Consider the following 288,358-nt stretch of genomic DNA (forward strand, 5'->3'; position numbering starts at 1 on the left):
TTGTGTTAATACACCAATGAATGCTCTAGACCAGCGGTCCCCAACCTTTTTTGCACCACGGACCGGTTTATGTCCGACAATATTTTCACGGACAAGCCTTTAAGGTGTTGCGGATAAATACAACAAAATAAAAAAAACAGTACCGGTACCAAAAAAAAAGAAGATTTATTCATAACACACAGGAAAAGACCCAGGGGAACCAAGTTAGTGATAAAAACGATTTTTTTAAAAACGATAAAAACCAATAAAACAGTATAAACCTAATAAAAACCCTCACACCCGAGCCTGGTACCAAACGACTCACGGACTGGTAGTGGTCCGTGGCCCGGGGGTTGGGGACCGCTGCTCTAGACCAGCTCTAGGCTGCTTCAATAGAGTTGGTCACATGCTGATGATCAGTTAATCAACTGCATTTGATTAGCAGTACCTAGACTCTCTTTTAAGTTACATGGCAGCAGTAATGGTTTACTTAACTTTTCACAGAGTTCTGTGAAAATCTTTTTATTCTATTCACACCTACAGGCCAGTGGACACTCTTTCAATGATGAGGACGTAACATCCTGGGCAGGGAGGAACGCTGGTTTGAGCGCGGAGTCAAGGAGGCCATTTACGTGAAAAGGGAAAGACCCTCTCTGAATCAAGGAGGGGGTCTAAGGGTACATCTGTCACCATCTTACAATGCTGTGATTGCACAACTCTCTGTGAATGGTACTCATGGCCACTGATCAATAGTCATTGACCAATGATCAATGGTCTATGATCAGTAGTTGTTGATCAATGGTCATGACAATTTTCATATTAAAGATCAAGGAACTGACCTCACAGCCCATTGTTCCTTCAGTTAGCTCGTTTCAGTCATTGTGCAAAGTTACTGTTTATAAAGTTGGAGAAACCTGCAGTCAGCTGAGACTGAAGAAGTCACTTGGATGAGTGACGTAACGTTTCTCCCACTGAAAACGTTACGTCCAGATGAACAGAATCAACTTTTTGGGTATCAATGAATAAACTGATGAAACTGAATAAAATGAAGTATGTTGCTACAAGCTGCTGAATAATTTTGTTACTTGAAACCCTGTGCTGAGTGCTTATCTTTTTTTCATTTTCTGTCCTCACTTCTGATCACTGGATTGTTCATTTTTTGCATAATGGGTTAGAGGAATTTTACATACGCACACATCTAACCACACCGAATCTGTGCAGAATACATTACCAAGATAAACTGTATTTCCTCTTCATTCATAAATAAATATTAGTTCAGGAAATATTTAAATGTTTTGTCTTTTTGTTCTCTGTATGACTACTTGAATTATCTCAACTACATCAGTGGGTATTGCAGAGCAGAGAATTAACTAAGTGAAGTAAAGTGTGCGCTAAACTTATTCTGTGGTTTTCAGACTACACACATCCTGCAGCAGCCATGCTAATTAAACCTGCATAGTCTCACACACTGCACACAATACACTGTGTGCCGACAAATTCTGTGAAATGTGTTTCACAAACTTGCACTGCAATATGTAAATGCAGATGTGGCCAGAGATACACACACAAATTGCCTTTCTCTATTCCTCTTAATGAAAATCATACTAGTGAAGTGTGAATACACATTGTGAAGTCAGCAAACCTGAGTGGAACTGGCACCCAGCCACAAGCTGACCACCAGTCAAAGTGAAAATAACAAGTTTCAAACAAACTCTGGAAACAGGTTTTCAAATCTTTAAAATCACTTACCTTAACATTGGCAATCAAGATAAATGGTCACACAAACATGGTTATCAACTTGCTAACTTAACTTAAAGTATGTACTCGGGCCGATCACTATGACTCGACTCGGATTGACTGGTTTTTCATTACAACCCAGTACTATCTTGTGTGTGTGTGTGTGTGTGTGTGTGTGTGTGTGTGTGCTTGTTGTCATAGCAACACTGTGTCAATGAACACTACAACAAAGGTGGATGTCAAGGAAAGAATATACCTGCTGCTTGGTTCTGTGCCTTTTTGTCAGACTCGGGAATCATGGCGTTGTTTTTGTGGTCATTTCCCTCGTTGATATAAAAATAGTGATAAATGATCATAATTATAATATTTCTGAGTGTCACTGACTGTCTCAGTGATGGTCGCAGTAGGAATTGTCTGTAGTTCACATCATCTGGTAGACCTTCAGAGGGTGCTTCAAATAATCTTGGTAACTGGCTACAGAGGGTCCAGGTTGCAAGCTTCGCCAGCCTCTATAGCTCTTGTGCTCAGATCTTGTTCCTGTGCTGTCATAGAAGAACTGGCTGACATCCAGAAATCCTAAATCTAGGTGATACATACCATGCAGAGGCCTGTCTTTCCATGATGGTTCCTCTTTTTTTGGGGGGGGGGGGGTTCTGCTGCCTGAGGGATTCACTAAGCACATGATCAATTGGGGCCATCTTCCTGATGTATTCATGGATGTTTGTTGTCTCATCCTGGAAGTGGTTCTGATACTCACTAGTCCACCGCCAGTGTCTTTTCGCTTACTAATTACCTCGCTTACGAGGTAATTAGCTGGATTTGTGGTGAAACCCTTCATGCATGGTGAGGCTTCCTTTTCTTGACGTCAGTGGCTTCTATCTCCTCCTTTGGACAGCTTATTATCCCAGCAGGGTAACTGATCCCCGGCAGGTAGAGAACAGGTTCCCAGCAACCCGGTTCCTTGGAATCGTCTGCCTGCCCATTGATCCCACTTATCGGTTCTTACACTCTCACTATGATCAGCTGATTTCAGTTTGTGTGCAGGCAAAATGTGACTAGAGGACACTGGACAGCTGCCAACTCTGCAACAAAGCAAATATTCATCACTATGTTTTATCATAGTCACCATATTGAAATATTCAAATTTATGAAGCTAACTAATCTCAGCAACCTAGAAAAATAACAGTTCTTGCTGAAACAGGATCACAGGTCTTGATAAAGCCCACACACCTCCTTACATATTTTTTCAGAACTGTGCAAGCTGCCGTAAATGTGTAATCTTGAGTGTAACCGTTGATTTGTAATTTTCTGTGAACCCGCTATATTTCCATGTATGTGGCAACCCCACGGCAAATAAGGAAGCACCCAGAAGGGCCTTCTAATTACAGTAATCAATTAAAATGGCTGTAACTTTTTTTGACACTAACTTTATCTAAAACCTTGAATTCTTGAAAGTCTGTACTGCAGTTATGTCTTGATTTTTTTTTTAATCTATTGTGAACAGAATCAAAATAAAATTTTTAGATTATGCAGGTTGTCCAGATGGCCTATATTCTTTAAATGTTTAGTTTCCAGACCTTTATTATTCACTCTCAATACCAAATCGTTCTATTTTTAACTGCGACAGAGGGCAGGTATCTTTATAGCATCCACTGTGTTACTAAAGGTTGTCATTTAAAATTTAGGGTTTACCAAACAGGGTGGCATTACTTTAAAAAAATGTCTGGCCTGTCAAGAACCACAAACCAGACATTCTGACCGGCTGTAAACAAGACAGCAGTTCATCCTGACTATCTAAACCAATGTTTATACTGAAAATGAGCACACCTGTGACCTTCATTGTCTAAGAACACTACACAAGTGCCAATGTACGGTAGATCAGACTTTTAGCAAAAACACTGTTTTATTCAAAGGCTTTAACCCTAATTTTTTTAAGTCAGTGTATTAATCTTAGAATATATAACATATTACACAAGATATGACATTTTTCTTTTGCCCTGCTACATAAGGTTTCTTTTAAAGAATACCTTCAAAATCTACAAATACTGTCAGGGTTGCTGTACTGTGTTATATTTATGACTAGACAAATAGAGTGAATTCTATTGTTCAACTTCATGGGTAGCAAGCAGAGGATACATGGAACCCCATAACCAAGTGTGTAGCATAGTATACAGAACATCTGTGCTGAGCATGGCCTGGAAGTCCTGAGGTTAAAATGGGACACACCCATTAGGGTGGTTGAGAATGACCGAGCTAAGATCCTGTGGGATTACAGATGGATAAACTGGTGATTGCTAACCAACCCGACATAGTAGTGGTGGACAAGCCAAGGACAACGGCCATAGTTAGTTAGAGTGATAGCAACATCAGGAAAAAGGAACACTAGTCTTACTTTGCTCAGTGTCAGTTTTTGTTTCATAATCTAAAGATCCAACTGTCGATGATTAAATTTTTCATGGTCAAACTGTAACATCAACAATTGTTTCAAATCCTAAATTAGTGATTACTGATGCAGGTGTGTTTGGTAAACCCTTACTTTCAGTAACAAACAAAACTCCTTCCTGTATATTTGCCTTCTAAATGCTTTTTGCAGAACCCTTTAGTTGAGATGCAGAAATCTCAATTTTCAACAGCTGATCTTTTTTACATTGATTAAGGATTTCTTCTGAAGGAGACTGAAAGAATTCTTTCACCAAGGAAGCTTCAGATGGTTCACGGTTAGAGGTAGTTATTTAGTCTCTTTCTGAACAGTCCCTGATATGCAGTTATCACCAGAAAAACCTGGATTTGATCCCAAGCATAAACCTCTACTCACTTCACATCACATATCAGACACTGCAAAGACTACTGACTTCACTGAACTACATCTGGATCTCAACCGAAGAAAACAAAGTTGTAGAAATGTAGGATCTTGACATTATCATATAAAGCACCTTGAGGCTCTTTTTGCGATTTGTTGCTATTAAAAAAAAAACTGAAATTGATAAAGCTGTACAACGACACTACAGTCATGGTGCTCAGGGATTAGTATTGTCACTATTTGTTGAATTGCCATTTCAGGCCAAATGTTTTGATTTTGCTCTGTTGTGAAATGGGTATCAGAACAAGACAATCTAATAAAATCTCTCATGTAAACTTGCTGAAACCTTATCATGGTCGTATCTTCTGAATTTCCTGTTAATAGGCTGCATCTTCAGTTCAAAACCACCTTTCAGTTCAAAAAGGTGGTGGCAGCACTTGAGGAGGAAGGAGGAGTATTGGGAGAAGTAATGCTACAACCTTGTCTTATAAATGCAGAAGCTTCGGGTAACTTATTCTCAGTTGCACCATTGTGTAGTCATGTAAAAGAGCACAATATTAATGTTGGTGCTAGTACAGATGGTGTTTCCAAACCAGTGAGTTATTTGTCATGAAGTGCAAGCCTTATCAGCTGCAGTATTTTGCAATTGAAGAAATGCTCTGGCATCAATTTGGGTTCTGCAGAATCATGATGTTTATGTTGGCTCAAGTGTTCTGTGTACACTGATCCCAACGCACTGAATTTCTTGTGATTTCTTCAGAATCCCAATCAAAGGTTGATGAGATGGACATTGTTCCTACAGCCTTAATGCCTGGATATATGTCATATCAGAAAACAGTGAGAATGTAGTGATGGACGCTCTATCTCATGCACTTCTGCCTTAGTTTTTTTTAATACTCCTATGAGTTTTCTATGCTGTCTTTTTCTTAAATTGCTTCCTAAGGTATCAAAGTTGCTGGGCTTTAAGAGGATGTGGAAGAGAATATGTGAGGAGAGGTTGGTAGGTAGATTTATGAAAACTTGAAAGAAGCTCAAGGTGAGTCAGATTAGTAAGACTGTAGTCTGTTATGTTAAAAAAAATATTGAAATAAACTAGTTATGTAGTTGTTGTAGCCAAACTTGTAACTTGTAATACATTGTATATTGCTTCTGTGTGTTTACTTGAAATATCTTTCAGATGTTGTGGAGAACTCAGTTCTTATGGAGGGTGGGTGACACCTTATGAGGGCTCCTCATATTGGAAACTAGAGCAGGGGTGGGCAACTCCAGGCCTCAAGGCCCAGTGTCCTGCAGGTTTTAGATCTCACCCTGGGTCAACACACCTCAATCAAAGTTCAACACATGTTGATGAGGTAATTAGCCATTTAAATCAGCTGTGTTGGATCAAGGACACATCTAAAAGCTGCAGGACACCGGCCCTTTAGGCCTGGAGTTGCCCACCCCTGGACTAGAGAGTCAAATGTAACCAATGGGACAGGCTACATCTGAGCTGCCTGATTGGCTGTTACATAAAGCTCTCTCTGTCTGTCTCTTTCTCCTTGGGGTTTGATTTGGTTGGTTAGAATTTTGGTTAATTGTCTTAAGAGCATTTCACATCATACATCCAGACACTGCTTACACTACTGCAGTGACCTACTACTGTCCTCTTGTACCGGGTTGTGACAGAAAGAAAATTATATATAAATAAATATATGCATTTTCTAGCTCCTCTCTCAGCCCCTGGTATTTCTCAAGCTTCTTGTGTTCCTTCTTTTCTTCAGTCTCAGGTCTCTGGACTTCAGGTGGAACCCTCCTTGCATGGTAAGGAGCTTTTTTTTATCTTGATATCAGTTGCTTCTATCTCCTGTTTTGGCTAGCTTACCATAATAACAGGGTATCTGACAAACAGTGGAGTTTAGGTCTTCTTCCCATTCAGCTGACTGCACAGGACTTGCCTTTTTCTCTGCGGGTTTTTTGTAGTTGTGGCTTTTCCTAGAAACCTCTTTGTGATTCTCATTCCCCTGAAAATAAAAGCTCACTGAAAAAAATAGGGAAGTTGTTGAATTTGTGTATAAGAACCTCATATATCCAATGTTACTAATTTAAATTCCTCATCTAAACACAATTTAGTCTTGTAATTTTCATATATTTTTAAGGATGTTCAGTTCATTAAAGTGAATTATGTTGAAATGAGAGAACGCAGTCGTGTTTTCTCTGGAGTTCTATGGGATTAGTGAGATGGACATGACAGGCAAACAAAAGGCTCCAGTGAGTTAATAATAAATTATATCAAATAATGATCATATTAGTATTTGTGAGTGAACTGTTTGCATAGACATACACATACATACACAAGCTGACATAGGGTAGGGATACAACTGGCTTATTGAAACATGTCACAAAATAAAGGTAATTCATGCTCATATAAGGTCACATAAGCATCGTTCTATTTACCGTTCCATATTCATAGCTTCAGCCACTATAAACTTGGATGCTGAAAGGATGCTGTTGTTTCTTCAAGCAGTAGATATGGGAATCTATTTATCTAGTTATCCAGATGTTGTATTTCCTGTTTGTAAGCCCCAAATATAAAATTCAATGAAACAAATAACTTGAGCTTCCAAATAATTTAAGCTTTACAGTAGCTCCATGTTCATCACAGTAATAGTAGTAGATGAGTAAAGATTAGCTCTCTTATCGTGTCTTGTGAAACAACCTACATCCTGTTTATTGCATGAGGGTGTAACCATTGATATCCGTGGATTTGTTCATTGCCAGCCTTCCAAGTTTTTGTGTTTTTTCCTTCTGGCCACGTTTTTACTGTCCTTATACTTATCACCACAGTGTTTATGTGCTAAAAGAGAAATAATTTCGTTGTAACTGAAACCGATTCTGAAGTAGCCAGGTTCCTTCCTGATGACACCACAGAGCTTTCCTACGTGGTAAGCTTACTGAGGGGAAGAGTGCTGAAGCTTTCTTCATGTTCAAGAACATTGCTGCCTGCCTATATGATGTCTTTTTGAACAAGCTGAAAAAGACTTTCGCTCACCCCATGTCTGTGTACAGTTCTGTGAAAAAACGATTCAACCTCCACCAGGGCATCCGCAGCGTGGCAGAATTTGTGGTCAATTTCTGGACTGCAGCCACCGCAACATGCTGGCCAGAATCCACACTTCAAGGCTGAACCAGAGCTCACAAGTGTTTTTATTGTGCTCAGACCAGGCGTTTCCTTGCTTCCTGTCCTGTGAGACCAAACGAGTTTGCCCGCTGGTAGTTTCGGGGGTACAGGTGGGCTTCTCTCACTAAGCCCTGACTATTGCTTCAAGTCACGCGTTGCTAAGACCAAGTTGCCCCTTCATGCCCTGATCAACTCTGGGATAGAGCAGAATCTCATTGACTCCGAACCAGCAAAACAAATAGGCCTGTAACATGCACAACCCTGTGACCACACAACATCCAGTCAATGTTCACAAATGTAATATCTTTGATATGCTACTTAGTGATGGTGGTACCTCTCAAAGCGGAGCTGGTGAGAGCACAATGAGAATCGATAAGAAATCGAATCGATAAGTAATATCAATAAATCGCTACATTTTTATCCATTCCCATCCCAAATCTTTCCATCATTGATAGGTTTTGCTCAAGTCATCGCCCTCGAGAAATTGCCAACTACATCTGAAACTGCTAAGCTCCTTGTGAATCATGTTTTCAAATTACATGGAATTACATGCTGTCTGACAGAGGGCCCCACTTCATTTCTCAAGCCTGGACGGCTTTTTCCACCACCCCGGGGGCCAAAGCTTGTTTAAGCTCTGGTTTTCATCCACAGTGACAGAAAGACTTTAACTAAGTATTTCAATCTGCTGCATCACTACCCAAAATCCTTCCTCTTGGTCCACACAGCTGTCCTGGGTCGAATACGCCCATAGTTCTCCGATCTCCTCCGCTACACATCAATTGATGTTCGTACCATCTCTGGCCTCTCATTCTCAACCTTGCAGTTCCCTCTGTGCAACATCACCTCCAACAGAGTCAGGGCTCAAACCAGAGAGGCTCTGCTCAAGACCACCAACCAAAACAATAAGTATGCCAACCACCGTGTTTTTGTACAACTTCATAGGGATAGCTGCAACTACTGAAAGAAGACTCCGCTGCACCCAGTTACTTGCCTGGTCAGAAAGAAAGTATGGCTTGCAGCTAAAGATATTCGATTCAATACAAATGGGTACTCACAGACACACTGTCTTGGTAGGCTGCTGTCTCCAAACATGTCGTGTATTATTAATACTGTGTGCTGCTCAGTAACATTTAATATTTATTATTTACTGTTACTTATGCGTATGTTGGTTGTTGCTGTGTTTTGGTTTTCAGCAGGTATTGAAGCAGATTTTCAGCATTTTTTCTCCTTCTCTTTTCTTCCCAAAGCGTCTTTCTTTCTTCTTTTTCTTCTGTGATTGTATTAACTTAAATTTAAAAAAAAAAAAAGAAATCCCAATATAAAATTAATAAAATATGACTAGCAAGTGGACTATTATAGCAAAAGTGGTAATGGTCCAACCGGAAAAAATAAATCTGTTGGGCATTTGTTGGCCTTCAGACAACAATTATGATTGCTACACTGCAATCAGACAGTTGTTATGATTTTCAGATTATCCTCTGCCTTCCCTCCTCTGATTCGACTAGCAGCACATAAATGTCTCTATAACAAGGCATGTTTCTATTCTGATTGACAAACTTTCAGAAGTCTTATTATGCTGTCTTCTTGGTTTTTTATATTCTATGTTACAGATGATTCCTCTCCATGTTTCTACACAAACTGCTTTACTTTCCAGTGTCCCTAAAAGCTCCAGCATGTGCAGCTTGGTCCAACTTGGCCCACAGCTATGCATGGAATCCCCTCCCTCCTCTTCCTGCTGCATTTCTGTTTTCTTCCCCACTTGAGATTCTGTTCACAAGATCTTATAATTCTCTCATTATCATAACTCTAGAATGTATCAAACGTATCTATTGTTATGTGTGCATCAGATTCATAGTTTACTATAAAGCATTTCAGAATAATTTCTTTTACTTTCATGTAATTCAGTAAGTATATAAACTGAAGACATAGTATTCAAATAGAATAAAATGCACTTTCCTCTATGATGCATGGTGAACATACTTTATTTGCAGTAATTCACAAAAGAAATACACATACAATGCAGCTGAAGCGTGCTGAAGTCAGAGCTGTGGACATAGTTGTTGAGTGTAAGTGACAAATCATATGACTCAACAGAGCAAAAATGTCTGACCTTTTTTCAGCTTTCGCACTGTGTTATGTTAAAATATGTACATTTAACAAGAACAACAAAACAGCACAATATATAATAGTAAAACTAATGAACTGAATATCTGAACTGACATTTCCATATACACAGCAAAATCACCAAAAGAGAAAAACACCATCTATATGGTATGCAGTATGCTAGTCTATTTCATGTGCTTTATGAAGTTTGTTTCTGATTTATTTATATATCACCAGATCCAAAAGTGGTTCATATTGTAAGGTAGAGAATAATACTCTGGAATACCCATTCCCAAAGTCAAGAGTGCTGCTGCCCCCTTAAAATCCACAGAATCCAATGGGGCCCACCTAATCTTAATTCATCATCCAATCAAAACACACGACAAAGTGACGTATATCTTTGAAAGGTGTATTCAAAAACTGTTGGATATAAACTGCGAACACGTTCTCACTCCCAAAGCGTAACATTTTACGCTAGGTGACAAATCGTCAACATATTACGTTTTCGGGCATCCAACACGTTCCTAAATGATGAGCTCGGAAAAATGAGAACCATTTGCACTCAATCTACACATCTTTGTTCATCAGCTGTTTTAATTCATTTTTAAATAAATACATTTATCTAAATATGTAACTGTGCATATTTGTGCAAACGTTCAAACTTAATTTCTGCCATTACTGTGACCCACCTGCAGTATTCTCACAGCCCACACTTTGGTAATCACTACCCTAAAATATCAGAGAGGCCCCTGAGAATTAACAAAGAGAAAAAATTCCTTAATAACATGAAGAGTTTGATTTCCCCTGACAAGCCTGGGTGACTCAGTGGGAAAATAGAATTCCATTGAAATTCAATCAAATTTTAAATATATAACACCAAAATGGTAAATGGCCTGTATTTGCATAGCGCTTTACACTACATTCAGTCATCCACACACTGGTGATGGCAAGCTACATTGTAGCCACAGCCACCCTGGGGCGCACTGACAGAGGCGAGGCTGCCAGACACTGGCGCCACCGGGCCCTCTGACCACCACCAGTAGGCAACAGGTAAAGTGTCTTGCCCAAGGACACAACAACCGAGACTGTCCAAGCCGGGGCTCGAACCGGCAACCTTCCAATTACAAGACAAACTGCCAACTCTTGATCCACGATCGACCCCAAATCACAACAACATTAGCCTCGAGGTACTGTTGAAAGGTAAAGACCCTACATTAACAGAGAGAAAACCCTGGGGTGGGGCTTTACAAGGGTAACACCTTTCCTGCACCTGTTTTGTTGTTCATCGAATGAGCGTGTTGCATTTGAAGGCTGGAGATTGCAGATTGCTACTATGTCACTCGCCAGCTACTAACCTGGAGTTGCAGAATCTCGGGAAGACTCAATGTCAGCATCTTCCACTGCATAGCCTTGGCCTCATTTAGCAGTATTCGCTCACCATGTTCAGCCAAAGGAAGGAGTCACACGCTCACCAGTCTGCCCAATCTTGCACTGAAATACCTCTGCATTCTTGGTTTTCCACCAGCTGCCCTCACTTCCCCTTATGCCCCAAACCACCTTTCTCTCAATTAAGGCAGCTCTCATTTACCTTGCCAAATTTTCCCCATGTCCCTCTGATCCCTTGTTAATTCCTTGTGTCCTCTTTGCCAAACTCTCTGTCTGTAAATCTACAGTTTCCCTGGCACCGCTTCACTATCTCCCCTCCTTTGTGGTTTTGTTAATAAATTTTCCAAAACTGTCCGCTGCCGTTTGGGTTTGCTCACTAGATCTGTAATCAGCCTTATAAAAGCTCAGTGTTTTGTGGAGTTTTGTGGGAAATTATAACGCAGTTTTGCTGCTTTTATTTTCGAGGCACCCACTACAAATGACCATTTGTGCAAAGCAATATAATTTCACTACAAATGTGTTGGAACAGATGTTTATGACAGATGGGATTTTGCTAACCTTAAAAAATGTCAGCTCACATTAACAAAAAAAAAAAGAAAGAAAGAATGACCCACAATGTAGAATTTTTCATGGGCGCAACCCATATACTAAATTCTGTTGCTGTGATTTGGTGCTATTTGGTGCTACATATATAAATTTGGGCAGCACGGTGGTTAGCACTGTTGCCGCACAGCAAGAAGTTCAATTCCACCATCAGGCTGGTATCTTTCTGTGTGGAGTTTACATGTCCTCCCTGTGGGTTCCCTCCGGGTACTCCGGCTTCCTCCCACCATCCAAAGACATGCAGCTTGTGAGGATAGGTTAATTGATTAATCCAAATTGCCCATAGGTGTGACTCTGTGAGTGAATGTGAGTGTGAATGGTTGCCTGTGTCTATGTGTTGGCCCTGCGACAGACTGACGACCTGTCCAGGGTGTACCCCGCCTCTCGCCCTAGGACAGCTGGGATAGGCTCCAGCGCCCCCCGCGACCCTGAAAAGGATAGGCGGAAGCGAATGGATGGATGTATAAAATTGATTTGAATTGAACTGACATTGTCTTGGATTGCAATCTACCGTTTGTGCTTCTCTCTTTATCTCCATTGATCTTTCTTGCTCTATCAAAGGTAGTCCAAAGGGGCACACTAATTAATATTTCAATACCAAGCTTTGAACAAGGTCCTTTCCCTCACTTTTATTCTGAATGACTTCCTCACCCCTTGACACATGGATTTGCTCTAGAAACTTGGCTAAACATTGGTGAGTTGAGCCCATTTTCTGAACTTTTTCCTTCAGACTGTAATTCACTCCTCAACCTCAGCTCGCCTTGGAAAACCGGCCAGGGTGGAGGGTTAGCCACTGTGTATAAAAACTGCTTCAACTGTTAGCAGCTAACAGCTGATGTTTACCCCAGCTTTGAACTGCAGTTGTTTGAAATCAAGGAGCCCACTCCTTTGCTGTGTGCGCTGGTGTATCAACGACCAAAACTACAGGAGAATTTTATCTAAGACTTCACTGAGTTTTTGGCAGGAATTATGCTGAGATATGACTGTGGTCTGACTCTCTGTGACACTGAAATCAGTGACGATAATGTCCCTGACCCATGTCTGTAGTAACTGAGATTCCCCTTTTATAATTCTCTGTCAAACCTGATGTGCCAGATTCTTGCACGATTACCTCAGTTGCTGCTGATCATTTTTGCTTGTTCTTATCAAAAAATAATCACAGCTTACTGTTTGATAGGTCCATTCACTGATGACTTTTGTTTAATTTAACCTGCTTGGAAATCCTTGATCCAACCTAAAACTTGGTTGAATAATGCCACCAGAGAACAGACAGCTGTGCAGAGAAGCTGAATGAAAATGGACTAAGAGAATCTTTATTAAATTATCATGAGTCTGTAAGAGCAGCAAAAACAAAGTATTTCTCTAAGATTGTGTCTAACAACTGTCACAGACTTCATATTTTATTTCGCATCATTAACTCTGATCCTTCCACTGCTGCTCCTCTTGTAGCAGCTAAAGCAACTTTTTGAAAAACTTTTTGAACTTCTGTGTTAATAGGATCGCATATCAGGTCTCATATTATCCCTCCTGCAACTGACCCATCATTTTTCTTTTTTTTACTGCTGAATGAAGTAATCAGCCACTTGAAACCCACAAAAAGTACTGTGGCAATTTAGAAATTGCTCAGACCAATTTTTAAATTGCCTTTTCTCTCTACAGTCGGACTTCTTCAGCGCCAGACCTTTCCAGGTCAAAATGGCATTAGTGTTACAGTCTAGTTTTAAAGCGCACCACAGGACTGAAACTGCTCTTTTAAAGTTTTAAATGACCTTTTAAATTTTGCTTATTTGGGAGATTCTTCCATTTTAATACTCTTAGGCTACCTCCACACGTACACGGTATTTTTGAAAACTGAGATTTTCCGTTTTTGTTTTTTTGTTTTTTAAATCCCGTCCACACGTAAACGCAAAAACGAAGGAAAACGCTGCTAGGAACATGCCAAAGAAACATAGTGGCGATATATTGCTAACTGTGTAGAAATGTTGGCCAATCAGAAGTCTAGAAGCCTGGGTGGGAAAGAGTAAACAAAGATGGCGCATAGAAGCAGAACTGAGTCCTGTGTGTGGAGGGACAGTAACTGTGTTGTAAACACTGCAGAGAGTGAAGTTAACAGTAACAGTATTTTGTCTAAGTCCCCCATTGTAGAAATTCATTTCACCGAAACAAAAACGTGGCGCACAGTGTGACGTCAAAAAAGGCGCACACCTTTGGCGCTGCGTTTTCTCCGTTTTCCTCGTCCACACTAAATGCAAAAACTGAAAATCTCCATTTTCAGTGAATGAAAACACCGTTTACACATAGAAAAATCTGCCTTTTCAAAAATACATGTGGACGTAGCCTTAGACCTCTGTGCTGCCTTTGATACTTTAGATCATCGAATCTTTATCTCTTGAGCACTGTGTTGGAGTCAAAAGGACTCCACTGGAATGTTTTAAATCTTACATACCAACAGAAGTTTTTCTATCAGTATGGGGGATACAGCTTCCTCAAAAACTTCACTTTCTCTCGGAGTACCGCAGGGATCCATTCTTGGCCCAGTCCTTTTTTCTGCTCCCTTTTGGCCAGATTACCTGACACTAAAACTTGAATCTGTGAATCCTCTGAAGTTTTAACTGGACTGTTTGGAGGATGTTGAGACAAGATTAAAAATGTAACTGCAGTCTTTGGACCAAATGCTCCTTGCTGTCCTGAGGTCCAGATTAAAGCACAGAGAGAAGGTCTTTGCTGTTGCTGCACCTAAACTTTGGAGCAAACTGCCCCTTCACATCAGGGCCTCCCCAACATTTTAAATCAGAATGAGTTCTGACTCCCTTTATTTGTGTTATTTCTTACTCAGGTTTTCTTATTTTATGTTTCCTTTCTTAAATTCTGTCATCTTGGCCTATGTTTTTATGTCCTTTGATTATTTAGATGTTCCGCAATTTGGTCAAAAGTCATTTAAATGTGCTACAGGAATATATTTGACTTTTCCTTCTTCTCCTTTTCTGTGTCTCTCACCCCAGTCCTTACCCTTGTGTGCTATTACTTCTTCAATTCACTTGGAGTCAGCACGGCATACCGGCAGGAAACTCAGCCAAGTAGGCTTCCTGAGAAAGAGGGAGAGGAAGTGCAATAATAGGGAATAAGGAAGGGGGTGTTGGTTTAAAAATAACCCACCTATATAAGCAGAGGGAAGAGCCCACTCTGTCTCAAACTCTGGTTCTCAGCTCCGACACTGCTTTGCCTGAGCCAGAAGTTTGCCTCTGTTCTCTCTCTCTCTCTCTCTCTCTCTCTCTCTATCACACACACACACACACACACACACACACACACACACACACACACACACACACACACACACACACACACAGAAACAGAACAGCAAGGCTTTCCTGCCGTGCAGAGGAAAGTGGAGAAGTCAAAGCAGGTGTTTCCAAGAAGTTTAACAAAGACATAAAGTATGTGCACCATGGAAAGTGAGTTTATCCTGAAACACGCTACAATAACTTTGACACGATGAGAAAGTCATCTGGTTTTAATAAAAAAATCAAATCGTATTGAAGAAACACATTAATCCAAAAAGCCTCGGAGAGCTGATAGTTTTTCACAGTTCACTGTAAATCCCAGCTAAGTGACTGCAAGTTGAAATGAAATTGATAAAATGTTGTGTATACAGTCATGAAATTATGTGTTATCTGAGTGTTTTAGTAAAGCTTAAATACTGTGGTATGTTAGCAACCCTCAGAAAAGTCTGGCTTTGCCTTCAGTGTAAGAGCAGGGTACAGCTAGTTGTCCCTTAATCACTACACATTGCAGAGGCAGGACCAAACCAGACCATAATTAGAATATAACTGAAATAGTGTGTAAAAAAGAAAGAAAGAAAGAAAGAAAGAAAGAAAGAAAGAAAGAAAGAAAGAAAGAAAGAAAGAAAGAAAGAAAAGGAGTGTGATAAGCCACACAGGTGTAAAACAAAAAAAAGAAAAAGTTGTCATCAGATGTTCTCAAATAACCCAATTATTGTCCTTCCCGAGTATCTGATTACTTTAAATGGCAGTTTTTTTAAATTTGGGAATTTGTCACAAACAATTAGTCTGGCAAACCTAGACAGTGGAAGCAAAGCTCTAACAGCCACAAGTTTTCAGCCAACCCCATCAGCCTTGTTGTGCCATGATGTAACTCTGTCTCAATCTAGACACAGCACCAGATAGTCATTTGTGAGAACAGCCGAGCCTCACACAGAGAAACATGCAACCAGACAACCAGAACTCACTTCCACATGGAAATTTTAAACCACTCCATCATAGAGTGACAGTGGGTCAATCATGAACACTATTGGTTTTTGTATTGGTTTTAAAGCTGACTGAGAGAGCAGCTTTATGTTGTTTAACTCATTAAAAGGATCAGATTCCCTTAACTCACTGAGTCAAATGTAGATGGGAGTGGCAGGATAAACACTGCAGTCCTGGTGTGTGGGGAGAGTACAATTTGTTTTCAAGTGATGGTCCTGCAGCTTTAAATGCAGGACTGTTAACATAGGTGATTCCCAGCACGCAAGCAATGTGCTTGGAGAAAGAGAAGACGAGGAATAACTTGGAGATCAAAGTAGATGACTTATTGGAAATGTGATACGACGCAGTCAGGGAAGCTGAGGAACAAGACAAGCTTTTAGCTGCCTACAGAGATGACAGCAAGAATTTGGGAAATACAGATAAGGACACGAGACATATGACCACTGAATGAAATGAACGCACTACACATACTAAGGGTTGTAGTGTAAAATGGCTTGTAACTTTGTTTAAGTAAAAGGCCGGACACTTTTGTCTTCTTATCCATAATAACAAGAACCACTTCAGTGGATCTGCAGTGCATTGATTATATGGATGAAAATCCAAAAGAAGCGTTTTCTGATCCCTTAATGAAATTTCTAGTATTTTTAGGCCAGTGTTTCCTCTTTCTTTCTGACTATAGTACTAGGAAGGAAGGAAGAAAGGAAAGAAAGAAAACCGCTGTAGGTATAGATATAAGGTAGAAAAGCCCTTCACTTGAGCACAGTGAGTAAATAGACCTGTATAGCTATATATGGAATTTTCCAATTCCATATAGTTAAACTGCATTTTTAATTACATTTCCATGTTTTTTCCTGAAACAGTATGATGACAATTCCATATTGGGCTAACTGAGTGGTGGTGGGAAATGGCAGGAAAAGCCTGAGAGAGACAGCCAACTGTTATTTGCACCCTCACGGGATGTTACCATTCATATCTCAGTTGTAGATGTTTGTGAAGGACAGAAAGATGTAGAGGATGTTCTCTACAAACTTCATTTTTACATAAATCATGTCCTGGTATTTGACTCCAGCTGATTATTGATGGTGTTCTGACCCAAGATCATGTGGATCATACATGTTTTATATGTGTGACTCACCTCACCAGAGGATGTGGGTGTGGGTTTTTCTCTCTCCTCCCTCCCAGGTGTGTGAATGGGTTGGACTTAATGGATACAGGTGCCTGCTGAGTGGGTGGGTTCAATTCCTCCACCACCCAGTAGGCTGTGTTTCTGCTAGTAGCTTTGAGTGTTTCTCTGGGAAAATCCAGAGTTGAAAAGTTCGTTAGTGAGTAGATTTGTGTGTTTGGCTTATGAGAGCTGGTCTAGATCTTTGTAAACAGTTTTATATATTAGACAACCTGGAGTATTCTTTAACTGTACATACACTGCAGCAGCCTTTTTGTTGAAAACGGTTTTATCTTGCTAATGGGTGTAAGAGTTTAGTTAAGAAAATTTGGTGTTTTTTGTATTTTTATTTTGGGTCAGGGAAGATTGGGTAACAATGGCCACACACCACGAACTTCAGACGTCTCTTTGTGTTTACATTTTCAGTCCCTAATGTCACCAAGTGCTGCACAAGTGAATAAGGAGTATCTCCAGAGCACATGTTCCTCAAGCAGTGGACATAAGTGACTGGTACCCATTATGATTTAATATAATAATCTCGATCTAAACTGAAATATGAATAGGAAACAAACAGATGCATGTAAGACGTTGCTCACTGATATCTGCAGTCAGGGATATAGGATATGTCGCTTAATGGTGAAGCAGTGCAGAAAACATTACTGAGAGCAAACAAAGTTAATGCAGACTGACTGGAAAACAGTAAATAATGAAAATGTCAAAAATGTCACATGCCCTTTAAACCTTTGTGAACCAATACACAAAATAAGTCCTTTCACATACAAAGAGCTCCCTCCATCACAAATATGTACAATACATAGGATGTGTAAACATGTGTTATGTGTTTTTGTATAGCTACTTGGACTAACTATCAGATGTCATCAGGACTGAAGGGAGTGAAATTGTTAGTATCAGTTATCAGCATTTACAGTGAAAACATGTGCCTAAATTACCCCATCTCTGCTAGAGATACCTAAAGGAACAAGGCTTGACATATTTGCAATAAGGGTCGTGTTCAGAAAGCAAATACTAGCTAATAGTCTTGTGACTGAAAGACCCCCAACTGAAAAATAAAAAATATTTCAAAAATATTTCATCACCTGTTTGTTCACATAAAATGTGTGAGTAAAGTATCAGGTCATCTTGATTACCAGAAAGGTTTCGGAGCTCTTTTTCACTGATTCTAAAAGTCTATAGGGGAGACTGAGGATAGTTGTAACATTTTTGGCATTTCCGTCTGTAACTTGGAGCTCTTTTAAGGTAGTGAATTCAAAATGTAATGCAAAGTATTTACATGTCTCTGCTATTAAATAGTGCAGCTATTTTCTCTGCAGCACAATTACTCGTTCCATGGTATGGTCTCAAACACAAAGAGTGAATGTTACAACTAACCCCATAACATATCCTGGGGTGAAATGTAACACAATGAAATAAGGGTACTGACAAATTCTTAACATGTAATCTTTTTTATTCAACACATGAATGCACTTGGAACTATTTATGTAGCTGTGTGTGTGTGTGTGTGTGTGTGTGTGTGTGTGTGTGTGTGTGTGTGTGTGTGTGTGACACAAATCTAGCTTTTGAACATATTCCAACCCCCCAAAAAGACTAATTATGGAATTTTCAGCAACTGAATATTTCATTCATTTTGGTTGGTCTTCCTTGAGTTTGGCCTCATTGGCTCAGAAAGATGAGGAAATCTGTTTCTTGCACCCATCCTGACTTATTTCCACTACCAGTACTTCCTACTGGTCCATCTCTGACACAGTGGTCTGCATAATGTATGTGTGGGAACACAAACAGTGGAGGAATTGTGTTGCCAATGGCATTAACCGCATATACAAAGGTGACCAGTGAACCTCTCTCTGCTGATGTCGTTGCCCCAACTTGTTTAATATAAGTTAAAGTAATAGTGTGGTAAGTTGTAACATCTGCATTATTGTTACAACTAACCCAGACTGTTGCTGTTACAACTGACCCAGACTCCTATAGCCATGAACTAGCTAACATTACAGCCAACGGCTAAAACATTAGCACTAAAGACTTACACAGAATATATCCCCATAGACATACAAATAACATAATTTAAGTTTGATGAGTTTAACTGCAAAGCAGATAATGCTATCACAAATTGAAATAAAGTAGAAAAACTTACTTTTTGGCATACAAATTACTTTTTTTCATGTTAAATTGTCTGTGTTTGACAAAATGTGCTGATTTTTCACATGTGATAGCAGAACTGAATTGGACATGTACAGGATGAATCACATCGTTTGAAACTTAGCCCTGATTGGAGAAATTTTAAGTGTTACAACTGACCCACGTTACAACTATCCCTGGTCTCCCCTACTTTTCTGGACGTTTCATTAGGTGTTTTTTTATGATGCAGGTGGAGATTGCTGTCAAATGTATCAGTCCAAAATGTCCTGTAAGTGTTCAGTGAGTCAGATTAAAAACTATCTCTTAGAACATTTTTATATTGATTTCACCTCTGACAATGCCAGCACACAGCATCACCACTGAACACCCTGATTGTAGGTATCAAGAGTCCATGTTCTTCTGAAGAAATAGTCCTATGGTAGCTTTTATTTATGCTCAAAGAGATCCTTTAAAAAATAATTTAAAAGAGATCCTCTGACTCTCTGTAAAGCTTTTATAGTTAAATCTCAGTTCCTGTTTTGTTCTTTAAATCAAAGATTTATAGTTTTAGGAACTACTGAAATACTTTAAAAAAAACTGTGTCATAGATGGATATATACAAATCAATTTTACTGTTTTTGTAAGAAAAATGTGTTTGTTTGGAAACTTGCACTGATCAGACTGTTGGTTGTTACAGAAAGTGTTGGTACATTCACTCAACTATATGTCACCAAAATGAAACAGAGGGGTAGGCTTAACCAGATGGACAACACGGCTAATATGTAACAACCTGAGAGATTTCATAGAAAGCATTTAAGAAATCCGCGATGGTGAAGGTGGCGCCTGGTGGCTGCAAACTGCTGCAGAAAACTGCGTGGCTGCATTCACTACAAGGGAGTGTGCGCTACTGGCTTGTCGTGTTCTAGCCTGACGCACGCACCTCTGTCCGCTTTCTCACTGAGATAGAAACCGACAGAGATATTTGACCTCTGTGTTGTCATATACTCAGAAACACAGGAGCAAAATAATCATGGATCAAGCTTTTCAGAACACAATAATTATCAGAAAGAACGAGACGTTTTCACTTTAAAATGGAGACCGTTCTGTGTCGCTTTCCAATATGTTGGGTTTTGTGTTTGTGTGATACTTTGTTTTTTTATGTTAACGTGTTAATATTTGTTACGCGTTATTTAAACTGTTAATTGTTCTGTCTTTGAGCGCCGATATGGGGGCGGTTGTTCTGCCAGCTGTTGGCCAAAGGGGCGGGTTCTTTCTCCGCGAGGGTTAAGTAGCTCCACGCAGCAGAGCAGAGAAAGCATTGGGCACTAGTCCGTCTCCGCTTCTCTGTCTGTGACTCGCGGGGAAAATTCACGCTTTTATACTGAGGCTAAATTTAGGGGCTGGTCGGTACACCGCGTCCCTATCCTGAACGCGCTTCCTTCCCCTAGCCACACACTGGTCCGGTTTATGTATGTAGTGATATTTATAAGAAAACCAGTTGTTCCAGGCGCAGAGCTGCATGTGAGCGAGGACCGGCTCACCGGACGGCAGAAGTTACGCGCTCGTAGCCTTATCTGGCAACTCAGCGGACTTTGGTGACTTGCCTTAAACAGAAGTTATTTTTATAATTCAGTGTTTTTTACTATTCATAATGGCCTCGAGTGGGACAATTTTACCATCCATCTCTACATTTTCCAACCAAAAAGAAAAATACTGGGAAGATGTAAGTTGGCCTTTTTATTTATTAACTGTTGCTTTCACCGAGCTTCATGCACTTGTCTTCCTGCTATCAGAAAGCATATTTCTATTAGTTGTTGTTTTATTTGTGTATATTATACATATGTGTGTATTGATCATCTGAACGGGTTGAAAGAAATGATGCATTCTGAAACAAACTGTGCTCCCATCCCTGAAGCAGAAGTGGAAAAGCGACGCGATCAGCAGGGCAGATATGAACAGCAGCTGCCAGGGCAGAAAAGACGAAGAGGACCTGGACAGGTTCTTGGATCTGGAGTTTATTCTCGCGAACACCGCCGATTCCAGCAGTGCGTCGGCCGCCGGGACGGTACCGGAGTCATACCGCCTTCAGGATTCCGGGGTGTCTGTTTATCAGCAACAGCATCACATCGAAATGTCCCATCAAACAAGCGATTACACGTCTGTTCCAGACATGAACAGTCCTTCCCAATACAGCAGCCTGATGGCAGAGCTCCTTCGCTCCGACATGGATACCAGCTTCCTCCCTGCGAGCAGCTCCGGTATTCAGGGAAGATTCTTGGTCAGTTCCACGCCTTTCCAGACCACTCAGGGTGTATTCCTCGAGCACCCGAACATTAAAGCTGAGCCGGTCTCAGTGGACACATACGGACCTGTCATGGGTCTGGCGCCTCAGAGCTGCACTAAAATCAAGCACGAAGGGAACGTCTCATGCATGGTTTTTAACGAGCAGCCCCGGCTTGCAAGCTCCCCGCAGGGAGCGATGGGCAGCATGACCCCGCCGCTCAGCCCGGACGACCTGATGAACACCGAGAGCCAGCAGCGCCAGATTTGTACCTCCACCTCGCCGACGTTCCCGCAGACTTTCCACCTACACCACTGCAAGGCGCCCGCGAGATTTCCTCACCAGCACGGCGCGATGCACTTCTCCTTCACTGAGGCGCTCCACCAGCATAAACTCACCGGCGTTTTCGGAGAGGACGCAGCCATGGGCCTGCAGCAGGCAGCTGGCCAGCGGGTTTTACTCACTCCGCCCTCCTCCCCGCTGGATATTATGGACACCAAGCCAAAGAGGGGTCGCAGGTCCTGGCCGAGGAAGCGAACCGCGACACACACCTGCACTTTCACCGGCTGTGGAAAGACCTACACGAAGAGCTCTCACCTGAAGGCGCACCACAGGACTCACACAGGTAAGATCTGCAGGCTGAGTGTGGCGGGCATGTTATTCAACTACGTCACGAACTATGCTGTCACTGATGGGTGTTCTTTGTGTTCTTAGGAGAGAAGCCATACCACTGCAGCTGGGAGGGTTGCGGCTGGAAGTTCGCTCGCTCTGACGAGCTCACACGTCACTTCCGAAAGCACACCGGGCACCGGCCATTCCAGTGTCACTTGTGTGAACGGGCATTCTCCCGGTCTGACCATCTCGCCCTCCACATGAAGAGGCACATGTGAGCAAATACCAGAAGGACAACAAACAGACAATGACTGATTTGCACAGCATCAGCCTGATTAAAGAATCCTACGATGGGCCACATGGATCCGACGACAATATATAGATGCAAGTTCCTATAGGAGTGTTAATTTTACTGGTACCATGAATGGATAATGGGACCACTGTTGACTACACTGTAATAGCTATATGTATTGTATAGGATTATTATGGTGACTTTTATGAAGGCTTATTAGGCATTAAGATGACGTGCCATCACACGAGACTATAAACATATTTTCTGGGAAAATATATATATTTTTATTGATATGTGTATGTACGTGCATGTGTATGTGAGTGTAAGAAATCACAAGAAAACCACAAACAGCAAACATATGAATTCTATTCTGAATTCTTGCAGATGTAGCTGGTACTACTTTTTTTGTTTATTTGCAAAGGTAACAGGGACGTTCCACTTAACATATCAGACACATGCCAATAAAGCAACTGGATGCAGATGATCCTTAAATGTGTGATATTTGAGTTTGTATTTTTTACAATAAGTGTCTTATACATCACTTTAGTACAGAACTAACAAGTGCCATAATCTCTACTGGCCAAAAGACAAAGTTTTATTAACTGTGTTTTGTAACAAGCAGATGAAACAATGTTTTAGGAAAATGTTTTCTTATGAAATCGTCTCGTTGAAGGTTTGAACTGAATGTCCTGTCTGTGAGTCTGTCTGCTGGTTAGTAGCATTTGAAGTCAGGGTTTTACAGTCTCACAGACGTGCGTCGTCTCGACTCCAATCGACTGACAAAGGACTAAACAGTCTTTGGCAAAAAGATTTGTTTGTGTCTTGAAGAAATGTACTGCCTTGTGAATTCAGTCATTTTATATACTGGAAAGTAGTTTATTTTAATGTACATATTAAACTAAATGGATAACATGATCTCTGACTCCAGAGTTTGATTTTCAAAGTTCACAGGTCTATAAAAGGGTTTTTATTCGACAAAAGTTCAAACACTCAAAGGTCACTGTAGTGAGTCAACATAGAAGGGTATATCAGAAGAAAAGCACCTGAGAAGACGAGCAATATCTTAGGGCATGTAGATACAAGTATGTGGACATTTAGTAATAGGTGAAGCATCCTGAGAAATTGGGTCAACCCACTCATATACTCATAAATATAAACATTACATTGGCATAATTACAAAGTATGTATGGACGCTACGTGGAACATAAGGGCAAATATGGAGTGGTGAAAAGAAAGTGTTTCAAATAAACTAAAAAAAAGGGATAAAGAAAAGCTCAAAAAAGAAAAAGTTGCCTGATGGAAGACTGTTTTCCGGCAGCTTGAAGCCGGGAGTTGGAGAGATATTTTGTTGTAATGCTACTTTTTGTAAGTCATGTTTTGTTTGCAAAAAATCAGTTTTGAGCCACCAACGCTAAATTTAATTTCAAAAGCAACCTTGTTAATAGCTAGTTGATATCTTTAAGTCGTGGGAATGTTTCAACCCCACAAAGATGTTTAGATCAAAAAGATTTAAATTCTGTGGTGTGAGCCTTTAATGCATTACATGTTAAATCAGTAATGGGAACAGTTGCCTCATAGACCATTAGAGCATGACAGAGATGATCGAATAGTAAGGGTGTGATCATCATTCTTACTTCACACACACTGGAAACAAGAATCTGGGTTAGATCCAATTACTATCCAAACTACAAGAATAAAACTACCATCCAATATTCTTTAAACTGTAAATTTGACCATTGTCAAGTAACATGCATGCTTACCACATGTAGTGTTGGAAGCATATAGGTGATGGCTCTTAATGAAACTTCACTATCTCTCCATTTCCGCTAAAGCCGTGACAAGGCCTGTGTTTATTTTGGGTTGTGAAAGGTCACTTGTCTTAGTACCATCTCCGCAATTGCCCCGTGCCAACCCTCAGAAAAGAGGAACACTCCCCACCACTATGTTTAGTACATTCACTCAAGTGAAAAATCAAACATTTTCATTTCACTTTTTTCAGCTGGGTGCAGAAGGGTAACTGCCACTGTGGAGCGTGGGAAGCTCTGGCGTGAGGGTGACCTGGTTTACATGCTGGTTTCTGCCTTTGTGAAAGCAGCAGAACAAGATAGATTCATTATCATAATATAGATTTGCCTTAAAGGAAGAGGGCAAGGTTCGCTGAGGTCGTGAGTGCGGTCTGATCCAACTTAGGTGGGAGGCCGAGGGCTTGCAAGCCCCATAGGCTGATTGGGCCTGCAGCATATGAGCAACACTGAGCTCAGTAGGCAACAAAAGGGACAAGAAGTGTATTTATGGGAAGAGGTTGCCATCTACTGGGATAGCAGCACTGCTGTGGACTGCAGGAAACTTCTGCTGGAATGTTTTCCCTGCAGTTTCCCAGATGGATCGTAAATTCCGCTGAGTGTGAGAGCGAGAAATCACAAGGAGCATAGTTAGAAGAGACACAAATCAAAAAAGGACGCTGTGTCTCCCAGTTGAACTAATTATTTTTTTATTTTTGCAGGTTGAGTATTTAATCAAAGTACGAAAAATGTATTTAAATATTTTAACCAATGTAACATTTTTTTGTTTGATAAATTATATGTTATACATGTGATGCCGTGTGGGGACAATGATGAAGAAAATTAAACAAAAAGTTATCCATCAAAATGCACCTAAAATGGAAAAAAAAGTTTATGTTTACATCAGCAGGGGAAACCAAATGAAATGATAAGAAACAGGTACAAAAACCACCTGAACATTAGACTCTTAATGTTCTATTGTTTGTTTATTTTTAGTTTGTAAAAGGTTGAATTGTACATTAAATAAAACCTATCAAGTAAATTTGTGTTTAGTTGATTATTTCTTAGCATCTTTTCAATGCATTTCCTATTAAAACTATATAAAGACTATAAAGACTGCTCTTTCAGTCTTCATTTAGCTGCTGTCGACTGTCAGACTTTGTGTGGCTCAATAACCAAACAGGTTTATGTCAGTGTTCAAACTGAAAAACAGGCTTCCAGCAAGTTCTGGTTCTTCCAGATCATGTGCGTTGTAACACATGTAAAATACAATACACACACACATGCATAAACACAAAGAACTACAAGGGAACATACAAGAGATATGTCTGCCCAGCATACATACACTACACCCCGTGGTGTGTATTTTTGTAACAATTTTTAGGCCAGATTAGATTTTCACCAGTGGATAAAATGAGCTTGCAGCCAAAGCTAATCAAACACTGGCTGCATGCTTTTGCGGAAGGTAAGATTTACACTCCTACAAAAACACTGGGAGTCTGCTCAGTTCATTTTTGTCTAAAAAGATAAAATCATGTTAAATTTGCTTGTCAAATATCTCCGATAGCCCCATTATTTGGGCAGGTAATTTGTGTTATGAAAGCAAGATCAGCTTTTCAGCAACTATGAAATCAGAGAAGGTGTAGCTGTGCTAGCAGCCATATAAGGGTTGTTGTTGACCAAATGATGGCGTCAGCATTCTAATCTGCTTAAAATGAAACAGTCAACATGTGACGTCTCAGGTAAGCAGGAATAACGAGAGTACAAGCAAACAGTATCCAGCCTCTTGATGTGAACCACAGCTACAGACTGTGTTTTCTTACTTTAAGAACTAAACATTTTGTGACAAACAGAATACACACGTGCAGTTAAAGTTAAGGTAGTTATCTAAACAATTGCCTGGACAAAGCATTCTGGATGTATTCTCCTGTCTCAGCCTCCTTGACGGGCTTTAACACAGGTATTAGTCTTGTGATGTGATGTCACAGTAGTTTACTGTAATCCTGTATAACTAATGATTAACTTTTATCTTCATAAAAATAACATGTTCTTCAAATATCTACATTTTGCTTAAGTGATTTAGTGCTGAGTTCCTTAGATAAACAATTTTACACACATTAAGATTGGGAGTCAAAATTCATTGTTACCAGTTAACAGACTGGTGTGTATACAGTGCTCATCCACTCTGAAGACTCAAAGTATTTTTTAAGAAGAAGTCACATTAACACAGTGCTTTTTATTGTATACCTTTAAGTGCTTTCTAATTACTGCACAACAACACTCCAGTGGATGCATCAGGAGCAATTTTGGTTCAGTTTACTGTCTTATGGCTCTTGAACTGGACATCAGACTGTCAACCTTACAATTACTCAACAATCTGCTCTCCCTGCTGAGCCACAGCCCCTAAAACACAGTGAGGCTCCCGTTTCCTTTCAGCTTGAGACTGTCAGTTTGTTTCCAGGATGGCATCATGCCATGGCAGATTATGGTCAAGATGTTAGTACCTCAATCGAGATATAATTTCAAAACGTGTGCGCGGCTCCATTTGACATAAAAGTCAAGTTCATATATACACTATATGGAAGAAAGTACCAGGCTACCGACACATTACATCAACAGGAGCCACTCGGTCATCGAAAGCCATGTCATGAAGCTCAAGGTCCACGGTTATGTGTTGATGTTAATGCCAGAGGAGGTTTAGTCAGCAGAGCTTTGCCAGCTTTTACCGTAGCCTCAGCATTCAGCAACTCTGCGCTGTAACTTCACGAGGTACACTTGCTGTGGTTCCTTAACACTTTCACTTTGCAATAAACAGTACATTGCACAATAACTGAAACCAGCCCCCTGAATGAACACTATCTGTAAAGATGTTCCTGCATGAAAATCCCAACCATGCCACATTCTCAGTCACTTAACTCATCATTCTGAGCCATTGTGATGCTTGGTGAACTTAAGTGGGTTGTCTTGATTATGTCTGCCTGAATATATTGAATTTCTGTCATGTTGATCACATAAGTGCACCAACAAGCAGTTGAATAGATGTACAGGGACTAGTGAGTGCTCATGGTCAATTCCTCCAATACAAAGGGCTTCTTTTATCTCCAGGTTGTTAGGTTTTTAGTATCAAAAATGTTAACAGCACTCCAACATTACCCACAAATATTCTCTGGCTCACAGGTTTTTAATTTCCCTCCTCTTCATTATCGTAGAGTAAACACAATAGTGTGAAGAATTTCCTCTTATTCCTCAGTGAGACAGTTAGCACTTGCCAACATAGAGGATTTGCTTGGTTTACAGCTAATATGTCCAGAATTGCACAGCATTCATTTCACACTTGACAGGTGTGCCCTTGAAATGAGTGTAATTCACCTCACACTGTGACTGTCTGGGAGGGGAGGAGCATCTGTAAAGTATTTACTTTTGTTACAGCCTCATTCCAAAAAGGATTCATTTCTCACCTCAAAATTTAACGCAAAAATAATCCATGAATAAAAAGTCCGCTTGAAATTCATCCATATGGATAAAAACTAAAAAACAAAAGCATACCGTGAACAAGTATTACAGTTAAGTACTGACATCCTTTGCCATGACATTCAAAACAACGAGTTTAGCTGAAATGGAGAATTGTAAACTTTCATCACGGTTGCTATGGTGATTGTGTGTAGGCTTTTCAGGTGAAAAATGACTCAATTTTTGAATCAGGCTGACAAAATGTGGAAGAAGTGAAGCACTGTGAATACAGCTACAGATGTCTGGTTTGGAAAAGATTGTTTGGGATAAAAAAAATTACTTTGAAAATGCTGAAGGATGGATTTTAAGTTCTAATAGCTTCTAAAATGATTAAAATCACTTTATTTCTTAATGGAATTGCGATTTAGGGATTTAATAAATTACATTTGGCACTTTTTCCCTAAATATGTAATTAAGAATTTAAGATTTCTAAACGTGTAATATTATATTAAGCTTTACAAATAGTCATACAAAACTGTTGACAAGTCAAACATGCATTCATTAATGGAAATGTTTATTCTAGTAAACAGTACAGACCATATAGAGACCATAGAGATCCTCACTTTTCTAGGTAAACCTCTGTTCTCTACCCGTTGTTCCAAATGTTTTCCTCTATAATTCACTGGTTCGTTTGTTTATGCTGTTAGGACACATATACCAGACATGATACTACAGAGACCGTACACGCACTGTATGCATTTTTATAAAAACAGCGCTGAATAATTTGTCGATAGCAGAGAGAGCAACAACAACAAGAGTTAGAAAAGAAATCAAAGAAATGACGAATGACACAATGAATTCATTTTGCCTGCTTAATATTAAGCATCAGCATTCCAGCAAAGACAGAATTCAGTGGTTTCACACTACAAGAAAACATGAACCATTCTGATAAAATGAACATTAAAACAAAGAAACCGTTAAGCTGTAATTTTGACACTTATCATCAATCATAAGCTGATATTTCTTAACTGCTAACACTGTTGATATTTTAATAACATTTAGTAATTAACATTGTGTTTACTTGTTTTTCCTCAAAATAAAAAAAAGGATTTGCAATAAAAGGCTTTTGATGCTTGGAAGAAAATCAGGTCAGAAGAGTGGCTGGCTGTGGATACATAAATAATTATATTAAAAACATACACAACATATAAAAAATTAGACTTCTTTCAGACTATACATAAAACAACAATAAAAGAAACATATCTATTGCACAATGGAGGTATCTAATGACAAATACAGTATGAACAATGGTACCAGTCTGTTAACAGCAGTACACAGCAGACGGGGTGATTGCAGACACATATCATAGGCGGTCTTTTACAGAAGGACCGAGTATTGAGTGCTGCTAGTTCTTGGTGCTAATGATAATATGCATGTTGTTCCATCTCACCACATACTCTAATTTCAATTGTTTTCAGCACTGGTGCAGAACGTCAGAATCAAACCCATAGAACTGCTGTCCAACCCTACTTCTCAAGGAGTGCGTTGGCATAATCACAGGTCCCTCTGTTTCCTACATGCTGCTAGTTATACTGTGTGAAAATATCACATCCTAGCTTGTTGAAGTATATACACCGCCACAGAATGTCAGCTGTGCTATAAAGATAACGCACCTCTCTGCCCTATAATATACAGAACGAGTCCACGTTTTGCTTTCAAAATTCAGCTGAGCCATCCACATACACACTCAGTCAAAGGACACTCTCTTTAGTTCTGGGAAAAATAAACTTCTATAGCACTTAAGCCAGTGTGGGTTCCACATAGTTACAAGAAGAATAGCAAAAGCTTCAGTCCTCTAGCTGTATCTATACAGACTTCTTTCAGGCTCAGTACCACATGCAAATCTCCCACATTGTGACCTCAGTGGTATCACAGCCTATGTAGAAGTCAAACCAACCATGTCTTTGAACTGTGGCAGGAAGCCGAAAAGTCAAACTCCACCTGTGAGGGGCCAGCTCGAAGGAGACTTGAAACATGAACATTCTTGCTATGATATCACCTTAACGAAGCAGTTAGACTATTATGTCACAATCAGCAGTGACAAGTTTAGAGATGCCCCAAGCAAGAAGCTTAGATCACATTGCTTCTCAAGCTAGTATAGATGAGTTGTTAGGTGACTGCTATTGGAATACATGTTTGATCTGATGTCAATGTGCTGTAAGAATGAAAGAAATCTGGTTAACAAACAAAAGTAACACCACTAGCCACTGTGAAAAACAGGGGCAAACAATTCTGCAGTAAGGTATTGAACATACTGCACCTTTTAGATAATACACATAGCTTTTTATTCAACTTCTAGTATACCACACTATAAGCTTTTTACTCGATAGCAATTAAGTTAACTGTAACGTTTTATAATGCAGTGAGAACAAGTGTGTAGCTGACGACCTGCTGGCACGTAGAAGCTCATGAACAGTTTTATTTAAACTGAGAAAACGGACGGACACGAGGGGGCTTCTGTTCATGGCAGAGACTTAAAAGCCAACGTGTGTTTTATGACTGAGAAGTAGATGAAAGCAGGTTTATCACATACTAAGGACACCGCTCAGTAACAGCTATAGTAAAAGAAACACTCTTGATGTGTGAACATAACAAAGAAAAGCTGAGAGAGGCAGTTTACACTTCTTACTCGCAGAATCAGGGGTGCATTATCAACCTTAACTTCACTTTTCACTCCTATTTTGGTGAATTCACATTACAAGGATTTATATAATGCTGACCCTCTGGAAAGCAGTTTCAATATGTCTGACATCTGGGAAGAAAAAGACAAACAAATATGCAATGTTGCATCATGAAAGTAACCACATTAGTACCAGCATTTTCTTTTTCAACGTGATGAGTGGAAAAGCAAGTGTAACACTTATTGGAGGTCATTCTGTCATATCACTCAGTTCAGAGCCTTTACACGCCTCCAGCTCGTATTTGGGACCATCCCATCACAGTTTTGGACTGAAATCTGACGCAACCTGAACATTTCAGTACATTTTTTTTATGTATTAAACTTCAAGTTAAGCAGAATGTACGCCAGTGTTTTCTGTTATTAGAAGGAGTTTATATTTTCATTAAATTGCAACAAATCTGAAGTGATTTCAGAATGACTGAAACATTTTTAGGTTCCATCAGATTGCATCCAGTGCAATGTTACAGTATAAAGATCACATCAGTAAGCTTTGCTTTGCACTAACAGCTCAGAAGTTAAGTTCAATGAAATCTGCTTTTATGGGACAGCAAAAGAACAAAATCCAAATAAAAAACAAAACAAAACTCTAGAAACAACGTATTTCTGTCTCCCTTAAGCATTGGTTCATAGTTCAAGTAAAGAGACAACTCCTAAAATAAACAAAGTGAGTTGTTATGGAGCATCAAACTATGTCACATAAGAATTAGCACTCTTCAACATCCAGTTTCCTGCCAGTCAGAAATCTATCTGCAACTTGTGTTTGCCGTTCTGTAGTCACCAACTAAAAACAGTGCTAAAACCATCAGTTTCTACAAAAGAATCAATAAAAAACAGACTAGTTGAAATATGAAAAATGAATTCCCTCATCTTTTATTTCATTTGCTGGATGTGGTATGATATCACATCATTGTGATCAGAGTACAGTTGTCAAGAAGAGGCATAGGCTCTGTCTATATACACCGCAGAGACGGCAAGAAAGCTCTACAGGTCAGTGCAGAGGACTCTACACGATGACCTCACTCATGATAACGGAAAACATATTTTTACAGTACGTTACTCTCACTCCAAAGAATATGTCGATATCCTGACATAGTTATTTTCATTCATTAGGTAGTTATCACATTAGAGGAAACCAATGTAATGCACGCTGCTTCCCTCAGCTTCTGTTACTTTTATGTCTTCATTTTTTTAAACTGAAATGATGAGCCAGAGGAAGGGAGCGTCTGTGATGGGTGGCAAACGTAATACTGAAAAAGAGAAACATATAAGCTACAGACTCAAGGCAGAAGAGTACCAAAGAAAAACAACCCTACTCTGAGTCTCTTCCCCCCGCTCTGTATTATTTATTTCTTCATGATAAATAAGCACAACACAAAGTAAAGTGGGTTTTCACATTATGTCACATTTAAACTGGGGACTGAAAGACAAATTCACAAGAGAAGCCATTTAAACTCAGGGACTACAGCACACACCTGAAAAGATAATATTGTCTGTGGTTCCTTGAGGCCTTTTGAATTTCAGTAGTACACAGAAGGAATATTTCATGACAATTTTAACATTACTGTTAAAATTGTTATACAGTGGAACCATTGGATAATAAGGCTCTTGGTATCCCAGATTGCCTGAATCTTTATCTGGTTAAAGTGTTTAATCTCTAAATCCTGATATTTGGAGATATAAGCTCACCTGGAGTCATGAGAAAAAATGAAGCACTGACTTTAGTCTAGCTTGAAACAAAGTGGTTAAATACAGTTTAAAAATACTGTTAATATCGATCTTTTCACTTCTTATCTCAGTCTTTGTTAGTGTAAGTGTCTGGCCTTAAAAGAATATTTAATGAGTATTAGGGCTGGTTATTGTCACTCATTTCTATAATTGATTGACTCAGAAGGTCCAGATTCGATCCCCGATTCAATTCGATTCAGTTTCGACTCAGACAGTCAGAAATATTATAGTGCTGATCATTCATTAATACATGTCCACATTTGTATATCTGTGTATAAAAAGCTGACACTTCATCAAAGGTGTGAGCATCACAGCAGATGCCTTTGTGTCAAAGTAACTGAGGATAAAACACAGAAAAGCATGAAGGAGATTTTCCTGGTCTGGCTTTTTAAAGCAGACAACCACCTTAAAAATATTCTGCAGTTGAACAAAAACGGAAGAAAACCATGAATCTGCATATAAACATTACCTGACGCTGCTGAAGTGAAGCAGAGCAAAGTTACAGAGAAAAAAAACCAGCGCTGTACATAAAACTGTACATAATGCAGAAAACAGATTTCAGATTGGAAACTGTTCTTGAAATAGAGTGAGAGAGAGAGCCGTGCAGGAAGTGTGATTTTTATCGCAGTGGAAGCAAAACTGTAAAGTAAGAGGGAATTCACGACGATGTGTTTCACACGTGAAGCGTAGTTTTGATCTTTTTTTTGCTGCCTATCAGTGAATTTTGGTCGGAAAGTGGCAAAACCTGCGACTTCAGAATCTGTTTGCTTTCAGCAGCTGACGGCGTGTCTGTGCGCAGATCTTCGGGCGAACGATCCGCGATTTGTGTTTACGTCTTTTCGCGGAATCCGTTCAACTGCTCTCATTTGCTGTTTTGTGGTCGTTGAAGTCATTTTGTGAGCTTTAAGCTGAGATTTTGTTGTTTCTGACAAAATACTTAAAAATAATTAAAAATCGAATCAGGATTTAATGACTCAATATCGCTTTATTCAAACAAAAATCGATTTGAATCGGGGAAATCGATTTTTTAAACCCTCCCCTAATGACTATTACTGAATGAATCCAGTCCTTTCTATAAGCCTCTCTATACCAAATGGGAATTTAAACCTCATTCTATGCATTAGCACTGAATATTAACTGACATACTTACTACATCATGTAATTCTATTAACTAAATGATACAACCAATTTACAAGTCCCTTCTGAGAAGTACAGGGGCAATTTCTTTGCTGCTGATTGTTACAACAAAAGAAAAGGTCATCTGCTCTTCTATTAATGACAGCAAGGTTTGTTTCCATATGGAGAGTGTAGCTTAAAAAACAAAACAAAGAAACATGAAGTGATACAAACTGTCGTGCAGCGATTAGCTAGTCTCCCTAATCGGTAAAACAACATTACCGTGTAGCTACTATGGGGCCTGTACACTCTTTCTACCAAGCAGCTTTCTTTCCACGTCTTTATATTTCAGTTCCCCTTTTCTTCATGTCAGCACCCGTTTTTCAATGATGTTTTGCAACCCACGATTCTGTTTTATTGTTTTTTTCTGTTTGCAGGGCCATCATCCAAACTCGTCTGAAAGTTTCTTGTTCTCTTCCAATCCAATAAAGTCACTGAGTGTGGAGTTCTGTGTGAGTGTGTGCAGTAATTAGTTCAGTGATGTGTTTCATGTCTTAATATTTCAGTCAGTCACCTTTGTCTGCAGGTTAGCCTCACTATGGCTATACAAGTATTCACATGTAGTGGGACCTCCAGGTCATGCATTGGACATCTCTGCTTTACTGAGGGCAATGGCCAGTTCCAGGTCCTCCTGTTCCTGCTGTCTGAGTCTCTTCAGCCGCTCACGTTCTGCACGCTCGCTTTCACGTTTAGCCCATTCTAATTGCTGAGCCTCGTTTCCAAACTGCAAAGAGAAAGATAGAGAGAGTGCGAGAGAGAGCGTTGAGATTTGCAGTATTGTGCAAAAGTCCTGTGCAGTCTTTCATTTCTTTATATTCTGCAAACAAAATGGAAAACAGATGAAGAGATTTATTGAAATGTGGAAACTTACTACAGTATATAAGTCAAAAACAGTTTGTGCAGTTCTAACCAGCTTGAAAGTTAATATTTGGTATGAACACCTTTATTCTTCGATACAGTCTGAACTCTCTTAGGCACCTTTCTTGTCATTTCTTCAAGTAGTCTTAAAGAATAGTTCTTAAAGCTTTCAAAGCTCTCAAAGCTCTGAAATGTGGATGCCAAACTGCTCCAGACTCTGGGGAGGCCAATAAGTGGCTGACAGCATTGATTGTTTTGTGTGTGGGACAGTGTGTGTGTTAATTGTCATGGCGAAAAAAAACTAGCTGTCGCCAATCAGTTGCTTTCCAGATGGCATTTCATTGTGGATCAAAATCTGGTGGTTTTGCAGATAGCTGTAGAAGCTCACAGCGCCTTCTCCCATACTGGCAACCACTTGACTAAAAATTTCAGATCTAGATTAATCAGTCCATCACACACCGTTGCCACTGATTTTCAGTCCATTTCTTGTGCAATTTATCATACATCATGCTTTTATCCCTGTTCTCCTCAAGGGCTCCTAGACAGGCCCCCTTCACTGAGAAGATTTTTGATGAGGCTTCAGTGAATGGATGAACTGAAGAGCCAGATGTAGCCATCGGGTCCTGTGTTTTTTTCCAATTTTTTAAGGACTTGATTTTCAGATACTATTCATCTGCCGTAGACAGTGTATAGGCCTGCCACTTCTTATATAGTTGTCTGTTTGTCTAGTCTCCTCAAATTCTCTGCGCACAATGTGAAGATATGCCAAATTTTCCACTAATAGCATTTTGTTGGTGTCAAAAAGATAATTTATTTCTGTCAAACTGTGCTGTCTGATAGGCTGCTAGTAAAAATTGGAAATGAGTAAAAAAGCAGCAAATGTCCAAAGAAAAACTTTGAAAGACATTCAAGAGGGGCTGAGTAGCCCAATAACTTGCTCAAGACCACTTTAAAAAGTGTTGGTCCTTGAAAGCAAAAGATATAGAAATGAGGCACGGCTCAAGACTTTTGCACAATAAGTCCTTGTTTTTGAAACAATTCCTTTTCCACATAACAAGATCAGAGAAGACGTAAGCTGTGGCCAAAAGAACACAGATTTGTCCATCCACATACTTAGACATGTGTCCAGTGTTTAAGTTTGAAGAGTTTCCAACTTGAACAGTAACAAAGTCAATTATCAAACATATCAAAAATTGGAGGTAATTTAGAACCACTGTCAGATTGAAAACAGGATACTGATGGATACTGATTGGATATTGCACATTCGGTTGGTTTAGTACAGGGGTCAGCAACCTTTCACACCCAAAGAGCCATTTGGAGCCGGTTTCCACGCAAACGAAAACACTGGGAGCCGCAAATACTTTTTGACATCTAAAATGAAGATAACACTGTATATATTGTTTTTTACCTTTATGCTTTGTGTGAACAACTAAGGTGTGTTGCTTATGAAATCCTTGAAGTGCTAATGAGAAAATTACATTTTATTTATGTAATTAACACATTTTGAACTCTTAAAGAAATATAACAAAAGGAAAGACGCCCAGCTGAACTAAAATAATCCAGCAAACAAAAACTGCTTTGAGCCGCCACCCTCATATCGCCTTTGGGCTTTTGGAGCCTTGACCTGACTTTTAAAAAGTAATTGGAAAAAAAGCACTATGCTGCTAAAAGATGAAAAATAGATATTTGCAAAATTCTGCCTAAATATGTATTTTACCTGGTTAATGTGTGTGGCGGGGCGTGGTCTGCAGCGCCGCTGCAGGGGAGGCGGACGCACCTGAGCGGCACCCGCAATCACGCCTCGCCGCCTTAACGTCTGTGCTCTCTATGCTGTTGTGTTGGTGTGTGTCGGGCTGTGAACTGAAAAGCTACAGCCGGCTGTATGCGTACAGCAACCGTGTGTGAAAAGTGGTCAATAAAGAGATGCTGTAAAGCGTGTTCATGGAAACAGCGTCGGGTCTGCCGTGATATGTTTACAATGGAACTTCTGCTCCTGAACCTCTGCGCACAGCGTCTGCAAATCAGGGCTGTACGAAGTCACTTTCATCTTTACGCAGGACTGTAAGCTGTCATCTGTGAGGCGTCAGCGGTGTTTGTCTTTAACATTGTTCACAGTGGAGAACAGCTGTTGACATAATGTGGATCCGAAGATCCATAATTGGTCTACCTGGGGTTGAAAGTCTCGATAAATGCACGGCGTTTCGGCGGGTACACCGGCTTCCGCGAGTGTGACGCTTATTTTGAGTGATGAAAAAATAATAGAATATAATTGTATTTTTATATTTCAAAATCACAATAATCTTCCAATTTAGAACTACAAGTTAAAAAAGAACTAACATAAATAAATTACACTTCAGCTAAATACTTCTAATTTATTTTCCCAAACCACACGGAGTCGCACTATAAGGACTAAAGAGCCGCATGCGGCTCCGGATCCGCAGGTTGCCGACCCCTGGTTTAGTAGAACTGACATGTATTAGCACTTGGATGCAGAACGATGCAAACATTTGGATGGAGGAACATCTGAACCACTCCAACCACTTAAGATTAAAACCATTTTCTGCTGAGGAGAAGCTTCTCAGTTACCATTTTCACAAACTAAGATTTTACAGAGGTACATCTTAACATCAAGTATTGAAAGCAAAATGTGCAAATTTGGTCTTTCTGGTTAAACTACAGTAAAGAAACAATAGTGAAATAAATCAAGAAGGAGAAGAAGAAATAAGTGGAACTTTAGAGGAGTAAAAATCTCAACTTTGATTTGATGATTCCAGATGAGAGAATTTTCATTGTAGTCTTGTCTAGTCAAAATAAAGTTGATTAGCCTTGAATGTTTGACCATCAGATGATCTGATATCAAGAATAAACCCAGTTGAGATGGTGTAAAACATTTTGACATGCAGATTGAAGAAAATGCATATGTGAGAAGTTTCAGGCGAGTGTGTAAATAGGTGACAAAGGAATACAAACTAGCATATGTGTCCAAACCTTTACCTAGTGATACCATTTTAAAAATCTGCTTGCAGGGTCTACAATAACCTTTAAAAGTAGCGACTCTCTGCCCTTTGTTATATGTATACAGCACTTTTCATATAATAAATTAAAAACAGTTTCTGTATTTTAGTTTAGCAACTAAAGCTCTTGCTATTACTGTACATCTGAAATCCTTGTCTTATTCTTCAACAAATATTCAACAACATTTTCAATAACACTTCCCAAATGATCATTTTATGTGAATGTAATAGTGCTTCTTACCTTGACTTTGTCAGGTCCTGTTAGAGAGTTGGATTATAGAACAGAGAAGTTAATAACCAAAAACACTAAGCTGGTTACACCACACAACAGCAAACAGACAATGTAAATGGATACTGGCCAAGTTTCTGTGCAGTCCATTTTGAAAAACTATTTTTAGCGATTTGTTAGTAATTTATTTTTAGATCAAGTGATTCTACTAGCATTCGAATACTAGACAGTTTATAAAAAATCATATAAAATCAGTAATTCTTAAACTGATAAAAGGTATTGAAGCTAAAGTAAAAAACTAAGACAGATGGACTGTGAAGAAACAGAATGCCAGTGAATCCCTTCAAGCAGGAATGTGTAACACAAAGATCTAAGCAAAGCTTAACAAGACCTCTACAAGAAAAGATGTGACATGCAGAGAGTGAGAGAAAGTAGATGACAAATCTGTATCTGAGTATTTTAAACACCATGTAAATGATGAGTTTTGGCAGATGTAACAGTCATCTACTAAAAGCAAAGTGTGCTATGCCTTTAGTAGATGACTTTTTAAAAAACTATTTTTAATTTAAGAAGGAAGTACAGGTCCTTGTGTTGGTGCTGCAGTTGCCTGATTTTGGAAAAGTGGAAATAAATGTTGTAAATCAAGTAGAACAGTCTAAAGCTAACATACCTTCATGTAAAGGTCCCCTTACCAGAGGGCTGGAATAAAAGTGTTGTCTGTAGTAGATTTAGTATAGTAGTTATACCAATATTAGATCCAAGAACCATTCAAATTTATAATGGTACATCATGGTTCAAATAATGTCTGGATGGCCAAACACCAAATACTTTACAAATTTTATATGAACTGTGATGTTTTTCAGGAGACATATGTCTTAAGTAAAGCGAAGTATTAATCTACAATTTAACAAGTAAAGCTGTGAATGTAGGTTAGGTTGCATTGACAGATCATGAGACACTGTTCTTAGCTGCAGTGTCAGGTTGAAGATAGACATGGAAGTAGATGCATGAGAATAATGAGAAAACCTAAAACAGTAATGGAAGACAAAGACATGCATTACAAGAATAAGCAGTTAATATAAAACACTTATCAAAGTAGTTTAACAAAGGCGGTAACATAGCAGCAAACATCAAGAGTGTGCAGGGCAGACAGACTCAAGAGCTGATAGTTGAGTAGTGATACTGTGGTGTCTCGTGTTCAATAGATAATTCCAACAGAAAATTTGAACTGAGTTGTCAACCAATCTGACAGAAAAGTTATTCCAGGCTTAAAATAGAATAAAAGGTGTTAGGTTATCTGGGGATTTAAAAATGGATTTGTGTTTGTTGTTCTAGTCTCAGTGACTCAATTAATTCAGAGTAACACTCGTGATAAAAACAGATCTACCACAACTGATATAACCCATTTGCCTCTGTGAAGGTCTTGGTAAACCCTGAAAACACCTATGATATTCTTCCTGCCAAAACAAAAAACCACACAAAGTGCTGACACCCTTTCCTGCACAACATGAAATTTAGACTCTCTGCAGTGCAGTTCTGCAAGCCTTACAGTGTCAATACCAAACTGTAATTTCTAAAGCCAGTTTATATAGTGCCATGGCAGAGGGTGGGGTAAATTTAAAGGCTTTGATTATTTGGTACAGTTAAAGTGGGCTTTTGAGATACTTAGATACAGACATAAATAGCTGTTCTGTAATTACACTTTAGTTCTTTTAATTAGAATTTAGATCTTTTCCAACAAAAATGAGGGCTATTAAGGATTCCTTTGATGGCTTCCAACAGTGGCAAACAAAGGTTTATAAGGAAAAACTCAGTTTTGAAAAACCGCAAATATTTTGGGATTTAGCAAGTCTTGTGTCTAGACTCTTCTGGACTCAGACCACAATAAGCCTGGCTTTACAAGATACAGGAGCCATCAAGCTGAAGGAGGAGTCCTATTGGGCTTGGATAGCATGTGGAACTCCGGTGACAGCTGCAACCCGGGCAGGAAAAACTTTGGTATGGGACAAGTTCAGTTGACCTGATGACACGCCTCTACAACACTGCTTGGTGATCCGAGGCAGTAACTCTGGATTAGCAGACTGGGGTGGTGGTTCCAATTTTTCAGAAGGGTAAGCGCAGGGTGTGTTCCAACTACAAAGGGATCACAATGCTCAACCTTCCAGGTAAGGTCTATGGCGGAGTAGTGGAAGGGAAAGTTCATTCGTTAGTCTCTTTATCATCTCAGGGATATTTGCGTTTGTGAGTTTGGCCCAAGTCTGCATGTGTTTTGTGAACCGGGGTTAAGGTCAGCTCTTCGTGGTGAAGAGAGAGCTGATGAAAGTGAAACTCTCAATTTAGCTCTCTATGTCCCTTTTCTAACCTGTGGTCATAAGTGATGATACATGCGGCAGAAATAATCTTTTCCGAAAGGTTGTTGGCCTCTCCCTTAGAGAGAGAGGGTAAGAAGTTCAGTCATTCCAGTGGAGCTCAGAATTCAGTGTGCTCACAATGAATAAGTTACCCTAACTTAGCTTTCTTAAAGGTTAAGAAGTGCTCACCCACCCCTACCCATGTTAACTACATTCTACAGTAGTACCATAGAAAGCATTTTGACTAGCTGCATCTCTGTGTGGTGTAGAGGCTGGAGAACTGCGAGTGGAGTGGTGAGGAAAGTGGAGAAAATCATCACAGCTGTCAGCCCTATTTGATCACTGTTCGAATACATATTATGGCAAGAACCATTCAGCTAAGTAAAAAGAAACAAGAGTCCATAATTACTTCAAGAACTGAAGGTCAGTCAGTCGGGAAAATTGGTAAATTGCTGGTGACACTCTTGGGGGTTATTCAAAACTGAAGCCACATTGAACCAGCATGGCTACCACAGCATCCTGCAGCAACATGCCATCCCAACCAGTTTGCGTTTAGTTGGACCGTCATTTATTTTTCAACAGGACAATGACCCAAAACACACCTCCAGGCTGTCTTAGGTCTATTTGACCAAGAAGGAGCATGATGGAGTGCTGCACCAGATAGCCTGGCCTCCACAGTGTGCTTGATACAACACGTCTCATTCACACATACATTCATACAAAGACGTTTGTCTGAGACTTGCTTTCTAGCATTTATACTCCGATGAACGCATCAGGAGCAACTTGGGATGCAATATCTTTCCCAAGGACACTCTGGGGTGTGGACTGGACCACCACCAACCTTCTGATTAGCAAATGACCTGCTGAGCCACACAACCAAATCAAAATGTAATGCTACCACCAGTCTGATTGTCAGAATACAATAAATTCTAACGGGCTGCCCAAAGAGCAATCAGACGAACTGGCTTCTGAAGGTTGCAAGAAATATCGGGCGCATTGTGAAATATATAAGATGGGTATCCATCCATCCATCCATCCATCTATAGTATATATATTAATAGTTTAATCATTCCATTGTTTAATTTAAAAACATGACTTTTTACCCTCTTATTCTAGTGTACCTCCCTTTAAGTACTTGTAAGTAAATATTATTAAATTCTATTTAATTACAGGGAAACTTCACCATTAGTCACAGTTCATATTATATAGTGTTATCACAGCTTTAACTTTCAGCAGCAAGAACACTTCTTTTATTATCTGTTGGTACAACTATTAATTACAATATTCGGGAAAAAATTTTCACCATGAGTGGCAGCAATTTATATGTGTGCATACTGTACTATATGAATGTGGTAACAGTGTAAAGACAGCATGCTCTTAAGATTTTCAGCCACAATTTGGGAGCTGTGAGGTGGTTAAAGAGTCTGTGCATTTATGAGAGAACTGTAATTCCTGTCATACGAAGAATAACAATGGATGACAGAGGACAATGCTAAGGTCATTTTGATGCTTACATTAAGCCTGTAAGGCATATAGATATAACTTTTACGGAGGTATAACTTGTGGATGTTTTTTTAAAGCTGTGAGATGTAAGTAACTATAGTAATATAGTTAATAATAGATCTGACGAATAATAATAAGAGTGCCAGATGAAAGAGGATAATGCTGGCTTTGTTTATTTATGTATTTGCTTTAGATGTATATGTTATACATATAGAGAGAAGATTTCTGCATGAAAGAGAAATTCATTTCTTTATTTCATTTTGAATGTCCATAGTGTCAACATCATTTACAGCTCCTGATAAGCAGCTCTAAATTTTGTTACCAGCTTTTTTTGTACACCTAACACACTGTCAGTCATCAAAGCTATAAAGTCCATCCATATGAAGAATGAAACATGGGGTGAAAGGCTATGTGGGTGTTGTTCATATGGTGAACGAACAACAGCTGTGCTGAATTGCTTTAAAGCTGCTGTTTAAATGGTCCTGAGAAACATACGACACAGTGACAACCATACACACCCAAAGGATGACGGGTTTTTGTCTCATTGGGATTCTAAATTACTGTACACTCTGCTAAGTCTTGTGCTTCAACAGCACTTTTGGCACTCATCAGTCTTCATCAGGATCCTTCCATTGCAGTAAAATGAAACCTTGTAATTGTGGTAGTGTGGCTCTTTGCACTGAGCTGTGACACCTGTTGTGCACACTGACAGTTAAACAGTATCACTCATCTCAACTTACAGAATTGAAGTCTGTAAAACCCAAAGTAGAGCCTTTAGTGGGTTTACTTGATGCTGAGGATGAGACAAAAGGGTCTTTGCCGCTGAATGGGTCTCCCAGGCCCTTTTTACTCTGAAAAGGGTCAATGACCTCGCCACTGAACGGTTTGAAAGGATCACAGGGTTTGGAAGAGTCAGATGAACCAGTCATGTTCACTGGTGTGGTCTTACCTGAAGACATAAAAGAATAAAGGAGGTAAATATCATAAAGAGAAGAGTTTTCCTTTCCAGGTTATTTCACCATCAACATCAAGTTTTAGTTTTGATTTTAAACCACAACAAAAGCTTGCTGACGAAAAACTGATACAAGCAACAGGATCATAGCACTGATATAACTTTGTCATGCGATAAAAATTTGAAGAACTACAAGAAAGTATCATTTAGACAAGCATTTACCTAAGGACTATTAAAAAGATGTCAAAGTGAAAGATAAATTAACTAGGTATACAGGTTGAGTGAAACCTGAGAGATGTCATGACTCATAAAAATGGCCAAGGTCAGATCACAAACAACTATGCTGACAACAAAAGATCTGATTTTGTGTGCTTTTCATAAAACCATGCATATTCAGAATCAGAATCAGAATACTTTATTGATCCCTGGGGGAAATTATTTTTTGTTACAGTGCTCCATTTTAAACCAACATTAAGACAAGACAGACAATACACTAACTAAGAATAGTACAATATATACATATATATACATACATACATAAGTCACTCATAAATAAATAGTTGGAAAAGAAACATGTGTGTATTAAGAGCTGGTTCACATAGTTCTTCTCATGACCTGCTTAACCTCCAGTGTCACCTCAAAGTTACCTGCCAGCTTTGAAAGCCACACAAGTTTCACATCCACACACAGCACACTATACAATTCAAATCAGGTCCCAGTGCAAACCGTTAACAGTACTACATTCTCAAGAGAACGGAAACACATGAAAACAGCTGTCATAGGAAAAAACACAAGCAAAGGACCACACCCAGTAGACAAAAACCAAAAGTAGTGACCTATAACCCACAAAACGATTTTCAACGGTTTCCTAGTAAATCACTTGGTTTGCTTTCTACCCATGTTACCCAATGCTGGTTCCCCAATTTACCACCTAGATGAACAGACCAGTGCCCATGTTCAGAGAGTATGCATAATCAAAGCTGTTAAACTATACATTTAAGACTAGGGATGATTAGTTTCTTGTTAACTTAGCTCTGTAAAACATCATAATAATGACGCCGGGAGAGTAATTAAAAACATTCACATTTTTACTTGAAAACAGAAAGCAATTCTTTTTATTGAAATTATTCCATATTTAATTATGTTAACTTACTAGTTGTTTCACTTCTACAGAAATCATTCAGACTAAATATATCTGTTTTCTTAACTTTAAATTCGTTGCATACTAGGATCCTTGCACTGACTATTCACTTTTGACTTCCAGAATAAAAAATGCACTGTTGTCCACGAGGACTAAACTATCCAACACTTAACACGATCTTCATTTAAAATGGCAGTTAATCAGTCTCAATAACGCAGTAATGCTAAACCACATGAGCAACCACAAAAACAAACAAAAATGCTAGTAGCAGCAAGGAGTGGAACTTGGGGTGGACAGGGGATCCTGGGAACATTAAGACTTCGTTAACTTGCTGTGGAGGTGCTAAACCACATGCATCACACAACACACACATATACCTTTAGTCCCATTACCCAGATAACCCCTGAGCAGTTATCTGGGTAATGGTGAGTTCATTTCACACTAAACACTGAGCAAAAGTGCACGCCTGGCGATCAGTTATTCCTCTTTCGATAAACTGCATACATGGACGCACACGCACACACACACTTGAGAAACCACAATTATGAGCTCCACCCTGTTTTAAAATATTTTGCTACACTTTTCACATCTAATTTCAATGTTTACCAGAAGATTGTACATGCAACATGCAGCATTTAATGAACCAAAAACAATACAGTAAAAGACAAAGTGACGTAAACACGTGTATTTCGTATTTCACACAAATCTGCCCTCGGTTATATGGTTTACACTTCATTAAGCAATGAAAATAACAGAGAATAAACAGGTGTGAAGACGGGTTAGGTTTAGGATAAGGTAGAAAACGTAAAGACCATTAATTAAATATTTAAAGATATTGTTTAAGAAGTTCATAATATTAATTAATATTGTTAACTTCTTAAATTGCAAAAGAGTTTTGATGCTTTGCCACTGCACACAGCTTGCAGTCTAAAGAATGCCCTTCTCTGAACAACTCACCCACACATAAATACTCGCGTACAAACACATCAAGGAAAGAGAGAGGAAGTATGTCAGGGTGTGTCTGCAAACAACAGGCCAACCAAACCACACATCATGTCTCTTACGACATCACCTTCACATGTTCATGCACACAAACAACACAGCATTTGTAAGCAAGGATGAAATCTACACAAAAACCCAAGACAGTAGATTAAGGTGTCAAAGATAAGAAATGAATCAATAAATGCATTTTTTTCATGAATACTGGAGGTTGTTTTTTTTTTTTAAATCTTTTTAGCTTCATGTATTGTTTATTTACTATCTGCCATTCCTTATAATAAATAGCCCTAACTGATGTTTCTGTATTAAACTGTGTTACCATTTCATATTATATAAACACAATTCATTAGATTTCATTTTATTTTTAATAGTTTAAGCTACTCTTTCTAAATGGCTTTATCAGTGTCACTGCCTGATCCATATTGGAAACTGAATTTCTTGTGTCTCTCATTTGAAAGCGATATTTTTCTTTAAATTTTCCTCTCAAAAGCAATGTTATATGGAACCGTAGGCTAAATTGTACTTGTTTTTTGTAAAGACGTCATCTTTGATTTTAAGGAGGATTGTTTTTATTCCAGGTAATTTCTTCACTGTCTTTTTATGTGTGAAAGAAAGCACGATTTGAAATCATGCCTGATGTTGATAACTAGACAAACGGATGGATAAAATGTGTTTAGTGTGGCTTTAAAAATACAATGCTTGTAAAGTTATGGAGAGCTGTAATTACGGGCATGGCAGTGATGCGGAAATCACACTTAGTAAAACCCCAAATTTATGCTGGTTTGAGATATAGGAGCTAAAGTCCCACTTCCTTTTTGGTGTTCAGCCTCACTCACCACAGTAGATTCTCACAGACATTTTTGTTAGTCTTCACTAAAAGATTCAAATTCTGCCCAGGTGTTCTTTACCAAACGAAAACAGTTCAGGTCAAACACCTACAAATAATAGTATTAACAGTATTCTTGTATAATTCTGGCACCTTTCTAGGCCACCTCAAAAGCCTACACAGTGTGACACTCACCACTGGGTGGTTTGGGTCTGGGGGGAACACTTTTCTTTGGAGGCAGAGCCGGCATGTCATTCTTCCTGCTGAATGGGTCATCCACAAACACTGGCTGGAAAAAATTTGAGAAAAGGAATGTGTCATTTTGAAACAGAATCATCATGCTGAAAAAGAAATACAGGCCATTAGAGTTCTGAGTCTTTACTTCTTAAATATGATTAACAACAGCATCACATGAACACCATCCAGAATTGGAGATTATCTATCGGAATTTCAGGAGTGGGACCACGCCTCCAAACACGCTCCTTCTGGTTGTCAACTATATAGGTTCCCCCAGTTCTGCAAGCTGTTCATTCTCGTTTACGTGCCCCACCCTCCCTCCTTGTTCTCAATTCTTTAACTTCTTCACTCCTATTTAGCACACGGGGATCTGCCAGGCCCGGGAGCCGTCGCCAGTCCCCTTCGATGCCTTCCCCAAACCGCAGCTCAATTCATGTCATGCATACCTACTAAAACGCTGTCAAACCTAAAATGAGGAAGTGGGCCCAGCAAGTGAAATACAGTGGGGCAAAAAAGTATTTAGTCAGCCACCGATTGTGCAAGTTCCCCCACTTAAAATGATGACAGAGGTCAGTAATTTGCACCAGAGGTACACTTCAACTGTGAGAGACAGAATGTGAAAAAAAAAATCCATGAATTCACATGGTAGGATTTGTAAAGAATTTATTCCTAAATTAGGGTGGAAAATAAGTATTTGGTCACCTCAAACAAGGAAAATCTCTGGCTCTCACAGACCTGTAACGTCTTCTGTAAGAAGCTTTTCTATCCCCCACTCGTTACCTGTATGAATGGCACCTGTTTGAACTCATCATCTGTATAAAAGACACCTGTCCACAGCCTCAAACAGTCAGACTCCAAACTCCGCCATGGCCAAGACCAAAGAGCTTTCGAAGGACACCAGGAAAAGTATTGTAGACCTGCACCAGACTGGGAAGAGTGAATCTACAATAGGCAAGCAGCTTGGTGTGAAAAAATCAACTGTGGGAGCAATCATCAGAAAATGGAAGACATACAAGACCACTGATAATCTCCCTCGATCTGGGGCTCCACGCAAGATCTCATCCCGTGGGGTCAAAATGATCATGAGAACGGTGAGCAAAGATCCCAGAACCACACGGGGGGACCTGGTGAATGACCTGCAGAGAGCTGGGACCAAAGTAACAAAGGTCACCATCAGTAACACACTACAACGGCAGGGAATCAAATCCCGCAGTGCCAGACGTGTTCCGCTGCTGAAGCCAGTGCATGTCCAGGCCCGTCTGAAGTTTGCCAGAGAGCACATGGATGATACAGCAGAGGATTGGGAGAATGTCATGTGGTCAGATGAAACCAAAGTAGAACTTTTTGGTATAAACTCAACTCGTCGTGTTTGGAGGAAGAAGAATACTGAGTTGCATCCCAAGAACACCATACCTACTGTGAAGCATGGGGGTGGAAACATCATGCTATGGGGCTGTTTTTCTGCCAAGGGGACAGGACGACTGATCCGTGTTAAGGACAGAATGAATGGGGCCATGTATCGTGAGATTTTGAGCCAAAACCTCCTTCCATCAGTGAGAACTTTGAAGATGAAACGAGGCTGGGTCTTCCAACATGACAATGATCCAAAACACACCGCCCGGGCAACAAAGGAGTGGCTCCGTAAGAAGCATTTGAAAGTCCTGGAGTGGCCTAGCCAGTCTCCAGACCTCAACCCCATAGAAAGTCCGTTTTGCTCGGCGACAGCCCCAAAACATCACTGCTCTTGAGAAGATCTGCATGGAGGAATGGGCCAAAATACCAGCTACTGTGTGTGCAAACCTGGTAAAGACCTATAGTAAACGTTTGACCTCTGTTATTGCCAACAAAGGTTATGTTACAAAGTATTGAGTTGTATTTTTGTTATTGACCAAATACTTATTTTCCACCCTGATTTACCAATAAATTCTTTACAAATCCTATCATGTGGATTCATGGATTTTTTTTTCACATTCTGTCTCTCACAGTTGAAGTGTACCTCTGGTGCAAATTACTGACCTCTGTCATCATTTTAGGTGGGGGAACTTGAACAATCGGTGGCTGACTAAATACTTTTTTGCCCCACTGTACATTACTGTGCAAAGGCTTGAACCAACGCTGATGAGGCTTCAGCAATGGGTCAACTGAAGGGCCAGATGCATTTCTCAGGCCTCGTGACACGTATTTGTTAGTTTTCTTCGTATTTCCTAAGGACGTGAGTTTCAGATACTGGTCAGCTTCCTACCAGTATTGGTTTTTTTTGACCAGCCACTTGTTTTTGTCCTCCACTTTTCCAGTTCCCTAAAGCCAAGGTATGGCAAGTTTTATACAAGTAAAACTGTTGAATCGTTGGGATTTGTGAAATTAGGCTAAAGAAATTGGAACAAATGGTGTGTTTTTGTGACAGGCTGCTAATAACCTGCTGACAAAAACATTTCCAAGTGTTATGTGTTGAGTTAGGTCAGTGTTATGTGGCTTAACACATAACACAGACCTACAGAGGAAACACTCCTCTGAAATTCATCAGGTACAAGACTGAAACTCGACTGAAAATAAGGGGAAAACTAAAAAAAAGAAAAAGAAATAGTTTAAGGCTTCAAAAAGCCTGGAAAACTATTGTTAAAACCACTTAAAGAGATCAAACAAAGTCTGGAAGAAAATATAAAGGAATGAGCGATAGCTAATTTAAATTCAATTTCAAATCAGTTTTATTCATATAAGGTGCTTTATATTGTAAAGACCCTACAATAATATAAAAAACAGAGAAAACCACAATAATCATATGATTATTATGATATGTTATTGTATGTATGCCTTCTGATGATACTGCCTAAGGGAAGCATGTGTAATGTAAATGTAATGGAAACTGTGGAATAACTAACCTTAGTGTGTAAACAAACATAAACAAACTGAAGTCTATATTAGAGTCTCAATATCAATGGTACTGAAAGTAGCTGTACATAATGATATGTCTGTGGGTTAAAAAATGCTTGGCTCAACAGAGTTCTGACCTTCTGTCAGCCTGGCTGCAGTGCTGAAGGAAAACTTTGTTGTTTTCTTCGATCAGTGATGAATTGTAAGTTCAAGCTTTACAGAGGGCTTTTTTATTGTCTGAAACAGAACAAGACTTGTTCTAAATCAGATAAAAAGTCTGAGAAATCAGTTGATGATAGATAAAAAATAAAACTGGCTGTTGAGTTTTCCGAATAAAGTGGACAAGGAAAAGCATCAGGCTTTCAAATAAATTATTCTAGTAGTGTGCTTTGGATGAACAAACACCACTGTGCATTGTAATAGGAATGGAGAGAGCCAACACCCATAAGGGAAGCACAGTACTGTTTAATTTATAAAAAGTTTACAAAAGCTATCACTAAAAAATTTAAAAAAAAAACCTGGCAGCTGCCGGTTCTACCCCCTCAGCCTCCTAGTAGACACACTTATGGTATCAATTTAAAAATCCTAAGCTACTTGAGTAATCACATTCACAAGATTGACAGAAAACTTGAAAAATGTTCACTTTTACCATTACAATACAGCATTATTGTAATGGTTTAATTGATTGATTTAATTTTGTCAATATGTTTTCTTTCAGAGCCCATGTAATGAGTGGGATCTGGATATATTTGGTAGAGGGTTTATTTTCAAGATCAGGTTCACCTCCCATACCTTCTGGTAGTCTGGAAGCCAGGTGGCCCTTCCTTCAAAAGGGTCTCTGGACTTCGACATGTGGCTGAAGTCTGCAAATCCAACAGAAGTGTTACTGCTGTTGAATGAACTGCTGCCAAACGGGTCCAGTGTGCCAAAGAGGTCTGAAAATGACACAGTTACACTGAATTTATATCAACAATCTCAATGTACCTGGAAGTATTAGGTAGGGCTGGGATCACATATTTCCAGATTTTCTATATCTGCCAGGATACCGTTCACACTGTTATAAAATTTTATTGATGCTCCACATTCCCAGTTTACATTAACTACCTTAACCTTTTTTCAAAGCCATCATCAGGTTAAATTGCTTTGTTAAGATGAATAGATTTAGAATGAAGAAATCATGCTGTGTTGCAGTCTAGATTTTCAGGTTTAATTAAAAGGGTTTAACAGAAATATGTTTCCCAGTCACCTGCCTCCTAGATCAATCTGATTTGTTGTCAGTATGTTGTTGATAGTACATATCAACAGGAATTTTCAAAAATATGAATATAAAAGGTTTATCTGAAAATGTAAACGCTAAAGAAACTCAAGTCTGCACAGCACCAGAAAAGCTTTCAACTTTCTGATAAAATAGAAAGATAGAAGTAATAGAGAAGGAATAGAAGGGCATACAAAACCAGGCAGTCATATCATAGGTAGACTGTAAGTGGAATTAGTCACTAGTCTTTACTCATAATGTGAAAAAGCAGGATGAATTCTGAAATTTGCGTGAAAAGGGAAAGACCATCTCTGAATCGAGGAGGGGGCCTAAGGGTACATCTGTCACCATCTTACAATGCTGTGATTGAAGCCATTCCCTAACTCTGCGAATGGTACAGAGAGTACCATTGATCAGTGGGATTAAATCTGAGTTATTAAGTGGACTTAGAGCATTGGGTAAGCAACATGACACATCTTCTGTACAACCTGGGTTTTAATAGGCAAATTAACATGGTGCTCTTCAGCTAAGTAAATAAGTGTGGTGAGAGGCTCAATTTGCTTCAATCACTGTGACAGTCAACTTGACCCATAGAACAAGCATGTTTGTATAGACTACACTCATATCTCAGCAGAGAACACACAGTTTACTGAAACAGGTCCAATAAAGGTTTGTTAAAACATGTTTGTGTCAAAAACAAACACTAAACTGAAAAAAATTCCAAAATTGACTCCAAGCTAAACTCAAAATAGAGCTTAGGTCTGCTGTACAATGGTGTATCTGGCCAAAACTGTCCTTTTTGGATATTATACAGCACAGAGAATAACAAGTTCTTTTATTCTGTGGTTACAAAAACTACACGATGTCCAAAGCTATTGAGGAGGAAGTATTAAATCATACCTGATCCTTTAGGTTTTTGATGGCTTGAAGAAAATGGGTCACTGCTTGTGAAGGTAGTAGGTTGCTGCATAAAACAGAAATGAGAGAAATATATACAAAAGAATACAACGTTAATTGAAAATGTATTCTAACTACAATGTTTATTGAGGGGGTTTCCATGTACTTATTAATGCATTAATTATTATTGGTCTTTTTGTTTGTTTATAATGCTGGAGTAAACTCTACAGTGGGTGCAACTGAACCAGAAATCTCCGAGGTTCTTATGGAAACCTTCAATCTAAATGAAAATATAAATTAATATAAATTGACTGTTGTTTGTATTGACGATTGTAAAAACTGAGATCTAACGCTAAAATAGAAACAGAGGGAGCAAACTAAACATTCTGATCCCTTCTTGGGATAACCAGATATACATTACAAATCCACCTTTGAATCTCAACAAGTACCTTGGAGGGTAAAGTGGCACTTTTACTGAAAGGGTCTGGACTGGAGAAGGGATCCATCTTTGTGGTTTTCTTGAAGAAGTCTTCTGATGAAGCCTTGAATGGATCTGTCTCTTTGAAGGGGTCTCCTCCAAATGGATCTACAGCAGAAATGAACTTGAGCTACTTAAACTCTGTTTCTTAAAACTTTCATTGACCAGAGACATATGCATGTGGTACAACATATACAGTTTTGTCCTGCTGAAACATGCACAATCTGCAGTGCTCAGACAGAAGAGTTGAGGGGCCAGCTTCACTGTGGCTGTCGGATGGGTACACCAGGGACATTTCCGTGGTGAATTAACTATGGCAGCTTCCATTCGCACCATCCAGCTCCAGATACAGTGCAGAGCCAGGCACAGTGATGTGTGTAGCCACTTGTGGGAACGTGGTTTTTGACTGTCATGGCAGCCTGTAGCTTCTCTGCTGCACAGTGAAGCTCGGGAAAAAAGCGAGTCCCGTTGTATTGGCCAGCTACCGCAGTGCATGCATGCGGATTCCCTACAACCCAACCAGAATTCTGCCTCCCTCAGATTTCTTTCTTTCTTTCTTCCTTTCTTTTGTTCTTTCTTTATTTCAATCAATCCATCATTCCCAGCCACCACAATGGGCAAGACCAATGAGCTGCCAAAGGATGATAGGGACAAGACTGAAGACTTGGTAAACAAGACTATCAGCAAGAAGTTTGAAGAGAAGGGGAAAGCTGTTGATGTGGTTATTTGGAAACGAACGAAACATAAGATTATCATCAATTGCCCTCAGTCTGGAGCTTTGTGCAATATGTTGCCTCATGGTGTGAGGATGATCATTTGACAGGTATTGGATCAGCCCAAAACTGCATGGGAGGAGCTTCTTAATGATCTGAAGGCAACTGGGACCTCAGTCTCCAAAAAACACCTCTGGTAAGACACTACAATGTAATGGATTGAAGTCTTGCTGACTATGACCCCTAGAACACCATCCCCATGGAGTTGGAAACATGCCTTGGGGTTGTTTCTGTCCTAAGGGTACAGGACTTGACCACATTAAGGGGCCAGTGGACAAGGTCCTGTATCCCCTTTCCTCAGACGGAACACTGCAGATGGGTCTTCCAACATTATGCAACTAGCCAGTCTCCAGACCTCTAGCCTCTATCTGTGGAGGGAGCTAAAACTTTGAGTTGCCAAGCTGCAGTCAAGAAACCGCAAGGATTTAGAGAGTAGTACGTCATGTTTTGCTTTGGGATACTTACTTCATTCAATGACTCATACAAAAAAAATTTATAACTTTTGTGTAACGTTTTTTTCCTGGAGTATTGCCTGATATTCTAAGTGTCAATAGTAGCAAGTTCTTTAATATTTATATGCATATTTATATTAATACCTCTGTTTCTATACTCATTTTATATGAGTGCTTGATGTTTGCTGCTATCACGACTCAATTTCCCTCTGGGATTAATAAAGCCTCTCTGATTCTGAACAAAGATTAGAGAGTGTTCATTCTTTTGCAAGTGTGAAAGTTACAAATTGACCAGGGGCTCAAATATGTTTTTTAACCCACTGTATGGCTAAGTCTAGCCAAGTGTAAACAAAAGCATCAGCAGATAGGCATCATAAAAACATCAAACCAAAGCATGGACCAAAAGGTCAAAACAAACACAGTAAGTATTCCAAGAAGTACTTGGAAAGAGCTCTGAGTAAGTAAATGTAATCAATGAGTTGGGAGGTTGTTTTGGGATTTTTTTTTTTTTTTTTATTGAGGTAGTCTCTCTATGTTTAAAAACCTATAAGAAATGCAAACGGCTTACAAAAAAGTGCTTCTATGAGGGTTGTGGTGGGAATGTAATTTGTGTTTCTGCCGGTCCATGTAGTGGGAATGTACTCAAGCTGAGTAGAAAAGTGTCTACTCAAAGGTACAGCCCATTTAATATTTCAGTAAAAAATACACACTTGTGGTTGTAAAAACAACCCCCCCAAAAAATATGCTACATGATAGATTTGTAAGGTACATTCCATGCGAATTATTGTAATTCATTTAAGGAAAAAACATGCATGCATTCTAGTAAATGCTAAACCTGTTCAATGTAGTGTGCACAACAGTTTTAGTGCAACATTTTAAGTGATGAAATATTGCAGTTTATTTTCTGCCCCAAGATTAAATTACCTCTCAAAAAAGAAAAATTATTAACCTTTCTTCCCTGAAGTAAATACCTGTGGGTACTGGAGGCTGCTTTGCAAAAGGATCATTCTGAAAAGGGTCGCCTACAGGAGAGGAATCAAGCAAAGAGGGAAAGGCAGGAAGAAGACAAAAGACAGTCATAAATTAACTCAAGCTGGAAAATATAAGCTACTAGGAGGAAGACAACTTAATACACATAAAGCAGTAAACGCAGATTGAGGAGTAGAGAAGAGGAGAGAGGAGAAGAGCGCGTAGAAGGGATGAGACCACTTACCAGGGCTGGATCTTAATGACCATAAATATTCAAAGGATTAAAAAAAACCAGTTCTTTTAAAATGAACTGCTTGCTGGATTCTGAAACTTCTGTGTTTTTAATCATTTGACTGCATACAAGATCCAGCAAAAGAATTAAAAACCCTCTCATTGTATTTGTATTAGAATCAGGTTTTTTGAAGAAAACATTTCATTAAATGCAAAAATAAACAAATATAGCAATGCCAAATAAAATAAGTCATACACACAACTTAAACTAAGGTATAAAATAAAGTAGTTTTTACTCTGTACTCTTGGGAGGCTTCCTTACATTAAGAGGAGCCAAAAACCTCTGATTATTATATCTTCTGGTTGACGTAGATTTGATGTGTATTCATTCATTTATAGACATCCACCTTATTACATTCTGCACTGGGGAAATTCACTTGTTACAGCAGCACAGGGAACAGGAAGAAAAGGTGAATCAGAGTTATATTAAAAAAATTTAAAAACCCAAAATACGATACTATGGGCAGGTGATGGGCAGGTTGCTATACCACCCCTGGTTACTATACAGCAGGATTTTTCATTTTTATATCTACATAAAATGCAGTGGGATAAACAAAATACATGTATTTTTAAACACTATTTATCCTGTGTGGGTACTGTATAGTCCATCTGCTGTTTGGATGAAGGACCTACAACGGCCCTCAGACCTACACCATAACAGTCTACTGCTTTAGGAGCTGCTCCACAGTGCAGGGGGTGAGTGGTGCTGTACATAAAGGACATTAGTTTGGCTAACATCCTTCTTTTGGCATCATTATGAAGGTCAAGGTCAAATGCTTGGGCAACCTAGATACTCATGTCCCCCAAGGCCTAGTATATCAATGTGAAATTGGAAGAATATCCATAAAAGATGGTTTTATTTGTTTTCTCAATACAATGCCCTACGATGTCATAGTAATGCCATGAAAGGCTGACATCGTCATATTGTAACACAAACAGGCTGACGTCAGAATGTTGTAATAAAAACATAAAAACATCTACGTTTTTGTACAGCCCTTGGCCTTTGGGGGGAGTTGCACAAACTGAGTGCTCTTGTTTTAACTTCTGTAACTTGACTGTGTCATGACTGTGGATGAAAGGAGCAACTATAAAGTTTGCTTTTATTCATGTTCAGTCAAAGAGGTGCTTTGATTAAAAACTCAGCTTTTTCCCAGTAACGTGTTTTATGGCAATTACAGTAACAAACACTGCTGGAAAACTGGAAACTAGAATAAAGTCTTTTTTCGCTCAACCTGAGCTCACGGTCTCTATGGCAACTCTGACAGCATTGCCACTGATTATTGATCATTATCACTTCCACAGTCAACTGTCAGTTTTATTATTGGGATGTCAGCAACTCGGGGTGAGCGGATGATGAGGCACATAGTAGACAGAGGTCGCCAACTTTCTGCAGTCAGTTGCATCAGACCCCCAAACTTCAAGTACTCGTCAAATCAGATCAAGAACTGTGCATAGAGAGCTTCATGCAATCTATTTTCAAAGCTGAGCAGCAGCTTACATGCCTTGCATCACCAGATGCTGTGGTGTAAAGCCCACTGCCACGGGACTCCACAGATGTTCAAACAACATCATTTATCAAATCAGTTTTCAGAAAGACAGGTGCTGCCTATACTGTATCATGCTGAGATATTTGTGGGTTGCCGTTGACAGCACTAACTGTTGCCTGCTGTTTAGCCTGCAAGTTGTTGCTCACCACAGTCACCAGCCTGCCACTCTTCACCTAAACCCATGCCCACACTTTGATCTTCATGAGGGCTGGATGAACTTCATCACCAGAGTCAAAAGTTATCCGGTTTACATGGTGTATAAACCATTGTTGTACTTAACTTTAAAAAATATTGTAATGGGTCACTCCAATACATAAATGCCTATATTAAAAGAGACTATGTGTTGTAGTCTCATGTCGGTATTACTGTAGGGTCCACCTTACAATCTAAAATGCCTTGAGGAGACTGTTGTTGTGATTTGGCGTGATCCACACACTCATCAATCATCTTTAGACACTCATTCACCCATACTCCCAACATGCAGTGCAGTAAAGAGAGGAGAGGATAGCAGAGGAGAGGAATAAGCCACTTGTATTAAAAGATTAAGAGGAACACTTAGAGATGGTGATGCAGTGAAAGTTAAGGGGGATGACAACCTTTGAATGGGTCTGTTTTGAAGGGGTCTTCAGACTGGAAGGGGTCAGTGGGAAGCCCCTGAGGTTGACTGTTAAACACAGATGGCTTCACTTTGAATGGGTCCTCCTGTGGAAATGAGAAAGCCAAAGAGAGAGAGAGAGAACAGAAGCTTTTATCATCTCTTCTGCTGTGGACAAACAGAATATTTAGATATGTATGCATGATATGTATAGGTTTTATTTCATTTGTTGTATTTGTACGAGTAATGTGAGCACATATCATAACATATACATCCATGGGATCAGATTCACTACAGCTTTATGCGTTCTGTCACACAAGCTGTATCTTTGCTTGTCAAAAACAATATAACACTTGGTTGCATATGCATTTAATAGAAGGTCATGTAAAATTTAAGAAGGCATATGAATGAAGTTTGCTTAAATACTTGTGATGGCATACAAGATGAGTTAAAAAGAATTAAAAAGAAATCCACACTACAATTGTGAATATGGAACTTCACAAATGAAAAAGGTAACAACGATCGGGCACAACAAACGAGCACCAGGTCTACCCAGGACTATAAAACCAAATCCTATGACCTTAATAAATGTTACACAGCACACTGGAAAATAAAAGCACACCTCTATCAAAGATCCTGACCTGTACTGCTCTCACCATGGCTGGAAATCCTCCATTCTCTCGGTCACTGAAGCCTTCACTCATGTCAGCCAAGTTGGTCATGCTGCCTCCATGGTTTCCATTCAAGGTGCTGTTGTACTGCTCAATGCTTTTAGACACTTCCTGTTGACTATCTTGAATCTGTGACAGCTTGCTGCGAGCCTGCAAGGTATACATACAAGCAAACCGTTAAAAACAACAACATTTCCAGAACATTTCCAGTGACACTGGGCTGGTGTGACACTGGTATAACATGTTCCTCTGTGTGAAATTCTCATTTAAATCATACAGTAAAAGTGCAATAAGTTGATTTAATTTAAAATGAATAGAAATTACTGAAAGTTTGCTTCCAGGAAACACTGATCAGTTTCTTTAAGCTGGTTTCAAAAAGCTTTTTTTGTCTTAAATATGTTTTCCTCATTACGAGACAGTTTGGCCAAGATGAAAGGCATTGTCTATTATATACACACACACACACACACACACACACACACACACACAGCACAGAAATAATGTTTTTTGGCATAGCTATGAAAAACACTGCTTAGAGCAAAAAAAAGGTTTCCACTGAAATTGTACAAATATAATACAAGAACTGAATTCAACATCAACTTGTGGATGTTATAAAACAATAATGGAAACTGCACTATGTGTGTGTGTGTGTGTGTGTGTGCGCGCACAGTGGCTGGCAGGAAACAGAAGACACACCACACCACAGCAGCTGAGACAAACATACACAATTGGTTCCTCTGACTTAATTGACAAGATAAAGAAATGGATTAAACATTCTGGTGGTGCCCCCTGTTGACATTCTTTAGACATACACATTAACAGGACCTATGCCCTACCTGGTTGATCTCATCCTGGGTTGCTTTCAGAGACTTGATGATGGTCTCTAGTTGAATCTTGCCTGCGGCCAGGCTTTGCTCCAGCTGATTCTCCTCTTGTTGCAGCCGGCCCAGGTCAGCCTTGGCCCGGCTCAACTCTTCTTCCTGGTTTAGCAAGTCTGACTCCTGGGAGTGGATTTGAGTCTGGAGGCTTGAGATCTGAAGGCAGAAAACGGTGGCATAAAGAATTGGGTCAGAGGTTAAAACCTGCCAAGAGACCACTCTGTGCTCGTTGCTAATTATTTTACATTAATCTGTTTGATTTCTTCTTTTCTTCTATTTTGCATCATGCTAGTTATCTCAAGGTAATTTTGACTTCAACAAACAAACACTGAAAACAGCATATTGGAAATTGAATACATTAATTTTCAGGTATTTTGATTCTGTGATTGTTGTAGAATAACTGAGGCAGTACTCCACAAAGGGGAAACTTCTACATTATCAGCATCCTTCTCTCTCTCTCTTACCATCTGAGACTCTTCCTGGCACTTAATCCGGACTTCATTCAACATGTCTTCTAATTTGTGTTTCTGCTGGTCCATCTCCTCCAGCCGGTCCTGGGCATCTTGTTTCTGAGCTTCTAACTCCTGCAGGCTGGTTGTCTCTCTGTCCAGGTCATTCTGCATTTCCTGATAGACAATAACAACTGTTGTTGTGATTTGGCGCTATATAAATAAAATTGAATTGAATTGAATTCCAGATATGCTGCCCTGTACTTCAACAAAACTGGGCTGGGTGAACACATTCCCTGATACCTCATTATATTTGCTGGGCTTCAAATTTCTCTGAGTGGATTGCAATAGAGATCTTTCTGGGAAAGCTAGGAGAGGGAGAATGTGCTTCTATATAAATGAAGGTTGGTGTCACAGTGTTGAAAAAACCACAAACCCTCATATATTGTATATATACACACACTTGATCAATAAAGCTGATTCTGAGGCTAACAGCTCTTTGGGAACCACCTTGTTAGTTCAAAATTACAATTCTACACATGTTAAACTGTGTTGTTTTTAGACATTTTGTAGATTCACCTAATAACATGGGAACAAATTATTTCTCTTCGTAACAAACTGATAGTAACAAAGTACCTACAGATACAATTTAAAATTGGTTCCTTTAGTTAGGTGCTTTTTTTTAATCCTTGAATGACTCATAGTTCAGTGTTAAGTGGCTGAACAAATAAAAATAAATATTCCCCTGAAAATGGTCAAGAACTGTACTGAAAATGAGTAAAAATGCAGTCAATGTTCAAAGAAAAACTTTAAAAGGCCTTGAGAAAGCCTATACAAGTACTGCTCAAGGCCAATTTAAAAAAATAAATAAAACATATTACAATATAAAGAAATGAACGGTGGCTGAGTATTATACACGTACATCAAGGACAGAGTGTCTCAATTTTATGTTGAGTCCACATCCAGTTGCTACCAACTGACAAAAAACAAGCTGTCCTCACCTGCACCTCGGCACTCTTATGTCTGATAGCCTCCTCTGCTTCCCTGATGTCCTGCTCAAGAGTGTACTTCTCCCTGGACAAAACCAGAAACATTCACACAAACACAGGCACATTGATTTTCTTATTTTAAAGGTTTATAATATGTATATAAAATAATTACAGAATAAGAATAAATAAATGAAAAGTGTATTTCACTGGTGCCAATTTTAAAAAAAACTTTGTGTGCAACTTGACAGAAGAATCATATAAAAGGTATTTTTATTTCCCAAAACAAAATAAGCACATCTATGTCTGGCAATGGATTCAGGTCAGGCCAATGTGTTGTTACATGAGGCCGGGCATTGTCAGGCACCATGAGGAGCCACGGACCCACTATACCATGTCTGATAATGGGTCAAAGGATTTCCTACTGATGAGTAATGGTAGTCAGGGTGCTGTTGCCTAGCCTGTAGAGGTCTATGCGTCCCTCCATGGATGGATTTTGCACTTAGACTGCAGGCTTTCTAGAGTATTTAAATGTAGAATGGGACGCAGAGCCTTCAGCTTTCAGGCCCCTGTCCTGTGGAACCAGCTTCCAGTTTGGATTTGGAGGGAAGACATCCTCACTACTTTTAAGATTAGGCTTAAAACTTTCCTTTTAGATAAAGAATACCGTTAGGGCTGGATCATGTGACCTTGATACTTCCCTTAGGTTGCAATAGCTCTAGGAGGCTGCTGGGGGATTCCCATGAGGCACTGAGTTTTGCTGCTGGGGGAGTGTTTCCTCTTCACACTTTTTTTTTTCACTTACTATGTGTTTAAACAGCTCTCTGCATTTAATTATTAGTTATTATTAATGTCTGGCTCTCTTACACAGTGTGTCTTTGACCTGCCTTCTTCCCCTAACCCCAACCAGTCGCAAATTTTGTTGTGAGTTGGCAACACATAAATAAAACTGAATTGAGCTGAACTGGACATGCCTCTCATCACCATTGTTGACCTACTCCTAAATTAAACCTGCTCCCATTTATGAAAAACATCGGACGTCAGTGGTGGACCTGCAATTCTGGTATTCTGTGGAAAATGCTCTTCGGGCTCCGTGGTGCTGGGCAGTATAGGGCCTACAGCTATTGTATTGATGCCCGTTTCTGATTGTGTGGTCAGAGATATTCACACCAGTCATTTTGTAGGGCTCATCCTGTTCCTCCTTGCACAAGGGAGCAAACGCCAGTCCTGCTGATGGGTTAAGGACCTTCTTTAAGCCTGTCCAGCTTTCCTAGAGTAACTGCCTACCATCTAGAATCCTCTCCATGTTCCTGGAACTGTGCTGGGAAACATAGCAAACCTTCTGAGAAGGGCTTATATTGGTGTGCCATCATGGAGGAGTTGGACTACCTGTGAAACCTCTATAGCGACCAGGTATTGCCTCATGGTATCAGTTGTGACCCTGTCCCTAGGCAAATGCATAACTAGTGAAAAAACATTCAGAAAACATAAAGAAAAAAAAATCTCAGTGGTCTCTACCTGTAAAACCACTCCTGTTTTGGCAGTTGTCTTATTGTTGCCCCTCTAGTGCACCTGTTATTAATTTCATTAACACCAAAGCAGCTGAAACTGATTAACAACCAACCTCTGCTGCTTAACTCACCAGATCAATTAACCAGAAATTTAATTGCACTGATGCTATATTCTGTGGGGTTTTTAATATGTTTTTGAGCAGTATTTAAACATTACACAACAAAAAGATAGGTAAGATAGACACTGCTCACTCTGTGTCATTTGAATGCAAGTCCATTTTAGTATATTTAGTAATAAGTAGCCAGTTTGTTACCTGAGAGTATTCCACTGGGTATAGGCAAGAGTGCTGACGCAGCATAGTGAATAAGTAGTGAACAAACAAAAAATTTGATAAAATACATGCATCAAAGGAAGAGTGGATAGCTGTGTGTTTGGCTGACTGGGTGGCTAAGTAGGTAGATGGATGCATGGATGGATGGATGGATGGATGGATAGATGGATGGGTGGATAAGCAGGTGGGTGAACTAATGAAAAGCAGATCTGTGTAATTATGTTTATGTCAAAAGTCACACATGAGGGGAAACATAATCACAAGCAAATTAAAGTAAATTCAACAACCCATGTGCATAGATCTCAGCAGCCACATGCACAACGAAGCCATTGTGCGTAACAGTGTCTACTTTGCAAGCACTGCAGCAAATTCATGGTCTCATAACTTGCTCGCTTGAATTAACCTGAACTGACAGTTTGTAAGGCAGAGCCCTAAGAACGAGGGGCCTTAATATGACTAAATCACAGTCTCAGTAATGGACAGGTGCTATTTACTGGTTTAAACCAAATTATCCTGTGTGTGCAGCATGCATTATTTACTATTACAGTTATCTTTTGCTGTAAAGCAGTAATGAAATCTGTCTACTGAAGACTACTTTAATGCTCAAGTAATCTTAAAAACCCTGGGACTATAAGTCAAGCTCAGAATACTCTGCACTCCTGTCCCATTAGTCTATTGTACACTATTATATACCTTTTGTGACCATTAAAAACAAATAAATAAAAAGAACACTCTTAATGAGAATCAGGATGCTGCACAAAATAAAGACATATAAACTTGCAAACAAAAAGTTGATTAGTCTGCAGCAAACACATGTAATTGAACCATCACTAAAAGGGAAAGCTTTCAGAAGCCACTGATAAGTCAGTTCATCCAACAGCACACAGTAGAAATTACAGCTGTAGTTAAACTGGCAAACTTCATTCATTCAAGTCAACAAATCAAGACAAGTACTTACTGACGTGTAGCACAGATCGATTCTCTCATAGTGATTTTTGATTTATTCACAGAATAATAATAAGACTATACAAAGGCAAATATGTGACTTTCACGTCCATTTAAAGCTTTAACTCTATTAAATTACATATAAAATAAACCAAATATAAGACAGTTTGTACTAGCGTGTGGTGTACACTTTAATGACTCAACAATTATTTAGACTTTAAAGGATATTTTAACGTAGAACATTTGTACTTCTACTTTAGTAAAAGTTTATTTTCACAGAATGTACATATATTGTAGTATTTCTACTTGTATACATGTATAGGATTTAGGATTGAAAACTTCTTCCACAACCGTGAACAGCTGATAATCAACATTACACCATGTGGGCTACACAATTTTGGTAGCCTGTTTATTCATGTTATTTGTAACATAAAACATGCACACAGTTTTCATCCCTGTTTCCCTGCATTTAAAGTACATCTAGGTACCTACCAAGATTTTCTCAATTCTTTAATACTGTTCTTGCTGGTTTCTTTATGAATACTAATCCTTAAACAACAATAGATATTGATGTGTGGCATTTCCCTGTCATTTCAGGTCAAGGGTAGAAGACCAGAATGACTGATCAACAACAGACATAACTAAAATGAAACCATGTGTTAACTAGCACAAAGATTACCACAAACCATGAAAAATTAGCGTGAGTTGCAGGCATTCCCAACTGCTCCCACTTTGTTATAATACCACTAATAGTTGACTGTGGAGTATTTATTAGCGAAGAAATTTCACAACTGGACACAGGTAGCATCCCATCACCTGAACTTCACTGAGATCCTGAGAGCAAACCTTTCACAAATGTTCGTAGAAACCATCTGTATGCCTAGGTGGTTGATTTTAAACACCTGTGCCCATGGAAGTGATTGGAACACCTGAATTGGATTGGTGAAGGAATACTTTTAGCAATATAGTGCATGCTGTTGCCTCAGTGTAACTTGGTGTCATGCAGTAAACTGAGCAACTCTATCACAAAGGCTGTGGTGGCAATGCTTTGAAAGTGACCAATCAGAATCAGAACCAGAGACACTTTATTCCCCAAGGGGCAATTAAGATTCACACCAGGACTCCTCTTCCTTTGGGTCCTGCCTTCCAAACTGTCAAAAGCAAGATTGCTTTAAGCAAAAATAATTCAGCTTTGAGTGAAGAGTTACCTTCAAGAGTGTGAATGTGCTGCAGAAATTGCAAAGCAGACACTCACATGCGTGATGGCTTCTTTGTGCACATGGCTGCTGAGTACTACATGCACAATATGATGAATTTATGAGTAATGGATTTATTTACACAAGTGACAATGAATACCTGCACGTATGAAATTTGGCTTTAATTATGTTTTTTTCTCGCAGGTGACCTTTGACATAAATATGTATATAAATATGTAATAGAAAACAGTCTAAAGAGACTAAGGATGCAGTCTCTAAAAGCGTATTTGCACCCCACCCCACCATTTAGCAAGCTCTGCCTGTGGGTTATAGACATGGTTCAAATTCTAAAACTGGCCACAATAAAAGTAACTTTGGAAATGAGAATGCTGCTGCATAAAAATATAGTTAAAAGATGTCTTGTTGTTACTTCCAACATTATTTTGACAGGATAGAACGGTGACAGAAAAGGTAGAACACTGTTCTATGTGTTATTATGATTATACCAATGGATGGAACTGAAATGAATTAGAAGTCTTGATATTAATGTTAACAGTGGATTAGTGATGGAGCTTTTTTGGTACTGCAATTTTGGTACTGTTGATGACCCTGTTTGTTACCTTTGCAGCTGAGCGATCTCCTGGCTGATGTCATCCAACTCCTTGATGCCAGTGAACTCTCCTGAACCCACTGAACTAGAGCTGTCCTGTAAAAAACAGCAAAAAAGGACAAAATAAGAGACGGTCAAGTTGTCTCAACAAACACGATGAAGTAGGATGATGAAATGGCACCAAATGAGCCATGGCAGAATAGGCCAATGGAAGGAGAAAGAGGTAAAAACGGATAGGAGAAAAACTGAAGGTCAAGAAGAGGAGCAGCACGGAGGTGGGGCTATGTCTATCACCAACATGTGAGGGAGGTGTCACCACCAATGACAACCTGCAAAGGACAGGAAAGATTCAGGACTTTTCAATTTTATCTTCACCTCACCTTTAAAAAAAATCTATATTGGTCTACAACAAGCTTCCAGTATTTTTCTCTCTAGCTTTGGGAATTGCAGAGTAACTTAATGGTACTATAACGTTATGTTACCTGCAATAAAAATAAGACAACGATTCTGCAATGCTTTTATGTCTGTGTAACCTATTATGAAAAAAATGCATCTCGGAAGCATTGTGCTATCTTTGTTTTTATTACAGTTATTATGGCATTTAAATAAATTCTATCAGTTCAATTCATTATCATCCCAATAATTACTCTCCACGCTGTCTGCCATTTATGCTTGCTTTTGATAAGCACCACAATGAAGAATCGTTAGTAAAGACTCTGGAGAGTAATATTGGTAAAAAAAAATACGTTTTAGAGTGCCTGCATGATTTAATATAACATCAAGACAGGATGTACCCCGTGAGAAGCGGGTTACATCCTGGACAGCTTGCCAGTCTGTCGCAAAGCTAACACAGACAGACAACAGACGACCATCCGTGCTCACACTCGCACTAACTGCCTTTGCACTTTTGGGAAGAACCCTGTACTTTTTTGCTGTGAAGCAACCATGCGCCACCATGCTACCCTTGTTATGCTTACATGCTGAGTGGAAGATATGTGTGTTGTCTGATCACACACATTTCACAACCAAATAAGCTTTCAGTGAAGTATTATAAAAAAAAGACTGCACATTTCCTGTCTTCATTGCAAAGATATGACTGGCATTTCTTCTATTAAAAATCCTTCTGAGTGGACCTGTCGTGATGCTGGATCTATGACACAGCATTTCTGTTTCTTCTGCTTTTTCTGGCATTGTTTAGGTTTCTGGTTTAATCATTTGCATTTCTAGTCCAGTTAGATATTTCCTGCTAAGGTTACATTTGTAGTTCTAGTCTTTTGTTTTGGTACTGTCCCTCCCTTGCATTCCACATTTCATGTCTAGTCTCCCTCGTCTTCATGTTTGTTTACTCGCCCGTGTCTGTTTTCTGATTACTTTCGGTCTTTCCGGTTGACTGTGTTCCCAAGTCTGTTTGATCCCCAGTCCCAGTGTTAAGTCCATATCTTAGTGTGTGTCTCTTGCTTTTATTTCAATAGTCCCTTGTCCTGTGCTTAGTGTATTCATTTTTACTTCCTCCATCGTTGTGTCAGATTACTTCCAGTCGTGTTTCCCATCTTCTCATTACCCTCTGTGTATTTAGTCCTCTGTCTTCCTCTGCTGCTGTCACATCGTCCCACATGACTGTGTATTCTTGTGCGCTTCGTTTCCCTCTTCCATCTCTGTTCCAAGTTTGAGTTTCAAGTTTGTTGTTTCCAGTTCTCTCCCTTTCAGAACTGCCTTAATTCTTCATGGCACAGATTTAACAAGGTCTTGGGAACATTCCAGAGATTTTGGTCCATACTGACATCGCAGTATTACACAGTTGCCTGTTACACAGTCATGATGCAAATTTCCCGTTCTCGCTTTAACTTCCTGTCATGTTCAAGAAACCAGTTTTAGAAGATCTGAGCTTTGTGACATGTTATGTTATTCTGGTGGTAGCAGCTATCATAAGACGGATCCACTGTGGTCATAAATGAATGGACGGGGTGAGTAATAACCACTGACACAAGGCAGGATGGATCCATACCGTCATGCTGTTTATTTCAAATTCTGACCCTACCATCCACATGTCGCTGCGGAAACAGAGACTCATCAGACGTGGTAACATTGTTCCATTCTTGTGTTGTCAAATTTAGGTAACCCTGTGTGAATGCTAGGCTCAGTTACTGTTGCCTTCCTATTAGTCTGGCCATTCTCCTCTGACATCCCCAGTGTTGGCCATTTCTGGCCACAGAACAGACACTCACTAGATACTTTCTCTTTGTCTTTACTTTTCTTTCTTGTAAATCCTAGAAGTGGTTGTGTGGGAAAAGTAGATTAGATCAGTAGAATGGCAGATTCTGAAATACCCAAGCCAGTTTGGCACAAACAATGCCAATTAATGCCACATTCAGGGTAACTTAAATCACCTTTATTCCCCATTCTGATTCTCAGCTGAACTTTGACGTCTTAAAAAGTGCCACTGCGTAAATGCACGGAGCTGCTGCCATGTGATTGGCTGATCATATGTCTGTCATCAAAGAGTTCAACAGGTGTAATTAACCAAGTGTTTGGTGAGTATATTGTATGTTTAAATAACTGTATCATATATCTGTTTTTGTTGTCATACTGCAACTAGTTTTGCGCGTTCAACTGAGTAGATGATTGCTGAATTGAGTTATTTACTGCAAGACCACAACTACAACTGCTACTAACAGATTTGAGCTTCCTTAAAAGACATCCTCAACAAAAAAGAACCAATTTTTCATCCAGTGATCCTGAATCTTGCCATGATCAAGACAGTTTACAGTGTGAGGCAATCTTACTGTACTGTATCGAAATGGAGAAAAAATTCTTGCAAATGCTTTCCAGGAATCAGTGAAAGCTGAAAGCATTTAGAAAGTAGTATGTTATAAGCCCATGTTACCTACCCACAACTTGAACATTATGGCCTAAGAGAGGAGGAAGAGGCGAAAGGTAGAAACGTTAGCAGCAAAGAGAGGATAGAACAGTGAGCAGTAAATGTCTTTGGTTTCACCAATTTAACCCTTCACAACATTTCCATTTTATTTTGACATGGGTCAGCGTTTGAGTTATTTTCCACTCCCAAGATAACACATGTAGCGGGAAATATGTACACCTTGCAGCCTGAGAAAGAGAAGAATAGGGAAGTAAAGAACAACTGACTCACCCGCCTCATTTCTGACAGAGCAGCCATCTCAGATCCCACTGGAGTAATGTATCCTGACATACTCTGAAACCACAGAGAAGGTGGTGGTGAAAAACAGCATCACGTCTCTGATGATGGTGTAAAAGTCAAGAGGTTTTATTGTCATTTCAACCAGTGAAATGTGTGTGTGTGTGTGTCAGTCCAGTCACTGAGTGTTCAGGAGTCTGACAGCTTGGGGGAAGAAACAGTCTGGCAGTGAGGGCCCAAATGCTCCGGTACCTCTTGTAAGAAAGCAGCAGGGTGAAGAGTGAGTGTGTGAGGGGTGCGTGGGGTCTTCCACAATGCTGCCGGCTTTGCGGATGCAGCGTGTGCAATACTTATAAACAGCAAACTTCTCTGATGATGGTGTAAAACAGCAAGCAAAGTAGCTTTATTCCATGTAAAAACAGAAACTTTTGAAAACCTTTTAAACAAGAGGGACTTTGATTACATTATGTCCCACCAGAGAAGAAATAATCATGGCTTAACAGTGATGACAAAAGCACATTTTGATTAAAAAAACAACAACTAGGCTTTAGGCTACAGGTCATTGTAAAATGTATATAATATAATAATAAACTCAACAAACTTGAAACTCATAAACTTACATTTTATTCACAAAGATACTCATAAAACATGTCTAATGTTTAAACTAAGAAAATGTTAATATTAGCTCACTTTGAATTTGATGGCAGCAGCATGTCTCAACAAAGTTGGCATGGGAGCAACAAACGCTAACGGGCTAACGCATTATCTTGTTAACGTGTTAGCGTCGTGCAGCCCCACGCACGGGGCGATCCGCGTTAACTCGCTAACGGGGATTTGCCGCGTTAATGCGGTTATGGCGTTAACGTCATTTTAACGATAGTGCACTGACAGCACTAGTTTTTATGTTTTATTGTGAATTAAAACAGGTGAGGTACAACATAGGTCTCACTGTGACAGCCAATACTATATCATGCAAGCTGGGGATGTGAATATGTCGACATTAGCACACCTTTAACAGCTTTGATGATGCTACTTACTGGTAGTGGAGTGCTTCTTTCAGAAGGTGGAATCATATCAGCAGTCAGGGATTGTGGAGGATCAATGCCCTTACTGACTTTCTGCTGGATAAGATGCATGGAGAGGGCAAACTGCTCCCTGGTCAGCTTGCCTATCTGTCTTGTATCTGCTAAAGCCCTGCGAGAAACAACATAATCGACAGAGACACATTCAGTTCATTCAGTTAACCTCAGCTTTTATATTGCAAAGATTCGGTCTAATAAAAATACAAAGGAAATGAACCATATCAAGTCTAATAGAAACAAAATAAAGCAGCTCCAAGTTCATTTTTCAATGTCACGTTTGGCACATTTTTTGGGCAGAGCTATGGTACTATAATAATTTTCACCCAGTAATATCTCAGCAAACTAACAACTGGATGTGTCCTTCTTGTTAGCAAAAACTTCAATCAAGGATTTGTGATAAGTGGCAATATCTGCGGAGCTCTTTTTTCTGGTCCTGGAATCTGCTGTGGAGGAATTTTGGCAGCTCTTCTTGGCAGAATTATTTTAATCTTAATTCAGGCACATGAGAGAGTTTTCTGGCGTTTTTGTTTTTTTTGTTTTTTTTTAATCATGGTTTGGCGTGTATGACCCAGTACTCTGGATTAGATTTTTTTTTTTAGTTCTGTTTATGATTATTGTGTGTTTCTGAATAGTTTGTTCTTTGTTTTGGTAATTTTGAGTTTTCTATCCTAGGATATTTCTCCTCTTTGTTTTATTCTCAGTTTTTGTTATGTCTCCACCATTTGTAATTTGTTATTATCGCTAACTGTTTATAGTTAATTCCCTAAATCTCATCTTTCCTGCCTCCTGTGTTCCCCTTATCTGTTGACTCTTCGTTTCCTCTATCTTTGCTTAATCTGTGTCTCGTTACCCTGGTGTTTGCCATATCTCTGATTACCTCAGTCTAAGGCCTTAAAGATGAAGACAATAGCTCATCTATAAAGTATTTGTCAGAATTTTCCCAAATGCTTTTTTAAAAACACAGCAATGTGTGTAAACCAAAATGTATGATTCCGGTAGGTCTTGTTTACCTGAATGAATATAGTCATTATTTAAAAACTGCATTTCTTCTTTACTCTAGTTATTACATTTTATTTGATGATCTAAATCAACCAAGACAAATATGCAAAAAACAATTTTTCACAGTACTGTATTTATATCTCTCATAATGGACTGCCAACATTTTCAAACATTTTGCATCACCAATTGCAATTGACGTTTTAAATATAAAATTCAGTTTTTGTTTTTTTAAACGTATCAATTATTGCACTGCTAATTAATAGAAATGATGAATATTAGTGTCTGCAGAAAACTGAGAAGAATTGTGGTTGAGTTCCTACCATATATGGGCAAGAAGAGTCTGAGAAAGTCCAGATTGCATGAAGATCTCCTTTACTTCCTGTCCACTGACAAAACCATCCATGTCAGCATCCGTCTTCAGGAAGATATCGTCATAGCGGCCACGCTCTGACACAGGGACCACCCAGTTCACCGAATGCTGAAAGAGACAAAGACTCACACTATGTCATTTTTTTATTTTTGACTCTGAATCAACCCTGTTAAAACTATCTGCAAATCATTTACCTAGACTTGCAACTTTTGCATGTATGATTAACTATGGTTCTCATTCTTTTCAGGAGATCACTTTACATAATACATACATGCATACATACATACATACATAAGAATTGCACATCAGAGAAATGAACCTACAGAGACTTAGAGAGCTCCAACTCTTTAGGTCTCTATAGGGAGTTTGACTGGAATCATCACAGTTTGAGTGCATGAGAATATAAAATAATGGCTCAGGAAAGAAAAAAGTAATGTAGCCTTACCTGCATTGTTATGACAGTATACTTGACCAAACAGTAACTGCCTGTTACTTTTTAAAGGGTCTACTTAAACACATCAACCTGCATTCACAAGAATTTTAGTAAAGTTGTCCTCAGACTGTCACCAAATCTCAAACTTATCCGAGAGTTTTAATAGATTTAATTTGAAATTCGTTCTGCTAAACGATTCACTGTTTACATCAAGACTTGTTCAAGTTCAACTTAAGTTAACAACTGAGACTTGATGTCTCAGGGCGAGAGCAGGATGGTAAAGAATAAACTCCATCAATAACAAAAGCAGCTGCATCATTATGGCAACACAACTTTGGCTCTTCGCAAGTATCTGCACAGACAGCATGCTAACGCTAAGCAGGCCAAGAACCTGAATCCTGGCCCCAAAACTTCAACAGGTAACAAACAAATGTATACGTTTCTACCTGTTTGAATTCATTTTCCTAATCAAGGATTTGACCCTTTTCAAATCCTTTTTAATAGTATCCTTTGTAATTCTAGGCTACTTGGTGCACAATGATGGTGGAAAATATGAATTAACAATTTTAGCATAGCCGATCTGTTGTGATAATGAGAGAAAAGTGAAGCTGCTGATTTACCAGTCAGACTACGTTCCTCACCTATGGTCACAGGCTATGGGTAGTGAAATACAAGTGACAGAAATGAGGCCCTGGGACTAAACCAGGAGTAATTGGAGAGATTATTTCTCTTGGCTAGCATGGGAATGACTTGGTGTCCCCTTAAATTTTTTAGAATGTTTATTACCTGTCCAGACTTGAGTGTGTGTTTGGGTGACAGGCTGCCAGTGCTGTTGAGCGAGTTCATGCTGCCGTGGGAGGGTGTGGAACGTAGAGAATCTTTAGGTGGAGGAGGGCTTGCAGGCAGTCCAGGTAAAGAGCTGGCCACAGAGCTGAGACTCTTCTTCCTCTTAGATGGAGGGATGAGAGCAGAGGGGAGGAGTGCAGGAACAGGCTCTTTTTCCAAGGCCCGGTACACCAGGTGCATGGCCTAGGAGAGAATATCAAGCTAATACTACATATTTACTGGTTCACATACTCCTGAATGAAATGAGTTATGTCCCAAACCTGTTATTTTGCCAAAAGTCCAAACATGAAAGCCTCACTAGATTGCTCCTAACTTGCGCTGCCACCTCAGAATTAATTCAATTTTATCTATACAACAAACAGCAACAGTCACCTCAAGGTGCTTGATTGACTTCATCAGTGGCGATACTCAATTCTTGTTCACCTGATTCACATTAAATCTTTTGTCTATTGGGTAATAATGAAAAAACACAATCAGTTCTTTCTCTACTTATACTCATAATTCATTTATCTTGTTATTAAAGCTGAGACATGACCATTTTTTCCATCTGTTGAAACACTGGCTTGTAGGCACGCACAGTTATTTCCAGCTAGAGACAGTCACACAGCACGAGAGCTTTTTGTACCTTGAGTCAAAATTCTGTTCTCTTCTTTCCTAAAACTAAATTATTTGTGTTCATCATATGTGCACGATCCCTACAGTCAAACATGGGGTTTGAGTTTTCTTTCAAGCAACCCTACAAACAGTTCTCTCTTGCCAGTCATGAACTTGATCTCCAGAATTCCTGTTAACCAGTCATTCACATTACTTGAAACTAGAGAAGCAGTGATCTCTTACCCTTCTCTTCTTATCATTTTGTATTTACTTGGGTTATCATTGTCTAATATTTAAATGTGATAAATGTGCAAAAAAGTTTAAAAACTACTTTTTCAGCTGAAAAGGTTAAAAAGTACTGTATTCTTTCTCAAGATATTTGTAATACAGTTTGAGCGTTAATTTTAACCATTGCGGAGATAAGTATTTGTTATATTCACATAACGTTTCAAAGAAACAGATATTGTCGGTCAAACTTTTGCATATCAATGTTAATCAGATGAGTATCACTCACCACTGCAAACTCATCTTTGTCTAGATGGCCATCCTTGTCTATGTCACTCAGGTCCCAAACCTAACAGTAAGAAATAAACACGATTAGTGAGATGACCAATGATAAATGAAAAGGTAACTAAAGTACAATACATTCAATTTCTTCAGAAAAAATACTATTTTCTAACAGTTCATGACATTATCGGGTGCCTGTCACTTGGGAGATAGAGCAGGTCAACTACTAATCAGAAGGTTGGTGGTTTGGTTCTTGGCTGCTCCCAGTCTGCATGCCAAATAATACAAGTGGCTCTCCGATGCATGAATGTTAGATAGAAAGCACTTACTTAGAAAAAAACAGTACTTGTATGAGTGGGTGTGAAGCTTTGAGTGCACAGGTAAAGTAGAAAAGTGCTACTTAAGACCCAGTGCATTTACCGTTTACATTCATATAACTGAATGTTTCTGAAAGAAAACCCATTACATTCTGCCTTCAGTATTTTAAAGCTTCAACACAAACCAAAACGCCATGTTTACGCATCCTTGGGATTCTTCTTAAGTCCAAAACAAAAATCCTAATTGGACTAAATACCTTCCCAAGGACATCCAGAGGTAGCTTGGAGTTGATTAAGACTGGGCGGACTTTCTCTCCTGACAGCAGGCCGTTGACTGGAACCAGACTTTCAAAAATCCCATCAAATTTATTCTTCTCTTCTGGCTACAAAGCAAAAGACACACTATTTATTTCAAAAGCTTAAACATCTTGTGTTTATTCATACCATAAAGACAAACGTTGCTTTCCCAAATACAATTTTTGGAGCTTGGAGATATGATGGCAATCATCTGCTACAATTTGAGGCTTTGCACAGAGGGGGTTTCTTAAATTATACATAAGCTAAACATAGCTTGTGCTAAATTTAAAAAAGAAGTCATAACTCATAAGCAAAGTTAACACAATGTATGCCATGTGATGCACAAACTCTGAGTGCTGCCAAAGCAAGAGCACAAACAGGTTTTTCATTTGTGTAAAAGCAAAGTATCTGAATATTACAACGTTGTTAAGTTTTCGTGCAAAAAAATTGTGCATTCTGTAATTAAGCAGGTATATGTGTGATTCTATAACTCTGACAAATCACTCTACACATAAATGAAAGATAATGGATGAAGTTTACATCAAAAAGAAAGTTAAGCTATGTACACACTGTAAGGGATCCACAACGATGTGGCAACCACCTACCGTAAAAAGTGAATGTCATTCAGCAGCGTCAAACAATTACAGACCGCAGCAACAGGAAGTGGGCGGGACCTGAGATAAACTTTTCTAAATTTTCAGGCATGTGACTGAAGTAACTACCAATGAGAGCAAAGAATACAGGTCTTTGTTTTCAATTCAGTTTAATTTTAGTTAGTTGCCAGAGTTTCTTGTTTCAGTTCTATTTTCAATTTTTTAAAACGTTTAGTTTTTATTAGTTTCAGTGTTATTTTTTATTTTATTTATTGAGATATTTTATTTATGAAAATCAGTATAGACATTACACTATAAACATGACTTTTTGAATACAGTCGACACACGTGCTTGTAGAAATCCAAAGCCTGGATAAAAACATCTGTCAAACCTTCATCAGCCAGTTTGAGAAAACAAATTTTGACCACATTAAGGCGATGCTGGAGTGAGGTTCTGGTGACAGGAATAACCCACACTATTTTTCACACCCTCTTTGTCAGGACTCAAATGATCAATAGTCAGTTAAAGACCCTCGGGACCACCTTCAAAGGGGGCAGCCCCCAGTAGGGGTTTATTACCTGGGATTTTACAAACAAAGAAACCTCTTGGATGAGAGGCAAAACATCTTCATAAAACTAAAGACATTGAGTTGCCTTCTTTTCAATCTCTCAAGGCCATTCTGTAATTATTGCTTTACTTCAACATCTCAAAGTCTGCGTCAGTGTGTGTGTGTGTGTGTATTTGTACACACCCTGACAGCCCAGTGCGATTCAGCAGGAACAGAGGCTGTGCTGCTTAGAGATGGGCTGCTGGTGTCCTTCTGCAATCACACGTTACAGTGATCATTTTCCAACTTTCAAGAAAAGGTTTAATAATATAATGAATTGAAATGAGTATGACAGAGTCTGTTCATCTACAAAATGAATATGAGCAAAAGAATTATAATTCTAGTAAGCTGTAGTTTCTGTATACAAAATATGACAGTTTTTGCTCGAATGAGGAATACACTCACAAACTTCGGAGGAGGGACTGTTAGGCTGAGACTGGACAAGCTGACTTCCAGACTGTTCTGAGCACAGGCAACCAGTCGTAGAGCCACATAAAACCCCTGAGTAAGAAAACAAAGTGCTTCCCATTGTGTCCTTCACATGTAGTATTAAAAAGACTTCTACCAATTGCTTTTATTAATTAGAACAACAGTATGTCTAAGAGAATTAAACATATTCTCCTCCATGCTCTCAAAAGTACATTTTTATTACTGTTTCTTTGGACAGTGTGATGTAGATCAATCTGTATATGTTTGCTTTTGTTTATTTACAATCATCTCTAAAACTCTACCTCACCTGTTTGTCCAAGTAGCCTTTGCCATCAGGATCAGCCAAATCCCAGATCTGAAACACAACGCACAAGTACATGATTAAAGGTTAAATAAACAAATGAAAAGATGAAATGGAAAAATAACATTATCAACCATTAGTCTTACGTTACTGTGGTTTAGCTGAGTATGTGAGCTGTGCCCAGAAAAAACAGGAGGCTCAATAGCATGTGGAAGAACCAAACACAGCCACAACACTCACCCAGTCTTCATGGTGGTCGCCTGCTTGGTCAAACAATACTGTTGCAAGTCAGCCAGTGTAGCTGTGTTGTTCACTCTGGCACAAACAGCACGTCCTGATACCACAACTGTTCAATGGGCCTGAGGTCAGGACTGCAGCGGGCCATTCCCCCCTCTCCACTCTCAAATTCTAATGGTAGTGTCTGATAAACCCCGCTCTACTGGGGTCAGCGGTGGCATCTTGCAGGACATAGTATGGTCCCAGAATGTGACGATATAGGACTGCAACTGGTTGCAGAATCTCATCTTAATATTTCTCTGCATTTTAACTGCTTCCAATTCTGACAAGCCTTCTTATCACAGAGAAAACTGTGTATCACTGATAGAATAGAGACTGAGAGTAGGTCCAGCCTGTTTCAAACTGAGCTGTCCTGCAGTAACAGTAACAAGTAAGAGTAACACATTACTTTTTGTGAGCAACGACCCCAGCAATGGTCACAACCTCTAACATGTGCAAACATTTGACCACACAACGTGCAATCAATTTGCACAAATATTGTCTTTGCTGCTCAGAGATGATGGTGACTCTCAAAGCGGAGCCGATGAAAACAAAATGAGAATCGACCAGGAATCGAACTGATAATGGAATTGGAATCACTAAATTTATATCAATTATGATCTCTAGTTCCAAGTTTTCCCATTTTGTGGATAATGGCGCTCATTTTGGTTCCCTGGACTGCCAAAGAATTAGCTTTGTAACTCTTTCCAGACTGACAGATGTCAGTGACTTTGTTCCTCCTCTGTTGTTGAAGATTTGTGTCTGTTTGTGTGCACACACATGACAAAGCCTACACAGAACTATATTTTTACTTTCTAGATTAAAATACTGCCAAATGAAGCTGCCCTTAGTAAATGGTTACATTTTCCCCTTATTTTAGGTTCTTGTGGGTTCAACCACAAATGGTAAATACACTGGTTCTCATAACGCACTTTTCTACTCTACCCGAGAACTTAAACCTATCTACAAACTCAACCATCATTTTGATAACAGATGCACAGCTGTGTGAGTGTGTCGACTGGTAAAAATCTAAGAGCCATAACCAGCTGTTATGTGATGTGTAACTTTGGCTACCTACCTTTCCCAAAGTAAGGTCAGGGAGTCCAGACTTTTTTAAGAAAAGAGCAGCTTCTGTTGGTCCTACTCTCCCTGTATTCCCAGGATCCACCTTAAAACAAATCATCAGTGCAGTGTTACATTCCATAGGCATCTCTCTCTTGTACCATCTTTTATATTCTTTTACACAAAATAGGTTGAAGCTTAAAAGTTTTATGTTTTGTGTCATCATCTTACCTGCCTGTAAAAGTTCTCATATACAGGGTTCCCACTGGACAACTGTGACAGAGAAAGAAAGTTATTAAATGATTAACAGACATATATGACATCTACACTATTCAAAAATCACTTGCTTATCACAGTATAACACCCGGTCAGTTAAACTCAATCTGTCTAGTTAGGAAGAATAAACCATTCTGAATCCATTTTTCTTTCTTTGGTACAAATCAAAGAGACAGCAGGTGCACTGGTGAGGCAACAAGACAACAACCGAAAGGAGAATGGTTTTGCAGGTGCTGGCCAAAGACCTCCTCATCCTTCTTCAGTGATTTTCCAGTCAGTTTTTCTTTTTGTTAGTCTCCTTAACACTACTGGTAGTATAAGACAGCAACTGCAAGTCATTCAGGTTGCAAAGGTAGTCCAGCTCCTCCAGGATGGCACATACCCATATATATCATAAGAAAGTCTGCCATGGCTTTCAGCCTAGTCTCATCTCAAAAACATGTAAATTGTGTCGGCTTTCAGCACCTGACCTCCTCGGGCACTCCCCGTGGAACGCCCGACGAGTTTAAAGCTAGAAATCAAATACCTGCGGGGGTTCTGAGTCAGTCTTTATCTGGACAATTTAAAAAAAATGCGTGTATATCGGATTAATTTTTGTTATTACAATCAGTAGAGATTTCTGAATTACACTGGGGATGCAGTGAAGGGGCTCTGTGAACAACTAAATGCAACTTCTCTGATGATTTGGCAGAACAGAATGGCTTTAGATAAGATAAGATAAGATAAGATAAGATACCTTTATTAGTCCCACGAGTGGGAAATTTCATGTTAAGGCTGCCGACCAATTGCACGCAGTGGCGGCACCATCTTACCCTCCGACCATACATACATTGCATGAAAACATCACATGGGGAAGACAGGTCAGAGAGGTATAACAATGGAAAATGCACAACATGAGGAAAGATAAGGAGAAAAAAAATAACTCCCCCCAGACTGAGCTCCAACAGGGAGATCAGTTTGAGAACAGAAAAAAAAACATCTCTGCACATAGCACATGAAAAAACTCTTAATACACCAAAGAACACATGACAAGCAACAGGGGTGGGTAAAGGGTGAGAGACAGCCAGTGTAGACAGTGCATCCGGGCCTGCAGCATATGTGCTGGTCTTCTTGATCCACCGTCAGCATCGGAAGGGAATAAGCGTCGAAGGCGTTTGGAGGGGGAGGGGGGATGAGTGTATATCTGCATGTGTATATATATGTCTGTGTGCGTGTTTGTGTATGTGTCCAGAGTTCAGCTGAGACAGTGTCCTTCGCCCTGGCAGGCAGAGAAGGGCAGGGTATGCAGGATGTTCAAGGCTAGTTGTTGCACGTTTATCCCTAACAACACGCCACCTGATGACACTGTGATTCGAGCATTAGAGTAGCTCACCACCCTTGCTGATGAATGGGCCGAGCATTCGGGATAAGCAACCTGCAGTTGCAGTACAGTGGCCTTGTTGACTGTCTGCAGATGCTGCTTCATTCCCTAAATGAGAAAATTGGTCCAGAGACTGATTGACACTACTCTAACCAAGACGGTCTACATGTATCACCAGATAGGGCAGAAAGAGAACGACTAAAAAGATGACCTATGATGACGCTACTGAAGTGTGATACAATAATGACAGTTCTGTTAAAAGCCCAGACAGGACAGAGATAAGAAGAAGAAGAAGAAGGTGTACTTTATTGGTCCCCGTGGGGAAAATCCCTCTCTGCATTTAACCCATTCACTTAGTGAAGCAGTGGGCAGCCATTGGGCGCCCGGGGAGCAGTGTGTGGGGACGGTACCTTGCTCAGGGGTACCTCAGGGTAGCTGTTCAGGGGAATCGAACCCCCGACCTTCCGATCATGGGGCCGCCACTCTACCTACTGAGCTATCCCTGCCTGCATGTATTAGCAGAAAAAAAAAGAATGCTTGGACACTGCTAGCATAATAGACAGGTTTTTGACAGGGCTCCCACACAAACGCAAAGCAGAAGATGATGCATTGCCAAATATGCTTCCAAACCAAAGAGGAGAAGCCTTTGAGTACACCTGTACAATGGTGGGTAATGAGGAGAGGCTGCAGTGTGTTGTCTGTCTTAAAACTGCTACCTTGAGACAGTTTAAAGCCTAACAAGCGAAGATCCCACTTGGAGACAAAACATCTAGAGCACAAAGACAAGTCAGTTGTCTTTTTCAGACAAAAACTTGTGAATTGTCGTGCTCAACAGTGTCTATTTACTATTATTTTCTGTTCCGGACAATCCTCAGCTCAGCTTCAACAAAGTTGCCTACCAAGTGGCACAGTGTAAAAAAAAAACACACAATGCCGGAGAGATTGTCGAACGGAAGAGCCAAAGAAGTTCCGTAGTGTGAAGGTATTTCGGCTATTTCAAGTCTGACAAAAATTAGAGTAGCGTGCACTGTAAATTGTGCCGAAAGCAAGTGTGGAAATACAATAAACTGGTGCATGCGTCACACTGTGCGCCACGTTATTGTTTCGGTGAAATGAATTTCTACAATACTGTTACTGTTAATTCTACTCTCTGCAGTGTTTAAATGCTTACATATACACACAGTTACTGTCCGTCCACACATACAACTCGGTTCTGCTTCTATGCCCCAGCTTTGTTTACTTTTTCCCACCGAGGCTTCTAGACTTCTGATTGGCCAACATTTCTGCACGGTTAGGAATCTAGCGCCACCTGCTGCTTTGGCATGTTCATAGCAGCGTTTTCCTTCATTTCTGCCTTTATGTGTGGACGGGATTATTTTTTAAAACGAAAACGGAAAATCTCCGTTTTCAAAAATACCCGTGTACGTGTGGACGTAGCCTCAGTCTCTGACTGGAAGCGCTAATTCGTCATTCGGCTTTTGTCAGACTAAAGTAACTGTTAAAACTGTTTGAAAAGCTCAGCTATACAACAAGGAGAGATTGAGAATTTCCTTTTAGTTCTCAGTTTATTTGATATTGACAAAAGTTAGTTTTGTCTGTTCTTCTGTAAAACAAACTAAGATTTATTTTTAGAATTAATATTTTGTTTCTAAGTGGAATTGACAATTTAGTCTGTTTCGTTTGTTCTATTTTGAAACTTAAACGCTTTAGTGGCTGCCTTTTGTGTAGTTTGCAATATTTGCCTTTATTTATCTGAAAAAGTCTCATGTTCCTTAAGTACATCTACCCTGTTGAACTTATTATGGGAAATAAATATTTAAATAAAAACAAGCTGCTGATTATTTCACATTTTACTTGTGAGCAACGGCACATTTAAATCTTACAAATATAGTTATTTGGCTTATATCGTGATATAGATCGTTATCGCCTGAAATGAAAAAAACATATCGTGATATGAAAAAATCTCATATCGCCCAGCTCTACCACACACTATTGAGGAGTAATAAATACTTCGCTGTGCTATGGATATGGTTTCAACTATGACTGATGACACAACAGCCAGCAAACTACAGGCTATTTATGATATCTGAAAGGACACAGAGGAGCAGCTTAAGGTGTGTGACAGCCGCTTTGCTCTACAGATGGATGAAGGCACTGAGAGTAACAAACAGGAGGACTTTGTGGGGATCTGCAGACTAGACTAGCAAGCTATGGCTGGGAAATGAGGAAATGTGGACTCATTTGAATTTGAAATCATTCATTGACAACAACAAGCTGCAGAACACAGTGATCTCATGCATGAAAGAACACATGTCTGCCCTTCAGAAACATTTCTTGAGATATTTTCTGGTGCCGGATTTTAAAAAAAGGATGACTGGATCCGTGACCCCTTCAGTGCAACACCACTTGCTGGCTTCAACACATCTGAGGAGGAACAGTTCATTTATCTCACCTCTGATTCAACAAAGAGGATGCCGTTTAAGTCAAAGACACTGGCTGCATTTTGGATTGGAGTGGAGAAAGATTACCCACTTTGACCATACATCTTCCTTTTGCAACATCCTACTTATGTGAGGTAGGCTTTATGCTGTGGCTTCAATCAAGACAAAATACAGATCAAAGCTGGGCATTGAATATGAACTCGGAGTAGCAGTCTTAACTGTTACCCATGTTTGAGAAGATCTGCAGCAACAAGCAGGTTCACACCAGTCACTGAAAAGAAAAATATTTAGCCCGTTTGTGAACCACTGCTTTACACTAAGCTTAAGGAATGCATCCCTCTGGACCATCTGGGTAATGAGCTACCAGAACTTTTTCTGTAAGTGGAGACATTTATTTCTTACAATTTCAGTCTAAGGAGTTGTGCTGACAGATTTCTTTCTTTGCTGCAACAGCTTTTCATTTATCATGTAGAAAAACAGTTATATATTTAACTTCTTTACACTGACAGAAAGGGGAGTTTCACTGGACCCACTTAAGGTGTAAAAATTTCTGTCATCGTTGTATTTTTACTCAGTTGTATATAGTATTTGTATTTGTATTCTATTTTTATCTTATTGTATATTTATTTTATTTTATTCTACTGTATATAGTATTTTATTTTATTCTATTCTGTACAGTTGTGTACTGTATTTATTCTTATTGTATTCTAATTTTTGCCTCATAACTTTTGCACTGTCCACTTCCTGCTGTGACAAAACAAATTTCCCACGTGTGGGACTAATAAAGGTTATCTTATCTTATCTTATCTTAAAATGACTTTGACACCTCTGACATAGAGGTAACACATCTGTGAATGTTGTGGACAAAAATATATGGCACTTAAAAGAAATACAAATAGAATCTGAACTTGGGATTTTTGGTTTATTATCATCTGGTGTGGATTATTTCTGTTATGCTTTTGTTGAGTCAAATCGTTACCAGTAAAAACTATCTGGAGTATAGCTAGCTAACTCTGATGTGATGCCATCTTTTCACACAGACCTCGTACGGTTTGTAACCATCCCACTTTGTTATCCTTCATCATAAATGCAGGCATGTGACTGTGTACCACGGTTTAGAGCATACATACATAGTATTATCTACAAATTTGGTAATTTAAGACACTAGTTGTCTCAGTCTTTTTTATTTTGTTGGCACAAACCGAAATCACTATATGATCACACTGCCAATGTATACAGCAGAATGCAAATAATAAAATGTGTTACACATAGTAAGGGGAAAGTATTGTGGGTAATCATCAGAGTAACAGAGGATTAACATAGAGACCTCACACTGCATCACCACAAGAATTAACAATCCCAGTTTGTTATCCTTTGTCATCAATGCAAACACTAAATAAAGGAGCTGTTACTATAAAATGCTGCTCCAGTTCACCCATTTAGACAGCCCAAGAAGACATCACACAGAGGTCACACTACCAGTCTGTGATAAGGCCAGAAGCTTATTTAGTAGGCAAGCTTCAGAAAAATCAATGAGGAGGCATAAGGAGAGAGCAACAGTCTGTGGTCACCACCTGTAAAACCATTCACTTTCTGGGTTTTGTATCATTATTGTCTCACCAGAATCACGGCCCCTTAAGGCGACTGTTGTGATTTATATAAATAAAACTTAAACGAAATAGAATTCATCATCCATCCATCAAATGCAGCTACCACTATCACTGTATTTTAAACGACATTTTTTTTCTGCCAGCTGAAAGAAACCAAGCAAAAATAACCCCAGCAAGTAAAATATTTTTGCCTGACCCTTGGGGCCTCCACACTCCATAAGGCATTAGTTTTGGATAAGATGAAAAAGAAGAACAAGAAGAAGAAGAACTGAGGAGAATTATTTCAGTGCAGATAGAGGACGTGCATATCGCAACATAACAGGTCATTCAAATATATAACATATAACGCTTCTCTATTTTGCTATTTAAAATCCGTTCATTCATATCATATCATATTATACAACTGACGTGCAAACTCGGCAAGCAAGACTATCATTAGCGTGGATGCTATCAGCCTCGACATTAACTCCCACAATGAGAGCTAAGAACCGTTTTATTTCGGCATGATGAATCTTAAACAGCTCAATGCACAGCCTGCTTGGATGAGCGTTTATCCTCATCCTTGCAGTACTAGGCTAGGTTAGCTAGGGCTTGCTAGCTCGATGAGTGAACGTTATTATAGTTTATGGACACTTTTTTCCATTTACGCTCCACTTTGCTGTAACCTTATGTACAGCTTTCGTGGTGCTTATTGTCTTAAACGTATAATAATAATAGGGCGACTGCATATTATATATTTCGGGCGTAGGTAAATGGCCACACTGCTAGGTACTGCCAGCTGATGCTATCCAGCCCGCTACCTAACGGTACTGCAATAGGCCTTTCTTTCTACTAAGCTGCCTGCCTCATTACCAGCTGTATTTAAAGAGGAACTCGTCTTCAGTTCGCAGTTACATTAAAACCGACTGCCATGAATCACGTATATTGTATCACGCTTCGAAAAATCATATGTCTGATCTAAACTATAAGTCATATACTACGGCATCTTTACCTGGGTTAGAGATGTGAGGGCTGCCATCTTCCCTGTTGCTCCGGGAACGCACCCAACGTTCCTCTCCAAAACATGACCCCCCCGCCCCCTATTGGACAACGCCACGCTTCCCTGCATAAACGGAAGACAATATTGAAGCTACACTTTGAAATTCTACATTTATCGTTAACGTGAATTCCTCGACGTGTCACAAATATTTTACAACCAAAAGCACAGATTCGCCTTTTCTGTGTGTGTTTGTGTGTGTGCTGTTAAGTTTATCAACTCCGTTTCAAATTTTATCAGAAGAGGTCACATATGAGGTCATGTACAATCTGATGCCTGATTTATCTGCGATGAGCCTTTGTAGAGCTACGACGTAACCTACGTAAGTGATGCACTTGTGTTGGTGCATTACGCGTTAATTAACAGCTGATAGAGATAAATAACCAGACTTTTTCCCACCGGTGTCCGCGCTTTCTTATGGTAAGTTTGTTTTTTTGTTTGTTTCATTCTTTTAGGAGGCAAACACATTGTCTATCTAGTTTTTCTACTTCTTTGTAGATTCCCTCACGTCCATTGTTGCAGCTTAAGCACCCTCCTTCAAGAATATTTGTGACTTTTTATACTGATGCTAATACTAATTACAATAGTTGCGGGCTTCATGGATCGACGTGTTACAGGACGTGTACGTGAAGTTAGCGTCGTACAGATCAGAGGGGTTTGCTGCCTGATTTCTGAGCTACATCGATCTACGGAAATCTACGTCGATGTCACAAGAGTTACCCCTACTGGCAGTTAAGGAGAATGCCAGTTTAAGGTTCCCGCAGTCCAGCTTTGATCTGTATTTTGTCTTGATTGAAGCCACAGCAGAGGCCACAAGTAGGATGTGGCAAGAGGAACATGTATCAGCAGGGTTCTCTTACCTAGAAATATGTTATTAATAATAATGTATACTTTATTGAAATTACTCCTCTGCATTTGACCCATTCACTCAGTGAAGCAGTGGGCAGCCACTAAGCAGGCGCACGGGGGAGCAGTGTGTAGGGACGGTACCTTGCTCAGGGGTACCTCAGTAGATTTGAACCCCTAACCCTTCCGATCATGGGGCGACCACTCTACCTTCTGAGCTATTCCTTGATAGATTAATCAGCAGATCAATCACAGAAATTATGCAATGCCTGCTTGCAGTAATATAGTACACACAAAAACAATATTGATGACAAAATATCACTATTCATTTTTTAAAAGCCATTTAATATACACAATGCATAAACAAAACAAAAAAACCATCACAACTACTTCTCAACTCGTACATTTAAGGTTGGTAGTAATTCTTATAGACCCAAAAAAGAAAACAACAGACAAATTAACACCAGAGAGATGCCACAATGGCAGTTTGATCAATCCTTAATCCAAAGGCATGCCATAAATAAAACTCTTTTGCAAGGAACGAGCTAAGGAGCATTTGTCACAGCAAAATACAATTTCTCGCTCACATCGTTTATCCCATTAACAACACTACAGAACAATCGTGTGTCTAAACACAAGCACACTGGATGCTGAAAAACGACTTAACATTCCCATTTCTTTTAGTCCACTTTTAAATGAACACTGTTTGTAAAATAAAATGTGGTGAAGTCTTTGACCGTAAGGCATGGAGGAACAGCAGCCTAACCCTTTTCCAGTTTCAAGATGCATAGAGGATGTGATATGAGAACACTGAACAGAAAATGATTGTTTAAAAGAAATTCATGGATTCTTTGTTTGCAAAAAGTTTCACATTTTCATATTTTTTTCCTTTATGGCTACATGAATAGTAATGTAAGGTCCAATCTAACAAAACTGGTAAAAACAAACTAGCTAAAACCTCCTAGAAGTTTATTCTATGCTGAAAAAGCACATAAACATAGTTTTCCCTGTAAACTTAACGCAGTACAAACCTAAAAAGGCTTTCTTGTTGTCTTGGTGAATGACAACAAACGTAGTTAAATGGGTAGTGAAGTTAACTGCTCTATTATATAAGACCAATGAATGCCTACAGTTTCTTATCATTTCTCCAACACAAATGTGAGAATGTCAAATTAAAACAGCAATCATTGAGAGTAAATAAAAAATAGAGTCTCCCTTGGGTCAGCTGGGGAAAGTATCGTGTATATTTCTGTACTTTCAGGATTTGTCTGCTCTATGAATCATCCTTAAGTTTATTTTATTGACTGAAATTTATAAATTAATCCTTGCCCCTAATAATACATAAAGTAAAATATTACTTATCCAAACCATCAAGAAAAAATGTTACTAATAGATGCAGTTTGTACTAATAATGTAATGACACTAAAATAAAGTGACTCAATCACACCATCACAACAAACTGAAAAAAAAAACACCTTTAAGTCAAAATGCAGGGCACAAGAGCAGACTCAGGGAGGAGCTACTAAAACCTCAAATGCTTGGTGGAGAAGGAAGAGGAGAAGCAGCAACAGCAGACATCACTGTTTCTTTATTTGCCTTATTATCATTATTATCGACTGTCCCCAGAGCTTTCCTTAACAAGGCAACAACAGTTTAACTGCACTTGTGTGAGTGATTCATTCTGACTTAACAGGTGTCTTGTGGAAAAGGAGTTTCTCTAACCCTAATTGCAGGGACTCTTTGTGACATTATCAGATGTGCATTTTCAATGCAACAGACTGAGTAAGTCAGTCATCAAAAAGACAAAACTTTGAGATAGTCTCGACTTGTAAAAGATAGGGGACACTAACATTTCTACATTTAATTAAAATGTAAATGATCTCAATTAAAAACATTTTATCATTTCTCCTTTTTGGGGAACGGTTGAATAGGTGTCAACATTTCAACTATCCAGCTGTGAAATTCAGTCACCTTTTACACATCTACATGGTCAGACACCAATAGAAGAATTTGCAAAGACTTTTTGCATGGACAAAATAAGCAGCGGAAGTGACAGGATCCAATATGAGCTTTGATCTAAATCAATAGTAGCTTCCAAGCAGTGAGGTCAACAGTTTTAGTCAAATGTTCAGGGAACTCCAACATGTAGGTTCGCATGTTGAAAATGCATTTTTTCTCATTTATTATGTATTACCTTACTTTACACATGTACAGTAGTTTAACGTGTTCAACAGGCAGCCTGTGAGCTCACTGCAGAGGAAATCCTCTAACTTAAATCCTGCTGGCCTGTGATGTAGGCTGTTTGCAAATTTACTGGTGGGACTTCTGTCAGTGTGGTCACTCAATACAAGCATCAGCAGTAATGATGTAGTAGCAGTGAGGCAATGCTCAGTGGTAGCACCTATGATGATCATCATAGCTGAATGAAGAGTAGGCAGCGCAACTAACTTTGAACACCATGTCATCATTGTCATCATCATCATCATCGTCATTTAATGGCCACAGTCCCATGGTGTGAAAAGAAATATCCCCTTCCTCTCCTGCCCTTGTTTCTCCCTGGCAGACTTGCAGTGGTGTCATCCACTCTGCAGCCCTCTGTTGAGCAGTGATGAGCCCGGTGATGCGGGCTTACTCATCGTCCCATGTTTGCTGTAGCAGGAAGTTAGCAGCTAGATTCTCATTCTTCTCACAAGCAAAGTACGCCTGGATGACTAAACCTTCAGGGAATCCCAGTGCTTTTAACTGGAAAACAATGTCATTGACATTTTCAGTCCTCCTTTCACCTTATGGACAATTCAACAAGACTAATAAATGTAAAAACACACCTACTATAAAACATTCATGCTCGTGTTCCTGCATTTATGCATTCATTTGTTGTTTGAAAAATTACATGAAGAAAAACTATTAAGTATACATAACTGCTTGACCAGAATATTGCAGAATACTGCCCTTCAAATTTGTATGTTTTCCAATGTGCATATTTAAGAATTTGTTTCATTAATGCTAACAGAAAAACATCAAGGATCCAGCAACATAATTTTCCATCACTGATGTTTCAACAAAAGTCATGGAAATTCAGTAGCAGGTTGTGTTCAGACTGATTTCCTTTCATATGTTTAAAAGAGAAAACTATTTGTTCCTATGCTTGTGTAATTCTGCACAAATTGTGGAAATTTGGTGGAACTGACTGTGTCAATGTGACTGGCAAACTCACCCTCTCAATTGCCTCTTTCTCCTGTGGGGTGACCTGGATGTAGTTAGTGTGTGGTGACCCATGGGCATCAGCATCTTCTCCTCCTGTATCTCCAGCTTGTGGCTCATTCAGCATCTGTACAAAACGCTCCTGGTGCTCTGTGATTTGCTGCAAGTTACACAGTTGAACTGTATATCAACCACCCAATTTAGGCAAACTACAGTGGACATGGTAAACAATTAGCTCATTCACTGCCAGCCATTTTCAAATGGCTGGCAGTGAAACACAACAAGACTTGCACCACATTTTTGTCTCACTGCGCAATCCCTTACGTGCGCAAACCCTGCACCTCCTTGCAGGTCTACTTTTACTGCTGGTGGGCTTCAGTTCAACTTACGTTGACTGCCATTGACGTCCATAGACGTCAATGGCAGTGAATGAGTTAATATAGTCACTTGGGGGGATTTTACGTCGCATTAACATATCAGAGAAATGTTTCCTGAAAAATACATTTACAGATTTATTTCTTTATTGTTCTTACTATTAGGAACAGTTCTTTGAGATACCTTAAACAGTCAAACAGAAATTATATTAACAGACCCTGACAGAACGCCACTAGAGAACGGTGAGTTTTGTGGTGTGGTACCTGCAGCAGCTGTGGGTTGTCTCTCCCGAGCTGTTGCAGCAGGGCTGGCAGGAGGGCTGGGTTCTGCTGGATGATCTGTCTCATCTGCTGGAACTGAGGCTGGTTCCTCAGGAACTCCAGAGGGTTCCCTATGGAGCCAGATCCTCCTCCAGCAGTGACAGGCTGGCTGCTGGACACAGGCCCTGCTCAGGAGGGGACAAAATGTTAACTGTTGCTATTCAAGAAGAGATTACATTTTATAGGATACAATGTAAAGACAGTAAAACCAAACAGTGAAGTCTGTTCTGAGAGTGGCTTCATAGTTCTGTCTTGGTGCACGGTTTTGCTAAACCAGAAAGACTATCATGAGAAAATTTTGTTACTGCTCAGTGACAAAAATACTTATGAGGCCCTGAAACGAGACCCAGGAAGTGGTTAGGAAGAGGTTGATAAGATTGTCTGAAGCAGTTGGAACAAGACAACCATAGCTGTGTAGCTAGCCACAATGTAGCACATTATTATATACCAGCTAGCCCAAATTCAATAACCCTACAAATGTCACGACTGTTTAGTTTTCTGTCTTCCTTTATGTCAAAAGTGATAGCAGAGCTGTACATTTTAATTTTTCAGAAATTCCTCAATCAGAACATGATATATCATCTTTAAATGGAAACTAGCCAGATAACTCCTTGCTAACTTCATAAATTCTGTTTTCGTGGATGTCTGGATGTCAAACTTAGTTGTTTCACCTTGTAGAGCAGCCACACTGATCATATTATTAAAGATGAAAGAATTTAAACAGTTTGTAACTCTCAGTGATGCCACAGTGTTCGTTTGACTTTGGGACCTGAAGCGGAGTTTGGACCCAGGAGCGGCTAATGACAACAGACTTAAAGACGGGATACCCAGGGGATGCTTCACCAAGTTTGTATGGTTTACATAAGATACATAAACAGGGTGTACCTTTAAGATCAATTGTCTGTATGATCAATTCAGCCATCTATAACAACTCAAAGTTTCTGGTTTCGATCCTTAACCCGTTGGTAGGCAGCTCTGAACACCACATCCAGAACACCTTGAATTTTGTTGAGAAGGTGAGAGACGTCATTATGGAGGCAGATAAAATAATAGTGTTGTACGATGTTACATCTCTCTTCACTTGTGTTCCAGTCACTGAAGCAGTGGCGGTAGTTTGCAAGAGATAACAGGATGACCCCAACCTGAGCAACAGGACCACTCTCAGCACCAACCAAGTCTGTTTGGTCTTGGATCTGAGTCTTAATTCCACCTATTTCACATACAAGGCTCAGTACTACAGGCAGAAACATGTGTGTGCCTTGGCTTCCCCAGTTTCACCCATTGTCCCCAACTTGTACATGGAAGAAGGGGAAAAGAGGGCTCTGTTATCCTACCCTGGAACACCTCCACGTCATTGATTATGTGGATGACACCTGGATGAAAATCAAATCTCAGGACGTACCACAATTCAATAATCACGCGCGAACACATCAAATTCACCACGGAGGATATGACAGGCTAGCTGTGAGATTTCCATCTGTAATGGGGGACATTTAAACGTTGATGTGTACCGTAAACCAATGTATACAGATCAGTATTTAAGGTTTGACTCTCATCATCCACTGGAGGCAAAACTTGGTGTTTTTCTACATGATAAAGAAAAAGTTGCTGTGAAAAGAAAGAAATCTGTCAGCATGACTCTTTTGACTTAAATTGGAAGAAATAAATGTGTAAACTTACAGAAAAAGTTCTGGTAGCTCATTGGCCAGACTGTCCAGTGTTTTGGTGTGGGGTTTAACTGTAGTCATAAAAAACAGAAATTTCTGTAGTAGAAAGTGAAAAACAGAAAGTTTTCTGTCATATAATTGTTTATTTCTTGATTCCTTTGTGTAGTATGAATGGTCATAAGGGAGATTTTTTATCAATAGGAAAAACTGTAAAACTTATGGAAATACAGTTAAAGGTCCAATTTTATTAAACTCTTAAAAGTCCAGTTAAAAATCAAACAAGAAGAATTATAAATGGCTTCAAGTGTATATTCAGACCTGTGAGACTTCTTTAGACACTCAAAACACTGAGATATGGCTCTGTGGTACATGCAGACATTTCTGCATCAAAGACGCTTTGTATAAAGGACAAATTTGGTCAAGCGAAATCCCTTCTGGAGAAAAGTTTTATAGTCAGATCAGAAAAAAATATTTTGACACAATGGCAAGAGGAGTTGGAGGAGTAAAAGTGAGACTTTCACACCTAAGAACACTGTACCGACTGTCAAGCACGGTGGTGGTCTTACCATACTTTGGGAATGGTACTGGTACACAGCACAAAGTGGAAATAGTAAAAAAGTGAAATAATCTAAAAAAGAAATACTTCCAAATTCTTCCTCTGATGATGTTGAAGTTCCACTAGTGATAAAACGTTAGTGGTGTGCAGAATTTTTGTGGACGTTGTGTAGCTTTAGACCACAGTTATTCCAGTTGTCATCTTGGCATCATTTCCGTGTCCCCAGGAAGTTCATGCGGAGGAAACAAGCTGCCTTGTTTAAAACAGAAAGTTAAAGAGAAGTAAAAATAAATAAATAAATTGGGCTCTTACTACTGGGGGGTGCTGGAGGCTGCTGTGGTGGTTCTTCTGTAGAAGGTGTAGAGGGGTTGGCTGGAGTACTATGTCTACTTGGTTGTGGATTGTGCAGATCACTAGCCCTTGCTGGAATACCCTGCAACACATGAACAGTTACTGTATAGTTTACAATACAGCTCAGCATGATTATGAAGCTGGTTAAACTCTCACCATGAGCAAGTACTCCACTGCTCTGTCTGGGTTGTTGTAACTGGCTCTTAGTGCAGCAACAACTTGCTCCCGCTCATATCCTATCGACATAATCTCTGACACCAGGTTTTCATATGCTGGTCCAGTCACTGTGGTAACAACAAGAGAGGTTTTTAGGGGCAGGAAAGTTGACCTGAACCTAGATGAAGTGCGCAGGTTGTTTTTGTGTTATTTGGCACAGTAGATATATCAATAGAACTAAATACAGAATAGTGATACTTGAAAGTCTGTAAATCTGTAAATTAAGAGTTTTCTACCTAAACAGTCCTAGGTCCTTCTTGAGTTATCGCATTTGCAAAATTTTCAGAAAACCTAACCTCTGGCCTTAATATTCAAACTTGTCCAAGATTTCTAGTACTTGAACCTATGGTATAAATTTACATATTTTAATTTGCCTATCTCTCCAGTTATTAATTTCACAAACTTGTGCGTTCACGCTGCCTTTTTGCGCCTCCTCTTGTCTCTATGCAGCCTCAAAGAGATACAACCTCAAATATACAAAAGGTGGGATGTAATTTAAAATGTAAAATTAAGTGGAACACAATGATCTACTAATCTCAAAAACCCATATTAGGGCTGCACAAGTCATTGAATTTTAATCTCGACTTCAATATTTTGGTTTCTCACAGTAGAACAAACGTGATCAAGCAATACTAAAAATAAATGCTCCAATACCCCAGTGTTGTTTAGTTCACTGCAGAACACATTTAACTTATTCTAACCAATGAAAAGACAGACAGTGTAATTATTGTATGATGGCCAAGAAAAACAGTGCAGGGGTTGTTAACATGATCATCCAACAGCATCTATTAAAGTGAACCTGTACGTCACAATATCCACAAATATGCACTGATATCACCAAGGCAATCACAAAAAGTCATATTCATTAAACATGGTGGGCAACAAAAGCTGTAGGAAAATGGTCAACATATTGAACGAAAGCTATGTTACCCATCTTTTCCAAAGTGGAAAAACCTCCCAATATTGTGGAAACGACTAACCGTTTTCATTCAGAGGTTGGTTTGGTTGTACAGATTATTGCCTATTATCTAAAAACTCAGAAATAATACTGGTCCCTCTTTGACCAGAATGGAGGCATTTGAGAAGGCTGCTTCTACTTATACATTGAAAAAGAACTGGAGTTTTGCCTCCTTTTTATGCAAAGTACACAGAACCATCAGCACTGATTTATTTTCTAATGGAATTATGTCATTCCAATTTAATCTTAGCTGTGGTACCAGGGAAGGTTTACTACCGTCACCATTAATATTTGACCTTTAACAACTGCTTTCAGTATGCTGACAACATTCTTCTAGCTTCAGTAATCTCCACACAGCAGCATCTGAGATCTCGTTTATTACTGATTCCAGGGTAGCTCAGGATATGCAGCACGTCACCCACTATGTATGGAAGGTTGGTGGTTTGATCTCTAGCTGCTCCGGTCTGCGTGCCAAATGTCCTTTGGGAAAATACTAAACCTTAAGCTGGTCTCCGATGCATCACAGTATGACTGTGTGTGAATGTTAGATAGAAAGCACTTACACAGGAAAACGTGCTTGTGTGAATGGGTGAACCAGTTCATTTTCCATTTGATCCATTCTCTGAAACTTCACACATCAAGTGTGACATCAGTTAACCAGGTTTATTAAAAAAATATGCAAACCAAAATTCCCACTGTTATTCAGGCTACTCAATCAGCCATTCAAAACTTGGCTAATATGCATACATCTCTGTTGGGTAAGATCAGTCAGGGCGGGATGGCTGTTCCTCCCACAATGCATCTTATTATATCTATATGTTAATCAGTAAAATACTAGTATAGAACTGTGTCGACAAAAAACAAAAACAAAAAAACAAGATTTTACTAAATAATTTTAAAATAGTTTATGTATGAGTACCATTTATGGACCTTATCAAAGATATTGTCTGAAGAGGATGCTGATAACCCAACATAAAAAAAGACACACAAATGGATGAATGAGAAAGAAATTACAAGCCTGGGAGTGATGTCTTATCGTTTTGCTTTTTGTGATTAGTGACTGTTAGTCTTTGTTCTTTGGTTTACTATTAAAGATAGAAAACACTTTGAAGAACATATTTTTTAAAAAGAGAAAAAAGGAGCATTACATCTTTCCACCTGTTGTGATCATTTCTGATAAAACAGCAAACAGTGGACAGATCAACTGAAAGAACATCTCCATGATGTCAGGTCAGCTAGATGATACAAACTTTCAGATACTGTTCATTTGCTGTAGAAAGTTTTTAGGACTGCAACTTCTGCTTTTGTTCTCCACTTTCCAGTGAGATATGAAACATTTTTTGACTAAGAAAACACGTTATTGGTGCAAAAATACTTGCATATGGTTCCAGTTTTACCATCTTTGGATTTTTTCTCATACATTCAGCTAAAAAAATGGAAACAAATTTTGTGTGTGTGTGTGTGTGGGGTGGGGGGGGGTTGAGATGCTGCAAGTAATAAAGCGCCTAAATATATAATTTAAGATTTGTTTTTTTCTTTGTTGTGTGTTATGTCTTGACACAACTGTGGATCATCAGTTGAGTTATGACCCATAGGTCAGAGTTAAGAGACAAACAAAAAGATCAGGACTTAAATTGAGTAAGAAAGTAGCCAATGTCCAAAGAAAAACAGTCTCACTCATTGGAAGCAAGACAGGAATAAATGAGAGGTAGCACCTGACTTTTGCACAGTACTGTACATCATAGGGGCTTTGGCTCAGGAACAGGTTGTCTGCTAATCAGGAGGTTGGTGGCTCGTTCGTATCTTGCCAAAGTATTGCAGTGGGCAAGATACATTTCCAGTCAAGCTTGGGGGGAAAAAATGCTGTCAACTACTGGCTAAAACTGAACTCCACTTATTTAGTCTGTATCTGTTTAAATGCTGAATTTTTCAATAGAAACTACTGTTCTAATTTCCTTACTATCTCCACGTATGCTGTAATATAGAAAATGTTTACTGTATCAGACGCACTCTAATGATTAAAACAAAAAGCACCATATAATTAGTACATTAGTATTTTACTAGTTATGACAAAGAAAAGAATAATCACTGATAATTACCCAGTATTGATGCTGCTTCTTCAAGAAGACCCAGTTCATCAACGAGGCTGAGAGAGATGAACAAACAGATAAAACATGACGTAAATGTTCATTCTAAAGAACCAGGATTTAGGATTTTAAGTGTTCCTTGCTCTATATTGAGGCACTATGATATAACTTAATGCTTATATCCACTACTCAGGTTCTCTTCCTGCATACGATGACTGTTTTTGTGAACTGCCACGATATAAATCAAACTGAATTGAGTGCCAGTAATATACTAAAACTAAAAAAAGTAAATAACATACATCATGTTCAGTTCCTCACTACAGCCACAGCACTAACATGGCCAGAATGAATGAAACACTGATTAAACAATGAAAATGAATCCATATTCACCGTGTTCATCAAGGTTGTGTTGTTTTATGATCAACCTACAGCAGCACACTTATGCTTGAAGAAAAAAAACTGTCACTGCAATTACTACTCAGCTTCACTATACGAAGAAAAGTACTGGGCCACCTACGCATTACATCTAAAGTTGTAATTATCCATGCTCTCACACAAGGCACAAAATGACCTTGATTCTTTGAAGGTGACAAGACATGCAGAAAGTAATTAGAGCTTCTTCGATATATAACCATCTAAACTAGAATAATATGAGCTTACCTACCCATTTTACAACTTCTTATGATATTTCTTGATCAAACAATTAAACTGCCACAGTTTACATAAAACTATTATCCAACCTTGAAGCAGAGGACTGGACTGGTGCTGTGCCAGATGGTTCATTCTCTGGGTCTTCCCTCAGCTCTTCTTCTGACTGGGCAGCAGGGGTGGGGCTATCTGTAGGGACTAACTCAGGGGCTTCCTGTACAGCTTCAGGAGCTGTGGAAGAGGCAACAGTGGCTGTGGAACCAGAGGCCAGAGCTGATTCTGAGTGTGAGTCCAAGGTGGGTTTTGCTGTTGCACCAACAGAAGCCACAGTGGTGTTTTCTTGAACAGAGGGCGGGGCTTCTGAGGGAGGCACTGACTGTGAGGCAGGTACAGCAGCAGACATTGTGTGTGTTGGTGTGGAGGGCACCTGTGTTGGGCCAGAGGCTGGTGCTGGTGCTGCAGCTGAGGGTGGCACTGGAGTTGCAGCTGGCGTGGGAACTGAGTGAGTGGCTGCTTCAGCAGGAGAGGTTGGTTTGGGCTAAAATGACATTTGAGAGCTGATTATTAGTGGTGTTGCTAAGATAGTCAAACAAACACACAGTTACACACATGTAACTAAAACAGAATCAGTTAGGATGCAACCCTGTTAAACTACCCCAAGAAACATTTCCATGTGAGCCCACAGTGGACAAGTGTGGATTAGCCCATGCCCATCATGGTTTTCTCTAGGCGATGCAGAGTGGGCTTTCCCGTAGAAAACCCATATACTTCAAAGGGCAGAACTTCCCTTTATTTATAATAAGTAAATGACTACTATGGAGAAGATTAAACCATAGAACATTATTACACTTTCAGAAATATGACTCTGAGAGAAAGCGACTCATTGAATTCTAATATATTTGTAAGTTTGCTCACTTACAAGGAAATTAATTTTTGTGCCAATTTATTTTAAGTGTGAGAGACAGGATATTAAATATACATTAAAAAACATATTACATCAAAGTTATAAATTGTTGTGCATGTCATTGAGGGAAATAAATCTTTGATCTCCTACAACTGAGCCAGTATTCTGGCTCCCACGGATTGGTCACAACCAATCAGTCAATTTGATCAACTACAGATACTCCTGCACTCAACTCAGTAAGTATATAAAGCACACCTGTCCACAGAATAACTTCTTTCCATTATAACCTCTCCACACCATGGATAAGACCAACGACCTCTTAAAGGACGTCACACAGAAGACTGTAGGCTTGGGAGAAAGTGCTGTGGTCAGACGGAACCAAAATCGATCTCTTTAGCGTTAACTTGACCCACTGTGGAGAAAGAGAGATGCTAGTGTGTGACCCAAAGAAAATCAGCCCACAGCCAAGCACAAAGGTATGTATTGTAAACTCTTGGATGAGAAGCCCCTCTACCAGAACACCGATGATGAGTGTTGACTTAGTATTATAGCATGACAATGACCCAAACCATACCACCAAGGCAACAAATGAGTGCCTAAAAAAGAAGCACGTTAAGATGAGGGATTGACTAGCCAGCCTCCAGACCTCAGTCCTAGAAGATGTGTGGAGGGAGCTGAAAGCTTTGTGTTGAGGCAAGCAGCAGGCAAGGAATCTACATGATTTAGAGAGTTTCTGTGAAGAGGAGTGGGACAAAATTCCACATATAACAACTGTCACCACTGTGCTCGCCAAGTTGGTCATGTTTTGCTCGGGGATCAAATACTTACTTTACTCAATGACATGCAAAGGAAATAATAACTTTTTTGTAATTTTTGCAGATATTAAAACTTCACTAGAAGAACCAAAGGTGTGAAAAAATGTATACCAATTAAATAGATTCAGGAAAAATGAACTAACAGAGGGTTAGTGCCGAAATACAGGGATATGATAGCAGTATTGGTAATACATGGCAGGCAAAGAGTTAAACAGTAGTTTAAAAGTCTTCAGGAGAACTTTGTTGTGCACAACTTTAACTGGACAAGGATTGCAATAAATAACTGTGATAGTGTTAAGAATTGATGCTTAGTGTATAATAGTGTATTGATATCGTTTTTATGGAGGAAGTGCACAGAACCAATATAGTCACCCTGGCAGCCATCACAAGCTATAGTAAAACTGAGTAAATAAAAAAGCAACAAAGTTGTGTGTATAACATGACCGTCTAAAGAAGAAACCAAAGACACTAACCTTGGTAACCATGACCACCACAAAGTTCTTCTCATCGATTCTGTACTCTTTCAGTGGGATATCATCGTTTAAGATTTTGCCTGTGACATTCACACAGAAACAGCAAGTGACAAAAGATATGACAGAATGATTGAACACTGACTATGAAACAGATTTATAGGCTGTAACCTTTACATGTAGGGTGTATAGAAAATATAAACGTAGCCAATGTGAAATCAATCAATGGTTTAGGAAGTCCCATCAAAAAGCTTTGAGCTGAGCATTTTCACTGTTGCTATTTCAGAGACATCACGCACTCATAGTGTGATCCATCAATCTCCAAGGCAAGCAACTGCAAGTGGCATCATCCTTCTTATATAATTTACGAAACGTTTTACGAAACAAAAAGTGTTATGCACTTCTACAATGGCTTCCCTTTTTAAAACTGCAAGATACACTTAAGTTTCTTTTAAAATTTTATTAACATGGTTATGAATATGTTATTAGGCACTTTTGCATTTCAAAACTCTGTTTCCTGCTTTCCTTGCATTTTGCTTATTTGGCTCTGGTTTCTGCTTATTACGTAAAAACTACCACAGTTGTTTCCGGTCAATAATAACACACCTTTAAGCTACCAAAGGTAATTGAGTGGTAATAACACATTATTAATGCTTGTTTCTGACTTGTTACCCTACTATTGCCACTTTCTTACAGAGCTGTGTTTCCACATTATTACCCCCAGTTTTGGGCCATTATTATCCAATTACATAAATTTCAGTGTAATACTCAACTGTAACCACTGTTGCTACCACAAGAGTACTTTAGTGGTTATTACTTTGGTAATTGAATGGTAATAACTTAGAACTTACCACCTTATTATGTTCTGTTCCTCCGTGTTATCCTACTAAACTATTACAAGGCTGTAATAAAAAGCACTACCAATATGTTTTTCTGGAATGTCATATCTTGGGTCAAGCTTTTTAACAAGCTGCTTAAAGCCCTTATCATGTAACTGCATCAGTAATAAGCTAATAATTATTTTCACATCTGAAATAACCTGTGACCAAATGTTTAAGGACCCTCCCCAGTCCAGTCAGACAGAGATCTCTGAGCTATGCCTTAAAAAGCAATCTAGCTGGATATCTAGACTGATATTGACTAGGTCATGTTTTAGGAAAGAAAGGTCACCACAAGGACAAAGACAGGCTGTAGAAGAGAGCCAGAGAGTAATATTTTCTTCTTCTTTTTTGAGTGAATCTAAGTGAATTACTTAAATTTCTCTAGGAGCCACAATAAAAATTCTACTTTTACATTCAGAGTCTTTTGGCCCATATCAGCACCTAATAAGCTCAGACAAATATATGATACTGAACTCACTTTAAGAATAATCAGTATGTGCAGTTTGCTATGTGATCATGAAACTGATCGGAAATAACTAAACTAATCAAAATTTGTGGCTTTTATTTATTATCCTCATAGGTTTTCTCTAACTGATAACGCTGGCAAATGTGTAGTTTGAAGAAACTTTTAATAACTCCTTTAACATGTTAAGAAGGAAACCTTTGATGATGGAGATGACTGATTTCATGAAACAGGCAAGATCGATGACTGTAAAAAAGATGGACGACGTGGCACCCCCACCCCAAATGTCATCTATTTGTGACAGCCTTTTTCTGTCTTACAACAGTGTCGGCATGAGAATAATTAGTACTAAGAACAGAAATAAAAATAATCTAATCTGTTTTTTGTGGTTGATTCATTCATCTAATTAGTTTTGGATTAATGTTTGGGTAACGCTAATAGAAGTCTATCAATGTCAAAAAAGTTTGCCAGTGTGATTTCACGTTTATGTTTGATTAAAATCCAGTAGGGCATGAGATGTTTATGTTAAAACTGCTGCAGTGTTGTCAAATTGTAGGACATGAATGTGCTTATGAATACTAGGGTGACTTTGCTCATTTTTATTAAGAAATAATATTTTTTCCACTGTGCTATCTTGTACCGGTTTCTCTTTTTTGGTAATGACTTTTCTTCATTTGGACAAAACCATTTCAAATGATGCTGAGGAATTGTGCTCTATCATACAAAACAACTGTGTAGGATTGGATATATGCACCTCTACATACCCAGGTGTTGCTGTAACCCATTTACTTGGCACACAACAAATACTTTACCTTGGAATAAAGATAAAAGAAGAGAAAAAAAACTTGTGAATATTATACAAGTAACACATTTAATTATTTACAGGAATATAATGTGTAATACTTCATTGCAAGAGATCAGCTCAAAGAATTAATTACTTCTTTATCTTCTTTCTGTGGCAGCAATGGAAGGCTTATCAGGCTATAGATGACAAACCAGGCTGCAGAAGCAGCAACGCCTCTGTATGAGTGGACTGTAACACCATGACATCAACAACACTGGACATAAAACCTGCTTTCATTCTATCCTGTACTGTCATCAATAGAAAAGTTAGGAAAATATAACATTTGAAGACAATGTCAGAAAATAACATGAAAATGTGCTATTATTACTACTGTTTATATGGCCATCATTAGGGGTGCTCTGATGAAAAAGGGCCTAAACTTGCCTATGCTAACAACCACGTTGTTATAATTACAAAAACACATCGCAACATCTAATTGTTCTACAACATTTAACATCACTCTTTAGCTCCTGTTAATTCATTTGCTAGACTAGCCGTTAGCATACGCACTGTGTTAGAGGCATGTTGCTATCTAGTTAACAATGCTACACACCTGTTACTACTGCACACTCCACAGAGGCCCAGAGTTACTGTTCATTCCATAATTATCTGGAAATTAACTGTTGCCCTGAGATTTTACACAAGACCAAAGATAATATAAAAATGACGTTTTAAACAGTTTTAGATCAAATCACAGAGCACTCTCATACCTGGTAACATGGAAACTTTAAATAAAATGTTAGATTTAAAAGCACAGCAGCAGAAGGCGGTGTCATTTTTCTATTTATTTATTAGAATCATCAACAGATACATTCACCCTGGGGGAAAACCAGTGACCAGCAGGAGCACAGCTGTCCTTTGCCAGATGTTCTGTTTAACTACTGAGAAAGACGTCATTTCAGAAACATCAGGAAGACTGAAGCTCATCGCAGGGATCAAGCAGGACTCAAACTGTTTACCAGCAGCGCCCTCAGAGGGAAATCTTCAGACCTCCACCTTAAGCCCATCCCAGAAAATGTGCAACCCCAGCACTTCATGAACGGTGTGACAGCGACATTTGCTTTGTGTGCTGTTAGAAGTACTGCACATCATCCTCATATAAAGAGGCTCTGGACTCACATGATCAGGTTATATTCAGTCCTGTAGCTAGTTATTAAAATATATATTATCCTCTCTGATTATTCTGGTATGAATGACTCAATTACAAATAACACACGCAGTGTGAAAGAACTGCAGATTAACCTTTTAGTTTAACATACAAGTGACGACCTTTGACCTTCATCAGGTTGTATTCAATGCTGTCAGAGAAAATCTCATGTCTTCTTCATGCAGCTGACTGCATTCAGTCTATTAAACAGAAGCTGTGCAGGTTTGAGATCAGCAGCTTTCTGAAACACCAAACTGAGGTACTGTTTATGCTGATATATAGCAGGCAGGGGTGATTAATCCCTTTGACTTTTTGTCTTTAACTTTATCAATAAAACACCTGCAGCTTTCACTGAAAGCACACAATATGGTGCTTTAGCCTTTGCACTTTTTTCATCAGTTAATGTTGGCGTTACTGCAAAGCGTGAATCATAGGATGATCTGTCTGCTGTCACTGGGTGGTGCTGAGGTCTAATCTGAGGGCAGCCCCTGTAATCACAAAGAGAACAGAATCAACACAAACCGTAACATGTTCATCCTTCAAATCTGAAATAAATCTGATCCTTTCCTGTCCTCACACACTTCAGGATCTGCAGTTCTACACTTACATTTTTTCAGTTCTACAGTTCTGCTGACATTAGCTTTTTATTTACGAAAGTTTACAGTTTAATGTTTACCTTTGAGTTGTTGGTGGTTTTTAAATTGTGATTTCCAAACATATGATGATGGAGCAGCTTTCCAGTCCTGGTGCATCGTGGTCAGCTGCAGGGAAACAGACAAACATATCATCACCAGTGTTTGAGCTGGTGCCTGAGTATTGTAAGCTGTAACCGTGAGAACATTTTCAGTCCTCTGCAATTCACCTACAGTTACAATTGTGCTAATGACGAGTTATTGAACTGCAAGGTTTTTGTAAATTTCGTGTTACTGTCCTTACAGATGTGGCTAGAGAGAGAAAACATGCTGCTGTTTGCACATATTTAATAATCAGCTCTACACAGAGCTGAAGGACAGTCCAGCCTGTTGCTTTTCCAATCTTAACACACATTAGTTAGTGACTGAACAGGCCGGTGACTTTTCTCTGTTTCTCATGTAACTGGTTTCAGCGCCTCACCTTCAGCTGCGGGTCTGAACATCCTTTAGTTCAGTACAGTCAGAGCAGCTGAGCAAATGTCTGAACTACAGCACTGAATTTAATGAACATTCAAGCTCAAAGTGTCGGCTCTCAGTTCATTCATGTGCACAGATTAACTGATGAACGCCGCTTTCCCTGACAGCCGACTTCTCATCGTAGCTAGCTAGCCAAGGACATAGTTGCTAAATAGCTGACAAACACACATTTAACTTACCGAAAAAGTACGCCAGGGCCTCGGGTCCTTCTGTCGATTAATCCAGTTTACTGCAGAACACCTCACGCTGTCAGTTTGAAACAGTCCATTGTGGTTTTGTAAACGCTGGACCTCCTCTCTGGGTCCTGATCCATTCCCAAACAGAGAAGTTTGGGAATGGTTTGTGCAAGTTTCTCCGTGACTGCAGCTGCCAGTCAAAGCTGTTATGATGACCCCAATTCAACAGCATTATGGTAGTAGTCAAACTCATGAGACTTATGCTCACCTTTAATTCCAGTTGTGACATTTAAATTTTTCTAATATACATTTAATCTGGGGCAGCATATTGTGTGGTGGTTAGCACTGTCGCCTCACACCAAGAAGTTTGTGGGTTCAAATCTACCATGTGTCCGAGGCCTTTCCGTGTGGGGCTCTCCCCCGTGTTTTCTCCCTGGGTCCTCCTCTCACAGTCCAAAGACATGCACTAAGTGGGGTTAGATTAGCTGGTCATTTTAAATAGGTGCAAATGTCAGTGCAAGTGGTTGTCTGTCTCTCTGTGTCGGCCCTGCAGCAGACTGTCCAGAGCGTACCCTGTCTCTTGCCCTATGGCAGCTGGGATAAACTCCAGCACCCCCACGGCCCTGAATAGATAAGCAGAAGAGGACGGACGGACGGATGAATACGTTTATTTTGTTCAGAACATGTATTATTCCATATAGCAATGAGAAATCTTTTCTGCAGAGAAAGTACTTTTAGATTTAATACTTTAAGTTAAATTTTCCAATTAAACAGTTTAGTGTGTTGAAGCAGTTTTACTTTCTGTTTTTTTTCCAATGTATTTTTTGTGGCTTTTACTCTTTATTGTGTTCGGACAGTGGAGAGAAGACAGGAAAGCTGGGGATAGAGAACAAATAGAAGCAATAGCAGATTGGAGCCTGGACCTCTGCTTTAGTCTTACAGCATATGGAAAACCTGCTCAGCCCAGTGAGTTAGATTAAAATCCTTCAGTCAGGAAGTTGAACATAGTGACATTTTGAGTAATGTACAAGAGAAGACAACAATTTTTGTAATTTTATTAATATATACTGCAGCAAACATATAAGGCTTTCTTCCTAAATGTATAAAGATGGCAGTCTTCATTTCAATTATATCTGGACTGCTTGCTGTGGCGGTCTCTACTAAAACTTACTTAGGTATTGTCACCTGTTTCTCAGACAATCTTTTAAGATCAGATGATAGCGGGAGAGGTCGTGAAGTGGAGAACTGTTTAAATGCCACATTTGTTGCAGCTTATCCACCTCTGCCACAGCTGTTCTATTCAATTTAATTACTATAATTATAGTGTGTTTGCAGTCTGCATTTCCCAAATTAATTATACTGGGTAAATTATTATTACTATTTTTTTTTTTGAGGTAATGACATGAGAAACAACGTCTGATTAAAAATCAGCTATTATTTTCTCTTAACCCTCAAGCTTACCTGCATAGATGAGTTTCTGTCCCACTGAAGGAAATGCATCTTTACCTCTGTGCTCTTCTATTTTCTCCTTCAGGGCTTTCACCTGTCAAACATATCAAGAAATATTAGGTGGAATGAGCTCTTCTTACTATCCTTTGTCTGCGAACTGACAGATCCATTTATCTCACTGTCTCACGTCAAAGTGATTATTTGTGATTATCGATATAACTGAAAATGTAACTATTTAAAATGAGAGCACAGTTAAGAGTTTGATTGTTGCTTTTATAATTCCAGTTATAACGCTGCCTAATATGTTTTGACAGTTTAACTGCATACATCTGTCACAAAAAACAAGGCTGTTCATTGTTTTTACGTGACATATTAAAATCAGAGTTTTTAAAGAAAATATTTTCCTAAATTGAAAAATAAATAATGGACTGGTTCTTATATAGCGCTTTTCTACTCTTCTGAGCAGTCAAAGCGCTTTATACAACTGTAATAAATAATCACAAGTACAGTGATGTTAAATACAATTACTTTGACTTTTTGGGAGATTTTCTTACTTTAACCGGAGACACAAAGTGTTGCTGTATTACATCTCCTGGTTCTCATGAGGATTTCTAATTAGAATATTGTTATAAGTTGACGTGGATTAATTTATGCCTTTTATTAGTCTGTGAATTCTTTTTAACAGCTGCACCTCTTTGCATGTTAAACTATGATCCCCTGGGTCCTCCTGTACTGGCCTGCTGTCTCTCTCTGTCTGTATGTGTGTTTTGTCTTCCGATGGCTTGTTCCAGAAAGCATCTCCCACCCTGTGCCCCTCGACCCTCCTGATGAGCCACACCTGGCAGCTGTTGGCTAATTAACCCTCCAGGTCCAGGGTTTAATTGGCCGTTTTTCACTACTTTTGATTTTGTCTTTGTATTTCACCTTTAAAACTTGCCTTGTTTGATATCATTCTCTTCAGCACAACCTCACATGTCTGAATTTAGAGTTATTGTTTTATATTAAGACACCGTGTTAACAGAATTGATCTAAAATTACACAAAAATCATAAAAAAGTTGGAAAAAGTTATATTTTTTACTGTAAAAACCACAAACATGTTTATTGTTTAAATGCAAATATACATTGTAAATTTAAACAGCTAATGCCTCGGGGGTTTTCTTTGTACAACCATTTAAAACTACTACTAAAATTAAAATTACAAAACAATTAGGTGTCACAATAAGATGCCACACAAATTCTTTGTGCCACTCCAAAAATAGTTTCTGTTCACCACAAGACAGCGAACAAATCACAGGGATAACCTGCAGGCCTGACATCACTACTGTTTTTACTGTTTCTTCCCGCACTAGATGTGATGATAGTATTCAGAAAAAAACATGAAGTATTTTTCTTATCATAACTCTGGTTTTATGTAGCCCATCAACACAATGTTAAAACTGGTACAGAGTTTGAAGTCCACACTTTCAACACAAGTATCAGCATCAGAATACGTTATTTTCCCTAATAACGTTTAGTGGTTAAGCAGAGACCACCACCCTGGCAGCTGAAGAGCCCCCCCCCCCCGAGTTCCACTGATGCACCAGAGGCCCCCGCACCAGGGCTGGGCCACCGTGCATGCAATCACCACCACCCTGGCAACACACTAACCAGGACCCAAGCCCCCCAGGCCCAGCCAAAACCCCAGCCCGGTGGCGGAGAACCCCCAAAACCCTCCAGTTCATGAGGAGAGTCTTCTTGGCGATGCATAGGGCGGTGAGAGCCATGTGAACTGTATTCATCTCTGTAGTGCCATCATGTAAGTCGCCCAATAAGCAAACTGAAGGGGAGGCTGGAATGCTACATTTCAGACACTTTGACAAGTCTTCACATATCGCACGGCAAAACCTCTGAACAGGTGGACAGAACCAAAGAGCGTGGATGTAATTGTCAGGTGTATGACCAGTTGTTACATGATGTAAAACCCATCATGAACATCTGTTGACCTGTATAGTGCAGTCTGTGTAGTATTTTGCATTGTATTAATTGTAGACTGGGATTTCTAATCAATTTAAAGGTTTTTAAACATATCTGAGACCAGACTGATAGATATATTTTAATCAGCTTATCGAATAATCTGAAACTCTTGAGATTGTTTTTTAATATAATTACCTCAAAAAGAGAGTGGTTTGTGAGTGTTGGAGAAAAAATAACACATCATCTGCATAAAGACTGATTTTATGTTCTACGTTCTTGCATTTTATGCTCTCGATCACTATAGCCTGGTTTTAGTAGGAGACTAATGTTGGGAGAATTCATATTTGGTGGTAGTCTGACATTTTCCTTGATTTCCTGCAGCATTCTGTGGAATACTGGTGCCAGAATGCTCTACTTGAAATCCATCTGGACCTGGAGCCTTACTATTTTGCGTACTTTTCAGGGCTTTCTGGAGTTCACCTGATGTCAGCGGTGAAGCCAGTGACATTGCTTGACTGTCTGATCCTTTCAGAAAGATTACGTTGTCAAGTAATGGATCGATTTCGTTTTTTGATGGGTTCATCTGTTGGTAATATGAAGTTTTGTAAAATTTCCTGAAAGTGTTGTTTATTCTTTCAGGGTCATATAATGTGTTCCCAGATAAGTCTTTAATGGCACCTATAGTCATTTTTCTTTATTTATTTTTAACTGGTTGGCTAGAAATCGACCTGAATTGTTACCATGTTCAAACTTTTGCAAGCAGTCTTTGTAGTAAGAATTGATTTTTTTTATTGAAAATTTCATTTAATTCTAGTTTTGTTTATGTATTTTTTTCAGAATTTTCCTGTTCCTGGGAGGACACTTCTACGATTTGATTATTTCTTCTAATTCCTGAATACGTTTGTTTTCTCTTTTCTTTTTATGTGACGAGAATTAAATTATTTTACCTCTCATCACAGCTTTTCCTGCTTCCCAGAAAACAGATGCTGATGGTCCAGGCAGATCATTACAGTCTAAATATAAAGCTCACTGTTTTTTAAATATTTAATACAATCTTCATCTTTAAGCAATGATGTATTTAATCTCCAGTTTTTACTTGGTGGAATGATTTTCTTACTTATTAGAATCAAAGATACAGGAGCATCTCAGTATCTCAGTGCATCTCAGTGTCTGAAATGTCACTTTACAGTGAGCTGCTGACTAGGAAATAATAGAAACGAGAGTAGGAGTGATGGATATGTGAGAATAAAGTATACTTCTTACGGTTAGGGTGGAAGGAACGCCATGCATCGCAAAGTCTGAAATTGATCATGTACTGTTTAACTATATTTGTGGACAGCCAATTGCGCTGAGTTCCTGCTGAATTCAGCTGTCCATTTCTTCATTTAGTCCAAAGTTGAGGTCGCCCCCAAGAACAAGTAAGCAATCTAGGGAGAGTGCAGTAAAAAAAACGTGGAAGAATGAGCAGCCGTATACACTTACAATACAGAACTTTTTGTTAAGTATGGATAATTTAATAATTAGAATTCTTCCCTCTGGATCTATAACTGTGAGTACTGTGAAATTAATATTTTATGTGTTAAAATCACTACATTCCTCTGCCTGGAGCTATAGCAGGCTGAGAACACATTAGGAAACAAAGGTGTTTTAAGTTCATGCGGCAGGTCTCTGAGTCGCTTGTAATAAAACAACATATGCCTGTAGTTTGTTTTAAGCTGGTTCAATATCTTTACCCTCTTTTCTCTGGAGCCAGCTCAATGCACAGTCCATGTGACAAACCTCATGGCAATCAAGCGCACCAGTATAACAAAAGGTCCACTTGGGAAAATAAATGTGTTGGGTGAAATTTCCATTTTAAAAAGATAATAGTAATGAATTGAGCAATTTTACATTTTTAAAATGACTTGACAGTTACATAAAAAGCTATAAGCTCATTATATAGCTCATGGTACACTTTTACATCAGTATATATTTGCATAACCAACTGATAAGAAGACATGTAAAGAAGAACTAAACACCAAACACTGTGTGATGCCAATGATTGTTACAGTCCCTGCCATTAACATGACATAATACTTAAAACGTTATTAAAAACGTTATTAGCTTAATAAACATAATTTAATTTGATGAACTATTATTTGATGGGGAAACTTTTTTTTTTAATCTAACAGATTTAACGATCAGCCATCCCAGTGTTACATTTGCGGACAGGCTTAAAATACTGCACCGTCATTCATGGTGATATACTGAAACAAGTCCGAGTGAAACAGTGTCAAGTGAAATAAAAAAAACACACATATTTCCGGTCTGTTATTTCAACGTACACACATGCTGCTTATTCACTGCATAACATCACAACGAAACCCAGTGAATACGCAAACACCATCCATGAGTAAACTGCAGATCTTCCATTCATGTAGCTTCTTCCGCATGGTTGTGGTTGGGATGGAGCCGACTTTTCGATAGTGTTTTATTATTTTATTTTGAAGGAAAATGTGCTCTATTCCTGTCTTTCCTGCGCTATAGTACCTTATGTGAACTCTGCGATACTGCAGAACTGATAACTTGTCTGGAAGCATTTTTGTCACATCGACGTAATGTTATTTATTTTGGGGGGTTTGTAATAAAAAAAACAAACAAAACTGATTTATCTCAATTTAAACACCCTTTACTATGGCTATTTCCCCACACCGGGTAAAATTCCCGCATGCCTCAGCCAGCCCCCCGAGCCCGACCATGTTTACTTCGGCCCCGTTAACTTCTACTCACCGTCAGTTCTGGGTCTATTTCGATTCTGAACGTCTGCTGTTGGAGTGTCTTCAGTGTTATAGTTAGCATCTTTCCGGTGGTTCTCGGACAACAGTGGACTCGGAAGAATTTCTCAACAGCAGCAGCTCTTTTTTTGTCAGTATTTTTCCGGCTCTGTGTATATGTGTGACTCAGCTGTCTTAGTGCCGCTGAGCATGCTGGCCACCCACGCCATCTACTGCTGGAGTCACAGTATGACATGCTGTTGACTTCACATCCTGTCGGAAATACCCAACTCTAAGCACAAAAATATTTACAATGATTATAATTCAATTAAATTCAGTTTAAATCACAACACAGCTACCTCAAGGAGATTAGAATTTTTAATTAGAGCCTCCAAATTTAACTCACATATAGTCCCTTTAGTACAGATTGCCAGGGATTAGAGCTATCAATGCAACTATTTGGTTTTTGTCTATTCAAAGCTCGCCTGTCAAACTCAGTCAGCTGATCACGCTGAATGAAACATTTAAAATGTTCAAATGTAATCAGCGACATCAACTGAAGCAAGCTGCAGCCCAGTGCGTCACAATAAATGAGCTATACAAATATGCAAAACAAAAAATAATAATTTTTTTTTTTTTTAAAAAGGATGCATGGTGAATGGCAAATTAGACTTTGTTTGGTCAATGATTTATAAAAGTACTGGGAGTGGGTGACTTAATTTGTTTTCCAGCTTCTGAAATGAGCATGCCACATAAATAACACACAAATACTTTAATACTTGCACTTCTCATGTCTCTTGCTGTATACACAGATTAAAATCACTCAGTGTGAAAGAAACCGCCAAAGTTAGGCAGGCAACAGAGATCAACGACTGAAAGTAATGAAAAACAGCAAAGTTGAGAAGCTTCAATTTATTAACTCAAAACTGTGTTCACAAAGTAAAGATACTCAATCAAAACATTGGGAATGCACACACGCGCACGCACACACATATCACACAGAGGACTTATGAACAAACTCAAAAACGTTGTGAACTGTCATGTCCACAAACAAATATAATATTTGAATAATTTACGAAAGGATCACCTCAGAAAACAAACAGTGCATCATGGTATGATAGAGATCAAAGTGCACAACCAGACATCACAGACGCTTAAGTTATGGGATTTCCAAAGGGGAAAAAAAGAAAAGAAAAAAATCACATTAAATCAGAAAATCCACATATTTAAACCAAACACAAGCATAAACAAACCCTTCTCCTATTTGATGGTTTGGAGAGAAAAATGCATGGGAATCAAGAAAAAAATCCCATCCCTCAAACATCCCACCGGAATAAAAGGCTGCTATATGAAAAGCTACAGTCCAGATGGCATCAGCCCATTTTCTGTGTCTGTCATTTGAACCTGAGGAACACACACACACACACACCTCACACCGTTACAACTCGTCCTTTGGTTTGCCATTATTGTCCTCTTCTATCCCAGCATCATCATCTGACTTCTCATCATCCTCTTTGTCATCCTCATCATCACCTTCAGCGTCCTCCTTGTTCTTCTCCTTCTCCTCTTCCTCCCTCAGTTTCCTTTCCATATCTTCCTGCTCATCCTTCATTTTCTTCTCTGGTCCCTAGGCAGGTGAAGAACAGTGTTAATGTTTAACATAATGGAAAGTGAATCCACAATAGGGGAGTACTGAACTGTCACCTGCAGTGTGAACCAAAGCTGAACCTAAAAGCTACATTCTTTGTCTTCCTTAAAATCCTTTTGTTTTATCACCTGCCAAACTTTTAGTTCGGGTCCTTTTTATGTTAAGTACACCAAGTTTGACTGAGAACCACGAGTTCTCAATAAAAAAACAAGCACAAAAAATGTAAACAAACAAGGTGCACAAAACAAACATCAAAATAACAAGCTAGACCAAAACTCTTTGTTCCATAATAAATTATGGAACTAAAACTATTTCTTCCCCAAATGAGAACCAGTAATCATTTGGACCTAGAAAACAATCATCATGATCATGAATAATGTGCCAACCATTAAAAGTTAGATGGTATAATACTGACAAACTTATTAGGTGAAGAAACTCAACCTGTACTGCCAATATGGAATTTCAAAAGTTGCTCAAAGAATCAATTTGCAATAAGCTGCTCAAGAGTTGAAGTGGCCTTATAGTTAATGTTGCTTAAGCTACAAGAAGTACCATCTTCCCTGTTTAAATACCTAGAGAACTGCTCACATGTGATAGTTTTATTGCTTGTTTACATGCCCTAAACCACTTATCCGGATCAGCTGTGAGCTGTGGAAACATTACAGACTACATGAAAGCTGTTGAGAAGTTATCTTCTTTCTTTGGAAAATGTCTGATCAACTCTGTAAAGCTACATATGCATGGTCTATTTATTGTGTTGCCCTTAATTCTGACTAGAACTGATTTCAGGCTGTATTCTGACAGAGGGTTTTAAATTGAACCCCCCCATTAGACCATTTACATCTAAACAGTCCTACCTTGGTTTTTCCCCAGGTTTCCTTTCCAAATTCCTCTGCCTCTTTCACATCGTCGGTAATCAGAAAGTTGTCAAAAATGGTTCCAGATTTGACCTTTCAATGAAAAAACAAACAAAACAAACAAACAAAATAAACAATGCAATATTATATTGTCGTGACATACAGATACATTATAAATGTATTTGTCTTGAAATAAATAAACCGCAATGTAGTTTCATTTTTACATGAAAGAAACTGTTTTGTAACATTTTATTTATAACAGACCCTAATGGGGGAGTAGTGTAGCATATTTACCTGCCACAGATCCAGGCCCAGGACTCCAATGTTGTTAAATTTATACATAGTAGCATCCTGAGTGTACTCTGGGTTGTCTATCTCAGGGTGGACCCATGTTCCCTTGTAGTCAGGGTTGTCAATTTGTTTGGGTTTCCATTCCCCCTACAAAGGTATTAGAGAATAAGTTACATTTTCTTCCCTTTATACTAGTAAAAAGACCTCCAATAGAAATTCTTCACTTTTTCGGTAAACCTCAAGCAATGCAGCCCATACTTTATACTCTGGATTGGCGATCATGGGGGGCTCCCACTCTCCATCCATGTCCTCGTCCCAGTCATCAGGCTTCTTGGCATCAGGGTCAGGGATCGTCTCTGGCTTGTCCCAGTCCTGGAAGACAGCAGCACTGAAGTTACCAATCAGAGATGCCAATCAAAACAGGACTTGTCCAAGAGTACAAATAGCTCCATCCTGGCTGTTCCAAGAAAAACAAGGAATGGCAACATTAATGTAAGACTGGATCAACATTATCAACCCACAATTGGCACTATTCAGTGTATTCTGGCTGCAGTGGATGGCCTAATGAAATTATGCATTACAACAAAATTGAACAATAAGAAAATGCTCAACGTCATTAACACCATGTTCAAGATTTTATTGTAAATTTGGGACTTTAATCTCAGAACATCTGTATAGCTTTATTGCAAGTAATCTAAAATCATTTTAAGTCATGTTACTTCAGGCTTTGTGTCACTGGGATCGTCAATCTTAGCCCTGTCATCCCAGTCGCTTGGCTTCTTAGCTTCAGGGTCCTTGATCTTCTTTAAGGGCAGCATGTCCCAGTCGTCCTCAAAGGAGCCAGACTCTACCTTCTCATTATCGATCTTCACCTCATATGTCTGGTCTGGATTCACAATCAGTGTGTACAAGTGGGTCAGCTCATCATCCTGAAGGAAGACATGGAGAGAATTTATGGGAAATCTCTAACAGATTCATGGTTTACAAAATTTAAAAAGGGAAATTATTTAACAGTCTTGGTGCATAGCTACCTTGCATTTGATGTCTTTCTTGATAAGATGGTTCTGACCCTTGTAGTTAATTATCACATGAACCTTTTTTGTGCTGTATCCACAAATGTCAGGCCCTGTGTACACAGGCCACATTATGATATGATTATATACCATGATTACAAAAGAAGGACGTCATTTCGAACAGCTCAAAGTCAGATGGAAAAACATCATGTTCTGGTTTCAGGCTTCAGTGTCTCTCCAAGACTCACCAAACATGATGTAATACTGGGAGTCTCCATGCATGTCACTCTGGTCAAGCTCATCGGGGAAGAGCTTGACGTAACCACCTCCACAGTCTATCTTCTGCTCATGCTTGACAGTGAACTGGATGACCAGGGGCTTTCCCTCATTGCTAAATGGCTCAAAGTGGGCTGACAGGGCATAAAAGTGGGCATCCTGGCTGGTCCGGATACCTAGAATGAGCACAAAAGTGATTATTATTATTATTATTATTACTACCAATATAGACTGAATATAAATGCACAACTCTTTCTAATTTCAGTAAAGGCATGTAAAGAAGTATATTCTTAAAATATCCATATGAACACTGAGCAGCCTGAAATGCCTTAAGAAAAATAAAAGTAATATGTCTGTTTCTATAATCGTATGCACTAATGCTGGTATTCTGAAACTACATCTTGAATAGTAGGAACTGCACTAGAATGAAAACCATTGAATAATTAGGGATTTTTCACATGTTCAAGACCCATCCAGTCAAACAAACAGACCCCTGGCAAGCTGATTCTCACCCACGGGCCACATTTTTGACACCCTAAATTTCTTAATTCTATTCTTCTTTTGCACTAACAGAATTTTGTGGTTCAATGTTTCACTTCAACAATGTCAGAGATTCTAAAATCTGAAATAAAACTGTCTTTATTTTGTATCGGAAGAGGATTAGGCCACTAAAATAAAAAGTGGGCACATTTTTTTTTCTTCTTTTCCAGAATTCTGATTAAAAAGTCAGAATTCTGAGAAAATTCTGACTTTAATCTCAGAATTCAGACTTTTTTCACAGAATTCTGAGAAAATTCTGACTTTAATCTCAGAATTCTGAGAAAAATAATTCTGATGAAAAAGTCAGAATTTCTCAGAATTCTAAGTTTAATCTCAGAATTCAGACTTTTTTTCTCAGAAAAAAAGAAGAGGAAAAAAAAGACTTGCCCAATTTTTTTCCCAGTGGCCCTAATCCTCTTCTGTACAATCATGGTTTCCAATAGTACCCAAAAAGTTGATGATGGGGCTGCGCTATATAAATGTCCCATACTTTTAGTCAGATTTGCAGCCTGCTCAGGACTTCTGGTTTCAAAGAGCCAAGACAGTGACAGGGAAAATTCTCTGGACAAAAAAGGGTACTTTTGCATTGGGTCAGAGCACTGTGTTTACATCCATGCACTCTATGACTATCAGTCATATTTATAATTCTTCCATCTGTAATTAAAGCCCAATATTAACTATTTTATCAGTGTAATAGAAATTTGGAATGGGGAAAACTAATCTAAGGTTACCAAATGGGAAGATTACTGATAGTACAAATCTTTGTTTTTGTTTTTGAGTATCCAAATTTAAAATAGGTTTGGAATTGGAGTATCAAAGGCCATGAGAGCACTGGAGGCTCTTTGCAGGATATTCCAGTCCTGAGTATAATCTGTGACCCTGTGCTCACATTTACATTGGCAAACCTGTGTTAGCTGCATTTGCATGATAAGACACCAACTCTTGGTCTATGCAAATAACACAATTTTAACAAATTAAGCCGTATCAGTTGTGTTTCTAACACAACATAGTATTCGTACCTTTATCAGCTTCAGCATCCCCATAAAAGTTTCCAGCACTCAGTTTCCACTGTCCATAATCTGATTTATGTTTCGACTCGACCCAACGGCTCTTCCATCCATCTGAAACACATTAATGCAACCCCACTGGTTACTCACTGTAATTCCTCTGATTCTGGTTACATTAACACCAAGCCACCATGCACATTTATTACACTGCTTGTTCCACAAACCTACTGAGGACTCCAAATGCAATTACTCAACATGATGATAAAAGTGAAAAACTTTGAGATTATATAAATGAACTCCTATATGCAGTGACAGGGTTTAAAGTTTTTCTGTTTAAAAAAAATTAAGGGGCTCCAAATATTTTATCCAAATGCTTTTACCCATAAAGGTTCCAGCACGGTTCTGCATGGTTTGACTAACATAGGAAAATAGAAAATAGCTGCGCCCTTAACCCAGTACTAGACGACATTTAGACACATTTAACTTAAAAAATAACATTGGAGCGTATGCTTTACTAATGTATTACGCTATTATTTTCAGCCAGCCACTCATCTATACCAATGGGTTCAATTTATAGAGTAAGTTACCTTAAAAATTCCAGGAACATATATTAAGTTGTCTTTAATTAAATTACCAAATAAGAGATTTAATGTGAACTGCCGTGAAGACGTTGACTTTTTTTTTAATGCAATCATTCGTGTAAGACAAGCAGATATGAAATGGACTGTGTTCTACCTCCATCCAGAAACTGTTCCTTGAAGTAAACCGTAGCGTCGATAGTTAGCGCTAACGATGCCAAAACTACAGTAATTACCACCGGAAACTTCATGATGCTAGCTGCAGTCTGGTAGCAGGTGGTGAAACGATGAGATTGAAAGTCCGATGAAGGAAACGTAAGCTGAGAAATCTAACAGCGTTGAATCCCACACAGATGGCCCTGGTTCATTGGACGAGCGTTTCACCAATGGAAACAGACCACGGTTTATTTTTCGGGAATGCTCGTGTTCGATCGGAAGGAGATCGGAGGAGGCTCCTGCTTTCCTGCAGTTTTTAGCCAGGGACGATGAAAATGAAAATGTGGGTGTCCGATGGAAGAAGGAAGGCTTAAAACGTCGGTTACGTTATGAAAATATATTTGACTTATGAATGATTAACAGTTGTTTTGGAAGAAGCTACGAGCGAGTTCAAAGCAGGCTTTAAAGGCCTCCGTCTGTGTGCCCTGTGCAGTGATCAGCAGGCACGAGACCGGTTACACCCATCACTAAGCACGGGGTGATGCCGGTGTCGTTCAGGTTAATTAAATTTGTTTACATATTCCACTCTCCCGCTGGCTTTTCTGTAATATAAATAACAAGCCGACATTTTCCTTACTACACCACCGATCAGCTTTAGTTTACCTGCAGTGCTGCAGGGTAGTCTAGCCTCCCATTAAACCCATAACTACAATACTGTGTGATCTTGAGCCACCCATCATCTCTTTTGTCCCACATTTGCTAGGAAAATCGGGAATAGTTGCCATAGTCATAGTTTTCAGTCACGTGATCGATTTGCTACCCTGGGCGGTATCATGGTGCCCAACAGTGGACAGTCACTGTTACTTAAGAAAAAAGTGTTGTTTTTTCCACCTGTCTCGAGCCGAAACCACTTGGATCATGTATCATAAAGGAAAAACGAAGATATGACGAGAAACTACTTGTGATCCATATTTTGCCCTAGCAGCTTTATTTAAATCCCAGAAAGTGGAGATATCTACGTCTGAGAACCGCTCACCTTACACTGCTGCCAGGATGGAAGATTTCAAAATACAGACCAATGACTGTAGAAAACTTTTCTTTCTTGTAATTTCTTGAAATAGTCTTCAGGAATAGTTCTCTTGAAGCTTCTTGAAGGACATTCCAAAGATCTTCTTTGGATGTTGGCTGTCTTTTGTCCTGTTCTCTGTCAAGATAACCCAAAACTGCTTAAGTAATTATAAGGTCTGGGCTGTGGTAAAGCAAATCAATGTTGCATTTACCCAGGTGTAACCCTAACTCTAAACCTAACCCATTGTCAGTGTATTTGGGATCACTGTCATGGTGAAAAACTCAACCAATGTGATGCTTTCTAGATGCTGGACCAAATGCTAAAGGGACCTTTCTGTGATCATAATTTCATACATTTTGAAAGGAATAAAAGAAATCATAAAAGAATGAATAATAAATAATATAATAATAAACAAATAATGGGAAGACTGAAAACAGACAAGCTAAATAATAATACACTGGTTACCTTTATAGTTTTAGGCTGACTCTACAAAAACCAGAAAGACCCATTATCAGTGTATCACATAATAGACGCAGAATAATACCAGGTCAGTGTTATCAGAAGGGATGAGTAAGGAAAAGTGTGAATGTTTTTGCCACAGGGAGCACATGCATTTTTGTAGTTGAGTGTGGAGCTAATAAAGTTCAATTCAATTCATTTATAATTTGAAATTTTCATTTTAAATGTCCTTTATACTTTAAAGCATTTTGCAGCAGCCTTTAGCTGATTCAACATTGTACCATTTTAATTGAACTGAAGGCTTTTCCAAAAGTTTTTAGGACAGCCCAATAATAACAAATTACAATAGTCCAGCCTATAAGTAGTAAATGCATGAACTGGCTTTTCAGCATCTGAGACAGGATGTTTCTGATTTTAGAGCTCTTGTGCAAATACAAGAAATCAGTCCTTCATATTTACCTAATATGCACATTAAAGGACATATCATGGTGAGAAATGAATACAAGAATTCTCACAGTGTTACTGAAGGCCAAGGTAATGCCATCCAGAATACGTATGATCAGACACCATGTTTCTAAGATTTATTACAGGTGATCCAGCTCTTTATGTCTTTAAGACATTTCTGCAGTTTAACTAATCGGCTTCATGGATAGATTAAGCTGGGTGTCAACTACATAGCAATGAAAATGTATTGTGTGCCTTCGAATGATACTACCTAAGGGAAGCATGTATAATGTAAACAGAATTAGTCCAAGCATGGAATCGTGTGGAACTGATAATTATCCTTTGTGCATGAAGACAACTTCCCATGTACATGGATATATTGGAGTCTATTAGCTATGACCGAAGCTACTGCACCTTTAATTCCTACGACATGCTCTAATCCCTGTAACAAAATATTGTGTTCACCTGTATGCAGTATCGCACTGAGGTCCAGCAGGCCTCCCTAGACATGAGCCATTATTAACCTTCACTATCGCTGTTTCTGTACTGTGATGAGTTCTGAAACAGGACTGAAATGCTTCAAATAAATTATTTATCTGCAAATGGTTTTTTAGCTGTTTTACAACTATTCTTTCAAGAATTTTAGAGATAAAAGGAAGATTGGAGATTTGCCTTTAAATTAGCTAAGTGTGGCGGGTTGTGGTTTGTGGCTTAGCTGTAGGGGATGGGTGGAGCAGGGTGTGGTGTCAGGGAAGGCTGACCCACACAGCTGACCCTCATAATCTAATCATGCCTTCCCTTTTGTGAGTAGACGCACGTTGGCATGGACCTGGTGAAGGGTGCTGTAAGCAGGATGCAGGGGTGGGGCCAGCCGAGAAAGCCAGACGCTGTGACCTGTGGAAATTGAAAACTCCTGAGGACAATTTTTGTCAAATGTTTTTGTAAAAGTAAATAAACTGTCATTATCACAGCTCTCTGCCACTTCATGCTAAAGTGTTGTCTAAAACCCGGTCTGTGTGATTACAGACTGGTGGACGGCATTACCGGTGGAGGTGCTAGCCCAGATGATGGTGGATCATCCCTGTGATCCGCTGCAGTAGTGGCCGGCAGATCCATCTAATCCTACTCTCTCTTCTGTTTCTCCACAGGTCCCAGAGGTTAGAGATGGTATACCCAAAAAAAAAAAAAAATGCCTGCGGATGAAGATGGGACAGGTGCTCCATGTTCCCGGCCCTACAACACTCTCCCTTAGCTTGAGAGGGATGTACCTGCATACCAGTAAGGTTCCAAGGGCCTGGGTCCACCGTAGCCTGGTGGACCCAGGCCACACAGAGACCCTGGTCCATCAAACCCTGGTTTGGCTCGGGCGTAGTTGGAGGCAGAGTGGGTGGAGGTTAGTTGTGTGCATGGGGGTTGTGCATGAAAGGAAAAATCATTCTAACTATAAATTGTTAGGCAGCAAAGGAATGCCATCCTTGAAATGAAACCGCCCCGAAAACTCTGTTGGAACCGGTTTCTCCACACAGCAGTGATATGATGTACATTTTGGCGTCCATAGATGCAAAAACTTTCCAGCTTTAAAACATGCCTCGCTGGAACTCCTTCATAAAGACTTTCTGGCGCTGCATGAGTCTGAGGAGTTCAGCCAGCAGCAGGTGGAAACACCCATTGCTGAAAACGTGGCCCTCAGAGAGTTGGTGAAATCCTTCACTGAATGAATGACCTGGCTCTCAGAAGAAAACTGTTGTGCTTCAGGCCCGCAGCATGAGGGACAATGTTCTGTTTTCAGGCTTCTCAGAGACATTTCATCCACATTCACCTGAAACTGATAATGTGGTTTAAACAATCAGCTTTCATCATGCCCATTTTTGGGAGGGTAAAAGAAGTGATGGATGCAGACCCAAAACAATTTTGAATATTTTAAAGAAGAAGAGGCGGTGAAGAGCTGAGGCAAAAAGGGCTGCAGACACCCCAGATCTATTGGGTCTGGGGCCGTCTGCCTCTAGCTCCTTGGGGGCCTTGTTCCAGTCTCTCATCCTCAAGTACATTTCATGACGAACGCTCATACAAAGACACACACATTCTCACTCTTTCCCACATATGCACACACACAAATCACAGCAAAATTGTATGTTTGTTTGTGTACCCAACTTTGTTTTGTTCAGTTGTTGTGTGTTTCTCTTTGTGTGTTCTGTTGCAGATGCAACAGTTACATCCTAGACTTTTGCCACTCTCGTCTTTCTGACCCTTTTATATTCCTCTGCCACTTTCTCCTGTCTTTCTACAACCTGGCTCTCACCCCCTTTCCTCTACAACATATTATCCTCTCTAATAATAACATGAAATAAAATAAACCAAATGAGCAAATGTTGATGTGTTAACAGGAGCATAGAAACTCTTTACAATGGAAAAATCTAGGAAGCAGGTCTAGGCAGCAAATGCTCTGAATGTCCACTTAGGGTTAAAACGGCATGCACAGATAGATGCCCGCTGTCTTTGTGAAGACACCAAATACATTTCTTATCCTGCTAGCACAACTGCAACAATAAAAACTGGTCACAAAACCATAAAAAAACAATCTCAATTGTCAGCCAGCCTTAAACCCAATTTTAAACCTAGTCTAAGGCATCCACCAGAGGTTCTCTTGTAAGTACAGGATTTAGTTCAGCACTTTAACGGTCCAAATAGTACCTAATAATAACCTACTGTCAGTATATGTCTAGACAGGCATATTTGACATTGATTTCAGATCAGTGAGTGATTATGATGAACTGCTTTGATGGGTGTGTTTTTCAAATTGTTGATCATTTGCATCTGTAAATATTCCTCAGGTCGGTGAAACACCACAAAGACAAAGGAGATGATCGTGGACTTTAGGAGGCACACAGTAGACCTGCCTCCCCTCCACATAAAGCTGTGGAAAGCATTGTGGTACTAAAAAGAAGCCCACAGCAGATGCTATCAGAAATTTTATATATATTTTTCCTCTTGTGCTTTTGTTGATAGGTGTGTCATTAGGGACGGTTTCCAGATGTCCCTCGGTAAAACTTGAGATCTTGCCGTTCAAATTTTCTGGTTGTGATTTTACATGAGCTTCGTATTGTGGGATAACAGTGTAGTAAACTGCTGTCATGTTACAACAGCTGACATAAGATCACCCAGGCTGCAGTATAGTGCTTGTTGACGGTGGACTTCCCAACTGCATAAAACGTTTCTCCAGTCACTGGGACCCTACATCGTTGGCGAGAAGCTTTTATGCTGAAAGTAATGGTCGGATGTGTTGTACCTTAATTTTGGCGGCTTGATAGAAGTCTGGAACGGATGACCGACTCGGTGACGGTAACCGCAATTTAGGCAACATGGGAGATGTTGTGGGATTTATCTTGAACGGATTTTAAAAACCGTCGGGAAAATGGCCGAGAGGTAAGTCCAGCAACACTCGCACTGTTTTGCTTGTTGAGGGGAAAAACGAGCACGAACCAAGGGAGGCAGCCAGCCCAGAGATGAGACTAGCAGCCGCGGTTCGCTTGGTGGCTGTGCTTACTAGCTAGTTCGCCACGTATTCGCTCCCACGATTCAAGGATTTCCACGCAGAACATATGTGCGAATTTAGTGTCTTTCCCTGTCATCTCCCTCGGTTGTTAGTTATTCGCCGGGGTGGTTGTATCTGGATATTTGTCAGCGTGGAAGGAGCGATGCGTGGAGGCTAGATGCTGTTGCACCTGTCGGTCTAAATTCCCATCTCTTTGCTGGAATGCTGCTAACCTGCTTTCATAAGTAGATGCTGACAGGAAATGCACCTTATCACTTCGAGAGGAGGCTCGAATAGAGAAATCCTCCTTTGCAGCATCTCGTCCTTGTGATGGATCGAGGCGACTCCCATGGCGCGGCACTAGAATTAGAGGTGCATGGCCCAATCACAGTCAGATCTACATATGTCTCCTTATTCACTATAATTATGAAGAACAACAAACAAACAAAATAGTTTCTCAGCTCAGTTAATGAGTGGTTAACTCTCGAGCGTAGAGAAACCGCAACACCAAATTCCGCCAAATCCCAACACATCAATGTTTTTTATAACACAGGCGTGAACAGCTTTTTCTCATTTAGTAGTTCTGCGTGGGAGGTTCGGTGTTCCTATAATGAATTAACCACATTGAGGAAAATCGCACCCCTCTGTTCGCCATGATCAGTGCAGGGAGGTGGGAAATTAACGACAGAAATCCAGCTGGATCAGGACTTGTTTGGTGTATGTGCAAATCCTCCTGTTTCCTCCATGCGCCTATTTAATAGTATTTTCTTTAATGAGGCCGAACAGGTTCTTATGCTGTTCATGTAAATCTGTCTTTCCTGATATAAACAAAACAGGCTGAATTTGAATAGTGTAGAGTCGACGTGAATCCAGCCTCCCAGGCCGGTGTTCTTCAGCTGCCAACATCAAAAATATGGATGTGTTTTTATCACGCTGATTGCCTTGAAAGTCAGGGTGTGGAACACATCGTGGCAGTTTGTCCCCAGAACTTAACAAGCTCATGTGGGTGTGTTAATAAATGAAGGCTGGGAATATCCAGGGGTCATTTAGCCTCATGCAAATCATTACTGCAGGTCAGTCCATTCAGATTATTGATTTGTTCAAAAAAGGTCATTTTAAACAAATCTGGATTCACGGGTACAGTAATAATTGAAAGGTTTGAGATAAGTAGTTCTGGACTCAAATGCAGTTGTTCTTGTTGTTTGGATCAAAAGCATCAGAATCTTAGCCCGCTTTACACCACCTTCTTCTCGCCACCCTGATTGTGTGAGTTTTTATGTTTCATATATTACTTTAGAGAACCAAGTCAAAAGAAAACTCACATATCTGCTTTATTTGCTGTATTAGCCAGTGACAATTGGATGGTGTAGTTAAAGGTTGAGGATAAGAAGTAAAAGTAATGCAAACTAAGAATTGCTGCCGCAGTCTTGTAGTTAAACTGGTACCTGTGGCTCAGGTGGTAGCGCGGGTTGTCCACCAGTTGGAAGGTGGATAAATTGATCTCATGCTCCTTGAGTTCTTAAGTAGGGATTTGAGAGCCAGTGTTCCCAGCAGCTCACTTCCTTGGAATTGTTAGTCTGCTTACCTATTGATCCTGCTTATTGGTTCCACTTGCACTACAATCAGCTGATTTCAGTTTGTGTGCAGTAGAGCAGTGTACAGCAGGGATATGGACTGAACTTTTATTTCTACTGCATAGAATGAGAGCCCAGTTGTAAAGTGCAAACTGGATCCAAGACAGAAACGGCTGCGTTATGGTGCTAACACAACTTTGCCTCTTTGCAAGTGCCTGCACAGACAGCATGCTAACACTAAGCTAGCAAGAACCCAGAGGTATGTTAAAGCTGAGTGACTGCTGACCGACCACAGCAGCCAGACCCTGAACTTTAACTGGTAACAAAAGCAGCGATGAACAGTCAGGCTGCAGCCTCCGTTTCTACCATTTCATGTTTCTAAAGCAGAATCACTGTGGACGTCGCTTTGAAGACTCTTTGGGCTGGTTTTTATCTTTGCTTCGTCTTGTCGGCTTTGTGTTTATACCTAAACGCTAAGAGAAAGATCATATGTGTGTGCTCATTAAGATGGGGATTTGTTTTGCTGTGTGGAACTGTAACCTAAAGGTTTAAATTGTTCACTAGTAATTGGGTTATGGAGAAACTCAATGTAACGTAACGAGTTGAATAATGAATTACTTTCTACTGGGAGTAATTAAGTAATGTACTGCTTTACTTTGAATAAAAGTGTTTTGTGCAATCCATTACTTTTTTGACTCCAACACTGATGACCATTGATGTCTTTAAGAGCGCAATGAGAATCAATAAGGAATTGAATCAATAAGTGATATTGATCATGGAATCGTAACTGCTAACTTGTTACAAATTCCCATCCCTTGTCTTCCTTGTGTAAGATGGTGTGTAATCATGCATATGCTTAGGCATGAATGTGTTTCGTTGGGTGAATGAAACGTGTAGTAGTGTTGTATGAGTAGTGGTGAATTTGTTGTCTCTTGTTCACTACAGACTCACAATCCTTCTGTCACCACAACCAAAGTGTGGTTAATAATGCCTAAACATAACCATGAAAAGTTAATGCTGCTGAAGACACCAAAAGCAGATAAAAAAAGTCTGATTTAGCATATTTTACAGAAAAAAGCAAGCAGATATGTTACTGGTGAGGGATTGTGTGTCCACTGTCAACATTTTAGCAAATTACAAGATACTGAAGCCGTACAGTGGTGCGGTGGTTAGCACTCATGGACAAGATAATGTAACTGAATCAGCTGGACTAATTGCCTCTCTGAGTAATTATTAAAAGTGTAATAACTCAATTATAACTACAGTAGCCTCACACTTTGTAAACCGTTGTGTGTGACTATTTTCTATGGCCTGGATTTTAACAGATCTTACCACCACCTTGGAAATGGATACTGTTTATCACCAGCAGTGTGTGATGACTTTTACAGGAAGACAAGCAGCGAGAAGTCTTTTTATCGTCAATATGCCAAAAGTGCAACAAAATTATATGGAGTCTCATTCAGTGCAAAGAAAGCAATCTAACTATTCACAAAAATACAAAATTAAAAACCTTTCTAGTAAATAAACACAGTAGAAACAGTATAGAAATATAAATAAATAGATATATACATGCGTGTGTGTGTGTGTGTGTGTGTGCTTCAGTCATTGTGTATTGGTTACACAGGTTGGGTATTGCACAGGTTAGTAAAGATGTAACAATGTTCATTTATTGTTTATTATTTATTATTGCAACAGCCTTGTCATATGTGTGTTGTGAATATTTGATTGAATTATTCTTTAGATGTTGTTAAGTTCACTTGGTCATGCAGGAAATATTGAAGCGTGCTATACTTGTCTGCTGCTGTGGGTTCTTGGTCATCGCAGGTGTTGGTTTTCTGGGTTAGGTCATCACTCAGGCACAAGCCCAGAACCTTCAAGTCAGAACCTCTCCACACAGTACCCATTAATGTATATGACGATTAGATGTGCTTCTCCTGAAGTTCACTATTATTTCTTTTGTTTTTGTGGTGTTGAGGAAAAGGTCGTTGCTGCTGCACCATGATGCCAGTTTCTCTACCTTGTCCCTGTATGCACACTCATCTTCCCCCATGATGAGTCCAACCGCTGTCATGTCATCTGTGAAATTCACTATTGAGTTGCTTGGGTGAGTGGGGTGCAGTCGGGTGTGTAGAGAGTGTACAGCAGGAGAGTCGGCACACATCCCTATGGCAAGCCAATGTTGAGGCTGAATGTTGGGTAAAGTTTGGGCCCTTCTTTAACTCACTGTGGGCGGACTCTCAGGAAGTCCTTAATCCAGAGTCAGATGGAGTATGGGAGGAGGAGGTTGATTAGTTTTGTTCCCAGTCTGCTAGGGGTGTTTGTGTTAAATGCTGAGCTGAAGTCAGTGAAAAGAAGCCTAGCATAACTGCCCTTGTGCTCTAAATGAATCAAGGTTGTGCAGCTAGCAGTGGCTACGGCATCCTCTATTATTCCTCTGTGTAAACTTGTGGGGGTTCAATTTACATGGTCCTCGAATTACGTGACTTTTGACCAGGTTCTCAAAACACTTGATAACGAATGGAGTGAGAACCACTGGGTGGAAGTTAACTAGGCTGCTGGTGGTGTTCCTTTTGGGACAGCCATGAATGGTCAAGGCCTTCAGGCAGGGTGGGACAGTGGTCTGTGCTAAGGACAGGTTGTGAGCTGGTCTGTACAGACCTTCAGCACCTGATGCAATCAGGTCCTGCTGCATTTCTGGGGGTCCTGTTAACTGTCCTTAACATGTATCTCATGTCATGATTCTCCAACACAAAGATGTGGCTGGTGTTGGCCTGTGTGTGTGGTGTGACTGTGTCTGGTGTTTTTTGTTCAAAGCGGCCAAAGAAGACGTCTCCGCTAGAACAACATCACCATCCACAGCCCTGGGTCTGGGGTTGTAGTTAGTGATGTTTTGGACCCCCAGCCACAGTTGCCTCAAGTTGTTGTTCTGGAGATAGTCCTTAGTTGTTATAATCCAGCTTGGCCTGTCTGATGCCCCTTTTCAGGTTTGCCGTGGCTGCATTGTGCAGTTCCAAGTCATCCGACCTGAAAGCAGTGTTTCTGTTACTAAGCAGGGTCCTGACCTCACGTGTCATCCAGGGCTTGTGGCTGGCATACACCTGGATGCATTTGTCAGCGGTGACAGTGGTTAGGAGAGTATGCATGCAGTGTACTCCTCCAGGTCCTGAGATTCAAAAATACTCCAGTCTGTATTCTCAACACAGTCTTGTAGCTGCAAAGAAGCACCCAGCCCATGTTTTAACTGTTTTTGAAGTAGGGGGCGTTTCATCAGGTATTGCTGGGTGCAGCAGTCCCCAATGAACTATTGTCTTCCAGCTGTAGCCTCACCTCATCCATTTTTGTTCACAATAGACCTGGCTTTTGTAAGGAAAAGGCTGAGGAGCGGAGGCTTTTGAAGCGTTTTCTTTATTCTTTCCTTCACACTGGCTCTACAGCTTTGTTTCTGTTTGTTATCCTTATGTTGTGCGAGTGAAGAACCTCTGTTGTAAGCATCCCATCACTCTGTAGACCCAGTAACAAGAGGTCTTATCTGCTGAACATGAGGTTTGTCCAACATCGCGTTGATGAAATTGTATAACAGATGTACAAAAAGATGACTGAATGCAAGACCTCTGAGCGGTACGCCGTCATGTTGTCTTTTCATTGTCTACATCACATTATCGCATATATTGCTCTAAGTGGTTGGCAACAGGAAACTCATCTGTTACTATGCTAAATCATTGAAGCTTGTTTACTTGCTAATCCTAGGTGTGTTTCTATATGAAGCGTGGATAGTAACTGATTTCAGAGCAGTGAAAGCAGACCAGCAGCAGCTTGCCTCGCACTCTGGTTTTATCCACAATGCTGCCTGCCTCTCAGCTTGCCCAGCTCCAGCCAGTGCTGAAGATGGACACGCCCGCATTACGGAGAGAGCTAGTCTTCAATGAAATAATTGCAGCAGTCAACCACAAGATAGCAGTAATTTAAAGGCTGTATATACATATTGACAGGTGAGGAGCTTTATGGCAGTGCTGTGTGAGATAAAAAGAGACAGATTGCTTTACTTTTGTATGTTTTAAATGATTTCTGCTTTTAGATTTCACAAGTCAAGCACTGCTTTTATCAGGGTGGAACATCACTGGTTAACACATAGTTGTTAAACAGCCCTGTTTCATGCTAATTCTGTTGCCTAATAATGAAATAGAAACTCATGTCCAGGAAAACAGATTTATTGGAAATGTAGTTGTAGTAAAATGGAGTATACTTTAACTGGACACTGTTAGGTACTCCGTGCTGGTACCAGGCTCAATCGCCTTTTGTTTTAAGAAATAGCCTTTCTTTTGTGACATAGATTCATCAAGGTGCTGGAGACATTCCTCACAGATTTTGATTTACATGATAACCTCAAACAAATGTTGCAGATTTGTACGTCATGCACATCCGTGATGTACACGTCTCATTCCACCACATCCCAGAGGTACTCTGTTGGATTACAATGTGGTGACTCTGCAGGCCATCTGAGCACAGTGAAATCACCGTTGTGTTCAAGAAACCAGTTTGAGGTTATTCGATCTATGTGACATGTGATGTAATGCTGCTGGAAGCCAACAGAAAATAGGTTGTCTCAAGAATCTCAACTACATTTACATGCCTAAATGCACTGAGTTGCTGTCATGTGATTGGCTGATTAGGGAAGACCTGTTGAAGACAACAAAGTGTTACGACTCCGCTGGCTGCTAACTGGGGATGCAGGCCTGACAGATGGTTCTCTGTCAGGGGAAATTGAAGAGAAGAAAAGGAAGCTGAAAAGTAAATGGATGACAGCCATGTTAATTGGCTTAACATGCCAATTGCATGTTACAAGCATCTGTATGAAGAATAAACTGGAGAATAATAACCATTTTTTCTGTACTCTGGCATAGAAGAAAACAAGGCTGCTGCTGCCGCTAGTAGCGGATTGTGTGTGAACACAACGCTATATGCATTCCTTTAAGAAAAGAAGTAACATGTAAAATATAAGTAAATGTTTAATTAAAGAGAGTTTCATATAGCTAGTTTCATAATTCTCTTAAAATATCCACACAGTATTTATATTTCTGTCCATTAAATTGTGCTGGGTTTTCTGAATGTGTTTTAGAATAGAAGACTGGTCTATTTTTGTCTCTGTTTTGTAGAACTGGTAAATTATTTTAAAGGCAACCCTTTACTGATTATATCAGAAATATGCTAATTAGCGGCTGCACTACAGCAGCTTTGAGAAGACAAAGGGAATCCTTTGTGCTTTACTTTGCTCACAGTGGCATTTACTCTTTTGCAAAAAGGTTTTAGAGATATATCCCATCCATCCATTCTCTTCTGCTTATCACAGTTGTGGAGGCTAGAGCCTATCCCAGCTATCAAAGGTTGAGAGGCCGGGTAGACGTTGGATAGATTGCCAGCAGATTATGCAGAGCTAAACGCAGAGGGACAGACAACCATTCACACTCACATTCACACCTATAGGCAATTTAGTATCATAAATTACCCCTCAAAAAACCGCATGTCTATGGATGGTGGGAGAGAACCTACACAAACACAGGAAGAATATGCACACTCCACACAGAAAGACTGTGGCCAGGTGGTGGAGGTGAACTTGGGACCTTCTTCCTGTGAGGCAACAGTGCTAACCGCCGTATTGCTATTTTCTATCACCTGCCGCTGGATCAGAGACTTTCTCTCAGACCGTGTACAGCAGGGGTGTTCAACTCCAGGCCTCAAGGGCCATTGTCCTGCAAGTTTTAGATATCACCCTGGGTCAACAAGTCATTAGTTCATTACCAGGCCTCTGGAGAACTTCAAGACATGTCGAGGAGGTAATTTATTCATTTAACACCTCTGGTGTACAGAGAGTTAGAGTGGGGCCTCATCTTTCCTCAGCCTTAACACCGGCTCTTCACAAGGCTGTTCTACTATCAGTGCCCTACTATACACACATGACTGTGTCAGTACCCACACAGACAACGCAGTCATTAAGTTCACAGAGGATACCACCGTGGTGGGGCTCATCTCTGGGGGAGACGAGACAGGATATAGAGCTGAGCTTCAGAGGCTGTCGGATTGATGTGCGGACACCAACCTGGACCTCAAGAACACCACGACAAAAGAACTGGCAGTCAACTTCAGAAGGAGGAAGTCTGAGCTGCAGCCTGTCAGCATCAACAGGGAGTGCGTGGAAAGGGTGTCCAGTTTCAAGTTCCTGGGTGTGCACATAGACAAGCTCAAACACCTCGGTGGTTTTAAAGAAGGCCCAACAGCGTCTCCATTTTCTGAGAATCCTCAGAAAAATGGACCTGCAGAAGGAGCTGCTGATTGTGTTCTACTGCTGCTCCACTGAAAGTGTGCTGACTGCATCTCTGTGCGGTTCTCCAGCTGCACCATGGCACACAAAAAGACACTTCAGAGGGTCATTAATATGGCCCAAAAATCATTGGACATCCTCTTCCCTCCGTGAAGGACCTGTACAGCACTCGCTGTCTCAGGAGGGAACGCAGCATCCTACAGGACTCTGTAGTGCAGATGTGGGACAGTTTCCAATTTCGTTGTGCTGTTGTTCTAGATATGACTGTGCAACGACTACAAAGAGTTATCTGTCCTGTTATGTATGTATATTTACTATGAAAAAGTATTTTCCCTCTTCCTGATCTCTTAGTTTTTGCATAGTTTTTGCATATTTGTCAGCCGTGGCAGCAAGATCTGCAAGTTTTTGAAAACTGGCAGTGAGCCCTGACAACGAGCCCTCTTTGCCTAATTATTTATTTTCAGCCACACTGGAGAGTATTAAGGTTTGTTTGAAAGGATATCAAAGGAATTAAACCTTATTTATTTATTTATAAATGTTATTCAGAGGTGGACTTGCTGGTGTGTTTCAGATCATTGTTTTCCTGCATGTCCCGAGAGAGCTTCAGCTTCAGGGACGTGATGGCCAGGTGAAATGCTCCTTTAGGGTTTTCTGGTAGAGAGCAGGACTCACGGTTCCATTGCTTGGGACAAGTCATCCAGGTCCTGAAGCAGCAAAGCAGCCTGATGTTCTTTTTATGAACATCAAACTAACTTACAACAAGTAAAATGGGACTTAAACCTCCCAGAAAGTTCAGATTTTGTCTCATCAGTCAGCCCACAGAATTTTCCCAGAATTCTTGGGGATCATCTATTTGTTGATCTGGTCTTGAAATAATTTCAGTTGGGTGGCTACTCATGCTAAAGTAATTTTTAAGTTTACCCCATTTTTGAATAGTGGCTCTCTCTGTGGTTCACTTGAGTGTCCAAACCCTTTTCCAGACAATCAGATGTGAAGGGCTTTAGTTTTCCGTTTTCTGTTGTTTGTGGCACGACCGATTGCTTTTTGACATCTTTTTCATGTTGGCAGGTTTTATTTAGGAGATTTCTTGATGCCGCAGGTCTGGCAGTAATCAGGCCTGAGTGCGGCTGGTGAAATTTAACTCAGCTTCCCGAAACATGTGGTTAGTCCCAGTTCATGATTTGACAAGGAGAGCAAATCATTTTTCACATAAAGCCTGGCAGATTTGGCAATCCTCTTTCCTTTAAAAATAAAATAATTCAACAATCATATAAAAACTGCATTTTGTATTTACTGTGGTTATCTTTATCTAATATCAAAAATGATTTTAAGACAAATTAATAGTCAGAAAAGAGGCAAATGCTTTTTTACTGCCCTGTATACAATCTATTCACAATCATTTTTACCCTTCAGCCATACAAGGCTGATGGGGTATTGTTGTCACTGGTAGTTGCTTTGGATCTTTGGATATGGAAACAAAATCACAATATAAATCAAATCACTTGTAGTAAAATCCAGAACAGCTGCAGAAGGAGTGTGATTACAGATATATATGTCTGTGTGTGTCTGCATACGCACGCACGCATGCACACACACACACGCACCATCAGAAACATCAAATCGCCAACCAACAGATTGTCAGGGACAGGAGGGGAGCATAAAAATGAATGTGTCATTAGCACCACCACAACGCAAGGGGGCAGTGAAATTTTCTTTAACAATAGTACTACAGGATCAAACAGAAAACTGTCACTCGAAGCAGGAAATCCAACTACTCTGATAACAGTACGTGGTACCAAAATCTGTCAGACAATCAATGTCTTTGCCACTAATATTCAAAGTATAATTGGGGAAAGCTTTATAAGCTTTATGTGAGTATTTTACATAAGTACAAGTCAAAGAATCATTCTTCTGCTCTAAAGGCTTAATTGCTGTCTGTATTGGTGTAGGTAGGTGTATCAAGGTTACCCATATGGAAAAGAAATAGTAAAAACTTATATGTGATTTACTCATGAAAGTGGCCACTTTCTCATTACTTTCATATATTGTTTTAGTAAGTATCCAAAACATACAAGCTTCATTATATAATTTTTCAAGGGATCTTATATCTGTTTTATCTCTTATATGCTTTTCATACAAGTTTCAGACAAGACAGATACAAACTTTATAAGATTTATATATATATCTTTTCCATATGGGTAGTAGCAAGTACTTCTTCATTGCAGGAGCGTGTGTGTGTTATATGCAGCTGTGGCTTCCTCCTCTGGAACACCTCGCTTGGTCAGTTGGTCCATTAACACTTCTAGCCCCTCTTCATGGGGCAGTCACAGGCCCAGCATGTCTTTTTTGTTTGCAGTAAGAACAGGTGTCAGAGTGGTTGTCATCTGCCTCAGGTACGCCCTCTGTTTCAGCCATGGAATCCTCTTCCACCATCCTGTGAACCGGGGTGGGCATCTGAAGGAGAGTGACTGTATCATGGAGAAGGTCTTGTTGTCGTTTCTCTATCTTAGAGTGTTTCTTTAAGGTCCGGTGTTATAGGGCATTATGTGGCAATGCAATGTTCCTTGAACCCGGCTTCATTATTGAGTTCAATTCCATTTTATTTATATACCACCAAATCACAACAGCAGCTCCCTCAAGCTGCTTTAAACTGTCAGGTAAAGGCTGTACAATTATAGAGACAAAATAGGAAAAAAACCCTAAAAATCAGATGACCCCCTATGAGCAAATACTTGGTGACAATGGGAAAATCTCCCTTTTAACAGGAAGAAACCTCTAACAGAACAGACTTAGGAAGAGAAGGCCCTCCCATTCCACTTCTAAATACTCCAGGAACAACAAATACACCAGCAGTCTGAAAGTGAAGTGCTCTATTGGGGTGATACGATACTGTAAAGTCTTTAAAATAAGATGAGGCTTGATTATTCAAGACCTTGTATGTGGTGAGAAGGATTTTAAATTGGATTCTGGATTTAACAGGGAGCTAGTGTGGGTGAAATATGCTGTCAGTACTCTTGCTGCAACATTTTGGTTTAACTGAAGTTCTTAGGGAGTTTTGACAATAATGAATTGGTGTTCTAGCCAAGAAGGAATAATTGCACAAACTAGTTTTTCAGCTTGCTCTCAGACAGGATGCTTCTAATTGGGAAAAAAAAAACAGTATTATATATTTGTTTACAAGGCACATTAGACTTACGTTACTCAAAAATGACTCCAACATTCCTCACTGTTACTGGAGGCTATGGTAATGCCACCCAGAGTAAGATTAGACTCCATATTTTTAAGGCTACGTTCACACTGCAGGCGAAAGCGCATCAAATCCGACTTTTTTGACCCTATGCGACCCATATCCGATCTTGGTATGACAGTGTGAACGGCACAAATCCGATATTTTCAAATCCGACCTGGGTCACTTTCGTATGTGGTCCTGAATCCGATATATATCTGATATTTTAGAAAGCGACTGCTGTTTGAACGGTCATAATGATAATAATGGATTGGATTTATATAGCGCTTTTCAAGGCACCCAAAGCGCTTTACAATACCACTATTCATTCACTCTCACATTCACACACTGGTGGAGGCAGCTACGGTTGTAGCCACAGCTGCCCTGGGGCAGACTGACAGAAGCAAGGCTGCCATATCGTGCCATCGGCCCCTCTGGCCATCACCAGTAGGCAAGTAGGGTAAAGTGTCTTGCCCAAGGACACAACGACCAGGACAGAGAGCCCGGGGATCGAACCGGCGACCTTCCGGTTACAGATGCGATTCCCAACCCCCTGAGCCACGGTCGCTCATGTCGCATTAAATCCGTCTTTTACGTCATTGACACAAGACAGATGCCAATTAACAGCACCGGAGAAGCGCCTGAGAAGACATCGTGAACGCTTCCTGGCCATCCAGTGTAGATGTTAGTGAAACTGTTGGGAAGACAACATTGGAGAAACGTAGAGCTGGGCGATATGAGATTTTTTCATATCACGATGTTTTTTTCATTTCAGGCGATAACGATCTATATCACGATATAAGCCAAATAACTATATTTGTAAGATTTAAATGTGCCGTTGCTCACAAGTAAAATGTGAAATAATCAGCAGCTTGTTTTTATTTAAATATTTATTTCCCATAATAAGTTCAACAGGGTAGATGTACTTAAGGAACATGAGACTTTTTCAGATAAATAAAGGCAAATATTGCAAACTACACAAAAGGCAGCCGCTAAAGCGTTTAAGTTTCAAAATAGAACAAACGAAACAGACTAAATTGTCAATTCCACTTAGAAACAAAATATTAATTCTAAAAATAAATCTTAGTTTGTTTTACAGAAGAACAGACAAAACTGACTAACTTTTGTCAATATCAAATAAACTGAGAACTAAAAGGAAATTCTCAATCTCTCCTTGTTGTATAGCTGAGCTTTTCAAACACTTTTAACAGTTACTTTAGTCTGACAAAAGCCGAATGACGAATTAGCGCTTCCAGTCAGAGACTGAGGCTACGTCCACACATACACGGGTATTTTTGAAAACGGAGATTTTCCGTTTTCGTTTTAAAAATAATCCCGTCCACACATAAAGGCAGAAATGAAGGAAAACGCTGCTATGAACATGCCAAAGCAGCAGGTGGCGCTAGATTCCTAACCGTGCAGAAATACTGGCCAATCAGAAGTCTAGAAGCCTCGGTGGGAAAAAGTAAACAAAGCTGGGGCATAGAAGCAGAACCGAGTCGTATGTGTGGAGGGACAGTAACTGTGTGTATATGTAAGCATTTAAACACTGCAGAGAGTAGAATTAACAGTAACAGTATTGTAGAAATTCATTTCACTGAAACAATAACGTGGCGCACAGTGTGACGCATGCACCAGTTTATTGTATTTCCAGACTTGCTTTCGGCACAATTTACAGTGCACGCTACTCTAATTTTTGTCAGACTTGAAATAGCCGAAATACCTTCACACTACGGAACTTCTATGGCTCTTCCGTTCGACAATCTCTCCGGCATTGGAACAATCATCTGTTTTCTCTTCGGTCACGCTCGGTTGATTTTTCTAGTCGGCACACTCATTTCCTCCATTACGCGCTGGCTCCATTACCCGCTGGCTGCTTCCCAAACAAACACACGTGCGGCTTGGCACTTGTGCTGTACGTAACAAGTCACGCGACGTGACGCTGCGGCTGTGATTGGTTCGGCTCTGCGCTACTTAATTTGGATTGGCTGACCTTTTTTTTTTTTTTTAAAGAGGACAAGAGCGGTGAGGTCTATCGCGATAGCTTAATTTCTCTATCGAGTAAAAGTTATATCGCGATACATATCGTTATCGTTCTATCGCCCAGCTCTAGAGAAATGTGAACATTTTATTTGTACTGTATAATCTGCAGATTCTGACAGAAATCTGCAACTATCCTTTGAAGCAGCGCTGCTCTCTAAAACGGCAATAAGGATCATTATTAGGCCATATCTAAATAACAAAATAACTTTATAACTTAAAGCAAAATTGGGAGACATAAAGCCCGAAGTCTTTATATTAAGGGCCATCAGTCAAACAATATTGTTTGCTCTGGGTCTAAACAGAGCACGTTGTGTGTGACGTCTTCTTTTGCGCATGCGGGCCGCTTTGAGCGTTCACACTAGAGCGCGTTTGCTGTCACATTTTATTTGTAGTGTGAACAAGCAGACAAAAAAATCGGGTTTGATCAAAAAATCGGAATTGAGCATTAAGACCTGCAGTGTGAACATAGCCTAAGACTTTTAGGGCCGAGTAAATTAACTTCAGTTTTATCTGAATTTAGAAGCAGAAAATTAGAGGTCAAGCAGGTCTTTATGTTTCACTAATTGAAAGACCATGCACCAGGTGTGGTAGGCCTTTGGCTCAGTGCACAGGATTGATTCAGCACGGTCCTTTAACCTCCTAGGACCTGGCGTCCACATATGTGGACATCACATTTTGAGTTATGTAGACCAAAATAGTCCATTTTACTGTACAAGGGCCTGATATCCACTTATGAGGACATTATACTGCTACTGTTCGATCAAAATGTTAAACGAATATCCTCATATGTGGCTCTCATTTCTCTTAGAAAGAAAAATCAGGTAAAAAAAAAAAAATCAGGTAATTCTTTGTTTTTACATTCATCAGGTCCCAATCAGCCCAAATATCAAAGAGAAATTAAAAATGCATGCTGTGAAAGAGGTTTAGGAGGTTAAGCAGCAAATTGACTATCAATAATTGATATTTTTAGGTTTAATCAGTTGTGAATGCTTTTACACTTGCTGTAGTAGCAAGAAGGTAGAACTGGTCACCTTCTAATCTGAAGATTGGTGATTCGATCCCTGGCTGCTCCAGTCTGTATGCCAAATATCCTTGGCCAAGATACTAACCCCAAGTTACTCTCCAATGTGTCCAGCAGAGTGTGAATGTCTGATAAAAAGCACTTAAACACAAGAAGTGTTGTATGAAAGGGTGCGAATAGGTTAATGAGGAATGTTGTATAAAGCGCTCTCAGTGCTTGTAGAGTAGAAAAGTGCTATATACGAATGAGTTCATGTACCAGTTATAGGAAAGCTGAGCAAAATGATCTCCTCCAGGCTCCTGACACTAGAGCTGATTAACTGATAACTTGGTAACCGGATGTTTTCTATAGAATAAACTTAAACTGCGTTTTAAAAAAGACAAACAAAAAACAAAACACCAAACCAACAAACACCCAAACTGGTGTTGGAAGGGACCTCAAGTCTGCATTGTACTTGGTTAACAATTGGTGTCGTAAGCCAACACCTGTTTAATGATGGTCATTCACAGTGGACATAAATGGCCTCTTATACTCTTTCAAACCATCTGTCCAGTCCTACTTTTATGGAGGGTCTTTACTAACCTAAATATTGGACCTGGTGGCAAAAAGTTCCAGATCCTGTTTCAGTCCTGCCTATTCGGTAATTTCTCATGGGAGTTTACTATGTTTCTACTTTCAACTACTCGCTACAGGTCTCGAATGTTGCCCTAAAATTTAGGAGTATGTATTCACAACGTGTGATTTTTATGGTTTAGCTGTTAAGCTAATTTCACATGCCCAACCATGCATCACACGAGCCTTTATAAACTTTCCACTTCAACTTTATTTCTAACGCACTTTAAAACAACATAACAGCCGATGAAAGTGCTGTGCAAAAAAATAAGAGAACAAGAATAAAACAAGAATTTCTTAGATTTAGTTCATCCCACATTTAGTTTATCCTGTGTTTCTTGTGTCTCCTTGTAAGGAAGTGCCTCAAGACCACTGTTTCAAGGAAGCTTTTTAGACCATCCATTAAGCCGGCATTTTGTGTGTAATGTGTCTCCAACAGCAGTAACATTGATGTTTCCAAATTAGAAATTAGAAAGTATTTTTAATTTGTCTTAATCTGACATAAATATGTCTTTAGAGTCTGATCAACCATGGGAATTTCATCAGATCCCTGGATCACAATATTTGAAACCTAAGCAATTTAACTTTTCCTCACCCAAATGTGTGTGTGGTAAGTTTACATCTTTTCTAATACATAATGTATATTATTGTTGCATGTAATTTGTATGCAGCAATCACAACCAGACGTTGCAGTTAAAAAACACAATTATTATCAGGATGATGATACATAACTGAACTGCTTCCTAATGAAACACTTTATATCTTTCTTGCTAAAGCAAACATTGCTTATGTATGTTTATATTAGGAATGGGTGAGATATAGTGTTTTTTAAGAAATATTGATATACTTTCATGCTAGATATAAGATGAGACCATATCATTTATATGGATGTAGTCGATGCTGTGTTACAATTATAAGTATAGAGCCTTGTCCACATTTGTCTCTACACAATGTCACTCTGCCCCACCTCTCTTCCTCACCGAATAAACCCCCCCCTCCCCAATCGCTTCACCTGCAGCCAGTGACAGAATGGAGACGGATCTGAACTGGATGGTAGCTATCGAATAGGAGCTGGGTGGTAGAAAGAAAAACAATGGCTCAGTTACTTGGAGATGGTTTTGATTCAACCTGGGAGATTAGTGGTTGAAACTTTTGTTGTCCCAACAAAAGTTTCAACCACTTATAATCTTTTCCACCATTTACAACAGCACCATAAAGTGCAGTATGAAGAATGTGTGAAACTGCGTGCTGTAGCCCAGACCGTGCAGTATTTTCAGTCTCCTGCCTGATATAAACCACACTAAAAACAAATATACCTGTGCTGTGAGTGAAAAAGTGAGACGTGGAGTGACATTACTAAAGCAGTGGCCTGTCATATCACTAAAAACACTGGACCACATATCAGTGCCGATATGTGCCAGGCACATATGTGCCAGCCATGTACATATGTGGCAAAAATGGCTCACAGGATCTGTGAGTCATACACGAGTGTCACTGAAACATTTAATTGTAAACTGAAAAGTGCCTGTTTCCAGACCAGCTACTTCCTCCAACACCACATGGGAGCGCATATAAGTGAAGCTCTGCAGGTTGGCCTCATAAGCTGGAAGTTCAACCTGAAGCTTTAATGACTGACATAGAGTCAAGGTGGTTCAGCTGACCAAGTGGCTGAGCTTGCAGTGTTTTGGTCACAGACTTCATCTTGCCTTTGGTGAGTGCGATACTGAATCAGTTGATTTGAAGTAAGAAAAAATATGGTAGGCATAATGTTAAATACAAAGTTTATAGAATCAGCTACAGAGCTAAATATGTCTATTGACCATCAGACAAGTATTTTCATAAGTGATAGCCAACTTATAGATCTACCAGTTATGCAACTGAAACGTACATAAACTATCGGTCTTATAATGGATTGCATTTATATATTTTCTAGACACTCTCACATTCACACACTGGTGGAGGCAAACCACAGTTGTAGCCACAGCTGCCCTGGGGCAGACCGACAGAAGTGTCAGGTGTGTGTCTGTGCTTGTATTAGACTGAGGATTGTGACTGAGGACTCAGCTGACACATGACAGAGATACATTTTTAAATGTATCTCTGTCATATCACTGCAGTCACTGCTTTCATACAGTGGGAGCAAATCAATAATTACATTTCTAGCTACTTATTGGCAGTTTGTGTAGAGAGTGAAGCTGACCCTCTTAAATGGTGGAAGGAACATGAAGTTGCCTATTCAGCAGTGAGATGCCTGGCCAAGAAATACCTTTGTGTGCCACCAGCTCCCCATCTGAAAGCATTTGTAGTTGCAGTTGGAACATTGTAACCTGCCACAGGACATCCTTAAAGCCCGATACGGTTGCCAGATCAGCTTTCCTGGTATATATTCTTTAAGATGTACAGTTTTGGCCTGACATGTTGTTTGTGCTAGTGCTGTAGGATATCACAGAGTTTGGTATCGATCTGATACCAAGTAGATTAAGGGAAGTATTACCGATACTGATACTTTCAACCTATTAACTAATTCACTGCCAGCCATTGGCAGTGAATGAGTTAAACCCATTGACTCATTCACTGCAATTGACGGCTATAGACGTCAATGGCAGTGAATGAGTTAAGTGAGCTTATGTTAGGGAGAGCAGTGTGTCATGATTTATGAGCTGAATCATTGTACATTTGCCGTATTCTGAAAGCATTTTAATGAACACCAAACAGTCAAGAGTCTGGACACACCTTCTCATTTAATGTTTTTACCACTATCTACATTGTAGATACATACTGAAGACATCAAATATATGAAGCAAGATATATGGAATTACCTAGAAAAGAAAAAAAGTATTTAGTAACTCTAAATATGTCTTATATTTTAGATTTCTCAAGAAGCCACCCATTGTTGACTGCGCTGCAAACCCTTGGCCTTCTCTCAATAAGCTTCATGATGTAGTCACCTGAAATGGTTTTCACTTCACAGCTGTGCCTTGTCAGGGTTCATTTCTGGAATTTCTTGCCTTCTTAATGGTGTTGGGACCATCAGTTGTGTTGTGCAGAAGTCAGGTTTGTACACAGCTGATAGCCCTATTTGACAACTTTTAGAATTCATATTATTGCACAAACCAATCAGCTAAGTAAAGAGAAACAACAGTTCATCATTAATTTAAGAACTGAATGTCACTCAGTCCAAAAAATTGCTAAAACTTTCAATGTGTCCAAAAGTACAAGCAGGAGAGATTTGATTGGGCCAAGAAACACAAGGAATGGGCACTATACCAGTGGAAATCCCTGCTTTGGTCTGATGAGTCCAAATTTGAGATCTTTGGTTCCACTCGCCCTGTCTTTGTGTGATGCAGAAAAGGTGAACGGATGGTCTCTGCATGCATGGTTCCCACCGTGAAGGAGGAGGTGTGATGGTGTGGGGGTGCTTTGTGGGTGACACTGTTGGGGATCTGTTTTTCTTTTTTAAGATCAAGCTGTGTTAGTATGCGTAGAGTGCTGAATCATTCTTTTAGCTATTGGAAAGTGATCTGCCTCAGAAGTCTGGGTTTTGCCCAATTAGTTGCTGCCTCAATTTTCTCTTATCTTTATTTTAATGGGAGAAATGTTTTGTCACTCATTCAAGTGACGTCTTCAGTCTCCGCAGTTTCCCGAAACAAACACAACTGACTTTGAGTTTATTTTCATGATCGTTAGTATGAAAATTCTTAAGATCATTAACCAGTGGTCATGATAACATTCACATAGATTTGGGGAATGACTGCAAGCACATCACTCCCCATATATTCTCGATATCACTGAACTTAATCCTAACCCAGTTAAGTCATTTTGCTTTTTTTCTAGGTCACAAATGTAATGGAAAAAACTAATAAGCTATTTCATGTAGGGCTGCAGCTATCGATAATTTTAGTAATTGTGAGTAATCTATCGATTATTCAATAGACTCTCCATTGCCACCTAGTGGGCATTTAAGGTGTTCGGCAGGGGTTAGCCACAAGTGCAAGATCCTTGCAGCTTGCAGCTTTAATCTTCTTTATTTCCTCTTGTTTTTGAAAGCTGAGTTTAATTGCACTACCACACCCGGGCCTGATTACTGCCAGGCCTGTTGAATCAAGAGATCGCTTAAATAGAACCAGTCTGATAAAGTGAGGTAGGCTAAAAGATGTCACATAGCAACACATCATGCCCTGACCTAAAGAAACAGCTGATAAACAAAGGCATTGACGTTTATCAGTCTAGGAACGGTTACAACAACATTTCTTTAGGGTTTAGTACTCCAGTGAACCAGAGTGAGAGCCATTATCCACAAATGGAAAATCTTGGAACAGTGATGAACCATCCCAGGAGTGACTGGCCTACCAAAATGTCTCCCAGAGCACGCTGAAAACCCATCTAGGAGGTCACAAAAGAACCCAGAACAACATCTAAAGGCCCCAGCTTATCGTAAAGTCTGCATAATACCACATCACTGCTAATCGAGCACTTTACTCTCAAACTGCAAGCGTACTTGTGGTTCCTAGCATATTTAAAAGTACAATGGGAGGTGGCACCGTTTTAGCTCAGTGGGTGAGCAGGCGACCATATGTATTATGGCCAGAGAGCAGTACCGGCCTACCAGCTGACCCACAGAATAGCTCAGTTTTCCCTCCTGGTCTTCTGGCCAACCCCTTCTGAATTATTGCTGGTCTCCAGTTGGGCCCCTGACCTGCTTACTCTCCACCCTTGACCTCCTGGTTAACCACGAGGAGGCCACTATAATTTATAATTTTAGATAATTTTGAGACTATCATCCATCCCTACTGCTCGCCTATTTGAATGTCATCATTTGGGTCTTTTGCTCAGCAAAATCACAGACTGCACCTCTTAAGTTCATCCTCGTGGCAGTATACTCATCCTGCGGTCTTTTTGCCTTCTTCTTTTGAAGCACCTTTTTTTTTTTCCTTTTGTTTTGGTTTGGTAAGCAAACCAAATGTTTAATGTTTGAAACACTGTAAACCTATGTAAAAGTGTAAAGTAAAGTGTGCGTGTTAGTCCCCATAGGGAAATAGTTCCTCTGAATTTAACCCATTCACCCAGTGAAGCAGTGGGCAGCCACCAGTGCAGCGCCCGGGGAGCAGTGTGTAGGGACGGTACCTTGCTCAGGGGTACCTCAGGGTAGCCATTCAGTGGAGTCGATCCCCCGACCTTCCGATCATGGGGCCACCACTCTACCTACTGAGCTATCCCTGCCCCCATGTAATGGTGTGTGTGTGTGTGTGTATTGCACACATATATATATATATATATATATATATATATATATATATATATATATATATATATATATATATATATATATATATTAGGGGTGCAACGATACACAAAATTCACGGTTCGGTTCGATTCGATACTTTGGTGTCACGGTTCGATATTTTTTCGATACAAAAAAATGTTCATGCCTTTTTAATTTGTCATTTATTAAAATTATAAATATATATTTTAACTCAAAAGTACAGTTTTTAAATTTAATGTTGCTGAAACAAAAGTAATTAAAAAAATAAATCTGATTGAGGAATCACTCATCTTTGGAAAAGAGAGTTTATTACAGAGAAATGGCTCTTTCCAAAATAAAAGCTATACTATACGCTTCTTCTGGGCTATATTCTCAGCAGCATATTGTAGCGGGTCAGGGCTGTTCGGGGTTCTGTTTGTACAGTTATGTTTTGTTTATGTTGCCATAGTGACGAGTGACGCCCTCTCGCTGAGACGGTGTGTTCTTCCAGGGTCAGAGGGCGCCCTGTGTGTTGTTGTTGTTGCTGTGCGGTTGCCGCGCTGAGCAGTTAGCTAGCGGCAGTGTTCTTCTGCAGATGTCAATAAACGGCTGTGCTCCCTGGCTAGCTCACGGGAAGCAAGACCAAACGATACCTCCGTCTCCTCGTTGTCTGAGCTCGCCACATTGGTGTCAGAAGTGGGATGATGGTGGCACCCCATGTTCTGACCCGAGTGACTTTTCCCCCGCCGGTCGTGACCGGCCGGTGCGCCAAAAGAAGGCACCTGGACATTTGCAGGACTTTGTGTGGGGTAATGGGGTAGTCGGGGACGACTGACCCCTTAGGTGGGGGCTATGTAGCGGGTCAGGGCTGTTCGGGGTTCTGTTTGTACAGTTATGTTTTGTTTATGTTGCCATAGTGACGGGTGACGCCTTCTCGCTGCGACGGTGTGTCCTTCCGGGGTCAGAGGGCGCTCTGTGTGTTGTTGTTGCTGTGCGGTTGCCGCGCTGAGCAGTTAGCTAGCGGCAGTGTTCTTCTGCAGATGTCAATAAACGGCTGTGCTCCCTGGCTAGCTCACGGGAAGCAAGACCAAACGACACCTCCGTCTCCTCCTTGTCTGAGCTCGCCACAATATTAAACATATCAGGTTCCCATAAGGAGAATCATGTGCTAACGGCTGTCTAAATGACTCGGGTAAAGTTTGTAGCATGCATGCTTGTTGTTTTTGTCTGCTTCCACTTGTCTTTGCACTAGGATGATGTCGGTGTAAATGTGCAGTCATATTCGTTGTGTTCCCACTAGTGCTGTCAGCGTTAATCTCGTTGAAATGACGTTAACGCCACAACACGGCAAATCTCCGTTAACGAGCTACCCCTGCATGGGGCTAGACGGCCAACACGTTAACGAGCTAACTGCGCTAACACACTAGTTCCCACCCATGTAATTGAGCATTGCATGGCACATCCAACATACTGTTTTACTTTAGTCCATGACGCGCTTACCTTCAGGGTCATAGTCACATGAAAACCAAAATAATTCCAAACGCCAGATCTGAATGAGGGTGGGGGAGGTTCAATTTGCCATGTTGCAAGGAGAGCTTAACTTCTGTCTCGCCAGCTTGCCCTGCGCTCTTCCTTCTGACTATGCTGTCTGTGTTGAGCGCTCAGTGGATCTGCGCTCGACAGTGCAGCCTAGGCGGAGTAGTCGAACGCAGATACACTGAGCGCTCAACACAGACAGCATCGTCAGAAGGAAAGTTGATAAAATAAATTACAAATTTTGTATTGTTCGATACATATGCGTACCGAACCGAAAGCACTGTATCGAACGGTTCAATATCGATACGAGTATCGTTGCACCCCTAATATATATATATATATATATATATATATATATATATTAGAGCTGGGCGATATGAGATTTTTTCATATCACGATATGTTTTTTTCATTTCAGGCGATAACGATATCTATCACGATTAGGGCTGGGTATCGTCACTGATTTCTAGAATCGATTCAATTCCGATTCACAAGGTCCCGAATCGATTAGATCCACGATTCGATTTAATTCGATTTAATTCGATTCGATTCGATTTAAATCTGGGATATTTTGACAGTCAGAAATATTATAATTCAGATCAGTACATTTACATATTTTTGTATCAATAAAAAGGAAGCTGACACACGCAAGACTTTATCAAAGGTGTGAGCGTCACAGCAGATACCTTTGTGTCAAAGTAGCTGAAGATAAAACACAGAAAAACATGAAGGTGATTTTCCTGGCCTGGGATTTTATAAAATATTCTGCAGTACATCAAAAACGAAAGAAAACCATTAATCAACATATGAACATTACCTCTGAAGTTACAGCGGTTTTATTAGAGACATGGTTAAGCGTTTTGCATTTTGAATAATTTTAAAAAGTTTAAATCTGTTCAGTATTGAACAGCAGAAATGAGGTTTTCTTTTCGGAAGAATGTAAAAGGGAAAAAAATAGCGGCTGACAGCGCTGTAAACAACAGTAGACTTGTGCGTAACAAGCAAGCGAATAATGAAGAAAGGGAAACTGTTCTTGAAGTACAGAGATAGAGAGAGAGAGAGAGAGAGCTGTGCATCGCGGTGGAAGCAAAACAGTAAAAGTCAGAGTGAATACATGACGATGTTTATGTGAATCTTCTTTTGCTGCTGGTTCGGTCAATATTGTTTGGAGAGAGATCAAACTAAGAGCTTTAGAATCGGCGCATAAAGGGCGTGAACACAAAGCTTGGACCCGCCGACACATCAGAATCAGCAAGCTGTCGGCTTTCAGCCCCGGCCGTGTCCTTGCTGTCGGGTGAGAAAGGCGACATCTCACTGATTCTGATCCGCGGGTCGCGCTGTGTGTTTAAGTCTATGTGCAGAATCCGTGTTCCTGCTCTCATTTACTGTCTTAACTGTTTGGTGGTTCTTGAAATTTTGTGAGATGTCACCAGAGATTCTGGCATTTCGGGCAAAATAAATTTATATTAAAAAAATCGATTCAGGATTTTAATGAATCGATTCAGGATTTTAATGAATCGATTTTACGTTATCCAAGCCAGAATCGATTTTAATCGATGAATCGATTATAAAAACCCACCCCTAATCACGATATAAGCCAAATAACTATATTTGTAAGATTTAAATGTGCCGTTGCTCACAAGTAAAATGTGAAATAATCAGCAGCTTGTTTTTATTTAAATATTTATTTCCCATAATAAGTTCAACAAGGTAGATGTACTTAAGGAACATGAGACTTTTTCAGATAAATAAAGGCAAATATTGCAAACTACACAAAAGGCAGCCGCTAAAGCGTTTAAGTTTCAAAATAGAACAAACGAAACAGACTAATTTGTCAATTCCACTTAGAAACAAAATATTAATTCTAAAAATAAATCTTAGTTTGTTTTACAGAAGAACAGACAAAACTGACTAACTTTTGTCAATATCAAATAAACTGAGAACTAAAAGGAAATTCTCAATCTCTCCTTGTTGTATAGCTTAGCTTTTCAAACAGTTTTAACAGTTACTTTAGTCTGACAAAAGCCGAATGACGAATTAGCGCTTCCAGTCAGAGACTGAGGCTACGTCCACACGTACACGGGTATTTTTGAAAACGGAGATTTTCCGTTTTCGTTTTAAAAATAATCCCGTCCACACATAAAGGCAGAAATGAAGGAAAACGCTGCTATGAACATGCCAAAGCAGCAGGTGGCGCTAGATTCCTAACCGTGCAGAAATGTTGGCCAATCAGAAGTCTAGAAGCCTTGGTGGGAAAAAGTAAACAAAGCTGGGGCATAGAAGCAGAACCGAGTCGTATGTGTGGACGGACAGTAACTGTGTGTATATGTAAGCATTTAAACACTGCAGAGAGTAGAATTAACAGTAACAGTATTGTAGAAATTCATTTCACCAAAACAATAACGTGGCGCACAGTGTGACGCATGCACCAGTTTATTGTATTTCCAGACTTGCTTTCGGCACAATTTACAGTGCACGCTACTCTATTTTTGTCAGACTTGAAATAGCCGAAATACCTTCACACTACGGAACTTCTTTGGCTCTTCCGTTCGACAATCTCTCCGGCATTGGAACCATCATCTGTTTTCTCTTCGGTCACGCTCGGTTGATTTTTCTAGTCGGCACACTCATTTCCTCCATTACGCGCTGGCTCCATTACCCGCTGGCTGCTTCCCAAACAAACACACGTGTGGCTTGGCACTTGTGCTGTACGTAACAAGTCACGCGACGTGACGCTGCGGCTGTGATTGGTTCGGCTCTGCGCTACTTAATTTGGATTGGCTGACCTTTTTTTTTTTTTTTTTTAAAGAGGACAAGAGCGGCGAGGTCTATCGCGATAGCTTAATTTCTCTATCGAGTAAAAGTTATATCGCGATACATATCGTTATCGTTCTATCGCCCAGCTCTAATATATATATATATATATACAGAAAGTCAGCAGGTGAATATTGTGCAATATGGAGGGCATAAAATATTGTAGTTTTGAGGGAGCCTGCGACGAGGCTGCCATACTCGGCGACATCTTAGTCAAAAAATGCAGCAGTTCAAAAAGATGTTGATCTAGCTGAGAGCAGTCTTTGATATGTGTTTCTCCATAAATGTAACTTTTCTTCACAACTTCTGACATCATCAGCAACATTAATGCCACGACACCTTTAAAAAAATCCTCAAAGAAGTATCTGTCACATTGTGTCTTAGCAGGAACAGGCTCCAATACTTCGACTTAAGACTGTCAGCAGTCTCAGTGGGACATGGGCCATTGCAATTGGTCATAATTCACCTATGACCTAATAAATATGTTTTTTACCAAAAGAAAACCTGTTTTGTTTTTTTTAATATTTATTTTGATAACTTGATATAAATCCTACAAATCCCTCATGGGCTGTTAAGGATGGGCTTGTTGTTAAAGCTCCAGTAGGTGTGAACATTTTGGTTCTGCTTATGTAAGGAGCAGGAAATGAAATATCATAGCCTTTATGTCTACTTCTTTATCGCTTTATCCCACACCACCTCGACTCCTCATCTGTCCTTGTCCAATACCCTCTTCCTATTTAATCCTCGGAAGTGTTGCCAGTGTGCTCAGTGGTCTCCCAGCAACGGAGAGCAGTGATTTTATAAAGACAAATGGTTGGGGAGAAGAAATGCAATCTATGCAAGTTGACCTTTTTAAGGGGAGGGAGGAGGAGCTTTTAGCAATGCCAGGGTTATAGCCTCTATTCTGTGTTTTAAAGGTTGAGTTGTTGCAATAGAGATCTCAGAAAATCAAAGTTATTCAAACTAATTAACTATATTTTTAATGCTTTCCATGTGCATTTTATCTAGCTAGAATGAAAGCCTTTTACATTTAATTAGTCCATAATTTACTGTTTATTTAACCTGTAATGCACAATGCATCATGGGTTTAATAAAGAGCTTGGGTTGGACGTTATCATTTCTCCGGGAAACTTCTATAGAGATTGAACTTACTTTCCTGCACCAGCCACAGTCTGAGTTTTCATTTGGAGGTTTGATACTCACATAAGGCTGAAGCTGTATGGTCACACTACTAACTCAGTCAAACCAGTGCCTCTCTGTAAGTGGGACCTGAAGCTAACAGGTCCTACTCAAATTCTGAAATTCACACATCCACAAAAACAAAACTGTAACACCATTTCAGCAATCACATCACTCAGATTAGGTTATTGTACTTGGCCCTAAAAATCTTTGAAACATGATGTCTAACCAGAACCAGATCTGTGTAGCATTACCTTGGGCTGTTGTTTTTTTTTTTTTTTTTTACTTTATTGTGCTTATTAAACAAACTACTACTTTCTTACAGTTGTGCAATATCTCTAAAATTAGAAACATTGTGTCACCCCTGATGTTAAAAAAACTTTTTTATGAATGTATTTTGGATGTATTTTATTATTGTCGGACTGTCTCAAAAATTCTAATAAGACTTCGCGCCCCTCTTCTGTGGAACCAGCTCCCAGCTTGATTTTGGGAATTTTGTCTCCATTAGTACAGGGTTTTTACCTCATATAAATATAAAGTGCTTTGCAATGACTGCTGTTGTGATTTCGTACTATATAAATAAAACTGAATTGAACTCTTAAAGAAAGCCTTGCCGAGACTTGTGCAGCTATAGTTATGCGAGGTACTATGTGTGCCCCTTGTGTATGAGAAAGAAAAGAGAGAAAGAAATGGTACACCAGTTGTCAGAGTGAATCCTTGTCAGATGAAGCGGAACAGGCCAGTTAAATAAAGATCCAGAGCGGAGATAGTGGGATTAATTGGCCATAATTGGTTAATGTGGTGGTGCTCTAGAATCCATTATTGTAAATGTAAAGTTCAACAACAACGTTGAACGAGATCCAAAGTGTAATTAAAGTGGTGGGTGGGCTCTTTTATAACTTTAGAGAAGCCAATTGAGTCTAATAATAGATTAAATGCTCGGTTGATTCTGTCACTTTCAGCATCTATATGTATATTAAAATCACACACAATAGTTATTTGATCTGAAGTGAGTACTAAATCAGAAAAAAAGTCAGTGGGTTTTTGAGTTTTCCAATTAGGATGGACAAGGCTAAGAGTTAGACTTTCAAATTAAAACTCCATCTGGGTCTATGGTTAAATTTACAATTTACAATAATGGATTACACAGCAGTTGGGAATAGATTTCACCACAGTAGATGTCTTTCTAAGTGTTAGAACTAATTTAAAGATATAATTAATCGTTTTTTGTCATCTTCAATGCCATGTACAAACAGTGTGGAGCAGTTACCTGAACTCTGCTCCATCCAAGGTCGATTATCGTGTTGATAATTTTACATCTTCACGGTATCTGACCCTGGACACTGTAGTTCCTCTGAAAAAGAAAGTCTTAAATCAGAAGTACTTGACTCCTTGGTATAACTCTCAAATGTGCACCTTAAAGTAGAATTAATAATTCGCAAGCTGCAGAGGAAATGGCATCCACTAATTTAGAAGATGGTAAATGGCCTGTATTTGTATAGCGCTTTACTAGTCCCTAAGAACCCCAAAGCACTTTACACATTCAGTCATCCACCCATTCACACACTGGTGATGGCAAGCTACATTGTAGCCACAGCTGCCCTGGGGCGCACTGACAGAGGTGAGGCTGCCGAACACTGGCGCCACCGGGCCCTCTGAAAATTCTAGAAAGAGTAGTCGTCAAACAGCTAACTGATCGTCTGCAGAGAAATGTGTCAAGGTGAGCTGTGTGGCAGGCAGGGGTTGGACCCAAACGCTAGACTCAAAGATGGTAAACTTAGCTTAAAGTGTCCCAAAAAGTTGATTCTGTTCATCTGGACATAGCTTTTTTTAGTGGGAGAAACTTTTCGTCACTCATCAAAGTGACTTCTTCAGTGTCAGCTGACTGCTGGTTTTCCCAACCTTATAAGCAGTACATTTGCACAATAACTGAGACTAGCCCACTGAATGAACAGTGGGCTGTGAGGTCAGTTCTTTGATCATTTAACTTAAAGTGTCAGCTTTACTGCTGGAAAAAACGAACTAAAACTAAGTACATACGTACAACAAGAAACAAACGAAAGATAAACTGGAACTAAGGATCTTGAACTTGGAGCACATGACATGACAATACATTACAAATGTAAGTTTGAGTAGTGAAAATGTCCATACTGAGCACCATACTGGGCAGTGGGCACCTTGACTGGTCTGCAGCTTTGCAGACGCATATGCACTGCACAATTCTCACACCAGTTTGCACTTGCCTAATTTTCCTGCTTCTAATACATCAGCTTTGAAGACAAAATTGTTGCAGGTTTTTTTAATATACATATATAATATAAAATGCAGGCATAGGTCGTGTCCAAATTCATGGGCTGCATCCTCCTGAGGACCCGGCCTTCGCGGTCTACGTGGGCCGGGTCCTCAGAAGGTCGGGTAGGCCGGAAGTAAACGGCTGTGAAATTGGACGGTCTAGCCTTCTGATTTGCGTCACCGCTGTGTCGGTGGAGTTTAATAAACTCGGCTGTCTGCTCCTTGCTATCTAAAATATAACAGGACACTGGCGTAAATTCTCGACCATCTCACACTTCTGTTTAATCAGTTTTCTGTTTGACGTTTAGTCAGCTGTGTGAAAACCAAGGAGGAACCCACCCGGGGGATTAATAAAGTTTTATTTTATCTAATCTAATAACTTTAATCTCAGCCAAACAGATTTACTCACGAACAAATAAAACACTGAAAAAAGCCCAACAATAACATTTTTAGTTTTTCTAAGTGACTTATATATTACATTTAACCCGAGCAGCGAAAGTCCGCGGTGATCTGAAAATGATGTGCCGGGAGTTGTGCCGTTCTCGGCGGCTTTAGTGACCCTCGAGCTCCCGGCTAGCTATCGAGCTGGTGGGTAACAGACGTCTCTGAAAACGTCGAAACACTTTTGGAAATATGCGATATTTTGATAAACCGAGCAGATATTTGAAGTTTACACACCCACATTCTCGCCTGAAAATATGTTAAAAGTTTATTTTGTGACCCAGAAAGATTAATAAGAGTAATTTTAAAACTTAGTAGCGGCCGCCATTATTGGAAACTGGAGTTTGGCTGGGCCACGCTATGAATTCTGGGATATGGTGGGCCACGAAGGACACACCCGACCCATCCTTCAAATTCGGGGAAAAGGAGGACGCATTTGTCGGCTGCATTCGGAGGAGTCTACGAATTTGTACAGCCTTCGGCGCGTCGCTGTGACGTAATCGGTGTACAAATGCGTCCTCAGGAGGATGCAGCCCATGAATTTGGACACGACCATAGTCAGAAGATGTTCTGAACATGTAATTTGTTATGCTGGCCTCCCAAAGTGCACAAAAGGACTATTTATTTAAAAAAAAACAAATAAAAGAAAACATGGTAGATGGTAAAGCAGTCCCTGTCTACTTAGAGACAGAGACTCGTTTTGCATGCACTGGATGACTTTTGCTTTTGTACAGAGTGCAATTTTACTTTGCTTTGGTGGCCATGTTTGCCTTGTTGTCTTCTGCAGTTACTTGTGGAGGCAGGAAAATAGCTGCCGCTGGGTTTTAGTGGGCACCTGGATTGGAATGAAACACACCTCTCCCTTGTGCCATCACAACACTTTGTTAGCTGTGAAGACAGCGTGGAAGTTGCTGTAGATCGAAAGTTCTCTGGTGTCCATCCAACCATTACACTGGTTGGATGGACGGCTTCTTTATCCACAGGTCTAAAAGTCAAAACCAGAGCCAGAATTAGTGTGTACTCTGAATTGTGAGCTAGTGCAATTGAATTAGTGATGTTGTGGTATGTGAGTACTTCAAAATATCCAGCTTGGAAACATCTTTGGGCTTTAAAGAGATATGCAACTGAATGTCGCCTTCATAGCAGCGAGAATTGTCACTGAGATTTCCTTAAAAGTGCTTAAAATGTGCTGAAGAGGAAGAAATCATAACAGAAACAATAAAGGCCCAAAACAGAACTTTATAGTAGGAGAAGTCGAAGAGAACCAGAACTTAAAAACAGCCACAGACAAGAAACATTGAGACAGATATCATCCAATACTAGACATTAGTATCTCAGCCTATTGATCAAAATGTTCAACGGTATCAGTAAGGCAGAGGTCAAGGCAGAACAAAACTTCGCCTGCATCAGTATGCAAAATGTCACTGCAGACGCTAAGAAGGGCTGTCTCTTTGGAACAGTTATAAGATGTAAACTGGTAAGTTTCAAATCTTAGCAGTAAACTGTAATTTTCAAATTGGTCTTTAAATTCTTTAAAGAAGAGAAGGGTCAAGATTTTTTCAAAAAAGAGGGTGGATGACAACATTTTTTATTTAGTTTTTTTAAACCTGTCCTGTCCGGCAGTTTTAGCAAACAGATTCAGTTCAGTTTTATTTATTTAGCACCAAATTACTATAACAGTTGTCTCAACGTGTTTTATGTTGTAAAATAAAGAGCCTACAATGATACAGAGAAAAAAGAGAAAACCAATTAGATGAGCCCCTGTAAGAAGTGCTTTGGCGACAGAGGGGAGTGGGAAAAAATCTCTTTTAACAGGAAGAACCCTCCAGCAGAACCAGGCTCAGGGAGAGGTGGCAATCTGCCACCACTGTTTGGCAGTAAAGGGAGGAAGATAGGACAAAAGACATGCTGTGGACAGGAGCCAGATATTAATATGAACTAATGATTAAATGCATTTCATTAAAATGGGATTCCTCCAGAAGCCTAGATCTACTGCAGCATAGCTAATTGAGGATTCCAGGTCACCTGACCCTGCCCTAACTATATGCTTTATCAAAATGGAAAGTTTGAATTCTAATCCTAAAAGTAGAAAGTATGTCTGCTGCCCAAATCCAAACTGGTTGCACAAGGCTGAAGCCTCTTAACCCCCATTCCACTTTAAATACCCTTGGAAACACAAGTAAGCTCCCAGTCTGAGAGTGACGTGCTCTAATGGGGTGGTGCAGTACTTTGTTTTTAAATTCAATTTTGGATTTAACCAGGGAGCCAATAAAAGGAAATATGTTCTCGCTTTCTAGTCCCTGTCAGCGTTCTGCTGCATCATTTTGGATCAGCTTTTCAAGGAGTTCGGGGAAACATCCTGATAATAATGAATTGCAGTAGACCAGCCTAGAGGTAATAAATGCATAAACTAGTTTTTATGTCTTTAAGACATTTCTGCAGGTTAACTAATTGGGGTGTGTTATCTGGCTTCAGAGATAGATAAAGTTGGGTATCATCTGCATAGCAGTAAAGATGTATGCTATGTTTTCTAAAGACACTGTCTGCATAGACAGAACTGGTCCTACCATGGAACCCTGTAGAACTCCGTTATTAACCTTAGTTGACTACAAATTTAATTCTAGGTCACATTAATCTGGAGAGAATATCTGCCTCAATAAAAAAAACAGTTGGATGAATTTGTTTTAGGGGGAGCTCGGCTTTAGTCTCATCTACCTATGTGCCTTACAGGTGGCCAGGGTTGGTCTTTGGATCTCTGGCGACTTTTCAGGGAGCTGGAAAGCTGGGGCTGCTGTTTCTGGGTATCTGTGTGTCTGCCTTGATTGGTGGTGGTGGGGAGCATGAGTGATTACTGCCTTGCTGTCCTGGGATGTTAGGTCTGGGATCCTTGTAGTCATTGGTGCTTGCACTGGGCTGGGTGGCTTGCCTCTTCTGCGTGGTTTGGGTATGGATCTGTGGCCCTGGCACTCAAACATGTAGGGTGGGTTCTCCTTAGTCTCCTTCAGAATGTCTGATTTACGCCTCTGGGGTCCTTGGTTGTCTGCAGGTCCTTTCTGGGGGGGTCTTTGGCTATTTGCCTCTCAAGTTTATCTGCACCTTAGACATTGAGGGTTTTAGGAGGGAGGTGTGGATGGGCTCTGTTGACCAGCTAGTTAGGCTGGCAGATGGAGTATGTAGCCACTGTAATTCTATCATTTTGCAATCTGCCCCTACAGGTTGGAGTGGGTGGAAATCATTGAGCCACGGACACGGGAGCATATGTATGCCAATCTGCTAACGGGTGAGTGCGTGTGGGACCCACCACAGGGTGTTTGCATCAAGCGTACCGGTGAGAACCAGTGGTGGGAGCTGTTTGACCCCAATACTTCACGCTTCTACTACTATAACGCCTCCACCCAACGCACAGTGTGGCATCGGCCTCAGGGATGTGACATCATACCCTTGGCCAAGCTGCAGACTCTGAAGCAGCACACAGATGCCACCATCACTCGTCCTCCAGGTGGCGGGCGGCGAGCATCTGCTGACAACAGCCCAGGACGGAACAGCGAAGTCAGCCGAGAAGGAAGCACCTCGTCCTCCCTTGACCAGGAGCTGTCCGAAAAACAAGGCAACAGAGAGGAGGCAGATAGGTAAGACTGAGTTAGTTACAGGTATACAGCACACTAGAACAATGCTTAGGGTAATGTTCAGCCTTTAGAATGGCACTGTGCAACCTCTATGATGCACCCCCCCCCCCCCCCTCCCCCAGTCTACCCAAAAAAAACCCACTTAGTTATGTGAATATGAGACAAGAACACATGTATTTCTCACTTTCAACACAGATTTTTTTAACGGCATGACAGTAAGTCATACAATAGTGGTACTTTACCTTTTTACTTCAGATCTACAAGTCTGTTATGCCATATCATTTTTATCTGCACGTTGAAGCTTTATCATGGAAAGAAGAAGCCATATGTGAATATGATGTAGAAACACCCATCTTCTCTGGGCAAAAACCCATGTCAAAATGACTGAAACAAAAACGAAAACTGTTCTGTGGCCAGAGAAATAAAAACATTCTCATGAAATCATTTTTTAAAAGCATGTGTGCAACATCCTCTAAGCTTTAGAGGAGAAAGACCATCCAGCTTGTTATCATTTCTCAGTTCCAAATTCTGCGACAGTGCCTATATAACTGGTAGGTTGTACGTATTGAAGGTTTTAGATCAAAATATGCTCCCATCCATCCAGTGTCTTTTTTGTAGATGTTTAAGCATTTCCACATACTGAAAAGATGCTGCTGATGCACGCTCTGATCTAGTCTGTTCCCTGAACTCAAACTCTAATTTTAAAATTATTTTCAAACCTTGCTGAATTTTTCGAATCCAGTTGCTGTTTGTCTTTTGGTCTTTCTGCCTTTTACTTTTGTTTCTGTAACTGAAAAGAATGCTCTGTTGTGATTGAGTGACTGGCTCACAGAAATATAACTTCCTTTCAGAAACCCTTTGGTTGCGTTTGCAGTATGCCTTGGGACGTTACCCACTGGTATTTTAAACTGCTGTCCAATCACGTTTGCCGCATTTGGTCAAATCTGAGCAGAGTTTAGTCCTGCGCAGTTCAGATTATATTCTACTACTACTATCAGCAGTGACATCATCATTAAATGGTAGTGATCCCGTTCTGTTGCAGGCATATTACTTCATATCATGAGCTTTTGCTCTCTTTCTGCATGCTTTTCTCTTCCCATCATTTAGGAACAAGTTAATCTTGGTTTTATTACCTTATAATAACAATCACTTTCAGATAAATGTGATTATGAGGTATTTTCTAATAATTACAAGATTAATTGTAACAGAGTAACTGGAACAGGAATTGATAAGTTCAAAATGAACTTTAATATCCTCTAACTGCATCTATTCTTTTCTTTTTCAAAATGTCTCTCCTCTCTTTTTTTCTGCTCTCTTCTACCAGGACCTCTCCCTTCAGGTGGAATACTGGTACAAAAGAGCGAATGCTGATCAAGGTGACAGACAGAGAGCCCAGCTTCTTGGCCCATCAGGGAAATGGTTACTCTCCCTGTGACCCCTCCAGCCCTAGCACTCCTTCTGGAGGGGGCACCACCTCACGAGCTCGCTGTCCCTCTGGAGGAAACCCTTCTTCAGAACCTGACAGCTCCCCAGTTCTTTATGCCGACCGCCGTCAGTCTCCTTTTCTTAAGCGGGCAGAGCTGGGTGGCTCAAACACCCATCGACTCACTTCAGCTGACTCCCAGCCTCCTTCACCCCGCTACACCTATGAGCCCCCACTATATGAGGAGCCGCCAACAGACTTTCAGCCCCCACCCATCTATGAAGAGCCTCCCACTGACATGCACCTCTCTGATTCTTCTTCCTTCTACAGCACTGGCAAGTCACCTGCTCGAAAATCTTCAGTCCCCCTTTACCACTCCCCCAAGCAGGGACAGTCACCCTATGGCCAGCTGGTTCTGACCAGGCAGAAGTGTCCCGAAAAGACTCAGAGTTTGGAGTACAGTCCTGTGGGCAAGGAATATGTTAAGCAGCTGGTGTACGTGGAGCAGTCTTCTTCTAGTCCTCGATTCAAGACAGCAGACCGTCTTCTGCGTTACGGCACAACCGGTGGCTATGGAAGTTCATATGGGGGGTCCTACACTCTGCAACACAGCCAATCTCTGATCAGAGACCCCCGCCTCCTGCTGGACTACAGTGGAGAGGGTGGAGAGGGAAGCCAGAGGTTAGTTTATGAGGACTCCATATCCTGGACGTCCAGCCAGACACATTCCCTCTCTTCTTCTTCTACAGCCAGGCCTGGGGCTTTCTCTCCCTCTGGCAACCGCAAACGCAAAAGCCGCAAGCCATCCCTCCCACAGGAACTGACTCGGTATGGGGAGGTGGAGCTTACTGGGACAGCATCTGAAGCCATGCTGGCTCAGGCCAGACTTGCTTGGGAGGCTCAGCAGGTGATGAAACAGAGGTGCAGTTGGGATTCTGGGCAGGGAGGTGGTGCTTCCCAAGCTGGCAGCTCTAAAGATGGCTATGAGAGCGACGGAGCAGTGCCTCTGCCATTACCGGGACCAGTGGTGAGGGCGTTCAGTGAGGACGAGGCACTAGCACAGAGCGATGGCCACCACTGGAAACGAAGTACCTTTGAGCGGCTGGGGTTCCCTCAGGCCCTCCTGGAGAAAAGCCTCTCTGTTCAGACCAACCTGGCCTCCCCTGAACCTTACCTTCATCCCTCACAGGTACTGCTGCATGCTAGAATTTTCTAGCCATATTTAGAAGGATAGGATAATTCCATTATTATTGCTTTTGTAGTTCAGTTACCATTGCTAATCTATAACAGCTTTACTTAATGGGGGATTTATTGTGTGTGTGTGTATGAATAAATGTGTAAGAGATGGATAACGTGGCGCCACTTCCTTTGTACAAGAGTAAAGACAGAATTTCCCACTTATGGGGGCTGCCATCTTAATTTTTGGAGTCTGTAAGTCGTTGTGTCAAACTCCCATACACACGCCCCCCCTTGCACTTTCATTTCATTCAATCTGGTGGTGTATTTATTGGAACTGACGGCTCATTAAATTAAGGTAAATACAACCACATGCTGATATTTTAAAAGGCACCCAACATAGCATACTATAGGTCTATGCTACATCATTTTGTAGCCAATAGTTTAAAGCATTAGCTAGCTTAGCAGTAGCTAACACTGTCTCTTTCTCAAAACGAGTCCTTGTGTGTATTTTTGTGTAACTGTAAAATGTTGTCAGTCGCAGCTTAAGTACTGTTAAAGTTCAGCGTATGTATCAAGTCAACTATGCTCAAAATGCACGGACATCTTTCTCCGCCCATTTTATGAAGGATGCATCGGTGTGGACTTGCATGTGCTTGGTACAGCCAATTATTCCAGAATGTATTTTGTTTGAAACTCAAAAGCAACAATGGCAGATGAGAGTGGCCACAAAACTTTAAGTGACATTTAAAATATAACTTTCTGTGACACAAATAAATATTGCTGGGCATCGATTTTGATTTCTCTGATTTGATTCCAATTCACAAGGTCCTGATTTGATTCGATTCGGTTTCGAAATATTATAATTCTGATCATTTATCAGTACATATCCATATATAAAAACAAAGCTGACACTTGTAAGACTTCATCAGTAAGCATCACAGCAGATGAATTTGTGTCGAAGTAACTGAGGATAAAATGCAGAAAAACATGAAGGAGATTTTGCTGGTCTAGCTTTTTATAGCAGACAACCGCCTTAAAAATATTCTGCAGTAGATCAGAAATGGAAGAAAACTATGAATCAGCATATGAACATTACCTGATGCTGCTGAAGTGAAGCAGAGCAAAGTTACAGAGGTTTTATTAGAGACACAACTGAGAGTTTTGCAATTTGGAATCATTTATTAAAGTTTACATTTCTTTGTATTGGACAGCAGAAATGAGGCTAAATTATATATTTCAAATATGTATTATCCCCTCTGGTTACCCTGGTATAAATGCCACTTAATTGCAGTACCTCAGAGCTGAAATAAAGGTGATCTTTCTCCTCTCTGACAGACTACAAGTTCTGAAGTTCCGCTCTTACGCTTTTTGTACACCTCTGCTGACACCTGAAATGTGAACTGTTTAAAAAAAAACCTTTATATACTAACAGATTATCTATTACTGTAAAAACCAACAATAACCTTTGACTCAGTGGTGGTTCTTAAATGGAGAGCTGCAACGATGAGATAATAGTGCCGTTCTGAGGGGTATACATTGAATGAAATTCAACACAGTCTGGCTTGCTTTGCATTAGCTGACTCTATAATACCTAAAACCTTAGTTGGAAATAGGGCTGCCACAAACGATTATTTTGATAGTCGACTAGTCACCGATTATTTTTGCGATTAGTCGACTAATCAGATCATCATCCATTGGATGCAAAACTACAGCTTATTGCACCAGCAGCATCTGGTCTTATATAACTATCATTAGCTTACAGCTTTAAGTGTTTAAGGTATGTGCTAACAAAAAAAAAAGACAAGATGATAGCTTATTAAATTTTAATGAAATTTGCAGATTGTTTCGGTGAAGTTTAATAAACTCAGCCGTCTGCTCCTTGCTATCTAAAATATAACAGGACACCGGAGTATATTCTTGAGCATCTCACACTTCTGATAATCAGCTGTCTGCTTGAAGTTTATTCAGCTGTGTAAAAACTATAACTTTAATCTCAGCCAAACAGATTTACTCAGGAACAAATAAAATACTAAAAAAAAAGGCAAACAATAACATTTTAAAGTTATCTAAGTGACTTATATATCATGTTTAACCTGAGTAGCAAAAGACGGCGGTGGGTTTGAAAACGATTTGCAGGGAGTCCGGTGTTCTCACGGGCTCTAGTGAGCCTTGCCCCACTATCGAGCTAGTGGGTAACAGACGTCTCCGAAAACGTCGGAGCGCTTTTGAAAATATGTGGTGTCTTGATAAACTGAGCCGATATTTGAGGTTTACACAGCTACATTCTCGCCTGAAAATATGTTAAACGTTTATTTTGTGACCCAGAAAGAATAATAAGAGTAACATTAAAACTAACTAGCGGCCGCCATTGTTGGAAACTGAGCTGGGCTGCGCTATGAATTCTGGGACACCGCTTCTTCTTCTTCGGGGTTTAACGGCAGCTGGCATCCTTGTACATGCAGTGCTGCCATCTTCTGTTTCAGTCCGTTATTACACTCTTAAATCCTGCTATTATTCCTGCGTCTTTTGTGATCGTACAAAGCTTCAAACGACGCGTCGACTATTAAATTAGTCGTCGACGATTTTGATAGTCGACGTAATCGTGACTAGTCGACTAATCGTGGCAGCCCTAGTTGGAAATAGTGGGTATCACAATGGTGGTTATGAAGTTTTTCCACTAAGCCAAGCTTTCTGCTTCAAGCTTTCAGTGTACTTGGATAAAAATTGGTGTTTTGTAGATCTCTGTGGAAGAAGCCAAGCTGTTCCTTACTAAAACACAAAACGATCCCCACTTCAGTCAAAGATGTTACCAGATGATTAAAAAAATTATGATGATGCACTGCACACTACATGCTTAAAATAAAAGAATCGGTGAAAATGTGGCGCTTCCAGATGATTTTTAAACTAAAAGTAAACACAAACCACCCCCGACCAGGTTAAGGGCTCAGCACAAGTTACAAGTAAAAAGATCCACACGGAAAACTGACTTTCAGCTAGGGTGTGCTGGCTTTGTAGTACACCCTAGTTCAGTCGTGATGAATCATGGTCACTGACAGGAAAACAGCAAAACATATAGAGACACATGCTAGTCACATTTCTTTATTAATCATGTTACTTTTATTTGGTGGACATCAGCAGTGTTATCACCAAACTGAGGTATTAGCAAAATACTGGACTGATACTACAGGCAGCTGATGATGAGCTTGAGCTTAAGAAGAGAAGCCTGTTAAAGTATAATGCCCATAATAAAAGCACAGTAAGGATAACACTAGTTCGTGACCAGGCAGGCCCAATGACTTTTCTGTTTCTCATATAAAAAAGAGGTTTTAGTGCCTCATTTTCAGTCCCCTGCTGCAGGTCTTAACATTCTTCCAGAAAGGATGTGCTCTAAGCCTTTGTCAGAGCAGTGATTGAATGAACATATGCAGAGGCTCAGACATGATTGCAGACGCGCTGAGAGAAGATGGAAGAAGGATGAGCTGTATGTTTCCTTACATACTTAGGGACTGTCTCTCTGTTTACCAAGAGGCTGTACAGACTGCAAAGACTGTTTATCTCAAACCTAATGTCCACAAATAGACACAAGCCTCAGGTACCATCTTGTAAACCTTTCAACCTTCACTCTTGCTGCTATCCTTTTGCCACAAATAACTCCTGACACTTGTCTCCAGCAACTCTACCCTGGCCCCCTCTCTTTTCCACCTCTTGTGTCCTGTCAATTGCTTTGGAAATATTACTGATTAACTGAGGAAAAATAAAGTTATTTTGCTTGTTTAAAAATGAGGCAAAAACAAGTTGTGACAAAAATAAATAAATAAAATCTAGATAGTGATTCCTGGACTCCAGTTCAGAAAGGTCTACAGAGGGTTTCTCCACACGAAAACTCTACAATTCATCCAGAAATCTCGTGCAGAGGTGAGTCGAGGTCATTAAATCAAAAGCACATGAACATTTAGGTAATTGCCATTAGCTTAGTGACCAGGTGTAGAAAGAAGGTCTTCCTCAATCTTTACGAGTAAGCAGCAAATCATATGATTAGAATTTTATAGATTGTATTCATATTGGCCAGATGTGTATAATTATCAACCAGGGAGTCATCAGGCAGCCCTTCTTATACAAAAGATGCATGACACCTTGATAAAAGGTGAGTCTAGAAGCCTTTTTGCAGACTTTGTTATGTGTGGAAGTGAGCAGGTTAATTACACAGTGCAATTGTGGCAAGAGGCAGAGGCGTTACTGAGCTCAGGTGGAATAAAAGTAAACTTCTTTCTAGTGTCCAAAACAGCACTGTCTGTTCCTACGATCAGCATCACAACCTTTACTTTGTAAAACAAATGGCTGCTGATAGGAGCAGCTTTTTCCCCTCATGTTGGAGTTTGTTAAAGATGTGATTTGACCTTTACGTTTTCCAGGTGAAAAATCTACAGAAAGTCAGGAGCTGTTTCTCAATACCCAAGAACACAAGTTAGTACTTGTTCTTGCTTGTGTGGACTTCCTGAGAACAGAGAATCCAGCACAATCATTCTACAAATGGAGGCAGTGCAGTTGATAAAATCACATCTCAGCTCAAGTGTGTTTTTACTGTCATTCCCTCCCAATTTCATTGATTAATATTTACAACAGAAATTACTCAATTTCCTTAGAATTAAAGTAGATTATTTGTGTTTTTAAGCATTTTGACAAAATGTTTGGCTATAACAGGATCATTGATGTAAAATTGATTAAAAAAGATGCAGTAAAAACTGGACTGATTTATTCATTACATGCATACACGCGCCATATAAACTACATTATCTAGAGATGCTGATTACTACTATATAAATCCTTTTTTTTAGATGTACAGAACATCTGCTCGCCTTTCGTGTTCATGGCCGTGGTCTTCTAACATTCAGAGATTTACTGATCTGCTTCATAGTGTCTAAGCTGACAAATGAGTATTAGGGCCATATTAAGAAAAAAAATGTATTGATCATTTTGAGAGTAAAGTTAAAATACTATTTTAAGAAAAAAGTTTAAATGTGGAGGTTACCATTGTTTCAAGGCAGTCTTTCTTGGAACAACCATATACCCCCTTTAAAATGCCTTGTGTAGATAAGTTAGTAAAATCGTACTTTTCGTTGCAAGAAAGGAAATTATTTCCTTTTTTAGCAAACACAGTGTGGTGATAAGTATAAGGATGTTGAAAGGATGGTGCAGAAAGCTGCGTCAGGTCAGAAGCAAAAAGCACAAAAATGTAAGAGTTGGCCTGATTTGTATAAAATGAAGTTGCTGGCAGTGGACAGATGCAGGGATACCGATGGTTACACTTTTTAAATGAAAAGGATGTATGTTTTATCACAAGACAGTAAGATGGCTGATCAATTTCTTCCACTAACTCATCTACATAAGGCATTTTCTAGAGCAGCCTACACATAACGTCCATATTTTGACTTTTTTCTTGAAACCGAATGTTAACTTCGAATTATTCCTTCTACGCTTGACAATATCCTTAGTCGAAGTCAGCAGCAAGTCACCCGCACTATACACAGTGTAGGTAGAGCACTGTTTTCCCGTCCTGAGTCGCCTGACAGTATGCCAGAATTTCTTTGAGGCAGTCCAAAAGTCTTTTTCCGTGGGCTCTCCAAAAGAATAAAATTGCAGAAACAAGCAGCAGAAATAAGCTTTCTCCAAAGGGTGTCTGACCTCTCCCTTAAGAAATAGGGTGAGGAGTTTGGTCATCCGGGAGGGGCTCAGAGTAGAGCCACTACTCCTTCACATTGAAAGGAGCTGAATGAGGTGGGTCGGGGATCTGACAAGGATGCCTCCGGGCACAGTCATTACATCACTGAAACACAAACTTCATCTCTCTTAATAAAAACATTAGACATGCACAGTTCAGTCTGCATATTGAACAGAAACAAACATGTCAGATGTTAGAACTGTCTTGTTAATACCATAATATTTCAAACCTTACAGTTTCAGCCGTCATCTGTCATTGCCGCTTTTGATTTTGGATGAAATGCATTCTGAAAAACTTGGCTGCACCAAGCACACAAAGGTCACTCCCAGTGCATGCTCAGCAGAATGGGCAAAGTGAGAACATCTGGATGTTTTAAGCCTGCATGACTTGAATTGAATTGGAGTAGTACTTGGGCTGCAACTGATGACATTTCACAAGTCCACAAGAATACAGGTATACACAAGTATGTATATTGAGAAACAACCAAGATCTTGAAGGATTGCACAGGAGCGCGCCTCAGGTAGGTGAAAATCCCTCTCGCCCCTCTGTCCGACTTAAGTGGATAAGGACAGACACACATACATTTTAAAGAAATTTAATGGCAGCTGGAGCTGCGTGATCATTTCCTGTAAAAAGTGCAATTAACTTTACTGTAAACACTTTTTACATCCTCGTAATTTGATTTACAATAAAATTGCTGTAACTGGATTTTACTGCAGTTTGCTATAATTTTTATTTACAGTAAAGCTACAGTAAATTTTATTAACAGTAAATTTACTGTAAATTTAATTGGTAATTATAGCAACCACTGTGAATTTAAATTAGCTTTGCTGTAAATTCAACAGCAAATTCCTGGCAGCAGGACGTTATTTTAGAATTTACAATAACCAATTTGCTATATTGTCTATATTTTACAGTTACTGTATTTTTTTTAAACTATCTGTATTTAGATCATTTGTAGCGTATCTTTATTTAAAGTAGGTCTTTATTTACTGTATCTTTATTGATAAAATTCTTAGTGTTCTCCAGTTTAATTTATACTATTGCAGGACTAAGATAGTAAAGCACTATAAACTACATCTGACTCCTGTTCCTTCAAAAGGCAGTTGATCATGAATATTTCTCCTTAAAACATGCTTTTTAATTGTTGAAAGTACAGTTTACAAATGTGTAAGAAAAAACTGACGTGTTTATAGTAGAAACTGAAAACACTGTCGTTTAATTGTTTGTTGCTTAATTACTTTGGAATTTAGAATTGGCTTCAAACGCCATTCAGAGGCACTTTGTATATAACTTAAAATATGTAATATTCAATACTGAACTTTGATACAGTACTGTATATTTTATTTAATTCTTTGCATTTTTTTTGAAGAAAAGTTTATTTCAATGTTTTTACATTTCAGAGAACATAATATTAGATTCAGCGATTAGTTTTAGTTGGATAACCTTATCAATTTCCTGCTTTAATTCTAATGCCACACCCATATAATTTTTTTTAATTGATATACAAACAAACATAATCATAGTGGTTCTTACACCTATGATGCCTTTGAATATCTTTCTTTTGTTCAAAGCTGTTATTTCTAAAGAATGACTGGACTTTGTTGCTCTGAAATAACCTTGCCAATATTGACAAATTAAAATGTCAGTCTTGAATTTGCTACCTGAGTGTTAGTAAGTGCTAAAGAAACTTTATAAATGTTTTGCGGCACAAGATTAATTGTCTGTTTCCTCACTCCCTCTCTGTTTGTCCAACTTTAAGTCAGAGGACCTCGGAGCTTGTGCCCAATTTGAAGCCAGTCGAAATGCAAGGAATATGATGCCTAGCGCCAGCTGTGGCATTTTCCCAGAGTTCACCCTGAGGAAGCCGTCCTCGGAGACCGACATTGAGAACTGGGCATCCAAGCACTTCAATAAACACACACAGGTATTCACAAAAATATAAAACACAAGCCTGTTTCCTTTTAGTGATTCTGAACCTGATATCTCTACTGTATAAAAACGCTTTATGTATCCTATACTTTATTCTAATGGTCTGTTTTCAAGATCTCTAAAGGAAGTTTCATGCTTTTTAATTAATTAATTTCTATGCATGTGAAACAAATAAATTAACAGTCAATTAACATTATAGTAAGACTGTAATAACAGCATTGCATTAATAACACTGTTGATTTAAATGATTCTGTTGATGGTGTCACATACTGACAGTAAAAAGGTTTTATTATAATAAATAGACAGTAATTATCTACCCAAAGCGTAGACACACCTTTGGATCTTCAGGTTGGGGGTGTCTGTATTCAGAAAGGGTCCCTAGGCTACACCCCCTATGCTAATAAATCATACTTCACATACAAACGAAGACATACCGACTCGGACTTGCCTGGTTTCAAAAGGTTAGGTCAGGTGTTGACGAACCAGGACACACTAATGAGAAGTGTGCTGCTGGAACATGAAGGCACAAGTGGGCAAGAGATAAACACAAGACATTGTTGGAATGCTACTACACAAGTAACCCCAGCAGAAGGGGTTACTTGAAGAGGATGTGCAACCTATGGATTTTTTGATACCCGAGCAAGGCACAGAAAGGAATTGGGAGGAATACCAAAGGAGTGAAGGAGTACTGGTAAACAGAGCAGTGGCCTGAGACTGCAAGGCTAGGCTGACCCTCAGAGCCTTCATCAGGAACTTGTGACATACAACACTAGAAGCCATCTTCAAGCCCATAGCACGAGTTGCCATCAAATGCTGGATCTACCAAGGAAATGCACTGTCCCCACTCCTATTCTGTATAAGCCTGAGCCCTCTCAGTGAGATCATTGACAAGACTGGCTACGGACTTGTTCACTGGTTTTATTACTACGGAACGGAGCAATCTCCTGCAGAGGATCAGGCAAGTTCTAAGAAGTCAGCTGAACAGTAAGAACAAGATCCTATCTGTAGGTAAGAATGCCTATGCCCAGGCAGCAGAAACCCAAGAAAGAAGAGGAGGAACCAACATGAAAAGATAGACCCCTGCATGGTATGTACCACCAGCAGATAGAGGAAGTAGCTGACATCCAGAAATCCTACCAGTGGTTGCAAAAAGCTGGACTGAAAGACAGCACAGAGGCACTAATCATGGCAGCACAGGAACAAGCTCTGAGCACAAGATCCATAGAGGCTATCACACAAGTGCAGGCTGTGTAAAGATGCCCCTGAGACAATCCAGCACTTAACAGCAGGATGCAAGATGCTAGCAGGGCATACATGGAACGCCATGACCAAGTGGCCGGCATAGTGTACTGAAACATCTGTGCCGAGTATGGCCTGGAAGTCCCGAGGTCAAAATTGGAGGTGGTGGAGAATGACCGAGCTAAGATCCTGTGGGACTTCCAGATACAGACAAAATGGTGGTGGCTCACCAGCCAGACATAGTGGTGGATTAACAAGCAGAAGAAGACGACCGTAGTGATAGATGTAGCGATACTGAATGACAGCAACATCAGGAAGAAAGAACGCAAAAAGCTTGAGAAGTACCAAGGGCTCAGAGAAGAACTGGAGAAGATGTGGAGGGTGGAGGTAACAGTGGTACCTGTACCTACAAGTGGTAATTGGAGCGCTAGGTGCGGTGACTCCCAAGCTAGGCGAGTGGCTCCAGCAGATCCCAGGAACAACATCAGAGATCCTTGTCCAGAAGAGCGCAGTCCTAGGAACAGCAAAGGACCTTTGTTGTCTTGATGTCAGCAGCTTGTGTCTCCTCCTTTGACCAGCTTGTTATCCCACTTTGTTACTATCAACTGCACTTCTCCAGTCTGAATGACATTCCAATGTCACTGCTGCAGATCCCAGTGGTGTGGGTCAGTGAATCGATGTCTCAATAACTCCTGGCATTTAGCTTGATGTTGTTGGTATTAGAAGCCAGTCTTGTTTAATCGTCTCACTGAAGGGGTTCAGGCCTATGCAGAACAGCAGTGGGTACAGGGCAGATCCTCAGTATATCCTGCATTTGATGGTGACTTGTGTATTTGGGTTGAATTTGACCTCAAGTGTTTTTTGCCACATCCCCATCGAATTCCTGATGAAGGCTCTTGAGGTCATGTTGATGTCGAAGGCATTCCAGCATCCATGTGTAAGCCACTGAGTTATATGTTTTTGGGCGGTCCACTGGTTGGTCAGTCTGGTCTTACAGTCTTGAGTGACAACTCAAGACTACCAGGGGCTGGGACCCTCTGGTGTTTCTGCCGGTTCCTTCCTGAGCCCCGCTTTTGCTAAATTCTTATACCTAATAATGAATGCAATCTATAAGTTGCTACAGTGGACAATGAAACAGACAGTAACAACAATCCCCCTGCAGTTTCTCCAGAAACGGTCATTTTGATTTCAATCTGTTTCTGTTTTAACCATCTGTTCCCCCGATGGTTAAAGCTTGCTTCCAGGTTGTTAATTAGAAGGTCTAACCCAGATGGATTTAATGTGTTTGTGAATGGTAGCAATATCTTGATGAAACGCCTGTAGTCATGTAAAGTACATGCTAATTTCTCCAAGGTCAACCTTTCTTGCTATATTCAGTAGAGGCATATTCAGCTTTGCACTGTCAGTAGTTTATACACTTGGTGCAACTGTTGCTAAAATTTAGTGAAAGAGTGATGACCTCATATCATATCCAAACTGATAATCTTTACCTTTCACTTAACTTAAAAAATATCTCAAAGCCTTTTAGGGCTATGAATATGTAATATTTTCAACAAAAAAGGGAAAATGTACAACTATAATTAAATTAAATAAAAATTTAATTTATACAATGTCAGTTCATAGCAACGGGTTCTTCAATGGCTATATACTGTAAAAAAAAGACCTTAATGAATTTAAGATGATCCCCATTAACAAGTATTTGGTGACAGTAGTGCAGAAGAAATCCTTTTAACAAGAAGAGACTTCAGGAAGATGCTCAGGGAATGGCAGCCATAATTCTCTGCTGAGACAAGGTTAATTAAATGTCAGTTACTCTCTTAGCATCTGTTTCTGTGTCACTTAAACAACTTTATATTTCTCTCAATCCCTGATTTCTTTCCTCAGGGTCTTTTTAGAAGAAAGGTCTCTATTGCCAACATGTTGGCCTGGAGCAGTGAGCCTATCAAGAAGCCCATGATTGTGACTTCAGACCGCAGCGTGAAAAAGGAGGCAGTCGAGATCTTTAAACTCATCCAGACCTACATGGGAGACCGTCGCTCCAAGGCCGACCCCCTTTCTGTGGCTCTGGAGGTGAGTTTTTCCTAACTTTCTCATTATGTCCTTATAAATAATTTTATTTCAGCACCTTCACTAGAAAACTGACACTGAGTCCAGAAGTTTGGTACAGTGTGTACACAGCCACTGTGCTGTTTAAAAAATGAGTAAACTGGCCAAATATAGGCCACAAGAAGAACTGGAAGGCCAACAACCCTATTTACACTAAAGAAGGATAATATGAAAAAAATATCCAGTGACCTGAAACATTCAGACTTTTAATGGAATAAAGGATCATTTTTATTTCTAATCATCATCAGAATCATAGAATAGAACAAGTCAGCCAAAGAAAGAATAGCTGTGGGAAGTTTTACACGAAAACCGAGAACTTGTCTTGAAGACTGCTTAAAGAAATTACAAGAAAGCTTCCTCAAGACAGTTCAGGCTGTACTGAACAATAAAGGCGGTCATGCCAAATATTGACTTTCAAGCTCATTTCAAGTTTAGAAACTCTGTTCGTACCCTTTACCTTATACTGTATTATATGTTTTATAGAGTTCAATAGAGCACTGTTCCATTTCCCATTTTCCTACCAACATAAAAAGAAATGAGGGGTGGATCGTGACTTTTGCACAGTATTTTAGCAAATGTTTAAAGTGAGACATTTTACTATTTCATTAAAATATTAGCTAATTTGGTTAATTGTCAACAGGTCAGTAACACGACTTGGTTTATAAAGACTATAAAAAGAGGCACAATAATGTTCCTTAATGTAAAATTGAGTTAAAAAAAAACTTGAATATTTCGTTATCTACAGAACAAAATATCATCAAAAGATTCAGAAAATATGAAGTCGAAAAACCAGTATTGGGTCCCTGTGTTATTTAGGCCCTGTGGTGGCACTATATTGAAATCAGTCATTATTCTCTCATGGAAATGACTGCAGGCTCGGAAACACTTTGAGAAATCTTTGTCTGTGAACATTCCTGTGATATTCACAAATGCAGGTTAAAGGTTTATTATGCAAAGATGTGATGCGATGTTCTCTGGGCTAAGGGTCCTTTTAAAATGGACTGGGCTAAGTAGAAGACTGTTCTGTGGTCAGACGAATCAACCTTTGAAATTCTTAAAAACAAAGATACCGCATCCTCTGCATTAAATAGGAGAGAGACCATCTGGCCTGTTATTAACATTCAGTTCAAAATCCTGCACCCTGCCTATGGAACACTCACATCCAGACAACATATTTGCCAAGAAAAGCCTTGTATATTTCAGCAAGACAATGATAAACTGCATACTGGATTTGTTTCACTAACTGAAAACATCTGGCGCAACAAAGTTTTAAACATGGCTCTGTACCAACTTTTTTGAGACATGTTGCTGCCACCTAATACAAAATGACCTTATTTTTTCTTACAATGGTGCATCTTCTGATTTCCGATACTTGATATGTCTTTGTTCTATTGTGCATAAAATATTTATGACAGCTGCAAATCATTGCATTGTGTTTTCATATACATTTTACGCACCATTCCAATTTTTGCAGAATTGAGGTAAATCAGTTGGACAGAAAAGTTCAAATGACCTCAAATTTTTTAATGTTACATGGTCCTCTGCCTGTCTGTCAGGTTGTGGTGCGTGGGTGGAGTAATCAGGGTTTGCGTGATGAGCTCTACATCCAGCTGTGTCGTCAAACTACAGAGAACTTCCGCTACGACAGCCTAGAGCGAGGCTGGGAATTGATGGCCATCTGTCTAGCTTTCTTTCCCCCAACACCCCGTTTCCACACTTACCTGGAGGGCTATATTTATCGACACATGGACCCTCTGAATGACACCAAAGGTGAGGGTCCAACACACATCTCTGCTATTTAGTACCAGTGACACATGATCTGTCTGGAACCAAGTCACTTGGATGGTATTTTACTGAGGTGGCTTTTGATGGAAAGACTTGGATAAATTACACTCTTTACTCGTATTTAGCCAAATGCTTAAAGATTGACGGGACAGCACTTCATGGTGCAAATGGATATTGACAAAGCATTTTGTAAAAGTAACACAGGAATTTTTCATTGAAAAGAAATTGACACAGCATTCGTCTTTCCTTGTCTTTTTGATTTTTACAAACTTCTCTTATTCCGTACATTTTTCATTTATATCCCCTCAACATACAGGCACAAGACACAAACACATATATTCACACATGCACAAACATTTTTTTTTCTACTCTACTTTATAAATTTGCAATCTCTCATAATGACATTGCCAAGTTTTGTAACTTAGAATATCTGTGGTGTTGGAACACAGGCAGAGACTCAAAGCATCTGCCACATAAATAAACTTAAAGCTTACATTGTTTACATTTATTGTAAACTGACTCTCAGATATAAAAAAAAAAAACCTTTAACCACATCTTCTCTGCTCATTTTAATTCTAGACAAAGAGGGATAGTTATTTCGCTACACAAATCAATTGCTTTTACTCATACTCTTATGCCTTTTCGTTGCGTCGTCCTGCAAAGCACTGATCACTTCCACTTGTTAAGAACTGGCATTGGCCTCAACCTCAGTCTGGACTTTAGATTGGAATGAAAGTCTCCCACCTGAGATTGTAAGACCATCGGGTGTTTCGTGGGTTGTTGTCAGGAACAGCAAGCGAGAAGATAAAATAAAAGTGGGGATGCAGAGCTGGCTGTCGCATCCAGCTGCAAAAACAACCAATGCATCTCTCAAAAACACAATGGAGGAGCTATAATCAGAGATTTAATACAACTGCTTTGTCCAGGAGTGTTGTCCGCTGATTGTAACTGAATCCAGTGCCTCAGTGGAGTTACCGGGCCGGAATCTACACCCCCAGGACTGGAGTGAATCTGGTAAGGGAAGGGGCGGAGCGTTCTGTCCTTATGTACTTCATAACTGATGCCAACAGTAGAATTATAGACAGTCACTCCTAACCGTACTTAGAGGCCATGTCCAGTCAGTGCAGACGCTTCTATCTACCTCGCAAGCTAATGGTGTCACGATCACTGGCGTGTGTTTTAAGGGAGGACCAGATGCAGACAGCGCAGGCAGAACTAAATTTAACAAAAGGGAGCTGGTTTATGGGGCAGATGGAAAAACATTAAAAAAGGCAATGTTGTTGCAGGGGACGTTAATAAGACATATTTAAAATCAGTACTCCCCAAATTCCACCAACATGTTAAGTGTACATGAGCAGAGGGGACAGGACAGTGGACCATGTGTAGAATAACATCAAGTGGGCCTAAAATCCGACACCCCTCCTCCACCTAGGACAATCTGACCATCTCTCTTCCCTGTCTCCACCTCCCTTAGGAAACAAACCTCTCCAAGCACCCAGGTCACTGAACCACCTAGGTTTTTCCTAACCAAAAATCTTGGATCACGAGTGAAGTACATGCTCTGATCTCGTAACTCAGCCTTCATGCTGAGGGACCGTTCTCTGTACATCACTGCCAGGGACAACCTGAGGAGGAGGAGCATCAAACGGGCCAAAGAAGGCCTGCAGGAGGAGTATAGAGGGCTTCCTCACTGACAACAACTCCCGCCAGGTGTGAAGAGGCATTCAAGCCCTCACCAGTGTTTGAGGCGGATAGTCTCTCAGCACATGCTGCCTACTGCCCTATCTCGATCTCTACCAGTTTGTTTACAGACCAAATCAGTCTACGGAGGATGACAGGAAGAATTAAGTGAGGATGCTCTTCATGGACTACAGCTCGGCATTCAACACCATCATCCCAGACATCCTTACCAACAAACTGGACCACCTCAACATCCCCTCTGCCACCTGCTCCTGGATCACAGGATTTCCTAACCAACTGGAGTTGAGACAGCGTACAGGGCGGAGCGAGAGAATTTGTCCCACTGGTGCTCAGAAAACAACCTGAAGCTCAATGTCCTTAAAACAAAAGAACTCATAATGGACTTCAGGAGGCAGTGACAGGTCCACTCCCCTGTCATTGTAAATGGAGAACAGGTGGAATCTGTCTCCACCTTCAGGTGTTATTTATTCCTGCTTTTATATTTTATTCTAGCACACTTGGTGTGAAGCACTCACAATTTCTTGTACATGTACAATGACAATAAATGACTATTCTATTCTATTCTATTGTTATTGGAGGAGATTCTATCACCAGACAGTTCCAACAGACATCTACATAACTCACAATCCAAAGAAATAATTAAATTCTATAGAATCATTTTATTTTTGGTGAAGATATTTGACTAAAACAAGTACCAAGTGGTGATTTAATACCTTTCTGCTGACTTTGACATATACATTAAAAAGGAGTCATCCACGTCATCTACAAAAAGCAGAGATGAGATTCTGTGGCCGCTACTTGGTTATACCTAGAAATACTGTCCATAAATGTTGTGAACAAAAGTGACAAAGAGCAGTCTCCCACTGTAAATTAGTCTAACAGATTGCTGGCAATAAGGGATCAAGCTTTCGCTGCGGTTGTACATGGACATGGAATGGCTCATAAGAACAGGCCAGACACCCCATACTCCTACAGCGCCCTCCACAAGCATACAAAGCACACGTAGATTGGTTGGACAAACTTCCACATATATTCACGCTGAAACATCCTTGAGAGGATAAAGAGCTGGCCCATGGTTCCACTACTAGGATGGAAACTGCATTGTTGTCCTGGATCTGGGGTTGTTCTAACAGACATATTGTCCTTTCCAATACCCTGGCCTAGTTGAAGCACATCCTCCAATCCGCTTTCTTAAAGATGGCATTCACCATCCCAGTCTGAAAATCCTGAGACACCACTCCAGCCTCAATAGGAGGGGATTGGTCCGCCAAGGCCTCCACTCTTGGCTGCCGCTATGATGCCCCCTGTGAGTGACAGGCCTACGGGATGTTGGGCCCATGTCGTCTCTTTGGGATGCGTCCAGCTGGGTCCCATGAACAGTATAGAGTAACTTGGGCCAACTGTTTTTGATTTAGAGTTACAGAAATAAAATTGAGTTGAATTAAGTAGTCATTGTGTTTTTACATGTCTATATCCACAAATGGTTTCCATAATGTTTACCAAATATCCAAGGAAATACAGTGTACAAGCCTAAAACTGAATATATAAAATTCTATGTAGTATGAAAGTGAATCATTTGGTATAACCACTTTTATTCTGCAACACAACATGAACTCATTTGGTCAAGCATTCTTCTAATCTCTATTAGTAGTCCTCATAAATTGTTCTGCACGATTCTTTAAGGATATTCTAAAGTTCCTCTTTGGATGTAGACTGCCTTTTGTTTTGTTCTCCGTCCAGATGATTCAACAGTGCTTCAATAATGTTGTCCAAGCTCTGGTTGCAACTTTTGTCAAAGAGCTAGTGAGATCTAGCCTCTGCATGAGTTCAGCACTATTGTGAGGGATATACCATAATGTCCCATCATCAAGTGCCAATTTGTCTACAGCCACTTGCTATGCAAACCCTTTGAATCCTTTTATCTCCAAGTCCGTGTGCTATGGTCGGAATAAAGGATCTTTCTTAACCTTCCTCTTTTGTCTGATCATTTCCTAAAAATGTTTAAATGTACAATAATGAATTACACAGAGGTGGTGTGGGAGCCAAGTTAATATAGTACATATATTTCAGTATTTATATTTACTGTCAAACTTATTTTGTGTAATTAGTTATTTAATAAGTAAATTCATGGGTAATGAAAGTTATTTTATTGCATTCGTGTTGGCTTGGTTAAGTAAAACTGTGAATACCTTTGGTTTAAAAGTCCCGTGGAAATTTTTTCCTCTTCAGATGAACGTAGACGAGTGAAGCAATAGCTTTACATTTTCACTACATGCGACTCTGGATACCTTTGGAAAAATATTCATAACCATCTCACAGACAAACATTATGTACTTTCAATTTGTTAATATGTTTTACTCTTTTTTTAAACTCAGTGGTTCCAGTGCCTTTGGTACATTTACCCCTAACAGTGACTCAATCTCTGACTCGATTTCTAGAAGGGGAATGTGTCTTAAATGAAGCCAAATATCCTTCTGATGTGGAATGTTTTCCTTATTTACAGGCATGGTTCCAGGTTTTCTCCACTGGTGTATAATGGCTGTCACCGTGGCTCACTGGAGCATCACAGCTTTAGAAATGGCTTTATAACCTTTTCCAGACTTGTTTCTCAGGTGTTTCTTTAGATTGTGGCGTGATGTCTGGCTTTTTGAGATCTTTCAGTCTGCCGCACTTTGTCAGACAGGATCTATTTAGGTGTTTTCTTGATTTAACAGCTCTGCCAGTAATCAGGTGTGTTTAGTGAAACTGAACTCAATTACTATTTTTACACAGGACCAGTCAGGTTTGCAGAACTTTTCTCATTTAATCAATGAAATCATCATTTAAACACTGCATTTTGTATTTACTTGGGTTATAATCTGAAACATGTAAGTGTGACAAATATGCAAAACACTAGGAAATCAGGAAGGGGGCAAACATTTTTTGGCACCATAGTAGGAATCAGTTCTTTTAACATTTACCGTTTCTCTAAGAAGTAAACTGTAGTCCTGAAGTACCTTAACGTCCTCTGATTTAACGAGCTCGGTTTCATTGACGATCCATTTCCAAAATGTTCCTGTAACAAAGCCTTAGCTTGAGTATAACTTCTTGTGCTATTTCCCTTGGGTGACCTCTTGTAAATTGCAACAAAATACAGACAGTCACTATGGCTGTCAGATTTACTTTCAGCACTATTTTTAAAGTCTCTCATAAACAACTGATGCTCCATCTCTCTTTTAGTCAGAGATTACAATTACTGTTGTTGTACTAAGTTTTTATTTCATTTTGCTTTTTCAAAACACAGTAATAGTTGCTGCCATTGCCTAAGCAATTATTGAAATTAGAAGTGGTTCTCCGAAGCAAATTATCATTGATGTACATATATTGAGCGCTGGCTTGAGCATTGAAGCCTTATTCACCAGCTCCACCTTGTCATCCACATATGGACACTTCCTACTTCAAATCTCAGATGGCAACAGCCAAAGCGCCATAATCAAATCTACAAAATGGTAATCCAACACCAGTGATTGACATCGTGAGATACAGAATCTCCACAGATTGGAAGAATGTTTGAGTTGTTGTCGTGCTAATGAATCAATTTAAGACAACTAAAACAGTCTCCTAATGTTGTTAATATGTTGTCTTTTTCTGTTGCTCAAGGTGTGGCCATTAGCAGTTATGCTAAATACTGCTACAGGAAACTGACAAAAGCTGCACTCACTGGAGCCAAGAAGGTACGGAGCGCCGTCTGTCCACATGTTTTTACTTCCCCTTTTCAACCTAGTCTTTATTGACACAAATGTTCATTTCAGTGATGCAGCCTGCAAAAGAAGAACATATAGACATGATATTTATGAGTATAAATATATTCATAAATATGTAGTATGTAGTTTAGTGTATTTAAATCTGTAAGCCTAGGAGAAACAATACCTGACTATTAATGAGGAAGAAATGGAAGGAGCAATTGGAAGAACTGTACATTTCAGCCAGTTTATTTAATAATCTAAAGCTCTTAAGAAGGTTTATTACACATTTTATACCCTTGATCGCTATAACCTAATGTCTAATAATTTTGGAAGGGCTATGTTATCAAGAAACAGATCAGTTTTGTGTTTAGATGAGCTCATCTGTGGTGAATATATATTTGTTTTCTGATGAGATGAGAATGAACTTATTTTTCCTCTCATCACAGCTTTTCCTGCCTCCCAGAGACCACATACTGATGTTCCAGGCAGGTCATTATAGTCTAAATATAAAGCCCACTCTTTTTTAAAATATTTAATAATATCTTCATTTATAAGCAATAATGTGTTAAATTTCCAGTTTTTACTTGGCTGAATGACCTACTTATGTATTAGAATTAAAGACAAGGGAGCATGATCCTTGACAGGTATAAGGTGTATTTCAGTGTCTGAAATGTCACTCAACAGTGAGCTGCTGACTAGGAAATAATCCAGACGAGAGTTAGAAAGTAAACTCATGCGAGAAGAAAGTATGTTCCCATGGTTGACGTGTAGAGATCGCCAAAATCCATAATCGCTCAAGTACTGTTTAACTATATTTGTGGATTTTTTTCCACTGACATCTTAATACTTGATACTTTTGAATGTTCCTTTAGTACTCAAAATGCTCTCAGCTCTGCCTCAGCTGCCCTGCAGTAACTTATCTGTGTGTGTCTGTGTGTGCGTTTCTGTCACACTTTTTCAGGGTGTGCAGAAACCCTGCATAGAGGAAATCAAGCATGCCAGGAACGCCATCTTCAACCCTTCCATGTTTGGGTCCTCCCTTGAGGAGGTCATGGCACTCCAGAAGGAGCGATATCCAGACCGCCAATTGCCATGGGTACAGACTCGCCTCTCTGAAGAGGTTCTGTGTCTCAATGGAGACCAAACAGAAGGCATTTTCAGGTGAGTGAGGAAGGGAGCTAATGGGACCAAATAGATGATAGAAGACTGCACAGTATGAAAACAGATGTGAGGGGAAAAAAATGAAACAAAATAAAATTAATGCTTTACAGACATTAAATTCTGTGAAGCATTTAATGACTATTTAATGTGTCATTAGTTAGTGGAACCATGCAAAATCTTACTATAAATAATTTCTTGGTCACATGCTCTTAAAGTACATAAGTCTTGGTCAAAATGTGGAGCTTGTCATGTTGCATCATGTTGCAACCACGTTTGCAACCAGGTTAAGTTTTAAGGGCTGACAAACAGTCAGTTTAAAACTCAAAGGAAAGAAGTGCAAAGTTGGGCAAGTTAATGACATATAATCTTTTAATACATACATTTGGATATCAGATTTCTCTTCTAGCCACAATTGTGTGTCAGTTTTCAACATATTTTTAATGCATTTCAAAAATGATGAAGAAACATTTGTGTTTTTATAAGAGTTGCTACAAGTCTTTGTGAGCAGTTATGTGGTCAGCAGGTTGTGTGTGTTGTATCTGCTTTCTGCATGTCTGAGATGAAGCTCTTGTACATCCTTGTGTTTCTGGTTCTCACACTCTTTATGCAAAACAACTATGTAGCATAAGAAGAGGGCCGGAAGTGTAAATATCCTGTGATATTTGATCTCCAGAGTACCAGGGGACATAGATGAAGTCAATGCCCTCAAGCTGCAAGTGGATCAATGGAAAATCCCTACAGGACTGGAAGACCCACACATTCCTGGTACACATACACACTGTTGAATAGTGCTACTGAACATTGTGTCTCTGCAGCCCAGATATGATCCGCCTGCAGTAGTATGAGATGTTCAAATGACTTTCATTCCTGAATAAGTGCTTTCTTAGAAGTCTCACTTGGTGTCCTCTTCTGTATCTGCAGCCTCTCTGCTGAAACTTTGGTACAGGGAGCTCGAAGAACCGCTTATCCCTCACGAGTTTTATGAGGAGTGTATCACTCACTATGACAACCCAGAAGCAGCTGTCGGTGTGGTGCTGGGCCTGCCACATATCAACAAACTGGTGCTCTGCTATCTCATTCGATTCCTACAGGTAACACAAATATGCACAGGTTAGCACAGCTTGTCTAAGGAGCTGGAAAGAAAGCGAGTGGACTTTTTAACATTTCTTGAACACATTCCACCTCTCATCGAAGAGGCTTCTTAATTTCTAAAACCAAATGGTGGAAAATCCCAGGGATTTAAACCTAGTGGGGACTGTCCCTTAACCTGACTTACTATTAATCATGCACATCTGCCAGTGTGTGAAAAAAGGTATGGGTCATTACACTGGTTTCAGGTGAAACCAGTGTGAGACTTTGCCTCACCCTGTCATGTGACCTGTTGAGATCACCTCATGCAACATGAGTTTAGGCACCTGGGAAGGGATCTCGAGACTGAATTGTAGGGGGCTGACAGCTGATGGCATAAACCACCCACTCTGTTCAAAGGTGGTCTATTTTTCTTCTATGTCAAAACATCAGTCTTCTCCATCCAAAATTTGAACCTTTGCATCATCCCAAGACTGACCTTTTTACTTAGAGCAGGTCATCTGCTAATTGTAAAGTTGGTGGTTCGATCCCAGGCTGCTCCAGTCAAAGTGCCAAATATGCTTGGGTAAGATACTAACCCCAAGTTCTTCTCTGATGCATACATCAGAGTATGAATGTGTGTAAATAGTAGATAGAAAACACTTAGATAGAACAAGCATAGCAAAAAGTGCTTGTATGAATGGGTGAATGAGGCAAGTTGTGTAACAACCAGTCCGTTTACCGTTTACCATTTTCCAGATGTACAGCTGAAGTGGGATTTATAGTCCTGTCCGTCCCGTACACGTTTCGTTCTGGCAGATAGAAGAGAAAGGTGTTTTAAAAGGGTTACAAATATGTACAGTATGGTCCACAAACATAAATGAAGATTTATGAACGCGTGCAGTGATTTGTGTTTAACTTTTGAAGACTCACAAGCATGTGCTTCAATTCAGACTCAAATACAAAGCAATTTGACCACATATGAAACCATTTTAAAAATATGTATGCCCAAACCTGAATAAATACTGGTCATTTATACACAACTTGCCTCAAAAGGGTTGCAAATGTGTACGATATGATCCACAAGCGTAAACTAAGATTTACAAATGGTTATCTGCACAGACATTTGTGCGCACAGAAAGGTTTTTGGATGGTAAAATTATCAGATTTGTAAAGCTGAGCTTGATAAGTTGTGCTTGACGTACCTGGCTGTCTTTGGTTGTGAAGTCTTTCCGTTTTAGTCTGGGCATTAATTGAAAGTAGTAAGTTTTGGTTTGGAGTGTTGGAATTTCTGGAGTTGTCTTTCTTTCTCTTTCGTGTGTTGTGCCAACTGTGCCTTGTCCACAAACCTCTTATGAAATGGGAGAAGGTAGAAGTTTTGTGAGTTCCTGCAGGGTCAGGTTGATCTCACTTTGGAGTGCTCTTCATACTTACTTACTTTGCTCTCTATAAGATCTGCCTCAGCTCTTGTCCCTTGACTGTAGACTCAAGGTGCAATCTCTTGGGAAGCAGTCCGGATTGCATCTCAAGTTAAAGCATGGGTGGTTTCTGTAGTCCATATATTTGAACCCTAACTAGGATTTAAATACCTGGGACTTTATAACTGAAGCGTGAGAGGTGAAACGTCTTCAAGTAATTTAAAGAAGTTGCTTTCTTTCCAAGCTCCTTAGACTCCTTAGACTACTATGACCTGAATAGAGACATGTTAGCACAACTTATACTTCAACCCCACATCCACAAAGGTTTGGATGCTGTGTGAAATAAATAAAAACAGAATGCAATGATTTGCAAATTTTATAAACCCATATTTTATTCACAATAGAACATATAAAATATATCAAATGTTCAAACTTAGACACGTTTTTCACTTTTAATAAAGATATTAGCTAATTGTGAATGTAATGGCAGCAACACACCTCAAGAAGGTTGGCACAGGGGTATGTTATACTAGAAAGGATGAACATTTGCAAGTAATCAAGTTAATCATCAGTATTATGACTGGGTATAAAAAGTACCTTAGAGAGAGAGTATTTCTTAGAAGTAAAGATGGGAGAACTACTGCCTCTGTTGTTGGATCAGCCTTTATTTGTCCTTTCTTCACAATGAAACCAAGCAATGACAAAAGTTCTGCGTGGAACTCGCACTTCTCACCTTTAACGTAGAACTTGTTCCCAAGAAGTTGTTGAAGCACTTGTCAGACAAGGCTTTCATGTTCCTGGACTGACTCTGAGAAGATCAAGATGTCACTGAGATAGGTGAAGGTGAAGTAGTTAAGGAAATCTCACAGAATGCTGTTAACAAGAGCCCCTAAACACAGAAGGGACGCTGCATTACCAGATACTTTTGGAGAAGATTGTTCTCCAAAACCATCAAGCCAACCATCTGGTTCAGAAGACGACAAATGAAACTGGTATTTGTTTTTAAATTGTGATTTTTCTCAGACCAGTGAAATAAATACAGGGATGGAGAGTTTTGTATTTCTTTTCAACCAAAAAGAAACACCAAATGGTGAAGAAGAGGGACGGATGATTCCAGGTGCGAGAGAGTCAGAGATATAAAATTTTAAACATTAAATAAAAAAATATTCATAACCATCTTACTGATGTAACATTATGTCCAGCTACTTTCGGTACCATTGATATGTATTTAGACTCTTTCTCCTCTTGATCTTTCTGAATTAACTTCAGTCATTACTTCCTCCTAACCATCAATGAGTCTTTTAGACCTCATTCCCACAAGACTGCTCAAAGAAGTCCTACCATTAATTATTGTTTCAGTCTTAAATATGATCATATACACTACTGGTAAAAGGTTTCCAGGTTTCTAGGTTTTAATTAAAAAATTATGGAGTTTAATGTCTCATTGCACTCTGAAATGAAAGCATCGTACAAATAAGCAGTTGGAGTTAAAAAAGAAATCAATTTATAAACCAAAATGTTTTTTAAACTTCTGACTCATCAAAGTTGCCACCTTTGGCAGATGTAACAGCTAAAAACACCCGTGGCGTTCTGTCTACAATAGAAATCAAATATTCTTCGGAAGCTTCTTCCCTATCTGTTGTAGAAGTTCCCATAAATGTTGGCAGTTGTAGCGTGCTTTGCTTTCACTCTTCTGTCCAGTTCATCCCAAATCATCTTGATGGGGTTTAAGTCTGGAGGCTGTGCTGGCTGCTCCATGTTTTCAAGCTTACCATCTTGTTCTTTTTTGCTGAGGTAGTTCTGGACTTATGTTCTGGGTTGTCTAAGGAGCTTGGAAAGAAAAGCGTCTGAACTTCTTTAAGTTTCTTGAAGACGTTTCACCTCTCTCATCCGAGAAACTTCTTCACTTCTAACATCTGTGACCTGGAAGTCCCAAGGTCAAAATGGGACACGCCCTCCTTCACAACATCTGTCATCCTACCACCTACCATCCCCACCGTACATGCCCCTCCCTAGTCCTGGTTATGAATAAATAAAGCACCGTGAGGCAACTGTTGTTGTGATTTGCTGCCAAATAAATAAAGTTGAATTGAACTGAACGTGACTGGATATTAAAACAGCATCTGAGAGCGGGTGAGTTATAAAGAAGAATGTATGTAGAGCAGATAAAAGACTGATAATGTTAATGATTCTTAGTGTAAACCTGCAAAGAACTTTGCTATTTCATCATCTACTTTTGAGTATTTGTGTTGCAACAGGTATAATCCAGAAACGGTGTGTTCTGCCTGGGCCCAAGCTTATTTGAGATGGACTGAGTGGAAAACTGTTCTCTAACAACTGTTCTGTGATTGTGGAAATCACTGAGTCAAGAACAACCATTTATAAAGAGTGCACATTTCAAGTTTTTCTGAATGATATATAATGATGTATAACAGTTTTGAGTAACATATCTGATATTTGGTTATCTTAATACCAATCCACACTAAACTGATCTATTACCACTGAAAATGTGTTGTGAATTTTGGCAGAAACTACAACAAAGGAGACTATGGAAAACTATGAATACTATGACATTTTATTTAAAGAATCTGAAAACATTTGGCTTTTAAAATTACAGCAGTTGGTCTCAACAGTTCTGAAAAGCTGAGAACTGTTGTTAAAACAAAAAAGCTGCAGCACAATGGGAGTCACATTTACATAGTGTTGCCAAATTAAATGACCATGATCAGATATGAGCTTTAGAGAAACACAAAACATAATCTTTTTCCAGCACTGTAATATTATGCCTGCCAGATCATCACAGTATGCTTAAGACCTTGAAATGTTATTGCATTTATTAGATAGAGATCTTTCCTTGTGTTTGTCTAGGTATTTGCCCAGCCTGCTAATGTGGCCATCACCAAAATGGATGTGAACAACCTGGCCATGGTTATGGCTCCCAACTGTCTGCGCTGCCAGTCTGATGATCCTAGGGTCATCTTTGAAAATACTCGCAAGGAGATGTCCTTTATCCGGGTGCTCATCCAGCGGCTAGACACCAGTTTCATGGATGGAATCCTATAACCCCCAGCTGCACACAGTCATCCTCCATACTCACTCACTCCTGCTTCCTCCGCACTCCCTTTAACTTGCTCCATCACATTTCAGTACTGTCCAGCACAAGAACATCGAAATACACATTTTATTGCTGCTGGATGCTTAATCTCCAATGTGTTTACTTTCCTAAAAGCATCAGAAAACTGCCTTGATTTGAATATGTCCATTCAGCATTTTCAGATGAAACTGCTATTTTTCTGTTTCTCCAGGCGTAGTTAACACTTGTGTTTTATATTAGCGTTACAAGGTTTTCACATGACAATACAGTGTGTGCCTTCACATACATTTCTACAGTATACACTTAGGGTAGAGGAATAGGAGGGATTTAGGAAAGATCTCAATTCATTAGATTCAAAGGTTCATTTTAGTTCTTGGAGTTCTGACCTCAAAGGTTGACTCCTTGTTGCTTATTACATAATGTTCCTTTGTGTTTTCCTACTTCAGCGTACACCAGTGTCCCAGAGGATTCCACTTTCTGCAATCTTCAGTACTGTCCAAACAGTTATAGAGCAGTAAAAATCATCGGCACAGGGATCGGGTCAAGTTATGGCAGCTGAAAACATTTTGAATTTTTGTTTGCTGCCAGTGAGAACAAAGCTGCTGTTCAAACACACTGCGTGCTGCATTGTGTGTGACTGCAACAATCAAACACAGATCAATTTCATTTTATTTATGTAGCACCAAATCATCAAGGCACTGTATACTGTCAGGTAAAGACCCTACAATGATAGACAGAAATTCCCAACAATCAGGCTACCCCCTAAGAGCAAGCACTTAATGACAGTGGGAAGAAAAATCTCTTTGAGGAGGAAGAACCCTCTGGTAGAAGGAACAGCCATCTGTAGCTGGTTGGGAGTAAAGGGAAAAAACAGAGCTGAGTGAGCGATAACAAAAGACGCTGTGGAAGAAAGACAGGGTTTAATAACAAGTAATAATTAAACATGATTTAAACACCTGTCGTTTTAAAGAAAAAGATAATGTGACAACCTTTCTGACTAATTAGACAATTTGTGAAGAGAGCATGAACACTAGCTCACAGACTCCTTGTTTTTTTGGATGTGACTGCTCTGATCACTATAATTGTTAGTACGTGCTACACATGAGGTCTGAATTGAACAAAACATTTTGTATGCCGCATTATGAAAAAAAGTTGGCTGTTTATGTGGCTCACTGTTGAGAAATGTTAACATAACAAGTTACTTCCAACATGCAGATCTTGAAAAGTCTGGAATTAAAGAACTAAAGGTCAGACCAGGTAAGATGAGTGACAGTACAGGAGAATACTTTTTCAGGAGACAACTATTTCATCTTCTGCAATACTTTATCACAAACTAGACTCTGAATGACGCATAGAAAGCCCTGAATCTGTTTAAAAAGGGTTATTAAAGTGGAGTTTCCACATTTGAACAAAGTGAAAATGGTTAAAAGAAATCTTGCACACTAAAAGCTCAATCTCCTCATATACAGTCCTCTAAAAAAATTAAAGGGATGCTTTTGAATCAGAGTATAGCATCAAGTCAACCAACTTCTGTGACAGTGAGCTGGTCAGATTAAGTAGCAGAGAAGGTTGTATCAATTGTTTTGATGTTACTTCAATTAACATTTCATTAAATCTAGGTGCACTAGAGGAGCGTCTGTGAGAAAAAACCCAAAACAGGAATGGCTTTGCAGGTGAATGACATTTTTTCCCCTCCTTGTCTTTTCTGACTGTTTATATCCACTAGTTTTGCATTTGGTTAAGGTCATTGTCACTATTGGTGACAATGGCAATGCCTGCATCTTTTAGAGGCTGCACAGGTAGTCCAACTCCACCAACATGGCACATCAATACGTGCCATTGCCAGAAAATTTGCCATGTCTGGAGGTTCCAGGAGACAAGTACTTACTCCAGGAGATCCACCAGTAGGACAACTCAAAGCCCTACAAAATGACCTCTAGCAGGCCACTGGTGGGAATGTCTCTGACCAAACAGTCAGAAATAGATTTCATGAGGATGGCTGACGTCCTCTAGTGGGCCCTATGGTCACTGCCTGGCACCAGGGAGTCCGATTGGCATTTGCCATTGAATACCAGAATTTGCAAGTCCACCACTAGCACATGTTACAGATATGAAAGGGTCTGGAGAAGCCATGGAGAACCTGTAATATTGTTCATCATGACCAGTTTGGTGGTGAGTGGTGACTGTCTGCAAATGCATATCCTTGGACGGACACAGGGACCTCTACAGGCTAGGCAACAGAACCCTGACTGCCATTAGGTATCGGGAGGAAAGCCTTGGAACGATTGTCAGACCCTACGCTGGTGGAGTGGGTCCTGGTTTCCTCCCCAGTTGTTGGTGGGTGAAGGATAGAACGCCTCTGGGACATTATGTTTCAGTCCACACAAAACAGGAGCCCATTGATGCTCTGGTCCAGATCTGGACGGAGATCCTCCAGGACACTATCGGTCTTCTCTTTAGGAGCATGCCTCAATGGTGTTAAGGGGGCCATGGGGCCATACAAACTATTAAAATACTGCAGCATTTTGAGTTGCGGCAATGAAATTTCTGCGAAATGGACTAACCTGCTGCATCATTTTTTAAACTCTGATTTCGGGGCATCTTTGAATTCGGCCTTCTATATGTTGACAATTTTTATTTCCCTCAAATGATGTGGCATTCTTCAATTCCTACCATTACCAAGTCCATATTAAAATAAATACCCAACATGACTTTTTTCCCCACTGAGTTGACTTGATGTGGTTTCAAAGTGTACCTTTAATTTTTTTAAGCAGTGTATGGATCACTGTATATTACAGACACTAGGTTCAGTGTCACTACTGATAGCATGAGGCGATTCCACCCTGAGCACACATAAGCTCGACTTCTGGTCTGGTCAGTACATGGATGAGAGCCCACCTGGGATAGCTTGTAGTTGTGGCAGCTGTGTGTCAGGTGGTAGAGTTGTGTCTATCTGAAAGATTGGTGGATACATCTCTGGCTCCTCCTGTGCATGTCTCAAATAATATTGAACACTGAGTTGCCCGGTATCTGACTGAGAGAACTCACATTTGAGAAATTCTGCATTGTGAAACATTTGCATAAATGTCCAGTGCAGAAAAATAAATCTAAATGTGTATATCTTTTTGTATTCTTTCCACTATTCTGAAAGAAGACATACTATGAAACCAAAATAACACAAAAACACTAACGGTAGTGTCTCGCCTTAAGCAGGTATTTGTGTAACTGGGAGAATATTTTAATTCTTCCTGTATCAACGATGGCTATGTTATCACCATACAATTACAGTAAAACTTGTACACAGTTATAGTGCGAGCAAAATAGTAACCTTCAGTGGTTTCTGGTGTGGAAAAAATGTAAATGACCTTGCACTCTGGAAATTTTGATGAAACGCTCATGTCCTTTCACTCTGCCATAGAATTTGGTGCTGTTCAGTTAGTCCCGAGCCATCTATGAGCAACACATCCAGGAAAACAGCTGATAGCAGCACTGCCAATAATGCTGTCAAACACAGCACTGCAGCCCATACCTCTTGACCGGGAAGTGAGAAGTGACAGCTCTTCCATAATACTCCCATCCCAGAGAAAAAGTCCTCATCCACCACCACCTTAGGTCCACTAGTCCTTTCTACACACTGATGACATGTGGATGTGTCTGTCTCCATGCATGTTTGTCCTTCTGTCCATAATTGTTTACAGATTGTAGCCATCTGTACTCTTTGTGCTCTTTGTCTATGAGCAAGTACTGTTGTTACTTGTGTTTGCGATTTGTTTTAATATGTAACAGAATTTCTTTTTTTATTTTTTAACACATTCTTTTATATGATTTAATTTATTTTGTATTTATTTAAGGATATTTGCTTAATGCCTCCCGAAGATGAGCGCTTGTGTTATTGCACAAGTGTGTCTGCGTATCTTTTCACACATGGTGATGTTTGACTGTGAATCTCAATTTGGATGTGTTTCTTTCCATAATACAGCTGAAAGTCATAGTGTCTATACAGCTCACTGACTCAGAAATACACACTCCACATAGATCAAATGTACACTGTCACTGTACATACTATGTAAAAAGAAGTATGTACAGAAAAACAGATAAAAAGGCACCATATGTAATAGAGATTGTTGTGAAAGGACCAGGGTGGGTGAGATTTTTTCAGTTTTATTTAAGTCTAATTAAAGTGTACCTTTTGTTACATTAATCAAAGTGGCAATTTTAACTCATTTCCTCTAACATCCACAGGTTTCTACCTACCACCTGTTAAAAAACAGAAAGTGTTTTAAAGCCCAGAGAAGTCATTTGTCTAGAGAAGGATATTAACTTTTAAGACAGCGGCTGGTGCCTATCCTGGCTCTCACAGGGTGAGAGGCACACCATGGACAGGTCACCATTTGCAGGGCTAGCTGCACAATTTCTAAGTAAAGCTTACTTAAATGTACTGTCAGTCAACTATTAATTCAAGCTAAACATGTTTTGTTTTGTTTTGTTTTTTTAAATAAAAATTCATTTCCCCTTCTTCCAAATAAGGAAGCTTGAGGCATGAGCATGATTGGGGAAACTACCTCTGAATTATGGAAAATATACAGTCACAATAAAAAGACAGTATACCCTCCTTAAATTATAAGGTTTTACATGTCAGGGCATAATAAAAGATTCTGGTCCTTAGCATTTCTTAATTAGTAAAGGGCATCCGAGGGTGTCTAATTCGTTAGATCATTACAATATATGAAATGCATCATAATTTCTGTACGCGCTGTTTTCCATTTTGGCTTATTTTCTGTAAGGTAATAATAATAATAATAACTTTATTTATAAAGCGCTTTCAAACAAAGTGCTGAACAACTATTTGAAACTAAAAAGATAAAAAATAAATAAAAACAATACATAGCAATACAGGTAAAAGACACAATACAAGTTAAAAACAGTAAAAATTTAAAACTGAAAGCCATAGAATTAAGACATGTAAGATAGGGTGAACAAATGTGTCTTCAGCTTAGTTTTAAAAACCGGAAACAGAGCATGCCTGCCTAATATCTTGAGGGAGGGTGTTCCACAGAAACGGGGCACCAAAAGAAAAAGCACGCTCTCCAATAGTCTTTTTTCTGGCTCTAGGAACCTTTAGAAGGCCAGAGTCCTGAGATCGGAGAGCACGGGATGGAACGTAAAGATGTAAAAGGTCGGAGAGGTATGAAGGTGCCAGTCTGTTTAAAGCCTTGTAGGTGAGCAGCAGGACCTTAAAATCTGCTCGAACCTGACAAGGTAGCCAATGAAGAGAGTTCAGTACAGGGCTAATGTGCTCAAATTTCCCAGTTCTTGTTAAAATGCGAGCAGCTGCATTTTGTACCATCTGTAGACCTCTAAAACTTTTCTTTGGTAGCCCAGAAAGAAGAGCATTACAATAATCAATGCGTGAGGACACAAATGCATGGACAAGAACCTCTGCAGTGTCGCTTGACAAAACTTGTCTGATTCTGGCGATGTTTCTCAAATGATAAAAGGCGGTCTTTGTTATCTCTTTTACATGAGACTCGAAAGAGAGCACCATGTCGAACCACACGCCCAAGTTTTTTACCTTGTCCCTACAAAAAAAACAACAACTTGGTAGCAGCTCATCAGCACATTTGACCAACCCTATAAAAGTCTTGGCATTGTGTTAACACAATTGAAAGGAGGAAAGTAATCAGCAATTATCTTAAAGCAACTGGTTGACTGCTGAAGCATCACTGGGCAAGATGGTGAACCCCAAGATGACCAGGATACATCCACCACAGTGTGTGTGAATGTTTGAAAGTGCTTAGGCATGATTTGTCGTAGAAAGTGCTTTGAATGTATTTAAAAAACACTAAGTACCAGCCCATTTGCTCTCTCTCAAAATAACATGGCAGCATTGCCTAGCTTTTAAAAACCGTATCTGAATGCACAGTGCCACACATGGAGACACAACAAACACCAAGGGGTGATCATTGGGTTTGTTGAGCAGTCACTGAGTCTACCATGAACACCTTTATATACCAACTATTTCTTGAGTGAAATGTGAGGTTAAATCTGTCCAACAGCTAAAACTTAGTCAGACTTCAGTTATGCAACAATGAAAATGACCCCAAGCACACCAGTAGGTCAACAACAGACTTTGAAATGCTACAGCATGAAGATGAGAGTTGAATGCCCACAAAGCGCAATGAACGGGGAAAAAATTAACTGACAAAATGTAAAAATTGTGGAGGAATTTTTACTCCACTCTAGTCATACAGAAAATGATTACTTCAAATTATTGCTGATAAAAGCTCTAAAATTATGCAGTCTACCTAATTTTTCTACTCACCGCGTCTGCAGTTTATTTTTTGGGGGGTGAATATATAATTACACAGTGAATGTGTTGTTCATCTGATGTTGCATTTAACTAATTTTAAGAAAACCAGGTAAGAACTACCTGATGTTTTATTCTGTCTTGATATGTAAACCTAAGAACTGACAGAGGGTGTGCTTTATTAATCAGGACTTGTAAACAGGAGTTGACTCAAAGTGCTGTGGTATGTTTAAAATGAAGTGTCTTTGGATCTAGGAAAAAATAGTTTGAAGTATTACAAGACTTTATGTATTATTATTATTATTATTATTATATTACAAAGAATTTCCGAATTTTTCTGTTTCCCAGTAAAGAATTCTCTCATTAATTATGCAACAATATCCAACAGATAAAGTACAGCGAAGTTTTTCAGTCTGAAATAAGACGTGGTGTGTAAACAAACAAACCAAAATCTCAAAATGCACTAATTCATTAAAAACACATTTGTGGTTTGTAATCTACTTGTATGTTTTTTGTCATTGAGAAATGAAAGCATAAGAAACCAGCTTAGCTGAAGTTGTTTCTTGATGACACAGTGAGATGAAGTTCCTCATTCGAGCTCTAAAGACTCCTAACTTATAACAAAACTCAACTAAACCTTTGAGGGGAAAAAAAAACAATTAAAATAGACAGTAAAAGTAGTGAGCTAGTGCTCCCCATCCAGGTCAGATGTCACAACACTGACACTTCTCACATGTGACCAGTGAACTCTTAAATGTTTTTAAGAGTTAAAGTTGTCAGACGTTGAAATCATAGACAAAACTTAAACTTGTTTCCCACGACAGCTATTTTTTGTGTGTATGTATGAACACAACCAAATGTTTGATTTCTTTTGAGACCACTTAGTAGGTGAAAATCCTCACGGAGGACCAGACTCATGTTGTGTGTTTGTATTAAATGGAAAAGATGGTTGTAGATCGACCCAGTAAATCAACCAGTGAGCATGCAGAAGTAGGGTCTTAACTGTCTTGAATTTACAAGACATTAGAAAAACAAGCTGAATTACATTAAATACATGTTTTAGTATTTAGATCTAAAAATCCAATAATAAGAGGAAGCTCGTTTTAATCCATTTTTTCTGACTGCTTTCAGAAAACTGTTTTCTAACAGTTCCTACTAATGAATTTGTGGTCAGTGTAGATGATATAAAACAAAGATGAACAGAAGACTGCTCTCCACTTCAGCTCTCCAGGTTTTCATTTGTATCTAATTGTCCACTGTCACTCACACTCTGTCTTAAAGGAGACTCTGGAAGTGTAACAGATGCTGGTTTAATAAACAATTCATATGGCAAACTAATATGTTGTTGCACAACTCATTATAAAGCAGAACACTCAGTGTTCTATAACCATGCGTCTTTTGAAACGCCCAGAGCAGAGACTGATTTTGGTTCAGACTGTTAGGATCACTGCTTCATATAATCTCTAGCTGAGAGGGACTCATGCTGTATGCTGTCATATGGCTTTTTGGGGATTCATACCAAGTTAGTGACCACAGTCACCCTGCACTGGCAAAAAGAAAAGAACTTTCTAGAAAGTTCTGACTTTATACGTGCATGAAATATTTTATTCTTTCCTAGCTGTCTTCACGTGTTGCTCACGTAGTCTACCATGATGGATTTCCATTCTTCAACTAGCACAACACAGAAAAGGATTCGGATTTAACTTTATTGTCATTACACATCATGAGTACAGGGCAACGGAATAACGAAAAAATACGTAGAACATCTTTAGTGCGATGCATCCTAAATCTCACAGCAACAGGCTGAATGAAGTGTGAGCTGCACAAAGTCAGAGCAGAAAAAGAATGCTATAAGAATGATACAAAGTATCAAAAAATTCCTATTATACCTGTAATACCCACGAAATATTACTTGTCCAAATGTAAAAGATAAAAGTTCCTAATGGTATAGAGTAACTGAGTCTAAATGTTAGATTGGCTTTTATCGTTAATTATACTATATTACAACTCTAGCACTCAAAGTCTTAACTACTCTCGGTGGAGCTTGGTAGTTACAAATACAACAATATATTTTTTAAATATAAAATGTTGAATTTTCACAGTGAAAAACTGATGGTGACATGATGGCAGAGCTGGTTGGACTATATCCATTTATCTGTAGAGGGTGTTTCAAGGAGGACCAAGTGCTTTTAAATAAACACATGATGAAAACTGACAAGATTGGATATATCAACATTTTCCCATTAATATATCCTTAATAATGTGTTCAAGGTTGTCCAAAACACTGAAGATCCTCTAAAATTTCCTTTCCCAACTGTTTGTTCTGTCTTTATGCTAGACAGTATACAGTTTTTGTAAAGGATGATTCACTGAATAAAGTGAATCTTCAGCTCTCCTTATACTAGATGTTATCTAACTCTGACCATGAACACCACACCTACTTGCACCAGTCCAACACAATGCATTATTGTAAATTCAAAACAGTATAAAAAGGTAACCAGTTTATCCTGGATGACACTGCCTTTTGATTGGAATAATACAAAGTTAGTTACCTCAGTTTGTTTTGCAGGAGGTTTTACAACATAAACAAAACACAACTTTATCTTTATCTTTACATTTAAGCTCTTTTCTTCCTCTCCTGTCTTTCTTCCATCTTTCTCTGAGTGAAGTTATCTCACAATCTTCTTTCCCTGAGAAATACAGCATTACATTAGCTAGCATGAACAGTATTCAAGTATTCAACAAACTGCACATAAATGAGTGTATTTGCTGTTATTTGATGAGCTGACAAAAAGTGCTGCATTTGAAAAACAAATGTTACTGCTTTTAATGCTTGCTACTCTGTAGTGCTAGGTAGATGCTGAAGTACCGCAACAACAATTTGTGACCATCTGCAGTCGTTCTATCCCACTTTAACCCCTGAGCACAGTGCTATAAATGATGCATAAATTGTGTTTTTGCCTCTTTCACTTGTTTGTATGCAATAAGCCCTGGTGACAGATACATGAATAGGATTGCCTTTTCTGTGTAATTATTCCCTCCATTTCAGCTCAAATCGGTTTATTGGTTGACGGTGTGCAGCGACGTAAAATAAAAACTTCCCTCGGATGGATTAAACATAAATTAAGGAGTCAGTTTTTAAATTATAAGGAGTAGAAAGTATATATGTTTGTGTAAAAATGTGGGAAGAAGAAAACGGTCAGAAAATAAATACTCTGATGGAGGCATCGAAGAGCAATTTGGGATTATTGTCTTGCCCAAAGATATTTACATACACTGGAGGAGATGAGGATCAAACCACCAACCTGATGAGGTGACCTGCTCTACCACCTACAGTGACAGCCACCACATTGCCTTTTGTCTTTTCTGTGCAGTTTGTTACAAAACAGCTGCCTGCACAGCTGGGGAAGATGAGAGATTTTTGTGCAAGTGCTCAGTAAATGACTTTTATAAAATGGAAATTTAAAGCTCAAGAGAGTGTTTACATGTAATCCCCTAATCTATGTTACAGCTTTTGAATCATCATTCAAAGTTGGATTGGATCTCATTTAAATATGGAGGGCCACAAGCACTGAAAACTGAATAAATACATCACCAGTTAGTTCATTAATGTGTCATTAATTAATAAACATGGGAAATAATTAATATTTAAGTAATTAAATATCAGTTTATTTCCTTATAATTCATTTATTCATTTCCTATGTTTTTTAACTGACGAACTATTAATTATTTCACAATTTAATTCATTATTTCACTGTTCTTGCGCTGCAGTGATCATGAAGTAATTTTATCTGTCAACCTCTCCCATCAAAGTCAGGTGGTGCTGATGCTGAGTGAGTACAAACCATTGTCTGGTGCTGGGGCATAATTTCCAGGGGGGTTAGGGGGGTTATGACAACCCCCAATAATCAGACCCTACCAATATAACCCCCCTCCCAATAAAATTATGAATTATCTTGCATAAGTAGGCTGCTGATTTTCTTTACTCACCAGCAAAAGAGTTGCAGGTTTAGCACAAAGTTACGCCGATGTGTCCAATTTTTTGTGGGCATTTCTCAATAGGGCTACACACAGACCATATAGACTTGTGTGGATCCAAACTACATGTAAAGTTTTAAAATACTCTGTTTCTGTGTCACCAAATAAACTTTTAGATCATGTTAAATTACAACATAAAAAGCACAACATGTAATAAAGTGTTTTTCATTTTTAAACTCTTTTAATTATATGTGAAAAGTCTGAATCGAGTGATTTGATGGGGAGAAGAACAGGATTTAAAACTGTATAAAAACAATTACGTTTTATTTCCTCAGGATTTCGTCAAAGTGAGCATAAGAGTCGAAGACCCTGAAATATGCACTGGATTTTACAGAGGATTTAGCTTCTCTTTTTCAATCCACTGTAGAGTATAAATTTGATTTAGTATTTTGGGGATTTGCTCTACTCATCGCTCCTATATTGGACTGGAACTTGGAGGAAGTTTGGGAACTTTTTTGGCGTTCTGCATCCTCAAAGGGATTTCATTCTGCGTGGCTAGGGAAAGAATTAATCTGCGGTTCTGCGGTGGGTATATTTAGCAGCAGTTTAGAATTGATCGTTTCAGGGTTTTTTGTGTTTGTTTGGTTTTTTGGGGGTTTTTTTTTGTTTGTTTGTTTTTTGTTTTTACAATTTTTCCTTTTCTTTAAAATTAAATAAATTGCCCTTGATAAAATTGGTTACATAAAATATCCTGTAAAATATCCTAGAACTATCCTGCAATTAAAGTTCAGTTTGTCAACATTGCCTTTTTTGTTTTTTGTTTTTTATAGTAAAGGTACAACTTGTGTATGACTTTTTACATCTGATTAAAGTTCTTAAAGATTCCAAAAGGTTGATTCTGTTCATCTGGACGTAACGTTTTCAGTGGGGAAAATGTTTCGTCACTCATCCTAGGAACTCTTCTGTCTCAGCTGACTGCAGGTTTCCCCAACCTTATAAAGAAGGCCCTGAGTAAATGTGGTTATCCCAGCTGGACATTTGCCAAAGCTGGGAAGGCACCTAAAGAAAGCCCCAGCCAATCCAGGAGAGAAGGACAACTGCTGCAAAAGCGAAAACCCTTAGTGATCCCATATATGTCAGAAGTATTGAAACAGTTGAGATGCATTTTCTCTGTGGTTTTTAAACCCCCCAAAACATGCTGTCCCCTGATACAAACAGAGTAATATAGTGCACGTTGTTGAGTGCCATGATTTATATGTTGGGGAAACCAAACAACCTCTGGCGAAGGAGATGCCACAACACAGAAGAGCTACCTCGTCAGGCCAGGACTCTTCAGTCTATTCACACCAACAGGCCAGTGGACACTCTTTCAATGATGAGGATGTAACATCCTGGACAGGGAGGAACGCTGGTCTGAGTGCAGAGTCAAGGAGGCCATTTACATGAAAAGGGAAAGACCCTCTCTGAATCAATGAGGGGGCCTAAGGGTACATCTGTCACCATCTTATGATGTTGTTATTGCAGGCGTTCCCCAACTCTCTTTGAATAATGCTCATGATGACCACTGATCAATGGTTGTTGATCAATTGCCATGACAATTTACATAATAATAATGAAGAAACTGACATCACAGCCCGTGTTTGTCAGTGGCGCTAGTTTCAGTTACTGTGCAAAAGTACTTTTCATAAGGTTGGGGAAACCTGCAGTAGCTGAGACTGAAGAAGTGACTTGGATGAGTGACAAAATGTTTCTCTCATTGAAAACACTACGTCCAGACAAACACAATCAACTTTTTGGGATAAATACATTGAATGTGGCTCAAAGTTGTTTCTTACATCTTATGGCAAGGGAGGAAAAGTTATTTGTGTAAATAAACACAGTACATGTAAGTACAATTAGTTCATTACAAGTTTGGGTCTTTAATTATCTAGAAATCCAATCTACATGAGCAAGGAACAAAATGTCCTTTGAATGCTTAAAGCAGTTTTGTTCAGCAAACACTTTCCTCACATAGAGGAGAACATTTTGTTATTTTCAGTGTAATTTCAAACTGCTCATTCAAACTTGTGAACTGTCATGTTGTTTGCCAAATTACCTGACAAAGTGGTGAGAAACCAGCTTTGAGAGAAGCCTGTGGGTAACTTATCTCAGCCACATGAAGGGAGATGAAATATGGAGACTGTTTCAGCAAAAGTATCATGAAGTGCAGATCTGTCTGGAGTTCAGCTGTCAGTTTGTCCATGGGGAGCTCTGCTGAGAGAGGGTTAGGAAAAGGAGACATTAACTTGAAACTTAATATTAAAAAATATTTTCTTAGTATTCATTTATGCACTTCAGTGAAATATGAAGAGAGAAACCTCAACATTATTAATTTACAAAAACAAAGCCACAATCTTAAAAACTGTGAAGTAAATAGGGCAAGGTCGAGGCTTCTATTAGCCATTTGCCGATCTATTGGTATGAGCATTTATAACATGTTGATCTTGCATAATTTTTCCACTAGAGGGCTCTCTGCAACTTTCATGTTGGCAAGAGAGATGTTTGGACATCCACAATAACAACCTTGTAATAATATGATAGTCAAGTTTATTTTTAAATTTCACACTCATATTATTTGCCATAAATACATATAATCCTTTATATAAAATCTGATTTTCAAATCATCAAATATCATTATCGGCTCTTCATTCCTGCCATCACCGAGCTTGCTGACAGGGAATCACGTTTGATGGTTAGGGATCCTTTTCTAAAGCTGACGGGTGATGAGATGATGGTTGCCAACAGCGGCTGCTGTGAACTGAAGTCAAAGTCCAAAACTGGTGGTTAGTATCGTAAAGAACAACAGGTGGACCAAAGACATGTTCAAAGCTCACTGAATGGAAGTGAAGGCTCAGTAATTAAATGATTTGAATTAAAATGAAAATTGCTCGGTAATTGAATTATACAGACTCAAAGTAGTGGCATTTATTCATGAGCTGATTATTATTAAACAACAACAACAATAACAAACATTTAGGAGATTAGAATACAAAAGTTTGTTTGTATAATTTCCTCTACTTGTTACAGCATTAAGAACCTTTAGTTTGTAGTTTATAAGCTGTTCTGTTTGTAAGTTTTAATCCTTGTTACTTGATTGGACCTCAGGCTGAAGTGTTTTTTAAAAGACTGTGTGATTTTAAATGAAGAAAAAAAAGTATTATTATATAATATTTTTACATCTGTTTGTGAGAAGATGGCAATATTTGTCATTAGGGTAAAAAAAAGTCAGGATTTTTATGGATACGTTGGATTTTACATTCTTTTGATAGCTTTCATTCTTAAATATTTTCAGCTGTTAAAATGTAAAAACGTAAAATAGATGGATGAAACTCTTCCCAGTTCGAGACTCGCCTCTCTGGGAACATCTCAGGCCCTCCCAGGTATGGGGGCCTATCTACCCCACCACACTCCCTGCTGGTGGCTGATGCCCTCAGGCGTTGGTGCTTTGCTTGTTCTCGATGCCCGGGGCTGGGTGCTCAGGTATGTACAGGCTCACTCCCGGTGGCTGCTTGGCGGGGCTGGGTGCCCGTGGCTCAGTCGGAAGTCTTCTGGGGGCTGGGGGGGGCCCTCGGACCTCGGACCTCGGGCCTCTGGGCCTGGTGCTCGGTCCACTCTGGCATGGCTGCCTACTGGCAGAGCCCACGGGCACATCACTGCATTGTATTGCTCTCTTTTTGCTTGTTTCCTCTTTTTTTCTCTCAACAGGTGGTCCAGGTGATTTTTTTTCTTTTTTTTTAAGTGTTGTCTCGCACTGTCCCTCTTCCCTTTTGTTTTTCTTTCCCTTTCTTTCTTTCTTTTGTTACACCCCGGCCTAGGCAACCGGGGTGCAACGCAGGAAAATAAAAATAAGGCAAAACACACGAGAAAAAAACTAAAGCTCTCCACCAAAATCCCAAAACGAAGGTGTCTCAAACGAAAATATTAACAAACCCATTCACAACTATTTACATCAGACTATTTATTTACAACAAACACACCAAACTATTTACAACACGGGGGAGATCGCGACCATGACATACTGAAACACAAGGCTTAAATACATAGAAGGAGCAATCAGGGAATGGACCACAGGAGGGAAACACAGCTGGGGCAAATTAGAACTGACGAGACAGGGAAAACGTAAACTGAACACACTAAAATAACACAGACTTTCAAAGTAAAGCAGGAAATACATAACAGTCACGCAAAAACAAAACACTGACACACCGAAACGTAACATTTCCCCCTACCCAAAAATCAAACATGTAACCCCAAGTGAAATGTTTGATCAAAACCGGATGAAGGCTGGTGGAGGCTGGAGCGGTCCCACGGACCCTCCAGCGGAGACGGATGAAGTCTGGAGCGGTCCCACGGACCCTCCAGCGAAGACAGACGAAGGCTGGAGCGGTGCCTCGGACCCTCCAGCGAAGACAAACGAAGACTGAAGCGGTGCCTCGGACCCTCCAGCGAAGGCGGACGAAGGCTGAAGCGGTCCCTCCAACGGACCCTCCAGCGAAGACGGACGAAGGCTAATGAAGGCTGGAGCGGTCCCACTGACCCTCCAGCAGACGACGAAGGCTGGAGCGGTGCCTCGGACCCTCCAGCGAAGACAAACGAAGACTGAAGCGGTGCCTCGGACCCTCCAGCAAAGGCAGACGAAGGCTGAAGCGGTCCCTCGGACCCTCCAGCGAAGGCGGACGAAGGCTGAAGCGGTCCCTCCAACGGACCCTCCAGCGAAGACGGACGAAGGCTGATGAAGGCTGGAGCGGTCCCACTGACCCTCCAGCAGACGACGAAGGCTGGAGCGGTCCCACGGACCCTCCAGCGAAGACGGATGAAGTCTGGAGCGGTCCCACGGACCCTCCAGCGAAGGCAGACGAAGGCTGGAGCGGTGCCTCGGACCCTCCAGCGAAGACAAACGAAGACTGAAGCGGTGCCTCGGACCCTCCAGCAAAGGCAGACGAAGGCCGGAGCGGTGCCTCGGACCCTCCAGCGAAGGCGGACGAAGGCTGAAGCGGTCCCTCCAACGGACCCTCCAGCGAAGACGGACGAAGGCTGATGAAGGCTGGAGCGGTCCCACTGACCCTCCAGCAGACGACGAAGGCTGGAGCGGTCCCTCGGACCCTCCAGCGAAGACAAACGAAGGCTGATGAAGGCTGGAGCGGTCCCACTGACCCTCCAGCAGACGACGAAGGCTGGAGCGGTCCCTCGGACCCTCCAGCGAAGACAAACGAAGGCTGACGAAGGCTGGAGCGGTCCCACTGACCCTCCAGCAGACGAAGGCCGGAGCGGTCCCTCGGACTCTCCAGCGAAGGCAGATGAAGGCTGGAGCGGTCCCACGGACCCTCCAGCGAAGGCGGATGAAGTGTGGAGCGGTCCCACGGACCCTCCAGCGAAGACAGACGGAGGCTGGAGCGGTCCCTCGGACCCTCCAGCGAAGGCGGACGAAGGCTGGAGCGGTCCCTCGGACCCTCCAGCGAAGGCGGACGAAGGCTAGGGCGGTCCCCGGACCCCCCAGCGAAGGCAATCCCGGACGAGCCCCCATATGTTACACCCCGGCCTAGGCAACCGGGGTGCAACGCAGGAAAATAAAAATAAGGCAAAACACACGAGAAAAAAAACTAAAGCTCTCCACCAAAATCCCAAAACGAAGGTGTCTCAAACGAAAATATTAACAAACCCATTCACAACTATTTACATCAGACTATTTATTTACAACAAACACACCAAACTATTTACAACACGGGGGAGATCGCGACCATGACATACTGAAACACAAGGCTTAAATACATAGAAGGAGCAATCAGGGAATGGACCACAGGAGGGAAACACAGCTGGGGCAAATTAGAACTGACGAGACAGGGAAAACGTAAACTGAACACACTAAAATAACACAGACTTTCAAAGTAAAGCAGGAAATACATAACAGTCACGCAAAAACAAAACACTGACACACCGAAACGTAACACTTTCTTTCTTTCTTTCTTTCTTTCTTTCTTTCTTTCTTTCTTTCTTTCTTTCTTTCTTTCTTTCTCTCCTCTCCCCCAGTCATGTCTGTGCAGTCTGTAATAAAATAAAATAACAAAGGTCAATCTAATGGACCAATATGTTCCCAACAATTCTGATGGCTAAAGACACCCCCCCCCCCCCCCAAAAAAAAAACAACCCAAAAAACCCTTACCTTTTCATTTAGTTTCTTGTTCTTGTTTGATGGATTGTTAGTTGTTCAGACTTCTGTTAGAATTATGAGCATGACCTACATTTTTTCTGTAATAGATTAATCCTCTAAATTTCTTTAAACTTAAAAGTCTTGAGTCATCATTCATCCATCATTTCTCTAAATTTTGCATAAGAGAGGCCAGACTTTCAACTACTGTAATTTTTTTAAAAGTTCTCTCCAGGTTTTCAAAGACCATTGTTAATGGTCTAATACATTATATATATGTTCTAATAAATGTTAACACATGTATACATGTGGCTAATATTGTAGGGTCTGCCTTACAGTATAAAGCGAATAGAGGCGACTTTTGGTGTGATTTGGCGTTGTATAAACAAAATAAAATTGAATGTTATAGATGTGGGCGGGTGTGTAACTCTTATCAGCTGTTTGGAGTGAGGGCTGGGGTGATTTCTTTGAAGATCTGTGACAGGAGACACTCGCAAAACAACCTCATTGACGCCGGCGGCAATTTCTCCTGAGAAGAGAACATGCTCTTACAATTATCCTAAGATAAAAAGAGTGATATTCTGATGTCACAGTTTTTCCTGGTGTTAAGCTACTTTAAAGACATCATAGAGGCCCTGTTGCACCCCCTGCAGTTTGGTTACGGGCAAAAAGGTTGGCTGAGTAATTGAATAATTCAAAATAGTCATTGGTTTATATTCATAGTCTAAATAAATCAACATTATGTGGTGTTAATTTCTAAACTTATTGATCTATCAACACGTTTTAAAAAATTGGGGGAAAAAAACCTTTTCATCGGGACAATCAACCACACCTTTTGTTACAAAGTGCCATGGTGTCATTGATATTACTTTTTGTTACTTTTTGCTCAATTTCAAGACTGAAAAGCATGACTGAGCTTCCTGTCAATGACGGAATGGTTACTGAAGGGTGTTTGCAATGTCACCAATAACAGCAACAAATTAGCTGTCACAGATACAATTTTCAAGTACAAAGCTATTATGAAGTCTCTCATATCGCTCCCCCGTTCTTATTTACCCTTCATATTTTATTTGTACTGCTAATTGTTACTCTTATTTGCCTGGTATGTCTACTGTACAAACTGAACTGGAATGACTGACTGTTCACTTTATAATTTCAAATAAAGAAATGTCACTAATAACAGAGTGAACTCAACAGGTACTCTGCTTCATTGAACAGGACGAATAAAGATCGAGCCTACAACAGTTTGTTGTCCTTCCGGCTTTCCGTAGTGTTGTACAACAATTAGCGCCAAGTTGAAACGAGGAGGAAAGTGCGCCGTATACTTTATGTATACTGACGTTATCGTGATTTTGCTATTAACTATATACACCTAGTAGTGCGTTTCACGTTAACGCTGGGAACACGTATTTGTTAAACGAGTGTTTATAGTACCGGAGGAGTACACCGGCACAGACAAGAAGCAGACAGCGGTAACTACGAACAAACGCTAGCAACACGGTGAGGCGAGACGTCTCAGCATTACTACAGCCACATAGAATAGACGTGGAAATGGTAAGTAATAAGCCGTATTCGTAGTTATTTCATTTGGCCTACACACTACATTAGGGTGTTGATTAAGAAATTGTAATGCCAATATATGAACCTCCGTCCCAGCGGAGGAGTCTCGCTCCCAGTCAGATTGCCAAACGCAAGCAGGAGGGAGACTACTGTGAAGATGAGTGGACACATAAACCTGTAAGTACAGGACCGCTGCTGTATATCTGGAGCTAAGGTGTTAATGTTGGAGTGCTTCTTGACCTGTGTCACACCTTTTTAAACCTGCCTTTAGACATCGTTTCAAATAGGAAAGTAAGCGTGCACTTTAGCCTTTAGGCATCCTAGGAGAATAGGATGTTTTAAATTTTAGGTGTTACATCCCAAGTTGATTTCTTAGATTAAGGGTTTTCCTATTAAAACTTTCAATTCCATTCAGGTTCATTTGTATACAGTGGTCCATCGCTATAACGCGGTTCAGCTTTCGCGGCCTCACTGTTTCGCGGATTTTTTTGTGCAATTTTACATGTTTGTTTTTTGTTTTTTATAGCACATCGTGTTCTGCGACCTGATTGGCTGTAGACCATTGTCAATCAATCTCCTCCGTACCGCATCTCCTGCACAGCACAGAATGCGTCCAGCACGTCAAATTTACATTCGCTAGCAGTGTGACTCTGAAGTGCTGTACTGTATGTTCATGGGCCTAACTTTGTGCTGAACATTGGGGGTGTCAAGATCTCTGTCAAAATAAATAAATAAATCTGGGTAAATTTCCAGATGATTAAACATGCAACTATTTTGCTGGTAATAATTGAAATGAGTAAAGAAAATCAACAGCCTATTTATGTAAGATAATTCATAATTTTATTGGGGGGATTATATTGATAGCGTCTGATTACTGGGGGGGTCATAACCCCCCTGGAAATTATGCCCCTGCTGTGTGTATGTTTGTAAGTTCTCCCCCCAAAACACAACAATGTCAACCATAAATTTTGCACCATCAAATGCACCTTTGGTTTCATTCTATAATACTGGACTTATTTTTCTACGAAGGTTTGGACTTTGAGAGTGTTTAAACAGGAGAAGAAAATCTGAAAATGTTCGTGCCTGTCTGAGAAAAGTGTATAAAGAGTGTAGTGAGGGGTTTTACAGCCTTGAAACATCTATAATGATTGTAAAATATAAAGTTGGCTATTTCCTATCGCGGCTTATTTTTAGAACGTAACTCCCGCGATAAACGAGGGACCACTGTAGCGCCAAATCACAACAACAGTCGCCTCAAGACGCTTAATATTGTAAGGTAAAGATGCGACAGTAATTTTATGTTTAATTATAGAAATATGAGTTATACACATCTAGCCAGCCATCATTTTTTTGCCACTTGTGTATGTTATTAAAAGACTGTTAACAGCTTCCTCATTAGTGTTTTTGTTTTTAAAAGACACACACACACAAATGTAATGTGCTTACTTTTTTCAGGAGTTATGAATTACAAAACAAACATTCAGAAATGTCAGTATATGAACAGGGATTCAAGATATATATATATATATATATATATATATATATATATATATATATATATATATATATATATATATATATATATATATATATATATATATATATATATATATATATATATTAGTAGAAAATTAGAGCAGTGGATAACCTGCTGAATTTTTTTTTTTTTTTTTTCTTTTAAAGAGCCATGGCAGAAAGTGAGGGGCCTAATTTATGGTGTATGCCATTTACAGATATTTAAAAAACATTTTCATTATTTATTTATATTTTTTATGCAGGAGAAAAGAAGAAAAGGCGATAATGAAATGAGAGAAAACCACATTTCTATCCATAGAAAGCCTCTGACGCAGATCAACAACCGTCCTGCATGTATGGATGGTGAAAAACATGTAAGCATTGTTTAAAGCTGTCAGATAAATATCTTTGTATAGATTTTGTGTGTGAATAAAGTTTAATGATTTAACGAGGCTTACCTGTTAAAAATCTTTTCTGCAGGAGGCATTTATTCAAAGTATCCTGTCCAAACCGTTTAAAATTCCTATTCCAAATTATGCAGGTAACATTTTTCTCTCACCATGGCTCTTTTAATTTTAGTACAGCAGGCATATTACTTCACTGCTGTGTTAATGAAATACCTACAGGATCACTGGGAATCAGGGCACTTGGTTTAAAGCGTGCAGGAGTGAGAAGACCACTCCATGATCCTTTTGCCGAAGATGCTCTGATTCTTTACGAGCCTCCAGCTCTGAGTGCCCATGACCTGATCAAAGCTGACAAGTAGGTCAAAAACACAACTCCTTCTTCAATACATCATCTTTTACTCAATACTTTCTTGTCAGAGTGCTGTTCATGTTTGTGATTTAAAAAATACTTGTGTGACACAAGCTATCTTTGCTCTTTTCAGAGAAAAACTACCCGTTCATGTGGTTGTGGATCCAGTGTTAGGCAAAGTGCTCAGACCCCATCAGAGACAGGTAAACACAAGATATCTTTACACATAAACTACTCTATGCTACTGTATTGCACATATCATACAACAGTATCATAGTATTAAACATATACTGTGGAATGTTTCATGCTTGACTCTAGATTTACAAAAACAAATCATCTTATAAATTATTATAAGAGAATAAATGTTAGTTTAACCAAGAATATTAAAAAACTGTAACGTAAAACTTCTTGTCTTTAAATACTTCTGTTTAAATTACCCAAGACTGCCAAGTCTTGGGTAATGTTTAGAGGCATTGCTAAATTTGTTTGTAAAATATGAATGAAAATGTTAATGAATCACAGATTTGTGCCTGTGCACAGTTAGTTATTCTTAATGTCTTCAACGGTTTTGGATGTTGTCACGGTTTAATTTAACATTGTATTTTACCTCATGGCTCAGCTAGCCACAAATTCAGCTTGTTACAGTCCTCCAAAAGTAGTTTGCAAGCTGCTTCTGAAACTTTGATATCTTATGCCAACTAGTAAGAAGAGAGTGAAGTGTGACTCAGCTCCAAAAAAGCAGTGTAGTTCACCTTAAGTGATGTTTTTTTTTTCTTTGAAATTCACATTGAATGTCTTTAATTTCTTAAGGGTGTAAAGTTCATGTGGGAGTGTGTGACGGGCCGACGCATACCAGGATCTTATGGCTGCATCATGGCTGATGAGATGGGGTTGGGAAAGACCTTGCAGTGCATCACCCTCATGTGGACCCTGCTACGCCAAAGCCCTGATACTAAGCCAGAGATAGACAAGGCCATTGTGGTGTCACCTTCAAGCTTGGTTCATAACTGGTATAATGAAGTCAGAAAGTGGCTGGGAACACGTATCACACCATTGGCCATTGATGGAGGATCAAAGGAAGGCATTAATAGACAACTAGGTATCTAACTTTAATTTCTCTCTCATTATAAATATCCACAGAAAGGTTGTTGGAAAAGCCTTGTAATGGACCAAAGTTATAGTCTTAGCTCCTGTCTCTTTGAGCCCGCCCTGTTAAAAAGCTTAGTCTCTGATTGGTCAGCTGGCCAAGAAAAAACAAAAAGAAGTGTATCCCCAGATTGTCTGAGTATAATAATCTTTGATCTCAGCATTATATCTTTTGCTAGCTTAAGGAAGACCTTTCAGTGATTGTCAGTGAAAAGTTTTTTTTCAGTAGAATAAAAATATTCTAAACATTGTCATAGAGTGTAAAATGGCCTGTATTTATATAGCGCTTTACTAGTCCCTAAGGACCCCAAAGCGCTTTACATATCCAGTCATCCACCCACACATTCGCACACTGGTGATGGTAAGCTACATTGTAGCCACAGCCACCCTGGGGCACACTGACAGAGGCGAGGCTGCCGGACACTGGCGCCACCGGGCCCTCTGACCACCACCAGTAGGCAACAGGTGAAGTGTCTTGCCCAAGGACACAACGACCGAGACTGTCCAAGCCGGGGCTCGAACCGGCAACCTTCCGATTACAAGGCGAACTCCTAACTCTTGAGCCACGATCGCCCCAGTGTACATGATTGAAATTGTTGCCCAAGCAGACTTAAGTTTAAGAGAAGATGGTTTTACTTGAGAGCTATTGCTAATATTGTTTAAATAGTAAGAAGTTTGTTAGATGAGCTTCCCTAAAGGGTCATTTGTTTGTTTTCTGTTCTTTCAGAGAGTTTCATTTCGCAGCGCAGCTTGAGAGCACACACACCCATCCTCATCATTTCATATGAGACATTTCGACTGCACGCTGAGGTTCTGCACAGGGGAAAAGTTGGACTTATCATCTGTGACGAAGTATTTCACTTTATCCATACAATTCAGAGCTATCAAGAACTCTCAAAGTTAGGATGTAACAGTACTATTGTATTCTTCAGGGCCATCGGCTTAAGAACTCTGATAACCAGACATATCAGGCCCTGAACACCATGAGTGCCCAGAGGAGAGTGCTGATATCAGGCACACCCATACAGAATGACCTTCTGGAGTACTTCAGCCTGGTCCACTTTGTTAATGCTGGTATTCTTGGTAAGCAGCATTACAAATACAGAAATAGGTAAAAAGCTCTTTTCTGATCAGATTTGTTTAACGTTTCATCTGGATTGCAGGCACATCCCAGGAATTTAAAAAGCGATTCGAACTTCCCATCCTTAAGGGACGGGATGCAGATGCCAGTGATAAAGAAAGACTGAGTGGGGAAGAAAAACTGAAGGAGCTAATCAGCATAGTCAACAGGTAAGTTCATGCAACAGAACACTAAAGTACTTTACCTTATAATATAAACTGCCTTCAGGCAGGTGCTGGTGCTATTTTCTAAGTAAATATATTTTCAAGAGTGCTATTGACACAAAATTCTCACCGGATGTCGGTAACAATCCACTCATGTAAAGAACCCATAGCTGTTCATAAATTAAGTTATGTGTAATAATGAGAAATGATACAGGAAAAAAGTATTTCACACTTACTGAAATTGATTTCATACTTCATACAAAAGCCTTTGTTGGCAATGACAGCTTCAACATTTCCTGTATGGAGAAGCTAGTTGCATGCATTTCTCAGGTTGTGAAGGCTCTGTGGGCCACTTCTATGAACTCTGAGCTTTAGTTCTTCGCACAGATTTTCATTTCGATTCAGGTCAGGTGATTGGCTGGGTAATTGTAGCAGCTCTGAAACCAGTTGAAAGTTTCCTCGGCTGCATGTTTGGCATCATTGTCTTGCAGAAATGTCCACACTTGTTTCATTTTGTTCAAAAAGCAGCACAGGGGGTTCTGAATGGCTCCCCCTCCCCCCAGACAACATAGCCCCTGGGATCCTTGGGACACACACAGAGGGGATGAAACTTTATTTAATCTTATGACCTGTTCCTGTTAATTTCTAGGCTTTTAGCTTTTATTTTGATTTCTTTTAAGATATAATTTTGTAATTGAATGCAGCATGTTTTTGTTTCATTATCTGATTTTCATAGATTAGATTTAGAATGAGATTATGCAGCATAATCTCTGATACATTTGGAGAAACAACTATTTTAATTGTGTTAATTAAATTATATTAATTCCTGCTCCTTTGTTTTGTCTTTGTTAGACAGAGTCAAGTAAACATAAGCATCCTAAAAATAAATATTTATTTATATGTTTTGCGTTTAGACGAATGTCTTCAACAAACTGAACTCTCTTTTATTCTGCTTCGGTTGTAATGACCATATTCTGTATCAACAGGTGTTTGATAAGGAGGACATCTGATATCTTGTCCAAGTATCTTCCTATGAAAATTGAGCAGATTGTGTGCTGCAGGTAGGTAGATTGGTGCTCAACATGAAGAACCCTCTTTTTTTTAAGCAGAGATAACTTCTTTAATATTTTAATTTTTATAAATTGTCCTCACTCTGCTGGCTGGGTGGGTGCTGGGCACCATGGACACCCAACTTTGTGAACACAATAACTTGAGAACGAGGTGACGCAGGTTTTTTTTTTTTTTTTTTTCCAGATCTATTAAAAATCTCAAAGTTAAAATCTTGGTGACTTTGACCTCAAGGTTATTGTTCAAGTTGTCTGAAAATCTTGTGAAAGACGATAAATCACCTAAGATGAAAATGAGGGTTTTCAAATTGAAACCATACATGCATCTACTAAAAATCTCGTATCAGAGCCAAGTTTTGAAAACACAATAGCTCAAGAAAGCAGTATTGTAGGATTTAAAAAAAAAATTTAAGTTAAAAATTAATAAATGAAAAAACCCATGCCATATATGTAGTACTCAGGAAGGATATCATATAGGTTTCTCATACCAATAGCAAAGCTGCATCTGCGGAGCGTCTGGGACACTTTGATACAATTTGTTTTTGTTTGTTTTTTAATCAGTGGCACGATATAATATACCAGCATCATTGTTTCAGTCTTTTGACAAAATGATATTCAAAGCATTTTCTCAATAACTATTGTTTTACAGTGAGTTTTTATAATGATTAAATTAAACCTTATGCTGTCAGATTGCTGTAACTGTATGGATTTTAAGGCCAGGGTACAATTTGATATAAGTGTTAAAAGATATTACATGCTTATTGTTTCATTTATAATTGTTTTATTTTGTGTAAACCTGACGTGGAATGATCTGTCAGTATTGCTACAGTTTGTAGTGAGAATGATACTGAGGTTCAACAGACTGACTTAGTGCATAGATTAAAGCGTACCATTTCTTTCATTATTTGTTACCAGTTACAAATAAGGCTCGTTGATTTGTTTAAGTAGACCTTAGAGAAATAACTGCATCTGCTATTATAGGTGCATAATATCCTCTCCAAGGAGGCTGTGTAGCACTGCCAGCCACCAGTGTTTTTTACATTTTACACTGCATTTGTTGCTGTTGCAAAATTTTTAAGTGATTATAAAGCTTGCTTAGTTTTAGCAATAAAAAATTATCAACATCTGTCTAAAACTTAGCTAGCAGAATCGCTAGAGTGAAAGCCTCGTAAAATAGCTCATGTGTCATTTTCTTATGGTGTCGGAAGGACATATTTTTATGTTCTTGCATGCTCTAATTAACACATTGGTTACAATTAGCAGTATTGTTAAAATATTGAACACCTGGTGCAAGATATGAAAAAATACAGTAACCCAAGGGTAGGGTTAGTAGGATTAGTGACTTGCTAATTAAATCTTCTAGAACCGGGACTTTTCAGAGGAAACGTACAGAGGAAAATTCTCCTGCAAGGAGGCTGAGGGGTAGTATTGGGGCTACCATAATTTATTTATTTTTCTGATAAATTATGATACTTTTGATATATCCCTTACTTGAGGTTTACTCGAGCAGTTTTTGTCCCGATCATGGAAGACTGGACCAGGTCTTTACCCACTCGAGGATGCTCGAGGGAGCATGGGAGTTTGCCCAACCAGTCTACATTTGTCTTGTAGGCTTGGAGAAGGCATTCGAACGTGTCCCTCGGGGTGTCCTGTGGGAGGTGTTTTGGGAGTATGGAGTGTCCCAAAACAAAAATGTAAACAGGATTTAATTTACATGGAATTTGATTTGAATTTGTGTCTCTTTGTGATTCCTTGCAGGCTGACCCCTCTACAGACAGAGCTCTATAAACACTTTCTAAAGCAGGCCAAACCCATTGAGACATTACAAAAGGGCAAAATAAGTGTCTCCTCCCTGTCTTCCATCACATCACTCAAGAAACTGTGCAATCGTAAGTGAGAAAAATGTAACACAAAATGTTGCATTTGTGAACACTACAGTGATCATCAGAAAAATTGTCCTCTCATAATTGAGCTAAAATGTAAACTATTAATAGAAAACAAGATTGTCGTCTTACATCTAGAATTATCTTCTGCTTGGAAAAAATACAAATGAGCGCCATCTTTCTCAGATCCAGCTCTTATTTATGAGAAGTGTGTGGAACGGGAGGAGGGATTTGAAGGGGCATTAGAACTTTTCCCTCCAAACTACTCCACCAAAGATGTTGAACCTCAGCTCTCTGGTAAGAACGTGCACAGCATATCGTGGTGCAGCTCCTCTGATGGTCTTCCAGGTCATCCACACTTACTAGTTGGAAGAAGATTAGCATTAGATTAGTAGAATGTAAACAGAACATTAGGTCAGATAGATAAGCTAAGTAAAAATGTGAACAGGGTTGTTTTCACAATTTAATAGCTTGTCTAATGTTTACATTTACATAATATTAAAGAAAATATTGTTTTATAAGAATTAACTTTTTTATTGCCTTCTTTTGTTAAGACTAATTTTCTGTAAATGTGCCTAATGTGTCTAAAGGGTGGTGCTATTTTAAAGTCATGCAGCCTCTCCTCTCTCTATTTATTGCTTTGTTTATTTCAGGGAAAATGCTGGTTCTCGACTACATTCTGGCAATGACAAAGACCACAACAAGAGACAAAGTGGTGCTTGTCTCCAACTACACACAGACTCTGGATCTCTTTGAAAAGCTCTGCAGATCTAGAAGGTATATTTGCAGAAATCACTATTTTAAGTGCGCTATTTAAATGATTTTAATTCCTCCTCCTTTGTGTCTTTGTCAGATACCTCTATGTTCGGCTGGATGGCACAATGTCCATCAAGAAAAGAGCCAAGATTGTGGAAAAGTTCAACAGCCCATCGGTGAGTTGGAAAATCAGTTTGAAGCAATATTTAGAGCTTTGAAAGACTTCTGAACAGCGTCTGAAGACATCTTTTTCTCAGAACCCAGAGTTCATCTTCATGCTGAGTAGCAAGGCTGGTGGATGTGGCCTCAATCTGATTGGTGCTAACCGCTTGGTGATGTTTGATCCCGACTGGAACCCAGCGAATGACGAGCAAGCAATGGCTCGGGTGTGGAGAGATGGTCAGAAGAAGACCTGCTACATCTACCGACTTCTCTCTGTCAGTTCAGTGCATTTTCAACAGTGTTTAGGACCTCACATTCAGTGTTTTAGTACAGCAGGTTACTTTTGAAATCTACACTGAGCTGGTTACAGATTTACCAGTTTTGACTTGTGCTTGTTTCCCGACAGACGGGAACAATTGAAGAGAAGATCCTGCAAAGGCAGGCCCATAAAAAAGCCCTGAGCAGCTGTGTGGTGGATGAAGAGCAGGATGTGGAGCGTCACTTCTCTCTGGGCGAACTCCGAGAACTCTTCACTCTCAACGAAGAGACCACTAGTGACACACACGACAAGTACAACACGTTACTCACACACGTTGTCTGTGCTGTTCAGTCTACTAATTGTCCAGAGAACTTAATTTACTCTAGAAATGGTAAATTAAAATTAAAGCCCAAATATCTTGTAGAAATTTTCTTGGCACAAGTGACGTAGCTGTAAAAGGTTATGTGTTCTTCTCTGAGTTGAGAGCTCATTGCAGCTGCAGTTAGATCTTTGCATCTATCATGTTCTGGGCAGCCTATCATGTGCTTTTAGGTTTTATGGGCTTTCGCACAAGAACTGACACCAAGTGAGGTTAATGTGAGTTTTCGAGATTAATAGTTATTTGAGCAAAACTGAGAGGGTTTGACACTGTCGTGAAAAGTGATTCGAAGTTGTTAGTTATGGCATTTTTATTGCTAGGTTGACGTGGATAGTAATGGTTTGAAGCCATTATTATGCTATGTATGGAATTATTTTTCTATCATAAGTTGCATTCAAGAAAAAAACATAATCCAAGAAAAGAATTTAATTTCAACAGCACAATTAAATTCTTTGTGCTTAAATTTAACGACCCTCGCGTGTAAAACTCAAAAGCCACACAAAGAAGCTGTCGCACCTGCAGGAGTGTGTGCTTTGCGGCCACGGCTACAGTTTCTCGGTCTGTACTGATTTATCACTTGTAGCTGCACATCCCACCAAAGTGAACGTGTTTGCTGCTGACTGAGCAGCTTTTTGGTGGCATGGTTATATTTCTATTTTGGCTATAATTATAATTGATTGATTATGATGCACACTTCCTTGCCTCATCCTTGTTATTTTTAATTATAAAGGGCATGCAGATTAATGGGACAGCAGTGCAGAGGCTTCAGAACTTACCTTTGAATCTTCTGGTTTTAAAGATTTCTTCAGCAGTGATGTAATCCAGTGACTGTTGTCAGTATATATACTGCTACGCAGTAAATAACCAATGTAACTGTTTAACACAATCACCTGAACTGTTGATCAAAGGATCCTATGGGCATCCAGTCAAAAGTCAGTTGATTCGTGTTAGCAGGATTCCTCTGTAGGTGGAAAAAGCCTCCCGCGAGGGAGGGAAACTGTAGCTGCACAAAGCAGACACTGTGTTCACTGCTGCTAAGTTCTTCACACGTGAGAAATTTAATTGCTCCGCTGAAATGAAATTATTTTCTCACAGTTATGTCTTTTCTCTGCGCAACTTATGATAGAAAAATAATCTCACACTATGGATCATAATGTATGGCACGCTCTTAATCAGCCTCTCTTTCCCCTCCTGTATTAGGTTTCGCTGTCGCCGCTGTGTGAATGGCAGAGAAACAAGACAACCTGACAATGATGCTGACTGTAACAGTGACCTCTCCCATTGGAACCACTGTTCTGACAAGAAGGGCCTGAGGGACCAAGTGCTGAAAGCGTCTTGGGATGCTGCTGTGTCCTTTGTCTTCCACCAGCGCTCTCATGAGGACCAGATGGGTGTAGTATAGAAGAAAGAATGCAGAAGGCTGTGTTACACTACCACAGATGCTGTAAATATGGATATTTATGTGTTGTTGAGTTTTTCCATTTGTTTTAAACAGAAAAAATAAAGGTTGATAACCAGACAAGAAGGCAGTTATTTCTTCACATTTTTGCATTTATGGAAAATGTGCTATGATTTACAAGCTGTGATGCACGTTACTGTATAGATAAATTTTTTTGTCTGGTTTCAGTTAGTCATCACAGCCTTCTGTAATAAAAAAGAGGTGTGCACCTTCTGTAAGACAGGCATATTACATTAATATGTTATGTTAAGATGTGACTGAGCCCGGCCAGGCTGCACAGGCTAGCCTGACCACCAGGCACTTGTTGACAAGCCCCTCCCCTGGGCCTGGCTCCAAGCAATGTAACGTGGTCTATAGTTGTACTTTCTTTCCACTTGCTTGTGTTTTAATAAATAAACAATTATTGAGAATGGACATTTAATATGTGGTCTTTCACGATGTAAATTCTACCTTTGTTTATTGCTGGCTCTGTGAACAGATTCCACTTCAGAGACCTAACACTAGTGTCACCTCCTGCTGGTGATAATGGCACAATATAGATTCTCTGCTGGGGGTATGCATTTTATATGTGCAGCTTAACTCTGCACTGCAAAAGGAATGCAACAGTTTGCCTTACTTTTAAGTGAAGCAAACTGTTGCGTTGTCACAGGAATGTGCATGTAATAATTTGTTTATTTAGAAAATATATGAAATGTTTGTACTTATTTCTGATCTTGAGAGTTTAACTGTAGCTGTGAGAACACAGAACACACCAGCGATCAAATTAATTTCCCTTTGATCTGCTGAGGTTGCAGACAAACGGAGACAAAGGGAGTTCAATTCAGTTTTATTTATATAGTGCCAAATCACAACAACAGTTTCCTCAAGGGGCTTTATATCGTAAGGTAAACACCTTACAATAATACAAAGAAAATAGAAAAACCCTAACAATCCTATAACCCCCTTATAAGCAAGTGTTTTGGCAACAGTTGGAAGAAAAAAATCCCTTTTAACAGGAAGAAACCTCCAACAGAACTAGTCTCATGGATGGACGGCCATCACCATGTTGTGAGGGGAGGAAAACTGGACGAAAGACAGCCAGTGTCATTGTGGATATAGAGAAAGACTAGTGCAGAACATGTATGAGAACAGTGAAACACTGGTGAGGTGTGCAGTAGGAGTGACCGGTGGGTTTCAGGTCAGTTCAGGGTGGAGACTGGATTACATTTGTTTGAAGGACAAAGTTAGAGTGGCATGGCTGAGATAGTTTTAACAGAAGAGCAGAAAAAGTCCAGAAGTGCATAAAAGGCATGGTAGATATACTGGATAAATGAGAATATAAAAGAAGAAGACTGAAAATTAATACAGAATGTTCACTGCAAGGTGCAAGCCATTCATAAACCTCAAGAATAGAAAGGCGAGACTGGACTTTGCTAAAAAGAAACAACAACAACAAATCTAAAAAAAAAAGCCAGTTCGAGAAAAACATTCTTTGGACAGATGAAACCAAGATCAACGTCTACCAGAACAGTGGCAAAAAACCTACACTCACATACAGACTCTATACTCAGACCAAGTCCTTTGCACTACTTCCTAACTGTACCTGTCAGATGCACTTGTACTCATGTCATAATTTTGTTGTACATGAACAATCACAATAAAGGGCTATTTTATTTTTTCAAGTTGAGCAGATTGAGCTGTACATTGTTTGCTAACAAAGGCAGTTAATGAGCTAACTGGATGTCAATCTTATCTCTCTCGCCTGTATACAGTATACAGTATACAATAGAGAATAATTAGTTCATTGTTTCATATCTGAGAATCCTTTTTCTGTCCCACTTCTTTCCTGAATAGTTTAGAAAAGTAAAGTTATTAAGAAGAGTAAGAAGTAAGAAAAACAACAACATGTTCAAGATTTCATGACCACATTAAGCAAAGTATCCCCAGAGAAACACGTTAACAACCAGCAGTAGCAGGGCGTTAACATCGCAGACTATTCTCCAGAGTGACTTCTCCTGGAGGAAGTTTCGTTCACTGCTTTGAATCACTGGAGCTGCCGACTCGGAGCGTGAACTAGACAAACCACAAAGCCACAGAACAACTTTCTTCCAAGTGGATTCTTGCAATCGGTCAGACTCTGAGCTGAGGTTAGAGTCCACTTGGTCAGAGGTGATCTGAAGACTTGAGAGATCCATCCGCCGTTCAAGACTATGTCTGGACCACCAGGTCAGCCTATGCAGCTACACATGAAAAGAGACGACGAATGAAAAACAATTATTACAGATTACCAATGATCAAATACATGAATGATTTCAATTTAATTATACATAGTACAATTCAATTTGGTTTGGCTTTCTCTCTTAGGACAAAACAATACAAGTAAAAAACCAAAACAACTTAAACTTATTTAAATTTAAGAGATAAAAATAAAGTTAGTAGCAAACTTAAGCAGAATCAACAGAGAAGTAAAATAGCAGCATTATACACGACTGTATAAGGTTGTGTCGAGCCAATTATGTTTTGTTTGTACTGAAATGTCTGAGTATTTCTGTGCCATCTTTACAGTGGTAGTGTAGTGGAAGCTACCACTCTAGATGGAAACAATGAACTGTTTGCCAGATGGAAGCGGTTCAAACTGAGAATATCCCAGGAGTGTACTGTCTTTGCTGATACCGTCAGCCTCCTTGACTCCATCCCAGTAATGCACTTTGCTGTCTGCACCACTCTGTGCAGCTCTTTCGTTTCACCAGCAGAACAGCTGGCATACCACACTGTTGCATGAGTCATCAGTATATACTCCCGTAGAACTTCAGCACGAGCTTCTGGCCTCCTTCAACTTTCTAGGAAAGAAGATTCTCTTGTAAACCAAGTCAGCTGTGTAGAGAAGGTGACTCCCAGCTACTTACGGTTCTCCACAATGGCCACTATTTCACCAGAGATGTAGTTTCTTGACCCTCGACCTCCTGAAGTCAATCCCCTTGATTTTGATGTGTTCAAGATTAGATCATTTTCCTTACACCACTTAGTTGGCTACTCCCCAACCTCACTATATGCTCATGCTCACTACACATGAGCACTTTTTTCTATGCTCTTTCTACACGAGTGCTTTCTATTTAACATTCACACACACTGGAGAGCAACTTAGGGTTAATATCTTGTCCAAGGATATTTGACCAGCTGCTTTGTGGATGTTGATGCCTTTTAACACAGTCCTCATCTGATGCTGTTGAAGGACAAGTGTGTATTGTCTACTTGGCTAAATGACCAGTCATTCCCCTCCTCTCCTGGTGTCAAAACAGGGAAAGAACCTGTTCAAGATATCAAGCAGTGTAGCATCGTCATCATCTGGCAGCATTCTGATGGTCTTGTAGTCCACCAGTACCTTAAAGCTCTTCGACATACCGCTGGGATTGTCATTTTCTATGGTTTGCTTTGCTTCCCTGATGCTTCTCTGGAGTTTCTCCTGTGCTGTAGGTTCGTCTGTCCCCTGTCCTGAAGGCTGCATGCCTTTTTTTAAGTAGAGCCCTAAAATTACTGTTCAACCATGGCTTTTCAATGAGGAAATAGATTTATTGTTCTTTTTGTTGTATTGTTTTCAGTACAAAACTCTATGTACCCCTAAACTGAACAGACACAGTTTTCCACATAACTCTCACCTGCAAACAATTCCCAGTTTCTTTGATCAAAATAGTCTTGCGCTGTTTTGACTGCAGTTCTTTCAATGCGCACCCACAGTGTATACATTGGGATCAGAATGAGAGGGATATGATCTGATAGTCCGAGGTGCACAGGTGTATGCGCCTTATATACTGTCAGTGTATTTGTATAGACCTAATCAAGTATTTTTTTCAGGTCTGTATGTTTAAAGTAACCCATGATGATTCCAGTGATGAACAATAATAATAATGGATTGGATTTATATAGTGCTTTTCAAGGCACCCAAAGCGCTTTACAATGCCACTATTCATTCACTCTCACATTCACACACTGGTGGAGGCAAGCTACGGTTGTAGCCACAGCTGCCCTGGGGCAGACTGACAGAAGCGAGGCTGCTATATCGCACCATCGGCCCCTCTGGCCAACACCAGTAGGCAGTAGGGTAAAGTGTCTTGCCCAAGGACACAACGACCAGGACAGAGAGCCCAGGGATCGAACCGGCGACCTTCCGGTTACAGATGCGATTCCCAACCCCCTGAGCCACGGTCGCCCCAGCCTTAAATGTATTAAAATCTCGCAACTTCAATTTCTGTAGATTAAGAATCCTCAAGGGTTCAATAGTTCATACAGATGAAAGCAAGATTATCTGTTTTGGTGACCCCTAAAGGAAGCAGTCAAAAGAAGGTTGAAATCCACATAATCAAAATGAATTTCTTAACTGCAACTTGGTTACACTTTCCCTTTGCATTTCTTTCTTTCGTTTGTTTTGCAACAGGAATCATATGTTATATGAACCCTGGATATTGTTCAGTAGACACCTTCTGATTACCACTCCAGAGATCAGAATATAAATAAAATATCATAATATAAGGAATTTTCCTTACATTTTCTTTAGGTATTGGGGCAGTGGCCAGGCTTACAGCAACAATGATGAGGCATGTGAGAGCCAACAGGATGAGAGCAAAGTACAAGTAGTGGACATCAGCTAGGACTGCAGGCCGGTGATCAGGCTGACCACAGGAAGGAGGTGAATAGGAGAACTCCAGAACCATTCGGATCAGTCCTATCACTAGTCCAGCCATCAGACCCCAGAATGCACCCTGAGACAGAGGACATACACAACGCGTTAGATGCTGAATAATTTGGAACTGGCAAAGAAAAAAAAAACCCCCAAGTTATTAAGGTTTCTGCTTGTTTTTAAAATTGTGTTTACATATCTATTATTTTCTTTTAAATTCTCTGTCAAAGTGATTTCATACTGCTTTAGTAATGTTGAAGATTTGAGAGGCCCAGTCAACGACTGGTGGTGTTCTATTGTGTATTTTTCTATCCAGTATGTTTTCACTGTATTGGCTGTATTTTTGGGGTCATTGTCATGCTGAAAAATTAAGCTGCTGTTAATCAGATACTTTCAAAAATCTCGAACACCACTGGCTGAAATGCAGCTCCCAGCCATGGCCCGAACCTTGGTATCATCGTAACAGCGTCAGGAAACTTCAACAGTGACTGCACTAAAAAAACGAAAGAGCTCTAAATGAAATTAAGAGGAGACAGGACATATCTCTATATATCAACTTGCAAGAATCTCAAGACTAGGGAATGGCACACACACACACACACACACACACACACACACACACTGGAGAGTAGTCTGAGGATGGATTTGCACATGAAAGCCATCCTACACGTCCTCTTCCAATCACAAGATTAGGATAGATAAGATTAGAAAATGAGTACATCAAATGTTTAGCAGTTTGGAGACAAAGCTAGAGTTGAGATATGTAGAGTTGGAATAGTGGATATGTTGGATAAAGGATGCTGAATATGGAGCTGCCAGGCAGGAGGAAAAGAGGAAGACTTCAGAGGACATTTGTGAATGTAGTGAAGGTGTCAGTTGGTTTAACATAAGAGGATGCAAGGGATAGAATGACACAGGGACCAATACAATTGAATTGGATTGAATCTGAAGAGGCAGACATACCTGCTCGTTGGCTCGTGGCCAAAAGATAGCCATTAGGAATAGAGCAGTAATGGGAGGTGCTAAAAAGCTGGTCACTGACTGAATATAGTCAAACAGCTGTCCACTATTGGCTGTCTGGACAACAGGAATCCACAGCAGACTAAGACACACCAAGACGAGGATGAACACCCTGAAAACACACGCATTATTGTTATTATCCATCCATTTATTGTCTACTTCTTATCCTTATCAGGGTCATGGAGGGCTGGAGCCTATCCCAGCTACTATAGGACGAGCAGCGTGGTATACCTTGGACATATTGCCAGTCTGGTGCAGGGCTAACACAGAGAGACAAACAACCATTTGACTTCCATTCACACCAAAGGGCAACTTAAAATTTTCGATTAACCTAGCCCCACCAATGACTGTAGAAAAGATGGAAGATATAGATAAGATAGTCAAGATTTCCTGTTTGCAGGAGCTGCCATGCTGCACTTTTGGAGCCAGAGTCGGCGCAGTACACTTTTTTACATAGTCTGACTCCTTCAGCTCTGCTGCTAAAACTGTGACTGACAGTTCATTAAATCAACAGAAAATACAACCACATCACTACAATTAACAAGACACATCTTAACATCTTATAGTTCTATAGAACATCTAACGTCACTCTGTAATCCCTTTTGTTAATTCGTTGCTAGTTAAGTAGCGATGCTACGCACCTGTGTTACTTTTGGAGTCTATATGTTTAAATGATTCCTTAGTTTTCTTTTTTTAATCCTATTTTAGTCCGACTCCACAGGGGCCCAGAGTTACTATTAATAGCACAATTATCTAGAAATCAAATGTTGTCCTTTGAAATTTTAACTGATGATAATATAAAAATGAAGATTTAAACCGTTTCAGATCCATTGCATACTCAGAGCACTCTACAGCGGAAACATGAAAACTTAACTTAAACTCCTTAAAGATGAGGGAAGAGATGGGAACTGGAGAGGTCTCAGGGTCACCAGCTGATACAGTTGCCAAAGGTACAACGAGCGGTTTTGCAACATCTGAGGAAATGTCATCTCTGCTGTGGTACATGGGTTTGTTGCTTCCAGTCAGGGGTCTTTAACCTCATAATCAGGTTCACATGCCTTCTTTTTGACCACCTAAGGTCCTGAGAAACGAGCCTTCTTGCCAGGTGACATTAAGGACTAGGACACCGCTGCTAGGACACTGCTGTCTTATCATACCGATGTTACATTGAGGCCTGGGCAGATGATAGGGCCTGCAACTAAAAGGGCTGTGTGCAAGTGTTATCTAAACTTTGAAACATAATCCAGAACATCAGTTTTGATTATGCCCCCAGACTGTGTCCAAAAAGTGATTCCTGTATGGCAAACACAACCATTGGCACTTCCTCATCCAAGTATTTACTTGTGTTTAAGCAGTATTTCTGTAACTTTGATCCAAGGGTTTGGTGCCACTGCTCTAGAGCTCCTTGATACTGAGAATGATAAGCATTAGCCACTATATGTTTGATTCCTGAGCTCCAAAAGGTAGTAAAAAACTTTGTTAAGGTATTAATGACCAGAGGTGCGGAAATCCTCCTGAGTGGACCAGCTTCTGGGAAACGTGTAGCAGCACACTTTAACATTAGCAGAAATTGATGTCCAGTTTTGTCTTTAGGCAATGGGCCCACACAGTCCACGATCACACATTCAAATGGTTCACTCACAGCTGGGATCAGGTGAAGAAGAGCAGAAAAAACACAGTTTTTTGGTCTTCATACATGTGGAAGTGGGCGGAGTCTTGGTGATTGCACCACTTCCCTGAATGCACTCACGTAACAAACTTACCCAAAACAAATACCATGCTTACTAAACAAAAGATCACGACCAGATGCCATCAACGAGAACATTACCCCAACATGCAAACTTCCCTAGATCCTACCTTATCCACATTTCACCTGTCTATGTCTATGTGCAGGATTACATAAAAAAGAATAAAGTAAAACAAAAAAGCAGCATGATTGGAATACCACATTTAATACTCTCTAGGTCATTTTGAAAATCTGGTGATGCTGTTTGGTCTTACTAATGCCCCTGCTGTCTTTCAGGCACTGGTAAATGATGTTCGCAGAGATTTTCTGAATATTTTCGTCTATCTTGATAACATACTCATATTCTCCAAATTCCTTCAGGAGCATCAAGTTCACATTCGTGCAGTCCTCCAACATCTCTTGGAAAACAGGATATATGTCAAGGCTGAGAAATGTGGATTTTACTAAACATCTGGATACATTCTGGCAGGAGATGAAGACTGACCCAGCAAAGGTTCAATCAGTTAAGGAGTGGCCAACACCTACCTAACATAAATATCTTCAACAGTTTCTCGGCTTTTCCAACTTCTATCACCACTTCAACTGCAACTGTAGTCAGGTAGCAGCACCTCTTACACAGCTCACATCCACTGAAGTCCCGTTCATCTGGTCCCCTGAGGCTGAAGCCGCCTTCACCAAATTGAAGTATCTGTTTACATCAGCACCAGTCCTAATTCACCTAGACACTAAACCATTCATAGTTGAGGTTGACATCTCTGAGATTGCAACTATACTTCTGCCCACCTGTAAGATTGGTTACATTACCTGGGATGTGGAGGAGGCCATTAGCCAAGCTCTTGTGTCAGAGCCAGATCCAAGCTCGAGACCAGCTAATCATCGTTACATTGGGTGATTCTGGACTGTATCCACACCACCTGGTTTTCCTGTCCTGGAGAGGTACGACCACTTCATTACTTAAAAGACATTTCTGTTGGGAGATTTTAGATAAGGATGTCCGGGATTATTCGGCCGCATGCACCATCTTTGCACGGAACAAAAATAAAACTCAACGTCCTTCAGTTCGGCTTCAACCAATCGTCCATTCCCAGTCAGCCTTGATCCCACATTGCTTTAGGTTTTGTTAGCGGCCTGCCTGTTTCCTCCAGGAAGTCGACCATTTTGACTGTTGTTGACAGGTTCTCCAAATCCGAGCACTTCATCGCCCTAAAAAGACTTCCCACAGCATCCCAGACGGCTAACATCCTGGTGGATCATGTGTTTAGCCTGTACGACATCCTGACTGAGATCGTGTCAGACAGAGGACCACAGTTCACCTCCCAGGTTTCGAAAACATTCTGTTCAGCCCTTGGAGCCAAACCCAGTCTGGCTCTGGTTAATACTACTGTAATGGTCCAGGTGAGTCGTCTGGATTTTTCCATGGTGTCCCTGTGTGTCCTCCTCTGGGCAGAGCCATGGTGAGTACATCTGCTACTTGCACCTGTTGGAGATCCAGGCTAACCTAAGGCAGTATTTAAGACCAGCCCCGACATCTGGTCTTCGCCAGTTCGTAGACTAACCACATGTTAGTGGCAGGACGCCTTTATCTCTAGTGCTTAGTTCTTTGTAAACTTACCTTGTTCTCTTGTGCCCTTATAGCCTCTTGGATCACCTCTTCCATTGACTGCAGAACGCATACCACCCTGGACGTTGGTCACCTTCTCTAGGACTCCACTCACAGCCTCTCTCACACAGACTCACTATTCACCACCTGCCTGCTCTCTTACATTCATAGCTCTGCATCTCTGGGTCATTCAGGTTGGACTCACTCCACTCCACTTTATCGGACACTCACCCAGCCAACACTACCTCCCCCACTGCCACTGCCACTCCACTAGTCAAGTAAGCCATAGACTCCATCTGTTTCACCATCCCCCACGTCTAGATTCCACACCAAACATTCATTCCCTGTGCCTTAGTTTTACACTCTGTCGCTCAATAAAATTTGTGAGAACATCTTACTTTTGCTTCCTGTATTTGAATCTGTTTGTAGGTCCACATACCAATTCTGACATCTGGGCTCTTCAACCTCATGTTACTAATTTGCTCAATTGAAAACTGTATTTAGGGTAAGTATAGCTTTGGTATTAATGTTGTAGAACATCTGAGTTTTGTATTGGTTTTCCAAAGCATATAAGGTATTCTTGTCAATCTTACCTTCCAACTATCATAAGTTCCAACTCAGAAGCTTTAGGCCTGGCTTTGTGGTAGAGGTCCAGTGTAAACAGAGTAGAGCTGCTATTAAAAATGGAAGTCAGGGATGACATAAGAGCAGCTAACATCACTGCCAACATCAGACCACGAAGTCCTGTGAAGAAGAAAAAAATGATGGCACATCCTTTTATAAAATCTGCTTATTGTCAGTTGTTGCCATGGAAGAAGAACATAGATTTTTATAAACTCTCTTAATGCATGTGTTTATCTCTGAGAACATCAAGGCATCAAGATCTGTTCTGGATTATCTCAGTAAAGAGCCATCAGCCATATTGTTCTGTAAACCTTGACTGCAAATCTGTAAAAGACTGTCTATTACTGACAGGGTGAGGAAACTGTCTTCCTGTTGTGCCATCTTCTTGGGATGTGGCCTGTAGCTGACATCGCCCGTTACATGAAACTTGGCCTTCAATTTAGAGATGGTTCTGGGGGCTCATTCCAAATAATGAAGAGCATGCAGGTGACTGCTGATGTGATTTGGTGCTATTTAAAAAGAATTGAAATAAATCGAATTGAACTTGGTTCTATGGAAGACCAGCTCCAGGTTGGTACGGTCCCTATTGAGATTAGTCAAATGTGGCATGCTTGGAGGAGGCACTAACTGAGTGCTGTAGCAGGGTCCCTGCTTACAGTTGCTTTTAATTAGGCACCAGTCGCACACCTGATTGTCAGCATCTTGGGTACCAGAAGCTCAAAAGAAGAGTCAATAGCAGAATAAGCTGTTTAGTATTGACAGAGAAGATTGGGTTTGATTCTACTGCTCAATCCATAAATACATTCTCCCTACAATTGTGGCACCATTTAAGGGGAAATAAACACAATTTCAACAGTTTAAGATTTCTTGCCAAGAGGCATTGTTAAAACACAGATATAACTGAGCAAACAAAAATGTTCTTACTTCTTGTGCCATACATAGATAGATAGGTGTGTGTGTGTGTGCGTGTGTGTGTGTTACTATACTTGTGGGGACCAACAGTCACTTGTGAGGAAAGTGCCTGTCCTCACGGTTTTGAAATTTTAAAATATGTTCTTAGTGTCAGGGTTACTATTAGGTTATGGTAAGGTTTAGGCTAAGGGTTAGGGTTAAGCATTCCTTTTTGATAGTTAGAGTTAGGGTAAGCAGGTAGGGAAAGCATTATGTCAGTTTGATTTTTAGATGTCTTCACTAAGATATCAAAATGAGTGTGTGTGTATGTGTGTGTCTTACCCACAGGCATTAGCTCTATTACTAGTTTAGGGTAAGCAATGTTAGAGCAACCAACTGAAGCACCACACACACTTTGACAGATATCTGGATCCACACAACCAACCTCATCTACAAATAAAGAAGAAAACAAAGGTGGGGCTGAAACAAATAACAATTTAGTTTATATTAAATGAGACAAAACACCACAGATGTGTTACCTACAATTACCCACTCCATTAACATGAATTGAAAGTGTCAACAAACGTAAAAATGTGATAATTTTTCCAACGTAAAGTTAAGTGGAGACCTGCTTAGAATGGTGTCATAGTGTAGGTTTGTTGAAAAAGGAGTTGCAAACAATCTCTTTAAACCAATAATAACAATAATAAGAGATGCATCATCTGTTATAATATATATAATAATATCAAGGTAATCAAAATGGTATTATATAAGTATGCATATAAAACAATATTAAAAAACATGTCATATAACATTCCCACTTTGAGAGGTATACTACTGACTTGGGAATAGTGCTTGACTTATCATTCCTGGCATCACAACGAAGAACATAGGGAGCAGTTTGAGATAGCCACCCAACACGCTGCCTGCTTTAGCATGAGACAAAGATTTGGCTGACAGAGACCTTTGGACTATAACCTGAAGAAAAAACACACACCAGCATAAACATATAATCATTTTTATCCATCATTGCATTACACATTTTGTACTTTTGTAATGTTCAACTTTACATTTGCAAACCTTCTATATTATTTATACACAATAAGTAACACAAATATAAGTAATAGTAATAAATACTGTATTAAAATATGCAAGTGTGTGTGCACACAGATTCTAGTTTTAATGATAATAGTAGAGAACTAAACACTCAAAAATGTGATTACACTTCTACAGTCAGTGCGTGCAAACCTCACAAATGCATCAGGTCTCATAAAGCTGGTAACATTAGCAAGCTGTTGAAAAGTTTAGTGAAAGTCTATCACATTCAGAAGGGGAAATGTGATTTTCAGCTGCCTAGCTTGTGGGTTATCTGTCATTGCCCAGTTATATAAGGCTAGTAGAGAACACAGACATGATTATATGAATCAGTTCTCATTTTTATTAATGTTGGTTAATGATTAAGAGTAACTATTGGCAAGCTGGCCTTTACAGGTGTATGCATCCCTGTATCTTAACTGTAGTTCAGATAATGTACTTTTGTATATTCTTGTTGTGTTTTGTTTTTCGTTATAGCATTTTCTGAAATGTTGCTGTGGTTTCTGGTTTGTGAAGTGTCAACACTGTCTCAAAAATGACATTACAATACAGTTAAACACTGTTAATTGTATTGACCAATAATTCTTGTCATAGTCTTTGTAGATGATCTTTTTTCCCTGACATAAACAAAATGATAACTGAACAAAAACTAATGGACAATGACACTTGACACAATTGAGATGAAGATGTACTGGAGAGATTCTCATCTCTCCGATCAGAAGTAATTACGTTTTTTAGAAAAGCAGGATAGGTTTGGAAGTGATGCAATGAGAAGTAAAACAGCGTTATGCAGTAAGAATATTTCATCGCCAAATTACTGTGAGAATGATCAATAGAGGTGATAGTCTCAAAAAACGGATAACAAATAACTTTTTGAGTCTAAAAAATATGTTTGAATTCAAATAAGTAATGCAATTCACCGAAATTTTTAATGTTAAAAAAGGGAGGGGGTGTTTCATATTTAGTGTTGTAACACAGGGACAAAATGACTGTGATCCTCTCTCTCTCATTGTCTACATCAGCTCGTCAAAGTACTCCTTCTTCCTCAAAAAACTCTGTTCACTTGTTTCCATCTCTATCCTTAATTAATGAAACCGTTTACATGTCTGCTCCAGCTCAGTCTCTTTGGCTACCCAACGGATACAAGTCCTTTCCTTCTTCCTTAGTATCACATACAACTCCTTATAAGCATTTCTCTGTGCGGTATGCCGAATTTCCCAGTACTCATGTCTACTTTCTTCATCTGCCTATCCAACTTTTTCTTTGGTAACTTCTTCCTTTGAATACTTTGCTTTACTTCCTCATTCCACCACCAAGTCTCCTTGTACTCTTTCCTCTGCCTACACCCCACTCAGTAAATAAACCCCTCAAAAGTTGTTAAAACATAACCAGATGATGCTCGCCTCCAGCTAGTTTTCCCTAACCCAAAACTTTGGAAGACGAGTGAAGTACAGGCAAAGATTTCCTCACAAACCAGCCTGAATCTATACTCAGAGCAAGTCTTTTCTTTGCACCACTTTTGAGCACTTTGCAATTATTTTGTTCTCTAATGTGTGCCTTTCTCTTATTTCTTTTTATAGATTTCTCTTCTTTTGTATATATATATCCCTCTTGATGATATATATTTACTATTTGCTATTTATTCCTCCTGTCTACTATTTATATTCTATTGTGGTGCAGTTGGTGTGGAGCACCCACAATTTTCTTGTACATGTACAATGACAATAAAGGGCTATTCTATTCTATAGTCCCTGAATTTATAGTTTCTACTCTCACTTCCACATCTGTGACTTTTCTTTACTCATGCTGCCTCTTCCACTTCACCTCTTTCTTTTGGCCAACAGTAGCACAGTTTCCACTGGCACCCTGTTGGCGGACATTGTTAACCTGGGCCACAACCAATCCAGCATAGAAATTTCATTATAGATGATCTGCGTGTTTTATTTGGCCATGTTTTTATGCCTAATGCCCTTCTTGATCCAACTGTTCCCATTTATCTGAGCTTGGGACTGGCATTAAGAGTACACTGACTTGTTAGAAATTAAAACTGTTAAAACTGAGGTTGCCCTAAATATCTTAGCAGCATATCTCTAACTAGAGATATGCTGCTCTAGAGACTCTGGATGGCATTACCTTGGCTATAGCAGGTAATACTCATTTTTGACCAAGTATGCAAATGCTGCCTTTTGTCATTTACATTCAAACCTGAGAAGGAAGAATGTTATAAAGAGTTCAAGGTGTGTTTTGAGGAATTAAAATCAGTTGCATTATTTATTTGTATTGGGACATATTTTTTAGACTCACAAAGACGAATGTTATCAGTTTTTGAGACCGCCACCTCCAGGATCATTCCCACAGCAGTGTGCCGCTACAATAACATTACTACACCATGCTGAATTTTAGTGTAGATCAAATCACCTGATCTGTGCACCAGACCCATGTAGCCAGTACGGTGAGCCCAAACAGTAGACCTGGCCAGGGTAAATCCCCTGTTACAGGGTCTCTGAACATGTGGAAAGCATCACTACGGGGTAAGTGGCAGGTGGTGTTGGGAACAGTCACATTGGGAATACTTGACATGTAACGATCCATAAGGCCCTCATACCAGCCCACCTTGGAGAATGCTGGAAAATGTACAATGACTTTTACAATTTTATAACTTCACTTATTAACTAATAAATATTATGACATGTAGATGTGGAAGCCTTCAGTGAGGATAATTGGATGCAAAGAAACAGTTTTCTATTTTTTGATTGATACTTAACTTGAAACATTTCGGCCAATAACACCTTTTAATCCAAACTTTCAGTACTATGTAAGTCATGTAATTAAGAACCCATGATTGTGTTTGTGTATCTGTATAAGTCTGTGTACCATACCTATGAACATTAAGGCAAAAGCTCCTCCAACCATGATCAAAGTCTGGAGAGCATCAGTGTAGATCACAGCTGCCAAACCACCTACATAAATACAGATTTTTATATTATTGTCAGATTGTCTGTGTTAGGGTAATAGTGTTATTTAGACCGTTTTCAACATAAATAATTGAACAAATTCTTATTTCAAAAACAGTTGAACTAGGTGAGTGTGGCGGGGTGTGGTTTGTGGCGTGGCTGTGGGGGAGGCTGACACACCTGAGCTCGATCAGCTCATCACCCTATGTCAAATGTGCCAGGACCTGAGGTTGATGTTGCTGTTGTTGTTGTCGTGTGGCTGTAGCTGAAATGCTGCAGCCAATTGTTGGGAGAGCAGCAACCAGGAATAAAGAAGTGTGTAAAGAGCAAAATATGTGGTCGGGTCCATCATTCCTGTCACAGTGAGTTACTAAATACAAACTGCACTCTGAGCACTGAACAAACATGGTAACATTTTCATTTTCCTTAAAATCATAATTACAGACACTTTGAAAAACAGTAGATGACAATGTTTTATCGTCACCCCTTGTTGACTTTAAGTTAGCATTTAATACAATTGTTCTCCAGCAGCTGGTGAGGAAACTCAGCTCCCTGGGTATCAGCACCCCCATGTGTAACTGGCTGCTGGACTTCCTGAATGTTAGTAACAGAGGGAAACAGCCTCCATCACACCCACCCACACATGCAGTGTCTTGGGGTACAGGTGTGTCACCAAGGTGCAGGGGAGGGATTCCTCCTCTGTCACCTTCTGGCCTCCTCATTTTTTCACAACACTGAATGTGACCATGGGCTACTGGCATATTGTCTTGTCTGCAGAGTCCAGGAAAAAATAGGCACTTTGCAGCGCCTCATGAACCGAGTACTGCAACCGCACACTTTGTATACTGACGCCTATCTGGAACACATCATCATCCATAGTAACACCTGGGCGGAGCATATTCAGTGGTTGCGGTCCTGGATTTCCTGAGGCAGGTGAAGCACATGGCCAACACAAAGAAGTGTGCGGCTGGACGGAGGGAGGTACAGTATCTGGGGAACCACTTGGGACGTGAGAAACCCCTGCTCTTAACTTCTCCCTCCGTTTTGTGCTGCGGAGCAGAGGCCTGAGGGCCATTTTGCCCTAGCAGGAAGGGGGGTTGACTGTCCTGTGGTTTACATCAGGTGGGTATAATATTGTGGAAAAGAAGTGTCTGACGATCCCATGGACAGTCGACTCTCTTCATTACTAACTCCAGAAAGCCCTTTGCTTAGACACTTGGATTAATGTCTCCAGTGTTGTGTTTGGTACTCATCAGCATCATTCCTCCTATTGTATATTATAGTCTTGTGATATTTTGTTGATTAAAAATTGATTAAACCAAAAAGAATTATGATTAAAAAGTTTGACATTTTGGTCAAGAGACTAACTAAATCAAAATTTGCTGGGATACTGGGATACTGCATGTGGGATAAAAAAAAATTGGTTCTCGTCCAGAAAAACCCATCAGATAAAAAACTGATGTAATTTATTTTAAATGATGGCAAACAGTTATGCTGTTGAAAGCTTGCACTGACATAACTTTTAACATTAATACTAAAAACAGTCAAAACGTGTTTGTGTTTTACCTGCCACAGTGTAGACAGCAGTCACCAGCAACAGTATGACTGTAGACAGATACAGATTCCACCCAAATGACACCTGGATAAACAATGCCCCGGAAAAAATGTCTGTCTGGGAAACACACACACACGCACACACAGGTAATGTGGCTACTGTATCATATTAAGATCATTTATGTATTTGAAAAAAAAAACCTCTTACTGATATTTTGGTGAAAATGTAGAGAATAAGTGACAGAACAGACATGTATATGCGTATCCTCTGGCCTCCAAAGCGTTTGGCCAGGTATTCAGGCATTGTTACCACTTCAGCAGAGATGTAAACGGGGATAAATATCCAACCCAGAGCTACCAGAACCCACGATGCCTACAGAAACACACAGAAACACAAAATGTTGCACTGAGCCATTGTCCGTATTGTCAAAAGTAAATATAACAGTTGTTCATGTTTTTCACTTTTGGACATTGCAAAGTTTTAAATAGCATAAATGAAGAAGTACCAAACAAGCGTCTACTGGGAGTTTTCGCCCTATTTACATAGCATATCTAAATCTTTAGTCTTGCAGTGATCCAGCTCGGACAGTCGCATATTTAGATAATTGAATACAACCTGTTCATAGTCAACTAGTGTTAACTGATTTAACAGATTTTGGTGTAAAAAGAAACCCCAAAACATATAATGTTACAACCAACACAATGAAGATGTAGAAATACTCAGAGCAACTCTTAAAAGTTGCATTGAAACCGAAAGCAATAGTTAAATGAATAATTTCTGTGGTGCATGTACACATAGTTTTTCATTGTTGTTCTGTCTTATATCAAGGCTGGACTACTATAATTCCCTGTAATCATGTTGTCCTAAATGTTTTCTGAAAACCCTTCAGTTGATCCAAAATACTTAACTGAGAATACTTCCAGGGACAAGAAGGAAAAAAAAATCATATTTCTCCCATATTAGCTTCATTGCCACCCGATTGAATCACAAACTGATTATGAAATGATTGTCCTTACAAAGAAACTACTGAATGATCATGTTGTTATTTTAAATCCTGCATGCAGTGCCCAACAGGGTGTCTGAGTGTGTGTGCGCATCTCTTACGTTCCATTCAAATCCCCCAACAGCGATTCCTCCAGCTGCTCCTGTCCCTGCTAGACCAATAAATAAACCACTGCCAACATTACTGGACATCAGAGAGGCTCCAATCTGTAGTGGAACAGAGATAATAGACAATAACAACAAAAGCTTTTAGAATACTTACTTAAAATACTTACAACTACATAATAACATTTTTAAATGACAGCCTGTGACTGCACTTTAGTCATATTTAGTTTATACAGAAAATCAACACAATTCCTACCATAACTTGAAATATCAAATGTTATAATTTAGTATTTCTCATTCTTATTTTAGTTTTAACAAAGTTTTGTCTTCAGTCAGTCTCCAGGGTGGATGTCAAGAGATTTATTCTAAAAGACACTTCTTCAGCTGAGAGTCAGAGAGTGGAGACACACACGCTGCAGTTTTTACTTGCAAGGGTGGTCACAGAGCGCTCACATCGGAGTGGGGGCCCTGTGAAGTGCGCTCTGTTACCGCTCTGGTCTTTATTTATATACAAAAGTAGGTGCATTCGTTTATCACATTGGAATGTGGATGTGTATATGTGTGTGTGCGTGTGTGCCAGGAGAAGCTTCTCTACCTGGCACGAAGTGAAACTGCTCATTAAGCTCTTATCTAGCACTAATAGGTACTGCTCCTTCCCTGCATGATAACGGGTAACTAAAAACAGTCTGAGTTATAAAGAGGTCCTCATGCAGTATTCTATCATATGCAAACTTATTTTATTAAAAGTCTATACTGAATACTAAGAACAATTTTCTATTGACAGTGGGTTTTACAGATGAGGATTGGGGCCACTGGAAAAAAAAGTCGGGATGTCTTTTTTTTTTTTCAGAATTCTGAGAAAAAAGTCAGAAATCTGACATCCCTTTTTTTCAGTGGCCCCAATCCTCTTCCATAGGATTTCCAGTTTTCTAGTTATATATTTAAATTCATGTTGTAAATTTTCATTTTGTATATTTGTTTATTTTTTGGTTTTGTTTAGATTCCAAGTCTTTACCGTGTTGCAGTGGATTCAGGGGCAGTGTCATTGAGACTGGCAGCGCTTTTCTCGGGCCAAGAGGAGAGGAGAGCTAAGCTGGAGACATGATGACTGCAAACAAACCAGGCCCTACAGCTTTTAAACCAGAATGAATTTGTATTACTTTTATATATCTTATCATTTACTCAAATCTTCTAATGTTATGATTCTTTTTCTTAACTTTTATCATGTCTCCCTATGTTTTTATTTCTTTTGCTTATCTTAATTGTACAGCACCTTGGTCAACAGTTGTTGTTTTAAATGTGCTATACAAATAAATTTGACTTTGACTTAAGTCTGTTGTTTATTGTAAATAGAAAGTCCCTTGCATTAGAACATTGGCTGTGTGTGTGTCGTACAGGGTCCTCATAGCACAGGCGTGTGACAATCGATTTGAAATCAAGAGCTTTATATGATGCACAACAGTCAATCGTTTGTTACTCACAGGCCACCAAGTCACTGAACGACCAGCCAAGAAGTACCCCCCAACAGTGCTACGATTGACACGCATTGATGACTATAGCAAGGACAAAAGAAAAGATTAGAATAATACAGTTTTAAAACAACACCAAAGATTGATCTGGTGCAAAATATAGTAAATACATTTACAATCATGATGCACATTTCTACATCAGAAAACTCAATTAGCTGGGTCAAAAAAAATCTGTTTATTTTTTGCAAGGATGAACTCTCTGTAGAACATCCAAGAATCATTTTCTAGTAAATGGAGAAATGCACTCATAATGACTATAGTTAATTAAACACGTAGAAAAAAACATGTAAAAATAATTTTATTTTTCTATATAAACATGTTTAGCAGGGACTTGTACAGAACTTTCTTGTATTTTTTACACATAAAGGAACAAACAAATCAAGCTTAAATTAGCTTTGGTATAAACTGTTTAGTGATTCAAATGTAAATATGAAATTAGTTTAGTCTCTTCTTACCCAGATTCCAACCACCATGACAATTATAAAGTAGACAACAACAATAGCAATGTCAGCAGCACCCATAGTGAGAGCTGTGCTGGGAGCTGCAGTGGTGGGCAGGGGGCTGCCATCTGAATATAAAATAGACAACAGAACCCCTGTGTGGTGAGTAAAGTAAAAGCAAGTAAAGCAAAATTTTATTTATATAGCACCTATCAAGATAAAAATAAAAGAGTGCTTCACAGAAGCTAAAACATAAAAAGAAAAATTAACCAAAATTAAGTTTAAAAAGACGAGTTTTTAGCTGTTTTTTAAAGAGTCCACAGAGATCAAGCTGGTAGGGAGAGAGTTCCAGAGTCTGGGGGCCACAGTTACAAAAGCTCTGTCAACTTTCATTTTCAGCCTCGTGTGATGGTCAACCAGCAAGCCCTGATCACATGACCTCAGGGGCCTGCTGGGGATGTATGGATGTAAAAGATCACTGATGTATGCCAGTGCTTGTCCATGCAGAGCCCTGAATTACAGAGTCATAATCTTAAATTCTGAATTTAATGGGGAGCCAGTGCAGCTGGGGTGTGACGTGGGAGTACTTGGAGGAATTGGTCAGAAGCCTCGCAGCAGCATTCTGAGGGCTTACTTAGTGAACAAAGAATTACAATAGTCCAAACGAGATAAAACAAATGCATGAATGACAATTTCAAGTTCCGAGTGTGACACAATGGGACTCAGCTTGGTAATGTTTCTTAAATGATAAAAACAGGAGCTGAGTCAAAAGTAACACCAAGATTCCTAATAGAAGATTTGGCAAATGTTGCAAGAGGACCTCATTTTTCCATAACCTTGGGCACAAATTTATCGGGAGCACAAACAAGGACTTCAGTTTGCTCCTCATTAAGTTGAAGAAAGTTATCAGCCATTCAACCGCTAAAGGAGTCTATGCACCTATGCAAAATCTGTAGCTTGGAAACATCTTGGGGCTTAAAGGAGATACCAACCTGGGTAGCATTTCCTTCTTTTAGATAGACAGATCATAACCACTTTAACCAGAATGGATTAGATAAAGTTACATTAATGAAATATAATTTCAGTACATTTGTTTCTTTTGGTTAAATTACGTTATTTACCTGTATGGGCTTTAATTTATTTTTCAGGCCCCTTAATTATGTCACCTTCTCACATCGGAGGAATTTTAGGCCAATGTTCTTTACAGTGTTGTGCTTCAGTTCATTGAGGTTTGTGGGCATTCATTTATGCACAGCTTTCTTAAGATCTTATCATAGCATTTCGAGTTGGGGTCTGGACTTTACCTGGGCCATTGCAATACCTTAATTCTTTCCTTTTGTCAATCTGTGGTGTGGTCTGGGGTGTGGTGTCAAGGGAGGCCTGCCGAGGATGCTCACTTTGCTCTCTAGGGAGGTCCATGTGGTAGCTCTCAGCTTCCCCACGGTCATTCCCAGCTGGTGTTGGACTCCACCAGGGCTGCCCTTTGTCACTGATTTGATTCATAATTTTTATGGACAGACTTTCTTGACGGAGCCAGGTGGTGGAAGGCTTACAGTCTGGTTGGCTTAGAATTGCATCTCTGCTTTTTGCAGATGATGTGGTTCTGTTAGCTGCATCAAGTGGTGGCCTTCAGCTTACAACGGAGTGGTTTGCAGCCAAGTGTGAAGCATTGCAATGACACTTAGTGCCTCCAAATCTGAAGCCATGGTCCTCAGCCAGAAAAGACGGGAACTTGAGTATCTTGCAGTCTTGCTCAAAAGTGAGGGGAAAGCAAGAGATTGACAGATGGATTGGGGTGGCGTCTGCAGTGGTGTGGACGCTGTGCCTGTCATGTTGAAGAGAGAGCTGAGCACAAAAGCAAAGCTGTCGTCTGGTGCCTGTGTGTGTGTGTTTTTCCTCTACTCTGACTTCCTCTGATCAAAAGTAAAAGTAAATTTTTAATTGGTAATTGCAAACTGGCCATGTTGTGCTTGTAGATAAAGTCCTATGAGTACACAGAATAAAGTATTTCAGTATTAAATTATGCTATACAAAGGCCTTTTTGTCAGTTTGCAAATCCTTAAAAAACCCAGTCTGACAGCTTTCACTCCTACACAAGTAGATACTCTGTGGTGCTTGAAAGCTTGTGAGCCCTAATAAAAGAATAAATACATAAATAAACAGACGTAAAATACCTGCATTTAAAAAATGAATTAATATGCTTTTTTGAGGGAAATGATATAGTGCAGTCCATTAAGTGGATGAACTGTATGAATCTATGCTTTGACTGTAACCAGTGTGTAAAAATGTTGGTAGATATTATTGAAGAAGTCTCAGTACTTTAGACAGTGTAAATGGTAAAAGTAATCGTTTTGAATCTATTCCACTTTTCTCCAGCTTTCTTTGGTTTCATTGTCCTTATAATAACCCTCGGTCAAAGGTCTTTAAAGAAAAGATTAAACTATTGTGGTGACAGACTGTAGAGGTTGAAAGTAGCTAAATTAACTGTATAAAAAACTCCTGAACTTTAAGTGTCATAAGCTGCTTCTCTGATTTTTGTTGACCATTTCATGCTCTGCAAAGCTGCATACAAAACTATTTTTGTTTCCAATTAAATAAAGCGTTCTGTATATAGAAGAACAAATTTAATTAAAACAAAAAAGCTTTTACCTGTTGTAAAACTGGTAGACATGTTGATTCCACTCTCCCAGACAATGATCACACAACGTTTATTTTAGTTTTTCATATGTATGAATCCTCCGACTGAAAGTTTTGTTTCTCCTTCCTCTGAACCTGACAAAGGTATGTGCATCTGTGCACTCAGTTGGTCAATGATTAATAAGTTCGTTAATGAGACTGTCAAACTCCACTGGTTAGCTATTATATCTTGACAACAGACATACGTATCTGAAGGAAACGGTTTCCAAGGCCTAATCCGTGGATCGACTTCCTTCGAGGCGTGGACGTCTATCAGCAGAGAATGTACCTTCACCTATCAGCAGAGAATGTCCCTTAGTCTGTAACACAGTCAAATATATTCTCAAGCAATATTCAAGCATGCCATTCAGCGTGTTAGTACGAGCTCGGGAGCAGCTTGGGAGAACAAGAAAACAGAGACTGCTTCAGATTGTCTTCCCAAATTGACTCAACTTTATTCACAAGTACAACAGTTTATATAGAGGGTAAAATTCATGAGACAGCAGATTATCAGTTTAAACCAGTACAGACCAAGATAAGGGAGCGTCTTCCTGCCCTTGGGTGAAGAAGCATCCTTTGTGTAGTTTATTAGTTCAGCTACAATTGTGATTATCTCAGCGACATATTTTCAAGGCACAAAACGAAGAGTTCTTTCATTAGTGAAATCTGAAACAAACCATTTGGCCTTCAACAGGCGTCTAAAAGATTAAGAAACTAATGTAGCTGAGGGAGTGATCTCTGTGGTATTTCAACCTTGTACCAGCCTGTGATTCTCACACATCAATTCTTGGGTCAAAGAGAAAAATAACTAAAACAAAAGGGGCCTTATTGAATGACAGAGTTTTCCTGTATAATGTCACTATAAAACAATATCCAGTAAATGCTACCATGGTACTAAAATACCTAACAGTTCCCCTCTTTTATTATTTTTAAAAATAATAACTCAAATAGAAAGGAAAAATCACAAATGTAATAACATAATATAAAAACCAAATCATAAAATGTAATAGTTCACAGCCTAATGTTCAATATACACATCAGGAACATCATTGGTAACATCTGGCACATCCTCAGGATCAATTTGTGCTAATTGCAAATACATTGAAGTAGCTGTACTAGTAGCTATACGGGTTATCATTGAGCGTACACAGGGTATCACACAACAGGCAATAATCATCAAAAACAAAATAATACATGCTACAACTGTTACAAAGGCTACAATTAGTTCCTTCCATTTTCCAAACGTGTCCTGCATCCACTTGTCTAGCCACTGACCGTGACCTGTATTGGCTCTTAGTTCTATCTGCAATGCTTCAAGTTTATTCATAGCTTGTGTGAATGAACCGTCAGGGGCGGTATTATTGGGAATAAAAGTACAACAAACATCTTCAAACATAGCACAAACACCTCCTTTCTCAGCTAACAGCATATCTAAGGCCATTCTATTTTGCATGGTCATTAAGGAGGTAGCAGACATCTGTTCTCCTAGGGCTTTAAGGGCCGTATTGGTCAGATTGGTGTGTCTTTGCTGATTGTAATAAACATAATTGATCCAGCCTACATTTTTGTTTACCTGTATCCACGGTAGTATTGAGGCGAACCCTGCTGATATTTCTCCTTGTGCCTTTAATTCATTTGGTATCCCGCGTGGAACTCCTATAGCATCTATGTAAACGTTATGTGTCCGTCTGCTGGATACAGGCAGATCCGAGGTTTGTTGTATCAGTAGTTCTTGAGCTAAAGTTACTAGACCGCAGGTACCGGTCCAATTAACAGGTAAGGCTAATCTAAGAGTATTATTGCACATCCAATAAGCATGTGGGATTGGTCTGGTCAGGCGCGAAGCTGTAAAGCCTTTTAATATGCCTCCCCAGTACGAGTCGTTTAGTGTGTTGGGCGAATGCAGGATTGTTGAGTTATCTGAATGCGTACTTATATATGCATATATATAAGAAAACATATGTCTATATTGTGTCCTGTCAACACTCGCTGCTAGCCATGTTTCGTTACAGCGTGCTCCTGGAGAGTCAGAAAAGAACGTATAGTTTTGTGTGTCATAATTTATGTTTTCAAGTTTTGGTCGGTGTATGCATGTCATCAAGATATTTGGGTGATGGCGCACCTGTGTTGGGGGCGAAAGAGGTTCAGTGTGCGGTCTTCGGGGCGCTTCATTTGGTTGCAGGGGTGGGTAGAATCATTAATCATGCTAACATCCTTACTAGAGACTTGTCCTGTGTATATGAATAAACAATCTAAAGGACTTAGTTCTACTCGCACCGCTTCAATCAGGGTTACTGTTAAGGGCCCCTTTTTATCATTTTTGAATAGCATCTTTGTTAAGGAAAACCTGAAATTGGATATCCCACTATTATTAGCAATCGATTTTCCATCAGCAGATCTAAATCCTCTTTGTCTCCACAATGTGCCAAAGTCGTGCACCACACCGAATGCATAACGGCTATCAGTGTAAATTGTTACCCGCTTATCCACATGTAACTCACAGGCGCGTATTAAAGCCATGCGCTCTGCTTTTTGTGCTGAGTGAAATGGTAATGAGTGAGCCTCTAGTATGATGTCAGGCAATGTCACCACCGAATAGCCACAAAGAAATAAGTTGTCTGAACCATCCTGTCGGTCAGAGGAACACAGCATACGAATGAGTAAGTGTGCTGGCGAATTGGGTGTGCTGCTTGCTTTTATAGTGAGATTTGCTGTTGAAGTCAGTGTAGCTTCATAACCTGAGCGACGTTGTGCGGTCATATGTTGTGTAGTTATGTTTGCTAGAATGGTCGTGACCTGGTGATTGGTGTGTAGAATAGTGTCATGTGAGAGTGTGAGCTTCTCGCAGTCCCTTATCATGATAGAGCAAGCCGCTACTGCTCTCAGGCAGGCCGGCATCCCCTGAACTACTGCTGGCAGCACCTTTGAGTAGAAGGCTACTGGACGGTAGCCACAGCCATGCTCTTGGGCCAATACACCTGCACAGGTTGTGCCGTTCTCTGTGACGTACAGGTGGAACGGTAAGTGGTAGTCAGGCAGACCCAAACAAGGGGCAGAGGTCAGCGCTTCCTGTAATGCATTGAAAGAGGCAGTCATTTCTGTTGACCACAGTATTCGAGGAAGCTTGTCTTTTTTGCAGCATTCACGCAGAATGTGGTCATGAAAAGAACAGTCTGGTATCCACTGTCTGCAATAGTTCACCATGCCTAGGAAAGACAGCATTTCCTTCTGTGTAGTGGGCTTAGGGACAGAGGTCACAGCTTTGACCCTGTCTGTAGTCATGGAACGTTGTCCGTGAGACAGTGTAAATCCCAAATATTGAACAGAAGTCTGACAGTACTGCATTTTCTTTGCTGATGCTTTGTGGCCAGTCTGTTGGAGGTGCTGGAGTAGCATATGTGTGGCAGTTTGACATAGTTTTTCACTTTCAGCACAGAGGAGGAGATCATCCACGTACTGGATCAAGGTACAGCCCTCTGGAGGAATGAAGCCGTCCAGGGTAGCACGTACCACCATTGAGAAAGCCGCAGGGCTGTCTACCATGCCTTGGGGTAAGCGAGTCCATGTGTACTGCTTATCTCTATATGTAAAAGCAAATATCGGCTGTGTGTCCTCATGCACAGGCACTGAGAAAAAGGCAGAGCACAAATCCACCACAGTAAAATGTGTGGCTGTTGCTGGAATAGATGTCAGTATGCTGGGAACATCTGGAACCAGAGGTGGCAGAGGCATGATGACTGCATTAATTTGCCTTAAGTCTTGTGTGAAACGCCATACGCCAGGTTTGTTAGGCTTTGGCACAGGATTGACAGGAGTGTTATATGGAGATACTGTGGGCTTTATTACTCCAGCTGTCAATAAATCTCCTATGATGATGTCTAAGGCTGCGGCTTTTTCAGCGGAAATGGGATATTGCTTGACATATACCGGCTTGTTGTTTTTCAGCTGAGCATGATAAGGTGTACAGTCAATAAATCCTACATCATTCTCACCTCTTGACCATAATGTCATGTTTTGATATTCAGCTGGCAATGTGACAGCAGAGATAGTACAGTGTATGGGGTAGGTTAGATCTATGTGTCGACATGGTGCAGTAATATCATAGCCTATGTCTGAGTTATGTGACAAAACCACTGTTTGGCCTTCACTGGTGTGAGCAGTTATCATGTTGTTGAACAGTGTGAGAGAAACAAATATGTGGCTTCCAGGCATGGGGTTACCTGGTAGTGGTGTCTGTACACGTGTTTGGCACAGTGTGTGACGTGGGGTACCAGTCAGATGGATATTGAGTTCATTCTCCGCTGAGGCGTCCAGCTGACACAGAGGCTGTTCCTTCTCCATGGTGTCGGTGCATAGGGCAGAGAAAACATAGCTGTTATCAGTGTCAGCAAACATTTCACCCTTTGTGTTAAATGAAATACACAAGTTCATTTTTGCCATTAAATCTCTGCCTAATAGATTCACAGGCGAGTTTGGAATAATTATGAATGGATGATATGTAATTTCATCTGGTTTTGGGCCCCAGCGTGTTTTTAGAGAATGAGTTTTGGGGCATTGCACTAGAGTTCCGTTTATTCCCATGGTGTTGATGCACACAGAGGAAACAGGCCCACTATAGAATTTTCCAGACAGTGAACTTTTAGTGGCTCCACTGTCAACTAAAAAGGAATAAATCTTTTCACCTATTTCTATATCTAACGTGGGCAAGCTTTCTGTGTTACGGGACAATTGCAAATGCAGCATCGTGTGTAGTGCTTCACACTGTCCCTCATCTTCACCTGGGCCTCCCTATTGTCGGTCCAGTCTTTCATTATCATATGGGTGGGGATTAAAATGTGGATTATAAGGTTGCTGCCTAAGTGCAAAGGGGCCATTATTTTGGTGTGATTCCTGTCTGCGTTGCCAGTTACCTTGTCTGGAAGAGCTCTGCTGACGCCTAGTGGCAGGAGCTGGTCCTGTGTTTTGTGGTTGAGACATACGTGCTGCTGATTTGCATTCCCTCCTCCAGTGTCCTATTTTTCCACAATAAAAACATACGTCTCCACTCCTATCTCTCCTTCTGAAATCTCCCTGCTGCGCTTGTTGAGGGGACGGGGCCCCTGCATACATCATTTTTTCACTTTCCTCTGAGCCTTCAACATCAAAATTCAACATCATCTTAACACTTTTAGCCTTCGTGCTGTTGGGGAAAAGATCTGCACCAGCTTTTGTTTTGACAAGTGTGATAAAGTTCTTTATCTTCATGTCATAGAGATTATCAGTGGCAGTCAGCTTCAATAGTTGTGAACATTCTGGATGAATATTGTTTAAGAATGTTGTTATGAAAATCTGATCATTTCCTCCTTCAGGCATGCATGCCTCATTAGTCCAGCAGTGCGTGAAACGTTTCATAAAAACTAGAATGGATTCATCTGGCTTTTGCTTGCACATGGTTACTGCATTTAAATCAATTTTATCTCTAGACATTGTGAGCAGAAATTTCTTTAGATTTTGAAAAAAGGCTGTGATTTTGTCATTGTTTATCCACAAAAACGAGGTGGTGTTGGCTGCTTGGTCATTTTTAGGGTCTAGTTCCTCTACTTCTTCAATAAGCTGAGATTCAGTCACACCTGGGATTCGTTGACATAATATATATCTATAATCAGGCCCACCCAAGTGGTGGTATCTGGTTTTACAGTTAATTTTGATTTTTTATCGGACCCGTTTAAGGTCTTTGAATTATTCTGACCCATGGTCAGTGATTTCCAGAGGGGTTTAGACGCTTGAAGGATTTAAGTTAGTTTTTATTTTGCTGTGGCACACCTGAGGTTACTTGATTTTTTTGCTAGCAATTTTATCTTTTTAGTGAGCAACTTCTCACTTTTTAACGAGCAACTTCTCGTTTTATGACCCCAGGCAACTTCCTGTGTCCTTTCTGCTGGTGAGCAACTTCTTAGTTTATGACAGCAGGCAACTTCCTGTGTCCTTTCTGCTTTAATTTACAAAACAACAGGCAACTTCCTGTGTTTCTATGTGGGCCACTAAAGAAGGCTCCTCAGCGTATCCCACTTGTTACTATGTGGGCCACTGAAGAAGGCCTCGTCAGCGTATCCCGTTTCTATGTGGATCACTGAGAAAGGCATAACACAGTCTTATAAAATAAAAGACGAGTGCCTACCTTCGTCAGGATCCCACTTCTGACACCAAAATTGAAGGAAACGGTTTCCAGGGCCTAATCCGTGGATCGACTTCCTTCGAGGCGTGGACGTCTATCAGCAGAGAATGTACCTTCACCTATCAGCAGAGAATGTCCCTTAGTCTGTAACACAGTCAAATATATTCTCAAGCAATATTCAAGCATGCCATTCAGCGTGTTAGTACGAGCTCGGGAGCAGCTTGGGAGAACAAGAAAACAGAGACTGCTTCAGATTGTCTTCCCAAATTGACTCAACTTTATTCACAAGTACAACAGTTTATATAGAGGGTAAAATTCATGAGACAGCAGATTATCAGTTTAAACCAGTACAGACCAAGATAAGGGAGCGTCTTCCTGCCCTTGGGTGAAGAAGCATCCTTTGTATAGTGTATCAGTTCAGCTACAATTGTGATTATCTCAGCGACATATTTTCAAGGCACAAAACAAAGAGTTCTTACATTAGTGAAATCTGAAACAAACCATTTGGCCTCAACAGGAGTCTCCTAAAAGATTAAGAAACTAATGTAGCTGAGGGAGTGATCTCTGTGGTATTTCAACCTTGTACCAGCCTGTGATTCTCACACATCAATTCTTGGGTCAAAGAGAAAAATAACTAAAACAAAGGGGCCTTATTGAATGACAGAGTTTTCCTGCATAATGTCACTATAAAACAATATCCAGTAAATGCTCCCATGGTACTAAAATACCTAACAGTGAGCAGATTTTTCCTTCACCATATCAGCCGACTTTATTCTATGAGAAAATATTCTTAAATGACTCTTCTTTAAAAAGTGTTCAGTGTTTTATGTCTGGTCCGTGTGTCATCTTTGTCTTTACAATGTTGCAGCAATACTGTAGTAATGATATGATATGATATACCTTTATTAGTCCCACAAGGGGAAATTTAAATGTTGGTTTAGTGTAAGCTCAGCTTTTTAACTAATGTAAGAAGTGTTATGACTGACTCGTTTTTAATACCTAAATCTGGCCTCAGTGCACAAACCTAAATGAATCGGTACATATGAAAGCGCCCAAGTCACAAGCTGTGTTCAAGGACATGGATAAAACAAAAAGGTTCAAATCTGTGCACAAAAACCCCACAAATCAGTGTCACTGTTTTAAAATCTGCTGCGAGACCGCTCTAAATGTCAGCGTTTTCTTTACGTAAAGACTGGGGTCTGTAACATATCAGCTCGTTTCTTATTTATTAAAGAACATGCCTGACACCAGGCTTTTGAGTTAACGGCTCCATTAGATCTCTGCAAGTATTTTTAAGTATTTTTAGGTTCTTTCCAGCAGGATTTGTGGCTAGTTCTGGAGCTTGACCCTAAAAGATTTCAGTGTGTCGGTGCTTCTGCTTTCCCTGTTGTCCTTCTGTTCCATCTTTTTTTCTGTTTCTGTCAAATTTAAAAACAACTGCACTCTGAAATACACACTCTTTGCAAGATGTTGTCTAAACTAGTGGTTGGAAGGCATAATTGTGTTTGGTCTCTGATGGTTTATTTACACTTTTTGCAGGCCACGCCCACGGACTACAGAGCCATGATGAGCAACAAAGCCAAGAAGTCTATGGACTTCCTGCTGATGCAGGACACCTCCCCGACAATAGCCACGGATGTGTCACTGCAGTACCGCCTCGACATCGTCTTCTGCCAGACGGTCACCTACACATATTTTAATTATTGAATGTCTGAGCTGATGCGTTTATCCTGGAGTGACTCAGAGTGAAGGAGAAGGCCAAGAAGAAGTGTAAATATCATAAAAGCAAGGAGTTCAGAGCTCTACGACTTAGTGTCTTTATGGTATTTATGTGTGTAATGGAGACCAGGGGTTCCATTACCCTTACTTGTATTTTTATTAATTGACTGACTGATTTGTATTTAAAAACCATAATGAAGAAAAACACACACTGGTTGATTGTGATCTTTATTAGGTTTTTTGGGTTGTTATTTAAGTGACTCGTGAAAGGTGAAGAGACAGGGGGACTGGCCATCCTACCTGTGTCAGGAAAAGAACCCGTGTTAGAGCTGTTCACATTTAATCATTTGTCTGTAACCTAAATTAGTTGTATATGTAAAAAGAGAAGTGTTAACAGTACTCACTTTATAAAGAGTAAAAGCAGCTCAATCACCTGCTTATGAGCTCCTGGAGAAAACCAATGTGCCAGGCTAGGGGAGTGTGTGTTGGAGTGATTTTGTTAAAAGTTGTCATTATTGTGCTTGGACCTTGTCTTGAACTGTATGTTCAGATATTTTTCTGTTCCTCCCCCACATGTAGGATGTTGGGGATGTTACTAGCTATAGTTTTCAACTGCAGGCACAATCTATGTAAGATTCTGGTTTCCTTATTTGGTAAGGAATGTTCACTTCCTGCCCTTTACAGTATGGGCTCACCATGTAAATGGTGGACTGTTAAAGAGGTTAAGCCATATACGAGGTTGAGGGGAGATGCCCTTTTATGACTAGAGATGCGGTTAAAACGTTTGTAACCAGGAAGTCACGTATACAGACACACATACACACACACACACACAGTGCCTTAGCTTTTACCACACAACATATGGGGTTTACAATGGGCAGTTGTGTAACTGTTTTCATTCAATAAAAGGCTGGAGTTGGAGTTGTCTGAGTTTGGGTGTAGAGCTTGCAACTCTGAGAATCTGACCAGGCTTCCCCTGCACAAGTAAAAACCAATCGAACTCTGATTGTCTTACTTTGTTCTGAGTCAGCGAGGGCTGAAACCTAACTGTGTGGTTAAGGTGTTTTAATGCAGCGGTCCCCAACCGCTGGGCCACGGACCGTCGTTTGGTCGAGAGATGAGGCTCGGGTGTGAAATGTATGGTTTTCAGAGTTTTTATCGTTTTTTATCGTTATTTTGTTATCGTTTTTATCGTTAACTCTGTTTTCCTGGGTCTTTCACATGTGTTATGAATAAATCTTCTTTTTTTCCGGTACCGGTACTAGTTTTATTTTGTTGTATTTATCTGTGACACCTTAAAGGCCGGTCCGTGAAAATATTGTCGGGCATAAACCGGTCCGTGGCGCAAAAAAGGTTGGGGACCGCTGTTTTAATGTATATAGAAGAGACTGAAGTTTATATGTTATGGAATTATTTATAGGACTTGTTCCAAATCTTCATATGTCTATGATGTGTTATATCTTGGTTATATTGTAGTGGTTTTCTTATGGGGAGGGTTTTGTTTTCCTTTGGTTTGCTGACCCCCAGACTTGGTCTATTCCAGATGCTCACCTGAATCAGGTAGAGTATAACAGGAAGCCATTTGCTTTTCAGAAGGGTTGGATTCTTTGCTGTATCACCATGTGTTCTCATTAATAAAGTACATTTTACTCCAGTCTCGTGCTATTTTAGTGGAAGTGACCCATGACCGTCGGCCAAAACTGACAATATGACTATTAAAAGTCTGAGTAATACTGTAATTTTCTGCTGCTCATTCCTGTGCAACATCCCATTTGGCCTCCCGTCATATTTCTTTTCAAGATTTTCTTATTTAATCACTAGTGTACATATATTTATATTTATAGATACATATATATTTAGTCATCTTTTCTCTTTTACCACGTCTCTCTAATATTTTGCTCTTTACTATTTTTCTATTTTTTATTTTATTATATTTTATTATATTTCTACTGTACCATGCTGCTGAGTGACTGCTGCTCGTCAAACACATTTCATTGCAATGTTGACCCTGTGCTAACTTGCATATGACAAATAAAACTGAAAACAGTAAAGGCAAAGGGAACACATCAAGTAAGGATTTCACACTCCCACTCACAACGGCACTTTCAAAGCATAAAGCCAAATATTTCAAAATTTCATTTTGAGGCATTTTAAAAATGAATGTGTTTGAGTTTCATTGCTCCAAAGCAATGTTTTCATATAAGCAAGACAACAACCAGTTTGCAACCATGTAAGTACAGTCCTCTATTGTAAACAGACGTGTTGGCAATCTGTCTGCGTTTATAAATTAGACAACAGTTATTTGCAGATCTTCATCAATCTGCCTGAGAGTGATTGCAGTCGGTCTGAGTTGGACTGCAACTGTTTTGAGTCAGGTTGCCTCCAAGGAGGCAGTTTATTATTTTCCTTTCCTAGTTGGAGAGATGGCTGTTGTTTTGTTTTTACTGTAGTGTGCTGGGCCATTAATGGCTCAGGGGCTGCAGCGTATCCGCGCCAACACCTAAGGCCAACGTGGAATCACCGGTCAGACTAACATAAAGAAAAAATCTGTTAAATTACACATTTGTATTCATTAAGTCACAGACAATGAAAACAAGCAGAAATCAAGATGTAATATTTTTATAATTTTATTGATGTTAAATTAAAGTCCCAGCTTAGTTATGTTGTCAGTGCAAGTCACTTCAATCTGTATAGCACCAAAGGAAACAATGGTGTTTTCAAGGTGCTTCACACTGTAAGGTAACAACTTACAGTATTAAAAAGAAAACCCCAAAAGAACAAACCCCTCTGAGCAAGCACGAGGCGACAGTGGGAAGGAAAAACTCCCTTTTAAGAGGAAGAAACCTTCGACAGAACCAGGCTCAGGGTGGGGTGGCCATCTGCCGCGACCATTCCTGGGGATTTCAAAAATGACTTGATCTGATCTAAATGTAAAACTAGCTAATTTAAAGTGTCCAGTGAGTTTTAGAAAATATCTTGCTGTTGATATCACGATGTCACTATAAAGGGGAAACTTTGTTTCCTCCCTTAAACCTCCCAAAAAATGCACGCACCGATGAAAAGCACTTAGATATCCAACTTGGTTCTGGGAATATCTTTCTTTTGAAAGTTTTAACAATATCTTCATCAAGATCTTGGACGTTTAATTGCCAGGATGTCACAATAACCGCTACATGCTTCCATCTTTTACAGAGGGATTTGAAAACCCTCTCGCTGAGTTTCTTGAACTTCTCTGGGGGGATTTTGTTGTATTCTGCCCTGATTTCAGTCCAGATTTTCATGGTAAGCCGGTTGGAGATAGCTTCAGCATTTTCAATGCTGAAGACTGTGTCTGATGTTTTTGCAACCTGGGAAATCAGTCCTTCCACAAAGATTTCCACTGAAAGTCTGCATCTTTCTTTCTTTTCATATGATTCCAGTCTATCGATAATTGTTACTGCCAACAGGTGTTCTTGGAATACTGAAGTAGTTATGATATTAAATATTGGTTCTCCCATTAAATTCATTGAATCCTCCTCCCCACTCCTCCCCATTTCCAATGATATTAGTGACCAATTATATAATTGGTCACAAATATCAGTGAAAATGGCATTAGCAATGCAGTCAAAATAATTCTGCACTTTTCGGTCTAAATGCAAATCCATCCCCTTGAATTTGTCCAAGAGTAGATCCAACAAACGTTTTTGGTGAGAATGAGGGCACTTTAAAAGTTTACCAAGCTTTGAAAGCACAGCCTGAATTAATGTCTCTAACCATCTTTCAAAGTCTAAGGTGTTTTCAGGTGGCTCACAGTCTACAGAAGATCTGTGATTCTGTATCTTTTTATATGACTCCGTTTGACTTATGTTTGTTAACGGTGGGATGCTGGCTTCATGTTCAACACAGGATTTCTGCTGCTGGGGATCTGGAATTGGATTGTTTTCTGCTTTTGCAGCACTGTGTTGGTCAGCATTTTGACAGCGTTCTTCTGTGTTAGCTGTTTCTTGGCTGTTAGCATCTATATTCTGTGCTGTATCAAACTCCTGCTCAGCAGAATCGTCCAAAAATTTCACAGGTGACAAAACCGTTTTGCCAGTGGTGGTGTGGACAGAACAGTTTTCATGTACAGGGGAGTTCTGGGAAGACCTCAGTGGTGATACTGCTAGTGACTGTGCACACAGGTCCATTACGTCCTTTAAAAAACCTGCAAGCCGCTTAGCGGTGAAGCAATCCGGATAGCCTGAGGTAAGCGCGTCCAACTGCTTTTTCGAAAAACTACTTAACAAGTTATCCAAGAGGGATACCAAAGCATGTACTGTAGAATTATCCCGATTGGTCTGAACTGTTTCATCATTTGTCATTGTGTTACAGTTTGAGCTTGCCATTTCACTTTTTTGTTTTTTATGTCTAAAATGTTGTTTTGTGTTAAACTCCGTGTTTGAACGTTTAAAGCGCTGCTGTCCCGCTGTGTGAATGCGTTTCAACTGAACAGCCAGGTCTATATATAAGGTCGGTTTCATTGTAACGTCACCAGTCAAAGGACTGGCCCGGCTCGTCATAACGAAAGGGGCGGGACAAATCTGTTGCTTAGCAACTGAAAAAAAGGCACACCGCGCTGAATGCTACATCCGGCCTGCGACGGTACACCGCCTCCGCACCACCGTTTAAACATGAAGTGTGGATGTTAGAAGATCCCAAATATGGTGAGCTACTGGAAAATTACTCACGTTTTTGTTCTTGAGAGTGAGCGATAATAAGCGACATTTTATTGAGAAATTACAGTAGTCTGTCTGTTTCTCTTCATAGCTCTTTTCAAAACACGGTTACCTTTGGTTTGTTTGGCTCGCAGCTTAAAACGTAGTTTCAGTGTTTTTGCCTTCTGTGATTAATTCTGGTTTGCCTGCTTTATGGAGCTCAAACCAAGGCAAAATTGAAGTATCAGTATTTAAATGTAAATAGACTCAAACTAGGAGTGGATCAAAGGGGGTCCTTTCAGGTGCCAAATCTCCACTGCTAACATTTTATGCATGTTTAGCTTAATTGTAGAAAAGGTGCTTGTAATAATGTTTGGGTGAATAGGTGAATGAGGCATGTTGTATAAAGCGCTTTTTAATGCACGAGCAAAATACAAAAACCCTATATAAAAAGCAGTCAGCTTACCATTTATGTATTTGTTCCATTGAACGCTTCTGTGAAAATCAATTTGATACTTGTTCAAATAAAAAAATTGAATCGATTAGTTGTTTTCTCAACATTTATTAATCGACTATATGCAGAAAACTGTGACACTGTGGAACCCTTATTGCCGTTGTTGCCCTGAGGCAACAGACCAATTTCAATAGCATCAAATAAGGGTTAAAATAATTTAAGGAAAAATGAATTCAAATGATTTTCTGTAACTACAGAAATGACCTAAATAAGACACATTCATTTTTATCGTTTTGTCAACAACAGGGCGCATGAGGTTTGTTCAATATTTGTTGTGTCTACAAGGCTCAGGCGCCCCCAAGTGTCTTATTTGTATAGTTGAAAGCATTATAAAGGAACGCAAAACTAAATTACATATAATTATAATTCTTGGCACTTTCTGGTGTGTGTGAGTTAGTGTTTCTCTTTTATGATTTGTGGGTCCAGCATCAAATTCAGAATCCTTCCCATCACACATGAGGTCTTGAATAATCATCTTATTTTAAAGACCTCGTAGTTTGATAGTTTGCTCCCTGACCGTGGTTCTGCCAGAGGGTGCTTCCTGTTAAAAGTGAGTTGTTCCTTCCCACTGTATTGAGGTTTTTTCTTTTTAATTGTAGACTTTCTACCTTACAATCTATACCACCTCGAGGAGAATGTTGTTGTGATTCAGCTCTGCATAAATACAATTAAATCGAATTAAGTGGGTTCAGCTAATTTGTGAAATAAATGTGAGTGACACGGTAAGTAATAGCCTGCATGTAACTCATTGTAAGAAGAGCAATATCGCCCCCTCCTGGTTCAACTTTTTTTTTCTTTGCAGTAATCTTTCCAATAATAATACATATGCACTAACCTCATGCTTGCTGTTAACAATAGCCTAAAGACATAAAATCAAGTTTAGTTTTTTCTTTAAGTTTATGTTTTTTATATGGTTGGCATTTATTTTGTTTCTTTTTAATAATTATATTGATTCTATTGATTGTTTGCCAAGCACTGAGGTCTCTGCTTAGACTGTGCTACTGGGATCACTGATTTAAAAATGAGGCAAAAGCGCCAAAGTTGTGCTCAAAAACAGTACAGTGAGCTACAACCTGTTGCTGTAGTAATTCTAACACACTTATTGTTTTTAAATACATACATGTTTAGTTCTTTTAAACCTAATTATATATATATTTTTTTTGCAAAAGTGTCACCTAAACACCCAAATATACGTAATTCAAAACTTACTTTAATTATTACCCATTTGGCTGGTAACATGGACCCAGTCTGATGGATAGTTACTGAACAGATAGTCTTTTCTTTAAAGGCTGCAGTCAAAGCAAATCATTGTAAAAACAAGACAAGTCAATAAAAAACAAGTAATAACTATAATACTAAACTACAATAGAGAGAAAATCCAGTAAATATAATTATATTATGTAAAAAAATATACAAATATTTACCTCTAATTTAAAAAGACATTACAAGGGTACTAGTTTCATTTTAATCTAAACATAATCTAAATTGACACTAAATCAGTTTAAATATTACAGCTGAAGGTGATTTTAATAAATGTACTGCTGCTTGACTTTGTTTTACTACTGCAGTATAATTTATCATGTACAAAAGCTCCAAATGTTGTTTCTCTGACTTAATGTTCTGATGACGTTTGTGTTATTTTGCAGGAAATAGTCAGGACCCAGATGAACCTGTGCTGGAATTCAGTGTGGGTGAGTAATATGAGCATTTATGAAGGCTGTCCATGACCCGTAATTAAATTTAGCGTCATTAGTCTTATTTTGTCTCTCAGTGCAGGTATGTAATGTGACAAAACCGCTAATGATCTGATATGTTTGGGATGGATGGGCTGTGAATTATATAGTGAATTGTCTTATTTTGTCGCTCTGTGCAGGCTAGGGCCTATTATATGCTGTAGCCTGAAAGTAGCTGAGTTGCAGAGGATGGAGTGATCACTGGCTTTCTACTTACAGGGTGGTGGGTCTCAGAGGACAATTGCTACCCCTGTTGAAGTGAACAACGTGTGGAGTGCAACTGGCTTTGTGGCATAGCTGGCTCTGGCCTTGGACTGTGTGTTTTTACTTTGTACCTAAATGGGACACTGGACTTTTAACTATTATTCATTGTGTTTATAAATAAAATTTTAGAATTTTATTGACTGTCATCTTTTTGCCCACGGCGGAGACGGTTGGTCAGACCTAGAATCTCTTTATGTGTGTGTGTGTGCGTAACATCAGCAGGGTTTTGCATAAAAGAGTGTGAGCAGGTCAAAAGGTCAATTCATTTATTGTAGTTTTATGGCAGCACCTTCTAGTGGCCTTGAAGCAAACAGTCTCCTAACTAAGCCATGGCATCTCCGGTCTCTCCTACTTTTGTGTGCTCTGCTGGAGGAGCAGCATTGGATCTAGTGATACTGAGTAAGCTGATTAGGACTGGCCTGGAGAAATGTGGTTTGCATGAGTTAACTGCTACTCCTCTACATCTAAACGAGCCAGTTGAGGAGGTTCAGGCATCTGACAAGGGTGCCTCTTGAGCGCCTCCTGGGTGAGATGTTCCAGGCATGTCCCACCAGGACAGACAGGACACACCCAGGACATGTTGGGGAGATCACAGCACTCAGCAGAGAATGCCTCAGTGTCCCCCAAATAATGGAGGAGCTGGCTCGGGAGAGTAAGGTCTGGGTCTTCTCTGCTTATGCTACTGCCACCAAAACTAGACACCAGATAAGCTCAGAAAAATGAACAACCTGTTTAAATAAAGGTTAATTTAAAAAAAATGTTTGTCATTAGCTAGTCTGTGTACATGTACTTCTTCTCCAGTGTTGAAAATGTTAAACTCACAACCTGCACATTTTCTGGTTGCATCATCAAATAAATACCCCCAAAAGTAGTCTGAATACTTTTACACTGGTTTTATGCTGCGATATTTTCAAAGTCTTTCACTGAACACATTCAGTCACACATTGTTCATAATTTATTGGAAGTTTATTGTTTAATGTCCTGTCTAAATAACTTCAGTCACCATTTGTATTCATTAATGAATAACTGACTTCTAATATTAAAAGAAATAGAAACTGTTGTGCTGTTGTTCACGTAGAAGGGCCTGCTTCTGGATGTGCAGACTTTGTGCGTCAGTGGGAAGGTCAGGGTACAGGGTTCGAACCTCCTCATGAGATGTCGTATCTGCTGGATAAAAGCAAGCTACATCACATCAGGGATTGTCCTAGAGCTGCCCTACAGTAACAATCAACTGACTAATATATGAAATACTTGCAGTAGCACAATAATAAACACAAAGCAAAAAAGTGTTTAGTGAAGATAAAAAAAACCCCATCAAAGTTTTAGTTTCGTGGTACATCGATGGAGCTATTGGTTTGGTCGCACTGCTGATAAGAGCTGTGTGTCTCATCATAAGGAAAAGAATGAAAGGTGAGAACATTTACAGATACAACATTTGTAAGTTGTTCTATGAATGTTAGAGTTGACTGTTTTTGTCTTTCCAGGAAACAAAATGCAGAAGAGTGAAAATCCTGTGAGTTTTGAAACATCCATCCATCCATTCACTTCCGCTTATCCTTTTCAGGGTCGCGGGGGGTGCTGGAGCCTATCCCAGCTGTCATAGGGCGAGAGGCAGGGTACACCCTGGACAGGTCGCCAGTCTGTCGCAGGGCTAACACATTGAGACACAGACAACCATTCACACTCACACCTAGTGGCAATCTAGATTATCCAATTAACCTATCCCCACAAGCTGCATGTCTTTGGACGGTGGGAGGAAGCCGGAGTACCCGGAGAGAACCCACGCAAACACGGGGAGAACATGTGTTGTACGGTGGCCCTGAGAGGCCACTGCAACTTAAGACAACACCAGCAATAAGAAAAATGCTGCAAAAGCACACAAAACACAACGAAAAGAGGAAAAACGACAGCGGAAATAGGAAAAAAAAAGATTTGCAAAAGCACAAAGTGTTTCTGGGGAGACAATAACCTGACGGACCAGTTGCAGGAACCAAAATATGCTAAGAATTGCGCTGGGAGACACTTAAAAGAAGTGGAGGATTTATCGGTTTTGTGAGGAAAGAAAAGATGAGTGGTATATGTGTTAGCCTAACTATTAGCCTAAAAATTCATCATCAGTATTATATGAGTCATGATAAAACACACCTAGCATGTTTTGGGTTCCTGCAACTGGTCCGTCGGGTTATTGTCTCCCCAGAAACACTCCCCTTTGCTTTTGGAAATCTGTTTTTTCCTATTTCTGTTTTCGTTTTTCCTATTTACGTTTTTTTTCCTATGTCTGTTACCATTTTTCTTATTTCTATTTTGTTTTGTGTGTTTTGCAGTGTTTTTTTTATTGGTAAATGGACTGATTCTTATATAGCAATTTTCTACTCTCCCAGAGTAGTCAAAGCACTGTAAACAACATGCCTCATTCACCCATTCATACAAGCACGTCTAAAGGTATAGGTGAATTGAAAAATCTAAATTGCCCATAGGTGTGAATGCAGGAGTGAATGTGAGCGTGAATGGTTGTCTGTCTCTGTGTGTTGGCCCTGCGACAGACTGGCGACCTGTCCAGGGTGTACCCCGCCTCTCGCCTTATGACAGCTGGGATAGGCTCCAGCACCCCCCGCGACACTGAAAAGGATAAGTGGATGGATATTACTGAGGAGTCAGCATGTTTTTCTCTTCATTGTTTAGGTGGATCCTGAAGTTTCCTATGTCACCATCAGCAACACCTAGAAAACCAAGATAAGGTGTTTTGTTTAGTGATATCTGTATGTTTGTTTGTTTGTTATTATTTTATCTATATATCAGACAGCTTTTTTCAGGTTCGTGTTGATGATGAAATGATGCAGTGACTTCTGCTCTACTGTCAATTTTAAAATAACATAGTTCAAGCAGTTGAATTCTTAAATGACTCTTCTTTAAAAAGTGTTCAGTGTTTTATGTCTGGTCCGTGTGTCATCTTTGTCTTTACAATATTGCAGCAATACTGTAGTAATGATATGATATGATATACCTTTATTAGTCCCACAAGGGGAAATTTAAATGTTGGTTTAGTGTAAGCTCAGCTTTTTAACTAATGTAAGAAGTGTTATGACTGACTCGTTTTTAATACCTAAATCTGGCCTCAGTGCACAAACCTAAATGAATCGGTACATATGAAAGCGCCCAAGTCACAAGCTGTGTTCAAGGACATGGATAAAACAAAAAGGTTCAAATCTGTGCACAAAAACCCCACAAATCAGTGTCACTGTTTTAAAATCTGCTGCGAGACCGCTCTAAATGTCAGCGTTTTCTTTACGTAAAGACTGGGGTCTGTAACATATCAGCTCGTTTCTTATTTATTAAAGAACATGCCTGACACCAGGCTTTTGAGTTAACGGCTCCATTAGATCTCTGCAAGTATTTTTAAGTATTTTTAGGTTCTTTCCAGCAGGATTTGTGGCTAGTTCTGGAGCTTGACCCTAAAAGATTTCAGTGTGTCGGTGCTTCTGCTTTCCCTGTTGTCCTTCTGTTCCATCTTTTTTTCTGTTTCTGTCAAATTTAAAAACAACTGCACTCTGAAATACACACTCTTTGCAAGATGTTGTCTAAACTAGTGGTTGGAAGGCATAATTGTGTTTGGTCTCTGATGGTTTATTTACACTTTTTGCAGGCCACGCCCACGGACTACAGAGCCATGATGAGCAACAAAGCCAAGAAGTCTATGGACTTCCTGCTGATGCAGGACACCTCCCCGACAATAGCCACGGACGTGTCACTGCAGTACCGCCTCGACATCGTCTTCTGCCAAACGGTCACCTACACATATTTTAATTATTGAATGTCTGAGCTGATGCGTTTATCCTGGAGTGACTCAGAGTGAAGGAGAAGGCCAAGAAGAAGTGTAAATATCATAAAAGCAAGGAGTTCAGAGCTCTACGACTTAGTGTCTTTATGGTATTTATGTGTGTAATGGAGACCAGGGGTTCCATTACCCTTACTTGTATTTTTATTAATTGACTGACTGATTTGTATTTAAAAACCATAATGAAGAAAAACACACACTGGTTGATTGTGATCTTTATTAGGTTTTTTGGGTTGTTATTTAAGTGACTCGTGAAAGGTGAAGAGACAGGGGGACTGGCCATCCTACCTGTGTCAGGAAAAGAACCCGTGTTAGAGCTGTTCACATTTAATCATTTGTCTGTAACCTAAATTAGTTGTATATGTAAAAAGAGAAGTGTTAACAGTACTCACTTTGTAAAGAGTAAAAGCAGCTCAATCACCTGCTTATGAGCTCCTGGAGCAAACCAATGTGCCAGGCTAGGGGAGTGTGTGTTGGAGTGATTTTGTTAAAAGTTGTCATTATTGTGCTTGGACCTTGTCTTGAACTGTATGTTCAGATATTTTTCTGTTCCTCCCCCACATGTAGGATGTTGGGGATGTTACTAGCTATAGTTTTCAACTGCAGGCACAATCTATGTAAGATTCTGGTTTCCTTATTTGGTAAGGAATGTTCACTTCCTGCCCTTTACAGTATGGGCTCACCATGTAAATGGTGGACTGTTAAAGAGGTTAAGCCATATACGAGGTTGAGGGGAGATGCCCTTTTATGACTAGAGATGCGGTTAAAACGTTTGTAACCAGGAAGTCACGTATACAGACACACATACACACACACACACACAGTGCCTTAGCTTTTACCACACAACATATGGGGTTTACAATGGGCAGTTGTGTAACTGTTTTCATTCAATAAAAGGCTGGAGTTGGAGTTGTCTGAGTTTGGGTGTAGAGCTTGCAACTCTGAGAATCTGACCAGGCTTCCCCTGCACAAGTAAAAACCAATCGAACTCTGATTGTCTTACTTTGTTCTGAGTCAGCGAGGGCTGAAACCTAACTGTGTGGTTAAGGTGTTTTAATGCAGCGGTCCCCAACCGCTGGGCCACGGACCGTCGTTTGGTCGAGAGATGAGGCTCGGGTGTGAAATGTATGGTTTTCAGAGTTTTTATCGTTTTTTATCGTTATTTTGTTATCGTTTTTATCGTTAACTCTGTTTTCCTGGGTCTTTCACATGTGTTATGAATAAATCTTCTTTTTTTCCGGTACCGGTACTAGTTTTATTTTGTTGTATTTATCTGTGACACCTTAAAGGCCGGTCCGTGAAAATATTGTCGGGCATAAACCGGTCCGTGGCGCAAAAAAGGTTGGGGACCGCTGTTTTAATGTATATAGAAGAGACTGAAGTTTATATGTTATGGAATTATTTATAGGACTTGTTCCAAATCTTCATATGTCTATGATGTGTTATATCTTGGTTATATTGTAGTGGTTTTCTTATGGGGAGGGTTTTGTTTTCCTTTGGTTTGCTGACCCCCAGACTTGGTCTATTCCAGATGCTCACCTGAATCAGGTAGAGTATAACAGGAAGCCATTTGCTTTTCAGAAGGGTTGGATTCTTTGCTGTATCACCATGTGTTCTCATTAATAAAGTACATTTTACTCCAGTCTCGTGCTATTTTAGTGGAAGTGACCCATGACCGTCGGCCAAAACTGACAATATGACTATTAAAAGTCTGAGTAATACTGTAATTTTCTGCTGCTCATTCCTGTGCAACATCCCATTTGGCCTCCCGTCATATTTCTTTTCAAGATTTTCTTATTTAATCACTAGTGTACATATATTTATATTTATAGATACATATATATTTAGTCATCTTTTCTCTTTTACCACGTCTCTCTAATATTTTGCTCTTTACTATTTTTCTATTTTTTATTTTATTATATTTTATTATATTTCTACTGTACCATGCTGCTGAGTGACTGCTGCTCGTCAAACACATTTCATTGCAATGTTGACCCTGTGCTAACTTGCATATGACAAATAAAACTGAAAACAGTAAAGGCAAAGGGAACACATCAAGTAAGGATTTCACACTCCCACTCACAACGGCACTTTCAAAGCATAAAGCCAAATATTTCAAAATTTCATTTTGAGGCATTTTAAAAATGAATGTGTTTGAGTTTCATTGCTCCAAAGCAATGTTTTCATATAAGCAAGACAACAACCAGTTTGCAACCATGTAAGTACAGTCCTCTATTGTAAACAGACGTGTTGGCAATCTGTCTGCGTTTATAAATTAGACAACAGTTATTTGCAGATCTTCATCAATCTGCCTGAGAGTGATTGCAGTCGGTCTGAGTTGGACTGCAACTGTTTTGAGTCAGGTTGCCTCCAAGGAGGCAGTTTATTATTTTCCTTTCCTAGTTGGAGAGATGGCTGTTGTTTTGTTTTTACTGTAGTGTGCTGGGCCATTAATGGCTCAGGGGCTGCAGCGTATCCGCGCCAACACCTAAGGCCAACGTGGAATCACCGGTCAGACTAACATAAAGAAAAAATCTGTTAAATTACACATTTGTATTCATTAAGTCACAGACAATGAAAACAAGCAGAAATCAAGATGTAATATTTTTATAATTTTATTGATGTTAAATTAAAGTCCCAGCTTAGTTATGTTGTCAGTGCAAGTCACTTCAATCTGTATAGCACCAAAGGAAACAATGGTGTTTTCAAGGTGCTTCACACTGTAAGGTAACAACTTACAGTATTAAAAAGAAAACCCCAAAAGAACAAACCCCTCTGAGCAAGCACGAGGCGACAGTGGGAAGGAAAAACTCCCTTTTAAGAGGAAGAAACCTTCGACAGAACCAGGCTCAGGGTGGGGTGGCCATCTGCCGCGACCATTCCTGGGGATTTCAAAAATGACTTGATCTGATCTAAATGTAAAACTAGCTAATTTAAAGTGTCCAGTGAGTTTTAGAAAATATCTTGCTGTTGATATCACGATGTCACTATAAAGGGGAAACTTTGTTTCCTCCCTTAAACCTCCCAAAAAATGCACGCACCGATGAAAAGCACTTAGATATCCAACTTGGTTCTGGGAATATCTTTCTTTTGAAAGTTTTAACAATATCTTCATCAAGATCTTGGACGTTTAATTGCCAGGATGTCACAATAACCGCTACATGCTTCCATCTTTTACAGAGGGATTTGAAAACCCTCTCGCTGAGTTTCTTGAACTTCTCTGGGGGGATTTTGTTGTATTCTGCCCTGATTTCAGTCCAGATTTTCATGGTAAGCCGGTTGGAGATAGCTTCAGCATTTTCAATGCTGAAGACTGTGTCTGATGTTTTTGCAACCTGGGAAATCAGTCCTTCCACAAAGATTTCCACTGAAAGTCTGCATCTTTCTTTCTTTTCATATGATTCCAGTCTATCGATAATTGTTACTGCCAACAGGTGTTCTTGGAATACTGAAGTAGTTATGATATTAAATATTGGTTCTCCCATTAAATTCATTGAATCCTCCTCCCCACTCCTCCCCATTTCCAATGATATTAGTGACCAATTATATAATTGGTCACAAATATCAGTGAAAATGGCATTAGCAATGCAGTCAAAATAATTCTGCACTTTTCGGTCTAAATGCAAATCCATCCCCTTGAATTTGTCCAAGAGTAGATCCAACAAACGTTTTTGGTGAGAATGAGGGCACTTTAAAAGTTTACCAAGCTTTGAAAGCACAGCCTGAATTAATGTCTCTAACCATCTTTCAAAGTCTAAGGTGTTTTCAGGTGGCTCACAGTCTACAGAAGATCTGTGATTCTGTATCTTTTTATATGACTCCGTTTGACTTATGTTTGTTAACGGTGGGATGCTGGCTTCATGTTCAACACAGGATTTCTGCTGCTGGGGATCTGGAATTGGATTGTTTTCTGCTTTTGCAGCACTGTGTTGGTCAGCATTTTGACAGCGTTCTTCTGTGTTAGCTGTTTCTTGGCTGTTAGCATCTATATTCTGTGCTGTATCAAACTCCTGCTCAGCAGAATCGTCCAAAAATTTCACAGGTGACAAAACCGTTTTGCCAGTGGTGGTGTGGACAGAACAGTTTTCATGTACAGGGGAGTTCTGGGAAGACCTCAGTGGTGATACTGCTAGTGACTGTGCACACAGGTCCATTACGTCCTTTAAAAAACCTGCAAGCCGCTTAGCGGTGAAGCAATCCGGATAGCCTGAGGTAAGCGCGTCCAACTGCTTTTTCGAAAAACTACTTAACAAGTTATCCAAGAGGGATACCAAAGCATGTACTGTAGAATTATCCCGATTGGTCTGAACTGTTTCATCATTTGTCATTGTGTTACAGTTTGAGCTTGCCATTTCACTTTTTTGTTTTTTATGTCTAAAATGTTGTTTTGTGTTAAACTCCGTGTTTGAACGTTTAAAGCGCTGCTGTCCCGCTGTGTGAATGCGTTTCAACTGAACAGCCAGGTCTATATATAAGGTCGGTTTCATTGTAACGTCACCAGTCAAAGGACTGGCCCGGCTCGTCATAACGAAAGGGGCGGGACAAATCTGTTGCTTAGCAACTGAAAAAAAGGCACACCGCGCTGAATGCTACATCCGGCCTGCGACGGTACACCGCCTCCGCACCACCGTTTAAACATGAAGTGTGGATGTTAGAAGATCCCAAATATGGTGAGCTACTGGAAAATTACTCACGTTTTTGTTCTTGAGAGTGAGCGATAATAAGCGACATTTTATTGAGAAATTACAGTAGTCTGTCTGTTTCTCTTCATAGCTCTTTTCAAAACACGGTTACCTTTGGTTTGTTTGGCTCGCAGCTTAAAACGTAGTTTCAGTGTTTTTGCCTTCTGTGATTAATTCTGGTTTGCCTGCTTTATGGAGCTCAAACCAAGGCAAAATTGAAGTATCAGTATTTAAATGTAAATAGACTCAAACTAGGAGTGGATCAAAGGGGGTCCTTTCAGGTGCCAAATCTCCACTGCTAACATTTTATGCATGTTTAGCTTAATTGTAGAAAAGGTGCTTGTAATAATGTTTGGGTGAATAGGTGAATGAGGCATGTTGTATAAAGCGCTTTTTAATGCACGAGCAAAATACAAAAACCCTATATAAAAAGCAGTCAGCTTACCATTTATGTATTTGTTCCATTGAACGCTTCTGTGAAAATCAATTTGATACTTGTTCAAATAAAAAAATTGAATCGATTAGTTGTTTTCTCAACATTTATTAATCGACTATATGCAGAAAACTGTGACACTGTGGAACCCTTATTGCCGTTGTTGCCCTGAGGCAACAGACCAATTTCAATAGCATCAAATAAGGGTTAAAATAATTTAAGGAAAAATGAATTCAAATGATTTTCTGTAACTACAGAAATGACCTAAATAAGACACATTCATTTTTATCGTTTTGTCAACAACAGGGCGCATGAGGTTTGTTCAATATTTGTTGTGTCTACAAGGCTCAGGCGCCCCCAAGTGTCTTATTTGTATAGTTGAAAGCATTATAAAGGAACGCAAAACTAAATTACATATAATTATAATTCTTGGCACTTTCTGGTGTGTGTGAGTTAGTGTTTCTCTTTTATGATTTGTGGGTCCAGCATCAAATTCAGAATCCTTCCCATCACACATGAGGTCTTGAATAATCATCTTATTTTAAAGACCTCGTAGTTTGATAGTTTGCTCCCTGACCGTGGTTCTGCCAGAGGGTGCTTCCTGTTAAAAGTGAGTTGTTCCTTCCCACTGTATTGAGGTTTTTTCTTTTTAATTGTAGACTTTCTACCTTACAATCTATACCACCTCGAGGAGAATGTTGTTGTGATTCAGCTCTGCATAAATACAATTAAATCGAATTAAGTGGGTTCAGCTAATTTGTGAAATAAATGTGAGTGACACGGTAAGTAATAGCCTGCATGTAACTCATTGTAAGAAGAGCAATATCGCCCCCTCCTGGTTCAACTTTTTTTTTCTTTGCAGTAATCTTTCCAATAATAATACATATGCACTAACCTCATGCTTGCTGTTAACAATAGCCTAAAGACATAAAATCAAGTTTAGTTTTTTCTTTAAGTTTATGTTTTTTATATGGTTGGCATTTATTTTGTTTCTTTTTAATAATTATATTGATTCTATTGATTGTTTGCCAAGCACTGAGGTCTCTGCTTAGACTGTGCTACTGGGATCACTGATTTAAAAATGAGGCAAAAGCGCCAAAGTTGTGCTCAAAAACAGTACAGTGAGCTACAACCTGTTGCTGTAGTAATTCTAACACACTTATTGTTTTTAAATACATACATGTTTAGTTCTTTTAAACCTAATTATATATATATTTTTTTTGCAAAAGTGTCACCTAAACACCCAAATATACGTAATTCAAAACTTACTTTAATTATTACCCATTTGGCTGGTAACATGGACCCAGTCTGATGGATAGTTACTGAACAGATAGTCTTTTCTTTAAAGGCTGCAGTCAAAGCAAATCATTGTAAAAACAAGACAAGTCAATAAAAAACAAGTAATAACTATAATACTAAACTACAATAGAGAGAAAATCCAGTAAATATAATTATATTATGTAAAAAAATATACAAATATTTACCTCTAATTTAAAAAGACATTACAAGGGTACTAGTTTCATTTTAATCTAAACATAATCTAAATTGACACTAAATCAGTTTAAATATTACAGCTGAAGGTGATTTTAATAAATGTACTGCTGCTTGACTTTGTTTTACTACTGCAGTATAATTTATCATGTACAAAAGCTCCAAATGTTGTTTCTCTGACTTAATGTTCTGATGACGTTTGTGTTATTTTGCAGGAAATAGTCAGGACCCAGATGAACCTGTGCTGGAATTCAGTGTGGGTGAGTAATATGAGCATTTATGAAGGCTGTCCATGACCCGTAATTAAATTTAGCGTCATTAGTCTTATTTTGTCTCTCAGTGCAGGTATGTAATGTGACAAAACCGCTAATGATCTGATATGTTTGGGATGGATGGGCTGTGAATTATATAGTGAATTGTCTTATTTTGTCGCTCTGTGCAGGCTAGGGCCTATTATATGCTGTAGCCTGAAAGTAGCTGAGTTGCAGAGGATGGAGTGATCACTGGCTTTCTACTTACAGGGTGGTGGGTCTCAGAGGACAATTGCTACCCCTGTTGAAGTGAACAACGTGTGGAGTGCAACTGGCTTTGTGGCATAGCTGGCTCTGGCCTTGGACTGTGTGTTTTTACTTTGTACCTAAATGGGACACTGGACTTTTAACTATTATTCATTGTGTTTATAAATAAAATTTTAGAATTTTATTGACTGTCATCTTTTTGCCCACGGCGGAGACGGTTGGTCAGACCTAGAATCTCTTTATGTGTGTGTGTGTGCGTAACATCAGCAGGGTTTTGCATAAAAGAGTGTGAGCAGGTCAAAAGGTCAATTCATTTATTGTAGTTTTATGGCAGCACCTTCTAGTGGCCTTGAAGCAAACAGTCTCCTAACTAAGCCATGGCATCTCCGGTCTCTCCTACTTTTGTGTGCTCTGCTGGAGGAGCAGCATTGGATCTAGTGATACTGAGTAAGCTGATTAGGACTGGCCTGGAGAAATGTGGTTTGCATGAGTTAACTGCTACTCCTCTACATCTAAACGAGCCAGTTGAGGAGGTTCAGGCATCTGACAAGGGTGCCTCTTGAGCGCCTCCTGGGTGAGATGTTCCAGGCATGTCCCACCAGGACAGACAGGACACACCCAGGACATGTTGGGGAGATCACAGCACTCAGCAGAGAATGCCTCAGTGTCCCCCAAATAATGGAGGAGCTGGCTCGGGAGAGTAAGGTCTGGGTCTTCTCTGCTTATGCTACTGCCACCAAAACTAGACACCAGATAAGCTCAGAAAAATGAACAACCTGTTTAAATAAAGGTTAATTTAAAAAAAATGTTTGTCATTAGCTAGTCTGTGTACATGTACTTCTTCTCCAGTGTTGAAAATGTTAAACTCACAACCTGCACATTTTCTGGTTGCATCATCAAATAAATACCCCCAAAAGTAGTCTGAATACTTTTACACTGGTTTTATGCTGCGATATTTTCAAAGTCTTTCACTGAACACATTCAGTCACACATTGTTCATAATTTATTGGAAGTTTATTGTTTAATGTCCTGTCTAAATAACTTCAGTCACCATTTGTATTCATTAATGAATAACTGACTTCTAATATTAAAAGAAATAGAAACTGTTGTGCTGTTGTTCACGTAGAAGGGCCTGCTTCTGGATGTGCAGACTTTGTGCGTCAGTGGGAAGGTCAGGGTACAGGGTTCGAACCTCCTCATGAGATGTCGTATCTGCTGGATAAAAGCAAGCTACATCACATCAGGGATTGTCCTAGAGCTGCCCTACAGTAACAATCAACTGACTAATATATGAAATACTTGCAGTAGCACAATAATAAACACAAAGCAAAAAAGTGTTTAGTGAAGATAAAAAAAACCCCATCAAAGTTTTAGTTTCGTGGTACATCGATGGAGCTATTGGTTTGGTCGCACTGCTGATAAGAGCTGTGTGTCTCATCATAAGGAAAAGAATGAAAGGTGAGAACATTTACAGATACAACATTTGTAAGTTGTTCTATGAATGTTAGAGTTGACTGTTTTTGTCTTTCCAGGAAACAAAATGCAGAAGAGTGAAAATCCTGTGAGTTTTGAAACATCCATCCATCCATTCACTTCCGCTTATCCTTTTCAGGGTCGCGGGGGGTGCTGGAGCCTATCCCAGCTGTCATAGGGCGAGAGGCAGGGTACACCCTGGACAGGTCGCCAGTCTGTCGCAGGGCTAACACATTGAGACACAGACAACCATTCACACTCACACCTAGTGGCAATCTAGATTATCCAATTAACCTATCCCCACAAGCTGCATGTCTTTGGACGGTGGGAGGAAGCCGGAGTACCCGGAGAGAACCCACGCAAACACGGGGAGAACATGTGTTGTACGGTGGCCCTGAGAGGCCACTGCAACTTAAGACAACACCAGCAATAAGAAAAATGCTGCAAAAGCACACAAAACACAACGAAAAGAGGAAAAACGACAGCGGAAATAGGAAAAAAAAAGATTTGCAAAAGCACAAAGTGTTTCTGGGGAGACAATAACCTGACGGACCAGTTGCAGGAACCAAAATATGCTAAGAATTGCGCTGGGAGACACTTAAAAGAAGTGGAGGATTTATCGGTTTTGTGAGGAAAGAAAAGATGAGTGGTATATGTGTTAGCCTAACTATTAGCCTAAAAATTCATCATCAGTATTATATGAGTCATGATAAAACACACCTAGCATGTTTTGGGTTCCTGCAACTGGTCCGTCGGGTTATTGTCTCCCCAGAAACACTCCCCTTTGCTTTTGGAAATCTGTTTTTTCCTATTTCTGTTTTCGTTTTTCCTATTTACGTTTTTTTTCCTATGTCTGTTACCATTTTTCTTATTTCTATTTTGTTTTGTGTGTTTTGCAGTGTTTTTTTTATTGGTAAATGGACTGATTCTTATATAGCAATTTTCTACTCTCCCAGAGTAGTCAAAGCACTGTAAACAACATGCCTCATTCACCCATTCATACAAGCACGTCTAAAGGTATAGGTGAATTGAAAAATCTAAATTGCCCATAGGTGTGAATGCAGGAGTGAATGTGAGCGTGAATGGTTGTCTGTCTCTGTGTGTTGGCCCTGCGACAGACTGGCGACCTGTCCAGGGTGTACCCCGCCTCTCGCCTTATGACAGCTGGGATAGGCTCCAGCACCCCCCGCGACACTGAAAAGGATAAGTGGATGGATATTACTGAGGAGTCAGCATGTTTTTCTCTTCATTGTTTAGGTGGATCCTGAAGTTTCCTATGTCACCATCAGCAACACCTAGAAAACCAAGATAAGGTGTTTTGTTTAGTGATATCTGTATGTTTGTTTGTTTGTTATTATTTTATCTATATATCAGACAGCTTTTTTCAGGTTCGTGTTGATGATGAAATGATGCAGTGACTTCTGCTCTACTGTCAATTTTAAAATAACATAGTTCAAGCAGTTGAATTCTTAAATGACTCTTCTTTAAAAAGTGTTCAGTGTTTTATGTCTGGTCCGTGTGTCATCTTTGTCTTTACAATATTGCAGCAATACTGTAGTAATGATATGATATGATATACCTTTATTAGTCCCACAAGGGGAAATTTAAATGTTGGTTTAGTGTAAGCTCAGCTTTTTAACTAATGTAAGAAGTGTTATGACTGACTCGTTTTTAATACCTAAATCTGGCCTCAGTGCACAAACCTAAATGAATCGGTACATATGAAAGCGCCCAAGTCACAAGCTGTGTTCAAGGACATGGATAAAACAAAAAGGTTCAAATCTGTGCACAAAAACCCCACAAATCAGTGTCACTGTTTTAAAATCTGCTGCGAGACCGCTCTAAATGTCAGCGTTTTCTTTACGTAAAGACTGGGGTCTGTAACATATCAGCTCGTTTCTTATTTATTAAAGAACATGCCTGACACCAGGCTTTTGAGTTAACGGCTCCATTAGATCTCTGCAAGTATTTTTAAGTATTTTTAGGTTCTTTCCAGCAGGATTTGTGGCTAGTTCTGGAGCTTGACCCTAAAAGATTTCAGTGTGTCGGTGCTTCTGCTTTCCCTGTTGTCCTTCTGTTCCATCTTTTTTTCTGTTTCTGTCAAATTTAAAAACAACTGCACTCTGAAATACACACTCTTTGCAAGATGTTGTCTAAACTAGTGGTTGGAAGGCATAATTGTGTTTGGTCTCTGATGGTTTATTTACACTTTTTGCAGGCCACGCCCACGGACTACAGAGCCATGATGAGCAACAAAGCCAAGAAGTCTATGGACTTCCTGCTGATGCAGGACACCTCCCCGACAATAGCCACGGACGTGTCACTGCAGTACCGCCTCGACATCGTCTTCTGCCAAACGGTCACCTACACATATTTTAATTATTGAATGTCTGAGCTGATGCGTTTATCCTGGAGTGACTCAGAGTGAAGGAGAAGGCCAAGAAGAAGTGTAAATATCATAAAAGCAAGGAGTTCAGAGCTCTACGACTTAGTGTCTTTATGGTATTTATGTGTGTAATGGAGACCAGGGGTTCCATTACCCTTACTTGTATTTTTATTAATTGACTGACTGATTTGTATTTAAAAACCATAATGAAGAAAAACACACACTGGTTGATTGTGATCTTTATTAGGTTTTTTGGGTTGTTATTTAAGTGACTCGTGAAAGGTGAAGAGACAGGGGGACTGGCCATCCTACCTGTGTCAGGAAAAGAACCCGTGTTAGAGCTGTTCACATTTAATCATTTGTCTGTAACCTAAATTAGTTGTATATGTAAAAAGAGAAGTGTTAACAGTACTCACTTTATAAAGAGTAAAAGCAGCTCAATCACCTGCTTATGAGCTCCTGGAGCAAACCAATGTGCCAGGCTAGGGGAGTGTGTGTTGGAGTGATTTTGTTAAAAGTTGTCATTATTGTGCTTGGACCTTGTCTTGAACTGTATGTTCAGATATTTTTCTGTTCCTCCCCCACATGTAGGATGTTGGGGATGTTACTAGCTATAGTTTTCAACTGCAGGCACAATCTATGTAAGATTCTGGTTTCCTTATTTGGTAAGGAATGTTCACTTCCTGCCCTTTACAGTATGGGCTCACCATGTAAATGGTGGACTGTTAAAGAGGTTAAGCCATATACGAGGTTGAGGGGAGATGCCCTTTTATGACTAGAGATGCGGTTAAAACGTTTGTAACCAGGAAGTCACGTATACAGACACACATACACACACACACACACAGTGCCTTAGCTTTTACCACACAACATATGGGGTTTACAATGGGCAGTTGTGTAACTGTTTTCATTCAATAAAAGGCTGGAGTTGGAGTTGTCTGAGTTTGGGTGTAGAGCTTGCAACTCTGAGAATCTGACCAGGCTTCCCCTGCACAAGTAAAAACCAATCGAACTCTGATTGTCTTACTTTGTTCTGAGTCAGCGAGGGCTGAAACCTAACTGTGTGGTTAAGGTGTTTTAATGCAGCGGTCCCCAACCGCTGGGCCACGGACCGTCGTTTGGTCGAGAGATGAGGCTCGGGTGTGAAATGTATGGTTTTCAGAGTTTTTATCGTTTTTTATCGTTATTTTGTTATCGTTTTTATCGTTAACTCTGTTTTCCTGGGTCTTTCACATGTGTTATGAATAAATCTTCTTTTTTTCCGGTACCGGTACTAGTTTTATTTTGTTGTATTTATCTGTGACACCTTAAAGGCCGGTCCGTGAAAATATTGTCGGGCATAAACCGGTCCGTGGCGCAAAAAAGGTTGGGGACCGCTGTTTTAATGTATATAGAAGAGACTGAAGTTTATATGTTATGGAATTATTTATAGGACTTGTTCCAAATCTTCATATGTCTATGATGTGTTATATCTTGGTTATATTGTAGTGGTTTTCTTATGGGGAGGGTTTTGTTTTCCTTTGGTTTGCTGACCCCCAGACTTGGTCTATTCCAGATGCTCACCTGAATCAGGTAGAGTATAACAGGAAGCCATTTGCTTTTCAGAAGGGTTGGATTCTTTGCTGTATCACCATGTGTTCTCATTAATAAAGTACATTTTACTCCAGTCTCGTGCTATTTTAGTGGAAGTGACCCATGACCGTCGGCCAAAACTGACAATATGACTATTAAAAGTCTGAGTAATACTGTAATTTTCTGCTGCTCATTCCTGTGCAACATCCCATTTGGCCTCCCGTCATATTTCTTTTCAAGATTTTCTTATTTAATCACTAGTGTACATATATTTATATTTATAGATACATATATATTTAGTCATCTTTTCTCTTTTACCACGTCTCTCTAATATTTTGCTCTTTACTATTTTTCTATTTTTTATTTTATTATATTTTATTATATTTCTACTGTACCATGCTGCTGAGTGACTGCTGCTCGTCAAACACATTTCATTGCAATGTTGACCCTGTGCTAACTTGCATATGACAAATAAAACTGAAAACAGTAAAGGCAAAGGGAACACATCAAGTAAGGATTTCACACTCCCACTCACAACGGCACTTTCAAAGCATAAAGCCAAATATTTCAAAATTTCATTTTGAGGCATTTTAAAAATGAATGTGTTTGAGTTTCATTGCTCCAAAGCAATGTTTTCATATAAGCAAGACAACAACCAGTTTGCAACCATGTAAGTACAGTCCTCTATTGTAAACAGACGTGTTGGCAATCTGTCTGCGTTTATAAATTAGACAACAGTTATTTGCAGATCTTCATCAATCTGCCTGAGAGTGATTGCAGTCGGTCTGAGTTGGACTGCAACTGTTTTGAGTCAGGTTGCCTCCAAGGAGGCAGTTTATTATTTTCCTTTCCTAGTTGGAGAGATGGCTGTTGTTTTGTTTTTACTGTAGTGTGCTGGGCCATTAATGGCTCAGGGGCTGCAGCGTATCCGCGCCAACACCTAAGGCCAACGTGGAATCACCGGTCAGACTAACATAAAGAAAAAATCTGTTAAATTACACATTTGTATTCATTAAGTCACAGACAATGAAAACAAGCAGAAATCAAGATGTAATATTTTTATAATTTTATTGATGTTAAATTAAAGTCCCAGCTTAGTTATGTTGTCAGTGCAAGTCACTTCAATCTGTATAGCACCAAAGGAAACAATGGTGTTTTCAAGGTGCTTCACACTGTAAGGTAACAACTTACAGTATTAAAAAGAAAACCCCAAAAGAACAAACCCCTCTGAGCAAGCACGAGGCGACAGTGGGAAGGAAAAACTCCCTTTTAAGAGGAAGAAACCTTCGACAGAACCAGGCTCAGGGTGGGGTGGCCATCTGCCGCGACCATTCCTGGGGATTTCAAAAATGACTTGATCTGATCTAAATGTAAAACTAGCTAATTTAAAGTGTCCAGTGAGTTTTAGAAAATATCTTGCTGTTGATATCACGATGTCACTATAAAGGGGAAACTTTGTTTCCTCCCTTAAACCTCCCAAAAAATGCACGCACCGATGAAAAGCACTTAGATATCCAACTTGGTTCTGGGAATATCTTTCTTTTGAAAGTTTTAACAATATCTTCATCAAGATCTTGGACGTTTAATTGCCAGGATGTCACAATAACCGCTACATGCTTCCATCTTTTACAGAGGGATTTGAAAACCCTCTCGCTGAGTTTCTTGAACTTCTCTGGGGGGATTTTGTTGTATTCTGCCCTGATTTCAGTCCAGATTTTCATGGTAAGCCGGTTGGAGATAGCTTCAGCATTTTCAATGCTGAAGACTGTGTCTGATGTTTTTGCAACCTGGGAAATCAGTCCTTCCACAAAGATTTCCACTGAAAGTCTGCATCTTTCTTTCTTTTCATATGATTCCAGTCTATCGATAATTGTTACTGCCAACAGGTGTTCTTGGAATACTGAAGTAGTTATGATATTAAATATTGGTTCTCCCATTAAATTCATTGAATCCTCCTCCCCACTCCTCCCCATTTCCAATGATATTAGTGACCAATTATATAATTGGTCACAAATATCAGTGAAAATGGCATTAGCAATGCAGTCAAAATAATTCTGCACTTTTCGGTCTAAATGCAAATCCATCCCCTTGAATTTGTCCAAGAGTAGATCCAACAAACGTTTTTGGTGAGAATGAGGGCACTTTAAAAGTTTACCAAGCTTTGAAAGCACAGCCTGAATTAATGTCTCTAACCATCTTTCAAAGTCTAAGGTGTTTTCAGGTGGCTCACAGTCTACAGAAGATCTGTGATTCTGTATCTTTTTATATGACTCCGTTTGACTTATGTTTGTTAACGGTGGGATGCTGGCTTCATGTTCAACACAGGATTTCTGCTGCTGGGGATCTGGAATTGGATTGTTTTCTGCTTTTGCAGCACTGTGTTGGTCAGCATTTTGACAGCGTTCTTCTGTGTTAGCTGTTTCTTGGCTGTTAGCATCTATATTCTGTGCTGTATCAAACTCCTGCTCAGCAGAATCGTCCAAAAATTTCACAGGTGACAAAACCGTTTTGCCAGTGGTGGTGTGGACAGAACAGTTTTCATGTACAGGGGAGTTCTGGGAAGACCTCAGTGGTGATACTGCTAGTGACTGTGCACACAGGTCCATTACGTCCTTTAAAAAACCTGCAAGCCGCTTAGCGGTGAAGCAATCCGGATAGCCTGAGGTAAGCGCGTCCAACTGCTTTTTCGAAAAACTACTTAACAAGTTATCCAAGAGGGATACCAAAGCATGTACTGTAGAATTATCCCGATTGGTCTGAACTGTTTCATCATTTGTCATTGTGTTACAGTTTGAGCTTGCCATTTCACTTTTTTGTTTTTTATGTCTAAAATGTTGTTTTGTGTTAAACTCCGTGTTTGAACGTTTAAAGCGCTGCTGTCCCGCTGTGTGAATGCGTTTCAACTGAACAGCCAGGTCTATATATAAGGTCGGTTTCATTGTAACGTCACCAGTCAAAGGACTGGCCCGGCTCGTCATAACGAAAGGGGCGGGACAAATCTGTTGCTTAGCAACTGAAAAAAAGGCACACCGCGCTGAATGCTACATCCGGCCTGCGACGGTACACCGCCTCCGCACCACCGTTTAAACATGAAGTGTGGATGTTAGAAGATCCCAAATATGGTGAGCTACTGGAAAATTACTCACGTTTTTGTTCTTGAGAGTGAGCGATAATAAGCGACATTTTATTGAGAAATTACAGTAGTCTGTCTGTTTCTCTTCATAGCTCTTTTCAAAACACGGTTACCTTTGGTTTGTTTGGCTCGCAGCTTAAAACGTAGTTTCAGTGTTTTTGCCTTCTGTGATTAATTCTGGTTTGCCTGCTTTATGGAGCTCAAACCAAGGCAAAATTGAAGTATCAGTATTTAAATGTAAATAGACTCAAACTAGGAGTGGATCAAAGGGGGTCCTTTCAGGTGCCAAATCTCCACTGCTAACATTTTATGCATGTTTAGCTTAATTGTAGAAAAGGTGCTTGTAATAATGTTTGGGTGAATAGGTGAATGAGGCATGTTGTATAAAGCGCTTTTTAATGCACGAGCAAAATACAAAAACCCTATATAAAAAGCAGTCAGCTTACCATTTATGTATTTGTTCCATTGAACGCTTCTGTGAAAATCAATTTGATACTTGTTCAAATAAAAAAATTGAATCGATTAGTTGTTTTCTCAACATTTATTAATCGACTATATGCAGAAAACTGTGACACTGTGGAACCCTTATTGCCGTTGTTGCCCTGAGGCAACAGACCAATTTCAATAGCATCAAATAAGGGTTAAAATAATTTAAGGAAAAATGAATTCAAATGATTTTCTGTAACTACAGAAATGACCTAAATAAGACACATTCATTTTTATCGTTTTGTCAACAACAGGGCGCATGAGGTTTGTTCAATATTTGTTGTGTCTACAAGGCTCAGGCGCCCCCAAGTGTCTTATTTGTATAGTTGAAAGCATTATAAAGGAACGCAAAACTAAATTACATATAATTATAATTCTTGGCACTTTCTGGTGTGTGTGAGTTAGTGTTTCTCTTTTATGATTTGTGGGTCCAGCATCAAATTCAGAATCCTTCCCATCACACATGAGGTCTTGAATAATCATCTTATTTTAAAGACCTCGTAGTTTGATAGTTTGCTCCCTGACCGTGGTTCTGCCAGAGGGTGCTTCCTGTTAAAAGTGAGTTGTTCCTTCCCACTGTATTGAGGTTTTTTCTTTTTAATTGTAGACTTTCTACCTTACAATCTATACCACCTCGAGGAGAATGTTGTTGTGATTCAGCTCTGCATAAATACAATTAAATCGAATTAAGTGGGTTCAGCTAATTTGTGAAATAAATGTGAGTGACACGGTAAGTAATAGCCTGCATGTAACTCATTGTAAGAAGAGCAATATCGCCCCCTCCTGGTTCAACTTTTTTTTTCTTTGCAGTAATCTTTCCAATAATAATACATATGCACTAACCTCATGCTTGCTGTTAACAATAGCCTAAAGACATAAAATCAAGTTTAGTTTTTTCTTTAAGTTTATGTTTTTTATATGGTTGGCATTTATTTTGTTTCTTTTTAATAATTATATTGATTCTATTGATTGTTTGCCAAGCACTGAGGTCTCTGCTTAGACTGTGCTACTGGGATCACTGATTTAAAAATGAGGCAAAAGCGCCAAAGTTGTGCTCAAAAACAGTACAGTGAGCTACAACCTGTTGCTGTAGTAATTCTAACACACTTATTGTTTTTAAATACATACATGTTTAGTTCTTTTAAACCTAATTATATATTTTTTTTTTTGCAAAAGTGTCACCTAAACACCCAAATATACGTAATTCAAAACTTACTTTAATTATTACCCATTTGGCTGGTAACATGGACCCAGTCTGATGGATAGTTACTGAACAGATAGTCTTTTCTTTAAAGGCTGCAGTCAAAGCAAATCATTGTAAAAACAAGACAAGTCAATAAAAAACAAGTAATAACTATAATACTAAACTACAATAGAGAGAAAATCCAGTAAATATAATTATATTATGTAAAAAAATATACAAATATTTACCTCTAATTTAAAAAGACATTACAAGGGTACTAGTTTCATTTTAATCTAAACATAATCTAAATTGACACTAAATCAGTTTAAATATTACAGCTGAAGGTGATTTTAATAAATGTACTGCTGCTTGACTTTGTTTTACTACTGCAGTATAATTTATCATGTACAAAAGCTCCAAATGTTGTTTCTCTGACTTAATGTTCTGATGACGTTTGTGTTATTTTGCAGGAAATAGTCAGGACCCAGATGAACCTGTGCTGGAATTCAGTGTGGGTGAGTAATATGAGCATTTATGAAGGCTGTCCATGACCCGTAATTAAATTTAGCGTCATTAGTCTTATTTTGTCTCTCAGTGCAGGTATGTAATGTGACAAAACCGCTAATGATCTGATATGTTTGGGATGGATGGGCTGTGAATTATATAGTGAATTGTCTTATTTTGTCGCTCTGTGCAGGCTAGGGCCTATTATATGCTGTAGCCTGAAAGTAGCTGAGTTGCAGAGGATGGAGTGATCACTGGCTTTCTACTTACAGGGTGGTGGGTCTCAGAGGACAATTGCTACCCCTGTTGAAGTGAACAACGTGTGGAGTGCAACTGGCTTTGTGGCATAGCTGGCTCTGGCCTTGGACTGTGTGTTTTTACTTTGTACCTAAATGGGACACTGGACTTTTAACTATTATTCATTGTGTTTATAAATAAAATTTTAGAATTTTATTGACTGTCATCTTTTTGCCCACGGCGGAGACGGTTGGTCAGACCTAGAATCTCTTTATGTGTGTGTGTGTGCGTAACATCAGCAGGGTTTTGCATAAAAGAGTGTGAGCAGGTCAAAAGGTCAATTCATTTATTGTAGTTTTATGGCAGCACCTTCTAGTGGCCTTGAAGCAAACAGTCTCCTAACTAAGCCATGGCATCTCCGGTCTCTCCTACTTTTGTGTGCTCTGCTGGAGGAGCAGCATTGGATCTAGTGATACTGAGTAAGCTGATTAGGACTGGCCTGGAGAAATGTGGTTTGCATGAGTTAACTGCTACTCCTCTACATCTAAACGAGCCAGTTGAGGAGGTTCAGGCATCTGACAAGGGTGCCTCTTGAGCGCCTCCTGGGTGAGATGTTCCAGGCATGTCCCACCAGGACAGACAGGACACACCCAGGACATGTTGGGGAGATCACAGCACTCAGCAGAGAATGCCTCAGTGTCCCCCAAATAATGGAGGAGCTGGCTCGGGAGAGTAAGGTCTGGGTCTTCTCTGCTTATGCTACTGCCACCAAAACTAGACACCAGATAAGCTCAGAAAAATGAACAACCTGTTTAAATAAAGGTTAATTTAAAAAAAATGTTTGTCATTAGCTAGTCTGTGTACATGTACTTCTTCTCCAGTGTTGAAAATGTTAAACTCACAACCTGCACATTTTCTGGTTGCATCATCAAATAAATACCCCCAAAAGTAGTCTGAATACTTTTACACTGGTTTTATGCTGCGATATTTTCAAAGTCTTTCACTGAACACATTCAGTCACACATTGTTCATAATTTATTGGAAGTTTATTGTTTAATGTCCTGTCTAAATAACTTCAGTCACCATTTGTATTCATTAATGAATAACTGACTTCTAATATTAAAAGAAATAGAAACTGTTGTGCTGTTGTTCACGTAGAAGGGCCTGCTTCTGGATGTGCAGACTTTGTGCGTCAGTGGGAAGGTCAGGGTACAGGGTTCGAACCTCCTCATGAGATGTCGTATCTGCTGGATAAAAGCAAGCTACATCACATCAGGGATTGTCCTAGAGCTGCCCTACAGTAACAATCAACTGACTAATATATGAAATACTTGCAGTAGCACAATAATAAACACAAAGCAAAAAAGTGTTTAGTGAAGATAAAAAAAACCCCATCAAAGTTTTAGTTTCGTGGTACATCGATGGAGCTATTGGTTTGGTCGCACTGCTGATAAGAGCTGTGTGTCTCATCATAAGGAAAAGAATGAAAGGTGAGAACATTTACAGATACAACATTTGTAAGTTGTTCTATGAATGTTAGAGTTGACTGTTTTTGTCTTTCCAGGAAACAAAATGCAGAAGAGTGAAAATCCTGTGAGTTTTGAAACATCCATCCATCCATTCACTTCCGCTTATCCTTTTCAGGGTCGCGGGGGGTGCTGGAGCCTATCCCAGCTGTCATAGGGCGAGAGGCAGGGTACACCCTGGACAGGTCGCCAGTCTGTCGCAGGGCTAACACATTGAGACACAGACAACCATTCACACTCACACCTAGTGGCAATCTAGATTATCCAATTAACCTATCCCCACAAGCTGCATGTCTTTGGACGGTGGGAGGAAGCCGGAGTACCCGGAGAGAACCCACGCAAACACGGGGAGAACATGTGTTGTACGGTGGCCCTGAGAGGCCACTGCAACTTAAGACAACACCAGCAATAAGAAAAATGCTGCAAAAGCACACAAAACACAACGAAAAGAGGAAAAACGACAGCGGAAATAGGAAAAAAAAAGATTTGCAAAAGCACAAAGTGTTTCTGGGGAGACAATAACCTGACGGACCAGTTGCAGGAACCAAAATATGCTAAGAATTGCGCTGGGAGACACTTAAAAGAAGTGGAGGATTTATCGGTTTTGTGAGGAAAGAAAAGATGAGTGGTATATGTGTTAGCCTAACTATTAGCCTAAAAATTCATCATCAGTATTATATGAGTCATGATAAAACACACCTAGCATGTTTTGGGTTCCTGCAACTGGTCCGTCGGGTTATTGTCTCCCCAGAAACACTCCCCTTTGCTTTTGGAAATCTGTTTTTTCCTATTTCTGTTTTCGTTTTTCCTATTTACGTTTTTTTTCCTATGTCTGTTACCATTTTTCTTATTTCTATTTTGTTTTGTGTGTTTTGCAGTGTTTTTTTTATTGGTAAATGGACTGATTCTTATATAGCAATTTTCTACTCTCCCAGAGTAGTCAAAGCACTGTAAACAACATGCCTCATTCACCCATTCATACAAGCACGTCTAAAGGTATAGGTGAATTGAAAAATCTAAATTGCCCATAGGTGTGAATGCAGGAGTGAATGTGAGCGTGAATGGTTGTCTGTCTCTGTGTGTTGGCCCTGCGACAGACTGGCGACCTGTCCAGGGTGTACCCCGCCTCTCGCCTTATGACAGCTGGGATAGGCTCCAGCACCCCCCGCGACACTGAAAAGGATAAGTGGATGGATATTACTGAGGAGTCAGCATGTTTTTCTCTTCATTGTTTAGGTGGATCCTGAAGTTTCCTATGTCACCATCAGCAACACCTAGAAAACCAAGATAAGGTGTTTTGTTTAGTGATATCTGTATGTTTGTTTGTTTGTTATTATTTTATCTATATATCAGACAGCTTTTTTCAGGTTCGTGTTGATGATGAAATGATGCAGTGACTTCTGCTCTACTGTCAATTTTAAAATAACATAGTTCAAGCAGTTGAATTCTTAAATGACTCTTCTTTAAAAAGTGTTCAGTGTTTTATGTCTGGTCCGTGTGTCATCTTTGTCTTTACAATATTGCAGCAATACTGTAGTAATGATATGATATGATATACCTTTATTAGTCCCACAAGGGGAAATTTAAATGTTGGTTTAGTGTAAGCTCAGCTTTTTAACTAATGTAAGAAGTGTTATGACTGACTCGTTTTTAATACCTAAATCTGGCCTCAGTGCACAAACCTAAATGAATCGGTACATATGAAAGCGCCCAAGTCACAAGCTGTGTTCAAGGACATGGATAAAACAAAAAGGTTCAAATCTGTGCACAAAAACCCCACAAATCAGTGTCACTGTTTTAAAATCTGCTGCGAGACCGCTCTAAATGTCAGCGTTTTCTTTACGTAAAGACTGGGGTCTGTAACATATCAGCTCGTTTCTTATTTATTAAAGAACATGCCTGACACCAGGCTTTTGAGTTAACGGCTCCATTAGATCTCTGCAAGTATTTTTAAGTATTTTTAGGTTCTTTCCAGCAGGATTTGTGGCTAGTTCTGGAGCTTGACCCTAAAAGATTTCAGTGTGTCGGTGCTTCTGCTTTCCCTGTTGTCCTTCTGTTCCATCTTTTTTTCTGTTTCTGTCAAATTTAAAAACAACTGCACTCTGAAATACACACTCTTTGCAAGATGTTGTCTAAACTAGTGGTTGGAAGGCATAATTGTGTTTGGTCTCTGATGGTTTATTTACACTTTTTGCAGGCCACGCCCACGGACTACAGAGCCATGATGAGCAACAAAGCCAAGAAGTCTATGGACTTCCTGCTGATGCAGGACACCTCCCCGACAATAGCCACGGACGTGTCACTGCAGTACCGCCTCGACATCGTCTTCTGCCAAACGGTCACCTACACATATTTTAATTATTGAATGTCTGAGCTGATGCGTTTATCCTGGAGTGACTCAGAGTGAAGGAGAAGGCCAAGAAGAAGTGTAAATATCATAAAAGCAAGGAGTTCAGAGCTCTACGACTTAGTGTCTTTATGGTATTTATGTGTGTAATGGAGACCAGGGGTTCCATTACCCTTACTTGTATTTTTATTAATTGACTGACTGATTTGTATTTAAAAACCATAATGAAGAAAAACACACACTGGTTGATTGTGATCTTTATTAGGTTTTTTGGGTTGTTATTTAAGTGACTCGTGAAAGGTGAAGAGACAGGGGGACTGGCCATCCTACCTGTGTCAGGAAAAGAACCCGTGTTAGAGCTGTTCACATTTAATCATTTGTCTGTAACCTAAATTAGTTGTATATGTAAAAAGAGAAGTGTTAACAGTACTCACTTTATAAAGAGTAAAAGCAGCTCAATCACCTGCTTATGAGCTCCTGGAGCAAACCAATGTGCCAGGCTAGGGGAGTGTGTGTTGGAGTGATTTTGTTAAAAGTTGTCATTATTGTGCTTGGACCTTGTCTTGAACTGTATGTTCAGATATTTTTCTGTTCCTCCCCCACATGTAGGATGTTGGGGATGTTACTAGCTATAGTTTTCAACTGCAGGCACAATCTATGTAAGATTCTGGTTTCCTTATTTGGTAAGGAATGTTCACTTCCTGCCCTTTACAGTATGGGCTCACCATGTAAATGGTGGACTGTTAAAGAGGTTAAGCCATATACGAGGTTGAGGGGAGATGCCCTTTTATGACTAGAGATGCGGTTAAAACGTTTGTAACCAGGAAGTCACGTATACAGACACACATACACACACACACACACAGTGCCTTAGCTTTTACCACACAACATATGGGGTTTACAATGGGCAGTTGTGTAACTGTTTTCATTCAATAAAAGGCTGGAGTTGGAGTTGTCTGAGTTTGGGTGTAGAGCTTGCAACTCTGAGAATCTGACCAGGCTTCCCCTGCACAAGTAAAAACCAATCGAACTCTGATTGTCTTACTTTGTTCTGAGTCAGCGAGGGCTGAAACCTAACTGTGTGGTTAAGGTGTTTTAATGCAGCGGTCCCCAACCGCTGGGCCACGGACCGTCGTTTGGTCGAGAGATGAGGCTCGGGTGTGAAATGTATGGTTTTCAGAGTTTTTATCGTTTTTTATCGTTATTTTGTTATCGTTTTTATCGTTAACTCTGTTTTCCTGGGTCTTTCACATGTGTTATGAATAAATCTTCTTTTTTTCCGGTACCGGTACTAGTTTTATTTTGTTGTATTTATCTGTGACACCTTAAAGGCCGGTCCGTGAAAATATTGTCGGGCATAAACCGGTCCGTGGCGCAAAAAAGGTTGGGGACCGCTGTTTTAATGTATATAGAAGAGACTGAAGTTTATATGTTATGGAATTATTTATAGGACTTGTTCCAAATCTTCATATGTCTATGATGTGTTATATCTTGGTTATATTGTAGTGGTTTTCTTATGGGGAGGGTTTTGTTTTCCTTTGGTTTGCTGACCCCCAGACTTGGTCTATTCCAGATGCTCACCTGAATCAGGTAGAGTATAACAGGAAGCCATTTGCTTTTCAGAAGGGTTGGATTCTTTGCTGTATCACCATGTGTTCTCATTAATAAAGTACATTTTACTCCAGTCTCGTGCTATTTTAGTGGAAGTGACCCATGACCGTCGGCCAAAACTGACAATATGACTATTAAAAGTCTGAGTAATACTGTAATTTTCTGCTGCTCATTCCTGTGCAACATCCCATTTGGCCTCCCGTCATATTTCTTTTCAAGATTTTCTTATTTAATCACTAGTGTACATATATTTATATTTATAGATACATATATATTTAGTCATCTTTTCTCTTTTACCACGTCTCTCTAATATTTTGCTCTTTACTATTTTTCTATTTTTTATTTTATTATATTTTATTATATTTCTACTGTACCATGCTGCTGAGTGACTGCTGCTCGTCAAACACATTTCATTGCAATGTTGACCCTGTGCTAACTTGCATATGACAAATAAAACTGAAAACAGTAAAGGCAAAGGGAACACATCAAGTAAGGATTTCACACTCCCACTCACAACGGCACTTTCAAAGCATAAAGCCAAATATTTCAAAATTTCATTTTGAGGCATTTTAAAAATGAATGTGTTTGAGTTTCATTGCTCCAAAGCAATGTTTTCATATAAGCAAGACAACAACCAGTTTGCAACCATGTAAGTACAGTCCTCTATTGTAAACAGACGTGTTGGCAATCTGTCTGCGTTTATAAATTAGACAACAGTTATTTGCAGATCTTCATCAATCTGCCTGAGAGTGATTGCAGTCGGTCTGAGTTGGACTGCAACTGTTTTGAGTCAGGTTGCCTCCAAGGAGGCAGTTTATTATTTTCCTTTCCTAGTTGGAGAGATGGCTGTTGTTTTGTTTTTACTGTAGTGTGCTGGGCCATTAATGGCTCAGGGGCTGCAGCGTATCCGCGCCAACACCTAAGGCCAACGTGGAATCACCGGTCAGACTAACATAAAGAAAAAATCTGTTAAATTACACATTTGTATTCATTAAGTCACAGACAATGAAAACAAGCAGAAATCAAGATGTAATATTTTTATAATTTTATTGATGTTAAATTAAAGTCCCAGCTTAGTTATGTTGTCAGTGCAAGTCACTTCAATCTGTATAGCACCAAAGGAAACAATGGTGTTTTCAAGGTGCTTCACACTGTAAGGTAACAACTTACAGTATTAAAAAGAAAACCCCAAAAGAACAAACCCCTCTGAGCAAGCACGAGGCGACAGTGGGAAGGAAAAACTCCCTTTTAAGAGGAAGAAACCTTCGACAGAACCAGGCTCAGGGTGGGGTGGCCATCTGCCGCGACCATTCCTGGGGATTTCAAAAATGACTTGATCTGATCTAAATGTAAAACTAGCTAATTTAAAGTGTCCAGTGAGTTTTAGAAAATATCTTGCTGTTGATATCACGATGTCACTATAAAGGGGAAACTTTGTTTCCTCCCTTAAACCTCCCAAAAAATGCACGCACCGATGAAAAGCACTTAGATATCCAACTTGGTTCTGGGAATATCTTTCTTTTGAAAGTTTTAACAATATCTTCATCAAGATCTTGGACGTTTAATTGCCAGGATGTCACAATAACCGCTACATGCTTCCATCTTTTACAGAGGGATTTGAAAACCCTCTCGCTGAGTTTCTTGAACTTCTCTGGGGGGATTTTGTTGTATTCTGCCCTGATTTCAGTCCAGATTTTCATGGTAAGCCGGTTGGAGATAGCTTCAGCATTTTCAATGCTGAAGACTGTGTCTGATGTTTTTGCAACCTGGGAAATCAGTCCTTCCACAAAGATTTCCACTGAAAGTCTGCATCTTTCTTTCTTTTCATATGATTCCAGTCTATCGATAATTGTTACTGCCAACAGGTGTTCTTGGAATACTGAAGTAGTTATGATATTAAATATTGGTTCTCCCATTAAATTCATTGAATCCTCCTCCCCACTCCTCCCCATTTCCAATGATATTAGTGACCAATTATATAATTGGTCACAAATATCAGTGAAAATGGCATTAGCAATGCAGTCAAAATAATTCTGCACTTTTCGGTCTAAATGCAAATCCATCCCCTTGAATTTGTCCAAGAGTAGATCCAACAAACGTTTTTGGTGAGAATGAGGGCACTTTAAAAGTTTACCAAGCTTTGAAAGCACAGCCTGAATTAATGTCTCTAACCATCTTTCAAAGTCTAAGGTGTTTTCAGGTGGCTCACAGTCTACAGAAGATCTGTGATTCTGTATCTTTTTATATGACTCCGTTTGACTTATGTTTGTTAACGGTGGGATGCTGGCTTCATGTTCAACACAGGATTTCTGCTGCTGGGGATCTGGAATTGGATTGTTTTCTGCTTTTGCAGCACTGTGTTGGTCAGCATTTTGACAGCGTTCTTCTGTGTTAGCTGTTTCTTGGCTGTTAGCATCTATATTCTGTGCTGTATCAAACTCCTGCTCAGCAGAATCGTCCAAAAATTTCACAGGTGACAAAACCGTTTTGCCAGTGGTGGTGTGGACAGAACAGTTTTCATGTACAGGGGAGTTCTGGGAAGACCTCAGTGGTGATACTGCTAGTGACTGTGCACACAGGTCCATTACGTCCTTTAAAAAACCTGCAAGCCGCTTAGCGGTGAAGCAATCCGGATAGCCTGAGGTAAGCGCGTCCAACTGCTTTTTCGAAAAACTACTTAACAAGTTATCCAAGAGGGATACCAAAGCATGTACTGTAGAATTATCCCGATTGGTCTGAACTGTTTCATCATTTGTCATTGTGTTACAGTTTGAGCTTGCCATTTCACTTTTTTGTTTTTTATGTCTAAAATGTTGTTTTGTGTTAAACTCCGTGTTTGAACGTTTAAAGCGCTGCTGTCCCGCTGTGTGAATGCGTTTCAACTGAACAGCCAGGTCTATATATAAGGTCGGTTTCATTGTAACGTCACCAGTCAAAGGACTGGCCCGGCTCGTCATAACGAAAGGGGCGGGACAAATCTGTTGCTTAGCAACTGAAAAAAAGGCACACCGCGCTGAATGCTACATCCGGCCTGCGACGGTACACCGCCTCCGCACCACCGTTTAAACATGAAGTGTGGATGTTAGAAGATCCCAAATATGGTGAGCTACTGGAAAATTACTCACGTTTTTGTTCTTGAGAGTGAGCGATAATAAGCGACATTTTATTGAGAAATTACAGTAGTCTGTCTGTTTCTCTTCATAGCTCTTTTCAAAACACGGTTACCTTTGGTTTGTTTGGCTCGCAGCTTAAAACGTAGTTTCAGTGTTTTTGCCTTCTGTGATTAATTCTGGTTTGCCTGCTTTATGGAGCTCAAACCAAGGCAAAATTGAAGTATCAGTATTTAAATGTAAATAGACTCAAACTAGGAGTGGATCAAAGGGGGTCCTTTCAGGTGCCAAATCTCCACTGCTAACATTTTATGCATGTTTAGCTTAATTGTAGAAAAGGTGCTTGTAATAATGTTTGGGTGAATAGGTGAATGAGGCATGTTGTATAAAGCGCTTTTTAATGCACGAGCAAAATACAAAAACCCTATATAAAAAGCAGTCAGCTTACCATTTATGTATTTGTTCCATTGAACGCTTCTGTGAAAATCAATTTGATACTTGTTCAAATAAAAAAATTGAATCGATTAGTTGTTTTCTCAACATTTATTAATCGACTATATGCAGAAAACTGTGACACTGTGGAACCCTTATTGCCGTTGTTGCCCTGAGGCAACAGACCAATTTCAATAGCATCAAATAAGGGTTAAAATAATTTAAGGAAAAATGAATTCAAATGATTTTCTGTAACTACAGAAATGACCTAAATAAGACACATTCATTTTTATCGTTTTGTCAACAACAGGGCGCATGAGGTTTGTTCAATATTTGTTGTGTCTACAAGGCTCAGGCGCCCCCAAGTGTCTTATTTGTATAGTTGAAAGCATTATAAAGGAACGCAAAACTAAATTACATATAATTATAATTCTTGGCACTTTCTGGTGTGTGTGAGTTAGTGTTTCTCTTTTATGATTTGTGGGTCCAGCATCAAATTCAGAATCCTTCCCATCACACATGAGGTCTTGAATAATCATCTTATTTTAAAGACCTCGTAGTTTGATAGTTTGCTCCCTGACCGTGGTTCTGCCAGAGGGTGCTTCCTGTTAAAAGTGAGTTGTTCCTTCCCACTGTATTGAGGTTTTTTCTTTTTAATTGTAGACTTTCTACCTTACAATCTATACCACCTCGAGGAGAATGTTGTTGTGATTCAGCTCTGCATAAATACAATTAAATCGAATTAAGTGGGTTCAGCTAATTTGTGAAATAAATGTGAGTGACACGGTAAGTAATAGCCTGCATGTAACTCATTGTAAGAAGAGCAATATCGCCCCCTCCTGGTTCAACTTTTTTTTTCTTTGCAGTAATCTTTCCAATAATAATACATATGCACTAACCTCATGCTTGCTGTTAACAATAGCCTAAAGACATAAAATCAAGTTTAGTTTTTTCTTTAAGTTTATGTTTTTTATATGGTTGGCATTTATTTTGTTTCTTTTTAATAATTATATTGATTCTATTGATTGTTTGCCAAGCACTGAGGTCTCTGCTTAGACTGTGCTACTGGGATCACTGATTTAAAAATGAGGCAAAAGCGCCAAAGTTGTGCTCAAAAACAGTACAGTGAGCTACAACCTGTTGCTGTAGTAATTCTAACACACTTATTGTTTTTAAATACATACATGTTTAGTTCTTTTAAACCTAATTATATATATTTTTTTTTGCAAAAGTGTCACCTAAACACCCAAATATACGTAATTCAAAACTTACTTTAATTATTACCCATTTGGCTGGTAACATGGACCCAGTCTGATGGATAGTTACTGAACAGATAGTCTTTTCTTTAAAGGCTGCAGTCAAAGCAAATCATTGTAAAAACAAGACAAGTCAATAAAAAACAAGTAATAACTATAATACTAAACTACAATAGAGAGAAAATCCAGTAAATATAATTATATTATGTAAAAAAATATACAAATATTTACCTCTAATTTAAAAAGACATTACAAGGGTACTAGTTTCATTTTAATCTAAACATAATCTAAATTGACACTAAATCAGTTTAAATATTACAGCTGAAGGTGATTTTAATAAATGTACTGCTGCTTGACTTTGTTTTACTACTGCAGTATAATTTATCATGTACAAAAGCTCCAAATGTTGTTTCTCTGACTTAATGTTCTGATGACGTTTGTGTTATTTTGCAGGAAATAGTCAGGACCCAGATGAACCTGTGCTGGAATTCAGTGTGGGTGAGTAATATGAGCATTTATGAAGGCTGTCCATGACCCGTAATTAAATTTAGCGTCATTAGTCTTATTTTGTCTCTCAGTGCAGGTATGTAATGTGACAAAACCGCTAATGATCTGATATGTTTGGGATGGATGGGCTGTGAATTATATAGTGAATTGTCTTATTTTGTCGCTCTGTGCAGGCTAGGGCCTATTATATGCTGTAGCCTGAAAGTAGCTGAGTTGCAGAGGATGGAGTGATCACTGGCTTTCTACTTACAGGGTGGTGGGTCTCAGAGGACAATTGCTACCCCTGTTGAAGTGAACAACGTGTGGAGTGCAACTGGCTTTGTGGCATAGCTGGCTCTGGCCTTGGACTGTGTGTTTTTACTTTGTACCTAAATGGGACACTGGACTTTTAACTATTATTCATTGTGTTTATAAATAAAATTTTAGAATTTTATTGACTGTCATCTTTTTGCCCACGGCGGAGACGGTTGGTCAGACCTAGAATCTCTTTATGTGTGTGTGTGTGCGTAACATCAGCAGGGTTTTGCATAAAAGAGTGTGAGCAGGTCAAAAGGTCAATTCATTTATTGTAGTTTTATGGCAGCACCTTCTAGTGGCCTTGAAGCAAACAGTCTCCTAACTAAGCCATGGCATCTCCGGTCTCTCCTACTTTTGTGTGCTCTGCTGGAGGAGCAGCATTGGATCTAGTGATACTGAGTAAGCTGATTAGGACTGGCCTGGAGAAATGTGGTTTGCATGAGTTAACTGCTACTCCTCTACATCTAAACGAGCCAGTTGAGGAGGTTCAGGCATCTGACAAGGGTGCCTCTTGAGCGCCTCCTGGGTGAGATGTTCCAGGCATGTCCCACCAGGACAGACAGGACACACCCAGGACATGTTGGGGAGATCACAGCACTCAGCAGAGAATGCCTCAGTGTCCCCCAAATAATGGAGGAGCTGGCTCGGGAGAGTAAGGTCTGGGTCTTCTCTGCTTATGCTACTGCCACCAAAACTAGACACCAGATAAGCTCAGAAAAATGAACAACCTGTTTAAATAAAGGTTAATTTAAAAAAAATGTTTGTCATTAGCTAGTCTGTGTACATGTACTTCTTCTCCAGTGTTGAAAATGTTAAACTCACAACCTGCACATTTTCTGGTTGCATCATCAAATAAATACCCCCAAAAGTAGTCTGAATACTTTTACACTGGTTTTATGCTGCGATATTTTCAAAGTCTTTCACTGAACACATTCAGTCACACATTGTTCATAATTTATTGGAAGTTTATTGTTTAATGTCCTGTCTAAATAACTTCAGTCACCATTTGTATTCATTAATGAATAACTGACTTCTAATATTAAAAGAAATAGAAACTGTTGTGCTGTTGTTCACGTAGAAGGGCCTGCTTCTGGATGTGCAGACTTTGTGCGTCAGTGGGAAGGTCAGGGTACAGGGTTCGAACCTCCTCATGAGATGTCGTATCTGCTGGATAAAAGCAAGCTACATCACATCAGGGATTGTCCTAGAGCTGCCCTACAGTAACAATCAACTGACTAATATATGAAATACTTGCAGTAGCACAATAATAAACACAAAGCAAAAAAGTGTTTAGTGAAGATAAAAAAAACCCCATCAAAGTTTTAGTTTCGTGGTACATCGATGGAGCTATTGGTTTGGTCGCACTGCTGATAAGAGCTGTGTGTCTCATCATAAGGAAAAGAATGAAAGGTGAGAACATTTACAGATACAACATTTGTAAGTTGTTCTATGAATGTTAGAGTTGACTGTTTTTGTCTTTCCAGGAAACAAAATGCAGAAGAGTGAAAATCCTGTGAGTTTTGAAACATCCATCCATCCATTCACTTCCGCTTATCCTTTTCAGGGTCGCGGGGGGTGCTGGAGCCTATCCCAGCTGTCATAGGGCGAGAGGCAGGGTACACCCTGGACAGGTCGCCAGTCTGTCGCAGGGCTAACACATTGAGACACAGACAACCATTCACACTCACACCTAGTGGCAATCTAGATTATCCAATTAACCTATCCCCACAAGCTGCATGTCTTTGGACGGTGGGAGGAAGCCGGAGTACCCGGAGAGAACCCACGCAAACACGGGGAGAACATGTGTTGTACGGTGGCCCTGAGAGGCCACTGCAACTTAAGACAACACCAGCAATAAGAAAAATGCTGCAAAAGCACACAAAACACAACGAAAAGAGGAAAAACGACAGCGGAAATAGGAAAAAAAAAGATTTGCAAAAGCACAAAGTGTTTCTGGGGAGACAATAACCTGACGGACCAGTTGCAGGAACCAAAATATGCTAAGAATTGCGCTGGGAGACACTTAAAAGAAGTGGAGGATTTATCGGTTTTGTGAGGAAAGAAAAGATGAGTGGTATATGTGTTAGCCTAACTATTAGCCTAAAAATTCATCATCAGTATTATATGAGTCATGATAAAACACACCTAGCATGTTTTGGGTTCCTGCAACTGGTCCGTCGGGTTATTGTCTCCCCAGAAACACTCCCCTTTGCTTTTGGAAATCTGTTTTTTCCTATTTCTGTTTTCGTTTTTCCTATTTACGTTTTTTTTCCTATGTCTGTTACCATTTTTCTTATTTCTATTTTGTTTTGTGTGTTTTGCAGTGTTTTTTTTATTGGTAAATGGACTGATTCTTATATAGCAATTTTCTACTCTCCCAGAGTAGTCAAAGCACTGTAAACAACATGCCTCATTCACCCATTCATACAAGCACGTCTAAAGGTATAGGTGAATTGAAAAATCTAAATTGCCCATAGGTGTGAATGCAGGAGTGAATGTGAGCGTGAATGGTTGTCTGTCTCTGTGTGTTGGCCCTGCGACAGACTGGCGACCTGTCCAGGGTGTACCCCGCCTCTCGCCTTATGACAGCTGGGATAGGCTCCAGCACCCCCCGCGACACTGAAAAGGATAAGTGGATGGATATTACTGAGGAGTCAGCATGTTTTTCTCTTCATTGTTTAGGTGGATCCTGAAGTTTCCTATGTCACCATCAGCAACACCTAGAAAACCAAGATAAGGTGTTTTGTTTAGTGATATCTGTATGTTTGTTTGTTTGTTATTATTTTATCTATATATCAGACAGCTTTTTTCAGGTTCGTGTTGATGATGAAATGATGCAGTGACTTCTGCTCTACTGTCAATTTTAAAATAACATAGTTCAAGCAGTTGAATTCTTAAATGACTCTTCTTTAAAAAGTGTTCAGTGTTTTATGTCTGGTCCGTGTGTCATCTTTGTCTTTACAATATTGCAGCAATACTGTAGTAATGATATGATATGATATACCTTTATTAGTCCCACAAGGGGAAATTTAAATGTTGGTTTAGTGTAAGCTCAGCTTTTTAACTAATGTAAGAAGTGTTATGACTGACTCGTTTTTAATACCTAAATCTGGCCTCAGTGCACAAACCTAAATGAATCGGTACATATGAAAGCGCCCAAGTCACAAGCTGTGTTCAAGGACATGGATAAAACAAAAAGGTTCAAATCTGTGCACAAAAACCCCACAAATCAGTGTCACTGTTTTAAAATCTGCTGCGAGACCGCTCTAAATGTCAGCGTTTTCTTTACGTAAAGACTGGGGTCTGTAACATATCAGCTCGTTTCTTATTTATTAAAGAACATGCCTGACACCAGGCTTTTGAGTTAACGGCTCCATTAGATCTCTGCAAGTATTTTTAAGTATTTTTAGGTTCTTTCCAGCAGGATTTGTGGCTAGTTCTGGAGCTTGACCCTAAAAGATTTCAGTGTGTCGGTGCTTCTGCTTTCCCTGTTGTCCTTCTGTTCCATCTTTTTTTCTGTTTCTGTCAAATTTAAAAACAACTGCACTCTGAAATACACACTCTTTGCAAGATGTTGTCTAAACTAGTGGTTGGAAGGCATAATTGTGTTTGGTCTCTGATGGTTTATTTACACTTTTTGCAGGCCACGCCCACGGACTACAGAGCCATGATGAGCAACAAAGCCAAGAAGTCTATGGACTTCCTGCTGATGCAGGACACCTCCCCGACAATAGCCACGGACGTGTCACTGCAGTACCGCCTCGACATCGTCTTCTGCCAAACGGTCACCTACACATATTTTAATTATTGAATGTCTGAGCTGATGCGTTTATCCTGGAGTGACTCAGAGTGAAGGAGAAGGCCAAGAAGAAGTGTAAATATCATAAAAGCAAGGAGTTCAGAGCTCTACGACTTAGTGTCTTTATGGTATTTATGTGTGTAATGGAGACCAGGGGTTCCATTACCCTTACTTGTATTTTTATTAATTGACTGACTGATTTGTATTTAAAAACCATAATGAAGAAAAACACACACTGGTTGATTGTGATCTTTATTAGGTTTTTTGGGTTGTTATTTAAGTGACTCGTGAAAGGTGAAGAGACAGGGGGACTGGCCATCCTACCTGTGTCAGGAAAAGAACCCGTGTTAGAGCTGTTCACATTTAATCATTTGTCTGTAACCTAAATTAGTTGTATATGTAAAAAGAGAAGTGTTAACAGTACTCACTTTATAAAGAGTAAAAGCAGCTCAATCACCTGCTTATGAGCTCCTGGAGCAAACCAATGTGCCAGGCTAGGGGAGTGTGTGTTGGAGTGATTTTGTTAAAAGTTGTCATTATTGTGCTTGGACCTTGTCTTGAACTGTATGTTCAGATATTTTTCTGTTCCTCCCCCACATGTAGGATGTTGGGGATGTTACTAGCTATAGTTTTCAACTGCAGGCACAATCTATGTAAGATTCTGGTTTCCTTATTTGGTAAGGAATGTTCACTTCCTGCCCTTTACAGTATGGGCTCACCATGTAAATGGTGGACTGTTAAAGAGGTTAAGCCATATACGAGGTTGAGGGGAGATGCCCTTTTATGACTAGAGATGCGGTTAAAACGTTTGTAACCAGGAAGTCACGTATACAGACACACATACACACACACACACACAGTGCCTTAGCTTTTACCACACAACATATGGGGTTTACAATGGGCAGTTGTGTAACTGTTTTCATTCAATAAAAGGCTGGAGTTGGAGTTGTCTGAGTTTGGGTGTAGAGCTTGCAACTCTGAGAATCTGACCAGGCTTCCCCTGCACAAGTAAAAACCAATCGAACTCTGATTGTCTTACTTTGTTCTGAGTCAGCGAGGGCTGAAACCTAACTGTGTGGTTAAGGTGTTTTAATGCAGCGGTCCCCAACCGCTGGGCCACGGACCGTCGTTTGGTCGAGAGATGAGGCTCGGGTGTGAAATGTATGGTTTTCAGAGTTTTTATCGTTTTTTATCGTTATTTTGTTATCGTTTTTATCGTTAACTCTGTTTTCCTGGGTCTTTCACATGTGTTATGAATAAATCTTCTTTTTTTCCGGTACCGGTACTAGTTTTATTTTGTTGTATTTATCTGTGACACCTTAAAGGCCGGTCCGTGAAAATATTGTCGGGCATAAACCGGTCCGTGGCGCAAAAAAGGTTGGGGACCGCTGTTTTAATGTATATAGAAGAGACTGAAGTTTATATGTTATGGAATTATTTATAGGACTTGTTCCAAATCTTCATATGTCTATGATGTGTTATATCTTGGTTATATTGTAGTGGTTTTCTTATGGGGAGGGTTTTGTTTTCCTTTGGTTTGCTGACCCCCAGACTTGGTCTATTCCAGATGCTCACCTGAATCAGGTAGAGTATAACAGGAAGCCATTTGCTTTTCAGAAGGGTTGGATTCTTTGCTGTATCACCATGTGTTCTCATTAATAAAGTACATTTTACTCCAGTCTCGTGCTATTTTAGTGGAAGTGACCCATGACCGTCGGCCAAAACTGACAATATGACTATTAAAAGTCTGAGTAATACTGTAATTTTCTGCTGCTCATTCCTGTGCAACATCCCATTTGGCCTCCCGTCATATTTCTTTTCAAGATTTTCTTATTTAATCACTAGTGTACATATATTTATATTTATAGATACATATATATTTAGTCATCTTTTCTCTTTTACCACGTCTCTCTAATATTTTGCTCTTTACTATTTTTCTATTTTTTATTTTATTATATTTTATTATATTTCTACTGTACCATGCTGCTGAGTGACTGCTGCTCGTCAAACACATTTCATTGCAATGTTGACCCTGTGCTAACTTGCATATGACAAATAAAACTGAAAACAGTAAAGGCAAAGGGAACACATCAAGTAAGGATTTCACACTCCCACTCACAACGGCACTTTCAAAGCATAAAGCCAAATATTTCAAAATTTCATTTTGAGGCATTTTAAAAATGAATGTGTTTGAGTTTCATTGCTCCAAAGCAATGTTTTCATATAAGCAAGACAACAACCAGTTTGCAACCATGTAAGTACAGTCCTCTATTGTAAACAGACGTGTTGGCAATCTGTCTGCGTTTATAAATTAGACAACAGTTATTTGCAGATCTTCATCAATCTGCCTGAGAGTGATTGCAGTCGGTCTGAGTTGGACTGCAACTGTTTTGAGTCAGGTTGCCTCCAAGGAGGCAGTTTATTATTTTCCTTTCCTAGTTGGAGAGATGGCTGTTGTTTTGTTTTTACTGTAGTGTGCTGGGCCATTAATGGCTCAGGGGCTGCAGCGTATCCGCGCCAACACCTAAGGCCAACGTGGAATCACCGGTCAGACTAACATAAAGAAAAAATCTGTTAAATTACACATTTGTATTCATTAAGTCACAGACAATGAAAACAAGCAGAAATCAAGATGTAATATTTTTATAATTTTATTGATGTTAAATTAAAGTCCCAGCTTAGTTATGTTGTCAGTGCAAGTCACTTCAATCTGTATAGCACCAAAGGAAACAATGGTGTTTTCAAGGTGCTTCACACTGTAAGGTAACAACTTACAGTATTAAAAAGAAAACCCCAAAAGAACAAACCCCTCTGAGCAAGCACGAGGCGACAGTGGGAAGGAAAAACTCCCTTTTAAGAGGAAGAAACCTTCGACAGAACCAGGCTCAGGGTGGGGTGGCCATCTGCCGCGACCATTCCTGGGGATTTCAAAAATGACTTGATCTGATCTAAATGTAAAACTAGCTAATTTAAAGTGTCCAGTGAGTTTTAGAAAATATCTTGCTGTTGATATCACGATGTCACTATAAAGGGGAAACTTTGTTTCCTCCCTTAAACCTCCCAAAAAATGCACGCACCGATGAAAAGCACTTAGATATCCAACTTGGTTCTGGGAATATCTTTCTTTTGAAAGTTTTAACAATATCTTCATCAAGATCTTGGACGTTTAATTGCCAGGATGTCACAATAACCGCTACATGCTTCCATCTTTTACAGAGGGATTTGAAAACCCTCTCGCTGAGTTTCTTGAACTTCTCTGGGGGGATTTTGTTGTATTCTGCCCTGATTTCAGTCCAGATTTTCATGGTAAGCCGGTTGGAGATAGCTTCAGCATTTTCAATGCTGAAGACTGTGTCTGATGTTTTTGCAACCTGGGAAATCAGTCCTTCCACAAAGATTTCCACTGAAAGTCTGCATCTTTCTTTCTTTTCATATGATTCCAGTCTATCGATAATTGTTACTGCCAACAGGTGTTCTTGGAATACTGAAGTAGTTATGATATTAAATATTGGTTCTCCCATTAAATTCATTGAATCCTCCTCCCCACTCCTCCCCATTTCCAATGATATTAGTGACCAATTATATAATTGGTCACAAATATCAGTGAAAATGGCATTAGCAATGCAGTCAAAATAATTCTGCACTTTTCGGTCTAAATGCAAATCCATCCCCTTGAATTTGTCCAAGAGTAGATCCAACAAACGTTTTTGGTGAGAATGAGGGCACTTTAAAAGTTTACCAAGCTTTGAAAGCACAGCCTGAATTAATGTCTCTAACCATCTTTCAAAGTCTAAGGTGTTTTCAGGTGGCTCACAGTCTACAGAAGATCTGTGATTCTGTATCTTTTTATATGACTCCGTTTGACTTATGTTTGTTAACGGTGGGATGCTGGCTTCATGTTCAACACAGGATTTCTGCTGCTGGGGATCTGGAATTGGATTGTTTTCTGCTTTTGCAGCACTGTGTTGGTCAGCATTTTGACAGCGTTCTTCTGTGTTAGCTGTTTCTTGGCTGTTAGCATCTATATTCTGTGCTGTATCAAACTCCTGCTCAGCAGAATCGTCCAAAAATTTCACAGGTGACAAAACCGTTTTGCCAGTGGTGGTGTGGACAGAACAGTTTTCATGTACAGGGGAGTTCTGGGAAGACCTCAGTGGTGATACTGCTAGTGACTGTGCACACAGGTCCATTACGTCCTTTAAAAAACCTGCAAGCCGCTTAGCGGTGAAGCAATCCGGATAGCCTGAGGTAAGCGCGTCCAACTGCTTTTTCGAAAAACTACTTAACAAGTTATCCAAGAGGGATACCAAAGCATGTACTGTAGAATTATCCCGATTGGTCTGAACTGTTTCATCATTTGTCATTGTGTTACAGTTTGAGCTTGCCATTTCACTTTTTTGTTTTTTATGTCTAAAATGTTGTTTTGTGTTAAACTCCGTGTTTGAACGTTTAAAGCGCTGCTGTCCCGCTGTGTGAATGCGTTTCAACTGAACAGCCAGGTCTATATATAAGGTCGGTTTCATTGTAACGTCACCAGTCAAAGGACTGGCCCGGCTCGTCATAACGAAAGGGGCGGGACAAATCTGTTGCTTAGCAACTGAAAAAAAGGCACACCGCGCTGAATGCTACATCCGGCCTGCGACGGTACACCGCCTCCGCACCACCGTTTAAACATGAAGTGTGGATGTTAGAAGATCCCAAATATGGTGAGCTACTGGAAAATTACTCACGTTTTTGTTCTTGAGAGTGAGCGATAATAAGCGACATTTTATTGAGAAATTACAGTAGTCTGTCTGTTTCTCTTCATAGCTCTTTTCAAAACACGGTTACCTTTGGTTTGTTTGGCTCGCAGCTTAAAACGTAGTTTCAGTGTTTTTGCCTTCTGTGATTAATTCTGGTTTGCCTGCTTTATGGAGCTCAAACCAAGGCAAAATTGAAGTATCAGTATTTAAATGTAAATAGACTCAAACTAGGAGTGGATCAAAGGGGGTCCTTTCAGGTGCCAAATCTCCACTGCTAACATTTTATGCATGTTTAGCTTAATTGTAGAAAAGGTGCTTGTAATAATGTTTGGGTGAATAGGTGAATGAGGCATGTTGTATAAAGCGCTTTTTAATGCACGAGCAAAATACAAAAACCCTATATAAAAAGCAGTCAGCTTACCATTTATGTATTTGTTCCATTGAACGCTTCTGTGAAAATCAATTTGATACTTGTTCAAATAAAAAAATTGAATCGATTAGTTGTTTTCTCAACATTTATTAATCGACTATATGCATAAAACTGTGACACTGTGGAACCCTTATTGCCGTTGTTGCCCTGAGGCAACAGACCAATTTCAATAGCATCAAATAAGGGTTAAAATAATTTAAGGAAAAATGAATTCAAATGATTTTCTGTAACTACAGAAATGACCTAAATAAGACACATTCATTTTTATCGTTTTGTCAACAACAGGGCGCATGAGGTTTGTTCAATATTTGTTGTGTCTACAAGGCTCAGGCGCCCCCAAGTGTCTTATTTGTATAGTTGAAAGCATTATAAAGGAACGCAAAACTAAATTACATATAATTATAATTCTTGGCACTTTCTGGTGTGTGTGAGTTAGTGTTTCTCTTTTATGATTTGTGGGTCCAGCATCAAATTCAGAATCCTTCCCATCACACATGAGGTCTTGAATAATCATCTTATTTTAAAGACCTCGTAGTTTGATAGTTTGCTCCCTGACCGTGGTTCTGCCAGAGGGTGCTTCCTGTTAAAAGTGAGTTGTTCCTTCCCACTGTATTGAGGTTTTTTCTTTTTAATTGTAGACTTTCTACCTTACAATCTATACCACCTCGAGGAGAATGTTGTTGTGATTCAGCTCTGCATAAATACAATTAAATCGAATTAAGTGGGTTCAGCTAATTTGTGAAATAAATGTGAGTGACACGGTAAGTAATAGCCTGCATGTAACTCATTGTAAGAAGAGCAATATCGCCCCCTCCTGGTTCAACTTTTTTTTTCTTTGCAGTAATCTTTCCAATAATAATACATATGCACTAACCTCATGCTTGCTGTTAACAATAGCCTAAAGACATAAAATCAAGTTTAGTTTTTTCTTTAAGTTTATGTTTTTTATATGGTTGGCATTTATTTTGTTTCTTTTTAATAATTATATTGATTCTATTGATTGTTTGCCAAGCACTGAGGTCTCTGCTTAGACTGTGCTACTGGGATCACTGATTTAAAAATGAGGCAAAAGCGCCAAAGTTGTGCTCAAAAACAGTACAGTGAGCTACAACCTGTTGCTGTAGTAATTCTAACACACTTATTGTTTTTAAATACATACATGTTTAGTTCTTTTAAACCTAATTATATATATTTTTTTTTGCAAAAGTGTCACCTAAACACCCAAATATACGTAATTCAAAACTTACTTTAATTATTACCCATTTGGCTGGTAACATGGACCCAGTCTGATGGATAGTTACTGAACAGATAGTCTTTTCTTTAAAGGCTGCAGTCAAAGCAAATCATTGTAAAAACAAGACAAGTCAATAAAAAACAAGTAATAACTATAATACTAAACTACAATAGAGAGAAAATCCAGTAAATATAATTATATTATGTAAAAAAATATACAAATATTTACCTCTAATTTAAAAAGACATTACAAGGGTACTAGTTTCATTTTAATCTAAACATAATCTAAATTGACACTAAATCAGTTTAAATATTACAGCTGAAGGTGATTTTAATAAATGTACTGCTGCTTGACTTTGTTTTACTACTGCAGTATAATTTATCATGTACAAAAGCTCCAAATGTTGTTTCTCTGACTTAATGTTCTGATGACGTTTGTGTTATTTTGCAGGAAATAGTCAGGACCCAGATGAACCTGTGCTGGAATTCAGTGTGGGTGAGTAATATGAGCATTTATGAAGGCTGTCCATGACCCGTAATTAAATTTAGCGTCATTAGTCTTATTTTGTCTCTCAGTGCAGGTATGTAATGTGACAAAACCGCTAATGATCTGATATGTTTGGGATGGATGGGCTGTGAATTATATAGTGAATTGTCTTATTTTGTCGCTCTGTGCAGGCTAGGGCCTATTATATGCTGTAGCCTGAAAGTAGCTGAGTTGCAGAGGATGGAGTGATCACTGGCTTTCTACTTACAGGGTGGTGGGTCTCAGAGGACAATTGCTACCCCTGTTGAAGTGAACAACGTGTGGAGTGCAACTGGCTTTGTGGCATAGCTGGCTCTGGCCTTGGACTGTGTGTTTTTACTTTGTACCTAAATGGGACACTGGACTTTTAACTATTATTCATTGTGTTTATAAATAAAATTTTAGAATTTTATTGACTGTCATCTTTTTGCCCACGGCGGAGACGGTTGGTCAGACCTAGAATCTCTTTATGTGTGTGTGTGTGCGTAACATCAGCAGGGTTTTGCATAAAAGAGTGTGAGCAGGTCAAAAGGTCAATTCATTTATTGTAGTTTTATGGCAGCACCTTCTAGTGGCCTTGAAGCAAACAGTCTCCTAACTAAGCCATGGCATCTCCGGTCTCTCCTACTTTTGTGTGCTCTGCTGGAGGAGCAGCATTGGATCTAGTGATACTGAGTAAGCTGATTAGGACTGGCCTGGAGAAATGTGGTTTGCATGAGTTAACTGCTACTCCTCTACATCTAAACGAGCCAGTTGAGGAGGTTCAGGCATCTGACAAGGGTGCCTCTTGAGCGCCTCCTGGGTGAGATGTTCCAGGCATGTCCCACCAGGACAGACAGGACACACCCAGGACATGTTGGGGAGATCACAGCACTCAGCAGAGAATGCCTCAGTGTCCCCCAAATAATGGAGGAGCTGGCTCGGGAGAGTAAGGTCTGGGTCTTCTCTGCTTATGCTACTGCCACCAAAACTAGACACCAGATAAGCTCAGAAAAATGAACAACCTGTTTAAATAAAGGTTAATTTAAAAAAAATGTTTGTCATTAGCTAGTCTGTGTACATGTACTTCTTCTCCAGTGTTGAAAATGTTAAACTCACAACCTGCACATTTTCTGGTTGCATCATCAAATAAATACCCCCAAAAGTAGTCTGAATACTTTTACACTGGTTTTATGCTGCGATATTTTCAAAGTCTTTCACTGAACACATTCAGTCACACATTGTTCATAATTTATTGGAAGTTTATTGTTTAATGTCCTGTCTAAATAACTTCAGTCACCATTTGTATTCATTAATGAATAACTGACTTCTAATATTAAAAGAAATAGAAACTGTTGTGCTGTTGTTCACGTAGAAGGGCCTGCTTCTGGATGTGCAGACTTTGTGCGTCAGTGGGAAGGTCAGGGTACAGGGTTCGAACCTCCTCATGAGATGTCGTATCTGCTGGATAAAAGCAAGCTACATCACATCAGGGATTGTCCTAGAGCTGCCCTACAGTAACAATCAACTGACTAATATATGAAATACTTGCAGTAGCACAATAATAAACACAAAGCAAAAAAGTGTTTAGTGAAGATAAA

At 39.6% G+C, this 288,358-nt stretch overlaps 8 protein-coding genes and 1 long non-coding RNA gene across 48 annotated transcripts in view; 4 read left to right on the forward strand and 5 right to left on the reverse strand.

Annotated features, from left to right (window-relative positions):
* Positions 1–20,619: 20,619 nt before the first annotated feature.
* On the forward strand, positions 20,620–23,431 carry LOC309692462 (Krueppel-like factor 2). 2 transcript variants are annotated; one of them, XM_082510995.1, is made up of 3 exons: positions 20,620–21,054; positions 21,247–22,237; positions 22,327–23,431. In XM_082510995.1, the coding sequence occupies exons 1-3, from the start codon at positions 20,983–20,985 to the stop codon at positions 22,500–22,502; spliced, it is 1,239 nt and encodes a 412-aa protein (XP_082367121.1). In that variant the 5' UTR covers positions 20,620–20,982; the 3' UTR covers positions 22,503–23,431. The 2 variants fall into 2 exon arrangements, with proteins under 2 accessions (XP_082367121.1, XP_082367122.1); XM_082510996.1 differs by having other exon boundaries at positions 20,621–21,054; positions 21,250–22,237.
* A 4,869-nt stretch (positions 23,432–28,300) lies between these two features.
* eps15l1a (epidermal growth factor receptor pathway substrate 15-like 1a) lies at positions 28,301–81,855 on the reverse strand. 11 transcript variants are annotated; one of them, XR_014272222.1, is made up of 29 exons: positions 81,750–81,855; positions 75,303–75,344; positions 75,088–75,177; positions 73,740–73,787; positions 73,409–73,504; positions 73,148–73,216; positions 71,764–71,889; positions 71,197–71,256; positions 70,029–70,271; positions 68,760–68,917; positions 67,396–67,552; positions 66,353–66,415; positions 66,093–66,113; positions 63,215–63,300; positions 60,436–60,468; positions 58,626–58,698; positions 57,640–57,801; positions 57,134–57,331; positions 56,268–56,447; positions 55,628–55,733; positions 53,196–53,246; positions 50,971–51,107; positions 50,525–50,588; positions 49,162–49,304; positions 45,457–45,550; positions 42,131–42,292; positions 37,502–37,518; positions 33,903–34,112; positions 28,301–31,734 (listed from the first exon to the last, which is right to left on the reverse strand). XR_014272222.1 is itself a non-coding variant. In XM_082510289.1 (28 exons), the coding sequence occupies exons 1-28, from the start codon at positions 81,774–81,776 to the stop codon at positions 33,966–33,968; spliced, it is 2,838 nt and encodes a 945-aa protein (XP_082366415.1). In that variant the 5' UTR covers positions 81,777–81,855; the 3' UTR covers positions 28,301–33,965. The 11 variants fall into 11 exon arrangements, 10 of the variants coding, with proteins under 10 accessions (XP_082366415.1, XP_082366412.1, XP_082366418.1 ...); XM_082510289.1 differs by having other exon boundaries at positions 28,301–34,112; positions 56,283–56,447; XM_082510286.1 differs by having other exon boundaries at positions 28,301–34,112.
* Positions 81,855–184,987, forward strand: arhgap39 (Rho GTPase activating protein 39). Of its 8 annotated transcripts, XR_014272221.1 has the most exons (13): positions 126,328–126,432; positions 149,425–149,838; positions 151,160–152,447; positions 159,919–160,083; positions 163,212–163,397; positions 164,990–165,203; positions 170,559–170,632; positions 171,606–171,805; positions 172,479–172,570; positions 172,727–172,896; positions 177,160–178,642; positions 179,005–179,058; positions 180,804–184,987. XR_014272221.1 is itself a non-coding variant. In XM_082510283.1 (12 exons), exons 3-12 carry the CDS (start codon positions 149,468–149,470, stop codon positions 177,352–177,354), a joined length of 2,955 nt encoding a protein of 984 aa, XP_082366409.1. In that variant the 5' UTR covers positions 81,855–82,214; positions 115,531–116,424; positions 149,425–149,467; the 3' UTR covers positions 177,355–184,987. The 8 variants fall into 8 exon arrangements, 5 of the variants coding, with proteins under 5 accessions (XP_082366409.1, XP_082366408.1, XP_082366410.1 ...); XM_082510283.1 differs by lacking the exon at positions 126,328–126,432 and adding exons at positions 81,855–82,214; positions 115,531–116,424 and having other exon boundaries at positions 177,160–184,987; XR_014272219.1 differs by having other exon boundaries at positions 177,160–179,058.
* Positions 82,965–106,263, reverse strand: rad23ab (RAD23 homolog A, nucleotide excision repair protein b). 2 transcript variants are annotated; one of them, XM_082510296.1, is made up of 10 exons: positions 106,061–106,263; positions 101,350–101,431; positions 95,212–95,291; positions 93,112–93,557; positions 92,384–92,430; positions 89,267–89,394; positions 89,072–89,192; positions 86,480–86,661; positions 85,855–86,001; positions 82,965–85,382 (listed from the first exon to the last, which is right to left on the reverse strand). In XM_082510296.1, the coding sequence occupies exons 1-10, from the start codon at positions 106,127–106,129 to the stop codon at positions 85,269–85,271; spliced, it is 1,416 nt and encodes a 471-aa protein (XP_082366422.1). In that variant the 5' UTR covers positions 106,130–106,263; the 3' UTR covers positions 82,965–85,268. The 2 variants fall into 2 exon arrangements, with proteins under 2 accessions (XP_082366422.1, XP_082366423.1); XM_082510297.1 differs by lacking the exon at positions 82,965–85,382 and adding an exon at positions 88,217–88,274 and having other exon boundaries at positions 85,861–86,001.
* LOC309692097 (calreticulin-like) lies at positions 106,938–112,658 on the reverse strand. Its single transcript, XM_082510298.1, has 9 exons — positions 112,412–112,658; positions 111,689–111,790; positions 110,102–110,305; positions 109,872–109,966; positions 109,560–109,769; positions 109,099–109,212; positions 108,844–108,987; positions 108,550–108,642; positions 106,938–107,671 (listed from the first exon to the last, which is right to left on the reverse strand). The coding sequence occupies exons 1-9, from the start codon at positions 112,503–112,505 to the stop codon at positions 107,483–107,485; spliced, it is 1,245 nt and encodes a 414-aa protein (XP_082366424.1). The 5' UTR covers positions 112,506–112,658; the 3' UTR covers positions 106,938–107,482.
* A 6,214-nt stretch (positions 184,988–191,201) lies between the features above and the next one.
* On the reverse strand, positions 191,202–199,402 carry LOC309693083 (uncharacterized protein; the record flags this gene model as incomplete). The annotated part of the gene is made up of 3 exons (XM_082512060.1): positions 199,169–199,402; positions 192,321–193,656; positions 191,202–191,335 (listed from the first exon to the last, which is right to left on the reverse strand). The coding sequence occupies exons 2-3, from the start codon at positions 193,231–193,233 to the stop codon at positions 191,202–191,204; spliced, it is 1,047 nt and encodes a 348-aa protein (XP_082368186.1). The 5' UTR covers positions 193,234–193,656; positions 199,169–199,402.
* rad54l (RAD54 like) lies at positions 195,125–206,466 on the forward strand. Its single transcript, XM_082511354.1, has 18 exons — positions 195,125–195,408; positions 195,511–195,591; positions 197,193–197,303; positions 197,410–197,470; positions 197,556–197,691; positions 197,819–197,888; positions 198,496–198,784; positions 199,559–199,683; positions 199,764–199,914; positions 199,995–200,121; positions 201,102–201,176; positions 202,941–203,071; positions 203,252–203,362; positions 203,719–203,842; positions 203,919–203,997; positions 204,079–204,258; positions 204,390–204,553; positions 205,822–206,466. The coding sequence occupies exons 1-18, from the start codon at positions 195,406–195,408 to the stop codon at positions 206,021–206,023; spliced, it is 2,220 nt and encodes a 739-aa protein (XP_082367480.1). The 5' UTR covers positions 195,125–195,405; the 3' UTR covers positions 206,024–206,466.
* Positions 206,467–206,934: 468 nt separating this feature from the next.
* On the reverse strand, positions 206,935–228,055 carry slc5a9 (solute carrier family 5 member 9). Of its 4 annotated transcripts, XM_082511355.1 has the most exons (14): positions 227,946–228,055; positions 225,312–225,424; positions 224,809–224,880; positions 223,325–223,429; positions 222,428–222,592; positions 222,232–222,337; positions 220,591–220,671; positions 220,130–220,335; positions 217,459–217,594; positions 216,959–217,066; positions 215,695–215,845; positions 211,698–211,866; positions 210,601–210,816; positions 206,935–208,299 (listed from the first exon to the last, which is right to left on the reverse strand). In XM_082511355.1, exons 1-14 carry the CDS (start codon positions 227,965–227,967, stop codon positions 207,988–207,990), a joined length of 1,962 nt encoding a protein of 653 aa, XP_082367481.1. In that variant the 5' UTR covers positions 227,968–228,055; the 3' UTR covers positions 206,935–207,987. The 4 variants fall into 4 exon arrangements, with proteins under 4 accessions (XP_082367481.1, XP_082367482.1, XP_082367483.1 ...); XM_082511356.1 differs by lacking the exons at positions 224,809–224,880; positions 225,312–225,424; positions 227,946–228,055 and adding an exon at positions 223,740–223,867; XM_082511357.1 differs by lacking the exons at positions 224,809–224,880; positions 225,312–225,424; positions 227,946–228,055 and adding an exon at positions 223,584–223,816.
* A 7,762-nt stretch (positions 228,056–235,817) lies between these two features.
* The window catches only part of LOC309692729, a 62,379-nt gene continuing 9,838 nt past the window's right edge, over positions 235,818–288,358 (forward strand). For 5 of the 18 annotated variants that reach the window (XR_014272414.1, XR_014272415.1, XR_014272416.1 and 2 more), the window contains exons 1-15: positions 235,818–240,527; positions 242,679–242,723; positions 242,985–245,767; positions 246,673–251,534; positions 253,686–253,730; positions 253,992–256,774; positions 257,680–262,541; positions 264,692–264,736; positions 264,998–267,780; positions 268,686–273,547; positions 275,698–275,742; positions 276,004–278,786; positions 279,692–284,553; positions 286,704–286,748; positions 287,010–288,358. The exon at positions 287,010–288,358 is cut by the window's right edge. This is a non-coding gene — a long non-coding RNA (uncharacterized lncRNA). Of the gene's footprint in view, positions 240,528–242,678; positions 242,724–242,905; positions 245,768–246,672; positions 251,535–253,685; positions 253,731–253,912; positions 256,775–257,679; positions 262,542–264,691; positions 264,737–264,918; positions 267,781–268,685; positions 273,548–275,697; positions 275,743–275,924; positions 278,787–279,691; positions 284,554–286,703; positions 286,749–286,930 lie in introns of all 18 variants that reach the window. The other 13 variants (XR_014272419.1, XR_014272421.1, XR_014272423.1 and 10 more) reach the window with 13 other exon arrangements.

This window comes from Aulonocara stuartgranti, assembly GCF_965226115.1.
Source record: "Aulonocara stuartgranti genome assembly, chromosome: 17".
NCBI classification, from domain to species: domain Eukaryota; kingdom Metazoa; phylum Chordata; class Actinopteri; order Cichliformes; family Cichlidae; genus Aulonocara; species Aulonocara stuartgranti.

Bases quoted from the DNA above. Each gene is read 5' to 3' on its own strand.
- LOC309692462 (XM_082510995.1), top strand. From the start codon at position 20,983: ATGGCCTCGAGTGGGACAATTTTACCATCCATCTCTACATTTTCCAAC. The intron at 21,055-21,246 runs GTAAGTTGGCCT...CCATCCCTGAAG, and splicing joins AAGAAAAATACTGGGAAGAT to CAGAAGTGGAAAAGCGACGC. The intron at 22,238-22,326 runs GTAAGATCTGCA...TTGTGTTCTTAG, and splicing joins GCACCACAGGACTCACACAG to GAGAGAAGCCATACCACTGC.
- eps15l1a (XM_082510286.1), bottom strand. From the start codon at position 81,776: ATGGCAGCCCTCACATCTCTAACCCAG. The intron at 63,301-66,092 runs GTAGGTAACATG...TGTTTTTTACAG, and splicing joins CCATAATGTTCAAGTTGTGG to GACAGCTCTAGTTCAGTGGG. The intron at 57,802-58,625 runs GTGAGGACAGCT...ATTGTCTATCAG, and splicing joins ATAAGAGTGCCGAGGTGCAG to GAAATGCAGAATGACCTGGA.
- rad23ab (XM_082510296.1), bottom strand. From the start codon at position 106,129: ATGCTAACTATAACACTGAAGACACTCCAACAGCAGACGTTCAGAATC. The intron at 101,432-106,060 runs GTGAGTAGAAGT...TATGTTTGACAG, and splicing joins AAATAGACCCAGAACTGACG to GTGAAAGCCCTGAAGGAGAA. The intron at 89,395-92,383 runs GTAATTATCAGT...TTGTTACCACAG, and splicing joins AGAAGCAGCATCAATACTGG to TGACTGGACCAGCATATGAA.
- LOC309692097 (XM_082510298.1), bottom strand. From the start codon at position 112,505: ATGAAGTTTCCGGTGGTAATTACTGTAGTTTTGGCATCGTTAGCGCTA. The intron at 109,213-109,559 runs GTAACATGACTT...GCTGTCTTCCAG, and splicing joins CCAGTGACACAAAGCCTGAA to GACTGGGACAAGCCAGAGAC. The intron at 108,643-108,843 runs GTAAATATGCTA...TTTCATTGAAAG, and splicing joins TGGGCCTGGATCTGTGGCAG to GTCAAATCTGGAACCATTTT.
- arhgap39 (XM_082510281.1), top strand. From the start codon at position 126,392: ATGTCCCGAGAGAGCTTCAGCTTCAGGGACGTGATGGCCAG. The intron at 160,084-163,211 runs GTATTCACAAAA...TTCTTTCCTCAG, and splicing joins ACTTCAATAAACACACACAG to GGTCTTTTTAGAAGAAAGGT. The intron at 172,897-177,159 runs GTAACACAAATA...GTGTTTGTCTAG, and splicing joins ATCTCATTCGATTCCTACAG to GTATTTGCCCAGCCTGCTAA.
- rad54l (XM_082511354.1), top strand. The intron at 195,592-197,192 runs GTAAGTACAGGA...TTTTTTATGCAG, and splicing joins ATGAGTGGACACATAAACCT to GAGAAAAGAAGAAAAGGCGA. The intron at 204,259-204,389 runs GTCAGTTCAGTG...GTTTCCCGACAG, and splicing joins ACATCTACCGACTTCTCTCT to ACGGGAACAATTGAAGAGAA.
- slc5a9 (XM_082511355.1), bottom strand. From the start codon at position 227,967: ATGTCTACCAGTTTTACAACAG. The intron at 223,430-224,808 runs GTGAGTAACAAA...GTTCCACTACAG, and splicing joins GTTCAGTGACTTGGTGGCCT to ATTGGAGCCTCTCTGATGTC. The intron at 220,672-222,231 runs GTAAAACACAAA...GTATTTATGTAG, and splicing joins TGCTGTCTACACTGTGGCAG to GTGGTTTGGCAGCTGTGATC.